At 38.1% G+C, this 288,358-nt stretch overlaps 3 long non-coding RNA genes and 1 other non-coding gene across 7 annotated transcripts; 3 read left to right on the forward strand and 1 right to left on the reverse strand.

Annotated features, from left to right (window-relative positions):
• The first annotated feature begins 338 nt into the window (after nucleotides 1-338).
• Nucleotides 339-160,553, forward strand: LOC140689291 (uncharacterized). 2 transcript variants are annotated; one of them, XR_012064191.1, is made up of 4 exons: nucleotides 339-524; nucleotides 1,634-1,740; nucleotides 41,015-41,086; nucleotides 159,554-160,553. It is a non-coding gene; the product is annotated as an uncharacterized lncRNA (long non-coding RNA). The 2 variants fall into 2 exon arrangements; XR_012064192.1 differs by lacking the exon at nucleotides 159,554-160,553 and adding an exon at nucleotides 48,055-48,287.
• Nucleotides 21,383-32,196, reverse strand: LOC140689290 (uncharacterized). 3 transcript variants are annotated; one of them, XR_012064189.1, is made up of 4 exons: nucleotides 30,730-32,196; nucleotides 27,751-27,835; nucleotides 24,482-24,662; nucleotides 21,383-22,207 (listed from the first exon to the last, which is right to left on the reverse strand). It is a non-coding gene; the product is annotated as an uncharacterized lncRNA (long non-coding RNA). The 3 variants fall into 3 exon arrangements; XR_012064190.1 differs by lacking the exon at nucleotides 24,482-24,662 and having other exon boundaries at nucleotides 27,751-27,831; XR_012064188.1 differs by lacking the exon at nucleotides 24,482-24,662.
• A 21,311-nt stretch (nucleotides 160,554-181,864) lies between the features above and the next one.
• Nucleotides 181,865-188,456, forward strand: LOC116285620 (uncharacterized). The gene is made up of 3 exons (XR_004195304.2): nucleotides 181,865-182,166; nucleotides 183,990-184,165; nucleotides 188,324-188,456. It is a non-coding gene; the product is annotated as an uncharacterized lncRNA (long non-coding RNA).
• Nucleotides 188,457-238,087: 49,631 nt separating this feature from the next.
• Nucleotides 238,088-238,160, forward strand: TRNAM-CAU (transfer RNA methionine (anticodon CAU)). Its single transcript has one exon. It is a non-coding gene; the product is annotated as a tRNA-Met (tRNA).
• Nucleotides 238,161-288,358: the final 50,198 nt, after the last annotated feature.

Here is a 288,358-nt window from a genome sequence, read left to right on the forward strand (position 1 = left end):
GGAAGCAGGCTGTCAGTATGTTTACGGAGACATAGGTGGGGAAACTATAGAGGAAAGGAAGGGGATGATTCAGAGAGGCTTGGAGTTACCACCGGGGAGAACAGTAAAGTTCTAGGAGCTTCAAGAGTACTGGTCAGTTCCATTTCTTAACCTGGTCCATTGAGCATAAATATATTCACGATTTCCTTTAAGAAGCAGGGCTTTCCCTTCTGCTCCCTCCTCCGGGCTGGGGGTGGGCAAAGGGCGAAGCACTGCGGTAGTTTGTCCCACGCGCCGACCCCTCCTTCTGCAGAGGCTGCCGCCGCGGCCGCCATGTTGGCAGCGGCGAAGAGGGCAGCTGAGTGCTGAGGGAGGCTCGAGGCCTGGCAGCCGGGAGAGGTGGATACCCAGCCACCGGGGAGGGAGGAAAAAGAAGCGCACACCTTTTAAAATACATTTTGGGGTAGATATACAATTTAAAATAGTAGGGCGAAGTCTAGTCATCCCTCGGTATCCGCGGGCATCGATCTCGGGACCCTCCGCAGGTACTGTCGATGAAAATAATCCATAAACCATGGGTAATAAGAATAGAAAAGGGTTTTATTTGAGCCAGACGGAGAACTAGCCCAGAAGTCCGCTTCCCAGATTACTCTGAGAAACTGCTCCAGAGAAGCAGGGTTTTCAGCACAGTTTTATATCTTGTCAGAACAAAGAACATTAAACAAGCCAGGGATAACATTTCTTCAAGGTTAAAAAAAAGACCAGCATGTACATGTACTGCACGTACAGCGTGGACTTGGCACCTAGGAAGGGGGTCTTATCATGAAAGGAGGACCAGCATTGGCGTCCCAGGAAGAGGTGCTTTGGTGCTTTTAGTCTTTATTTTTAACATGGACATTCTTTACTTCTGGTCAGTGTGCCCTCTCTATAATAAAGCAGATATACAATATATGTTTGATAGGCCACAAACTGGCTATTTTACTTAGCATAAAATTCAAGTTATCTCTTGTGTAAGCCAGAATGACTTCCCTGTATCTCAATATGTGGAAATTTCTTTTACTGAGCAACCCAAGGATGCTCAAGTCCTTTATATACAAGGACATAGTACTGAGGGCACCCTGTATCCCCAGGTTCTGCAACCACAGACACAGAAGGCTGACTGTAATAAGGCCATTTAACTTGTGAGTGGCAGAGCTGGGATTTGAACTTTGGTCTCTTTGGCTCCAAAGCTCAAAATCTTTCTACTCACTCCTCCTGTGCCTGGGTTTAAGCCAGTATTATTTTATTGTGGTCCTTGCACTTAATCATTTCTCCATTCATGCTGAGATACCGCAAAACAGATTTGTACAACCTCCATTTCTACCCAAATCAGTGAAGCCTGGCAAGTTAATTGGTTGTGACACCCAGCTTCCAGAATGTATAATTATCAGTTGCATTGAGTGGGAAGCTCAGATGACAGTTAATAGTACATGTAGACAGAAATCTGTATGTTGCAGCAACTAAAGAACCAGCCAAGAATGTAACATCAATCAAAATGTCAGTGTAGTGTACCAGAAAATTTTAATGTGGAAATGCAAGCCAGAACTGTCTAGAAACATTCCTGTTTAAAATTCACAATTAATCTCTGTGTATCTGATTCTCCTTTTAACCTCAGATACGGAAGACCAGTATATCCCACTGGGCACAGATGAAAAAATATCCCTACCCCAGCTTCACAATGAAACCAAAGTTTCAGTGCCTGACACCTGCAGCAGCTGATAGGTAAGTGTGGTTGATCACTCAGCCAAGCACATTTTCAAATATGAGCAGCCAAAGCTCTGGAAATAGCACATGGCAGCTGATAATGTCTCAGGAGTTCCTGTACCAGATGCAGGGGAAGGAATTTTGCAGCTAGACCACCAGGGTTTGTGTTGTGGTTTTGCCACTTGAAAGCTTTGTGATCTGAAGCAAATGACTTCACCTGAGTCTGTATTCTCATTGGTAAAAATCTGTAAAAGAGCTCATAATTTTTAAATCCTGGCTGCTCATTTAAACTTTTTTTAAGAAAACCACCAACACAATGAATGGTTTCATCTCCCCTGGCCCAAGGACCAATTTGAGGTTTGGGAGAGGAGAGTCCTGGTACTGGCATATTTGGAAAGCTTCATACATCTTACAAGTGGATTAGAACTTCTGCCTTACGGATGGTTATGTGTCTCCTGCCCTGGGGAGAGGTCCTCCTGTAAGGGAGGACCTTGCAAAAGCACCTGTGCTGATTCCCTCCTTTATGTTGAGAAAGTGAGATCCAGAGAGGGGAAGTGACTCAGCCACTGTCCCACGGCAGTGAAGTAGCAGAACCAGCTCTAGACCAAAGATCTGCTAACCTCTGGCCTTACACTCATCAGAGAGACATGGAATCTTTAAACCAAAAACACCAGTGCCTCTTTAGAAGAGATGGTATACCTTCTCACTTCCAAAAGTGTCTGGTTTGGATGGTAAATTGTATGCTACTTGCATGTTAAAAAATGCATTACAGGCAAACAAGTGAAACAAACCAGATGCGTGTGTGTGTGTGTGTGTGTGTGTGTGTGTGTGTGTGTGTGCATGTGTCTATGTGTGTGCGTTTTTGGGGCAGTGCTAGCAGTGAGAAATAGGACTGAGGAGTTTTAAAGAGAAATGGTGTATGTGAGTCAGCTTGGGCTCCATGACAAAGCACCATTGATTGGGCTGCTTAAATGAAAAGCATTTGTTTCTCACAGTTCTGGAGGTTTGGAAGTCCAAGATCGTGGTACAAAGCAAAGAAGTTTCATTCTGAGGCCTCTTCTCTTGGCTTGTTATGTGGTCACCATCCTTGCTCAGTGCTCATATGACCTCTTCTTTGTGGGAGCATGGAGAGAGAGAGAGAGAGAAAGCATTCTGATGTCTCTTATAAGGGTAGTAATCCCATCCTGCAGGGCCCACCCTGATGACCTCATCTAACCCTAATTAGGTACTAATTCCATCTTGCAGGCTCCACCTCATGACCTCATCTAACCCTAATTGCCGTCCAAAGGCCCCGTCTGCATTATGTTGGGAATTACAGCTTCAATATGTGATTTTGGTGTGGGGCGGGGTGGGGGGAGACACAAACATTCAGTCCATAACAAACAATACGTGAATCTCCTTATCAGATGGTTTGCTAGACCATAAGTTAGGTCTATAATCCTGGCCCATGGAATATTGTAAAAAAAATCCTATATTAGTGATTCCCAATCTTGGGTGTAAATTAGAATAACCTGGGAACTTTTACTTAGTGCAAATCCTCAGCACCTCTTCTCCCAACAACTGAATGAGAACCTTTGCAGAGGGGTAGGGACCAGGGTTGAGGGTTGCAGTGAGGGTGAGAACCGCTGATCTCCATGCAGCTGGGCCCTGGAGCAGAAGGAGGTAGCAGTGACTTGTCACCTAGTGACAAGAAGAAAGTGAGACTCATGCCATAATTGTCTTAATTTAAGAGGAGAATTTTCTCCAAAATTATCTCTGAGAAGAGAGTAGGGGTTCTGTTCCAGTCCTTACAAAGTTTCTCGTGTCATTGGGTGCTCTTTCATTTACTATGTTTTGTGCCACGCTGATGTTCCATTTATCTTAATGCTTTGCAAATTGAGTGGCTTGGGATTGCCTTATAGTTAGATATACACAATTTACATTATAACCAGACTTCTTTCCCTTCCATCGTACTCCTCAGCTTGCACGTTAGCAGGCTATGGACTGGTCTACAGACTTCTAGGACCTTGGGCAAGCTACTGCTCCTTCCTGGGCTTCAGTTTTTATTTTTTTCATCTCTTAGAATAAAGGCATCCGGCGAGACTAAGAAATTGGTAAAATTATAGAAGACCCCAGCCCCTCGACCTAAACCCCTTTATCCCTTCCACACACATGCCTTGGGCAAACCGTTGATATCATTTTATTTTCTCTTTATGTTTGCCAGTGTCCACTAGGCCAGACTGTATTTTATTCAAAATACTTGCTGCCCCTCCTTGGGGGTAATTACACTTTCTCACCCAACTAGACCTGAGAGTGGTTGTGAGATGTGCTTTAGCCAGTGAGATGTGGGCAGAAGTGACTTGCATCATTTCTGAGCAGAAACTTTTAAGAGCCAGCTTGTGTTTCTGCAGCATCTCTTATTTTCTCCTTTGCCGGGAAATCATCAATAACCCAGACAGATAAGAAAAGTGATGTATAATATTTGTACAAACCAGGCATTTTTGAAAGTGAGGAGCTATGCTACCGAGAGTGAAAAGATAACGCTGTTAATAATTACTCTGGGACAATAGACATAAACTAGGACCGTGCTGGATAAACTGGAATGTATAGTCCAGGTAGAGGCTACTTTGTCAGCCTGGTTTCTGGAAAGAAGATGACATGGAGTAGAAACAGAACCAGCCCATAATGGTCACACAGGAGAGAGAAATCACCCTATATAAGTCACTAAGATTTGGGGGTCCACGGTTATTACAGTGCAGCTTAGCCAACTGATACAGAAGTTTAATCAATTCAGTTGATTGATGCAGGAAACTCACTGAAAAGCAGCCTTCTGTTGGCCTAAGTAACTGGGTCATTCAAGTGCCTGAACACTTGAAGATATGTTCAGAGATGTCTGGAGTTGCTGGCAACTTCTTCCCATTTAAAACAAGAAAAGCTATCCCCTATTGTCTAAGTGGGCCTTGGGATTATGTCCTGGATGGACTGAATTTGAGAGGATCTGCCTCACCTAAAGTATCATTCCAAGGGGTTTCTTTTGTAAATATCAGTGTTGATTTGTTTGACCGTTTTACTCTGGCCACAAGCTGATAGAACCAGGGTGGAGGCTCAAGTGTGAACAACCTGCAGGGTGGCCAGCAACCTACTTAATGTCACCGTGCAGATGCTCTGACAGTCAGAGGGGATGTTACTGGAGTGCCCAGATCCTGTCTGGAAAATATCTGATCTAGAGATATAAGGAGATAACGTATGAGTTTGCAGAGGTTGAAAGTCATACAGGAAAAGAGGGCAAAGCATATAACTGAATCATGCTGATAGTGGATAATAGAGCATGGTTTGGCAAACTTGGGCTGCTTAAGTCACAAGCAATTTACTTCACTTCTAGAGATGTAGCTAAGTGAAATCTGAGTATATCCTGATCTCGGTGAGGCCATCACGGGAGTTGTTCCTGGGTTCCCATGAAACTTAACTTTCCCTCTTCCTTGCTTACCCTAATGCAGACAGCACAGGTAAGACCCTCATCAGCCTTCCCTTTATGTGTTCTTTCAGTGCTATCCCTTCCTCTCCAAAATACGAACCAGTATAGCCCTGTTCTTGAAACCACAAAATGTTCTAACGCAGACCAAGAAGGAAAACAAAGGCTGATTACAAATATCATAATTGACAATAGCAAAACCACACACGCAAAGTTAAAATTCCTGTCTATTTTGAGTGTGGTGCTCCTGGGTCCAACTCAGCAAGAACCTTGCACCATTTGCCTTCCCCTAAATGAAACTGCTTTGCGTTGGAATGGACTTTTAATTTGTCCGGGTTTGGTTTTATTTTGTTTTGGGGGGTTGGCTGGAGTCTTCTCATAAAAAAAGTATTTCCTCTTACTTCATGTGGTTTGTCCCACATCCAGAGAGTGTCCTTTGTATTTGCTTGTGAGCCAGTATTCCTTCTTCTTATATCTTTAAAACTGTTGCTTAGTAATGCTGTGGCTCTTTCCTCCTGGCTTCAACTAGGAAAGGGATTCCTGTACCGTAGAACTTCATTAGCATGTGAATTAACTCTTGCAACAGGCAAAGAAAGACGTAGGTCATTGGTTAGTTTGTTCTCTTTCAAACCCTATGGTATCTCAGAGTAGAAAGGGATGTCCAAGATCTTTCCTGCAGGAGTCCTGAGGGGTAAAAGTATACACCTTTATAGCCACATCACTGGTGAGTGGCACTTGGAAAGGGAGGTCTAGAGGGTGTCAGGCCTTATTTGCCATTTTAAGGAGTTTGGAGTTTATTCTATAGAAGTGTAGGTGAGAGGTCCCTCAACAAGGAGGGAGGTGGGGTGGAGACAGAAGGACCAATTGGGAAGATTGTGCATACAATTAAAGGGTGAAAAATTCCAACTGTACAAAAACTACCAGTGGTACATAGGTTTGAGGCAGGGGGCTGCTCTCACTCTGTCTTGAAACTCTGTCTCGAAACAATGTATTATGGGTTGAAAGGGAGAAGAGAAGGAAGGACAACTCTGAGGATACTACTTTGGGGAAACTGGGTGGCTGATGGCAGGAAATTGTGAACTAAGGAAAGAATGACAAGATTTTGGGGGAAATGATTGGAGATTTAGTTTTTGGATTGTCCCGAAGAAGATGATGCTGAAGTGGTATAATTATTTGATTCTCATTTGCTGAAAATAGTCAAGGTAAGATATGGAAGGAAGAAAGCAGAAATTTAGCATTTTAGTGATAATTGTAAATTTAAAAGGAGAGAAATAAAGATATTTGAGTGTTCTTCAAAACGCCTAGGTTAGGTCACAGAAGAAGGAATGAGAAAAGGAATTTAGGGTAGTTTGTGGATAAGGCTTTGAAGGATCTTAGCTTAGAAACTGTGTGATCTTTAAATCACATCTGCAGTACATGCCAGGTCTGTCGTGAGGATTCGTGGAGATATCAGAAAGGAAAGTGTGTTAGACCATACAGCCTACACTCCACTAGGGTAAACACATGAACAGCTAGCAAACAAATCTCCCTAAATTGCCATGGCTTAAGACAGCTGGTATCTTCATTTACTCAATAACTTTATGAAAAAGATTGATCATCTTCATTTTATGAATGAAGAAACAGACTTGTTCAAGGGCATACAGGGAGGGAGAGCTCTGTGATCGCTCCTACTCCAAAGCCTGTGTGTTCTCTTTCCATTTCATCTCTCTTACAAGGAGGACAGCCCCGTTCCCAGACTGTGTGCTCCTGGCAAGAATGGAGCTCTGAAGCGGAAATGTCTACACTGTTTTCTACCTGTCTCCTAGCTGTGAACTTCTTCCCTGAGCAGAGAGGAAGGAGAGAATTTATCTCCCACCTCCTCTGTCTCATTGCCTCCCAAGGATGAGGGCAGTGTAGACTAGTGTCCACAGAGTTGACATGGTACGTTAACATATTTGGGTTTAAATCCTGAATCTAGACGTTTGTCGGCTGTGTGCACCTAGACCAGTTACTTAACATTTCTCGTTCTCAGTTTCCTTTGCCTCTAAAATGGAAATACTAATGGTACTTATTTCAAATGTTTATTGTGAGGATTAAATGAAATAATGCACCCAAAGTCCTTAGCACATTGCTTAACGCATAGTAAGTAAATAATCTGTACATACTCGATACTGTTTTAGAAACACTTGACCTCTTGCTTTCCATTTCTGTACATGATGAGTCCCACAAACCATTGACCAGAGAAAGCTGAATTTCAGACAAGAAAATACAAGTGTTTTTTCAGGAAAAGATGGTCTTGTGGGCATGGATTATGAAAATGTTCTGTGTGGTTGGGTGAATTCCAATCATACTTAAAAGTTTATTCTAAAGTCATAGAGTTGGTTGTATGGAATTCGTGAGTCTTATTTAGAGGTATGAAGAAGGATGTGGATTTCTTTGTGTATTTTTTATGGATGTGTAAACTGCATTTGGTAAACTGAACAAATCTTAAGTTACAACCAGATGAACTTTTACAAAAAGTGAACATGTTTATGTAACACCCAAGTGATACTCCAGATAAAAACAGAGAACATTGACATCACCACACAATCTCCCTTCGTGCCTCCCCCAGTCACTGCCTTCCCCCACCAAAGGTAACCACTCTGTTGGCTTCTGTTACCCTAGAGTAGTGTTTCCCCTCTTTGAATTTGATAAATAAGGAATCATAGAACATGTATTTTTGATCAATATTGTTTTTGAAATCCATTCCTACCATTGTGTATAGTAGTATTTTATTCCTTTCCATTGTTGTCTGATACTCTATCACATGAATCTACCACCACAATCTTACTTCTCGTGTTTATAAACTTTTACATTGTGTCCCATTTTTAGCTACTTTAGTGACTGCATTGAACATTCTTAAATATACTTTTTTTTCTCTTATATAGACACATATGCATTTGTGTGAAGAAGATACCCAGGAGAGGAACTGCTGGGTCCTAGGCTATGTACCTATTCAGGTTTAGTAGGTATCATCAGTTTCTAAAGCAGTGTCAGTTTTCACTCCCACCACCAGCAAGACATGAGAGTCCCAGTTCCCCACACTTTCTAACACTGATCCATTTCATTGTTATTGTCAACCTTCAGCCATTTTAATGGGTGCATAGGACGTTTTCACTGTGATTAGAATCAGTGGTTCTCCAATGCCTTGTGATGTTGAGCATCTTTTCATGTGCTTATTGCCATTTAGATTTCTCCTGTGTGACCTACCTTTTGAAGTTTTTTACCTATTTTAAAAAATTGGGTTGTCATTTTTTATTAATGTAGATTTTTAAAAATTCTGGATATAAGTTCTTTGTCAGATTCATGTGATGCAGATACATTCTAGCAGTTTTTTTCACTGTCTTAGTGATATGTTTTGATGAACAGAAGTTCTTGATTTTACTAAAGTTCAGTTTATCAATATTTCCCTTTGTGATAGTATTCAATTGTCCTGGTTTGTATGCTGGAGAGTAGGCATTTGTGAAACAGCTATGGCCGTTGATAGGGATCGGAATAAAAGGGAAGTGATGAAAATGTTTGATTAAACTGAAGGGAGTGAGGACATACTGCTTAAGTCATGGTTAAGAACATCACAAAAGGATGCCCACTATCACCACTCCTATTCAACATAGTCCTGGAAGTCCTAGCCACAGCAATCAGGCAAGAGAAAGAAATAAAAGGGATCCAAATTGGAAAAGGAGAGGTAAAAGTGTCATTATATGCTGACGACATGTTACTATATATAGAAAACCCTAAAAGGTCCACAAAAAAGCTACTAGAGCTGATTGAAGAATTCAGCAAGGTAGCAGGTTACAAAATTAATGTTCAAAAATCAGTTGCATTTCTTTACACTAACGATAAATCAACAGAAAAAGAAAGTAAAGAAACAATCCCCTTTAAAATAGCACCCAAAGTAATAAAATATCTGGGAATAAATCTAACCAAGGAGGTGAAAGAATTATACACAGAAAACTATAAACCATTGATGAAGGAAATTAAAGAAGACTTTAAAAAATGGAAAGATATTCCATGCTCTTGCATTGGAAGAATCAATATTGTTAAAATGGTCACACTGCCCAAGGCAATCTACAGATTTAATGCAATCCCTATCCAATTACCCAGGACATATTTCACAGAACTAGAACAAATCATAATAAAATTTATATGGAACCATCAAAGACCTAGAATTGCTAAAGCATTACTGAAGAGAAAGAAAGAGGCTGGAAAAATAACTCTCCCAGACTTCAGACAATACTATAGAGCTACAGTCATCAAGACAGCATGGTATTGGTACCAAAACAGACATATAGACCAATGGAACAGAATAGAGAGCCCAGAAATGAACCCACAAACCTTTGGTCAACTAATCTTCGACGAAGGAGGCAAGAATATACAATGGAATAAAGACAGTCTCTTCAGCAAATGGTGTTGGGAAAACTGGACAGCAGCATGTAAAACAATGAAGCTAGAACACACCCTTACACCATATACAAAAATCAACTCAAAATGGATTAAAGACTTAAACATAAGACAAGATACAATAAACCTCCTAGAGGAAAACATAGGCAAAACATTATCTGACATACATTTCAAAAATTTTCTCCTAGAAGAAATAAAAGCAAGAATAAACAAATGGGACCTAATGAAACTTACAAGCTTCTGCAGAGCAAAGGAAACCAGAAATAAAACAAGAAGAAAACCTACGGAATGGGAGAAAATTTTTGCAAGTGAAACCGACAAAGGCTTGATCTCCAAAATATATAAGCAGCTCATACGACTCAATAAGAAAAAAATAAACAACCCAATCCAAAAATGGGCAGAAGACCTAAACAAGCAATTCTCCAAGGAAGACATACAAATGATCAAAAAGCACATGAAAAAATGCTCAATATCACTAATTATCAGAGAAATGCAAATCAAAACTACAATGAGGTATCACCTCACACCAGTCAGAATGGCCGTCATTCAAAAATCCAAAAATGACAAATGCTGGAGAGGCTGTGGAGAAAGGGGAACCCTCCTACACTGCTGGTGGGAATGCAGTTTGGTGCAGCCACTATGGAAAACAGTGTGGAGATTCCTCAAAAGACTAGGAGTAGACTTACTGTATGACCCAGGAATCCCACTCCTGGGCTTGTATCCAGAAGGAACCCTACTTCAGGATGACACCTGCACTCCAGTGTTCATAGCAGCACTATTTACAATAGCCAAGACATGGAAACAGCCTAAATGTCCATCAACAGGTGACTGGATAAAGAAGAGGTGGTATATTTATACAATGGAATACTACTCAGCCATAAAAACTGACAACATAATGCCATTTGCAGCAACATGGATGATCCTAGAGAATGTCATTCTAAGTGAAGTAAGCCAGAAAGAGAAAGAAAAATACCATATGAGATCGCTCATATGTGGAATCTAAAAAACAAAAACAAACAAACAAAAACAAAGCATAAATATAGGACAGAAATAGACTCATGGACAGAGAATACAGACTTGTGGTTACCAGGGGGGTAGAGGGTGGGAAGGGATAGACTGGGATTTCAAAATTGTAGAATAGATAAACAAGATTACACTGTATAGCCCAGGGAAATATACACAAAATGTTATGATAAATCACAGAGGAAAAAAAAAAAAAGAACATCACAAAGACCAGATAGGGTCCTGATTTGGGGTCAGGGAGTTTACACTAGAACAGGATAATCTTGAAAAGACTGTGGAGATCTGACATGGGCAAGGATATGATTACCCCTTTATTTTGCAGAAGAGAGACATTTTCTAAGACTGTAACTTCAAGACAAGACCCTGGATAGAGTCCAGAGTTATGGTTTGATTTTTCTCTTTATTTTTATACTTGTGCCCAATCTATGGCAAGGTGGTGCAGTGCTGATTCAAAGCTTCTGAAGTCTGAGAGGTTGCAGCTGGTGTAAAACCAAACTTAAATTGCTTTCAGGATCCAATAAGTTAGGGGGGCCATGTTTTTTATGCATTATATGCTTAGTAAATGCCTCTTTCTTTCCTTGTACATAATTATATTAAGTAACAACATGAGGGTGACTTAGAATTGTGATGGGGTGAAAGCCAAAATAAGTTTTTTGCTTTTTGGGTTTTGTGTGTGTGTGTGTGTGTGTGTGTGTGTGTTCTTTTGTTTTATTTAAAGCATGGACCATAGTTTCCATTTTATTTTAAAAAGAATCTCACATTTATTTAATTGGTATTACATAATTTATTTATTTAATTTTACATGTGTCACCTAGGTGCTTTCACATAGGTTATCTCTTTTAATCTCCATAATTAAGGCCATGTTATTATCATTATTTTACAGATGGGGGAATAGAAGCTAGGAGAGATGAAATAATTTGCCTAAGAACCTTTGGCTAGTAAAAGGATTTAAAGTTCAGATTTAAGCTATATTTTTATTATGAAAGCCTCTGTCACAGTTCTGAATTTTAGGATTAAGAATTATTCACTATAATAAGTCTCTTTTATTTTACTTACGAATTGCAACTTATATTTTCGATTATTTAAATATTCTAATACCATTGATCAATTATTGTTTTCTGTTTCATAGGCTCCAGAATACAAGCACAAATGTGAAATAGAGATTCAATGTATAGACTATGGCAAGAAAAACTTTTAAACGTATGCTGAGCTCCATGGTAACCATATATACAAGAATGGATAACTTTTTAGGAAGCCAGATATCATGATAATAGGGGAAATTTTGGAAGGGTTCTTGCTTGGGGCATCAGCTCAGTAGGGAGAAGTGTAATAAGCTAGTATGATTAAGGTCAAGTGTGGTTCTGTAATTACAGGGACACATAGAGTCTCAATGATTTTTCTTTAAGTAAAGTCGTTGTGCTGGATTTTGGTTGTCAACTTTTCACTGCTGTCACTCACTTCTAAGATTTTCTCTGCACTCAAGAAGCATATTTGAGTAGAATGTCTTGACAAGACAGTTAGGAGTTAGGGTTTTCCAATGATAGAGATTTGAATAATATTTGGAAGGTAGAGAAGAAGAAAGGCTGTTGTTCTCAGGAGATCATTAAAACTTAACACTCGTGATATTGTCTCAGAATCTCTTTCAGCTCCTATTTTATGACTTGGATGATCAGACATGGTAGCTTTACAGACTTCTGTCTTCAAGCTACCGTTTTTCTCTTTGGTGGCCAGGTGTAGAGGCACCTCTGATATTCTGGTGAGCTCCCACTTCAAGGACACTGTAGGTGAACAGAACAGGTTTTCTGGTTCCCCTGAGTCCTAGCATCTCTCGTTGTGCCTGTGCATTAATAATTTTATCTCCACTGTGTTGAGTAAGCCTCTGTTTTAATGCACCCCATTTTAAAAGCACATTGGAATGGTACCCAAGAGGTTGAGTTCTCAGCTAAAATTCTTGGTTACTGACTTATGCTGACTTAACTCAGGTATTCAGTGTCTGCACCTCATTTTCCTTAGTTGTTAAATGAGATAAATAATGCCAACCTTAAAAGTTATGTATTTATTCTTTCATGTACATATGCATTCATTCAGTCACCCGCAATGAATGGATGAATGATGTCCTTTTACATCCTTGCCATCGGAGTTACAATTTGGTCAAACTCCTCAATGCAATGCTTAATGACAGCTTTGTGGTCTAACAGGTTTAAGGTCCCCTTCTCCCCTCCATTCCCAGCCCTTCTCCCCATTCAGTCAGGGGTCAGTCCTAGACAGGTCACATTTAACATGCTCTTCCATGTGTTTGGCTTCGGCCATTTATATCTATTATTATTATTATTATTACTACTACTACTACTACTACTACTACTACTACTACTACTATTGCTATTGTTTAAACCCAGCATACCTTGTTCTGGTAAAAGAAACCTCAAGTTTTATTTAGAGAATTAGTCCTTTTCAACATTCAGTCTAAATCATATGGGCAGAGATGACCCCATCCTTGGACTCCAGCTTAAGTACACCTTTCAACCCTGACCAATCAGAGCAGTGGCTGCACAGTCTTGGCCACAATACTGGTTCAAGGATGGGCAAGTGGCACAATCAGGGCCAATTGGAGAAAATCCAAGGACTTACTAGCCAGAATAATTGGAAAAGAGGTTTCTTTATCCTCTAGGCTTGCTAAGCTAATAGAATATAAGTTTGAAGCTACTGGAAACCCCTTTAGCTGGCTCCAAATGGGACCCGACCTGAGAATGCAGCCAAATACAGAGGAATGTTGAAGCACGGCTGGAGAAAGTGATGCCTTGATGATATCTTTTTGAGGCATTGGATCTAGTGGTTGTTAAAGTTGGGCGCATTTCTTAAATATATTACTTACAAGGGGCAATCATTGTTTCAGCCAGTTTGAGAAAGATTTCTATTACTTTTATAAGCAGAGTGAGTTCTGATGGGACTCCAAACCGGTGGGCCAATCTTCATTAACACTGAGATGGATGTCCCATTTCCTCTCATTTCAAGGCCTTTGTTCTTGTTTTCTTTCCTGTAACCTTTAGGAACTCAGTGCCCACTGATGTCACTATGCTGTGCCTCCTGGTGTGGGTGCCACTGGCCCTGTGAGTGAAAAAAACTCCACCTGAATGATTGTTAGCAAAGCATGCCTTTATTATGCATGTCCTTGACTGAAGTCGGTGAGAAGCATGGTTAAAAAATTAAACTTAAAATGAACAAGACTTACTCAGAGTATAACTTGATTTCACCAATTCCAAATCCTTGCTCAATTGCCTGTTTAAGGCTCAAATCCTTGAAAATGAAAGCCGTCAACCGTTGGGCATCACGCACAATCTGTCGTGCAATCTGTTTTCCTGCAATAGCACTTCTTACCTTTCAGGTTTTAAGTGGGTATTTAAAATGCAGTCAGAGTTTCAGTTCACCTGTTCGTTTAGTCAGTGTTCTCTAAATGCCAGGTGTAGTGCACTGGGGACACAATGGTGACAAGACATAATGCCTGCCCATATGGGGCTCATGTACTGGTTGTAGCCTCTTACTTTCAGAGTCTCAGGCAGCAGCTGCATCCCTGTGTGTGTCTGTGTGTTTGCAATGCCAAAAATTTATACTGAGGCAGGGATTGGCAGGACACTCACAGTCATCTTAAAGCTCCAGAACTCTGGCCAGTGAAAGGCCTGCAGGATAGGTACTGAGAGTCCTCTTGCTGGTGCAGTAGCTTTGCCACCGGGGTCTCTGTCTCGGCCTTTCACAGAGGGAGAATTGCCTCGTTCTTAAGAGCACAGGCTCCCGTAACAGGCTGGATTCAGCTCTCAGATCTGCTCACTAGATGTGTATACCTGGCCATATTTACCTCACCCCTGCAACTCTCAGTTTCTGCCTTTACGAAATGAGATAATATGTCCGGTGATTTGGGTGGTGTAAGGATTAAGTGCGGTCCTGCATCTTAAGCACTTCGCACTGTGTCTGATAGTCATCCATCCCTGATAAATGACAGGTGTGGCATTCTGTTCTTATCCTTTGACTAGAAAGATGCTAGTCTAGTTGTCCTTCAAGAATCAGCTTAAATGCTCCCCCCTTTTAAGGGAGTTGGTTGTATAATTCATCGTCATTCTTTCTAATCTTACTTTTATTATAGTGACTATAATGCTTTTTCCATAAGTTTTTCTGTTTTCATCACAAACAGGTATAATGTCCTTGTTATCACCTTAATGCCAGTACTTGAAATCGTGTACAACTTATAATCGACAGTCATTAATTTTTTAATTTAATGGACATATAATTTATTCTGAAAGGATTGCTCCTACTCTGTTGTGCATGGACTTCGGTGGGCCAAAGGCGGAAGCAAGGAACTAGTTAGGTGACTGCATTGATCCAGGGAGACATGGTGGTAGTATACACTGGTGGTGGAGGTAGTTAAAACTGGTTGTGTCCTGGATATGCTTTTGAATTAGAGCTCTGTATGTGGAAGAAGAAGAATAAGAAGAAAAAGACATAAAAAGAAGAGTCATAAGAAGTTAAAGAAAAAAGCCTTCCTGTTCTGTGATGACTGATTCAAGAAACAGGTTTTGTTTGATGGTAAATTGGTTTGGCCTGTAGATGGCTCCATTTTCCTAAAGAATCTTACGGATTCTTTGTGTGTGTGTGTTCTAGAAATTTTCAGTGCTGCTGCATGTTTGCTTTTCCCAGACTGATATTATGGCTTCAGTGTAAATTAATAAGTAGTTTGGCTTTCTTCGTTCAGATAGAATTATGTAGAATTTCTAACATAAATTCTTCATTTTTGAGCCACTATTTAAGAACCACTAAGAAACTTGAGAAGCCAGGGAAACGTATAGGTTGTTTTTTTTTAAATACGTTTCAAAATGTTTTCATGTACTTATTCACTCATTTATTTATTGATTGACTTCTGTGTTCCAGGCACAATATCAGAGGCAGTAAAAAATATTACTATGAATAAAAATGTATTTTCTGTCCTTCATTTATTTTGATTTAAGTAAAGGCACCAAGATACATGTTTTTAGGTAACATTTATTAAACATTCACCATGTGCAAGGCACCGTGTCTTAACACTTTAAATACACCCTTTCATTGAAATCTTCAAAACAACCCTATTAGGGAAATGTCTATGTAAAGATGAGGAAACCAAGGAACAGAGAGGTTAAGCAACCTGTTCAGGTTTAACCAGGGATTTTTATTGCAGACACCAGTCCTTCTGTTTACATGCTTCTGAGTCTCTCTCTGAGGTCGAGTAGACCGCAAAGCCTGAGTCGCAGGGATAACTCCTCTGATCATTCCTCCCAGAAGCCTGACTCCGTCCATCTGTCCTTCATTATTCCTTTTGCATTCACCTCAAGTCCTACCTCTGTAAAACTATTCCAGATTATGTGAGTTATTTCCCCCTTTTCTGAGCTCATCTGAGCTACTACAGCACACATACAGGAAAGCCTCCTTATTTTTAGTACATGTGTCTAACAAAACAGTGGAGAGTGAGTCTAATCATTGAAACCTCCAGGTGGAAGATGGGCTTCTATATAATCTGGGGCAGTGTCCTCTTAGAAGATGAAAGGGAGGACTCGGTGTAGAGGGAACTCTTCCTAAGGAACTGACAGCTTCAGGGTCTAAAAACCAGCCCAGGAGAATGTCCCTACTCAGTCATTTACACTGCTTCTCTCTGTGAGCTCTTTCCTCCCTTTTCTTCTCTTGGCTCCTATTCTGACCTGATAGATAATGGTAGTAGGGACTGCTGATTCTTCATCACTCTACATCCTCTCTTCTTTAATAATAGATCACCCTCACTTTAGCCATAAACATGCCTACACATGTAGCATCTACATTTTCCCACCATCCTTGAAGCCTCATGTGGCTATGTGAGTCCAATCCAATTTGATGAAAATAGAAAGTGTTTTATCATAAAAATGAATCAGTCTGTGCTGCCCTTGCCCGGTTTCCTTCTTTCTGTCTCTTGGGAGGTGCTAAGAAGTGGAACAGTCACTCATAGACCTAGAGTTGAAAGTTGCACATTGAAAATGTCAAAGCTGCTCAATTGAAGGACTGAACTGCTATGTATGAGAGAAATGAACTTGACTCCTGCGGAAGCACAGTATTTTGGGTCTTGTGTAATTGTGTTTGCTTTCTACAATTGATACAGAAATTGATACTTAGAATTGGGCCACCGTCCTAACATTTAGCTTAGCATTTGGTCTTAAGGGGTGGGGTGCACACGGTAGGCTAGAAAGCTGGTGATCTGTGTTAACCTTTAGTAAAACATTTGATAAAACCCTTATTCTGAATACCTTAGAAGGCAGACCGTATGCCAATAGAGTCTTTAGCTAAACTTGTTGGGAAAAAGTTACACTGTCATTGTATGCTGCTTTTTTTTTTCTTCATTTAGCAAAATTCTGTAAGAGAGAGTTAAAGTCAGGCTAGTCATTAGGGGTTGTGCTGATGAAACCATTTGTACAAGGGTGGACCTCAGGCCATTAATGCTTCCCTGACATTACATGTTACTCAGAAATTGGCAGACAACCCAGTGCCAAAGATCGGATAAACAGTATTGACTACTCAGCTAAACCCATTGTTTCAAATTATCTCAAGGTAGATAGAATTATATTGAGAGAAAGAAGGATGGGAGGGAAACTTCTGGCTGTGGTTACTTCATAGGAACTAACTGGAAACAAATAGGTCAAAACAAATAGATTTTGTCTTACACTAAGTGTTTGGTGAGTACTAGTTGAGAGTGCATGAGCGAATGAATGAATGAATGTGTGAATGAATGAATGTGTCTTCATATTGCTAGCTATGTGCAATAAATTGGCAACGTACCAAGACTTACAGGGTTTCCCATCTAAGAGAGACCACCCTAAAATTTGAATAACTGGATTAAAGTAGGTTTAGAAATGTGTCATCCATGCAAAGACCTGAAAAATGGGCAGCCCTGTTTATATTTCAAATTGCCCAGAAATATTTGGTTTTGCTTCAGTTCTAGGAAGGGCTCAGGTTTGGAGTGAGGTCACATTTTTATCAGCAACAGTTCACTTAATATTGCTTATACAAACTTTCTAAAGCAACGACTAGAGCATATGTTTAGACTTTCCCAAGTGTTTGGGCTAAAGAAACTGTATATATGTTAGTGCAGTGATTCTCAGTAGTTATTCCAGAGGTTTCTAAGGTAAGAGGATCGCATTGTATGGTTTAGTCATACTGAAACCTTTCCATGCCCCCTTGTCATTTTATCTTTGTTCTCTTAGAAAAACTCAGAATGGTACGAAACATATCTTTATTTTCACATTTCCAACATTACTTTCTTTACACACATATACTGAAACCATCTGTCTAAATTGTGGCAAAATCTGCCAGTTACACATTGGCCTCATTAGTCATTTGAGAACACATAAACAGAGGGATTATGGAAAAATAAATAGATCTTGGATAGATCATCCTGGTCTGGGAAGGTTTTTCTCATCATCAGCATCATTGCCAGACATGAAAAGGCACAGGTTTACATGTTTAAAACACTTGGAGGAGTTTTTTTTCTCTAGAAAGTGGATAAAAATTTCCTAGTGACCCACTTGATATCCTTTATCATGTGACCAAGTCACCTCAGCTATGAACCAAAGGAAAAACTAGCATCTTAAGGAGCTGGCAAAGTCTCCCATAGTGAAATTCTACCAGTGTTGTTCCAATAGAGAGGAACATATCTAAGGGGTGAGATGAGGGATAAGGAGAGTGTGAGAGTACATGAATATAAACTTTGGACATTATCGTCAAAGGGAGTGTTTTTCTAAGCTGCTCATAAACTCACCTCCCCGACCGTTTGCATGTGCACCTACCAGCCATCTCTTCTTTATGAATAGCAGGAGTTTAATTGTGAACTTGAATTGTAAGAAATATATATTGTGCAGGTGAATCTCTGCCACAATAGGAAGTCTATTCATCTATATACTTCCTTGGAACTAATGGAGACCAAGGGACTAATAGATATCATCAGGGGAGATGTTCTAATAAGTGGAGAGAAGACTGCTAACATGATGTAAAATGAGGGGGCATTTTCTCCTCAATCCCCAACAAAAACAGCAACAAGAATCTCTTCCGTCAGACTTCTGTCATGTCCTATATTTCATTATTTGATTTTCATCCTTTTAGTTCTCAAACACTTTATTAATCAGGATATTTTAATTTCAGTATGTTTAAATCTCAGTGACTTAATGGAATACAAGTTTATTTTAAATTCATATAAAAGTTCAATGAAAATCCAATACTTTTCCTTCAAAAAACCCTGAGGGATCCATGCTTTTTCCGTTTTGTGATGTTGCCATCTTCAGCACATGCTGTTACTGGGGCAGAGGAAGACAGACTACAGAGTGTATGCTGTACCTGGAACTGCCATGAATCCAAGCACTTAGATTTCACCTTCCTACAGGGAGGCTGGGAAATGTAGTTCATGTCTCATGTCCAGAAAGTGAAAGCAGAATTGGAGAACATCTAGCTGGTTTCTCCCACAGAGATAGTTGGATTTATGGTAGATTGAACACACAGGCGTGATATTTTCCAGCTATTTCCATTGAGAGATGAAGGCTATAATCCTTCTCCTTCAACCCACACTAACTTTGATGTCTTGCTTATGTCAGTAGAATATAGTTGAAGTGGTGTTTGCTACTTTCAGAACCTAGCTTTCCAGAGGCCTTATAGCTTTTGTCTTTGTTCTTTTGAAATGCTGTCTTGGGACTTCCCAGTAAGGAGGTAGTCTCCCTTATCATGAGAGGCCACAGGCAGGAAAATAAAGTTACTCCAGCCAATAACAGTCATCAATTGTCATGTGTGAATGAGGCCAACTTGAGGCCCTTCAAACTCAACTGCCTCTCCTCCTGAAGGCATCTGTGTGAGTGAACCAGGCGAAAAGAGGAGAAGAATTGCACAACCAATGAACAGAATTGTGATAAATAACAAGTCATTTCAAGTCACTGAGTTGGGGTGATTTGTTATGCAGCAATAGACAACTGATACAGGTTTAAATTTTTTCAGATTAAAATGGGAGAGTCCACTTCTGTAAACCTGAAGCTAATAATTATTAATGGATTCTATTTCAGTGTCATTTCTGGTATTTCTAATGTGTGTGTGATCTTGTGATTGTGTATGTCTTAGGCTGAGGTCCCCCAGAAGCTGACTCTGAGAAGGATGCAGATGTGAGTTGTTTATTTGGGAGCACTAGTGGTTGAGTTGGAAGTGATACAAGGAAAAGAAGGAAGTCAATGAAAGTATATTATTGAACGTGTTTTTATTAGACGATTAGGTCTCAATTCTGCTGCAGAACTCTAGTGAATAGAGAGGATCTGACTTTCAGAGTTGTCCCAGCAGAGAGGTGAATAGCTAAGGTATCTATTCACCAAATCCCATCAATTTTTGATAGAGGGCTTCTGGCAGGTGAGGAGGTGAGGAGGGTGTCTGAACTCCTCAGTACTTCTGATCGGCCTTGTGCACTGCCTGAGTGGTCTTCTGTGATTAGAGAAATTCTTCACCAGTAGAGTCCCACAGCTCCTGTTTGGAAAAATTCGAGTTGACTTTTTATGAAGTATGAGTGCTTATGGATTTGAATGGGGTGCCAATAGTAACATTTGAATTTATTGTCAGTATCTGAATATTCTGAATATTAATATGTCAGTATATAAAGTGTCTATCTCAAATAGTAAATTATCAAGCTAGATATAACTTGTAGTGAAAAATCTCCTTGAATGCTCTATTTGTTGAAATTTTTAAAGTCCAGTGAAATATAAATGTATATTCATTATTGCAAAACTAAAATGCTGCAAATAAATTGTGATGATTTTGAAGTATATTAATTTTATGTTAAAATAATTATTAAGAACTTTAAAGTAATTAAAAATAAAATATTGGAATATAATATGAATATTGAGAGTGTTTTGGCTGGATAACTTGGAAAATATATTATTTTGGAGTCAAAAATGTGTGTAAAATTTAACACAAAATCAAATAATAGATTATATGATACTGTAATCCAAACTTATAAAATTATCAGGTGTTTTAGTGTTAAACAATGAACTGTTGAGAACTTTAATTTTTAGTTATTTGATTTCATATGTGGATTTTTTTAATGAAAAAGAAATCTTAGAATTATTCACAAATAAAAATAGATGATCAGCTTAGCTATCTAAAATTTTTAAGAGTTGGAAAGAGCTCAAAATCATTTTGTAAAACATCTAGGATATACATTTCTGATCCAAAAATAATAAAATTTCAAGGGCAGGAAGAAAAAGTTCTTTATTACTTTGAAATTCTAACAACCCATTGTTATATAAGTGTATATTCATTATTGTTAAAGTAAAACCTGCAAGTGTTAGAGGGAAAGGGTTATAGGAAAACACATATCAAAACACATTTTGTTCACTCAGTGCAAACTTCAAAACAACAGGCTTCACAAGAATGCTTTTAGGAGAAAATTTCTTATTGTTTTGAGTCTGTGGAGGTTTTATTTTGTTTAAGATGGAAAGGAAGAAAAGCTTAATCACTTTGTGGCAACTTACCATTAAGAGGCACTTTGCACCACAGAGCCAGCCAAATTGTTCCCTTCCCCAAAGCAACTGAAACTACACTTGTGTTTTGTATTGTTAAAGTGCATTTCAGTAACCAGGGGTGCAATCAGGCAGCTGACAGGGCTGAGAAATCATTGTTCCTGTACTATAATGTCAAATTTGTAACCTTGGTCACCAATGCAATTTGTAATAATCAAATAATAGTAATGACAATGAAACATTTACATCAAATTTTGGATTTATTTCTGCATTCCAGAGGTTCCTTTCATGATGGTGATGCAGCTCTATTTAGGCTGTGGTCCAATATTGATTTTAACTCTTTGTTTGCCCTTTGGCACTCAGGCAAAAAGTATATTACACACACCTCTACTCTGTGTGTGCATGTGTCTTGTGACAACTATTTATTTTCTTGGTACGTGTTGGCAACCACAAGTTAACTGATGTGGCTTCATCTAGTTTTCAGGTCTGTGTAAGGTGACATCCAGGTTAAAGGAGTAGTTCTGACGTGGGACATGTTGGTTCTTGTCCGTGTCCTCATAGTTCTGAAGACTGCACTTCAACATCAGGTGTTGGCAGGTTTGGTTTCTTCTGAGGCCATTCTCTGGTTTGTAGATGGCCGCCTGCTCACTATATCCTCATGTGGTTTCTTCTCTGTGAGAGCATGTCCATGAAGACTGTCTCCTTGTGTGTCCAAGTGTCTTTTCTTTGTAAGGACACCAGTCAGATTGGATTAGGACCCACCCTGATGGCCTCTTTTTAACTTAATTACCTCTTTAAAGGCTCTGTTTCCAAATATAAGTCACATTCTGAACTACTAGCGGTTAGAGCTTCAATATACATTTTTAGAGGATACAGTTCAGCCCACAACATTCTTATAGTTTCCCCTCAGATGTGGCATAGGTCACACCTGCTCAAATACCATTGGTCAGAGCAAGTCACTTGATAAGGTTAGGAATGTAATCCTCTGAGGATTATTGTAATTTCCAAAATCACCTGAGGATTTTCCAGGATGGGTCTGCAGATTTGTTGCAAAGGGTCTCTGACTCTGTGAACAAAGATTTTCCGTATATCATATTAGTAACACATGTTTCATGCAAATTTATTAGTAATTATAAAATAATTCAAGCATACAGAAAAATATAAGTATATAAAAAAGTAACACAAGACACTATCTGGTGCCTACCATCCAGGCTTAACACTATATCATATTTGCTATAGATCTCTCCCCCATATCTTAACACATTGCTGTCTTTGCTTCATCAAGTATCTGTTCACCTTTCCATCCCTCTGTACACCCATCATTCCACCATTAAAAAAAAATGCAGTTCAAAATAAGTTTAAGACATCAGTATGAAAATCACTAAATACTTCAGCATACAGATCATTACTAATGTTAGATATTTGTTTATGATTTTTTTTCTGATTTAAGATTTAAATAGAGTGAAATGCACAGATCTTAAGTGTTTGAGCCAGTGAATTTTGACCAATACATTAAACACTGTACCCAAAACCCTATCAAGATATAACCATCACCCCAGGAAGTCCCTTTACACTCCTTCATAGCCAGTCTTTACCTCATCTACCCAAGAGGCAACTGTTATTCTGAATTTTTCCATCATAGATTTTTGTTCGACTGTTCTAGAAATTCACATACATGGAACCATAGAGTATTTACTCATTTCAGGTTTCTTTTACTCAGCATAACACTTCTGAGATTTGGCTATCAGTTGTTCATTTCTTATTGTTGTGGAGTAGCATTCCTCTGTTTGAATGGACTGTGATTTGTTTGTCCATTTTTCTTGTTAATGGACACATGGCCTATTTCCTGTTCTTGACTATTTTGGGTCAATCTTAAGACTGTGGTGGACATTTGCTTTCATTTTTCTTGGAAAAATATCTAGAAGTTGATACCTAGAGTCACAGGGGAAGCATATGTTAAGTTTTCAAAGAAACTGCCAGAAATTTTCTCAAAGTGGCTGTACCATTTGATATCTCTACTAACAGGGTTTGAGAGTTCAGGTTGCTCCACATCCTTGCCAATGTTAGTGTTGTTAGTCTTTTTAGGTCATTCTGGTGGGTACATTGTGATATATAATTTTTTCTTTAATTTTTATTTCCCTGATGACAAATGATGTTTAATGGTTCTCATGTGCTTATTGTCCATTCCTGTATCTTCCTTTGTGAAGTCACTGTTGAAAACTTTTGCCCATTTGCACCTCTACTTGTAACAGAGGAGTTAAATCTTTTTTTGAATGCTGGTAAACTGAGTGAGATTTGATTTCTTTCTTCTCCAGTTTCTACTCCCCATGTGTGGGAAGTTATGCATCCTATTTTTAAATCACTAGAGGTTACACTATTGTGATACTGGCTCTGTGTATTTACAGACTACTGGTACAGCAGGCTATTTAAAAATAACTAAATACTGGTATTTTGTTGTTATATCATTATTTTTATATTTAAAAATCTATATGCTGAATCATGTATGTCTTGAGATATAATTGGAGAGCTGTATATTGAACTAGATTTTGAATCAACTCTATTTACACTTTTGTGAGAAGCACTATGACTCATACCCCTCTCCTGTTTAAATCTTTTAAAGATATATTATTAGCATGTTAATTATCATTTCCATAAAGATGCTTGAGGTCTGCTTTAGCTGCCATAACAAAATACCATAGACTTGGTGGCTAAAACATCAGGGATTTATTTTCTCACAGTTCTGGAGGCTACATGTCCAGAATCAAGTTCATCTGACATAGTTTCTAGTAAGATCTTTTTTCCTGGCCTGCAGATGGCCAGCCTCCTTCTGACTATGTTTTCACATGGCCTTTACTTGGGGTGCATGTGTTTGTGAGTGCAAGGGTTGGGCGGGTATATGGAGAGGTGGAAAGTTAGCACTCTAGTGTCCCTTTTTTAAGGACACTAATCCTGTAGGATCAGGGCCCACCCTTATGACCTCATTTAACCTTAATTATGTCCTTAGAAGCTAAGCCGTCATCTCCAAATACAGCCACACTGCAGGATAGGACATCAACATGTAAATTGGTGAGCAGTGGGTGGTGGTGGTGGTGGGTGGGCAAGCAGGACAGTCAGTCAGTCCATAACAAGGTTGTTAGTCATTTGTATTTACTGGAAAGGTCCATGACCAAGTCATTTTGGTATGAAATATATGTGAAAAGAAATAAAAAGGAAGATGTGATGGAGGGGTGAGGGGATGAGAGAAGAGGAGGGAGGGAAAGTCCCTGGCCCAGTTATTAGTCTTTCCCCTAGAGCCTGATCATTTTATTTATCAAGGGCCAATTTCCTTTGTTCAACTTACCTGATTTTTTTTTAATTCTAAGATCAAATCAGTTATTTTAAGAGCTGATTTTTAATTCCCCTTGGACAGTTTATTTTGCCCTGGAACGTACTTCCAAGTCATCCTTCCTGGAAAGACTCAAGGAGGAACAAAAGAGTTCCCTTAAGTGTAGAGGCTGGCTCTATTTCAGGTGGAACAGCATCTGAAAGTAGAGTGTGAATGATAACTGTATCTTATGCATTTATAAAATGTATAGAATACCAGTCTGTTGGCATTCAATACATTGCAGTGCAACAACAATTCTAATGTGTTTGTCTATCACCTCATGTGTGTTTCTGCAAAATATCTATTGTCCAGTTTTCATTATGTAATTGTGTATTTTTACTTTACAGAAATATTATAAAATATATTTATTCTTCTTCCTTGTTCTCTTCTTCTTTTTCTTCTCCTTCCTCCTCCTGTTCTTTTTCTTCTTCTTCTTCTTTCTCTTTTTTAACTGACACAGTGATAGTAATATCCATCCATTGGGTGATGACCTTTCCCACATTATACCTATATGTTCTCCCAGTGACAGACATCCTGATGACCTCCAACTCCCTGCCTCCACCACAGTTCCACAGTGATCATCCTCATATTCTGTCCCATTTGGGTGACAATGTCTTTCTTTGGGATATAGATCTGAGAGTGGAAATTCCGAGTCACAGAGGAGATGTCCACACAATGTGACTAAGTTGCGCCAGCTTTCACCCAGAATGGCTGCACCAGCCTTTCATTTACGCTAGCAGGGCTCAAGCATGCCTGTAACCCACCATCCCTTGGCATTAGTCAGCTTTCTAATATTTGTTATTCTACTCTGTGTCTGGTTATTGTCAAAAATTCATTGTTCTTAGAGTTTCATGAGCATAAAGCAAAAAGAAAAAGTCATTAAAAAGGAAAAGTATGGCAAAGCACCATGGTTTGTCTAAGTATTTAGCTTAAAAATACAATTTATAAGTTAGCTGATGGTCATACAGACACAAATGAATACGTTTATTGAATTGATAATGAAAGTGAAACGTTTTCCTGTAGAAAGTAAATATGGAATCAATAGATTGGTTAGACAATGAGGACTGACTTTGCCAGTTCAGTTATGTGGTGGATAGTGTCCATAAACTGAATGGGTTCAATTTGTGGTGCCAGGGTTTCAAGGAAAATATATTTTAAGCCACATGGTAAGACACAATTGTTTTATTAAAAACTAGCATTGCCAGAAGTATATTGAAAATAGCATATTTTGATTTTCTCAAACCTTTCTTGAGGATATTAGATTAAACAGGGTGCCGCTGTGTGAAAGACCTAGAGCCATTTAATAAGACTTGGTAAAACCTTTTTGGTATATTTCCCAGAAACTGAGAAAGTGAATGACTTTCATGACTGGATAACAAATCACTTCACAGGTCAGGTACTTTCCAATTCTTGGCTTTCAACAAAATTGAAGGAGGAAATAACTAAGTTGTCAGTTGAGAGACTATTAAAAATAATTTTAGATGATAGATCACTATATGAATTTTGCCATATAACTTGGAGGGAATTCAAGGAAATGGGTGATACGTAGTAGAAAAGCTTTTGCATACCATTCAACTTATTGTAAGAACAAATTTTCTCAGGATTTATGTCTATAAAAATGAAAAATAAGAATAGGTATGGTACTGAAAGCTGTCTTGTTCAAGAGACAAGTAATACTTTTCTACCGACGCATGAGCTAATTAATTGCAAAACACAATCTCTTTAAGAGATAGAGATAAACTTCCAAAAATTAAATTTTGACTTAATGAGTTTCAAAATTTTAACATATTTGCTTTTTTGTTTAATTGTGGACTTATAATTAGGATTCAAACAAAATTTCTTAATACTTCAAACTTAAGATCTTTGTTTTAAATTTGTATAAATGTTTTTGTTGTAGAATATGATAAGGTGACCTTTTAAGCATAAAAGTATATTATGCTAGGGTATTGTGTGTGTGTGTGTGTGTGTGTGAGTGTATGTGAAATGGAATAGGAAGTAGGTTCAAGGAGAAAGGGAAGGAGACAGAGTTTCCTAACTGTTAAGAAGATTTTTTTCATATGTATTTTAAACGTATGATGGCAAGTATCTATCATTATGGTATTAGATTTACAGGACATATTTAAAAAGATGATAGAACCATATTATTTTTAAAATCAATATTTACGATATACCAAAAATCACAGACATTGTACCTATTTAAACTTTTGATTTCAAAGAATGGAGGCATCAACTTAAATTTCCTACATTTTGTGAAGAATATAAGCATTTTGAAGATCACAAGACTAATTCACAGGAAGGAAGCAGAAAGGGCATTTAAAACCAGATTTTTGACTCCAAATTGCAACATTTCATATCTGTTATAATTCAATGAAAGGAGGATCGTATGGCAGTAGGAAGCATCTTTGTCTTAGTTATTTTCTTCATCAACCAATTCAGAATTCGAAGACAGGCAAGAGTAGAATTTACATGCCCAGAGATCTGGGGACGGACTGTCAGCCATAGATTGTATGCACGCTTCTTTCTGGCACAGTGCCTGCCACATGATACTAAGTATTAATAAAAGTTTGTAGAATGAATGGATAAGTATGTAGTATAGGGCTTTTTCCATTAATTAATAAAATTTCCTTAAATACAGGTATTTCACTTTATGACTGTGTTTTCAGATCTAGGATCAACTCAAGGATTACTGTAAACCTTGTTGTATTATAAGTTTTAAAAATGACAAAAAATAACCCAAACAAACAAATAGCAACAACAACAACAAAAATCCCTGGCACTGTTTTCTAGACTGGTGCCTATTTTAAAACCCAATCTGGTATCAGAATTAAAGGTAGTAAATTTAGTGATTAATAATATAAGACTAAATATATGTCCACCCTATATTCAGAACAGGGTCAACTCAGTCATTAAATAATTGAAGTCAGTGCATACTCCCAAAATAATTTAAAACATTTGCCTGTGTATTTACTATTCCTTGTCCTTCACTTCTTTTTATTCTTCTTCTTTTTCTTTTCTAAGGCAAACATAATGGGTTGAATTTTACCTACTTTAATTTCTCAGAACCTTTAGGAAAGTTTAGGGCATATATATAAAATATATATGTATATAATTTTTGAAAAGTAAGATATATTTAACTGGAGTTTTGATTTAATGACCTATATTTATGTGATTTGCAGTCTCTTCCAGGTATGATTAAATTATTGCTAGCCATCTGATTTTATATTGGTTTTCAGAAATATTCCTACCAGCCATTTTTCTGATTCCACTCAAGGTCATGTCTCGAAGGTTCCAGGAATAGTGTTGCATGCGATATTCATCTGTGGCATCTGGCTGGGGTGTATGAGGATAGAAGAGAAAATACAAAGTTTTAAATATATAGAGTCAGAAGCTCATCTATGGAATATTCTTCTGAATCTTATAGCTTGTATATGGAAGACACTGGGTACAGGTGTCCCTAAATTTGATGACATATTAAATATTTACATAAGATTACTAATAATGGGTTGTGAAACTAAAACTTTTCTAAATAATAAACTATCAACAATACAAATTTTGATCAACCCTGCTAGAGGAAAGTCTGATTTGTCTTTCTCTTCTCTCTGTGGACAATAATATTACAAAATTATGGTCAAATGAAGACTATGCAGCCAGAATTTGTAGGGAAAGAAGTATTATATAGATGTGCCAGGCAATTAATAAAAATAATATTTCAGTTTTCTCTATGTTTGTGATGTCTGTGGTGTTTGTCATCCTCTTAAAATTAGTAATTTGTTATTTCTTACTATAAATGAATGTTTTCTTTTATATCTTAGTGTTCACAATTTTGAATTTATTTTTCCTATAAAGAGTACCTAAATTATATATACTTCAGTCCTCATAAAACCTACATTTGCCCCTGGCCTTAGATATTATTTGGTATAAGACTTTTATTATGTGGACAAAAAAAAATAGGCTTAGAGAGACTTTCTTAGCTCTTGGAATCACCTATTAAAGACACAATTTAACAACAATCCAGGTCCCTGGACAATGAGTCAAATCTCTCACCATTCATTTATGGATAGAATCATTTAAGTTTTCTGTCTATGTGAACCTACACCTAGAATTTTAGCTGAGAAAACCGTATTGTAGAGTTTGAACTCTAGGACTCAACGTTTGCTGTAGATACGGAGATTGTACAGAAAAAAATGTAAGCACTTGTGCATGGATTTCCTAGAGAAAAAGGCATTTGTCAAAGTGACTAGAAATGAGGAGGGAACCACTTTAGGGTTCTGCTAATTCTTACCAGCCAGATAGTCCCAGAAATCTTGGCTATGAAACTCTGACATTGAGGTGCAAATTCAAATGCCGTTCAACAGTATTGCTGAATAAAGCAGGAAAGAGCCAGATAATGTGAGACTCGTTTGTTATTGATTAAAGTGATATGACGGTGTTCATATTTCCCAAGGCTGAATTTTCTCTGAATCATACACAAGGGAAACCAGAGGATGTTTCCGAGGCTGGAGAGCGAGAGGGAATTTCATTAACTCAGATCTGTCATTGCAATCTCACCACAAATGTGGTCTAGAAATCTGTTTTAATCAATTATATTCTGTGACTGTCTTTGCACAACTAAAATGAATATGTATTTGGGGACCTTCAATTACTAACATTGTGCAGAGGGCAAACAAAATATTGGTTTTGTTTTCCAATGAGACAAATACTTTGAATGTGAAAAGCAAATAAATCAGACTTTCTCATACTGATAAAGACTCACTGGACCATAATAGAATTTAAATCCATAAGCAGCAGTGATTTACTGAGGAGGATTACAGTAGCCGTCCTGAGGATATTAGACTGCCATTAAAGACATGCTTTCCAGGCTAAGCAGACTTTATAGGAAGGGTACTATACAGCCCTCTCAAATTTCAAAGGCAATTTGAAAGCACATTTAAATGCTAGGTCAGACACAGCCCCTGATGGAGGCAGGGCTGTCTAACATTTATTCCTTGTCTTTGAACTCAGGGAAAGAACTGGGCGTTCACTCTGTTTCTGTTGCTTTAAAGGCAACCGGTCCCTCTGAGTATCTCCTCCGAACACGTCTCCAGTGTTCTCTTGGTACTGAGAAGCCTCCTGTTCCATCCTCAGCTTGAGATTTTGTAAGAGCTGCTTTTGTTTGAACTCATAGAATCCCCTGTCCTCAGTGGGGAAATCAGAACAGTGAAAAGGAAAATAAAGCAAATCCTAGTAGAGGTGGTTAAAACATTACACTGATAAGGTGGAGTGGAAGCTACAAACTGGCTGGCTCTGGGAGACTCGAGATGGTGGATGTGTTGTTTGGTTTGCATATGATTTTTTAAGAAAAATTTGAACCAGTGTTTAAAAATCCTGAGTTTGACATAAAAAAGTGGATTTCTGGTTTCTCCAAAAATATTTGGGCAGTAGCCTGGGCACATCCTTATTAGTACTCTGGCTCCTCAGAGCTGCAGTTGCTAATTGGGTCAGACTTGCAAGAGCCTGTAAGGCAAAAGGGAGGGAGAGTTGCTGGAAGTTAAACAGTGTGGGATCCACATCACTGATCCAACTCTTTGAAGGAAAGAGGGAAGGAAGAAAGATTGCTTGGGGAGAAGAGCCTAAGACAACAAAACAGTTCTAAGTAAGTTCTGCAAGGCTAATGAAAGTCTTAGAAACTTGCCTGCCTGAGTCCCACAGCTCCCAATAAGGGCCTTGTGTGGCATCCCAGCAGTCAGCCAAGGCTGGGACCAGCCCTTAGGAGGCATCTAATGGATTATTGCTTCCGAGGTGCTTAGTTCATGAGCTCCCCCTGGCAGGGATCTGAGATGGGTGTGCTCATAAGCTCCCATACCTCCATTTACTGCAGTCTTCCCACTGCTTACTGTTTGTAAAGAAAGTGTGATTAGGATCCTGACAGTTTAATTCCCCCGTCCAGCTGTTCTCTTATTTCCCAGGCCATCGTTGGCATTTATTTGCATTTTGTTGCAAGCTGGAGAATTTTAAGGACATGGCGACTAGGTTCTTTTGTTCTTTAAGCTATGAAAAGCCAGAACAGGAACGAAAAAACAACAAACAATAAGCATTCAAACAAAACCCCAAGGGTTAAATTTATATTGTGATGAAAAGTTATTATGGTGATTGACAGATTTAGACTCATATTCATGCATTCAACAAATATTGAGTATTGACTATATATTGGGTGTGTAGAACATATGTGAGGGTTCTCAGGTTACCTTTGGAGAAGCTCTAGCCTTTTGGTTTGGAGAAATATCGAAGTATCAAAACATTTTTCCATGCACGTGATCAGTTTTTTCTTTCTTCTCAGTTGAGAGGTGTCCTAGGCCTGACTCCAGCAGGGCATTTTTTTGCTGAGCGCTTCCTTCGTTGGTGATGACATACAGTTTTATTTCCTTTCCATGTTTCTCAGGGAGCAGTTTCCCTCCTTATCATATCATTTTACATTGCTTTACCTCCCTTTTTAGGCACTGGCTTTGTTTTCAAACCTTCTACATCCTTCCACATTACATCAAATAACTGACAGTTGGTGGGAGCCTGGCTGTATGAAGGTTTGTTGGTGGTCCCAGGGGAATCTCTGGAACAGCCTGGTATTTATGGCTGTGGCTTCAGTTAATCCATGTGGTGCCAGCATTGTAGGAAACAGAGAAGAAAGGTATGGTGACTCTGCTCCTGAATCCAGAGGGGCAGAAGACAAAATTCACATCTTGCAAGTCACCTTGAATGTCCTTAATATCACTTCAAATTGTAAATGTGTTTCAATTTCTAAATATGAATTTTGAGCCCAGAAAATAATCAAAATATGGAATTTCATTTAATGTTCATTTTTTCCCTTTCTAGCTGGAGCACGCTTGTGTCTGGCAGCTTGCGTTGGGAGTGAGGGCCTGGTCACTTTCTTTTCTACCTTTAGCCCACTAACTAGCTGATACTCTTGCCCATCTAAATAAGGAGTGTAGGGAGGGAGGAAGAGACAAGGAAACTGAATTAACTCTTGAATTACGCTATCACAATATAACTTTGCCCTCTCTGGCCTTACAGATGTATGAAGTGTGCCCCTACTTTCTGTCTCTCTCTCTTCGCTTCTGTGGGCTCACGTATGTCGCTCCTTCTGAAGTCCTCCAGCCGCAGCTCCTCCATTCCCAGGGCGATGCCCACTCTTTGGTTGCATCCTTACAGTCCTTGGTTCTCCAGGGGACCTCGCCACAGGTACTTTCAATTTTAGAAACCCATATGCCTTCTAGAAGACCCTCCTGGGCAGAACTTCAGGCTGCTCTTCTCTCCCTCAAGGTTGTAGTCCATGGGGAGTATGCAGCATTTCCAGACCACTTCTCAAAGGCAAGTGCAGTTTCTTTCCAGACGCACCTGACCAAAGCTTGGCTGGTAATGTAGCTTGCCCACCCACCTATCCTGCTCTCCAGCCTTCCAGTCAGGAGTCTGGTCTCAGCCCCTCATGCCTACTAAACTCGCCTGAAGCTCTGCAGGGAGACCTGGTGAGTCTCCTCTTGAACGCCAAAAGTGAAATGGTGGCTCCTGTGTGATGCAGAGATGGGGGCAGCTCTGTTTAAATCTTCTCTCTTCACTCTCTGGAACTTTTATGTACTTGGTTTGAGACAGGTGTCATTTGTGCAGGGGCCAAGGTTTGAGGAACCAGTTTAAAACAGTCATGTTGAACGTTTCCTGTTCAGTCTGGGACTTTGGAATGTTGTATCTACTGATCTCGGTGTCCCCATGGAAACGTCAGTGATGTATTCATGATGCCACCTATAGAGCATTTGCTGTGCTAGTAATCTTCTCTTCTCAGTTTTCTCATTTATAATTTTGGTATAATAATATTAGCCTTGTGAGAAATAGATAAATAAAAGACAGGAAACACCAACCACAATATCTAGCCCGCAGGAAGAATTTAAAAAAACTTAATTCCCTTCCTCCCACTCTTCCACCCTACCCTACTTAAATAAAAAGGCATTGTATTTTGTGATACTGAAGAGAAACTTGGGGCCAAAGTTATTTTATAAGAATTGTCAAAATTGGTCTTTGAATCATGATTCAGTGATACCTTTCCAACAGATTAGTCTGTTAAAAAAATATTCAGTGTATGGCTATATAGTGTCACGTAGATGTGTGCCTTTTCTAATTGCAGCGTTGCTTAGTAATTATCAACAAAATGCAGTGAAGATTTCAGCAAAGAAGTGAGAATTTGAGCACAAACCTAATTTTTTTCAACCTATTGTTGTTTCCACCAAATCACAAATTTATTTTTAAGCACATGAATAGTCACAACACTAGTCAGATGATGGTCAGCTACAGTAGACTTCTATTTTATGCAGACTGGAAAAAGTAATGTTTATAAATATTTATGAAGAATAGTGGGGGCTTTTTTCCACTTCCATTATATCTGGGTCTGTTTTTCCTAGTACTACTCGAGATGAATATTTTCATGACAATTAATCTTTTTCATGATCTAAAACTGAATAATAGTACATGAATTGCTACTTGTTTTTTTTTTCTTTTTGTGTAACTACAAACATAGAAAGATTCTGTTTTACACTAGGGAAAGCAAGAATTATTCTGTTTGCAGGAGTGTACACTTTTATATTTATATCCAGAATAGGAAAAAAAAGATGGAACAGCTGTTTCATTGAATTAGTTTCTTCTCAGTCATTTACTGTATTAATCCTTGGCCTTTTCAATATCTCCTTTTATATTCCAAAAGCGTGTAACTTTCTTATTTGACTGTTTCCTTATGTTACATTTTGATGTGGCCAAGCTGATGAATTACAAATGAAGTTCACAAAAAAATTTATTGCTTCAAAGAGTATTACTTTATTTCAGATCGAGACACACCAATGAATGTCCCCTTCCCCCCTCCCCCCTGTGGACGTCTAAGAGCTCATTGCTGCTTCTCCTTTGCATTTAATTTTAGCATAAAGAATAATGACTTGCATTATAAGACTCTGAGGGCTTCTCCAACTTGTTCTTGATTCTAGACAGTTAGTTTTTCAGTTTAATTTAAGGGTGCTTTAATCCTTATACTTTAGCACTGTAGAAATCAAGACCTTGTAAGCTGACTGATTTGAAAAGGATAGATTTCAAAATGTATTGAGGATACATATCCACACTTGACTAGAAAACCCAAAGTTGAAATTTAAAGAGAGACGATCAACAAAAGGAAATGTGGAACGTGTTCATATGTCAGTAAAATATAATCTACTTAGTCAATACTTTGAGTCAAGCCAGATGATTGACTAAAATAAATAAAATATTTTTTTTGCATCATAAAAATGTGAAGTTTAACTTGGGATATAAAAACCTAGCTCAATATTGTTGTATTTATAAATTTGCCAGAACAGCAGGTTAATTTTTCTTTTGTGGTGTGGGGTGGGGGAGTAAGAAAAAGAAGCATTAATTCATTTGCAATTTAGTACAATTCCACCATCTTTTTATTGAACATCTGTAGTAAAGGTGTACAAAATGTACACCTTTTGCTAATCACTGGAGTTGAGTAATGTTTAAATCAAATAATTTATGACTGTTCATCTGTTAATGGGCACTTAGGTTGCTTCCGTATCTTGGCAATTGTAAATAATGCCGCTATGAACATTGGAGTGCATGTGTCTTTTTGAATTAGTGTTTTTGTTTCTTTTGAATATATTCCCAGGAGTGGAGTTGCTGTATCATTTTAGTTTTTTTAAAAACTATATTTAGTTTTTTGAGAAACTGTCATACTATTTTCCTTAATGGTTACACCAATTTGCATTCCCAACAGTGTACAAGAGTTCCCTTTTCTCCACATCCTCATCAACATTTGTTATTTGTGTTCTTTTTGATGATAGCCATCCTTACAGATGTGAGATGATGTCTCATTGTGGTTTTGATTTGCCTTTCCCTGATGATTAGCAATGTTGAGCATCTTTTCATGTGCCTTTTGGCCATCTGCATTTCCTCTTTGGAAAAATATCTATTCAGTTCTGCCCAAGTTTAATCAGATTCTTTTTTCTTTTTTGATGTTGAGTTGTATGAGCTGTTTATATATGTTGGATGTTAATCTGGTGGGACACTTTTTAACCCATGCTAATAACTAAAATTCTTATACTCTGAGTAAGCACAGAACGAAAAGTAGAGGCAGACATTAAAATAAGTCTACAGACCTTATCTAAAAATTACCAGCAAGAAAACTAAATATGAAAATTCTGCCTACTCCTGGGAGATACTATAGGATAAAAATGTGACAATCTTGGAACCAAAGCTACACTCTTATAGTCACACCTAATACTGCTCTAGAGAAGCATACATGGAACATTTAGCAGTGGTCTGGAGTCTGGAACTCTGGCTTTGTTCAAATTGAACCTTCTGTCAACAGAAGGTGAGTGAGTCATTTTTCATACAGATGCTATTAAACAATTATTTGCATCTGTAACACTCTGGATTATGATGATTTAATAGAAAATGGAATCATGGGGATTCTATTTAATATCTGTTCTCAACCAGGTAGAAATGTCTTCAGGAAAGGCTTAGTTTCCTCTGAGCCTTAACTGGTCCTAAGACCAAAAATAGGAGAAGTCAAGAGGCAAGAAACATTAAAAGGCCTTGTTGAACAAGCTTTGTTGGCCCTCTTTTTTGTTGTTGTTGTCAGCCCTCTTTATTATGTTTTAATTGGCTGCTTTGCTGGAGTCAGTTGAAATTTCCTTATAAGCCCAGTTACAGTTTATCATTTGCCTGTCTATCCATATATGTGAGCCTGTACCTCTTTCCAAGCCTGAGAGGAATGAATTGGTGGGGATTCTCTTTTCCCCACCAGATTTATTGAGATATATTTGACAAATAAAATTGTAATATGTTTAAAGTGTGTATGCTGATAATTGGATAATCATATACATTGTGAAATGATTCCCATGATCAAGTTAATTAACACATCCACCACCTCACATAGTTACCTTCTTTTTGTTTTTGTTTTTGGTAGGAATGCTTAGGATCTGCTCTCTCAGCAAATTTCAAGTGTACAAGACAGTATTATCAATATAGTCACCATGTTATGCATTAGATTCTCAGGACTTATTCACCTTATAACTGAAAGTTTGTACCCTTTAACTATCTTCCCATTTCTTTCAACCTCTAGCCCCTGGCAACCACCATTTTATGCTCTGTTCCTGTGAGTTAGACTGTTCTTGTTTTGTTTTGTTTTTTAGATTCCACTTATAAGTGATACCATTATGGTATTTGTCTTTGGCTTATTTCATTTAAAATAGTGCTCTCAAGGTTTATCCCGTTGTCACAAATAGCAGAATCTTCTCCTTTTTAAAGGCTGAATAATATTCCATATATTCCGTATCTATCCATATGCACATATATTTACATTTTAAAAATCCATTCATCCATCAGTGGACATTTAGATTGTTTCCATATCTTGGCTAATGTGAATAATGCTACAATGAATGTGAAAGTGCAGATGTATCTTTAGGTAAGGATTTATCTTCAAGATAAAGGATTGTTTCCTTTGGATAAATATGAAGAAGTGCGATTGCTTTACGACATGGTAGTTCTATTAATTTTTTGAGGAAACTCCATACTATTTTCCATAAGGTAAAGATTCCTTTTGATTCGTTGCTATAGAGTCAGTGGGATCAGGCAAAAGCCAACTAAATTATATTAAGGAAAAAAAATCTGTAGTCAGTCTCAGCTACCTGTGTGTGTGTGTGTGTGTGTGTGTGTGTGTGTGTCTGAAAGACAGAGAGAATTCCATGACATTGTAGGCATAGTAAGATTGACAGGTGGTCTCTGAGGCTACTTAGATGATTTGCTTGGACATCAGTAGCCTGAACTTAATTCTCTCTGTTAGACATTTAACTTGAATCTGGAATAACCATAGACTCTATAGGTATTTTAGGGATTTCCAAAGCAAAATACTGAGATACATTTCTTCTTTGCATTAAATCCTGGTTTCTGCCTGCTAGAAGTGAAAAAAGGCAATCATGTCCAACCCAGAGCACAGTGCATTTAAAGCCTCTCCGTATATGCCCTAGCAGCTAGGAGGAAGGTGAAACATGGATTCAGTGTTTGGGACCCAGATGCTGGGTTGTCCGTTTCCAGCTTGGTGACTGTGGGCTCTGCCAGCTGGGCTAGAGGGCCAGGCTTTGGTGCACTGAGTCTGAGTTTTGGTCAGGGGCAGCACTTTCCTTTTTGGTTCTTGAGGCTATTAACAGATGCTCTGGAGCTTTGTAGGGAACCCATTCATTTTTCTTGTTTTACTGTCTTGTTTGTACTTACAGTTTAAAATCCAAACTGGTCCTGAGAAAGGGTACCCATTGATATGAAAATCAGTATCCCCTTTCTGCCTCTCTCCCCATTTTGTCCTCTCCAGATACATCTTTCGAGTATTTTCACTGATTCTTTAGTAATTAGTGTTTACCTTTGTATCTCTATATAATTTGAATATCACTTCTTGAAGTTTTACAGTTTTAGGGATTAGTGACTGGTGTTCCCACCATGGAAGATGAGGACTTAGCCTTACTTTCTCCCCCTACATTCTTCATATGTGTACTTTCTCTTGCCTTCCTATCTACCTGCCTCTTAATTAATTATGTTTTATTTTAGTCAATTCAATAGTTAGTATTTGTGTTTTATGATATTAAAATAATACCCAGACTGAACTTGGGTTTGATATCCTCTGTGTGTTTAATAATACTTGCATAATTTTAGGAACCTTCTGAAGTGAGAGATCAAGGCATAATTTTCTGCATTATAGTCTATGGTAACTTTTTTTCATCCTCTGAACACATTTTTGTTTTTCCCAAAGTTTTTTTTTGTTGTTGTTGGTTTATGAATTTGTTTGTTTGTTTAGTTTTCTGTCTACTCAGCACAGTGCAACCCCAAATTAAACACTTCAGTTCTACCAGTTTGCGCTCTTAATGGAATTTCTCCCAGAGCATTCTTTCTGCCCTAGTCTGACTGGTTGTTCCTCAGCCTGATTCACAGCTCTCTTCACATTTCATTGTCCCTCAGTGGTTTCCTTCATTTCCTTCCTGTGTTGGGTTTTTACCTGTAGTGGTCGTCTTGACTGACTCTTTATCTCCTAGTTGATCACTTCCAGATGTGTCTCTGACCCAGTTCTCAGGCTCACAGTGTTGACTCCAAGATTAGAAAATCCTGTTTCAAGATGATTGAATGACTTCCCAAAATAATCACTTGGGGAGGCATTCCAAAATATTCTGCCAGGGGCATGCTAGCCCTTTTAAAAGGGATTTTCCTGTATTCCTTGGAGAAAAGGGATGTCATGTGTGTTGTATTATATGATGCTGAAGATGTAAGATGGATTTTTCTGTGGGAAATGAGTGACTTATCACTGAAGGTGCTCAAAGAGCTTGAATAACATCTATGATATTCCAGTGTTTTTATATGAGGGTAGAATAATCAAAGTTTAAAATCCCTTCTAAAGTCTATGCATCTATGAGACTATGACTTTTGATGAGAATTTTCCTTAAATTTGCATACTTAAACATTGGCTTTGTTATGATATGATGACCTTATGCTGTGGTTGGAGTAATCAACTAGTTACTTGGTCCTATGTGGCCCACTTCTGTGTCCACTTTATGTACCACTCTGTCCCTAGTGGTTAACATTTGTGATTGCACATATAGGTTGTTCAAGAAATATTTACAGAGGGAAGAAATGAAAAAGGAAAGGGGAGGAGAGGGGAGGTGAGAGGAAGGCAAAGGAAGAGAAGGGCTCAGAATGTTAAAGCAGTCCAGAAAAATAGCAGTGATAACAGTTGTGGTGAGCTGTAGTGTTTCATTGTAATTTTGGCTGAAGGTAAGGTCATTCCGAGGTCATGAGGTTCAGTATCAACTTTAGACAGTTCAGTGAGGGCATTCTTCCTGGGTTCTCCTCCCACCAAACATATTTTAACCCACATTGAGATGGAAAAGCAGGCAAACCCCAACATTACCATTGTAATGAGCATTTAGCGCCTCTTCATCTAGCTTTTTATTTTATAGATGAGATAATTGAACTCGAAGAGTTTAAGTGCCTTGGTCTGATAAACCAGGGCTCAGAAGGTGAGTGCCATAGGCCATTTGTTCCCATAACATGAAATTTTTCTACTGTTTTGTCTCCATTGTCTTTTAAGGACAGTTTTGCAGGGAAAAGAATAAAAGAATTCTCAAGATAATCTGAGGGCTGTGTGCTGTATGGGACCCTGACTTCATGACAGTGGAAGTGATGAGAATAAAGCTAATGAGAGTTTGCTTTGTGTTCTGTTGTCATGTGATTCTTCTAAGCACCAGCTGGTAGCTGGTATCCAGCCCCGCCTCTTCCTCTGCCTGGAACCCTAGAATGCCTTTATAAATTGTGGCCTTGGAGAAGTTAGAGTTGGGACTTTCAGGCCAATAAGCTGTTAACACCATTCCAATTTTGAGGGGAAAGTGTGAAAGAGGAAGGGGAAATCCTTTTCATTCTCAGAATAAATCAGTAGATGCCAATGATGTATTTGAGGTAATTTCTTCCCCTGTCTGTGAAGAGTAAGTCAGTGTGTACCCACATTGGAGTAGGAGAGAAGGTGAGAAGGAATGAGGAAAAAGTGATTTGGGCTTTTAGGGATGACCTTGATAATGATGTCTATATAGGGGATTTTATAGTGAGTATAATATACCTGGGCATGTTGTTATTCCATAATATTCCCAGACATTTTATAAGGTGTGTTAATAAAAGAACCCCAGATTTTTGAGAATTTAACTCTCTAGAATAGCCTAAATTTGACAAAATTCTGAGTGTTACTTATTGAGAATTGGATCTTCAAAATTTTAAGCAGTTATATTTGGGTTTCCCCTAATTTTCCCAGACTTGCAAAACTTGTCTGCATGCACGTTATGGCAAAATAAAACTTTGACTTGGATAAATTAAACCAAGAAATCCCCATGATACTTTATTTCATTGTATTTACTGTGTTAACTTTCTGTGAAAGTTCCCTTCATTTATCAAGTGTTAATTGGAGGGATTTTATTGTTGTTAGTTGGCCATGACCCATAGTAAATGTAAAAGAAAATATTGTTAATAACTTTTTGTAGAGTATCCAGTTTGGCCAATTTGGCCATAGGTTCTTTAAGGTCTGTTTTTTTCTCCTGCCTTTCATATCTTGACCAAGAACATCATCATCTCTTTTCTATTTTTCAAACTTGGAATTTGACTCTTCCTTAGGCTACATCTGGTTGCTTTTTTAGTCTTGTTATTTTTTTGGTTTTCCTAAATAAAGGAGCCGTATTAATTCCGTCCCTTCTAACTCCTTTGTTTCTGTTCTTGTCTAAAGCCTTGTTTACTCAAGCCTAGGGCTGTTTGATGGTATCTTAAACACAGTCTGTATTTAGGCTTTCCTATCCCATCATCTCTGAGTCTTATATCAGTGTGACTGTGAGGAGGTGCTATAGATTACAGTGGCTGAGGGCGTCAGTTGTGCCTCAGCTCAGCTGTATGCCCTTGGCAGATTATTTAATTTCTCTGTGCCTCTGTTTCATAATCTCTAAAATGGAGGCAATCACAGTGACTACCTCTAATGTTGTTAGGATAATTGAATTTATACACAGAAAACACTAAAAATAGTACCCAAAATGTGTTCACTATGTGCTAGCTATTATCACATTTCAGTTCTTGTCTCACCATGTGTTTTTCTCTCTCCCCAGCATTTTTAAGCTTGCATTTAATGGACATCAACTATGTGACAGGGACTCTGTTAAGCATGTTTATATTGTTTCATTCATCTATTACTCTTATAATATGACTATTATTAGCCTCAAATTGCAGATTAGGAATTGATGCTTCAGGAAGTTAAATCACAAACTAAAAGTCCCACAGCTAGCAAGGGATACATTTAGGATTGGCACACAAATCTCCTGGACTCGAGAGCCCATGCACCTGTCTTAACAGGCTGCTCCGCCTCTAAGGTGAGCTCTGGCCAATGTGGCCATTAGTAAAATGGCCATAATATTGTCTTCAACAGAGGACTGTGTGAAAATTAAATAATGTCATTAAGTGTTTATTCCAAAGGCGTCAAATAATAGCTCCTCAATAACTATTGTTACTCATATTATACACTATTACTATTATTCCATGAATGTTTTCAGTAATAGAAGTAAACTATTATTAACATTAAACATTGTATTAATCACTCCTTTTTCAATTTTTTCTTAATCACATCAACTTACTCTCCTAGCTTAACTTTAAAATGATTTCAGCAAGCTACTTACCTTACCCCCTCTCAGAAAAATTCATTGGTAGTTCTTGTTCAGAACTGTGTTAAGACCACAAACTAATTTCAGAAGAGGTGATGTCTTTATAGCAGTTTTCTTATCAAGGGACATAGAATGTCTTGAAATAGTAAGAAGTGTTTCTAATTCTTTTGTTCTTTTATGATCTCAATCAAATTTGAGAGATCTCTTTATTATAGGCTGTATATATTTTCTTCATATGTTTTAAGTATTTGATGTTTTGATTCCTATCTTTGCTTCATTTTTTTAGGTTCTGTTATTTTACTAGTCTTGTGTATGTACTTCGATAGTCTACCATTTCTCCTGCTCTGTAACTGCACAGGTAAGGAGTCAGATGTTCAAGGGTTTCACTGTACTTCACAGAATGGTTCATTTATTTTCAATAGTATGTGTTATATACTTATATTTTTCTTACATTTATGTGCGCTCATCCATGAGGTCACATGCTGTTATCTCTGTTTGGCTTATGAGGATGTACATATTTGAGTATCACATCGAAAGGAAAACTTTTCCAAACGTTGTCTTTGGTTATAATAAATCCAGGATACTGGATTTCTTTGATTGGATACTGGGAAGGCTCTGTGGAGGTGGTATGCTTTGAACTTGGTCAGAGGAAACTGATAGACTGTTTTTTTTTTCTTTTTAAAGCTCCCCAGGTTTCCCTGTATTAATGTCCTATTTTAGAGTACCCTGGGAATTTTTGAGAAAAAAAAGATATCTTATACAATAGGCACTGGCAAAAAACCCTAAAGAATGAAAAGTCCTTCCTCTTCCCAAGAATATAGAGGAAATTAAGATACTTTTAAAAACATTTTCATAATTGGTTTTCCATATTATGGAGCTAATAGGTATGATTATAATTTGTATCCAGACATAATTTCTATTCATTGGTGATAATAACTTCAGCCTTTATTATTTCAAATTTCTTTGTTTTTTTTTTTTGACAAATTACATACATGTTAGGACAAGTTAACTATCTGAGAAAAAAATAAAACTAATTTCTATTTCTTATGTTTCATCAAGATAAGTTATAAATGAAGTATGTATTTAAATATTTAAGACATAAAATTATAAAATTAAAATGAATGAATATTTGAATATTCTTAAATTGGGTCAGGACTTCTTACGTTTAACACAAAAACCAAAACCCATAGGAGGAAATGCTGATAGGTTTGACTACATCAAAAATTTAAACTTGTAGATTGGTAATTTCAGAAATATGGTGTATAGGTAATATTTTCTGTACAGGATGCATAAAAATTCTTAATAAAACATTTAAAAAATCTTTTAGAAGCACAACTTAGATGGTAAGAAAATAAGGGAGTTCTTCAGAGGCAAAAACCACTTGAAAGAATCCAAAAAGGTAATCAAGCACTGAAGTGCATAGTTCCCTGGTGGCATTTGTTGATAGTTGCTGGTTCCTGATAGTTTGGAGATTTTGATTTTTTTAAAAAATTTTATTAAAGTGTAGTTGATTTGCAAAGTTAGTTTCAAGTGTACAGCAGTGACTCAAAACTGATAGACTGTCATAAAGAGGAAATATCTTGAAGTAAGACAGAGAGAGAGGGAGAAGCAGAGAGAGAAAGGAAGTGAGAGACACTAAAACAGCATATGATTATGAATAGTTGAAAAGGCGTAGGCTGTTAGTATAAACATTTTATGTAGTTAAACTCATGCCTTAGGGAAAAGATGGAAAGTGGGGTTCTTGGGTCAACACAGAACAGCTGATTGAGAGTATCTTGACGTCTGTGTTGTATAGGTTTCTGGGGCAAAGTCTGGGCACCATGGGAAAGATATCAAAGTTGGGCTTTAGAGGGATGAGTTTTGGCTTATTTGCTACATATTCCTCTCAATAATTTCTAGGAGTTGATTGAAAACTGTAAGCAAGTTCCCTGGGGATAAAGCCAAATTGTGGGTGTCCAAAAGAGGAAGGTGGTTTATAAAGAAGAAAGCTAAATTAACCACATGTGAGAGAAAAAAATTTACCTTTGGTACTATTTTGCCTAAACTGGCTAATATATTTCTAATATTGGTGGTATCTGTCGAAAGTATGATTAGTTTTGCCACTCAGACTTCTCTTATGGCTAATATTCTGTTAGGAAGAGAATATTCTCCTTCTCCTCTGTATCTCTCAGGCCTGTCTTGTAGCAGAGCACTGCCTGGCAGTGGCATGTCCTGAATGTCATACTGGCTAGAAACTTAAGTCCATTTTAAATTAACTTGTTCTTCAGGGCTTGCTCCAGTTTTAGATCTATGAAATGAGAGATTTCTCTCACATAAACTTGGTGGCCTTGCTCTTTTCTTAAATTCTGAAAGTCAGACTCTTATTTTTAGAGTACACTTTTGCTTACTGAGAAGGAAATCTTATGTCTGTGAGATTGTCTAGGAACTGATTCAGTAACTCAGGCTCTGGGTATTTGATAAGAGTCTATGCAGTAATGAGATAATTTTCAAATTTGTATTTTTCATGGGAAAGTATTTCTGTCTCACGTAGCTTTCCAAAATGATTGCCACACAAATTCTGAATGTTATATATGCGATTTTTGTTTGATTTGCACTTTTAAAATATAGTTTGTTCATGGTGAAATTAGTGTATAGAAGATATTTCAGGATATGTTGAGATGGAAAATTACATGTTTGGTTTCTTCTGCTAAAAACTGTATTTGAAAAGAATATTTTGAAAGGAATGAGTATTTTTCAGTTTACTTTGTATGCCAGTCTCTGTGATTATATAATTCAAGAGTACATAGTAGGTTCCCAATAGATGTTATTTTTTTTAAATCAGTAGATGAAGAATGGATTTCCTTTTCACTAGGATTAGCCATCCAAATGTTGGAACTTTTATTTAGTATTTCCATCACAGCTGAGATTTTTTTTTCTTGATTCCCATGATAGAGAAGATGAGTTACAGTAGGAATGAGAAAATATGGCTGAAACATTGCCATGGATCTGAGAAAGTCTTCAAGATTTTATGCTGACTGGGGTTGGTCCTAGATAATAAGCCTTCAGGGACACGTTTGACTTGAATTTTAAGGCAAGGTGGAAAACTTACAGAAGAGATACTCGTCACACAATCAAGACTTAGAGAGAGATTAAGGGAGGGTGGGAGGGATTGCTTGTCCTGTTTCAGAAGTTACCATGAGACCAATGGACATTTCCAGAATCAGCTTGCTTGTCATCAACATGTGGTTTAAAATTCAGTACTATCTTTATATTTTGTATCCTAAGGTATTTGAAAGTTTGAGGGTTAAGTAGTTTTTTCTGAGATAGAGAGTGAAGAGTAAAGAGGGTTGGTGACACATTCTTGATGGTTCTGTATAATCTGGGTGACAGTATAATTTATCACATAAAACAGGAAGCTTCTGTGAATGAAAGAGATTATTATTAATAATTAAGCCTGGAAAACAGGTATAAACCTAGACTTTCCCAGACATAGCAAGACATATGGTCACCCTATGTACAGATTGTTTTCAGGGTGTTAGAAAGTGAAATCCTAGATTTGGCTTCTTCCACATCTCTTCTCCCTTAGTGCACCCCAATGTGTTATCTATGGTTAAAACACTGGACATTTTTCAGTAGTAATCTTAAAAAAGAAACTTAGTGTTTCCCTAGTTTTTGGCATCAGGATCTCTTTACACTTTAAATTTTTTGAGGACCTCAAAAAACTTTATTGATGTGGGTTGTCTCTATTGATGTTTACTATACTAGAAGTTAAAACAGAGAAACTTAAAAATTATCTATTCACACATTTAAAGATAACAGTAAGACTACCACTTTTATAAAGATGGAGTACAGATCCTTTTCCCTATTTCTCCCTCTAAGTACAACTGAAAACCCTAGCCACCATATATACACCAGAAGACTGAAAGTTGAGGAGAAGTCTGGTCAGCTTGGTACCTCAGAATCCAAGGAATTACATATTGGTGCATTTCCTGGGTTTTCTTTTTGCCTCATGTATTCAGATACTGGATACTGGAGAAGCCACAACCCAGACATGCCAATGGACACACACACACACACGCACACGCACACGCACACGCACACGCACACGCACACACACACCCCTACTCTAATAGAAACCTATTCTCTGTAGCCAAAAGACCAGGAAAAGGATTACCTAGTAAGATGAAAAGGTGACCACAGTCAACAGACAATCCATTCCAACCAAACACCACAGAAAAAAATTGTCTCCAATCTATCCCTGCTAGTAGAGGTCAAACGAAGAGCCTAGACTTCTACCTTTACCAGGATGTAAGGATGCATCCCAACCAGCCACTGCAGTGATGTCAAAGAAGGCTGAGTGTGGAGCAAGTCCTGACTTTCACTAATGTTCACCTCTAACAAGGGTCCTCATCAATGCACACCACATGGAGAGCTTAGAATTTCACCCCACATAAAGTAACAAAACACCCCTGACCCCATGAGGGTGGTGTCAGAATTTTCATGGAGAGTCAGAGCTCACACCACTGTTTAACAGTAATAAGGCCATTCTCTCCCCTTCTCCCTACCAGTGAAAGTGGATGTCACATATGGAGTAGTACTGAGGAGCTCCTCTCCCTCCACTTTAGACGGTATCAGCAGAGACCCAGTAGGGAGCCTGGAAAATGTCAGCATAAGTAGACTTGGATAAGTTATGAATATAACACTTAGAACAACCATTAAAAAAAGTGATGCAGAGAGATACACACAACATGATAGAGAAGTTAAAATGGAATTCTAAAACATGTTCTAATAACCTACAGGAAAATAGGAAAAAGAAATAGAGAAAGGACAGAGAGGTAAAAAACCAAAAAAAAAAAAAACTTGCAGACTTAAACCATAATATATCAATATGTTAAATGTAGTGAATGGTCTAAGTATATAAGTTAAAAGAGAGATTGGCAGAGTGGATTAATAAAGATTCAATTATATCCTGTCTACAAGAAAACCACTTCAAATATAATAATATAGATAGGTTAAAATAAAAGGATGGAAAAGATGTACTATGTAAACATTAATCAAAAGAAAACAGGAATGACTGTATTAATATTAGATAAAGTAGACTTCAGAGCAAAGAAATTGCTAGGGACAGAAGGGACATTGTGTAATAATGAAGGGTTGTCTCACAGAGATGACATAGCAATCCTTAATGTGTATGCACCAACTAACGTGAAATATGTGAAAACTGTGTGAAGCAAAAACTGATAGAATGGAAAGAAGGAATAGACAAATCCACAGTTATGGTTGGAGTCAACACTTCTCCCTCAACAAAGGACAACTATTGGGCAGAAAATTAGTGAGAAAGTAGAGTAACCCAGTATTACTACAGATCAACAGGATCAACTTGACGTTTATAGAACACTGCATATGACAACATTGCACATGACAGCAGCACTACACGTTCAAGTACCCATGGACAATACACTGAGATAGGACATATCTTGTGCCATTCAAAACAATCAACAAATTAAAAATAAGTTAAATCGTACAGAGTCTGTTCTGTGACCACAATAGAATCAAAGTAGAAAATAATAACAGAAAAGTAACAGGTAAATCTACAAATACTTGGAAACTAAACACAAGGTTTAAAAATAATTCATAGGCTAAAGAGAAAGTCTCAGAAAAATTTAAAATGTATTGAAGTGAATTAAAATCAAAATAAAGCATATTAGAATATATGGGACACAACTAAAGCAGAGCTGAGAGAAAATTTTACACCATTGAATGCTTACATTAGGAAAGAGAAAAAAATCTTCAATCAATAATCTAAGCTCCCACCTCAAGAAACTAGGTTTCAAAAACAAAATAAACCTGAAGGAAGGAAATAATAAATATAAAAGCAGAAATCAATTCAGTTGGACAGGAAAACAATAGAGAAAGCCAAAGAAATGAAAAGCTGGCTCTTCGAAAAGATTAGTAAAACAGACAAACTTCTAGCAAAACTGACAAAGAAAAAAAAAAACGCAAGACATAAATGCAGAATGAACAGAGGCATCACTACAGATCCTTCAGGCATCAAAAGGATAGTGAGGGGATCCTGTGAACAACTCCATGCACATAAATTTGACAACTTATTAATGAAATGAAACAATTCCTTAAAAAGTACAAACTATAACAACTAATTCTATATGAAATAGATTACTCAAATAGCTCCGTAACTATTAAGAAAGTTGAATTCATAATTAAAAACTTCCCTGGATAGAAATTTCAAGGCCCAGATGGTTTCACTGGAGAGGATGGATGTCCACAGGGAAAACAGGAACGAACCTCAACCTACACCTCACACCTGATACAAAAATACACTCAAAATGGATTAAGTTTAAATATAAGAAGTAAATTATAAAACTTTTAGAACACAACATAGGAAAAATACTTGGGATCTAAGATTTGGTGAAGAGTTTTTAGATGTAAACATCTAAAGCATGATCCATAAAAGAACAAAAAAATCAATAAACTGGTTTCATAAAAATTGAATTTTTTTGTTTGTTCTGAGAAAGACCCAATTAAGAGGATGAAAAGACAAGCCACACGTCTAGAGGATAATATTTGCAAACCACATAGCCGACAAAGTACATATCCCTAGAATGTATAAGGAACTATAAATGCAACCTTAAAAAAGCCAACAACTAAAACAACATTGTAAATCAACTATACTTCAACTTAAAAAAAATCTAATGGGCAAAAGATATGGAGAGATACTTCACCAAAGTGGATCAGAGGTGGCGAAAAAGCAGCTGAAAAGACATTCATTATCACTGGCCATTAGGGAAATGGGAATTAGCACCATGATGATGAGGTATCACTATGTACCTGTTGGAATAACTAAAATTGCCACAAAATAGTGGCAATACCAAATTCTGCCAAGGATGCAGAGAAACTGGATTTCCCATATGTTGCTAGTGGGAGTGTAAAATGCTACAAGCTTTCTGGAAAATAGTATGGCCATTTTATAAAATCTAAACCTACACTTACTACAGGACTCAGCAATTGAACTCCTGGGCATTTATTCCAGAAAAAAATGAAAATCTATGTCTCCAGAGAAACTAATGCACATAGTGATCACACGTGGCATCGCTTGCCTTTCAATCCTCCCAGCCCCAACTTAACTCCAAGAAAGTTACATGAAAGTTTCAATTTATTTGACTCTAACCTAAATATGCTTCAAATATGTCCTGCTTAAATTAGAAACAATGGTATGTTCTTCCCATTCTCACACAAAATGATGAGGAAGAAAGCTGTGCCTTTGTCGTCCTACTGCTCCTTCTAATAGCTCTTTCTTTTCTTCTGTTTTATGTTCCTGCTGCAAACCAGTGATTCAGCCTGTATCCCATTCTTCTGAAGGGGACAGCTGATAAAGCCTGAGAGTGCTTTCGGAGGTATTTGCATTTAGTAGGGGTATCCTAAAGAATGGACGACTTTAAGACTCGAGTAAGTTAATTTCTAGTGATGAAATTTCACGCTAGTGGAGAAGAATATTTGGAACAAGAATTACCCAAGCTAGCCCTGCTAATACAATGTGTAGCTAATCTGTTCCTCCTAGAATAACTTTTTTGCTCCTGCTCCCATTCCAATGATCCTACAGAGATGCCTATGTGGCAAGGAATAACTTTTCTGGAGGGAGAATAGACAAATCTCCTTAGGCCAGAAGTCAGGTTAAGTGAAATAAAATTCTTTGAACCTCAAAAGAATGGCAGCAATTTAAAAGCAGAATGTAAGGCAATGTCAGCACAGAGTCAAGTTGGTTTAGGATCAGCACACTGTTGTCATGGGTACTTCAAGCCCTGTAAGTTTCGAGAAGTGTCCGGCTCAAGTTTAGTATCTTGGCAGGTCTCCTTCTACTTGGCAGACTGTTCACTTACACACAGAGGAGGAAAGCACTGTGCAAATCAGCATGGGAAACATGGCCACCTGTTTGCAGGAATGTGCGGGGAATCAGCAGCCCAGTAACAGTTTGACTTCAGAGAGACGTGGGCCAAGTAGGTGTGCGGAGCCTTTGCTTTGTGCCTTGATGACCACTAATTAAATCTTTTCTTCTCCAGACTCAGTTAAGAGTATTCAGCATTTTGTTGCCAAGTTTTCTGAGACTTTTGGTCATTAAGCCTTCACTAGCAATCTGTTCTAGTCCTGAAAGTTTACTTCCATTGCAAATGGATTGTGACATTAATAGTCAACATGCCTGAATGAAGAATGGGCCATGTCCATTCCTATTGGAAAGATTTGGGAAATTCCCCTGAAAATTGTGTATCCTTTGGACTTATTTCTCTAACTCTGAATGGCTGTTTTCCCCAAATGTTGCCAAATCTTCTAGTAACGCCTTTCACCTGTATAATTAAGGAGATTAAAAGTGACAGCACTTTTCTTGTTGAATTAATGATGGCTTTTAATTTTTTCACTTTTTAAAAAATACAATAACCACCATCTTATGCAAGAACAAGATCAGAATGGATTGTGTGATAAAATCAAGCAGAAAATGCAAGAGAACAGGCAGAAAAATATCAATATGATATTATGATTATAATGGTTTATGTTTTTGTCTCAGATTCTTAATTTGGCAGTCAAGACTGTCATAAATCCAGCACTAGTTTATTTTTCTGACATCATCTTCTGTTTCATAACACATATTTTTTACTTTAATTTATTGAGCTTCTTTTAACTTTTCCAATGTTTTCCTCTCCTTATCTTTCCGTATGTTCTGCCCCTTCTATATCTATAATATCTTCCCCATTCTGACCAGGTCTAGGAAATCCTTCCCATTTCTAAGTGCTCAGCAACAATGCCACTTCTTGGATTCTAACATTGGACACAGCCTTTTTCTCCTTCGAACTCCTTTATTCTTACTATATGTATTGAAGTGGGTTCATATTGTTATTGATAATTGTGTGTAAGTCTGTTTTTTAGTTAAGAGCTGAAGCAACAAGAGTAAGTGAAATACTCAAGGGAGACTGTGCTGATGGAGAAAAGAAAGCGGAAAATGGATTTCTAGAGCGCGCCAATGACAGCATGTAGAATTAGCTCACATGCTCCCCTTTCACTGCTTGTTCTTTTGCTGTTAAGTGTCTGAACAAATATTCACCTTTCTTTGGCTATCTTAGTGGACCACTTGAGCTAGTTATGTATTAATCTTGTTTGTGGTCTTAAAGCAAGGACTTTCTCCAAGTGAGCTCCAAACTGGTGACTGACAGGATGGTCCCATTTCTGGAAAATCGTCTTGTTTTCCAAATGTGCTTTTCTTTAAGATACAAATACGTATTACATGGGGACATATGCATGCCCTGACCTTGTCCACTCACACTACTGATCATTTTGATGAATGAAATAAGATAGCATATCACCAGTTTTTATACAAATGGCTTCACATTTTTCTCCTTTTAATTTCCTTCTTTCTCTCCACCTTCTTCCATAAACTAGTTAAGGGCAAAGTATTTTATACGTAGAAATTTCTCTTTTAGCATCACTATGGCCTCAACTCAAGATAGTCCTGACTTTGGGATGAAAACTCTTTGTGACTAACATTGGATCATAGAATAACTGAGCAATAAATGTAACAAGCAGCCAGAGAAAGGATAATAGCAGTAGAGGAAAAGATAATTTACCATAGAGATAAAATGTTTATTTATTTCACCTGGGTAAGCAGCAGAGGGAGGAAAAATCACCCTTTCAAAATAAAAAAAAACTTATTTACTATAATAAAAATAATATAGGCTTATTGAAAAAATAATTTAATAATATCAATTGTTATTCTTACCATGGTCAACATCTTGTCTATCATGCTAAATTATGAAAATTTAAACTCTGCATACAATTTCAAATGATTTTGTTAATATGTCATGAATAAACCATAATATACCAGGAATATCTTAATATATCATGAATGTCAATATAGAAGCACATAAAAATTTGTGATACCTGTGTATTTTGTTGAATGAACTGTAAACTGTACTATAATTTATACAACTATTGCTCTATTAGTGTGTTCTAGTATTTACTGAGTCCAATTTTTCTATGTGTTAAACAATGCTGTAATGAACATCTTATGTACACTTTAACTTGTCTAATTGTTTTCTTAAGATAATTTTTAGAAATGAACTTGATGTGTCTCAGAATATGCACATTTAAATTTTGCTGTATCTTTTACCAATTGCCCTTGAGAAAAGCTGTATTACTTTGTTACTGTGAACAGGGTTTGGGATTATCTTTCTTCCCCATACCTGCTGCTTAGAGTATTATGTCAGTTTTTAAACCTTTGCCAAATGATAAAAAAAAATAGATCTTTGCATTTCACTATCTCATAATTTCTATGATTCCAAAAAAACTTGAGTATTTTTATTTATTAACAATTTTTGTTTCCATATATTAGTATGTATCTAACTAGATGTCTATTTATATTGTTGAATATAAGAAAATACAGTTTTTCTCCATATGTTGTCACCACTGGGAAGATATATTTCCAATCCGCCATTAAAATCTGGTGTGAAATAAGCTATGATAAAACTGTTCACAAGGTGCTGTGGCAGCATGAAGTAAGGTTTCTTTACTTACTCTGGTGGGGTTAGAGGAGGCTTTCTGGAGGAGATGGCACCTCAGCCAGAATCTTGAATGCCTCCCAGTTGTATGCCAAGTAGGCTCAGACTGGCTTATGAGAGCCAAGGGTTATGTTTTTAGGAATTTTGTGAGCCAGTTGCTAAACAAGCCATTGTTAAAAAATCAAATCATATAAAGTTACAATTAAATAAATTACATTAAAAACAAAGGTAATAAATACTCAAAACTCATCACTTCTCTAATTATTCTACGACATTTTGCTGTTATCTGTGCTCTTGAGGTTGTGTACTTCTGTTGCATCTGTATGATGGAATTACTCCACATTCAGCATTTATATCATGGACATCAGCAAATACTACAAACAAGGGTATTTTGTTATTTTTTTTTCCCAGTAAAACAGTTGTTAAACATTTACCAGCACACCTCTGCCCTCATCCACTGTCTCTAATTCATTTACCGTATCCATTTGGGAATTAAGCCTTGCTGATTCTACCTCATTAATATCTGAGGCTCTCAAAAATAAATATCCTCTCTCCATTCCACGGCCCCATAAGCCAGTCTTTCTCTGCACCATCATTGCAATTGCCTCCTAAATGGTCTTCACGTTCCAGTCTGTCGATCTTCCAGTCCATGTTGTACAATTTACCAGGTCCTTTCTCTTTCCCCTACCCTCTAATGATGCCTCTAGTTTGCACTCATACACCCTTCCTACACATAAGGCACTTTGTTAGGACTCACATTGGCATTCTGTCCAGCTCTTCAGACTTCCTACAGCTTCTCCAAAGAGCATGTTGTGTCCCACCTCTGTGCTAGTCTCATCTTGTTCCCTCTGCCTGGAATGCCTTATACAACTTATTTTGTTAAAGGAGACAGCATAGCTAAGAGTATGTGTTTTGTCATGTTTTGTCCTCAGATGAAACTTTTTCGCTTCTCAGCTCTGCTGGTTCCCTTCTGGGAGAGTTTGGGCAAGTGACTTAACAGCTCTGAGATTTAGTTTTCTCACCTATTATAGTGCTTACCTAATGGGGTCATTGGAAAGATTAAAGGAGAAAAAACATATATATATGTAAAATATTTAGCATAATGTCTGCAATGTAAAACTAAATGAGTGTTAACTCTTACTATTATTATTATCAGATTTTACTCATTCTTTAAAATTTGGGTCTTGCCATTGTCCCCTTGGGATTATCATTCTCCATCATCCCTCTGTTCCTTGCAACGTGATTTAAATATCTTTCTTCTTTTTTGATGTCCTCTTATAAAGCTTTTACAATGTCCTATTGACAAAATTTTATAAATTATTTTAATTGAAAAAAGTATTATATTTAAGTGGTATTAAAAAAGCTGAAGCAAGTCAACAAAAGTAAAAATAGACAAATAGAAGTACATTGGTATTTAAAATTTCTGTATGTCAAAAGACCCAATCAACATAGTGATAAGGCAGCTTATGGAATGAGAGAAAATATTTGCAAATTATGTATCTTATCAGGGGTTAATAACTAGATATATGTAAAGAACTCTTATAACTCAATAACAAAAAACTAACCAAATTAAGAAATGGACAAAGGATTTAAATATTTATTGAAAAATGATATACAAATGGCCAATGAACATATGAAAAGATACTCAATATCACTAATCATTAGGGAAATGTAAACAAAGTCAAGATCAACATGACAAAACACCTTACACTCATTAAGAAGACTACTATCAAACAATCAAAACCAAACATAATGGAAAATAACAAATGTTGCAAGGATATGAACAAATTAGTACCTTGTGCACCATTGATGAGAATGTAGAGTAGGGAAACCACTATGGGAAACAATATGGCAGTTTTTCATTAAATTAAAAGTAGAATTACCATGTAATCCAGCAACTCTACTTCTGGATATATATCCAAAAGAACTGAAGGCTGGGTCTAAAGGGATGTTTGCACACATTTGTTCATAGCAGCACTATTCACAGTAGCCAAAATACAGAGGTAATTCAACTGTCCAATGACAAAAAATATGTAAGCAAAATGTGGTATAAACCTAAAATGGAATATTATTCAGCTTCAGAAAAGAAGGAAATCTTGCAATATGCTACAACATGGAAGAATCTCAGTATACTGTGCTAAGTGAATTAAGTTAGTCACAAAAAATGATTCCACTGACATGATGTTCCTGGGATAGTCTTGATTCATAGAGATACAAAGTAGAATGATGGTTTCCAGGTGCTGGGAGTAGGGGGAAATGGGGAATTGTTGTTTAACAGGTATGAGATGAGGACGTTCAGGAGATTAGTGGCATGACAGTGTGAATATGAATAACACTACTGAGCTGTGCCCTTAGAAATGGTTAAGTAGATTTTATGTGATATGCGTTTTACCACAACTTAAAAAACTACAAGCTGAAAGACTAAAAAAAACCTGTACCCCTCCATATCTCTAAATAGCCATTTTCTTCACACTTGATTCATCAATTTAGACATAATGTACAGACTTCTAATAACGCCGAATAAAGATTCTAGTTCTTACATCCCGTTGCCCCTCTCCATGCTATCATGGTACTTATTTTACAGTTTTTCTTAAATCCATGTTTGTGTTTTCATTACTTGTGATCAAGTGAAAATGAAACACTACTAATTCATGTATTGTCCGTGACTATAATGACATTCTTCAACAATACTGTTTTTCTGGGAGTTCCTCTGTTTTCTTCATCCCTCCCTCCCTCCCTTCCTTCCTGTCATCTGTTTCCTTGGTTTTCCTCTCAATTCATCCACCTTGTAGTTCTCAGTCCCTCTGCTCTAAGCTGGACCGTTTGTTATCTGTGACTGCTGTGTGGGGACTGGTGCTCAGTTCTGCACAATCGTATTGAGGAGCCGTATACATGGTGCCCCAGAACTGTCTGCAAAAGGGATGGAGAAGGAAAAAGGTATCCCCTTGATTCCTCAATGAGCTTCCATGGTCAGGATTTTCCTTGTGGGTTGTTAATCTCCTCACATTTCCTCAGTATATGTACATGAATGCTCAGTAGATTCCTCAAACCAGAGTATCAGACAAACTCTGGGAAGGAAATTAAAATGTGTGGTGCAGCTGAGGTAAGGTGTGGTCAAGGTACATGAGTGCACCTGTTACATTGTTCAAAACTGGTTGCTTCAGCGATGGCTGGAATCCAAGGCTGGACACACAAAAGGCATAATAAGATGTTTTTAGCTATTTGTGTCAATTAATTAGGTATATAGCAGTAGAAAATTAAAACGCCATGCTAAATGCTTGATATGACAATTTTTGACTATTACTGCTAGTGAATTTTTTATTCCTAACTGAAACATGGAAAAGAAAGCAAGCTTCATCATCTACAAAATAATTTACCTTAGAAATATGCTCAGAAAAGCTCAGGCTTAATTTTGGAGGTGGAATTTGAGAAGATGTTGAGTTAAATTACCTCAAATAATAAGGGAAACATTACATTAGCTCTGGAAGTCCTAGACTATGAGAATTTGGAGGATTCAAGAGGGAAGAAGAGGTTTCTGGAGATGGAGTGAGCAATGACTTTTGCATGTGGCAGAGGATTCAGGAATGTCAGAGATGTGCTGTGAGAGATGCCTGGGAGGGAAATGTTCAGTGGAGTTTAGGAATAGTGAAGTCTGATATCATTGTTTTGCTGTTCCTGTTTAGTGTTGTAATTTGTCTGTTATTCTTAATATTTGGCAAATTCTGTTTTGCATTTATAAATTTGAAAAAGAAATGTGGTCTAGATTTTGAGTTCTTTCATACATGCATTTCATATGTGTGTGTGTGTGTGTGTGTGTGTGTGTGTGTGTATATATATATATGCTTTTGAGAGTAGACCACCGTGATTTGTTAGAAGTTTGGCCTCACAAGTCAAACACATTTCCAGCTCTCCTCAAATATCTTATACTCATGATCTTCTGAACACATATGACTGGGAATATAAAAGTCATCTAATTGAAAACAGCCTCACTGCAAACCACATTGCATAGAATGAGCCCTGATATAAGTTTATCACCCTTTGTGTAGATGGCTCACATACGACAGAACGTCATTAATGTCAAATACCAGGCACCAGAATATGAAGGCACTCTGAATAAAAAAAGAATGAGTGGATCTGGTTTTCTGGGGAGGAACAATTTATTGCATTCAATTAGACATAACTTGCAACAAATTACCATTTAATAAATGAGATTTAAGGCTGTGTGGCTATGTTTGTATGTGTGGAAGGACCATGAAAAATGAGCAGATTTTTCTGTCTGTCTGGGGCAAGAGGAATGGGGCTCTGATATCACAGCAGGGTCTATGAACTCTGTTTAACTTACAGGAGCTGTGCTTTCAAGGCCAGCCAGTCAGGCTTGGACTGGCCTCTGCGGACCGAGTGCATGCTGCTTTGTGGCAGTATATAAATGAAGATCAGCTCCTAGGAAAAAAATACAAATATAAAATCCTTGTGTGAGGTTGAATCTGCAAGCAGGATATTTAAAAAGTTAAAAGCAACATGTGAGGATGAGGTAATATCACCTGCAAGGGTTTCATATGAACGCAAAATATTTAGAAAAGGTTGGGTTGTCCACAGTGACATGAGTCTTTCATCCAGTCATTTGTAGGATTTAGAAAAATGTTGAAACTGTCAGAGATTGATTTCATTTAAATATATTATTTTAAGAATGATTGATAAGAAGTAAGATGGAAATAATGCATTCAGTGGAACAGAAACATAAAAAAGCTTTGTACGTTTTTGAATGATGAGGTCAAATAAGGGAGATTTGACCAGGAATCTGTAAGCAAACTATAGTGTTTTCCTATGACATGAAAACAAGACTTGTGATTGCAAGGAAAGCCTCCAGTATCTCCAAGAACCTCACCTAAAAGTCAGCACTTTGTGAGGGCCTTCTGTATACTATGCATTTTACATCCCTTATTCCATTTAATCTTCATAACAACCACCTGAGATGGGAACTTGCACCATCCCCATTTCAAACAGGAGTCAACTGAGAGTTACAGTCACATGTAAGTAGGTAAAAGTGGGAATCAAATCCTAGTAGTGAAGTCAAGGGCACTGATTTTAATCACTACTTACTGCTCGCTCCCAAGATGTATATGGCAATTTGCAAACACCCTGTCAGCTAAAAAAAAAAAACAAAAAACCACAACCTAAAAGTTGGGAATTATGTTTTATTTAGCAGATTTTCTGAGGACTTGAGCCCAAAGACATCCTCTCAGATTGCTCTGAGGTACGTTCTGAACGAGTAGGGGAAGAGCCAGGATATATAGTTTTTTTTAAGCAAACACCTGCTAGTCAGAACATTAAAAGATTACTGTTAATTAAAGAAAACCGGACATACTAAGTTATTAGATTTAGCATTTTTCCATGTATGGAAAGATGCAAGAGTCTGGGCTCATTGAAATCATTCCCTTGATCTACACCTTAACTCTCTAGGGCCAGTATCCTGTTCTTTCCTATCCTGAGTCCCCTCAGGGTGCACTGTTCGGGTGGCTGCCATGGCTGATGGCTTGATGGCCCCCACATCCTTTGTCTGCTGATACGGCAGGTGTGATTCTTGGTTCACGGTCCTGTTGCTGACTTTCCACCTGATCTTGGGATCTTTTAGGATAAAACTGCTGAAGCATCCCAGATTTTGTCTGTGATGCAAATGAAATGGGGTGACTATTGGCTTGGTGACTGATTTTTTTTTGTCTGTGATTTTTAAAAAGGCACAATACCTGCACTCTAGTGCATGTAATTGGTGCACTAAGGGCAACTGTCTTAGTGCCGTTGGTCAATTGCCCGTGATCATCTTTTCCACCCAACTGTGTTCAAAAAACCCAGTCTCCCCACAGAGCTGCTCTTGAACAGCAATGGATTCAACAACACCTCTGCTACAGGGAGAAAAAATGAGGCAGCATCCTCATTGCCACATGACTTCATTTTCCCTCTTTGTCTTAGAACTTCATTCTTTTGACATTCTTTTAACGATAGATTTTTCTATAAATTCATTGCCTCTCCATCTGATCTATATCATTCTGACAATTTCAGTCTTGCAAGTGGCCATACCAACAATCACTGGGACTGTATGACCCTAGGTGAGTTGAGACAGCATAAACGGAGCTGGTGCTGAGTTATTTCTACATATTACCACTGCTTAGAGAAGTAGATCTCATCAGCTGCCAAGTTCTGTGTACATGATCTGAAAGCTCCATAGCAGGGAGGAGCCTGAATTAAAAACAGAGCTCCCCTGCATAATTCATCACCCTAGATTTGAGCCTTCTTGTTAGAAGAAACCTTAGAGATCTTAAGAGTGGAGAACTATGAATAGAAAGTCCCAGATCAAAGGGGTAGAAACATTTATAGTCATGAATACTTTTAAATAATCCATAAAACAGCCTTTACATAATACGTGTTGCTTAATTTGAACATCCTGTTTTTGATCCTATAAGGGTCCTGTGGGTCAAAGGGGATGTGAATATTGGCAGTTGCCGTAGGCAGTGTTCTACTGGAGGGCAACTTGTAGTGGTGTGAGTAGTCATTCTGGAGCAAAAAGCAGACACTATAAAATAATTTTGAAACTATAAATTTGATATGGCTGGAACCTAGGCCATCAGCAAATGCCCTTATAATATAAGCTACTACTTTCTTACTCATTTTTACCCTTTTATAGGATTGTAACTCAATGAAAATAGAAGACCAAAATGGTGGAGTAAAGCAGATCTTCAGTTTAGGAGCAGAAAATTTCTGTTTTTCTCAGTATTTAACTTATTTATTTGTTAATTCATTAACTTATCTAATAAACATACATTGAGTGTCTGTAAATGTGGTAAACATTTCAGATGTGGCCTTATTGTGATATATAATCCTAGACAAGACATTTGAATTCTGATTCAATTTCCTCTTCTCTGTAACAGAGAAAAAAGGACTTATTTCTCATAACAAAGAAAATACCTAAAAGATTGTGTGCATGTATATGTATGTTTGTGCAGCAATAAATTTAGATACTACTTAGATATAAAATGCCATATTACAAAGTATACCCTAGTAGCATAACTATCTTCAAAGAAATGAAAATACCATATCCCCCAGACTACTTCCCTAAAGAGACATTTATTAGGATACTATTCAGTAGTAGGTCTTTGTATTGTTTGGGTTGACTTTCAACTTGAAGTCAGTGAGATTTTCCCGTATGTGCCAGTGTAGAAGAAAGGTCTTCTTATGAACTGGATGCTGGCTGCTTTGACCACGAGTTCCCATGGCTGTTCCTTTCTTTGCCCTTCGTTGATTGGCTTTTCCCCATAACAGTGCTCCAATTCACAGTGGGAACTCTGACTAACGTGGCGTTACTAGGGCTGGGATTACGGTTACTGTTGCTGAATGGATCCCTTATATTTGCTGATTCACTTGTACTTAATTTTGGCTGAATAGTTTCCTACTTAACTCTGGGAGGTTGTGTCAGGGATTAGTATCCTATCTTATAGATGACAGAACTGAGACTCAGAGTGTCATAAGCCAGTAAGTCAAGTTCAGGAAAGCAGCTTAACACTAAAAGTTTTCAGTGTTTATTCCACTACTTAATGATTCTCAATAAGGTGCCGTACCTCAGTCTGGGAGTGATTAAAATCTCAGAGTGTGGAGGTATATAAACAGTCTGAAATTACAGAAGTACTTAACTAAACTGTAATTCATTTGCATTTAGCCACATTTAATTTATTTGGAAATATCAACAGAGAATGAAATTTTTAAGTTTATTAAGGATGTAGATTAAGTCACTTGTATTCCACCTTAGTAATTTTTGTCATGTAAATCTCGTATCTACATTATAATTTACTTGATATTTTTCTTTAAATGTGATTCTCTGCTTTTGGTGCAGCAGGAACTCTCATTCACTGCTGGTGGGAATGCAAAGTAGTTCAGCCCCTTTGGAAGATGGTTTGGCAGTTTCTTGCAAAAGTAAACATCCTCTTACCATACAATCTAGCAGTTACATCCTTGGCACTTAGTAATAAAATGAGAATAAGAGTATGAGAGTATACGAGAAAGAGAGGAGTCAAGAATGACTTGAAGATGGTTAGTGTGAGCAACCAGATGAATAAAAGATGCTTATAAGGTGTGGATTGGGCCTGGAGATAAAAATCTGGGAGTCATCAGTGTACAGCTGACCTTTGAAGCCATGGGATTCAGTGATACCAAAGAAGGAATAACTGAAGCTAGTAAGCTGTCAGTAAATGATAGCTGTTATGGACAAATACAGATTGATTTCTTGAAACAAATGTTGACCCTGTTTGATGATTTCCCAGGAATGGTATGTCCCACAGTCCTTGTGAAACACAGACATTTAACGTCCAAGTCATGCAGCTTTTCTGAAAGTAACAAGTCAAAGCATGTAGTCTGATCTTAAGGTTCTATCACAATCATGCTTGAGAGCATTGGAATTAGAAGAGGATACACATAGAGATAGGCTCCCTGCCTAGAGCTATGGGAAGTTTAAACGATAAAATTGTATCAAGTTAGAGAAACATGAATTCTTTTTATAGTTCATTTATTTAACAAATATGGAAAGTCTTTTCCTTAACACAAGCATTTGGGATATAAAAATGAATAAATCACAGTCCTTGCCCTCAACAAGCAATGACTCTAGCAGCAGGATGTTTACGGTACCATACTATGATAAAGGCATATACTGACGATGGAGGTAAACAGCGGTGCTATGCAGTATGTGGGAAAATACCTAACTCAACCTGGGCGATAAGCAGATAATTAAGGCAAGCTCTGAGAAGAAGCAACACTCACAAATATAAACAGATGAGTGGAAATTAACTGTGTGCAGGATGTGGGTCTGGCATTGAGTCCAAGAAGGTACACATGCCAAGACTACATTTCTAAGTTTTCTAAAGAGATGCCTTATCTAAATAAAACCTCAGTGTTAGACTCTGATTTTTAAACTTACGGTTTTTACAGGAAAATTATTTATGTAAAGAATGGTTCTGCGTATGTTTTAAGGTTGCCTTTTTCTATGTTTTTAACTATCTTTTGAGTAAATACATGATAAATTCCTTCTTGGAAAATTTTTTTTGGTTCTCTTGAGCAACTAGCATCTTCTGTTATTTAGACCTTGAGTACCTTTTACCTTGGGTGCCAAGAAACCTAGAGCCATATTTAATGCTCAGTCATGATAGCTGTAACCCACATTTCTGTTCAGTTTATTTTCCCTTAGAGTCTATGATGTTTTCTGTTTCTGCTGTTAAATAATCTGATTATGTGCTTATCTTTCATGGTAAGCCAACACAAAACCTTTTTGAAGTAGGTTGAGGATAAACTATATATATATACACCATATATATATATATATACACATACACACACACATAAATACTACATAGCCCAGATGGAAAGCAGGCATCATTTGATGCTTTTGGAACCGCAAAAATCATGTACATATTAGATTATAATGCATTCCAAGGTTCATATTAGGCAGCTGTTAAACCATGCAAAAGCCCATTTGTCATTGTTCCTTCTAGTTTTGTTCTTTTGTTAATTTTAATCTCCTTTTCCTCTTTCGTTGAATTGCTTAATAACTATCCTGTTCAAAATACTGGGTATTTTTCCCTCTGGCCATCGCCTGCCTAGCTTCTAAGGGCAGTTTTTCTGGTAACATTCCCTTCCATTTTCTCCTGATACTAGTCCATCTCTATGGTTATTCTGAGAGTCATCCTGTTAGTACAGCCTGACTCCCTGGCTGCAAATCGTGGATGCATGGGTAGCTACCTTTTCCAAGATTGGAAAATAAAAATCTTTATCACATTGGACATGAGAAGTTCTAGTTTAGTCTGCTCTCTAAAGTAGAATAAATGAAAATCCAGGAATTGTTGGCTATGTCTGCTGTGTAGCAGAAAAAATTGGTCAGTGAAAAGCGTGAAATAGGTATACAGGGTGGGATAGAGTTGAAAATGGGAGTTCTAATGTATGAGATAGCTGGATAGGCTTGTTGACCTCAAAAGTCGGGGTGGTACCGCAAGGAAACCTATAGCTCACCCAGAAAACATGAAACTGGAAACTACATTTTACATGCTAGGGTGTCATAAGTCATTTTCTCATTCTCTGCACAATTCTCAGAGGTAGGACCCCTACATTCAGAATCTGGACCGTCTCCTTGAGAAATAGGGATTCTGACTTACACCATGGAAATACACTCAGATTACAATATTGTACAAAGTGAACACTCAGTTTCTGATATATAAATGTTACCAAACTTTTGCCAAGATATAAGGGTGAAGCAGTAAACTTAACAGAAGCCCTAGCTCCTCTTCAAACAGATTTAGTGTAGAAAGTGAAAGGAAATATAAAAATAGCTATAAATAATAATCGTATAAATGTTTGAGAGAGTAACCAATTCTTAAAAATGGACAAATGGATTCCTGCAAAAGGAATAGTCAGTCTTTGTATTTAAAAACGTAAATGATGAAGTCAGGACTTAATAGGTTAGTTGAGTAACACGCAAGACAAAAGGGAAGATAAAATTGACAAAATCAAGATTTTTTGTGTTAGGTAAACAAATCCAACAAATTTAATTATATTCTCTTCTTTTTAATTTTCATGTTTTTTTGGTGTTTTTTGAGGGGGGGAGTAGGTAATTGGGTTTACTTATTTGTTTGTTTATTTAGTTATTTAAATGGAGATACTGGGGATTGAACTCAGGACCTCATGCATGCTAGGCATGCACTGTACCCCTGAGCTATACCCTTCCTCCAAATTCAGTCATATTCTCTTTATGTGACACATATGCAAAAGAACAATAAAACAATAAAAAGTAAAACAGTGACTGATCCTTTGTGAAAATGTTAACAAAAAGAATGGTAAGATATGTGACAAAGTATAATTCAGGGTGAAAAGTATTACACAGAAAAAGTAATGATTTTATAGATCAAATTATAATGTATTATAAGCATTTATGCTTATTTGAAAGAAATACACATGAGAAATATAAGTGATAGAAGAAGATACACACACATATAATGAATATGGAAAAAGCTATAGAAATTTGTTATGGTAGCCTGAACTAAGACAGGTGGGTCTGAAGCTAGATGCCATCAGCTGTATATCATGAAGCTACCAGGAATCTAGGCAGGGCTAGATGCTGTAGTTGTGGTGGAATACTGGATAGGAGAGACCAAGAGAATGTGAAGTGGTGATTGAAAGGTGTTCAGTGTACTATCTGATAGAATTGTCGTTTTAAGGGTTATATGACAATGTGTGTAAAGCAGTTACAATATTGCTTAGTGTGTTGCACACATAGCTAATAAATCATGATTTCTGTTCTCTGTCATGATATATACCTAATCAAGGTGTAGAACTTGACTGATGTTGTTTGATCTTTCTCCTAATTGCTGATGCTAAGACATATTCTGTATCTTGATTTCAACCAAGGAAACACAAAGTACACAGATCAAAACTAGGGAAAAATAATGAAAGCCTTCCTGCCTGGGGATTTTCTCCACGTGGTCTGAGCTTGGGTAAAGCCTATTAAATCTACCGCAACCTTTTCTTGTAAGTTAACTATTTTTTAAGACCTACGAATCTTGAGTTTAATGTACTTCTATCAAGCATCTCACTGCCAGTTATGGTTCTTAGTGTCGTGGGCAAAAGAATGCTTCCTAATCATGCCAGCCTTGGAGATCACTTTCCAAATATTTATTTCAAGAGAGTGCATGTCTTCATTGTGTGAAATTGTCCAAAAGTAAAGAAATGGAAACTCTGACACTGTGAATACATCACTGTACGGGAAATACAGTGCATTTTAACAAATAAGGTAGGAAATCATTTTTAAGGAAGAAGAGGAGGAATCATGTCACTGTAATGATAGCAAAAATTATGAAGCACTTGCCGTTTTAGATTATGCTGAGCATATGACACAATTTGTCATTAGTCCCCACACAACTTATGAATAAGTCTGGCTTGTGTGGCTGACTCTGCATGACAGATATACATTCTGATCAATGCCTGCACTATATTGGTCATTAAGTGTTGTGAATATCAGCCTTGAAAGTATCTTTGTATTATAATTATAATTATAAACATTCTATAATTATATATATTATAATTATAATTTCCATTTCATAGACAAGAAACCAAGGAATTGATCAATTTAGCCACTTAAGAGATTAGACCACTTAGTTGTTACGTGGCAGGATAAATCCTCAAGTTCCTATTTCTTATCTTACAAAGCTTCTACCACGCCCTGTTGCCTCTGATATAAATATATCATGCTACTGTGCAGGTGGTTGGGGCATAAGAAACATTGCACGGTGGGTTAGCCAGGCATATGGGTGAGAATTAGCCTAATAAAAATTCATTGAAAGTGTTTTGCCCTGAAGAAAACAAGGTGCCTGCCATTTTTTGGAGTTTATGTGTTGACAGTGTAAAGAACTGGTACAAAGAAGGTTGCTTTGCTTCCGACTTTATAGTCTCCATCTGGTCAGGAAAGGAGTAAATTGTCCACATCTGCTGCAAATCTGTGTCTGTGCTCTTGGGCATTGATTGCAGCTTTGTCACTAGCTCTCACAGCCTTTCCCCCAGATCCGGGATGCTGTGTCCTGTACAGAAGTTTGCCGATTGTCACACTTTTCATACACCTCTCTAGCACTTTTCAAATGCGTATTCTCTTGGGCATCCATTATGGTACCAGTTAGAAAATTTTTTTTCTTTAAAGAGATGGATAATAAATATGCTAAAATTTGTGGCCCAGTAGGACAAATGGAAGATGATATAAATGATATAATGTGACAAGAAAGAAAGCACATATATACAAATTTTTTAATGGTGAAATTCAAAATATAATAATAATTACATGCAAAATTTTCTTAGTATAACTCTATTAGTGAGACAAATAAAATTATTTTGGAAGATAACATTTCACTTAAGTAGAGCTCAAAGTTAGCATTCTTTACTATGGAACTGACTACAAATACTCATCTATAAAAGCCATTCTTAACACATGGGCTGTAGCAAAACAGATGGTAGGCCAGATTTGGCCCACAAGCCATAGTTTTGCAATTCTTTCTTTAGGAAAATCTTGAGTTTCTATTGGGAGACAGGCAAAAATATGTATTTTAAATAAACTAATGGAGGAAGCCATCATGAGCAGATTTCTATACAGATTTTTATTAAGGTTTTGTGTGTACAAAGGCAAGGAGGGAAGAATTACTATTTTGAGGATCCAGTAATACTTGTCTCAATAATTGGTTCCCAGCTCCAGCTCCTTGGAGTCAAGTCTGTGCATGTGGAAAGTGGGGCAGCAGACAGATTATAGAGGCATGTTGTTGAGGGTTTTTTTGTTACACAGGAGGTACTGTATCTTTCCTTCAGTGCCCACTTTAGTGACAAACTGTGGCCTGAATGAAGAAGGAGGGATTTTCCACCTTCTTTCATAAACAGTGGGTGGCCAGAAACAGTGAGGATGCAGAAAATACATGTTTAGGGGCAGTGAGAGGCAGTGGCCTTAACATGAATATATGTGTTTCTGCAGAGGGCACCAATTGTGTTGGCAAAATGAAACTTAATCCTCAAGTAGCTTTAGGATAATTAACATTTAGAAAGTCACAAAAGTACGACTGCATTCTACAGGGTCAACTGGAAAGAAATCTTTTTTGATACAGTGCTTCTATACAAGCATTCTGTCCTGGTTACTGAAGTATCCTTAGATATTTCACACATTGGTGAGTTCCATTTCCACACCATGAGGAGCTGTGTGGACCCACTTCCCTAGAAACAAGAAAAGCTTGCAAAAACTATTTAAAAAACAACAACAACCACCACCACCACATTTAAAGTCTTAGTAAATTGTCCCAAGGTAGTAGACTTGTTCAGGAAAACTTACTAACTCTTAGTAAGAACCATGAGATTCTGTAGCATTGGAGCCACCACCTGCTCCCACTCTACCCAACTCCCTTCTGAATTCAGCTTGAGGAAGCCCCACTCTGGGCAGATGAAGCTTCCCACTGCCCTCAGCTCCCAATCAAGGCTAACAATATCTCAACATTTCTCATCCCCTCCACCTCCAAGTTGAAGAGACTAAACTCCTAAGCGGTGAGATTGGACATTCCTTTCACCCAGACCCTATTCATAGTTCAAAGGCCCCATTCCAGGTTGTTTTTAAGATTCTCTCTTTGTCCTTCCCTTTTGGCAGTTTAATTATGTGTCAGTACAGATCTATTTCGAATTTATACTTCTTGGAGTATATGTAAAATAGGCAGAGTAGTGTCCTGAATATGTAGAATCGTGTCTTTTACTAAATTTGGAGGTTTTCAGCCGTGATTTCTTCAAATATTCTTTCTGCCCTTTTTCTCTTTTTCCTCTCCTTCTAGGTTTCCTTTTATGCTCATGTTGTATGTTTGATGGTTTCCCAATGTCTCTTAGACTCTGTTTCCTTTATTTTTTTTAATTTCTTCTCCTTAGACTAGGCAATATCTTCTTTTTCAGTTTGCCAATTCTTTTCTTCTCCCTGTCCAAAGCTGGTGTTAAACTTCTCTAATTAATTTTTTTTTCATTTCAGTTATTTTACTTTCTAGCTTCAGAGTTTCTTTGGTTCCTTGTTATAATTTCCATTAATTAATAGTCTCTATTTTTTTCACACATCATTCTCCTGGTTTACATTACCTCTTTGTCTGTGGCTTTCTTTAGCCATTTAAGCATATTCAAACTCCCAGATTCTCCTGAGTCTTTTGGGATGGCAGAGTGACCCCCTACTCATTAGATGCACACATGGATTTTATGCACCAATTGGAAGCAGCAGATAAGTTGTACATATAACAACATGGAGGCATCTTCAACACACAGACCTTAGTGAAAAATTAAGAAGTGAAATAGATAAAATAAAATGTAAAAGCAACATAAACTATATAGTTTAAAATATGTGTACACAAAAAGTACACATTTTGTATAAAAAATTTAAAAAGAAAGAAGACATTAGACAGCATATAATGGTTGCCTCTGTAGGGAGAGATTTATAAGTGAGAAAAGGGGATAAAAGTACTATAACCATTATTCTGTAATAATTTACAATGGTGTATAATCTATAAAAATACTGAATCACTATGCTGTACACCTGAGCTAATATAATATTGTAAATCAACTATACTTCAATAAAAAAGTACATACATTAGCAAATGAATGAATGAATGAACAAATAAATAGATAAATGAATGAGACTTGCTGGAACCAAAGATAATAAAATATTATGAACTGGGGAAAATGGTTAACTCAGCCTTCTGCACCTGAGGTTCATTAAGAAGAATGGCCTACAGAAAACTCTTGAAACATATGACAAGTTTAGACTGTCCATAAATGGAATAGGAAATTTGGAATGTGCCAGGTGGCTGACTAACAGTGAGTGTCTGGGGGCCGGTCTCTCATTTCCGAGGAAAGATATTCCAAGTAATAATTGGCAATGGTTCCTTAATAGAAGTTCCCACATCCTTTTGGGGCCTTCTTTGCACCTGGATATGGATGGCTTTCACAAGATGTGGACTGCATGTGTTAAAGGACTCTGATTTTTTTTACAAATTCTGATAGGATGCCCTTTTAGAAGTAACATCCTGTCTTCCCCTCTGACATTTCAAAGAGTATTTCATTAATACTTGTGACAGTTAGGTGGGAAGAAAATTGAATACAGGAGCCTGGAAATCTCTCAATCCTATTTCTCCTTGAACAAGCAGAATTCCTCACATCTGATCTATCTGAGTTGGGGAATGGAGAGAGGAGGAAGGTGGATCTGGGGTGTATAGTGCTCTTTTGTGCTTCTTAGCAGCTGCTTATCCAGTTAAACCCAGAGGGAAGGAGATACTAGTAAGATGAGCCAGAGTTGTTATGGCCCCATGGAGGCAGGGGAGTGCTGCCCTGAGAATACAGTGGTGATGCAGAGTGAAGTGTGAGGATCTAACACAGACTGGGCTGAATCCCCAAAGCTCTGCATTTATAGAGAGGTTTTCCTTAGCCAGAGCAGGGAGAGCATGTGGGAATGGTACAGGCCAAATTCACATGCTGGAAATGTTGCAGTCTCTGGAAGAACAAGCCAGAGAGTTGAAAACGTGCATAGGACTTGGGAAGTTCATTTCTACAAGTTGTTTCATTTTCCACTTTTGTGCTGCTAGGAAATCCTGGCATGTAAATCTGTATAGTGTCAACCTTTGATCACATTTACCTTGGTCTCACTGCAAGATCGACTTACTTTATATATCTCAGTTTTGTAAGTTTTTTAATTTATCTGGAGCCACATTGTTCACTAAGGTAGTCACCATCCACATGTGGCTATTCAGTGCTTGAATTGGGATTAGTGTGAGCCAGGAAGAAAAATTTTAGTGAATTAATATGGGCTTCAGGAGAAACTACTGTAAAGAGGCCAGATGGGGAGGGTACAGGTCAAGTGGTAGAGCATATGCTTAGCATGCAGGAGGTCCTGGGTTCAATCCCCAGTACCTCCATTTAAAAAATAAATAAATCTAATTACCTCTTTCCCCAAAAGGAAGAAACAAAACAACAACAGTAACAAAAAATAAATCTGTAAAAGGCCAGAAGTCACAAACTTAAAGTTTAATAATGTAATCTATTAGTATGTGAATAACTTTAAAAAAGTTATCTTCTTAATTGATTAATGAATATTTTTACACATGCAGTTTCTATAAGTGCTTTCCGCAAAAATATAGACTAGTCTTAACCAAAAAAATTTCATACCTCCAGTTGTAGACTAAAGACATAAATATACAAAAATTTAATAGTCATGTGGAATTTAGAAACTGTGATGGGATTGGGTTTCACCATTCTTCAGTTCCACCCAGTTTCTAGAACTGAACTTTATATTGCACATCCCTCCACATCATCTTCTGGGAGTTAAGGTTGAAAAATCTTTTCTTTTTTTCCTTTTCTTAATTTCAGTAGATTCTAGGCCAATTTCATAGCATTATGCAACTCCAGGGTACAACTTTCATATTGCCTTGGACCCTTGACAGAGGGTGATGGTCAGTTCTGGTGGAGTTCAGAAAATCTCCAGAGCCTGGTGGATTTCCTTCTTCTGGATGATTCATTGGCAACTAAAGAGGGCAGTTGACAGATGGGCCATACCCTACTGCAGTGAAGCCACTCTAATTTGGTTTCTTCTTTAGGGTGACATATGGTACATTCTTGAATGACCAGAAATGTCCATGTATCACTGTGGTCCTGGCCAGTTAATGCTGGTTGACAATCCCAGGATGCTGGCTCTGCAGATGTCTACATGTGGTCCACTAGTAGTTTCCTTTGAGTAAAGATGCAGGAATTAAGGAATGGATTACCTGGTTCTTTTTCATTCCATTTTCAATTTTATTTTTTATAGCTTATATTTTATTTGGTACTTTCTATAGATTCAAAAATCTATTTTGAAACATAAAAATATGAACAAACATTAAGCCTTTCTTACATTCTTTATTCTTGCTCTAAAATCCTACTTTCACTCAAGGTAGGATTGAGGTCTCTGAATGACCAGGGGAAAAGTATTGGGAAGAAAATGAGGGAAAAGAAAGCTCCAAGTTAAATATTATCAGAATTTGATCTTGTTACATAAAAGTACAGGAAGGTGCCCCAGAGGAAGTCCTGGGCTGGAAGGAGCAGAGGAGTCTTCTCTGGTGAGGAAGGACTTCAGTTAGCTGTTTTCTGCTGGTGAGATTTTGGATACAAGGAAAGTCATGGGGGCGGGGGAGGGGAGGTAGTGGCGGTGGTGAGAGGCATTCTAGCCAGGAGGATCTGTGTGAGAAAAGATCCAGAGGCAAACTGTGTCTGGAGAGGAAACTCCAGCCCAATTCTAATCTGACAGAAAACTCAGGAGAGTTCTTTCCAAAGAGGCTTGACAGGCTTCTGATCTCAAGACCAAAGACATGGGTGTGAGTCTTAGTCTGCTGCTTGCTAGCTGTGACATCTTGGGTGAGTCATTTAGTCATATGCTCAGCATCAGCGTCTTCAGAAATAAGTTATCACATCTTCTGTTCTTCCCACCTTACAGAATCAAATGAGCTTCTGGCAAGAAAGAGCTCTCTGACTCATCATGCCCACTAGAAGTAGGAGGGGCCAGTTTGCTGGGGAATTACCATATTGTTAAAGGTGTTGGAACCATGGATCTCTTAAGAGGTCTCCATCTGGGAAATGAAGAAGTGAATTTTCTTTCTCAATGGCAGCAAATGAAATTTGTAGAGAAGTTTCATTTCAAGTATTCCTCACCCTATGCTCTTTTTTTTTTTTTTATTTGGGAGAGCAAATTCTATGTCATGCTATCCAGGGCCCATTCAAGGCCCTTCCTGACCTGGCTCTGCTTTACAGCTCCAGCTGTGTCTGACATCACTGGTTGCATGCATGCCTTGAAGTCTAGCTTTGGCAAATTATTTTAGATTCCTAGGTAAAAACATACCAGTGTGTCTTTGTGTCTGTTGTTCCCTTTGCTTCAAATTTAGTTCCATTCTGTATCTACTTGAATAGTAAATCGTGAAGAATCAGCTTAAATACTGCCTCTACTGTGAAGCTTTGTATTATGAGTCAGATAGGTGAGCCCCTTCTTCGCATTTAAGTATTAGTCTTGTCTTAATTCAGTAAGACTAATGGCAGTAAGATCTACCACTAATAAGATGCCACTGTGGACTAGACAATGAGTAAGTTACTTTATAAATGCTCTTAATATCCTCACAACATCTTCTGAGGCATTGCTTATATTTCTTTCATATTGACTTTCATATTTTTCAATTTTAATATTTCAGTAATGATGGTGTTTTACAGCCAAGTGTACATTCAATGTGTCATTAAACAATGTGAATAAAAATCAATGATATTTTAAAATCAAGGTACTTGAGTCTTGTCCTTAGTTCCCAGATTACGAACCTGAGATGCATAGAAGATACAGAAATGAACAGTGTAAATAAAGCATGGGCTTGGAAGTGTGATATTACTAGGTTCAAGTTCTAGGTCTGTCAATTTTAAAAACATGGAACTTGGGCAAGTTACTTAACCTCTATGCTCAAGTCACATATATTTCTTTTAAGCAGTTGATCTTATTGCTTTGAAAATACTTGCTTATTTGTCTGTTACCTGGACAAAGCCACGAACTTGTCAAGCGAAGAAAGTAGACTTGCTCTTCTCTGTTCCCTCTGTGCTCACCTATAGACTCACAATAGGCATTGGACAAGCATCTTTTGAGTGAAAGAAGTGATTGTTTTCTGTCACTGCCTGTGTCACATTGTTACAGTAAAAGCTTGCATAGAGCAGAAAATAATCCTTAGCACTTAATTCCCCTCCGGAGATATGAATAGCCAAAAAAATTAGTTGCTGAGTGTTTAAACTGCTTGGACAGAGGAAAAAAGATGGGGGAAAGAATTTTCTTAAGGACAAAACTACTTATCATTTTGTTTCGCCTTTTCCAGGAATAGAAAAGGCAGGAAACGGTGGAAGACAGAACTTTCTCATACTCTGCCCACCTTCTCCTGGGGCTGGGAGACTGCAGATCCTTTCTGGAACACTACCATATGAAAAACAGCTGCAGTTTAAATGTGGAAAAGCTAAGTTCAGTCCTGTTGGGAAGTCGTTTTGATTAACTGCAGAAAGAAACACCCAACTTAACTACTATTATTAAAACCTGCAGCAAGGAACAGAATGGGTCCAAAACTGCTTACTCAAAGAGGAGAAATATAGTTACATTTAAGCAATAGTTCTCAGATTATTACTGATTTTAAGTTATCATAATCCTTAGCTCTGTTTTAACTTTATGGTGAAAACTAATGAATCAGGTGAGCAGGAAATAAAAATTAAAAATAAGTGAGTCTCAATGAAGTAAGGTTTAGCTATTTTTATTAACAAATAATAGGCACTTAAGGGAACTGGCAGTTGCTTTGAATTATCCACCAGTCGGAACAAACTCATATCAGAATAATGAGATGTTAGTTGATTACATAAGGCCCATGAAACTATTTGTAGCTTCTTTCCCAACATAAGCTTTTTTTCATAATTCACTTTAAATAGAATTCAAACCCCAAAAGTCTGCCAGCAAAATCAAGGACTTCCTGTTTTGTCTTTAAAGTAAAATGCAACTACTTTAAATAAAGTTGTTAATGTCTTTATCATCCCTGTTCACACACTGTAGCCCAAACTGCACAGGCTGGAGGACATATGCCCACCAAAATTGTTTCCTGAAAAAATTACGAGTCGTTGGCAAAAGAGACTTGAAAGGGTCTACAAATAACGTTACATCTGTCACACATTTTTCCTTTTCTAAAATTACAAATGAAAATGTGGTGTTTCTGTGACACCCGTGTCGAGAACATGAGGCCTGCAAATTTAGAAACAGGTGGATATCTTACCTTGTTGATTAGTGAACAGGATGGGGGTTGCAAACTCCTACGTGTCCCTTGATTCTTGCCGCACAGTGTATTTGCACAATTTTGGTTTTCTAGTCCAGAACTTCTCAAAGAGTGTATCAGTCATATATGTGCCATCGATATTGATGTCCCTGGGCCCCGGGGAAGAAGGCAGGGCCTGAGGTGGCCTAGTCAGTTCCTTCAGACAACAAGACCCTCCTCTGGTGTATACTTGAGACAAGAATCTGTGTGTAAGTGGTTTGATGGGGAAGTACTTCCCAGAGAAACCTGCGAAACAGTGGAAGAAGCAGGATGGAGAAGGGACAGAAGCTGAGCAGATAGAAATTTCTAGTGAGGTCCCAGACTCAGCCTGATTCTTAGGGGGCTCTGGAGCATAAAGTACACCTCAGGTTTTGTCCCACCATGAAGTCAGGAGGCTGAGCTTCCTACTTCTGTGGTAGCCAGTTGTTGGCTGCAGGCTGCCCCAGAGGGACACAGTCTACCCGGCACTTCTGGGTTTTGGTAGGCGCGGGTGGTATGGCTGAAGCAGCACCAGGAGCTTCAGGGTAATCCTCTGAATGAAGTCGTGAGCTGTGAGCTGAAAGAAGGAAAGCCCTTGGAAGCAGGAGGCTGAGAATAGAACTGTAAGAGAGATCTAAGGGTCTCAAGGTAGGACAACTGTATTCTGTGCTATATCCTCAGACCACAGTCTTGAGGAGCGGATCTGTCAGTAGTTCTCCCACTGTTCCCACGGCAGCAAAAAAAGACGATGAGCCATATGTGGTCTTCAGTTGTCAGCTTTGCCATGTAGAGACCCTCCAGCACCGGCATCACCTGCGAACTTGTATGGAAATGTAGAATCTCAGGTCTCGTGTGGTATTGATGTGATCAGAATCTGAGTTTCAACAAGATGCCTGGGTGATTTGTATGAATCATGTAGAACAAGCTCAGATGAGGGATTTGCCTCCTGGCCACGTTGCAGCAGCAAGCTGCAGGATGACTACTGACCACCATAAATGAGAGATCCTGGAGCTGCTGGGGAATTCATGTCCCAGGTGCCCAGGTAATGTGGGGGTTACAGAAAAGAGTCCAAAATAAACTCTTTGGTTGTCATCCAGTAATTTATTTATACATGATTTTAACAAGCATTTATGAAGGTCTGGTCATGTTCCAAAGGGTATGACAGGCATAGGGAATTCAAAGGGTGATATATTCCCCAATGTCCATTCATCTTCAAATGATTGCTCTAAGCCAATCGGAGCAACCTAACCTCATTCTGCTTGACAAGGATTCGGGAACAATTGTAAGCCCCAGGGGAACTTCAGGGAAGATCTGGGGCTTCACGGGTTTCCACATTCTGAAGGAGATGTAGGAAGAGATCATCTTATTTTCTTCATTTACACATTTTCTTGCCTTACTGTGATCTCTCCGAAGAACTGAATCTATACTGAGACTAAGAAAGTAGCCAGCTTGAGGGCAGAGCCAATTTACAAGAGATGATGGATCAGAGAGATGGAAATAATCTGAGTCCTGGATGACATGGCTGTGCTATGAAATCAATCCATGTCCCATGCCTTAGTCTGCACTATTATGAAACTTCTTCTTATGTGGGAAAATGAATGCTCTTATTACTTTAGGCAGCTTGAGTTTGGTTTTCTGTTACTTATCATCAAAGCACTCAAGCTGACAATTTAAGCTCCCATCTTGTGGTATTTGTTAGAGCTCTTCACAGGCTTTCCATTTCTCCCCCTTCTGGCATGTGGTGAGATTGCATCCCCTTAATAACCCTGCACCTCCGGGCCATGTAGTTTGGTGTGTCCACGTGACTTCCCTTGACCAATGAAATATGAGCAGAAGAGATGTGAGTCAGTTTTAGGAGAAGGATTTTAGAACCAGAGTATGATTCACTATTTTCCCTTTCCCTCGGCTACATGGGCAGGAAGCATACGTCATGATGTCTGCTCTGCTAGCTTATGTCCCCAAAGAGAGAATATTGAAGAGCAGATCCCTAGCCAACCACTCTGGACCCATAATGAGAATGACAAATAATTCTTTGTTGCTTTAACCCCGAATATCTCCTTGTTGTTGTTACTGTTGCTTCTTCCTGCAACAGAATCTAGCCCTTCCTAGAAGGGACTACTACAGTTCATTTATTTATTTGGTTATCATCAGTCTCGACATTGGACTAGCAGGGGAAGGAGTATGTCTGTTTGGCTCTACATGCAATATGTTGTGCCCAGCCTGGTGCATGACATATAGCAGATTTTCAATAAATGTTTGTTGATGAAATAAATCTAATAGGAGACAGAGGGATAAAAATAACTGAAGTTAACCTAATTTGAGCACATTACCTGTTTCTGCTAAACCAACTCACACACTACCCCAAACTTCCCCAAATACAGTATATAGATTTCAGTTATATAGAGTCTTAGAAATCAACATGCATATATTTACATTAGGAGAAAAGCCATCATAAGAAAGGGTGGAGCCGGTGCTGGCTACACTGCACATGCATTGACAAAGGAAGTGGACTGGATTATACTTTAAAAACAACTAATGTAGAACAGCTTTTCAGATTTATGAATGAGAAGATGAAAGGAAATAAAGTGTAAGTTGAAGAGGATATTTTGAAGTTGATGATTGACAAAAGGAAACCTATTGAAAACAGAAGGTCTTACACTGCACAAAGCAAAAATGGAATTCATTTTAAAAGAAAAAAAGACCTTAAATGTCAAAATAAAAGATGGCCTGATGTAACAGGTGTGGCATTTGGAAGCAGGGGACTATGTGGCTGGCTGGGGCTCTGAAGGGAGTTCTGGGGAGTGCCCTGGCTTGGGCGGGGTTTGAAGTATTTCTGTGTTCTGGGAGATGGGCTGAGCTGGAATGAAGTTGGCTACAGTAAACACTGTGGGGCAGGTGAGGTGTTCTTTTTGCCATGTGACCTGTTATCAGCATTGTTGTGAGAATTAACAGTCATAGAAATTGTAAGTGGAGGTAATTTAGTAGAAGACAAAAGTAGTGAATGTCAGTGGGGAAATTAAAAGCAAATGGTGTCAAGGGCAGAACCACAGGCATTTATTAAAGCAAGCTGCCAAATGCTCATCCTATTTCTCCAAGCTGAGCTTTGTCTTTGGGGTCTTGTGTAGTGGATCAGTTAGTTATCACCACCTTAGTGAATACAACATAGGGTAGAGATGCCTGTAAATTCTAGGTTACTGGGGTGTTTGGAGGAGGATATGTTAAATATATGCTAACAAAAAAGGAACGGATAAGAAAAACGTTTTCTGGCAATCTGGCAATCTTGTGAGAGGGAAGAAAGATAAACTGAAGGTCCTTGGGGTAATACTAGAAGATGACTCTGACAACAAGGGCTTGGGTTCCCAGAAAGAAATGAGAAGAATGTCAGTAATTACTGAATAAGAAGGGGTATAAAGCAAGATTAAAGAAAAGGAAGTGTAGGAATGGGTCATTGAGAACGATGGAATGGCCAGTAGGTTGATAGCATCATTCCTATTTAGAGATGATGAAAACTAGGATTACAGAAATTTAACAACTTGCCCATGATGACATAGCGCATAAGTAGACCTGGTGGGCCCCACAGTCCTGCAGTCCTTGCAGCTACCCAGCCACGAGCCCAAAGAAAGAACCAGGAGTCAACCACAGAGACATCAATGGTTTATTGGACTGGAATCCAGCAAGTCAGAAACAAATGGTCCTGCAGTGACACCCTACGATATTCGGCCGACGGCAGGTGGGACAGGGCAGCAGTCTTCACTCCTCAGGGGAAGAAGAGGCTACCAGATATCATGACGTTAGAAGGGGTCCCTGGTCACCAGGGGAGTTGTTGAAGGAATGCGTCCCCCACAACTTTTTGGATTAGCAACCTTCACAAAGGCTGACCTTTCTTGTTGGTAACCTGACATACTGGAGCTGTTCCAGTCCAAATAATAGAACTAACAGACGAGATCGGGCACGTTAAGGGTGATATGGCTGTAGACTACCTAAATGTCCATCAACGGATAACTGGATAAAGAAGAAGTGGTATATTTATACAATGGAATGCTATTCAGCCATAAAAACTGACAACATAATGCCATTTGCAGCAACATGGATGCTCCTGGAGAATGTCATTCTAAGTGAAGTAAGCCAGAAAGAGAAAGAAAAATACCATATGAGATTGCTCATATGTGGAATCTAAAAAACAAAAACAAAAACAAAAAACAAAGCATAAATACAAAACAGAAATAGACTCATAGATATAGAATACAAACTTGTGGCTGCCAAGGGGGCAGAGGGTGGGAACGGACAGATAGGATTTCAAAATTGTAGAATAGATAAACAAGATTATACTGTATAGCACAGGGAAATATACACAAGATCTTACGGTAGCTCAGAGAGAAAAAAATGTGACAATGAATATATGTATGTTCATGTATAACTGACAAATTGTGCTCTACACTGGAATTTGACACAACATTGTAAAATGATTATAAATCAATAAAAAATGTTAAAAAAATAATAGAACTATCATTAGCTGGGGATGAGGCCGATCGCTCCTGTAGTTACTGATTTAATGCTAAGATTCGGAAGGTATGTGAGTAAGTGAAGGTGAAGTAGGGTCTGGTTGGGCAGGGAGTGTACAGAGGGCAAGAGAGCAGCCATCTTGTGGGGCCTGATCATTCAAGACCTCCCTCTGCTTTCCTTTAGTCTTTATCTATTTAAAATTCAGTCATCCTTCAGTATCTGCAGGGGATTTGTTCAAGTACACCCACAGATGCTAAAAACCATTGATACTCAAGTTCCTTATATAAAATGGTGTGCTATCGTCTGCATACAACCTCCAAGTTCTCCCCTGTAATTTAGGTCATCTTTAGATTACTTATAATACCTAATACAATGTAAACACTATATAAATGGTTGTAAATACAATGTAAATGTTATTAAAATAGTTGCCAGGGCTCTGCAAATTCAAGTTTTGCTTTTTGGAACTTTCTGGAATTTTTTTCAAATATGTTTGATCTCTGGTTGGTTGAAAGCATGGATGTAAAACTTGGCAATACAGAGGGCTGACTATATATTTACTGATTAATTTACATTATGAACTTCTTTTATTATTACTACTACTACAACTGATAATAGTAATAGTTAATATTTGTTGAATCTTTACTATATTCAAGATGGCTTTCTAAGTACTTTACATGTGTTATTTCATTTAATTTTTATAATAATCTAATGAGATATGTATGCCCATGGTTACATGGCTGGAAAAGAGGTGATGTAAAATTCTCAGTCTGAATGTAAGACTGTGAAACTGTCAGCTGCCTTCAGTGTTTGGCCTTGGTACTGGCTCAGTCAAGCTGTTTAACTTTGGGCAAGTCATTCTGACTTTCAGAGTCTCCATTTCCTCATCTGTCAAACACAGATAGTTTAAACTGCCATGGAGGATTTTTTTTTTGAGCATTAAATGAGGTAGTAAGTGTGAAATTGCTTTGCAAACAATGATATATGAATCTTAGTTGTTCCCACTATTACCATGATTATTCTGTGGTTGAATTAGGAAGGGGAAAGCCTTTCTGATAAAGTGGTAGTCGGAGAAGATGCACGGTGCTGATTTAGAATCATGAGAGATGCATCGGTCAGGGTTCTATTAGAGAAGCAAAACCATTGTGATTTCTTTTTTTTTAACATTTTTTATTGATTTATAATCATTTTACAATGTTGTGTCAAATTCCAGTGTTCAGCACAATTTTTCAGTCATTCATGGACATATACACACTCATTGTCACATTTTTTTCAAAACCATTGTGATTTCTTATAGGATTTTGACCTTATGAAATCCTGGGACCTTGTTAAAGAGCTGATGTTTAAGTGTGTCTCTTAGCCCAGTTTCAGGGGCTGCAGCCAGAGGTCATTGGGGTTGGTGGTCAGGGAGCGTGTGGGAGAGCTAAGTCCTGAGAAGATGAGCTGCAACCAGGAGGAAAGATTGGAACCTACATTGGTCTCTCACCAACAACCAGCCTCCAGTGTTAACAGCCACCGTGAGTCACCACAGACATGTATGTGAACCTAGTGCAAGATTTGGAGAAGCTACAGGAGGATATGCAATAGGATCTGGGGGAGCTGCAGTTCTGGCTGCTGTCCTGTCCAACAAAGGGGGGCAACAGACCAGCTAGCGAGCTGCAACAGTGCTTGATCCAGCACCTTTCAAATGTAAACACAGATGCTGAGTATCTCAGCCTTCTGAATCTCAGGCACATTTCTCTATTGCCAAATCCTAACTCTGAAACATGCAGAAAAAGGAATTCTGGAAATTGTAATCCCAACTTAGTTAAACTGACATAATACAAAGCTCCCACGATAGTCTTAAAACAAGTGCCTACAAGGGTCAAGTCACTAAAAGCAGTGAATGAAGCAGGCTGGATTTAAGAGAGAAAGCACATGCTCCATCTAAAGGAGGAAGACACTTTGGGGAGCAGGGGGGACTCAGTGATTGATGTTTTTCTTGTCATTTTGTGGAAACCCTATGTGTTTTGGGGAAATTGACTTCTTACAAACACATATATTTTTTTTCTTCTCTCAGGATTTTTGATATTTGCTTTTGACTTTTTCCACCCTAATTTTTATATACGTGAGTCTTCGCTCATTTGTCAACTTTATCAGTATTTTCTCATATGTTTTATGTTTTTGTGTCATACTGAGAATAACTTCTCTACTCCAAGATTGATTTTATTCCAGCTTATTGAGCACAATGTTTTCAGACTTCTTTCTAAAGAAAAATTGAGAATATAGATTTTCATGTGAAGTATCCCAGTTGTTAAATATTGACAATGAATTCAAATCCACTTTTGAAACTAAGTAAGATAGACAAACTTTTGTGCTTATTTCCTGTTCACAGCCCCTTATCGTCTTCCTAATGTTTGTTAAGTGTTATGTGTGAGGCTTCAGCTAGTAACCAGGCATTCAGAGGTTTAAAAAAGTCTTGATTCCTGTCCTTCCGGACCTCACAAATGAATGGACCGATATTTAAACAAATAATTGTGGTAAATGTGCACAGTACTGCAGGAACAGAGGAGATAAGCGGGACCAATGCAGGTCAGGGAAGGCTTCCTTTATCAGTCAATATTTGAGATTCATCACTGGGGGAGGCAGGAGGGGAAAAGAATCAGGCAATTTCAAGCACGAATACAATACAGATATTTTGAAGTGTTTTATGTGTTTCGAGCTTCCTTTCTTCCTTATTGTGTCAGCTTGATGCTTACTTTCAGAACCCCTCCATGAGGTAGCAGAGAGTAAAATAGTTAGAGGCCATATAATATAAATGTGGTTTCAAATCCATTAGGCAGAAATCCATAACCCTAACTACTCACATTGCTTAATTCTTTAGCTGATGATTTTATAGTAGCCACTATTTTTCTCATTAAAATGTAAATCTCTCTGAGAGGGAGAGTACAATGCAACTTATTTAAGTAATTTTCCTCCCAGGAAATGAGTTTGTGTAATCCTTTCTTGAGAATAGAAGCAGGGAAAGGGTATGAGAGCCCTGAGTGCCCATTTGTGGAGGAAGAAGACTGGGGTATCATGAATCATGGAGTGTGCAGAAAAGGTAAAAACTTAGGAACAGACTTCATTACTTGAAGTAGTCTTAATTCTTGAAGTGGTCGTAATGGTGAAACTTTTTCCCAAAGATAGATTGTAGACTGAGCTAGACTTTGCCAAAATTCTCTTTGCCATCGTTCTTGGTTTGTTTCAACATGGTTGTGTGAAATATGTGATCAGCGTGGGCTCATTGCCTCCAACCCTACTTCTGTGCCCTCAGTCTTTTTCCAGATAGGGAGCCAAGCTGGTGGAGTAAACATATGGGCTCAGTGCTTAAGGCTGCTTTGCTTCCTATTGAGTCCATACATGTTGCCAGATGAGCCCTTCAGGTACTATACCTTGACCAGAGAGAATCTTACCAACTCCTGGAAAATGGCTATAACATGTTTTTTCACTAGAGGAATATAGAAATCGGAAAATGTGATCAAAAACATTTGTATGTCCTGGTCTTGTTAAAAAAAAGCAATCACATATGTTTTAGGAGGCTGACATAGGCATATAGGTCCATGGACCAAGAAACAGTTTTTAAAAAAATTTTTTAAGTTTGACACTTTCTGGGGGTGTCAAGATCAGATTTTTAAAAAGATACTGTTACCTGGCATTTAAGGTCATAACCATGATTACTTTTGTCAAAATGCTTGTGTTAGTTGTTGAAAGTAAAATTGTAGGGACATGTTGCTCTTCTTAATATCTCTTCTAATGTTCTACTAACTACCTGAATCCTAGAGTCAGAGGGATCTTGTTCATCTGTATGCTTTATAATGCTATGTAATAAACTGGTAAACATAAGTAAATGTTTCTCTGAGACCTGTAAGCAGCTTTAGCAAATTAGTCCAACCCAGGGAGGAGGTCATGGGAACCTCCAGTTTATAGCCAATGGGTCAGATGCACAGGTGACACCTGGATTTGCAATTGGCATCTCAAGTGGGGGCAGTTTTATGGGTCTAAGCTCCTGACTTGTAAGATCTGATGCTATCTCTAGGTAGATAACATCAGAATTAAATGAATTGTCTGATGGGTTGGAATAAACACACATATGAGTCTTTTACATGGGAGTTTTGGAGGTTAAGGGGCAGAGGAACGCAGGTTTAAGAGGAAAGAGGAAATTGACATACAATCCGGGCTATAGCAATACTCAGTAATTGTTTGTTGAATAAATATATGGGTCAAATTTAAAGAAACTTCTCTCAAATCCTGATAATAAACACTTCATAAACCTCAACATTTCAGTAGCCACTGAATTATCTTAAATTCAAATGAGAACGATTTAAATATCTTTGTTTAGTACATTTCACAGACCATACTATTGATCTGTGTATTTGTATATCTCCCTGGGAGAAGAGTATATATCCCCACCGATTTCTACCACATTGATGTTGAACTTGGCCATAAAATTTGTTTTGGCCAAGATACTTTTTCTTGTATGAATGGAAGTGATATGAGACTCTTTTTTGCAGAACAATTAAGAACCATTGCATAATTCTGCCCTCACTCAGCCTAGGCCATGGGAGGAACAGAGCTGCAATGAAATCATCACCAAAATGTAAGGCAAGCAAGAAACAAAATTTTGTTTTGGTAAACACTGTACGTTTGGAGTACTTTGTTATTTCATCATGACCTAGTGAACACTGGCTAATACACTATGGAGACATAAAATAAATAAAAATTAGAAATATCTCAATTTTTCCTGGACAGTTTTTTAAAGGTGACCTTGGCTTTCATAGCATCCCTTATCCAGCCTGATGCACAGATGACGGGACTGGTTTAGATTTATGGCCCTTTGAGACTGGGCAGCTGCTGAGCTAATCTCACGAGCAAATGGCTGGCCACTTGTCTCATTTTCCTTTCCATGCAGGATCCACAACATGGTGTGGTACAATGATGAGAGTCATATATGTCGGGAATTTGGGCTGTGATCTTGACTTTGATGGGGCTTAGCATTTAACCATGGGCAAATCACTTAACCTCGCTTAGCCTCAGTTTCATCCCTTGTTCTTAGGACTGTTGTCATACATTTCCTACCTCGGATCTTTGCAGAGGTTGTTCCTTTGCCTGGAGTGCTCTTACTTCTGTGCGTCCTCAGCTGGCTTCTCCCCCTTCAGAAAACCATCCTTTTCTGATTCTGACCGCCTTATTTAAACCAGCTCCCCATCCACTTCCAACTCTGATAACCCTATTTGGCTCCTTTACAGCCCATATTTCAGTTTGTAACTATGTATTTGTTTGTCTCCTTGCATGCTGTCTTTTTTTCCAAGGCTGCATCCTCCTTGAGAATAGATGTGCATTTTATCTTGTGTGTCACTGTACAGACCACAGTTCATGGCATAGAACAAGTATTTTGAGTGCACAAATGAATATTTATAGCCAATATTTTATAGTAACTTCAAATGGAACATAATGTATACAAATTTGAATCACTATGTTGTACACCTGAAACTAATATAATATTATAAATCAACTATACTTCAGTTTAAAATAAAATGGTCCACACTTATGGTTAACATTGGTCTAAGCATCTCACATTTATTTATCTCATGAACACATTTATTCCCAAAACACCACCGTGAGGCAGCAACTATTATTCTTCTAATTTTATAGATGGGAAATAGAAGCTCAAAGATGTTATGTAGCTTTCCCCAGATAACACAGCAGGTAAATGGCAGAGTCAGGAATCAAAAGTAGTGAGTCAGGTTTTAAAGTTTGTGTGTGCCTTTGACATATACACGCCTTGTCTCACAGGGTGACGTGAATGAACATGAAGAGAAGTAGTATGCGAAAGTGGTTTGCATAAAAAGGAATGCAAGTATTATAAAATAAATATTATTTGTAGCCAACTTTTTTTTGACCCCCTTTGCTGTACCTCAGTTGAAATCAGAGAAAAGGTGCTGTCTGGAGCTCCTCTTCCAGCCATTCTTTTCCAGAGGGTCAGCATCAAAAACGAAAAAGCCAAGATTTGCTTTGAACGAAGTGTTGCAATTGTCTTGATGTCAACACAGAAGGTACTTTCTGGTAGCTCTGTTCAACATTAAAAAAAAATTAACATTAGATAATGACACAGGGTCAATTCATTTAAAATGTTTTGCATATTTACATGTGTTTTGGATTCTAGAGATTCAAAGATAAGTCATAGGCCCTAATGTTGGGGAGTTCAGGGTTCAGAAAGAAAATACACAGAGAATTATTTTATATATATAAGCAATATATATAAATTACCTTAAAAGCACAGAAACTGGAACATTTTCTGGGGCAGGGAGTGTCAGTTTGTCCAGAGGAGCTACAGTGTGGCCAAGAATTAAAGAATGAGTGGTTTATCAAGGTGGATCTACTAGAAAAGTACCTTCTAAAGAGGAAAAGCAGAGCTCAGCAGATAGGCAGCGGTTGTACATTGAGTTCCGAGAACCTCTGAGTAGTTTAATGCATTTGGAGGTAAGGGAGGGTGCATTGTCAGGAGTTGAAGATGAAAAATAAGGGACATATTGTGAAAGTCCTTGAGTTCTGTGCTAGGCTATTTGTCACGGTGGGGAGCCATACTTAAATTGTGGGTGGATGGAGAATAACATGAGATTTTTATTTGAGAAGATAACTCTGGTTGCCATGTGGTAGAAGGACTGAATAGAAGTGAAAAGAAAAAGGAGATATTTGTGAAATCGTCAGATGACATAAAGCTGGGTGGAGTAGTTACAATAATAGATGACAGAAGCAAAATTTATAATGATTTCACCAGATTTGGAGAGTGAATCCAACCAACAGGATGAAATTCAATAGGAAAGAATGACAGAGTTCAGCATTTGTGCTTAAAAAGAAAAAATCAGTTGAGAAAGTATAAGACAGAGGCAAATGGTTCTGACAGTTTGTAAAAAATCCCCTAAAACTCGTGGTGGTGAATGTGGGCATAATTTACTTGACCACAAATTAAATCTGTGCCAACAGTGAACTGTAGAGCTGTGTCTTTGGGTTTATGGATAGAAACAAAATGGCCCCTGAGAAGTAGCACTTTCTTTTGTCTGACAACCTTCTCTCAGCTGTGCTTTTTCCAACCCTCTACTCCACCACTCTATCAAAAGGCATATCTGTAAGTTTCTGATAGTCTAAGGACCAACACATGTTTACCCTTGGACTGGGTGTCAGGAAGAATGGACATTTTCCCCATAAGACTTTTTTTTATATTAAGCCTCTGTACAAGTTTTTCAAAATACACTCTAATGATATACTTGCTGTTTTCTGCCACCATTGGACAGTGAACAGAGAACCCCTTGAAGAAATAGTTTCCATTCCTTGTGTTCCCAGTTCCTAACACAGTGCTGGACACAGTCCAGGCACTTAGTATCAATGAGGAAATGAATGAATGAGTAGATGAATGAATTAAATGAATGAATGAATGAGGAGAGTTAGAGCATTAATGTGAAAAAGCCAAAGGGATAGAAGGTATGGAGAGCAGTTGTAACATGTCTTAAAAAGAAAATATACAACCCTGTTCTTGTCTTCTCTGAGAAGTAAATGGTCCATTAGCAATATTTTAGTTCTTTCTACAACCCCAAATCATATGTGCACATCCAGCAAATCTGTCCCTACTGAGCTCCCTTGCAGCCTCGACTGCCTTTCCCTGGAGCCTCCCTCCCCTGTGATCTGTGAGGGATTTGTGTTCCTCCCTGTGATTGTTCCCTGGGAGAAGTCACTGGAGCGATGCCTCTGGAGTCCATTCTTCTGGCGTAATCACAGCTGGGCATCAGATGTCAGAGCCCCAGGATGGATAAACATGCGGTCTCTGTCTGTTCAGGTTAAAAAGCTGTGAGGGCCCTGTCTGGCAGCCAGAATAAGGGATTGTAAACCAAGAACACATGATGAAAGCTCTGGTTAAGGGGTGAGCTCCATCCTGAGAGTCAGTGGTGTTGGTCTCTGAAAGCCCTTCTCTGCACAGCTCTGTGTGGTTGACCAAAGAGGCCTGGAATAGCTGTCTGCTCTGCAGGGTCAGGACAGCCATTTCTAAATTCCACCACCCTGCTTTATAAAGAGTGCTTTATTACCAGTCAGTCTAATTGTCCTGTATTTACTTAATAACACAAAATGAAAGCATGGTTGCTAAATACATTTATGTGACATTTAAAAAGCCATGCAAAGCAAAATTGTAGCCAAGCAGGGATTATGCTCCCAGTGGACATGCAGGGAATTCCTCTTGTTGCTACCAAGGACTGGTGTGAAATTCTTTAATGTTTAAAATGATACTCAACCTTTGCTCTATTGAGTGTTTTAACAGTAGAGTGTTCCTTGTCTTTTTTGCGTAACAAGAGCTTTTGGGCAGGAATAAGAGTGGGACAGTTCTTTGCTTTTAGAATGGGGATAGTCACAAAACACATTCTCTATCCTTTGCGATTGGAGAAGTCAACTAGTAAATTAGTTTTTGTTACTGTTTTTCCACTTGGCCTCAATTTCATAATTTTTTTACAGCCTGCTTTTGCAGTGGTAGTAGTAGTACTCGTCATTTCCTTTGTTGGATAGTTATTCAGTGTAGGCAATGTGCTACGGACATTAATTAGTAATAACGTAACTTAATCTCGCAAAAATCCTATACTCAGAGTCTGGTTTGTTTCTGGGTAGAGTTTCTTCATCACAGTAGCCCCCTTGGAATCAGTGTCTTTTCTATTATCTTGTTCAATTGCAGCTTAGCAACAGGAGTGCCAAATAGTGGGTTATGCTCACATTTAAGCAGAAGTGACATTTTGGTTCCTATTCATCTGTAATTTTCTCTGGAGGACTATGTCAGACAAATGTTTGCTGGTACTCAGCCTCAGAGCAACTCTTCTTTACTCTCTTTAGTACTGTTCGGGCTAGAAGCCTGAAAACTACGTTTCCTAGGTTCTCATGCCAATTGAGTATCAACAGGCCCAGTTTCCTTGGGACTGAAGGTTTCTAAGAATATGGGACTTTTTCTGCTAAAACCTGAACAGTCTTTGGCAAACAGGGGTGAGCTGTCACTTTATTTGACAGCTATACTTCTGTTAGCTTAGTGGCAAACACTCACATGGGATTAGAAGACCTGAGGGAGGTAGGTGTCATTTCTACTACTTGTAACAGCACTGATGTGTTGTGTGTGGCTCATGACCTCCTGATTAGCAGTGGGAAGGTAACCTCTTACTGTGTCACTGGGAATGCCAGATCCTTCAATCTGTAGTGAAGGCAGAGGTTCCCTGTAGTTACAGATACCTGGACAACATGAGCTTTCCTCTTTTGTTTCTTAGCTCTTCTAATATTTTGTTAATAAATCCCTATATTAATCTCTCTCTGCTTGAAACACCTACAGTGGTTTCTATTTCTCTGATTAAAAATTGACTGATAGGCCCAATGAATAACAGGTGAGACAAGAGTTAGCAGGAAAATGAAGTGCTAAATAGAGAAACTGTAGAAAATGCCCAATCCAATAGATTTTTTTTTCCAAGATTGCAGAGGTCAGGAAATAGGAACGATGTAACTTGGAGAACACATGAAGAACCAGGTTACCAGCACCGTAGCAGCAATATATTCTAAGTCCTCCTAGGTCTCTATGAAATAAGCTTTGGTCCTTCCAAGTCCTTCTAAGCCTGACAGTAGAATTAGAAGGGCCCTTGTCCAGTTGTTGGGGCCCATTAACAGTTAGAACTGTGAGGGAAAAAAAGGTGAGATTGATTCCACATCTTTGCTTCTTCCTCAGTTTAGATAAATCTTCCTCCGGTGGGGTAGGTGGCCCTCTGTATTGCTCCCTGGAAATAGCTTGGCATGGTACTTCATCATATACAGTAGTATTTTGACTATATGCCTGTCTTCAATGTTGGATAGTCAACTCCTTAAGAATGTAATGTTACATCTTTATGGCTAAACAGTGCTTGACATGTAGTATGGTGTTCAGTGGTTTCCCATTTCTTTTGAGTATTGAATTTTAATATTTAAAGTAAATTTCTGAATGAAATCAAAATTTTGTTTTGTAATTGCAGGATAAAGAGTAGATGTCAACCAAGTGTAAGTGTAGCTAACAGAGAGTGTAATAAAATTTTTGTGTGCTGGGGAGTGAGAAGAGTAAGGGGAAATATGGAGGGTAGGACAGTCAATCTATCATCTTCACCTTCTGTGGTTGGCTTTGATTGAAAACCCAAGTTTCACACCAGGTAACTTCTCTGAGCTTTAGCTTCTTCATCTACCAAACGGCCATGCTATTAACGCCTTCCTCCAGGTTTGTTGTGAGATTGTATTAAGAAAATGATTGCAAAGATCGCTGTATGATTTACAATTTACTATGGAATTATAGCTGTTATTTACCTAAAGAGAACATGTGGAATATGACCACAGAATATACCGCAAGGAAGCACCAAATGGATTAAAGAGGTAAGTATAAAGTAAAGTTAAATCATAGAATAACTAGCAGAACATAAATTTGAGTAGTTGTCAGATCCCTAGTGGGGCAACATTTTAAGTGATGATGTAAAATTAAAAAAAAAAAGTCAATTGATTCAGTCATAAAACTTTTAAACTTGGAAAGAATGAAAAAGACTAAAATAATACCATATAAAATGATAAAGGTTTTGATTCTATGTTACATAAAAGTCATGCAAATTTATTGGAATAAAAAATAGAACTCTGATGGTTAATTTTTTTAAAATTATGAGCAATTTACAAAGAGTATATGCAATTTAAAATTTAAAATTGCATTGAAAATGTTTCATCTTACTAACTTTTAAAATGTAGATCATGTACTCTCACATTACTTGAAATGAACATTATTTAATTTATGTGACAAGTTTGACATGTAGTATCATGAATCCTGTCCTTTGATGTAGTATTGAAAAGAGACACAAAGAATGATGGTCTATCATTTTTGGTAATAAAAATTGAAAACAATGTAATTATTCAATAATAAGAAAATGGCTAAGTTAAAAAGGATATATTGACCTCATGGGTATCATGCAACTATTAAAAGGAAAATATTATAAACACTCTATATCCATGTATGACAATGCTTAATATAATTTTTATATCACATATCATTTTATATAAATATATTTAGTTAAAAAGTAGAAAATAAATTTGTATGTGTGAACTGATTATATGGAAACACAATCATTTATATAGGCTGAACTGGTAGAGGACTTGAAAAGGAAACATGCTGAAATATTTGGGTAGTAAGATTGAGATAGACTTCCTTAAAATATTTCCTTTATGTTTGTTATCATGAGGTTACAACACTGGAAAAATAGTAAGAAAATAACTAGAGGTGTTTGTTCAGTGGTGATTAGGATCTCTAATCCAAGCTTCTTAAAAAAAAACTGCAAAAAATAGTCTGTTAAAAAGCATAATGAAGTTTTAATTCTGGAATAGGGAGAGGGAACACAACCAACAAAGGAAGACTGAATAAGGCTTATTTTGGTAAATGTGTATGGAGAAGTAGAAGAAGAGTTCAAAAGTGATTGAGGATCTGAGCATGAATGACTGGAGAATAGAAGTGCCATTTACTGGAAATAGGATTTCTTAAAGACAACTAACCCTTGCTATAGAGGTAGTTGCAGTCTATGTTGTGTTTAATGGGACTTTTCACCTTTCATCTTATAAGCCAGTGACTTGCTGCACAAGTTCTTCATTATCCACAGGACAGAACTAAGTGTCTCTGTTTTGAAATTTTGACTAGAAATCATGTGATACATCTGCCAGCAATTACTATGGGTGTTACTGAAGTGCACACAGCCCCCTGGCCCTCAGTAACATTGTTCTCAAACAATAATCTTAGAAAGAGGTACTTTCTAAAACTTTCAAGTGATCTACAGTCTCCCAGACTACTTTCATAATTGACTTTTCTTTCTCTCTCTCTTTTTTTTTTTTTGTTGGCTAAATATGTGATCTCATTTTTGGCCACTGACCAAAAGGCAGGACATTGTTGCTGAATTTGTAGCTCTTCGATTTTACATAGAGCAACATCTGAGCAAAGAGTTCACTTTTTTGTTCCGTCTTTGACACTGAGCTGCAAAATGTCATCTTTAGTTATCCAGAAAAGAAGCCAGCTTGCGGGGGAAAAAAGTGTGGTTTTGCGATGTCTGAGTGGTTTGCTTTCTTCTGCTAAGGCATTGGAAGAGGCAAAAGCAACCTCCCGCAAAACGGGGGAAGAAAATGCCCCTCGTTAGCATGATGGCCAAAGCATCCTTACTCATAACCAAACATTCTGTTTTACTCAGAAGAGAATTTTAAAAATTAGGGAAACCTAAAACCTGAAATCAGTTGCTCTAAACAACATCTCAGGTTTTGACTTCCAAAGCAGATCTGGAAACACTGCCTAAAGATTTGGAGCTGTATAGTCCATAGACTGGATATTAAGTAACGTTTATCGCAGCCAACGATGCTTTCAGAACTATGCTAGTTGGTTGTCACAGATTCATAATTTAGCTGTCCTCACAAACCCATTTCCCTTGGTTCATTGTACTCCAGCTGGCACGTCACAGCATATGTAACCCAAGCCTGCTTAGCATCATGCTTTGGCCAGCCTGCTAACACATTGTGGAGAAAATAATACTATATTAAGTGAGAGATCCTCAGATTTCAGTCTAACAACAAAGCTTGTGTTTTTCCTTTAGATGAGAGGAAGCGTTTTATTATGGAAATGGCAAAAATTTTAGAGGAAAACCTCTGTAAACTCCAATTCTTGTGACATTTATGTAATCATTCCTACCTCATGACATTGCTTTAATAATGAAATGAAATGAAACGAAACGCCTTACTGATATCAGAAGTTCAGTAAAAGTTTGTCAGCCCTGTGACTTTGGATGTTACTTAAACTCTCTATGCCTCAGTGTTCTTATCTATGAAATGGATATCATGCTACTTACCCCAGAAGCTTGAGTGAGGATTAAATGACTTAGTAAATGACAAGCTTTTAGAATAGCACCTGCTAATACTAAGTGCTCAGTGAACGTAGCTGTTGTTGCTCTCGTTATTATTCGACGTATGCATGCTAATAAGATATTTCATATAAAGAGAATGGCATGAGTCCAGAAGGATTTGAGGTATTATGCACATTTTTTGTTTGTTTGTTTAGAGGGTGGTGGGTAAACAGAGGAATGAATCTGTGATAGGAGTTGTAGAATAATGTAGGACTAATAAAGAGGACCAATGAAAGGACTACTGAGAAGTACTAATAAAGCAATTTAGGTTTCATCTGCGAAGGGTCTTGGGCTTTTTTATCTGAGAAGATGGAAAGCCAGCAAAGGTTAATCAGCAGGTCATATGAACATAGCTGTATTTTTGAAAGGTGACTAGAGCAGGATGATAAATGAAGGGAAGGTGATGAGAAGCAGAAGCAGGGAGATATGGGAAGCTATTGAAGAAGGTGGAGCACTCTAAACAAGACAACAGTGATGGAAAAGAGGAAACAGCTACAGGAAACAATGCAGGGGTAAAAACAATTGTATTTGTTGGCTAATTGGATGTGGGGGTTAAAGGAAAGGAAATAGCTAAAGCTGTTTGGAGGTTTCTAATTTGTGAAAATAGGTGATGAAACCAAGATGCACAATGTGAGTACATGATGGACATGTTGAGTTTATCTTTAAGGATCATCCAACGGTTGGAATCATTGGTGTGAAACAATTGGAAATATTGCTTAGGAAGGAAAAGAAAAAGAGCATGGAGATTTGAAGAGTACTTACAATAATAAGAGGTCAGAAAGTAAGAGGTGTCAAGGCACAGCACTGAGAAAGCAGTCAGGGAGTAGGAAGTTGGCAGGAGAGTGTAGCAGCGTGGAAACCCAGACATGCATTTCAAAAGAAACAAAACGTGAATATTTACAAGTTTAGGGATATTTAATTATTGTTAGGAATAAGGTAGTGTATGCAAAATGTTTAATGCTAAAAATGTCTCTCTACTATTTTTTTCATATTCATTCTCTGTATTCCTCAAACACGACAAAGACTTTATAAACTATCTTTGCTTCCTCAGTTCTCTTCCAAGCCCTTCAGTTCCTGGATGGTAGGCAGATGATCTACATACTGTCAAAGGGGAGTCTAAAATAAGATATGGGTGATAGATGTGTATCTGGGTCTTGTGATCCCTGCCCACAATGATTTGAAACAGATCTCTGCTGTATTATGTTGCATATTTAGACAAAAACCTGAGAAATTGTAGCCCTGTGTCTAGAATTTTTTTTCTATTTTAAGTGATTCTTATTTTTTAAATACTTGAATCAATTTTTTTCCTATTTGAAGATTGGAATCATATAAATATAATCCTCAGGATAAGCTCCCAAATGGGCAAAAGAAAACCTTTCATGGTCAGTTCAGTGTGTTAAAGGCTTAGTACAATTTTAATACCTAGGAGGTGATAGTTTCATAATTTGTGTTTTTATCCAACTGGCTTAAAAATCTTCCTGTTTTTTTAGTTACTTCAAATAATACAATAAATCCATTGTAAACTGTAACATCCTAGTTACCCCAAATGTCTTTACCCTTTGCCAGGACATTGAGCTACACTGACATCAATAGCCCAAAATTTCCTATCTTAACTTTGTATCACTAAGCTTCCTACCTTTGCATATAGGCATTTACTTATTCCTTAGCATGCAGTCAGCTGGCAAGATCTACTTCATCTTCCTTTTATTCAGATTTGATGTGGGCTGCTTGTCCCACTGCAACTGCTTTTGGTACCTACGTGGGGATAACACTGTCCACATCTGAAGTGCTATCTCCCATTTATGAGGCTCCAGTTCTTGGAGTGCTAAAGCCGTCCTAGCTTCTATCTAAGCAGAGATGAGAAAAGTGTCTTTTTTTCCACTCTGCCCAATGTGGCCCCAGATGAACATTGTTTGTGACCAGGGTCTCCAACAAAATATCTGCTCCATTTGTTGGTCAGTGCCCTTCTAAATAGTAGGGAAGAAGAAGAGTAGAACAAGGGGTTAGGAATGGGACAGGAACTCCTCCTCTTTGTTATTCTTACCTCTCCTACTCTTCTTTCAGTGTTCCATGGCTCCATACTAAAGTTCTTCCTCCTTCCTTAGTTATAAAACAGAAGTTTTCTATATTTCAATGGACTCAAAAAACATCCTTGCAGTGGGACTTCCTTCACTAAAAGTATCTATGTCCAAGCAATTTGTTTACATGCCCTATTATACTTGCATAAATATAAAGAATTTTACTACAGTTAATAGATACAGATCTATCTCAATTTCCATTGAGACACCAAAGGCCAAGAGCAATTCAGTAGGTGCTAAAAAACCATCCCAGAAAGCTAAGAGTTTGACTGCCTATTCATAATAACAAATTCTACTCAGTCTTATCCCACTATCCAATTCTAGGCTGACTATGAAGAAGCAAGCAAGAGAGACTATTTCAAAAAGTGTTACTTCTATGTTTTATTGTTGTTCCGTATCTCCCAAGGTGGGAGCGATCTTCTGTCTTGATTTAAGCCAGTGGAAAAAAATTTTTTTAAGGAGATCACTTGGAGTTTGAAAGTCTAAATGCCCTAAGCTATGACTGGATTACACTAAGGGCAGCGTGGGGGAGCAAGCTACATTTCCACCATGGCAGGGAGCTAGCCTGGGGTCAACTGCCTGGAGGCCCCTGGTGACCCCAACAGAGGAAGTAATGCTAGAACCCCAGGACTGTGAGGGAAGTTGTGGCATCCAACTGAATGGGCATCACTGACCATATCATGGGGTCTGTAGGTGGAGGTTCCTGGTGAAAGATCATAAGGAGCTCACACAAACACCCAGTGAAACAAAGAGCCAGCAATTGTTTCTGACATTGAAGGGTATCAGTGCCAGAGCTTCAATCCTGTATAACAGTGCTGTTCCTTCTTGCTCCTTGCTAGGTGGGAAACAGCGGCTATTGATATGGGGAAGAGGCAGTCAAGAAGTAAATAGAAACTAACCATAGACTGCCTCCCGACCCACTCCAGATTTCCAGGCCTATGATAGGACTAGTCAGAGAAATAGGAGAAGTTAAAATTGAGTATCAGTTTAAAATGTTGAAAATATATGTTGGGGATTTTTTTTTTAATTACTGAGAAATTAGAAACATCCATGTAAGCTGTCTGAGATTTCGACCAGACCCAGAGAAAGACAATTTGCATAATGTTTCACAAGGAAAGTGTGGTAGACAGAACAATGACCTCCCAAAGATGCACATGTTCTAATGCCTAGAGCCTATAAATACATTATGTTACATGCTAAAGGTGAGTTATGGGAGCAGATGGAATCAAGGTTGCTAATCAATTGACCTTAAAATAGAAGATTATCCTGGATTATCCAGGTTGACCCCGTGTAATCACAAGACTTCTTAAGTGTGGAATTGGGAGGCAGAATAGTCAGTGTTGGGGTGATATGATGTGAGAAAAATTCAACAGATCATTGCTGGCTTTGAAGATGGAAGAGAAACATGGGCCAAGTAATACAGTTACCATCTTTAAAGTTGTGAAGAGCAAGAAAATGGATTCTCCTATAAACCCTCCAGAATGGATTACAGTAATGCAAAAATTATTGCTCTGGAATCTACTAGAACAAATGCACTGATTTTCTGCTGACAAAAATTTTGTATAAAGCTGTGCTGATAGCCACACTAGCAAAATATACTACTAAGCACTTGAAATGTGGCTAGTCTGAAATAAGATGCACTGTAAGTTTTAATATACACACTGGATTTCAAAGACTTGGTACAAAAAAAATCAGAATGTAAAATATCTCATTACTTTTAAATTGATTGTAATTGCTTGGTTTATGGTAATATTTTAGATTGGGTTAAATAAAATATATTGTTAGAATTAATTTAACCTCTCTTTTTGCTTTCTAAATGTAGTTATTCGAAAATTAAAATTACATTTGTGGCTCACGTTATACCTCTTTTGAACAATATAGATAATGAAAAAATCCTTCTGGAAATTTTACAGTTATACTTTACATTTGTATAATCTGTAGCACTTTATAAATTTTTCTAATATACACTTAATTCTCATAGCTGTCACATATGATGAGTAGGGTATAGCTTATCATTCCTGGTTTTTTAAATGTGAAAACTGAGGGTCAAGTATCAAAGACCTACCAAAAAATCACATAAGTAGCAAGTGATAGTGCTAAGACAAAATCTTGAAACACCTTTCAAACCAATACTTTTCCCCTACTATCCCACTCTGTAGATGGTGGAGATTTCAATGCCTAATCTAGAGTTCTCATTTTCTGTAGGGGAGAGTGAAGGAAAGAGTCCAGAAAATTTGAGCTGATGAGAAAAGAGGACTAGTAAATATATATATATTAATATATATATAAAATATATATTAGCCTAAGTTTTTAGACGAGCTTTCACAAATCTGAACTTTGTAACCCACTGTTTTTCACAACTTATTAACGATGCTTCTTTATAAAAAGCATTCTGCAGTCATGTGGGTTTGAGAAGCAATGGATTTAAAGTTGATTTCTTTTAACCACAGGGTATTTAAATGCATTATTAATCTCTCAGAGGGAGTACACTACAATTTCCAAAACTAATTTTTATAGATTGTAGAGTTCTGGAAAAGGCAATTTAGAAAATCTGCCCTAAAACCAATGGAAGATTCAAGGACAGGTCTGACTTTTAGCTCCTTGCCATGTGTGAACCAACCTCCAGTGTGGAAAGAGGATCTGAAGGAAGAAGTGGCAGCTTGTTCCCCAGCTGAGATGCATTTGCTAGCCTTGGCCACTGTCCAGGACAAAGATGGATGTTTAAAAGTGATTTTTAAACTATAGAAAATTAGAATCAATTCAATAAATAATTTGTTTAGCATCTTAATAAGATTTAAAAACAGAGCCAGATATCTGTTCTTTTAAACCACAAGAACACGTTTGAGTGCTTGGAAGTGTTCCCTGACATTCTAGTGACTTTCTTAATAAAATTAGGGGAGAAGTAAAATGGAAAAAGGACATGTAATGACCAAAAGTTCAGGGGGAGAGTTTGATATCTGAAACTGTCAGATTTCCCAGTGTTAATGACTATCACTTGGTAATAATATATATGAATATCATTTTCCAAACCAACTTTTCATCAACTGAGTGATAAAAATATGCCAAAAACATATATTAATTTACTTTTTATTTCCTTCAGACTAACCAGAACCAGATACAGAGGGCAGGACTATCAGTAGGAGGAACAGAACAAGAGTCTGTTTATTCAGCATTTGTGCCAGCTTTGCTTTAGATGCTAAGGATTCAGTGGTGACAAAATAAAACCCTGCCTCCAGTGGAGCTTACAGTATTGAATTCAAGAAATAAAAATATTGTATGTTTCTAAGTAAATCCATGTATATATCTAACATTAAGGAAATGCATGAGCACCTCTTTTGTGTCAAACACAGTACCTAGGTATTGTGGGCATGAAGAGAAAGAAGACAAACCTCTTGTCATAGTAGGGTCCATAAAACAGTGCAGGAAGCACACAAGCCAACAATTTATTACCAAAGGGTGTTTCCTCTTACCTAAACCTGCTCCAGCCACATTCTTTCCCTGCTCAGTCATTGGGCACTCCATTCAACCATCTGCCCAGTCTATCTTGGGATCCTCGGCCCCTCTCTTTTTCTTATAACCCACATCCAAACCATCAGCACATCCCATTGTCCTTCTATCAAAATATATTCTTAAAAAAACTTAGCACTTCCACTACTATCCACATGTCCTAAACTGTCATGTCTTGTAGTAGTTTTCTAACTGGTCTATCAGCTTCCAATCTTTCCCCACTAGTATCTGTTCCCAGTAGGGTATCCAGAACGGTCATAGGATATTATTTCTCTGTTCCAAATCTTCCTTTAGTCTGCCTCAAAGCATTTGTAACAACCTGATATGTTTTATATACTCATCTGTTTATTTGTGTATTGTCTGTCTCTCTCCTCTTGAATGTAATTTTTTTAAGAGGAGTAAGTCTGCTTTTAATATGTAAATCACCATTTCATTTATTCTGTATAGTAAATTATATAGTATAATAAATATTTATACACTGTAAGCAACAGTGGTATCACTGATGAGCGTTTGATCAGGTTGCTTTGGTTTCAGATGGTAGGAGGATCAGGGAAGGTTTTGCAAAGGAATTGAAACTTGTTTCACATGCCATCAGCTGACGTCTACCCTCTCTGTACGAGATCAGCAATAACCTCTTCTTTGATAAAATATTTCCTCATCACGTATCCTAAACAGCTTCTCCCTTAAGACATCTTTCTTGGTTTGTTGTTCATGTATTTAATAAAAATGTAATGAGTGCCCTCTGTATGCAGGCCGTAAAGAATACATGAGATAAACTTGGAGGCCATTAGAATGCCATGAGGTGAGAGCCTTAAGAAGGCAAGTAAAGAGGGGCATGCATCTTTGAGTCTTCTATTTTATTTCTTCCTCCTTCTCATCTGCATTCTACTTTCTGCTTCAAGTTTTGTGTTTCCCCAGTATGTTTTTATCCCCCATTTCCAGCAAAGTCAATTATCATGTGGGTAGATTTTCAGTTTTAACTGTAACCACAGCATACATCCCAACTTGACTCAGTTCATTTCAGCTGCTTCTACTGAAGACCACAAACCTATAAAAGTCTATTTTCAGATTCTTAGGTCCCACCAACCAGAGGCTGGAGCTGGAATAATTTTGCTTCACTAACCAGTTGTGTGGTGTGGTGACCACATTGACAACACACGACAATACTTTGTGGTTGCAAATGAATACGAGAGTGGCTAGGCAGGTAATGTACATGAGTGAAGCAGGCTGGCTGTGTTATGGCTAAGAAGTGCACAGAAGGGACTGCAGTGAATTGGAAAACCTATGTTCAATTTCTACAGATCCAGTAGCTGTTGTTGCCACATGAGGAGTGTGTGCAGGTCGAGGGGTGAGGAGAAAACCTCGTTTCCCTCTTCTCTGAGTGGAGGGACCTCCTGGCCGCTCTCCATGCTCTTATGCACTGCTACCTAGAGATAAGTGACTGATCAAGTTAGTTCAATTTGGAGGAGGACCTGGACTTCAAAGCTCAACCACTTTCTTGCTTTTTCTGCCTGGAATGTGCCTGTGTGAGAAGGTGCATGCTTTAGTCTGCCCCTCCATGTGGTGAGCATTAAAGAGTCAGATCCCCACATGGGAAGGCCTGCAGCAGTCTAGTGTTGCCTGCAGGGGAATAAGCTTGATTTTTTCTGGAGTTTGGCATTAAGAAGTCCATTGTTTCTGCTCGCTTAAGTCACATCTTTCATCTTAGACTTTGTGAGCACAACATGAATCATTTTGACCTTCGCCTACCTTCGCCTTTCTAATTTTTTGATTTATTCATAAACTCAAAGGAGAAAAACAAGGATGAAATTTATTGGACCCCCTAACAAATCCCAAGGCTAGTGTTGCTTAATTTTACAATTTTTGAAGAGAAACCAAAGGTTCAGATTTTTTTGGGGGGTATGAAAAACTCCTGATTCAAAAATATTGTTTCTGAACTCATGCTTTTAAAATTTTAGTTGCCAAATGAAATAGTATGTATCTATAGGCCAGTTTTCACCAGATGCTGCCAGCTTGCAATTATACTGTAAACCCTATGGTTTGGAGTCAGTACAAGTATGTAGGTTTCTATCCCAATCCTTTCTGATAAATCCAGTTCTGATTTGGAGTCTGGATTTTTGATACCTAAACCATGCAACCATCACTCTCTTGCACCTCCTCCTGGAGGCTAGACCCTAGTCTCCTTGCCTTCTTTCTCTCCCCAGTTACAGACTATAGCTCTTCTTCGATATAGCCACAGCACCCACCAGCCTCCAGAATTACTGCTTCTTGGACATTTCTGTAGTCTTGCATCATCTACCAGCTTTGACCTATTGGATCAATGACCATATATTAGAAACCCTTAATCATAAAGATTTATATAACTGGCCATCACTGCCCCTTTTGTGTAGGATGGGAAAGCCCAATTAACCCATATTCCTCTCTAATCCCAGATTGTTCCTCTCTCCCCAGTCCGCTGCTTGTTGAGATCCCAAAACACGTGGTATTAACATGTACCCTATAAAATTTGGGTAAATTCTTTTTCTTGTTTTCTCTCTCTTTACCACTTGGTATGTGGCCACTAATAGGAGTTTTTTTTTTTTATCTCTTCCTTAATATGAAACAGGAATCACTGATACAACGTATTCTAGGTTTCTTGTTCCCATTTCTTTTGGCACATTCTTTAGGCACTTGCTTTCTTTCAAGTCACTTCCTCCACTGACAGTCTCTTTCCCCAGGTCCCCATTCAGCCAGTCTGACAGCAGCCCCCAGGAAGGGCCATCTGAATTAATCTGGCTTAATTGTGGATTACTTTCCAAAGTTTAGACAAATCTCTAAGACAACATCTCAGCCTCCCCTGGGACCACCCATTTAGTCTTTGACCTAGCTTCTTTGACTTTTTTCCAGCCATCTGTTTTACTTGGGCAAAGAGAGTCAGTTTTAATGTCTACATGTTTTTTCTTTCATCTGTATTTTTGGCACCTTTAGTGCATTTGGAGTTAACTACAGAAAGGAAACATTTACCATCCCTCAGCAGCTGTTCAGTCCTGGAGGAGGAAGTGGAGAGTCTTGTTTCTCTTCCCATTGGCCTCTTCTCCCTTCCTCTTGCCATAGCTTTTCCATCATCCTCTCATGCTAGCCGGCCTGACACCTGGACGCACTGATTTTTGCCTTGGAATGAGAATAATAGCTTCTGAGCTCAACTCCTGTCAATTCATTTCTCAATGTGTAAGAGTTCTGAATCCTAGTATATGGTCCAGGATTCAGAGTCCAGAGGCTGGGATTCCACCTGTGACTCTACCAGTCATTATTTAAACCACATCATCTAGTTGGACCACACGTTCCCCATCTGTGAAGTGAAAGAACTGATATGTAACAGAGATCCTGAGTTAACTGCTTTTAGATACGTACAGATAAAGGAAAACAGAAATCTCTAAACAGAGAAACTGCTCTAAGGAGCTGGGCATGACAGGGGTTTAAAAACCGAGAGGACAAATCCTACCTAAAGACATTGCTGGCTCAGCTACATCTATCTGCAGGATGCTTGGCTGAAGACTGACTTTGGCAGACAATTTGTGAGTGTGATACCTTAAGCCCTGACTTTCTGTAAATCCTAAGACTCCCATGTTACATGGGCTTTCTCCTGAGTGATTTTCCCTTCAATAATATTTAAAATACAATATTAGGTGTAATGTCAGATATAATGAATCTGGGATATAATTTTATAAATTGCACTATCCAGCCCTTTCTTCACAGATAGAGATAATACCTTAGCATGGAGCTGAGTTCTTAGTATGGAGCAATCATGGGAATGGGAGCAGATGTATAAATACATTGTGAAAGGGTATAACAGAACTTTTGTGACTTGAGAAAACATAAATGCTCAAAATACTGATTGCTTATCCAGAGCTGGACTTTGGAGAAGGCTGGATAAAATGTGCAGAGATGACAATGACTATAAGTAAGATGAATATCAGCATCTCCTGTATCTTAATCTTCCCCTAGTTAGAAGCTCTCTGATGGTTTGGAATGGACTTAGCTGGCTGAAAAGGCCCAGAGAAGCATAAGGAGTCTTATCTGTATACTTTGTCTCCAACATGGGCCCAGAGGTTTTTGGAAGAGGGCCAGTTATAACACAGTACGCTGAGGTTGTAGCCATACTGACGTGAAGGTAGGCTTTGTAGACAGTGGCTAAGGAGATACATAGGAATAAAGATTAACACTCGCAAAAGCCAGACCTCAAGAATTGTATGGTTAGTACAGGAATCCACACTAGGACTGTTATCACAAGTATTTAGACTGTGCTGGTCTTCAATAGCAACAGTTCATGGCAGCAAGCAGCAATCGCAGTAATGGGCTGCTCTCACTCTCAGTTCTCTCATTACCTTGCATTTCGAAGGACAGCTAATCCATCACCATTTAAAACACATACATCCAGATGTTCTTGGAAAATTCAGAGTGGAGAAAGTCCCCAGAGAGGGGAAAAAGTGATTTTGTGATAATATGGGAATGCTGGTTCTTAAGCAGAAATTTTAAAACTGAATGAAATATGTTGTACCGATTAGCTATTGCCACAATAATATTGTATAACAACTAACTTGGCATTTCAGTAGCATTCAGCAATAAACATGCTCACAGATTTATGAGTTCACCAGAATTCAGCTGATCTAGGCTGAGCTCAGCTATGCCACCCTGCTTCTCACTGCAGATCTCTGGGTTAGCTGCAGCAGCCCCATCCTACCTGTCTCTCATCCTTCTTGGGCCATCGGGTTAGCTGTGGCCTGTTTTTCCAATGGTGTGATAGAGGTGCCAGAGGGAATATTCAAATGCCCAAGTATGTTTGAAGCCCTTCCTTGTGTCATGTTTTCTAGCATCCTATTAGCCAAAGAAGTTACATGGCTAAGCTCAAATTGGAGGGGCAGAAAGTATATTCCTCCAGTAGAGGAGTGAAAAGTTATATGGCAGAGGCTTGAAGAATCAAGGCCAATAATTGAATCTACAACAGATGTGAACATATTTTGTATTCTGAATTGAGGAAAAGGGTTTATCAGACAATTATAGATTTGGATGAGCTTCAAGGATTTATACATTGCTTGTAAAATAAAACATATTGCTTTTTGCAATAGTGATACGAGGTTGACAAATATATAAAAGATCCTATGTGAGATGTGTGTTTATGTGCATATACACACATATGCTTCTGTCAATTGTAAGTTGAATTCTATGGCAGACACTCTAACTGATCATCAAAGATCCATGCTTTCCCTTTAACATTTAGGATTGTTGGCTAAGAAGTGCCTGCACACCCAGGAACTGGATTTTTTCCAGTCTTCCTTACTTCTAGGTGGTGCTAAGTGACTAGTTCTTGCTGATGAAAGGGAATGGAAGAAGGGTATTCAAAAGCACAGGTAGATTCGCTCAGGCCATGTTAACTGAGACGTGGATATCCCTTCTCCATCTGTTCTTCCCCACCTTCCCAGAGAATGCAGAAGGTTCTGAGCCCCTGTCTGACGGCTTAGTCTGCAGATGAAACAACTGTAGGTTCCTGAAACTTGCAGAAGACCACCTGCCCACCAGGAACACTTATGTACTGTTAACATGATTAAAAAATGAACTTCCATTGTGTTTTTGTTATTCCACTATATTGAATAAGAATTTCTTACAACTAAGAAAGTCATGTAGAAAAGATGAAGAGACTCTTTTCACTGTAAAGAATTTATAGAGAAAAATTAAGCCATCAAAGAAAACATTTGCTGCACATCTACCACGTGCATGGCTCACAGCTAGTATGTTAAACAGTTAAATGTTTCAGACCTATGATGTGGTCTAATGAGTTACGACTGGAGTAGAAAGAGAAGCTGATTCTTCCATTACCTGCTACACTGAGCTGTGCAAATGACAGATAAATAAAGAGGAAAAGTCTTCTATTTTGACATACATGAAAACTGTAGAGCCATTCTAGGCAAGTCAGTAACAAAACAAATTTAGGACCCTTTACCACAGAATAGAATACAATAAAACAGAATGTGTGAATGAATTTAAACAAGGGAGGTGCCTAGTTGTCTTGGGGGCAGTTCAAATGTAAACTTAAGTTATAGAAGTTAAGTAATTAGGAGGATTGGCCTACCAGAATCCTGAGACATTGTCTTGGGGAACCCACTCTCATCTGTGATACCTCAGCCCTAGACAACAGTTAGGGATAACCATATTATAGAAGAAAGTTTGTGGGTTATCAAGCTGTTGAGAAAAGTTTTAGGACTGAGCAGATATTTGCAAAAGAGGAGTGATGGTGTAGAAATTGCTGTAAGTGGTGGCATTGACAGCCAGATATGCTGGGAAGGAACCATGCTAAAGCTCCATGTACAGCAAGACAAGATCTTCACGTATTCTTCTTGTGTTTTTCTTTCTTTCTCACAGTTCCAGACTTATCTAAAGGTGTGCATTAGGAAAATTAGTGTTTTTAGAGGAGGAATGCAAAAACAGTAATCTTTTCATATTTTCATTAGCAGAAATAGACAAAGTCAAAAGGCTAGTACTAAGTGAAGTGGATGGACCCTTCACATATATGAAAGATATGTGTATATGTGTAACATGTGTACACAGGCAGGACCAGCGGAAGTCTCTCTGAGACTCAGAGTTTGAACTCAGACAGGAGAGGACTCGGTGTGTTACTTCATGTAAATATTTTCCCAAGAACACAATGTAAGAAGTATCTCTGTTTATTCTGTTGGTAGCAACTTCAAGCTGAGACTGCCAGAGGGAGAGCTGGGGATTATCTTCTGTTTTCAAGCAAATAAACAGCTATTTAAGTCATTCTGATGTTAACCATTGCTTTTATGCTCTTCCCCTCCAAAAGAAAACCTGACAATTTGTAAACTAATGAAATGTTCCTAGAGCTGACCCAGAGGTTTGCTGTCCTGAGTTTCCAGGACTCAGATGGTGTTACAATTTTGCTTTAGGAATAAGAAATCGGCCAACTTCATAGAGAGGAATGACATCATTGCAAAAGCTATTTAGTAGTGGACATTCTCATTTCTCCTTGGTCATGCCTTTGGTTTGGAAACTGTTTTGGAACCTTCAACAGAATGAAGCTGGCTGTGTCAGAAGAGGTCCCCTTCTCCAGTAGCAGCTTGAATTTTAAAGCAAATAGCCCAATCCACTTTGCAAGAATTGGGAGAGGTTTCCTTGAAGATAAAGCAAATTCACTGAATGATGAAATACAATATGTGATATCCTTTGCTAGGAGAATTTCCCCTCTCATATAATTGGCATAGACCATATGGTCCCCTAACACATATGTAACTTAGATATAATAGGGAGTAGCAGTAACCAACTTTGTTTTTTATCTTCATTCCTTGCATTAGTTTCCTACGGCCATTATAGTTTATTGACACTAACTTAGTGACTTAAAACACATATGTTTATTATTTTACATTCTGAAGGTCAGAAGTCCTAAATGAGTCTCATTTTTATTTACAAAAACATTTACAAAAATAGGAGGCAGGCTGAATTTAGTTTGTGGACCATAGTTTGCTAATCTGATATACTGATAAACTAGTGACCATGTCATAGCCATCGTGCATTCCTCGAGCTAAAAATAACGTATACAGTTTGGGGACTCGATAAATGTTATTTTGTTTAAATGATTTAAGATCTCTCCTCTAGAATATACCTGTAGTTTGGTACAACTTCTCTGGAGGGCAATTTGAAAATTGCTCTTAAAACTGGAACAAGCAATGAACTGCTAGGAATTTATGGTTCAGCTGTATTCTGTTGAGTCTTCTAAGTAATGTAGATAAAGCTTTTCACAGCAGAATCGTTGTAATAGTACAAAGTTGGAGATAAACTTCATTTCTTTCAGTATGGGATTACTTAAATCATTTCTTACTGCTTTAATCAAGATGTGAAAACGGCATGTATATTATATCTTTAGTAGGGGTTAGAAAGGATGCTGTGTATACATTTCTATGAACACTAAAATTCTTGTAAAGCTTTCCAATATATGGTTAAGACTTATTATCTTTAGGTTATGACTGGTGATCAGGAGTAAGGAATACTTTCACTTTTCATTTTATATTTTTCTGTATTTCCCCCATGTTCATATATCCTTTATAATGTAAAATAAATTGCAAAAATTCCTTATGGTAGAATTCTGCACCACATACTTATCTTTACTGGTTCATATGACCTTAAAATGTTAATAACTCTGGTTTCAATAATTCTACAGCTAAGACTCTACTCTTAACTGTTAAAGACAATGTGAAAATGCATACTAATATATTCATTATAAATCGTAATTAAAAATCGATAAAAACTTTAATGTCCAGGAAGAGCAGAATGGTAAATAAACAACTGTACACTCCTCTAATGAGAACATTAAAATGTCATTTAAAATTACCCAATGAAAAGCTTATAATATGGGAAATACTTGTTAGCAAAAAGACACACAAAATAATATACACAATATCATCACAATCATATTGAAGAAAAATATACCCAGAGAAAAGGACTACAAAGATATAACATAATATATTCAATGTACTATTTTTGATCTATAAACAGGGATGCCTTTATTCAGAAATGTATAATTGTGTGATATGTTTCTTCTTACTTCTTTCACTTTGCTCCTCCTTTCTCTAATGAATAGTCTATCTCTAGTATGAGTTACAGAAATTGCTAGCTACCGGTCAATGTCTATACTTAGGATAAATGAGAAGCACATATTACATTGTATCTCATTAATCCACCATCATAATGAAACAGGGCATTTTAGATTGAAAGAAAAGAATGCCATTGTGCTATACTAATGAGTAGCATGTTTAAAAAAAAGTAAGAAAATCTCACAGTCATTTCCTTACATTTCCTACAATACTCCCCCTTTCGAGGAGTTTGTAAAACTGGGCATGTTTCATTCTCTTCCTCCAAAGTGCATTTAAGACTTCCCAACTGCAAGGGCAGTAGTAACTTGTTTTTCTAGTATGAGAGTCAAGGGACAGATATCCTAGACCAGGTATAGTCTAAACTTAGCTCACTGCTCGTTTTTGTAAATCAAGCTTTATTGGGCCAGTGTCTGCTCATTTGTTTACATATTGTTCATGGCTTATTTTGTGCTATGATGGCAGAGTTGAGTAGCTGTAAGACACGTTGCATGGACAACAAATCCAAAAATATTGACTACTTGCCCTTTACAGAAGGAGATTTTTTCCAACCCCTATTCTAGAGATTTAGGCAGGGAGGGGATGGAAAACAGATTTATAACAAATTAAATTTAATAATATGTTGTTAGGTTTTAGCCAGATATTATAAAATATTTGGAGTTCAAACCAATCATATATATAGTAGTAATGAGAAAGGCAAGTGAACATCCACTGTTAAAGGCTGTTTTCTTAATGGTAGGATAATGACATGTAAAATGAAGATGGGTCATAGATTTTTAATTAACTCATTAATTAACAAGATGTTACAACCAATTCAAAGATGAATCCAAAGAACAAATATATAAACATTAAGAATACAGAAAAAATTACAAATAGATGGAAAACTGGTAAAATCATTCACTATCCATAGGGCAATAACCACTTGCATTCCACTGGACGTAATTTCCATTTTGATGGACAAGAATTCTTTGCCTTATTTTCAGTTCTCTAAAATTTATAGAATTGTAAAGTAGCTTGAAGACAATGAAAGACTGAGATAATCTAAAAGTTGAGTCAGATGGAATACTTAGTAATCTTTTTGATTCATTTCAAAAGTTTTCACAATTTTCCCCCTATAACACAAAACTGAATATAAAGAGTAACACTCAGCTTGATTATATAAATGTGATGTCTTTCTTCAGGATGTGTCTTAAAATTAGATAAGTCTTCTGATTGTCACACACTTTAGTAGTGGGGTCTTAGCTTGAGCCTGCCTTATGAACCCTACTGAGGATCAAAGGTGAATTGGTAGGAAGCAGTCTTACCAAAAAATCTTACATTCGTGAACAAGTGAGAGCTTCCTTGTGAATTAACTCATCCTGAGGAAAGACAAAGCTAAGCACCACTTTGTAACATAGAGGTAGGCATTGAAGAGGAAGGATGATTCTGATTATGTAAAAAAAAAAAAATCTGTTTCTTTAATTTATCTCCTGGCTTTTCCCAAAATTATATTCATGTATGGCCCTAATGCCAGTGTTGTAAATATATTAAAATACAGAAATCATTACAAAACTCTGTAATATTGTACCCAAGTTGTTGATGTTGAACCAAGTTTAACACTAAAAGAAAAGAGACACTCTCCCCTACTTTATTTTTTCACATTTGGGTTCTAGTAAATTGATACTTGGGGAGGTAAAAAATGAAGGGAAGAAAATGTCATGAAATATAGAAGATTAGTTTGAACAGGCTATCATATGTTAATATCCATAACCAGAGAATCCACTAATTTGTCTAATATTCCACAGGGGGGAAATTGTATATTGGAAATGTGAAAGAATGTGGAATATGATAGTACACAAAATCAAGCAACCCAAATTGCAAAGCACAGGCTATGGTTTAGGTTGGTCTATGCTAATATAAAAATTGCAAATTTAAATATTTCTCAAATTCACTTATTTCTTTCCATTTTCATTATAATTATCCCAGACAAAACCACTGTCTTCTCCCACTGGGACTATGAAGAAAGCCTCCTCAGAATAAAAAGAACAAATCATAAACTGAAAACTGCTCAGAACCTTTAGTGGCTTCCCATGGGCTTTGAAATAAAGTCTTAACGTGTCCTAGAAGACTGTACTCCATCTTATCCATACTTGCCTCTCAACCCTTAGTTCATCCACTTTCTTCCTTAATCCACTGTCTCTCCATCTCTCAGTAACTGGAATCTGTCTTCCTTTCTTCTCTCTCTTCGTAACTGATTTCTCTGTTAAGTAATGAGTAAGAGATAGCCAATGAAAAGAAGGGGGAAGAATGTTCTAAAGTAAACCCCCACACCCAAGCTAGATGACATGGTCCCATGAAACTACTTTTTCTCTGTAATTTGGTATTCTATTACTTAAATTTTTTTAAAAAAATAATTCATTTTGCAATGATTTTTAGGTGTGTAAAGGCAGGAAGGCATGGCATTTAATAAGAAGGAATCAAGTGAAATATACATTGATTAAAATCAAAGGAAGACTTTGAGCACCATCTTTTGGAGGTATCTTCCACTCCCATATATCTAATTATACTTATATCCAATCATTGCCAGTGTGACAACGTTCTGCTTCCTTTTTCTTATGTTAGGTGTGGTTTCCCTGCATTGGGTTATATGAATGCTCCTTGAATCACAAGGAGTGGCAGATGGTCTATAATGATAGATTCTATTTCTTCAACTTTTCAATATTAATACACAAAATGTTTAGATCTTTAGAAATCCGAGTGCTGCTGAGTCCTTTCTAGGTTCCTGGGCTTTACCTGTAGAAGCAAATGTAGTCTCCAGAACTAGACCCCTCAATTCTTTAAGTGGGTCTAGAGTAAGAGACTTTGAGAGAAGACTCACAGGCCAGGTCAGGAGACTTCCTTTTGTAAATTCTGTGTAGTATTTCCGCCTTCCCTAGAGCTGTGAATGACGAGACAGCCTAGAGATTCCCCTGGACTTGGAATTAGGCAGCCCTGCTTCAGAAGAGCTTTAGACAAAGGAGTGAGTGACCCTCGGATGGCCCCAGTTTGGAGACCAAGTATTCACAATTTCTGCCAGCAGCAGGAAATCTATTGGACACTCTTGAGACAGTTGTGCCATATACGCACCTATTTTTGAGTTAAAAGAAATTAAAAGAAATCTAATCCTGAGATTGCAAACTGGAAGCATGTGGGCAAGGATTGGGCTTCCAGATATATTTTGTTTGTATTGTAGAGTCTTTTAAAAATTGTTTAATCTCATATAAGAACACAGATAGTCAATATTTCTTGAAAAATTAGATCAGGCCACATTGTCATAGGCCACAGTGGGGCAATGGTGGAGAGTAGCTGCTCCTCTGTGCAGGGGCCTCACTGTTGGAATACTTGGAACCCACTCAGTTCTTTTATAAGCAATTATTTCATGACCCTTTTTCTAATCCGTTCATCTCATTTCACAATGAAGAAACCATCTCTTTCCAGGGATAGTTTTAGGGAAGGAGAAGTGGAGTGAGATGAAGAGGCAACAGTAACACAGTGAAGATGTGGGGCTGGAGTCCAGGCCCACTGCTCTCTCTACCATGTCATACTGTGGGTATCTCTGTTAGGACTCTGATGTAGTAGAGGGTAGAACATGGGGATGCTCTTACTCAAAGATATCTCACCAGAGAAGTTAATTACCTTTCCCAAAGTCACACTGCTTACAAATGGATAAGAGTGACTGGTCTTGCAGTTATTTCTACATCCCATGTGGTACCTAACGCAAATAAGTAGTAGTTAGGAATTGAATTGAATTAGATTGAATAGTTTAAAAAAATAGTACTTAGGAATTGAATTGAGTTGGACTAAATACCCTTTGTGAACTTTTTTGTCTTATCACTGAATTTTCTTCCTACTCCTCCTTTTCATTTGGTTACGTTGAGTCAAGCCAAACACATTAACCAGATGAAGAGGGTTACACGTTGTTTTTACAGGAAATCCTCCCTTCCTCCTTTAGTTTACCTAAAAGGATGGAAAGTAGGGAGGAGGGGTTGCCAGTGTATACATACACATGCCGATGTATATATTTATTCATACACACATATCCATACACACATATGTCTGTAAAACAATATGTGCTCACTGCAGCATCTGGCTTTCTGTGAAGTCTTGACCTCTGCTCCCTCACAGCTGTGTTGGCTCAGAGTTTAGAGCAAGGCTTACAAGACTCCCTGAAGAACATATGTTTCTAAGCAGCCCCCTAGTTCTCGATCCTTTTTCTTTTTTTTTGCAGAGGGAGTCATAAAAGGTTACCACCTAGGACCTTGTACTGGTAGCCCTGCTTCCCCAATGAGAATTTCTCATGGTTGAAAAAATCACCCACAAAAGCAGTTGATGTGAAGAAGCATACTCTGTAATCTTCCTCCCTCACCCTCCCTCCCCAGCTTATCCACAAAAGTGTTGGTAATGTTTTACTTTTTAATTGCTTATGCTCTTCTAATCACTGCTTTGTCAGGAAAGAGGAATTGGCAGCGTTGGACAGGGGTGGATTTCTTAGCCTCATTGTTTCAAAGCAGCAGATAAAAGACTTCAGTAGCAATCCAAGACATTCCTTTTTGTCTTCAGCACCTTGGCTGTCACTTCCACAAGTGCTGTCTTTATAGACTTGGGTCTCACTTGGTGTGCTTTGGGAGGTCCACTTTCATTTAAAATGGTCTGCCAGTATCACTTGCCATAGCTCCTGCACACAGGTGGAAATCCAAGGCAATGAAGACACAGATGCTCCCATTCCTGCTGTGCTTTTGTTTGGGGGAGACATCATGCATTTGATGTTATTAAATGGCTACATAATAATATAATTTTAACAAGTTAAAATATATATTTAAGACAATGTGCTTTAGGAAGGCACAGCGGGGCCTCTCAGGTTTTATAAATTAGGTGACATCTTAACATTACCTGAGACCTTTGGATTCCACGGGCTGAGAGCTATGTAATGACTGCAGGGGACAGGAGGGAAATCCATTTCTATATTCACAGCTTTCTGGATTCCACACATTTGCTCCACCTCTTTTCTTCACTCTCAAACATCTCTGGTCTTTCCAAGCTCAGTAAAACACTTGGAGTGTTCCTTAATTTCTCTTTCTCTTAGAAACCTAAATCTAATGAACATAGATTCATTTAAAAAAAAAAGCCAGCTGGCTTTATCTGCAAAGTATAAATAGACTCCAATAACTTACCAATGCTTTTGTAATAGGGAAGAACAAATCTGACTCCATATTAGGTCTGTTCCTTTAGCTCTAACACTGTGCTCGGTTTCCTATGCTTAGTCATGCTGGTTCTGTACCTTTTGTAAAAGAATGTTGCCTATAGCCTGAAATATAAAAGATAGCACATTCTCTACGCTTTGACCTTTAAAGGTATAACATTTTTCCATTGATATAGAAATAAAAAGTTGCAGAACAGAGAATAACATTTGTCTTGTTGGAAGTTTACAGGAATATCATGATCTGACCCAGGTGGACAGCTGCAAGAACAAAGGATTCTGACACCAAGAAGTCTGCAATGACTAACCACACCCTCTCCCCTTTTTAGTATAAAAGGAGCCTGAATTCTGACTTGGGTAAGATGGTTCTCCAGGCCCTCAATCTGCCATTTTCTCAGTCTGCTGGCTTTCCAAATAAAATCATTATTCCTTGCCCCAGCACCTTGTCTCCTGATTTATTGGCCTGTTGTGGGGTGAGGAGAACAAGTTTGGACTCAGTAACACTTTCACACCCACCTGCCTTTTATCACAGCTGTGGAGAAAGAGTGAGAAAATGAGTGAACAAACACGTTTAGCGTGGGCTTTTTGCAATCACATCCTAACTGATCTTGCTTCTAAGTCATCCTCTTAAAACTTATTCTTCAAACATTAGCTGGAGAGATCCTTCTAAAATATAAAGCAGATCATGCTCTTCTCTATTCTGACACTTGCTGCACGGCAGACCAGTAAATCAGGAGATGGGGTGTTGGAGCAAGGAATAGCAACTATTTGGAAAACCAGCAAATCAAGAAGATGGCAGACTAATGTCCTGGAGAACCATCTTCCCCAAGTCAGCATTCAAACTCCTTTTATACTGAAAAAGGCTGGGGGTGTGGTTGGCTGTTGCAAACTTCTTGGTGTAGAGGAATTCGTTGTTCTTGGAATCCTTTGTTCTTGCAGCTGTCTTCATGGGTCAGGTCACAGTGTCCCTGTAAAACCTCCAACAAAACAAATGTTACTTTCTATTCTGCAACTTGTTATCTTTATATGAAAGAAAAGTGTTAATATTCTTAAAGGTTAGAGCTTTGAGAACAGGCTCTCCTGTGTATTTCAAGTTATAGGCAGTATTCCTTTACAAACGGTGCAGAACCAGGAAGACTAAGACTAGGAAACAGAGCACAGGGTTAAAGCCAAAGGAACTGATCTAATATGGAGTCAGGTATGTTCTTTTCTATTACAACCTCACCTCCCATGTTATTTCCCTTAAAGATAGCGATTGGTGCAGGACAGACTGGGTCAGATGACCTGGGGAGATACTGGGCCATACCTCATGGAAGTTCTTGGCTAAAATACTTGCTTATGACCTTATTAATATTTCTAGCTATATCACTTTATTCTGCCTGTTTTGCAGGTTTATTGTTTCTTGTTTCAAATGTGTGGCTGAGCCTCCGATAAAAATCATGATGACCAGGCAACTTGAAACAATTAAGCAAAAACATAGTTCTATAAGATGAAAAATTATAATAGTGTAACTCTAGATATGGGAAGAAGCAACAAGGAGGAACCATTTCCTAGACCCTAACAGACTAGTAAAAGAGGCGGTCCAGAGGCTTTTGGCTACTGTTAATAGGGCCTAGCCCAGCAACAGCACATCAAGTGGCCTATCAGTGAAATCCTTGCCTGACATGGGAGTGAGCAGTCCTAGCCCCATGGAACAAACTGATCATGAAATACTTCCCAAACCTTGGTTGAAACTACAACTGAAAGAGAGGGGATTCTAAAATAAAGAATATTGCCCACCATCCAGTTCTACAGGAGTCAAGTCATTGTCCACTGCAGCTGCTGACTATACACCCTGAAAAGATTTCAGGGCAAAAATTGGAATGAGGCACTTTGTGCTCCAGGAACACTGGCAGAACTGGCCCTCATATAGTTAGATATTTTCAGGAGAACATTTTATGAATCCACTTTCTTGTGTCTTCCCATTCTTAGAAAAGCATTAAAGCCATTAACTAAGGTATCTGTTCCTCTTGAATAGCAGTAACTTTCCACCAGGATGTGTGCTTGATTGCACATACCACTTCTCCAAAGTCATATATATATATTCATATACACACTGGCCTCCACCTCATTGAACAATCCTCAGAGCTTTCTGAAAGACTGTCTCCTGGGTTATAATCCTCAGGTTCGCTCAAATAAAAATTTTCATTTCTTTTTTAGATTGACTATTGATTAATTTTTTGTCAACCCTGAGATAGATATATTATGGACAACATTTTACAGACACAGAGACTAAGATGCAGAGAACTTCAGTGGAGTGCCTAAGGCCATATAGCTAGAAAGTGGATTCAAATCTAAATATATCTGACTCCACAACCCATCTAGTTTGGTCTTCAACCCTTACCGCAATAATATGTTCAGAATGTGTTTGATGGTTAGGAAAGTACTTATTTTAATAGCCGTGTATTTAAAACCATGGAACTATGCCACTTTCCAAATATAGCCCACACTTTTAACTGCTCATAGTCACTGGAGAAAAATCCAAATGTCATGAAGATGGGAGACACCCAATTCGAGGATTCTCTAGGCCTGAGATGACTGTCCAGGGAAGCTCTCACTAGGGTCTGGGGGAGAGGAGGAGAGTTAAAGCAGTTCTCCACTGGAGCATCGAAAACGTACTGCAGAAAGAGCAATCTTTACCTTGGACAGAGTGTGAAACCAAAGGCAGTTGTCAAATGAAGTAGGACCACCTTGGGATCTGCTTTAGGCTAGAATGCACTCAAAAGGAAAAACAAACCATCACAGCACCACAACTGTCTCGTATCTGCTCAGAATGACGTATTCACTGTGTACGGGTTTATTTGTAATAAGAAGACAAGAAAATTATACCTTATCGTGTGTTTTTCCTGACCTTTATAAATAATGTGCACTGCAGCTACAAGCAACATTTTTCATGATTTCCCCTGTGAAATACTCCACAACTGTCCAGCCTGGGAATATATTTACTTCTGTGATCTAAGTGCTCTCCCTGGTTTGCATTAGCTTTTACCAAACCTCTGGCCTAGAATTTATCATTGGTCGAAAGCCAGCTGGTCAACAAGAACGTTTAAGAGTTTGTCTTTGTTTAGTTTCCCTTTCTAGGAATTTAAGCACAAAATGAGACATTTCGGTGTTCTGAGATGGCATCTGTTTCTTTCTGCAGTTTCTTTCCCTCTTTTCCACTCCTTTCACCTCTTCTGCTTGCCCGCCTCCTTCTCCTCCTCCTCTCCTTTCTTCTCTCTCTTTCCTCATCCCTCTTTTTCTCTTTCCTGACTCTCCCTCTCATCCCTGCCCCAAGTGTCTCTCTTTCTATTTCCCTCCAGCCTTTCTTAATCATTTTGATATTTGTCAGATCCTTGTGGCCTTATTAAGCCAGGCAGTTAGTTTTTTTGGTCTAATGTCTTAAAATAATTTCCGCCAACTCCCTAGCTTCCAGTGTACATTGGTGCCAAGAACGTCCAAAATGTTTACTCTGCTGAGAAAATTAATTGTGACTTTCAGGCACAAACTTTCTCAGCTTCCCTCCCAACTCCTCTGGACTTTTGAATAGCCCACACCCATCCTTTCTTTCCTCTCTGATATTTTGGAGATGTTCGTCTCTTTCTTCCTTCCTTCCTCAATCACCCCCTCTATAAAGTTTTGTTTTTCCCTTCTCTGCCTAGAAACATCTCTAAATATCACTTACATTAAAGGTCTTCCTCTACATTGTATTTTCTTCTGTCCCTTCACTACCATAATTCTTGAAATAATAGAGTTTACTTACTGTCCTCTCTTTCCTACTTCTCTTTTACTCCTTTACACGCTAAATACTAATTTCTGCTACCCCCACCCCAACTCATCATCCTTCAAAAATTGCTTTTGCAAGATTCATCAAGTATCTGCCATCAATAAATGATAGTCTTTTTCTAATCCACCCCCTCAAGTGATACCACTTGAATTTTCTGCAGTTTAGTGCTTTTATTGGCCAATCACTCTTCCTTTCTTGCTGTTTCATCCCTTAGCTTGTACAGCAAAGCCTTCTCCTGGTTCTTTGAAATCTATGTACTTTGTAATTCCCCCTCAGGTTCCTATAGCACTTCATTTAATTTATTCCATTCCCTAAGTTTTATTCATGATGATGCCACCCTTGATTGTTTCTCTTCTCCTCCCTTCTCTCCTCTTCGCCCACTGGTTTGTCTCACGTGCCTCCAGATCTTCAGTGATCACCTGGACTCATGTTCTCTACATGCAAATCTGTACCAAAGGCACCTAGAGGGTTTACAAGTCTGGGGGCTTTGGGAAACAGAATTTTCATAGACATAGCTACCACAGTGGCAATAGATTTGGGTTGTGGTAGGGGAGTGGCAGCACAGAGGAAAGTACATGCGTTTCAGATGTACATGTGAATTTCTAGACATACCCAATGAGAGGTGGATAGGATTAGCAGGGAATTTTCAGGTGGCTGTATGTGTTATGCAGAATGGGGCAAGAAATTTAGGATATTGTTAACAATATGATCTCATGCTGACCGACAGTTTGGTGAAACTTAGGTAAAATCGGGTCACATAGCAATTTTTACAGATACGTAAATTGAGCACTCTTGGAGGACTTCAGTATCAGGGCAGCTCAGAAGCATTCTGGCTGCACAGTGGACGGCTAATACACTCCTATGAGAAGGGCTGCTAATTTTCTAGCTGGCACTGCTATTTCTAGGAAGGTTTGTGACAATATCAAATCTTGGATTGCAGGGCTTTATTTTTTCAAGACTGGTTAGGGCTTGTCCATCATTGCAAGGTAGAGACTAAGGACTGGGATTCAAGCCTTCATAGGAATTCCGTCAGAAATGAGTCTGTGCCCAGCTGCATGCATCTGTGATGACCCGCGACAAGTCTTTGTTTCTCATCTTGTCTTCTTGTCAGTTATTTGTTTCTGTTCAAGTGGTGATTGTTCATTCAATTGCTAGTTTTTTGTTTTATTTTCATTAGCGTTTGCTCACTGACATTGTGCTTCTAACATTAACCCCATTTAGACTTGGCATCTTCTATAGTTACCTAAGTACCTGTGCCTTATTCTGCTTGTGCCTCAATAAATGGAAATATTCTGCTGAAAAATGTTATTTCAACACAAGAACCGGGATTTTTCATTGGTCCTAATTAACACCTAGGATATAACACTCCTTGTGATCTTATAACTATATTTGAAATTTCTCTAGTTTGTGTGATTCTCAAACATTAGGGTTCATCACACTATGGGTAGAAAAACACATGTTCTTGGACTCCATCTCTGAAGTTTCTAATTCAGCGGACCTGTGATGGCAAGTGAAAATTTGCATCTCTAATGAGTTCCCAGGTGATGTTGATGCTGCTGGTTTGAGGATTATACTTTAAGAATAACTTCTCTAGTTTATGAGGTCCCTTTTAAAAATTGAAATCGTTATGTCAAGTATTCGAGATTATACAGAGAAAGTATCTGAACATTTTTACTTTCCTTCCTACTTTTTCTTTTCTTTATGTGTATTTTTTCTTTTCCTTTCCCTCTGTCTCATCCTCCCTCCTTCCCTTCCTTCCACTAAATCCTCACTTTCCTGCTGTCCAGCCAGTGTATAGCTTGGGTGTGGAGGTCTCTGGATCCAGCAACAGAAGATTCCTAGAACTCTGATAAATGAGGGATCCAAGTGAAACTTTTGAGGTTTTAGATCCTAAATTAATTAATTAGTTTGCTTTTCAAAATCAAAGTTACTGTATAGTTTTAGGAGGGTTTTTGCTGTTGAGAGGAAATTTACCCTGAGCTTTTGAAACAACTTAATCCAAGGCTGGGAGTCTGAACACGCTAAAATTGAAAACAGGATCCTTCAGTTAAAACACATGTAATATCAATGAACCATTTCTTGAAATGTTACCCTTTGGCCTCTATCTGTTCAGTATAGTAAAGCCTTGGTTAATCATATGAAACCAACCAAACTGAGCAATTAATTGCTTGGATTTTTTTTTCATAGCATATGAAGAAAGTCAACCTGAGCAAACAAACTGCTATCAGAGATTTATTTTAAAAATAATAAGATGGACCTTGGGGCTTGTTTACAGTAAGCTGAAGCTCTTACATCTTCTTCATATACAATTTTGGGCAACAGAATTCAGAGTTACTGATGCTCAGAAACACCAAACTAAAGCATCAAGCTTAAAGAAAAAAATGCACTTAAGTTGACTGCTTAAGGCAGGAAGGTAAGTGATTCATTATTAAAACAAACACAAAAGAAGTATCTGAAACCTCTGGAATAAAGTTGTTTGGTTAATTTTTAATTAATCAGGAAATTTAGATAGCTGGAACTTTCCTTTTAAGAGCATCTTGTTTAACTAAATATTACTCTGTCCTGTTGTCTCTCGGCCACTTAGATTCAGACTTAGTTCACAGTTTAAAGGCATTTCTAATTTCAGGTCCTAAGCTAGGTGCTCTCATTATGTATTCATCCTCATAATAATTCTGACTGGTTCTGTGCAGTCACTGAACAGAGAAGCTCAAATTCAAACTTAGGATATCTGATGGTATAGTTGAAAGACTACAAGGTCTTCAAGTTAGAAAGAAAAAAAAACCCACTTAATTCCAGTCCCATGTTGACCACTTATAAACTATGAATGTTTGGGTGATATATTATCCCTTCCAAGTCTCAGTTTCCTTGCTTGAAAGTTCAAGGGGAAATATCTTTTGCAAATCTATCTTTCAGAGTTGTTTTGAGATTCGGTGGGAATAAACGTGAATTGGTATGTAAGGAATTAGAATTCATATATTTTTGTTACAAAAATGAGTCTAGTCTTAGACAAAAGCAGTTCCCACTCCTCCCCCAGTTTTAGCCACAATGCAGATGAACAAGGCTGACAAGGACCTGCCCTCAGGGAGCACATAGAGAATTCAGCAGTGAAGGCCAATACTGAGATGAAAACAGGTTGGACGTTGGTTTAATTCAATGTTTTGTGTCTGGATTGGCTCCAGATTATTTTCCATCTACAAAATCCTTCAAAGATGGACTCAAGCATCATATCTATCAAATGAAGCCCTGATATGAACCTAATCTAGAGAGGACCCTAGACCTTTCAGGTGTGCATAAAACAGAGTGCTCAATATATTTAAAAGAGCAATATTAACCATAGCAGCAGCAGCAGCAGCAGCAGCCGCCGCCTCTCATGGCCCTTACTATGTGCCAGGACAAATCCTATCCCATGAAATCCTCACCACAGGCCTTCTGACGTAGGTCCTATCATGATGTCCATTCTACTCAAATGGAATTGGAGGATTAAGTAGTAGTTACTGCTAATATTTATTGATATATTGAGTATAGTAAACACTGCGTCAATCACCTAACATGAATTTTTCCGATTGATTTTCACAACAGTCTTATGAAACAAGTACTGTTATTATTAGCTTAGTGTTATAAAAGGGGAGACAGAAGCCCAGAAGGTTAAATGACTTGCCTAAGGCCACACAACTGGCTAGCTGTTAAGCTGGGACTTGAAGGCAGAGACATCTGAATCCAAAATGAACTCTACTAACCATCCACTATGGGGCTTGAAACCATTCCAGACAAGTGATCATTTCAACTAAACAAGTGATTGGCTGGATCATTTCACTGGATTCATGGAAGTCCATTGTTTTATTTCTTTGTTTAGTCTTTGCAGGGGTGACTCAGAAACTTGCAGAGCATGGTGGTTTCAGCTGGCCCTAGCCTGAAACTGAGTGCCTTTGACCTTTCCCAGGACTAACCTCAAACTTAACATGGTTTCAGTGATGGAAGATCATCTGACTATCAAAGTCACCTTGGAGAATCTTTTTTTTTCTTCCTTTACTTTGGCTTCCTGCCACCTCCCAACTTTGTCCTGACCTTTTGGAAATTCCGTACTACACCAGAAATACAGTCAGTCCTTAGTATCTTCAGGTTCTGCATCTGCGAATTCAAACAAACGTGGATCAAAAATATCTGAAAAAAAAAATCCCAGAAAATTCCAAAAAACAAAACATTAATTTGCCTTATGCCAGCAACAATTTACACAGCATTTGCAACTATTTGCATAACATTTACATTGTATTAGGTATTTAATTATAAGTAATCTAGAGATCTAGATACAGGAAGCTGTGCATTATATACAAATACTACAACATTCTATATAAGGAACTTGAGCATCCACGACTTTTGGTGTCTACGGTGGTGTTAGGGGTGCCCTGATACTGAGAGATGACTGTATATCATGTCTCTTTCTAATTCTTCTGACTCAGATTATTTATCATGCCTTTTAAGGAAAAAATACCTAAATTTTAAACTTCATTAAATTTAACATATAAAATTAATAAAATTTAGTTAAATTTATTAACTTTTGAATAAAGGGATAAACATGAAGGAATATAGGCAGGGAGGGAAATGACAGGGTTTAGGATTAAGCGGCAAAATGTAGCATTGTCTCTCCAAGGGGAGGTGGTGGGAAATGAGTTTAATAAAAGGATGGACTTGATGTGGACAGTAATAGAGAAGTTTCTTATTGGTCTTCTGGAAGTGGCTCTCAACTCTCCCTGGGCGTGGCATCACAAGAAAACTTAAAAAATAATGGTAAATATCAAGGCCCCACCCTCAGAGATTCTGATTTAATCAGACCAGATGGGGGCCTGGGCACTGGCTTTCTGAAAGCTCCCTAGGTGGTCCTAGTGTGCAGTTAGCGTTGGTGTAGAGGCGACACAGAACTATGAAAAATATCTTTGAGACTGGACTATTACACTTTCCCAGGGTGAAGTCCCCCTGCCACAGCCAGAAAGTGTAACCTTGGCTATATTGCTGGATCATCTTTCTGGCCTTGGATTTGCCATCATTTATGACAGTATTATGAATGTCAAAAATGTATTGTTATTGATGACGCTTTGTAAAATGTAAAGCACTGTAGAAATTGTGGTAGGAAGCTTCTGAAATAGCTTCCCATGATCTCACCTGCTGGTATTTATGCCCTTGTCTAATTGTCTCCTCTTGTGTGTTAGCTAGACATAGTGACTTGCATCTAATGACTAGAATATGGCAAAAGTAATAGGATATCACATTCAGATTAAGTTACAAAAGACTATGACCTCTCTCTCTCTTTCTCTGCTTTTGTTTACTTGCTCTGATGAAGCAAGCTGCCATGTTGTGAGTTATCCTATAAAGAACCCATGTGGCAAGGACTGGAGGGCTTCCTCCAGCCAACAGCCAGCAAGGTACTGAGGCCCTCAGTCAAACAGCCCATGAGATGTTGAAACCTACCAACAACCATGTGAGGGAGCTTGAAGGTTGACCTTTTCCCAGTTGAATTTTGAGATATCTACAGCCACAGTCACCAACTTGATTGTAGTTTTGGGAGACTTAAGACTTGTGGCAAAGGACCCACTAAATATTTATTCTCACATTCCTGATCTGCAGAATGGTGAGACAGTAAATTTTAAACAACCATGGTTTAGAGTAATTTATTATGCAGTGATAGATAACCAGTACAGAAATGAAAGGTGTTATCATTTGAAAATTTGGAGCTTTTGGGGGGAGGTAATGATAGCCATCTGGTTGGATTGTTGTAAGTCTTAAATATAATAGCAGTAATTACACATCAGAAGTGGTTAGCATAATGCCAGCGAATAGTAAATATTTAACTAATAACATTCACACTTAGCATAAATTCTCTCTCTGAAATCTTTTCCTATTCCAAAGGTGGGTCTATTATATATTCATGTGGACTCTAATTTGTATTGACATAGAATAGAGAAGCTTTTGCTTTAGGATAGAGTGAAAGGAGTTTGGATGGGGATAAACTGCTGGATGAAATGGCACCTCTGATGCTTTGAACTTTCCCTTGTTGACTGTTTCTCAAAGTGGGAACACATACCATCTGTACTTGTTACAATGAAGATTCTTTAAACTTGCACTTCTGTAAATACCTCTTACACTGATTGATGTATGGCTTGACAGAAGACTTGAAGAGACATATCCCAATTATATATATATATATATATACACACACACACACACACACACACTCACATATATATGTATATATATTTAATATTTAACAGAGGAAGACATCAATCATCAACATTTAACAGGGAAAGACAAATTAAAATTACAATGAGATACATACCCACCAGAAAAGCTAAAATGAAAAAGACTAACCACACTGATGCTGTCATGGAACTCTCATATAAAGGGAAAGGAAAAATGGTACAACCACTTTGGAAAATTGTTTAGCAATTTCTTAAAAGAAGCAGTTAACTTTAGCAGCTAAACCTCAGTAAGCATATGAACTAAGTATTTATCCAAGAGAAGTAAAATCATATGTCCACTAAGTTTGGTAAAAGACTATTCATAGCAGCTTTATTTATAATACCTCCTGAGTTCATCGTCAGGAAAATGGGTAAACAAACTGTAGAGTAGTCACATAATGGAAAACTACTTAACAATAAGAAAGAACCTATAATACACCTAAAAATATGAACCTCCAAAACGTTCGTCTGAGTGAAAGAAGCAAAATGCAAAAACATTCCTCACTTACTTATATAGTTACTGTATGATTACATTTAGAGAGTATCTTAGAGGAGCTAAAACTAATCCATGGTGATAGAAACCAGGACAGTGGCTGCTTTTGTGTGTGAGTGGAAGGAACAGTGGAATTGATTGGGAAGGGGCATGAGGAAACCTTCTAGGATGGTGGAAACTTTCCATATCTTGATAGAGGTTTGGGATATATGGATGTCTGCACATACCAAAGCTGGTAGAACCATACATTTAAGACCTACTTATTTTACTTTATGAAAATTATATCTAAATGTTAGAGATCTTGACTTTGAGTAAATGCAGACATGTGCTGGGTTTTGAGAGGAAAGAGAAGTGTGTGTGTGTGTCTGTGTGTAGTTTATCTTGCAACCATGAGAGAAAGATTATGGTGATTAAATAATCATGCCCACTTGGGGAAAGAATGGAAAAAGTTAGAAGGCACTTAATATAGCATTTTCTTTTAATTTTTTTTCTAAAAATCCCTTAAAAGCATAAAATGTTTTTTTACTAAGCACACATAAAGATAACAACATCAGTTTTTACTTTGATTCTAAATTCTTACTTGGCAAGTATCTGAATGTCAGGTAGAGTAAATGTTTCTCTGCATTATGGGAATTGACCATTCTGCAATCATTTGAAAAATTTAAACAACCCAAGTGTAACCACTGTAGTCAAGCTCAAATTGTCAATGTCATGTTGCTATCTTGTAACCAAAAGAAATCACAAATTTTTTTTTCCTTTGACATTAACTTGCTCACAGTCATGTAGAGGTACAAAAAAGGAGTTTTGCTCAATCATCTTGCTTTAGTGGCCTGTGTAAACATAACACTGTTGGTTAAAACCCTATGTGTGAAAAGTTTGTATTTTGAAGACTCCTTGATTTCTTCCCTTTGTAGTCCTACCGTCCACTTCTGGCTGTAGGATTACTGCTGTGCTTGCATTGATGCTGGTGGTTTACCATTAATGGAAGCATTCAGATGTCTGTGGGTGGACTCAAGGGAGAAGATGGCAACAGATAGCATGTGGTTAGTAGAACAAAGCCAAATATTGTGCGGTAGAAGCCAAAGCCCGACCGAAATAGATCTTTCCATGGAGAAAGTGGGTTTTTCGAGCCTCAGCTGTTATGTTTAGTCTGATTCTGCAAGATATCAAGGAACAATGCTTGGGTGTATTTAACTGTGGTGGGCAATTGTGGCGTTTTCTTCTTGCTAAAGAAATAATTTGGGGGGGTATTTTCTTACTATTATTACAAGCTCAATTAACTGTGGGTTCTGGTAGTAGAATCAGAATGTTAGTAGGACAGGAATTTTAAACACACAGCAATCAATCAGGACAAATATTGAAGTTCAGTAAGCAAGTGTATATATTGATTCATACTTTTTTAGTAGCCACAAGACTGTGATGAATATTGGATGAATATTATTCACTGTTTGATTATTATCCAAATAGAATTAGAGATAATCCAGAGAACAAGCATACCTCATTTCATTCGCTCTATTTTATGCCCTAGCTGTCTCTTCTTCACAGGGATGGAGAACTGTAATATTGGTAATCCCCGCATTACAGCAGTTTAAGTAGCTCTAATGACTCTAATCTCCCAAAAATGTTCTTTTCTCATTGTCTGTTGCCGTTAGCAGTGAAGGAAATGTAGGACTGTTTTCTTACATTCTTGAATTTTCAGAAGAGCATTATGAAGGGAAAAATATTTTTAGTTTAATGTTCATTTGGTTAGAGTTACCTCAGAATATAACCAAATGTTTCACAAGTCTGACTTTTTTTGAGGGAATTAAAATGTGTTTATAGCTGTATTTTAAAGAGAGTCAAGGTAGTAAACATCCAAGTATTGAAAATATTTAATGGGAGATGTCCCTGGCACAGGGAAATTATTTAAAGCTGTTTTCATCCTGCCATTTCATTTGGTATATCTCTACTGAGTGGATCATTTAAAACTGTCAGAGTTTTGTGCAACTCACTAGGGCCAGCCTTTAAAGACCTCTTAATTATGTAAATTGTAGATCTCTGTAACTTGCCAGGTAACACAGTAATTATATTTTTTTAAAAAAACCCTCAGGCAAGAGCACCCAAAATACAAAACTTTTTCTCTCCACTGCAGCAATTGGAATTTTTGCCTGAGGCTCATCATCAGTAAAGGTCCCTTAGTTACCAATCACTAGCTGAATGAATTAAGCTGTTTTATCATACAAAGCAAATCAATCCCTTCCAAAATGAAAGTCTTTTTTTTTTTTCTCTGATTATTTCTTCACTTTGTAACCCATCTTAAAGTCCATTTCATCATCCCCATCATTATCAAAACCATGTATTGCCTACGGGCAAGGCAGTCACAAAGAAAGGGAAATAGGGAACAGATCATTCAGGATGTAAAAGAACATTTGGCTGACTAAGACTCGAATCGGTTTTCCCTGAACTCCCCCTCCACCTTTTGGTTTTATATATACTGATTTTGTTGATTAGGTCATTTCCCCAAGGGAGGATAGTTGGTGCCAGAGACTCATTAAAGATGTGGTAGCACATTCAGGGATGTTTCCTCCATCCTTCAATCAAAGAAATTGAAGACGTAGTGAGAGCTACGGAAAAAGAGAAAGGAGACTGCTGATTAATACAGCGTTTCAAAGAAATCATCAAAGACCCAGGACAACAAATCGCTTAAGCATGTTGATCAGATATTGGTGGGCACACTGCTGAGGAAGAATTTAAAATCTTCATGACTATTGTAGCAATCACTGTTTACATTCTTTTTTTTTTTTTCTTCTCTCTCTCCAGGAGTAAGTGAACTGATTCTAAACACAAGGATCAATTCCTCTAAATAATGCTACTTACTCCTTGGAAATCACAGTGTGCTGCCCTGCTTCCTCCAAAGCAGGGTTTCTCAGTCTTGGCCCTATTGACATTTTAAGCCAGATAATTCTTTGCTGTGGAGCCTGTCCTTTGCACTGTAGAATGGTTAGCAACATCTCTGGCTTCTACCCACTACATGCCTATGTAACAGCTCCCCAGATGTGACAACCGAAAATGTCTCTAGACACTGACAAATATCCCTTGGTACACAGATTCTTCTCCAGCAGAGCTATAGAGGAAGAAAATACAAATTACAAGTTATACCAGCCAGGCTATTTTGTGCATGACTGTGTGCTCTGAATGGAGTACACAACTGATAATAATTTATTGGTTTCCTACAATGCCCCAGCCACTGGACAAATGTGTATTGTTCAGTAGTATTTGGTTAAAAGCACAAAACTGAATCCTATGGCAAACATAAGCAAAATGAAAACTTATAGGGAATTCAGTCTTATGAAATGAATCACAGGATTGCAGACAAAGCTAAAGAACCCGCTGTCAGAAAGGACAGGGACCAACGAAGCACCTCTCCTTTAGAAAGCTTTTGTCTTCTAGGTCACAGGAAATGACGAACTGTCTCAGAGCTCATGCATTATTGGGAGGCCATCTTGAACATTATTTTCAGTCTTAATTTTCACTGATTTTGAGATTCAGATTCCAAGAAGAAAGCCTGACAGCCTAGCCTGGGTCACATGACCATCCATTGACCAGAAGCAGATGGCCCCTTGATTATCATGACACAAAGACCTCACCGAATGGGGCAAAATTAGGTAGTATCACCACAAGAAGGTGTTAATGTGCTCTGGGAAGAACAATGACATTGTTCTTCAACAAGCTTGGAGAGTAAGTAGTATCATTGTTTACAGACAAGGGGATTTCAATTCAGTGTGTAAGTAACTCACTCCAGGTCACAAAGTTAGTAAATGGTTGGAACGAGATTGAAACTCAGGTCTGCTTGACTTTGAAGTCTCTAGTCTTTCCTGCATATCCCACTGTTTTTATATTTATGGAAGTTCTTAGTCTCTCATCTCATCACAATCAACCAATAAATAGGTGTTTATTTCAGGCCAATGAGATCCAGCTTCATGATATAAAGTGAATTTACTTTAAACAAATTATTGTATAGTTCTAGCTCAGGAAAACCTGCATCCTAGTCAGAGAGACAAAGTTAAACATGAAGGAAAGAGAAAATAAGATTGAATGCCAAATTGTGTGATGTATATAGATAAAAATTGAGAAATGTATATATTAAGCTACTAATTATATCAGAAAAGGAGCTGGAAGGAAACAAGGCTGATATAAATCAGTTTTATTAGGCAAGACTTATAAAGGAAGTAGGACTTAAGGTAATTAATAAATGACTTTTAAATTTAAATTTACATCAATCTTGAAACAAGGTGTATTAGTTTCTTATTGCTGTCATAACAAATGACCAGAAATTTATTCTCTCACAATTCTGGAATCCAGAAATCTGAAATTAAGATGTTAGGACACACTCCGCCAGAGGCTCGAGGTTATTATTTCTCCTTCACTTGCGTGTTCCAGATTCTGGTGTCTGTCAGCATTCCGTGGCTTGTGGCCCCATCACTCTAGCCTCTGCTTCTGCCATCACAGGGCTTTCTCCTTTTGTGCATGTGTGTCAGATCTCCCTCTGCCTCACTCTTATAATGACAGTTGTCATTGGATTTGGGGACCACCCAGATAATTCAGGATATCCCCTTATCTTAGAATCCTTAATTTAATTTTATCTGCAAACACCTCTTTTCCAAGTAAGTTAACATTCATAGGTTCTGGAAATTATAAAATGGGCATATTTTAGGGGGACATTTAACACACTACAGAAAACTTGATTTACTTGTTGGCTCTGTCCTGTAACTCTGTTTTTGTATCTTGGGGAAATAGAGCTCACAGACTTAGAGAAAAATAGAACATGGTCATTAAGTTTACAAATTCTGAAATTGGACAGTGAGTGTTTGATTTGCAGTTCTAGCACATATAAACTGTGTGAATTGAGTTATTATTGACCTTGAAGCCTCAGTAGTTCGTATATAACAATCATCATAATAATGCTTATTGAATGTTTATCATGTACCAAAACCTGTACCTACATTACATACATCATATTTAATCTTAAAAGAAATTCATTGATACAGGCAGGTATTGCTTTTATCCCCATCTTAATGATGAGGAAACTGAAGCGTGAGAGAGATTAACATGTCTAGAGACATAAGCTAGTAAGTGGCATCAAACCCGTATTTATGAACTATAACTGTCTTAATACTAGGCTATAACAACACTTAACTGGAAGATTGCTGAAGTTATTAAAAGAGATACCATCTGGTGTATGTCTCTTAACAAATAGTCATTGTTTTAAACAGTAACACCTCATCAGAGAAGATACACAGATGTGAATTAAGCATATGGAAAGATGCTCCACATCATATGTTCTTACAGTCCTTGATACAACCCTAATACGTTTCGGAACAGTATTTTCCAAGAATTGAATTTTTTTTGAAAGACTTGTAGCTTATCAGATAGTCAGAATTCATGGGGTGAGGGAGTTAGATAGCAAACATGGAAGAAAGTCGGGGGAGCAAAGAGAGAAGGCAGTGGGAAAACAAGAGGCCCCTCCATCATGTTTGTTTTCGTCCTTTTACACATGTATCGAGTACTTACCACATCCTAGACTCTGCCCTAGGTGTTCACAAGCATTTGTCTTTACAGTCTTTGCAAAGGTCAATCACTGATGGTGAGGATGCTTTGTTGCCATTTTCTGTGTTGACTCCAGTCCTCATGCTGTCAACTAATGAGCAAATATCTCAATAAAAAAACAGCAGAGAATATGGGGCTCATTTCAGTATATTTCCCTTTGCCTCAGAATTTTTACCCTTCAAGTCCCAAGTGTCTTGGTTTTTCTCTGATGTCTACAGTTAATATTTTGCATTTTATCCATATTTTATAGTTGTTTTCTGGTAGAAAGATGAGCTTGATGCAAACAACTCCATTTTGCAGAAAAGGGAACTGAGGCTCTGAGTAATTACCTTAGGTGAGGCAGCTAGCAAGAAACAAAGTTAACATTATAATTCAGAACTCTCTAATTCCAGTAAGTACACTTTTAGTCCATTGTTTTCACTGAACTCACTGGCCACTTGCAAGCCTCAGAATATAGTGTACATTTTATATTCTGATTGGATATTTTTGTGAAATAAAGTTCCCATAAAACGCAAAGACCACTGCAAAGTCAGATCCTATGTTAAAAGACCTTAGCCTTAAACCATTACCTTTTAATTACTCTGTTCTATTTTTAAATTACATCAGCATAAAAATAAAGCATATTCACTCAATACAGTAACCTATACTTAGTGATAAACATTAGGCAATTCTTAAACAAACACAAGGAATTACTAAGACAACTGAAATAACATAAGATTGCAACATGCCAAGAGGTCACATGCATTGAAAAGGAATGGGAAATACGAGTCTGTCTGTATTGTTTACTGCCACTTTTGTTGAAATAAACTCTGGATAGGCAAATTTTCCTATGAGGAACTGTGGTTTTGCTGGTGGTTTTTATGAATCTGTGCAGCATATAATTGATGGTTTTTCAGTTATGAAGAGAATTACTAATATGCACCCAAACACGCCTTATGAGGGTGAGAGCATTCAAGCACTGACTAGAAAACTGGGAAATTTCAAATATAATAAAAACCAAAGAGAGGAAGAATTTATCTTTTAAAATTTAATTTATGTACAGTTTCTATCATAGTTTAATTTTTAAGGCTTTTTTTTTTTTAGCAGTTTTAGGTTCACAGTAAAATGAAGAGGAAGGTACAGAGATTTCTCATATACGTCCTGCTCTGGACACATGCATAGTCTGCCCCATTACCAGTATCCCTGACCAGTACAGTACGTTTGTTGCAATTGGTGAACCTACATTGACACGTCATATCATCCAAAGACCATAGTTCACATTACAGCTCACTTTTGGTGTTATGCATTATATAGGTTTGAACAAAAGTATAATGACATATTCCCATTATTATAGCATCATACAGACTTTTTTCACCATCCTAAAAATCCTCTGTGCCCTACTTGTTCATCCCTCCCTCCACAAACCCTGGAAACCCCTGATTGTTTTTACTGTCTCCATAGTTTTGCTTTTCCAGAATGTCTTATAGTTGGAATCCAGGGACATTTGTAACAGGGATCAGCAAACATTTAGCATTAGACTTGGGCATAGGTTTAAACAATCCCCATAAATGCCACTTAGAAGTTCTAAAATATGATTGCAAATTTTTGGCACCTCCAGTTGAGAGATGAGATCTGTGTCCCCTTCTTTTCTATTTGGGATGATATAAGTGACTCATTTGTCACTGGTAGAATGTGGTAGAAGTGACACTGAGTAACTCCTAAAGCTAGGTCAGAATACAGTTTGCACTTGGTTCTCTTGGAATATTTACCTTTGGAGCCATGAAACAGTATGGAAGAAGTCCGGCACTCTGGGGCTACCATGCTGTGAGGAAGCTCAAGCAAGAAAGGCCACTTATAGGTTCTCCAACAGAGCGGAGTCCCAGCGGAGGTCCCAGCTAATAGATAACATCAGCCACTGAGAATGTGAATTAAGATACTTCTTAGTAAGTCCAGCCCCAACTGTCCTGTCACCCCCCAGCCATTGAGTTTTTTTCAGCTGAGGCCCCAGGCATCAAGGAGCTCTCTCTGAGTATCTGAACTTCAGAATCTTGAACTTAATAAAGTGGTTGTTTTATGTTGAAAAGTTTTGGGGGAATTTGTATGGAACAATACTAATGGAAACAGCTATCAAACTCTTTTCTTTCTGCTCCTAACTCTTGTGTTAGAAAAAGGTTAGGTGTTTAGGGAAGTAACTGAGCTATTACAACACACCAAGGGAACGTTTATAGCAGGGATCAGCAAACTCAATTGGAATTTAGCAAACTCCATGGGTGCTACACCGGACTGGTAGCTAACTTAGGAGCTGTCAAAGAAAAAAAAAAACTTTAATGTCTGGGTCACTGTTGTCTTCTCTACCATATATCCTGCCAGTGTCCTCAATGCCTCAGTAATCAATGCAAACGACCCGTCTAACTCCACTGTAAGGCATCTTTACTGTCACAACATTCTGTTCCGTGTACCCATTCTGAAATCGTCTGGAATCCGTCCACATCAGTCTTATCCAGCTTTCACAGCTGCTTGCTTTTCCACCTAAAGGAACCAGCTATTCCTTGTCTTTCCATTTGTTTTTCTATGTGGTCCCTCCTAGCTTCATTTTGCTTCACTATTTAGCCTAGACATCATGGTTAATCATTGCCACAACTCGAATACCAACACTATCCACTCTTACTCTTTTTTATTTCCAAAGCACCTGCCTTAAAAACTAAGACCCCAGATCAGCTCACCATCTGCCTTCTGATCTCCTAAATTTGAGCTATAAAGAAAATTGCAGGAAAAACATTACTGTAATATACCAATTGGTGCCACTATAAATGTATGATTTTTCAATTTCATGCAGACATTAACCTCCATTGGCTAACCCATCTTTTCACTCATCCTTAATCATGATTGTTTTCCTTCTGTCAGCAAATACTCCAAAATTTACTCCTTTCTTAAACTCAGCATACATAGTCCCTTCCTCAGATGTCCTCACCTTCTACATCACCACAAAAATGCACACATACTTTTATCCCCTTACATAATCTTTCATCTTATCTGTAGCATCATTCCAGGACCAGAAGAGGAATTACCCGTATTGGAATAATTTGCATGGATCAAGTCTCCATCTATACTCTTATCTCCATTCAGCTCCTTTGGAGTTAGCTTTGTGTAATAGTTCATTTTCTTCTGTATGTCAAACAATTTAAATTCTCCTGGTTCTTTTCTCTTCCGCTATCTAGTTTATTTTATCCTAAAAAATGTTCATAAGCCTTCCCTTGACTCTGAGACCCTCTTTACAAACCCTCTTAGTACTCTCTATTTTATTTCCTCCAGGTTAAGCTTATCATGAGAGTCTTTCTACCATCACTGTCTCTATTTCACTTCCCAGTCCTTCCTCTACATATTTCCATCAGCAAATAAACATGCTATTTTTCCCATCTTAAAATGCAAACAAACTTCTCTTTCCCTAGTCCTAAAACTTGCTCAATTTCTTTATACCCATTTATACAAACATTTCTTAAAAGTTGTTCCCAATCAAGCTCTCATCACCACCATTCCACTGAAACTTCTTTGTCAGGTCCTCTAATCACTTCCATGTTGTTAAATCCAGTTGCCCGTTTTCAGGCCACATCCTGACCTGTTGGTAGCAACTGATGTACTAGACCATTCTCTCCATCCTTCTGCATATACTGTACGTACTCAGACCATAGGCTTCCATGTTTTCTTGGTTTTCCTTCTTTGTTCTATTCCTTTATTCTGGTTCCTTTTCTCCCTAAACCCATAGTCAATGTTCCTTTTATGATCTACTCTTGCTGTCTTGTTAATCACAGCTAGTTATAGACCTTCAAGTTCCCTCTATGTCCCAGTGACTCTTCGGCCCATATCTGTCTCCCAAACACCAGATTCACATCACAATTGCCTTTTTGAAATCTCCTTGTGGATATCTAAGGTGTATCTCAATCTTAACTTGTCCGTAACTGAATTCTGTACTTCCACCTAAAATCTGCTCCAGTCACAGCCTTTCACATCTCGTATGATGGTCATTCCATCCTTGAAGTTTCTCTGGCAGAAACACTTAGAGTAATCGTTGATGTCTTTCTGTTACTCCTACATAGAGTTTACAAGGAGGTATTTGTAAGATATTATCACAATATACTGTAATAATGATACAATATTATAATGTACAACCTACAATTTACAATAGATACTGGTTCTGCCTTTAAAATACATTCACAATTCAACCGATTCTTACTTCCTCCGCTCTTATTACCCTAGTCAGAGCCATCATTATCTCTTGCCTTAATAGTACTCTCACTGCATACTCTGTTTATGCCTGTCCTATAGCCACTATTCCAAACATAGTGGCCAGAATGCTTCATTCCTCTGCTTAAACCCTGCAGTGGCATTCAGTTCACTCAGAACAAGCACCAGAGACAAAGCAATGACCTTTAAGTATCTCCATGGCCCTCTACCATCACATCTTTGACCTCCTCTCTTTCAGGCCTGTCACTTGTCCACTCCACTCCAGCTGCACTGACTTTTTTGTTGTTCCTCAAACATTCCGGGCACTTTCCAGGGACTTTGCACTGGCTGTTTCTTAAGCCTGAAATAATTTACCAAATATACACATGGCTAGCTCTCAAAAATCTTCAAGTCTTTGTTCAAAGGTCATTTCTGCAATGTGGCCTGAAATGGCCATACTATCAAAAACAGCCTGTGCTTTCTTGACATTTCTTATTTTACAGGCTTCTTACTTTTGCCCCGTAAGTGTTAGAATTTCCCAGTATTTTTCATTCTTGCCCAATTTATTTTTCCTCTTTTCATAGAATTTCTAATGACGCTCAGATATGCATCTCTAGCCTTAACTTCATTCCTGTGTTCTAATTTACGTGCTAAACATATAGGAGATCTTTAAGGAGAGGTTTGCATTAAACGTGCTTCTACATCTCCCTCCCTTTCATTTCTGTTTTCTGGTGCTGGACCGCTAATAGCCAGTATTCCTTCTTCCAGTTGATTTGTATCTAGCTTGTCTAGCTAAGATCATCCTCCTAAATATGGAATGCCTCTGCTGAGAAGCACTTGAGGCTGCATTTATCAGATGGAAAATCCTTATTCTTGTGGATCTGTGGTAGTATTGAGGCTATTAAAAACCATAGCATAGCTTTGACACATAATCATAGATCATAAATTAGTCTCAGGTGCTAGTGAAAAAATATTAAGTCATTAAAATATTTTTTCTATGCTAAAACTAACATAGGAGGCAAATATTATGTTTAATAATCATCTGAGAAAAAGATGTTTGTTTAATTTATCTTTCTTAGAAGTACTTCTCTGGAAAATTGAGAATAAAGGGCTTATGCTATTAGTCCTATCTGGAGTAATGTGCATGGTAATCTGGGATTCCTATGAAACAATACACCTTTGAAACAATAGGATTAAATCTCCATGATGAAAGAATTTCAGGTACCACAATTACAGATAAAAGAGAAAACTTTAGTCTTCCTCACAAAATGTAGGACTCAGTTCCTCCTCTGAGCATGTGTAATTGAGACCTGGCAAAGATAAATCCAAAAAATAAAGTTTTAGGATTAATCCTGGACCCCTCTTTCTCTTTCCTTCACATCCTGTAATATGTAGTCATTCAACTCCATTTTTTTTTTTTTGGAGTTTCACATTTGTACTCTCCTGTTGACCCGATTGCTGTAATCTTAACCCAAATGTTCCTAGATCTTTCGTGAAACACAGCAACGGTCTCTGACGTCTTTTTCCTCTTTTCCCAGTGTCATCTGCCCTCATCTGTTTTCTACACTGACCACAAAATAATTTTTCTAAAATGTAAAGCTCCCTTCAAATGTTTTTCACTATGCACAGTGTAGATCCAGACATCGGTGTCACACAAATTTGCTCCACGATCTTGGTTCTGCTGTTTCCCTCATCTTCTCTGTCATTGTTCCTTCACACACCTTCTCCTTCAGCCCCAGTGCTCTGCTTCATAGACCTGTGGAGCTGCTGGGCTTCTCATTCGACTGGCCATTCACATTCTGCTCATTCTACCCTTTCTTCTTCCTCCCTCCTGTAACATCACTCTTACTCATTTTTCATGATTCATATAAAGCATCCCCCCTTTCACAGTGCTAACTTTCTATCTTGACTTGCTTTGTACTCATATATATATAAAATATCTTTACTATAGTAAATATTTCTCAGTTCTACTATTGTATATAGTTTTATTTTAACTTTTCTATACCGAGACCTACCTGAATTTAGGGGCTATGTTTTTTATCTCATAGTGCTTAGTACTGTAATAGCCTATTAAATATAGAGCCCATATGTATTTTTGAAGTGGGAAAGACAGGAAGGCAGGAAAGAGTAAAGGAAGGAAGAAAGGAAAAAAGGAGGCAGGGAAAAAGGAGGGAAGAAAGGAAGAAGAAAAGGATCAGAAAAAATGTTTCATTATAGAATTAATCATGAGAATGAGCTCTCTTGTCTTTTCTGATCTGGGCTTTTCTTTCTGCAGATCTTTTAGGCTCCTGTCACTTTACTACTCTGAAATGAGGATATTTATCTGGACAGTAGGGAAGCTGCAAAAATTCTTGGGCTTCAGTGGTTGTGGTTATTTCTTTCTAAACACATAGGAGAGAAACTTTAGCCAGTTGCTGCCTGTGGTGTCAGCTACACTGTTTGAAGTCCCTGGCGAGGAGACAACTGGATGCTATAGTGGCAATTTGGAGCTACAGAGAATTGTTCACTAAACTTGATGTTCTCGTTGGCAAGTTTAACACATACTCTACTCCTACATATTTGGCTAGCGTTATGATCACATCATACCACCAGCCCTGTCGTTATTACAGAGGGACAGTTTCATGGTACGAAGGCGTAGGTTGCTTCCTCATGATTATAATTTTGACTAGACTAGCTTCCCTTCTTCTTAGGCTCAAAGTGAATTGGCCATAGAAATACTGACATGTTTGGGTTCATTTCACTTGGATTTTTTTATATCATGAACTCTTTAATATACTTTATTAGTCATGGTAGTAGATTCCTTGCAAGAATTAAAAAAAAAAATAACCTGACTGACTCACCCTTCATTTATAGTACTTTATTTTGAAAAGTCGAACAAGAACTACTCTCTCAAAATATTAAAATTTCTAGGGTAGGAACTGTATTTTTATTTTTTTATTGAGTATAGTTGATTTACAATCTTACGTTAGTTTCAGATGTACAGCAAAGTTATTCAGTTATACATATATGTATATCTATATTATTTTCCAGATTATTTCCCATTATAAGTTATTACAAGATATTGAATATAGTTCCCTGTGCTATACAGTAGGTCCTTGTTGTTTATCTATTTAATATATAGTTCACTTGGATTTTTCCTGTGTTTAATATAACCAGCTCATATCTGCTTGAAGAAGGAAGCATTTATGCCCCAATTTCAGCTTCTTGGTGTTGAAAATATAGTCAGTTTATGAAATTATGTTAGTGCCAAAACTATCTTAGTGAACTAAAATATGTAGAGATAACACAACTTCTTCTAGTTAGAGTAAGGAAGCTTAAAGTGTGGCCCCTACTGACAAAACGTAATAGGAATTCAGCAAACAGGAAATGAAGTTTTCAGCATCTCAGCCTCACATCACAGCATAAAATATGGAAGGGAAAGGTTTTAACATTCACTTAACTTTCAACAGATGTTTGTTGGGTGCCTACTATGTGCCAGAAATTACCCTAGGTCTGAGGTCTGTAACCTCAGCTTTCTCTTCTGTGAAATGGAGATATTTGTGTCTACCTCAAGGAGATAAAGATTAAATGAAATGAAGTATTTGAAGACTTTGCACAGTGCCTGACAGTGGTTATCTACTGCAGCACAATGAAACATGGCAAAGTCCTTGATACTCATCAGATATTGCTGATATTCCAGATGCAGTCGACCTTGACCTTATTCCGCAATGGTGTTTTAAATGCTGTGACTTTGAATTTCATTAGGTAGAGAATACACTCTTTAGCTTTCAGTCTCCACCACTACACATTGCTTACATCTTGTTATATTACATGTTTAAGCCTAGCTCCCATAGGCTTTTGAGTTTTGAAGATCTGTTCTAGAATGAAATTCCATACTTCATCTGCGCCCTCTCAGGTGGCTAATTCCATATTTTAGCAGCTTTGGTTGTCAATTTTTAAAATTTCTTCTAGCTCCATGTTTATCCTTTTCAAGCGTGAAAAGCTAAACAGCTGTTTCTACTCTCTTTCGTAGAATAAACCAAAATCCATGAGCAAAAATCCATGTCCATTTTTTTTACAGTTTAGCTCTAAAGAAAAAGATGAAGGATGACTACTGCATTTTTCTTTACAGTATTTTTAAACATGAATTTTACATGATTAGGTTGAGTATGGTAGTAACTTTGGGGAATTAAATCCATTTCAGTGTTTTTAGATGTACTCTTTAGACATGCTCTTAATCTTTGCCATATTGTCAATTAGTATTTAAATACCCTCTGGCCCAAATACGTCATTTCTATGTTGATTTATTTGGGAACTGATCTCTCTCTAAATTCTTTGCCACTGAAATCATGCTAATAAAGGACTGTATTGAAGTGTTCTGTTCTTGTATTTATGCGGTTTTTTGTTAGTTATTTTTATTTAGGAAACATTTTCTAGAGCAATGAACCATAGAATAATCAAGTGACTTGCCATTTTTTATGAAAAATAAAATGCTTCCAGATGTTGTGAGACACATGGAAAAGGGCGTGTTTTTCAGCCTACCCAAAATGTTCCTAAATGGCCAATTCTCATTTTTGTGAGGCAGTATTTCCAAAGTTGCTACCTGTTTCAAACATAAGGGGGACAGGCTGATGGGGTATGAGGTGGCTTCATATTGGGAACAGCTGGGACTAACTAGGTGCTGTTAACGTAACAGATTAAGGAGAACTATGTGAGAAGAATCCTGCTGTAAGGAGAGGTTAACCAGTTCATAAATCCAGTTGTGAGGGAATCAGGTGTAAACGGTTCTGAGGGGCTCATGCCGTAAAGGGTCTCTACTGACCTTACAGAGGGGTCCACAGTCTTGAGCTGCCTCTTAGATTCATGGAATAATCTTTCTTCTGCAGCACTACTGGCCACAACAAGACTGTAAAAATAACTTGTGATGAAAACAAAACAAAATTCACAGAAAAGGTTTGCAATCCTTGCCCTAGTTCAAACTCTTTTAGGAAGGGAATTTTCATGAATTCTATGTCATTCCACCCTTCTTTTAGAAACGCTAGTGAGTTAAAACAGAATTTTGATAACTTATAGGACCCAATCATAATACCCATCCTGACATAATAATTGTCCCAAGGGGTAGACCTGTGACCCAAGCAAGTCAACTCAGGATTCCTTTGTAGGATTGTTAAATACCTTTTTGGAAAAACTTTCCTTCTGCTGACATTACTACATTAGCGATTGTGAAGCTGGCTGCTGTTACCATCTTCAATAATATTTAAATAAAGCCAAGCAGAGACCATCAGAGATTAGACATAAATGGAGTCAGAGTGAGGAAGTCCTGATGGGCTGAGTCTCTTGAAACATGGCCTATTTCCTGGAGCTCTTTTCTTCTCTGTACAAATCTGGTATTCTTTCCAGGCGCATGAGCCAATAAGCCCTCATGTTAAATTTAAACTTATCTGAATTGGGTCTCAGGCACTTGAAATTGAACATTTTTTTCCATCATGAGATGAGGTAATTTTAAGAAGTGTGTTAGTAAGAGTGGGGAATGGTGAGTTTCCCCTTCAGCGAACTGTAGGGAAGAAGTTTTCAATCTCTTCTCTGTTGAGATACAAATGACATATTATGTCCTTTGGTGAGACATATTCCTGAGTGTAGTTTCCAGGTTAATGGTAGCTGTCATTCTGTCCCTTTTTCCACAATTATTGAAAGGATATTAACATGCTGGTGTTTGGTTATCTGATGCTACATAACAAACCACCCCAAAACCAAGTGTCTAAAACAACAAACATTTTATTAGTGTGCACCTGGATTAGTTGTCTTGGTTCATAATGTCTGAGACCTCAGCTTTAAGGACTCAGATGGCTGGGAGTGACTTGAATGACTGGAGCCTGGGATTATTTGATGGCTTTTGCCCTCATGTCTTGGCAGGTATGGTGGAAAGAATGAACTTAGCTGGAACTGTTAACCAGAATGCAAGACTTCTCCATTGTGGTGGTGTCAAGGTGGTCAGACCTTTTACCTGACAGTTCTGGGATCCCAGAAAAAAAAGTGTCCCAGTAAGAAAGCAGGGAGTTGCACGACCTTTTAAGACCTAGTTTGAGAAGTCACATAACGGTATTTCTGCCATATTCCTTTGGTAGTTACAAGCCCATGCAGATGCAAGGAAATGTTATAAAGACTTCACTTCTCAATAGGAGGAGTGTCAGAGATTTGCAGCCAAAAAGAGAGGTCATAATAAAAGCAGTTACCTCCTATGTTTGTTGTGAGAGGCAGGTAACATGCATAAACAGACGAGGACAGTGATCAGCACAATCCAAGCACTTAGTAAGTACTAGGTATTAGTGCTTGCGGACCTGTTCCACGTGTGGACGAAGCTTCAGAATCACATTTAATGCAAAGTTTCTGTCTAGACTTTCTTGTGAAGTTGAGGATTGCGCAAGAAATTAATAAAACAGGAAAATGAAAACCTTAAACTCATCCTTTAAAACTTGGAGAGAAAACTATTTCCCTGGCCTTGACAGATCATTATGAGCTTTGGAGCTTGAGAGGCCAGAATTTGAATAACTGGCTCAGTTATCTATGGGTCATATGTTTGCGGGAAAATCCTTTCCTCTTGCTCTGCCTCAGTTTCTACTTTTGGGAATAATAATTCTTATTCACTGGTTTGAGAACTACACAATATAACACGTGTAAGTAACTGTCATGCAGCGGATGCGCATGTCGGTCTTCCTTTTCTGCTGAAAGGGAGAATTGGTTTTATTTTCTATGCCTCAACTCTGCATGTTAGTAGAATCGTACTTGGATGTGTCTCAAATTTAAATTACAATTACAGTTGGTGTGATTGTGTCCAAACAACACAGTGATTGTTTATTCTATTGAGAACATCTTAAAAAGAGAAATATTTCAGGGGATCAGACCCAAAACTCATCCAAATAAGACTTCTGAATATTTGGCATGGGATTTCAAGATTAAAATATTAAAGATATTCAAAAATATTGTCATAGTCTTTAGGATTCTTTATAGGGTGGTTGGCTATTCTTTGGCCTCAGTAAAGTTTAGGAGAAATGTCCCATATCACAGGGAATGATCTTTAAGTAGAGTATTCAACAGAAATTCCATTTGTGTACCTTTAGCTTGCCTCTCTCAATATCCAGAATTTTCTTCAATTCTAGTTATGTGGACTTTAGCAAAAGTTCTTGAGACCATAAATGTTTATTGAATGAATGAAGTTAATTTGCTTAGACACCTCCACACTATAAGAACATAGAGGAAATGAATGGAGCTCTTGGAACAAAGAGAACTGAGTTGGCATCCCACCTCTACTGCTGTAGCAAAGAGCCAGTTATGTAGCCTTCCCAGGCTTTAGTTTTTGTGTCTGTCAGTTGGAAAGTGTACTGGTGCCTACTTCTTAGGATTGTCAGAATTCTGTGAGATCGTGGACTAAGAAGTGCCTGGGAATAGCAAGTACATCTCCTACTCCTTCTCCTCTTCCTTCTTCTTCAGTCATCTTCCCAAATGGCAAGTACCTTATTTATTTATTTTGACCCATACAATGAGTTCTTTATGCTTTTGATCATTTAACTTCTGATTATTTCTTTCTTGAGAGAAGCCTGTGGGGCCTACATGTGGCATTCAGGAAGGAGTAATAGGGTGAGCGAATTTTATACAAGGAGCAGATAATTTCTGATGCTCTATTATGGTCAGTTTCTCTGTTAAAATGCATAATTCAACCATTCCTTTAAGGAGGGTGACATGTCACGTTGCTTTGATTTTAATGAGATCTTTCCTGAAGGTAGAACTCTTTGAGGGCTCCTTATGAAACACCAACCCCGGCTGTTTTATATTCTGCAGGTGCTATGTAAATGTCAAATATTAATGTTTTACTATCTAGTAAAAGAGATGAAATAGGATTTTTGTTGCTGCTTGTTTCGTGGCTTTAAGTAAGCCTGGGTCATTGACCTTTTGATTATTCAGCTGCAAGGTTTCTTTGCCTTAAAAGAGCACAGTGAAAATAACTGCCAGGGATGCTGTCGTATCTATAGTAAGAGCACAGTTTGCATTTAGAGAATGCGTCTTAGGCACCATGAGCTGCACTAAGCCCTCTTCACGTAGTGTGTCTTCTAACGCTCACAAAGCCCTATGAAATGAGTAACACTGTCAGCTTAATGCTAAAGTCTTTGCTTAACGTTGCAGACAAAGAAACTGACATTTTGAAACATAAAAGGACCTAAACTTGGTAGTACAAAGCCAGTGGGTGGCTGAGTGGAGAACCGAATCCAAGTTGGTTTGACAACAAAATCTCTGCTCATAGTCATCTGTCCAATACTCTTTACCCCAAAAAGGATCAAAAACCCATTTTCTAATTAACCAGATTTCAAGAGAGACAAAGAGAATTCCAAAAAATAAACTATAAGATATTATGAAGATGGAAAAAATAAATCAGGCATATCTGATAAGGTGCATTAAAAAGTATTTTGAAAACACTGGCTATTGATGGAAGACAAGATGTGGCAAGGTCACCTATTTAGTGGGAACAATTCCAAAAATTGAGTGGGAGCAGGATTATCAGACTAGCAGCAAACTGTTCTTTATGGCTAGAGTAGGGGCCTCAAATACAAATGTCTTCAGAGGTTTGACAGGGAATGAAAATGAATAAGGCTGGTGTGTGCAAGAGTCATAGGAAATTATAGAGTTTGCAGAGAACGAGAGGATCTGACTATGCAAAGGGGACAGCTGCTTCTTGGTGGTACTTGTGAATACTGTCATACAAGAATGAAGACCCAGTGTTGCCAGAGATTCTGAATTTTTTTAAGAGGGACAGAAATCCAGGCTTTCATGTGCTCTACTCTGATTTTGAAATGTTGACAACTCATACGACATTGTCTATAGTACTAACTAAATCAAAATAGTTTAGAAACAGCCCAGTCTGAAGACTGTTTGCCTTTTCTGAACTTGAGTATGAGAAACTGAAGAGTCAGTTGGGTACAAACTGTAGAAGTCACGGGATGCCAAGCTAGTACCATTCTTAAATTGTTAAGCAAAGAGAAGCAGCAGTTGAAGGCTTTTTAGCAGAAGAGTGGTATGGAGGGTGCTGTGCTGGAGAAGGACTAATTTGGCCATGGTCCACAAATGGTTTGTGGATGAGAGAAAGACCAGGCAAGATGGACAAGTTGGCAGCAATGACATTCATTAGGGTAGCTGAATGGAATGGAAACATGAATAACTGTGATTCATACTAATAACAGCTACCTATCACTTTAATCAACAATCCAATTCTACTTTGAGAGTACATTAGCAAAGAAAAATTATCTAAGAACAGAGGTGTCCTACTGTGATGGGTCCTTCCTAATCTTGGTCAAATAATGGCTTATCAAAGGACGTGGATGTCCTTGATCTCAAAAGGCCCGTGATGTCTCCCCTCCCATCTCCTCATCTTTCCTCGGCCTGATGCACCTTCACAGCTAGACCCTGCTCTCAAGCCACATCTTGGCATTGTTAATACAGCCAGACTGTGAAAGTCACTAAGGGAGAGGTCCAGTCTGTCTACTTAGAACTCTATGAAAAACTGAGACATAAGAAAGAAGAAAAATATCGCCCACACCATAGTATCCCTCACACAGGAGATGGGATGAGATTTTAAAGTCAGGTCCAGAAAATTTAAGCATTTCTTTAAAATGGAACATGCCAGGTTCATTAACACGATTATATATTTCTTTGAATGTCTATATTGTGCCAGGCATTGTGAGAAATTATTAAATAAGACAAAAACCCTGCCTCACAGGAAGCAGTTTAATTATTTGATTGTGTATTGGTGATGTTATGATATGGGAATAAGGTAATCCAATCCCAAATAATAAGTCATGTAGTTTAAAGTGGAAAGTAGATAAAATCCTGGTCCTGTGCCTTTCAATGGAGGGAAAGATAAAATCTGTTTGGGAGAATGAGAGAAAATCTTTAGTAAGAAGAGATGTTTAAGAAATGCTTTGACAGATACATAGACTTAGACATTATGAGAAGGTGAAGGTTACAGCATTCCCACTAGAAAGAGTGGCATAAGCATTAGCTCAGAGGAGAGAATGTTTAAGGGATGTTCAGTTTGCCAGGAACGTAGGGTAGGTGATGAATTATTGGGAAATAAGGCTGGAAGATGGGTTGGGGGCCTAAAGATCAGTCAAGTTTTTTTTTTTTTTCCCAAGAGGCATGAAGGAACCCTTCAATTACTCTGTTCAGAAAGGTGGTATGACAGAAGCTGGACTTTGGGAATATTAACCCCATACTAACTCTAACAGGGTTTCCCAAAGTGTGATGTAAGTGTCATTGATGGGATACAGGATGACCTCAGGTGGTTAATGAGTAAACATTTCCTTAACGAAGCCTTATCTAGTTTAATGTGTTAAATGCACAGAGTTATGAGGGTATTTATATGTAAAAATAAGAATTGAGAAAGAATGGGATCCAGACAATGGGAATGGCTAGATGAATGAGGTTTCAGGAACATGGAGAACACTGAAATTCAACCTCCGTACCCCAGAACCATTCCTGCTGTGTCCCCTTATCTGATGACTTAGTTTCTTTCTTTCAGGGGAAAACTGCCTCTTTCTTTCCAGAAAAATGTAAGATTCTCTTTCATGTCCCACCCCTAATTGTTACTTGACCTGTAATAAGATACTTATTTTCTACTGTTTATCAGGTATCAGGCTAAATGCTGGGGTTAGCAAAACCTGACATGCATTCCTGGAACTGCCAATCTATTGGAGAAGATACGCATTAAACAAAGAAATGCAAAATTGCCACAGAGTAAGGCATATGCAGGGAGGGTGCACAGTGATTTCAGATATAGGAAAATTTGTCTTAGTCACAAAAACAGGGAAATTTTTCCCGAGGAAGTGACCTTTAGCTGGGTCTGAAAACAGGACTGAACAGAAATGTGAGAAGGGGATATTGAAGAGCCTTACATGGGGAGAAAACAGCTGATGAAAGCCTCGATGAAGAGCCAGGATAGTGAAACACTAAAAGCTGCTCACTGTGGCTGGAGAGCGTGCTGGCAAGGCCTAAGAGGTAGGCAGGGAGAGTGGGCCCACGTGGTCTTCAAGACTTAAGTTAGAGAGTTTCTTAGTGCTCACTTTAAAAACTAATTTTTGGTTAATTTTAATTTTAAAATTTTAGTAGCCATGTTTTGTTTATTCTTTAGTGTATGGTTTACTTCCTCTTATGGTTTTCTCTTTATAGTAGTGAAAAAGTTGTTTTAAATAAATTAATGACATTAAAATAATGAATCTAGTGAAATAGAAATGTGAATTCACAAAGTTCCTGCAGGTGGCATATGAATGACTGACGTTTGGGAAACATGAAACTGGCTTAACTGTCTTGTCTGTAATGACACGTCACAACTGTACCAGCAAAGTCTGGAGAATACATCTTGCCAGGCCAGAGACTGTTTTTCTTTAAAATGGAACATGCCAGGTTCATTAACACAATTATATATTTCTTTGTTTTTGGAAAAGACTGTTAATAGTCTTTTCCAAACAGTGTTATCCTCTATTGACTGAAAAAAAAATGCATGATGTGAGAGTTGTGAGTTAAGTCTTATTTGGGGCAAAATGAGGACTATAGCCTGGGAGACAGCCTCTCTGATAGCTCTGCTCTGAAGAGGTAGGCAGGGGAGGTCGGTATACATGTGGTTTTGGTGAAGGGGGGAGACGTGCAGTCACACACATTTTGGCAGTCTTGCTGCTAGTCATGAGAAGGTTGCTGTTGGTCACAAGGAGCAGATGTCTCCATTCATGATTTTAGTGTTTTTATAGATATGAGAAGATACAGGAAATTAGGCTCATAAAGTCTTGAAAATATTTAACTATCTGAAGGCTTGTTCTGCCAATTTTTTCCCAGAGCACAGAGCGCCTCATTTCTGATCTCCACCCTGAACTCTTTTCAGGGTGTGTTGAAGGTCAGTGACTGCAGTGGCTAGTGATCTAATCCTTGTAGAGGCAGATGGCAAGTGCCAATTTTTAGTTGGCATCCCCCCTGGCAAATTGAATTTATAGTTAACCCTTGTTTCGAAGCACATTAGTCTATCTTGTTTCAGACACAGTGGCCAAACCTCACCATGGGTGGTCGTCAATAGCTCAACTCTTCCGAAGTATGAACTCTGGCCACTGCTGCACATGGAATGAAATATGAAATAAGGGCCCAGAACAACAGTGATCCAGACATCATACTGATAGCAATTACATTCCATACTAAGCTCAAAACTTTCTCTGAAGACATTATTTTGCGAGGAGGAATAATTAAACGAAAACCACTGCTTTTTAGTGTATGGAGTATTTGAATTTGAGGAAAATGAGGTTTGTCTAATCCCAGCTCATCCAATTTACAAATGCAACAGCTGAGATTCAGGGAAATGACTTATGGAGATGACTTACCCATATACATAGCTAGCTCATGTCCTGAATCAACCTTCCATTTCACACCATGTCAGGCAAGAAGAGCAGTAACAGAATCCACGGAGGAAGACTGGAATGTGTAGTATGGTGACTTGTAGGAAACATTCATCACCAACCTTGCCATTCTGGCTGGATTCTTCATTCCATAGCACAGGCACTACCATTGTGTTTATTCCATGCTTGAGAGTTTAAAACATTGGGACAGGTTCCTGGCCCCCAAAGAAGTGAATGAAAACAAGAGCATACAAAAGTTAAAGGCTAACCTCTTCTGTTCCTGAACTACACACACAGATCATCTTCATCATCCACCTGCTGCCATTCAAGCCACATTTCATCTTGAAAGAGGATGGCCTGTAGAAAGACATTTGGCTCTTCTCATTAATTAAGGAGAGCTCCTTTAAGAAGTCAGAGTCAGCTTTGGGAAGAAACTTCATTTGCTTCCCAAGATGCAAATGATGTAGTCATTTTGGCTAAAAAGCAAAATATGTTTCCTGTTTTAAAAGTGGCACAGAAGAGAGGGTCCTTTGAGATTTTTTTTTCCTCTAAAGACTTTAGATCACTTATCACTGGAATTTTAATGCTGGCACAACCAGACTCCTGTGGCAGGAAGAGACTAGCAATTGGTATTTCCCAGGAGCAGTTTTTTGGTCGTAGAACAGAAAGAGAGAGAGAGAGCACTAGCTTTATCACAGTGTCAATTATTTAATTCTTCTATTTTAGGGTTCTTTTTTTAAACAGGAAATTCCTGGGGCTTAATTGCTCTCCAACGTAGTATGTAACCAGGAATAGTCACATTAGTAATGTGTGATAATAAGAAGGAAACATTTCTTTGTAACATCTCGAAATAAGATTAATGAAGTGGATGAATAATCATGTTAAAAAAGGATTCTTTGTCTAACTGAAGAAATCACTGCATTTTCCTTTAATTCATCAGTCCTCCTAGTATGTTAAAATAAGACTCTTAATATTTTCTGTTTGTAGACAACAATGCATCCAATAAGATTGAATAATAGGGAGATTTCTATGCTTTTCCATTTGGATGAAAGCATACTGTATTTTCCCCAGGCTTCTTCACCTCACCATATCTGACAGCCAATCTGTAAAAACCATCCGATTCTTGGTCAGGCACAACCTAGGAGGCATGCTCTCAAACCTTTCCTCCTGACTCTTCTTGCAAGAGTCAGTATAGTCAGCTCTCCTTATTGGGCAGGGGGGAGGCGGGAGCTGAATTTGCATCTACAGTTGGTTGAACAGAACCAACAAGAACGGGGATCCCATGGAAGCAGATAGACAACTGTCCTACAGACATTGTATATAAGGGACTTGAGCACCCACAGAGTTTCGTGTCCTGGCAGGAGTTCTGGAACAAATCCCCCTCAGAAACGCAAATGTACGCATTTTTGGTGTAATTTTGCCTGTGTTCTGTCAGCTGCTCAAAGAGAGAAGGCATGAAGATTAGCTGGGCAGCTGACATTTTGGAAGATAATTTTCCTCAGCTATTTTGAATCCAAAATAAGATTAGTGTCATTTTCTAGAGTTACAGTGATGAACATGAGCTTTGGCACCAGGCTCACCTGGATCAGTGGATCCAAATTCTGGGATCCAGCCCCTTATTTTTCCACTTATTAGCTGTGTAATCGTGGGTAACATACTTAACATTTCTGAGCCTCTGTATTTTTCATTCATAAAAAGAGAAACACTTGCTCCCTTGCAAGATTTTTCTGAAATTTGAATGAAATGAAACAATGAATAAATAGCTAGTAAAATTTTGGAACATAAAGCTATGTAACAATAGTCATTGTTTCAATTGAAAAATGTTTCCTAAATTCCTGATAACAATAATTTATTTCTGCATTCTCAACAGCACCTAGCAAAGTGCTTTGGCACAGAATTGCGGCTCAATAAGCATTTGTTGCATTCAATTCAATTCCCAGGTCTGAATGAGCAATAAAACTGACACATGCTGTGTCTGCCAGGAAATACGCTGGCAAAGCTCAGATTGCTCACATGTGTTCGTTTGTTGGAAGTGGTCTAAAAGAGGAGAGAGAAGCCAGACCTTTAAAACAGCACTTTGGAAGCTATCCAGCAATCAGCTTCACTTATCCTGCAGGAAAGCACAGGATGGAGACTCTGTCTTTGAGCTTTTCGGTAGCCTTCATTAAAACCAATGTCCAGAGAGGTTGGTCAAGACTCTGTTCTGTAGAGCACCTGGGTCTTGTAAGTCTAATTTATTTCTTACCATGAAGAAAGAAGGCAGAGTCAAGAAAGACACTCTCTTTCGATGAAATAATAATCAATACAACGTGTTACCAGAAATAAATGAAAATAATGATTCTTACATACTAAAAAAAATAAAATTAACAGAACATATACCTCTAAACAAGTGAGTTAGGACAGGCCTGACACAGAGTAGATACTTGAATCATTTCAAGGGTTGGAAGGAAACAAATTATGTTCTTAAAATGAATGATTTGAAGAGGGTTTAACAAGGTGTAGGGAAATTACAAGTTGATAGCACAATGTCCCTGACATAGTAACATCACCATGCTGTCATCGCCTTAAGTCAGACTTGATAGGAACCTGGAATGAGTCATGTGGAGAGGGCTACTTTGACCTGAGTTGTAACTTTCATTTGAGGGATGCAGTCAACCCCCCAGCAAACATTCAAGAAAATGGCTCCATCTCAATGGAGAAAAATACCCTAATCTCCCTTCCCTTCCTCCAGTATCTGCCAGTGTTTCCCTTTGGAGCCAGAGGGCAAAGACACCCATTGATGTAATCCATACAAGGGCACAGAGAAGGGAGGATAAATTAGGGCATACGTTTGGAAGAGCAAGTTAATTGAATCATCTTTGAAACTGGTCCTACTACTGAATATGGTGTGTCTTGAGGGGATGATGCCGCCTAAGTGCTTGTGTCCCCCTGCCCCAAATTTATATATGCTGAAAACTAATGGCCAAGGTGATGATATTTGAAAGTTGGGCCTTTGGGGTGATTACATCATGAGGGTAGAGCTCACATAAATGGGATTAATGCTCTTTTAAAAGGCCCCAGAGAGCCTCCTACCCCTTCCACCATGTGAAGTTGCAGTGAGAAGACAGCTGTCTGTGAACCAGGATGTGAGCTCTCACCAGACACTGAATCTGCTGGCACCTTGATCTTGAACTTCCAGCCTCTAGAGCTGTGAGAAATAAATGTTTGTAGTTTATAAGCCGCTTATTCTATGGTATTTTGTGATAGCAACATGGACAGACAAAGACAGGGGCATTCACAGCTCCTCTTTAAAGTGAAAATATACTTGGTAGGAGTTCTGGTGTATTCTTTTCTTTGCTTTCTAGTATAGAGATTCAGAATAATGACAAGTTACTTTTCCTTCTACTACCCTGACTAACTCCTCCCCCTCACCCATACTGCCCCTTACACTGCCAAAGGTGTGTTTCTAATCATTATTACTCATGTTTTGTTAACCAAGCTGAAATCCCTCCCTGGTATAAGTTGACGTCATTTTCATATTTGTGGGCATAGGGTAGGTACTATTTGCCCATTTTTCCTTTGCTACACGTAAATGTGAGTTGGGGTAAAGGGAAATGTTCATTAAATTTTAAAAAATTACTTTGGTAAATTAATTGAGTATGATTTAACTATGTGGTCAGTCTTTATAAATGCACTGCAAAGTAATTACTATTTTATAGGTATTTAAGAGTTTGCAAAATGCTTTCCATGTTATTTTTGCTCCATTTCTAAAACATGAGGCCCCAAATTCAAAGAGGTTACGTGGCTACCTCAAGGTCACAGAACTATTATGTAGAAGAGTGGGGACTTGAAGCTATGTCTAATATATGCAAATCCAGAACTGTGTCTACTACACCATATTGGTGTGTAGGATGTGAATGGAGGACCATTGAGCATCTTCTTGCAGTCTCCAAAATCTCTCACCTTCATGTTTCCACTTACATATTTCTTTGAAATAAGGCCTTGAAGATGCCTATTAAATTGGCCATGTTGTCAGAGAGGGAAGACAATACATGGGTTATTACAGGTTTATCAGATTTATTTTCTAGTAACCTTTTACAGGAGTAAATGGAACAGAAATGTTAAGTTTGCATGGAAGCAGATAAAAAGAGAATTGGGCAAAAGATCCTGAGCAGCCATGGGACAACATTATACGTAGGCACTGTGGGGAGCTTTTATCATTAAAAACAAATGTGAGCAACCCATCCCAGTTTGGGACCTCTTGGATTTTAGCAATAATAAAAGTCCCACATCCCAGGAAACCCTTCAGACCTGGGTAAACAGTGATGGTTGGTCACCCTACCGTTAATTCCTACATTATTCACTATTTGAAGAGCATTGCTTTCATGAAGGAATCATGGCCACTTCTGTTTACACTTCTTTAACCAAAAGATATCACGTGGACACTCTTGGGTTCAGTACGGTGAAGATAAAATCATCATTTTGCTGAGAGCAGCCAAACTGGACCATCTGGCCAAAGGTAATACAGTCCACTGTGACTGGTGGTTAGTACATCTATTGATCCAACCTAGAGGGGGTGTGGAAGAAACATGGAAAAATCTTCAGAGCTCTAAACTCCACTTGTCATGGAGGCCCAGGTTATTAGTCACCAGCATCCTTTAAGTGTTTACCAGCACTTAGATTCAGTTTTAGAACTGGAAGGGACCTCAGAGGACATCTGGTTCAGCGTTCTGTGTTTGGACTTGTAAGGTGTGACTATCATAGTCTTGAGGGTGAGGCATCTGATGCCCAGTCAAGTAGAGATCCCTAAGGTGTTTCAGATAGGAAGTGGTAGAGAAGAGTCTATGGCCTCATCCTTCTATTTCACAATCCTTCCTCCTTCTTTACTCCCTATGGATTGGAATTTGGCCCAACGTCCTTTTGTTATATCTCCAATAGTTATTCAATAGTCTTTACTTTTAAAGTGAGGCCAGCAACAACACATCTCATAAAAGTAAATACCCCAAATAATAGCATTCCAAGCAAAGCTTTATTTTCTTGGCCTACTTTTCTTGATTATCCTAGTAATTTTACATATGAAAACATGATTACATTATTGGGTTCGTCTCCTAGTCACTATATAAAACACTCCCCCCAAAGAAATGATATCAGCTATTGGCCTGATTCCATAATTTGTCTTGGACATAAAATTGATTATTGGACACTGCATGAAAGTTTTGTTGAGGTGTCTTCACTTTTTTATTGAAAAAAATCTCCAAATTATATTGTCTTGAACTAGATCTAGAGGAGTAATGAGAAACTCAGAGGTGGTCAGGACATAAGGTACAGAAAGCTGTTGTGAATGCCTGAATTTAAGAGGTGAAGGCCAGAGAAGAAAGGCCACTCTTCCATTCTCTTGGGTAGCTCTTCAAGCCAAAGTAAAATGACATGCTTACATAGCTGGCCTTTTGTGTCATCCAAATACAATGAAAGATATTTTCAAACAATAGCTAAGGGCCATATCATTCTTAAATTAAATTATTTCCTTTTTGATCACTTTGGAAGCCAGAGTGGGCCAGCAGGAATAAGTGACAAGCCATGCACTAACACCCTCCGAAGTCTTCTGCGTGTTTACGTATTGCTAATTCCCACACCCATTTCTTTGCTCTAATTCCAGTTCACTCCTTATACTAGTATTCTTTAAAACATTTCCTTGCCAAAGAGCCTAAATCGCTCTCGATTTCATTGTACAACAAAAATACCTATTGTATGTGAGTTTTGAAACCCTCACAGCGTAATTCCACTCTGCATATCTGTCCTTTGTCCTGGCATATATTGGTAAGTGTGTGCACGTGTGCATGTGTGTTTCTGTGTGTGTACATGTGCTTGTTTCCATGCTTCTTACGTTTCCACAGATGGGGATGTACTGGAGCATTAATGCTCCTGGTGACTCTCTATATCACCGTTCATCCCATCTTTGTCACTCCTCCACACTGAAAAAAAAAAAAAACCATCAACATCTTACTTAGTGAAATTATGGAGGGTCTGACATATACTGGACCACTTATTCCAGCAGCTGGATCATCACACTGAAATGTAAGAGTATAGGTCTCTTTTTCCTTATCTTCCGCTCCTCAAGCGTACTGCCCTATTCTCCTCCATTTCCTATCCTCTTGCAATAAATCCAATGAGTTAGGGAATTACCTTTTCAAAGAAGCTCTCCTTCTATAAACTCAAATTGATGTGGGAAGCAAGAGACTCAAGCATATTCTCAAATCCAGTCATTTCCAGAAATCCTATACAAAACTGATTCTATGAATAGCTTGGGTTAGTTCTGGAGAAAGATAGGAGAGACTGAAAATCCAAAGCCACAACTTACATTTGCAAATAAAGGGAATGGCTTAGGCCAAATAGATACTTTGTCTGTTTTGGAAATAACACTGCAAACCAAAAGGAAATCAGAGCCAGGGTTGTGTTCCATGCAGTTTTGGGACCAGATGGATGATCACGAATTGACTGTGCTGGTTGGCGGCTTTCACACATACAGTTCTGAAATATTTCCATCCCACAGGTGCATTGATCAATTGCAAAAAGCCCCAGGGTATTATCTGTTTTTTCTTTTTTAAAACATTGTACTTGGTCAGCAATGCCTACCTGATTCTTTAGGCAGACTTGCAATGAATTTAAGTTGTTTCATTATTTTTCTCTTTTCCCTCTTTTCCTTTCTCTGCAGAGAATCTTTTTTGTGCTTATTGGGTTTCCCATGGGTTTTTCTTCCCCACAAATCTCCAGTTTCTTTTCTCAAATTCATCTCTATTTCAAAGTGAGTTCTTATTTCTTGTCCCACAGTAGGCTGGCACCTTCTTGACTGTAGCCTGTTGTGGTCACCTTTGAATATTCAGTAACGCGCACAGTTCCTGTAACACGGTGGGTGCTCAAAAAATATTTGCCCAATCACTGTTTGAATAAGTTAGTGAATTAATGAAAGAAATTGGAATTGTAAGATCAACTTATTCATAGTAACTGATGAGCTCAATTAATATTTAAGATGAGGGAAAAGGAAACAAAATACCACTTGAGTTTTTGATTGTCTGATGACTTTCAGTCATTCTTTTTTTCTCTATTTTCTTACATGTAAAATAAGATCAGTGGGTTTCAAGACGTGCTCAAATGAGTTCTGGATGTTCTGTTGTACTTCTCAGGGGTAAGAGTGGAAGAGGATAACAACAGGGGAGGAGAGTGGTTTAGAATCTGGACTCATCCCTTTTAGGCAGAACAAAATTAAAATTTAAAAGTGAATAAATTGTGTATTTTTTAAGTCTCTTCTAGCTTTATAATTGTGTAACTGCATCATGGTATTGTTTTCTTTCTATTTTATAACCTGTCATAAGAGGACATTTTTAATCATTCAAGTAGTAGTTTTCCCCAATAATTAGAAAGAGGCAAAACATTATATAATTTTGAATAAGGTTACACTAACTAGCTGGGTGATTTTGCCTTACTTGTTAAATATCTGTATCATCTCTCTCCCTCTCTCTCTCTCTCTGTGTGTGTGTGTGTGTGTGTGTGTGTGTATGTCATATTATATACATAATAGAAAAAGCAAATATTAGTCATTATTTCTTTTTAAGACATCAACAGACTCTTTTTGACTGAATTCTTTTTTTTTATTGCATTGACCAGCTTTGATTAAATTACTGAAATTCAGTCTTTTGGAAACAAGTAACATGGCCTCCAATTTCCAAGAAATTTTGAGAAATACAGTACATTTTTCTGAGAAGAAACATATGAAAAATCACCTGTCTCCTTAGCCCAAGCAAGCTTGTCATTGCCACCGTCAGGGATTTTAACATTTGTGTATGTGTCTGTCTGTGAAGAACTGTACAGTTCTTTCACTTAAACATTGGAGATCATCGAAGACAAATTTGATTACATACAGATGTATAATATACCAAGTTGGAATTTGACATAACAGTCTTTTCCCTGACTCATCTACTTATTTTTTATCTCATTTTTCTCATCTGTACTAGTAGGATTAACTAAAATAAGCTTATTAAGTGCCTAGAGCACTGTAAAAGGTGGTATGGAATAGGGCCTGAAGCAGCAGCAGATAAAGCAGCAGCTGCTATAGTGATTTTAGTTGTAGAAAGATCCCCAGTGGAAGCAGCAAAGGATGCCCTCCTTAGCTCTCCACCTCACCTCAGTAAAAGGCTGTGTAGGGTGTGCCAGAGTGTGCCAGCTGATCTCCAAAATTACATTTTATGCTCTTCTTCCTAGCACCCAACTAGAATATATTTCCCATTCTTTTTTGTAGTTGATGTGACTGTACAAATAAGTTCTAGCTAACAAAATAGAAGCAAAAATGAAGTACACCACTTCTAGGTCTGGATCACAAAAACCTCTGGTACACTCCCCATGCTCTTTTTAACTTCTCAGCTGGTTAAAATGAAGATGATTCTCAAAACAATTTTTTTAAACCAAGCAACTTCAACTTGCTTGCCTGCTCAGTCCTCTTGAATAGGCTTGAACGATCATACATGTCAGAGTCTCTTTGTTAAAGCAGCTAGCCCACACTTAGTAGTAGTGGATTTGTATCTTAAATATGTATCATATCAAAAACCTGTGGCATTAGCTTAATGGCAGTAGGCAGCTGAGAGAAAGGGAACAGGTATTGGAGACTAAGATCTATTTTATGCAGAGTGTATCGTCAGTCAGCTCTTTCTGTGTAACAAACGACTCCAAAACTCCTCAGTGGCTTCAACAACAATCATTTTTTCTCACTCATGCATCCATGGGTTAGTTGAAAGAAAGCTGTTCAAGACCAGGTTTGGCTGGACAACTCTACTTCAATCTGCAGGCCTGGATGGCTTTGGATCTTTGCTATGAATTGCTCAGTTGTACTCCATGCACATTTATTCTGGAATCTAAACTAAAAAGGCGGCAGCTACTCAGAAGAAGCTCTTTGTGTGGTGATGGTAGTGATGTTTGTTAAGAGGGAAAACCCAATAACAAAGCGCACTTCAAGTATCTGTGTCACATCTGCTAACATCCTGCTAGCTAAAGCAAGTCATGTGTCCATAGTCAATATCTATGGGCTGGAAAAGTATACCCCTTCCATGGAGTTGAAAGATGAGGAATGAATATTTGAGTAATAGTGCAATCTGTCACACTGAGGAAAATATTTGGTGAAAGGTGCCATCAGAAGTCACTTGGAAAGCAGGCCTAGTTCTTACTGAGCTTTCCAAGGGAAATTCTTAAAATCAGAATTTTAACATTTTAATATTTATAATTTCTTTCTTTTAAAGCAAGGAACTATAAGAGTTGAGTTCAGAATTTCACACTTTATATACAGAAGTGAAATGGAAAGACAGAGTCCAGAAATGTAGACCTCAAGTTGCTGGAAAATGTGATTATGAAAGATGCCTAACTGTAGAAAGTGACTAATAAAGGCTTTGAGCACCAAAAGCCCATTAAAACTTCAGAGTTAGACAAAATATCTGTCTCCTGCAGCAAAGTTCAGATTGATGGTGTTACCTTCTCTGCTTCCCACTCCACATCCCCCAAGCCTATTTTACAGGTTTCAAGAAAGCCACCATTAATCTGGAAAAGGTAGCATGTGAGTGAAGAAGTAAAGAAAGGAGTCCTGGGACACAGCCAAGAAGAAACTTTGGGTTTGGTTACTGACACTTGGATGATTGAAACATAGGTCATGCCTCTAAAAGACTCTGATGATAAAAGACAAACAAACAAAAACAAAACTAGTGCCTCTAAGCCTGGGGGTTCAGAAGCAGTCTGTGAAAGCTGTGTGTCATGCATCTCAGGGAGTGCTTACACTCAACATTCCCTTCAGACTTGGCCCTGTGGAGGAACCTCCTAGTAGGTGAAGCCAAAGCCATGAAGAACAGCTGTCCTGGGACTCACCCAGAGAGGAGCTGGGTCTAATCTGGGTCTAATCAAAGAACTTTTCCTACTCCTGGAATAGAGGTGCTTCATAATACTTGCCCAGCAGGATTCCATTATTGGCACAGACATCTGAACTTCTCTTATATGTCCATTTCCCAAATAGGAATTTTTATTACCATGATTCTGTCTTTATCCCACTTTTAATCTATTGGATTGTGTGTTTTGAGGGGTGCATATGACACTATCTTTTTAATGTATAATTTCCTCGACCATGAAGAACCACATCCATTCTTGATACTAAGGATTTCATGCTGCCCAGAGATCCCAGACTTTGAGCTAGGTATACTAATTTGATGAAAATAATTTGGACTGTGCACTTGGGGAGAGGTGAGTGCGTAGTATGTGTGAAGTAGGATGCTCATGGATAGACGGTAACTGGAGATGCATAATGTAAAGGTGACTTCAAGCTTATAATAGAAATCCAAATCCTCTTGGGAATCCCAATGTTCAGCTGAGTTAACCTGGAGTAGGATATCTAACATCTCAGATTCCTTGATTGCAAAAAAGGGATAAATTAATACCCAATTCTAGTAGCCTTGAAGATTAATTAGGTGGAATAATGCCTGGCATGGAGTAAATACTCAATATATATTACATTAAATCATATATTAAATTACATAAATTATCCTTCTCCAGATTAACTCGGCTGAACATTGGGATTCCTGTTCCATGAGTAGGGAACACTTGGATCCTGTTCGCTGGAACTTTCTGGAAATTGGTTTATTTTAGAAATTCACCACCAAATTTGCCCTGAAGGTACTAGGAAATGCTGAAACAAGGAAGCAATGATTCCAAGCCACAGGAATTTCTCTCTCCATTCAATTTAATTCAGTAATTTTTATATCTCAAACTGAGGGTACATTGTTGGAAAACTCTTAAAAATAGATAAAATGATGGGCAAATGTATTCAAACAATCTGAAAAAAAAAAGAAAAAAGAACCGTAAGGTCTTAATCTCATGCCGATCGAATCAGTTACCTCTTTTGTATTTTTTGGTAAAAGCAAAATTCTATATAACACTCTGTACCCATTCCGTGAAAATAGCTGCGTGCATGTTCATTTATTCTCCAAGGTATGGACGTGGCCTGACACTATAATCTGTGTCCTTCCATGGGTAGGACATTGCCATTTTAATAGATTCAGACTCAGCCTGTGTAACAGGGGCCCTGATCCAATCTCTGGCTCTAGGTATATTTCCTTAGCAGATTCTGCTGCGATAACTTTTCTTCTATACTTTCCAACAATATTCTGTAGAGAGCAATTCTGCCGTGGCCAAGTACAAGGTGACCTAGTCAAACTAGTATCTTTCTCATATCTTTGATACTCAGTAATATATTGGAGACTGTAAATGGAATAGGAACACTGTAACTTCTGTGCAGCCAGAGTCAATTCTTTGTTATTCTTATTGCTATTTGCGCACAAGTGAATCCTGCATTTGCTTTTGAAGTATGTTAATTCCTCTGAAGTTGTACCAGACTGATTGGGGACTAAATTTAAAGGCTGTCTCTTCCTTGTCTTTAAGATGATCTGTTTCAGTGGAATGATCATAAAATTTCCTACAGTAGTAAATTCTTATTTTCATGAAATATTTTACATTCACTATGATAATCATTTAGGAAGGAGGATCTTCATGAAAGTTGCTGTATAGGTAAGCTCCCTCAGAGATGCCCCATTCTTTCCTCTTCTGTTCCTTTATTTCTAATTATCTTGAAAATTGTAAGCAGTTTATCCTACTGGTTAAGGCAGCTACTCTGGAACCAGCTCACCTGGTCCAAATGCTGGCTTCACTGCTGAAGAGTATTTGTGAAATAGGCAAATCACATAACCTGCCTGGACCATAAACTCCCCCCTGTAAATAGGTAATAATATTATTACCAGTCTCAAAGTGTTGTTTTACAGATTAAATGAATTAATACAAGTAAAATACCTAATAAATACATACAAGAACATTTTTGATGTTACTTATTATCAGCTATTTGAAACAAAAGCTTTGTGGCTAGATGAATTCTTTGAAACACAACTCAAACACATCTGAAAATACATACTTTGCATTTGATTGGGTTGATTTTATTCAATAGTCATTTATTTGAATATTCATCCACAAAATCGAAGATAACTTAAACATCTTTCCACTCCTTGTTTCTCCTGTTCTCACCATTCTCTCCATGTCTTCCCACTGGGAAATGGAAGCTTAAACTTGTTCTATTAAATAATATTTCTTCCAAAAATAATAATGTATGAGTTGGAAAGAAAGGAAGATTACTCTGTTTTTTTGGATGAAGAACTACCTCCTCACCTGGCCTATCCAGATAGGAGCCAAATGTCTACTCTAAGTAAGTTTTGCTGAGTAAATGAGAATTTCACTGCAGAGTCACGTCTCATCACTAAGTCCATAATAATGCTACATATTGAGAGTTTATTCTGCACAAGACACGTAACTGAACTATGCAACTAACTTATTTATCTCATATCACCCTCTAAACAAATTTATAAAGACAAAACTATTAATCCAATTTTACAGATTATGTAAACAGAAAACAAGTGGAGAATGCCCAAGCTCGCAGGTGAGGTACTGGTAAAACTTAAATCATAACTCAAACTCCAGGTTCCCAGTTCCTTCCTTCCTCCCTCTCTTCCTCCCTTCCTCCCTCCCTTCCTCCCTTCCTCCCTTCCTTCCTTCCTTCCTTCCTTCCTTTTTTATTTTCTTCCATTTCTAAGTCATATCACATATGGGATATGTCACTGAAGGCGGAGTTGATTGGTATGTTTCTCTTGAATCAGAGAACTTTTTCAGCTTCATGCCCAGATTTTTAAGGGAAGTCTCTCACTACCAAGTTTTGGCAGGGCTTCCCTGCAGGGCAGTTTTGGGAGATGGAGGGTGCACGACCCAGCTCTCAGAAGTCCTCTCAAAAGGCAAACAACAGGGAATAAATTTAAAGTGACTCTCAACTCCCTGCCTGCTCAGGCTAAGTGACGGCAACTGAAGGCACAATTTGCTTGTTAACCATATTAGGCTGGAGAAATGGTCAGAGAGCGCGGAAAGGGAGGGAAATTGCCATTACAAAAATTGGCTCAAAATCTAGCTATTAAACTCCCACTTGCAGTTAATGGTTAGAGCGTGTATAATATGACCCTTTGAAATTCTATCCCTTATACTTCTAAGGAAGAAAGAAGTATTAGTCTAGAGGGTAATGCCATACACTGGCTATACTGAGGCAGTGTGGCTGTAGTTTTAATTCCACTGGAGTTTGCCATTGCTCTGTGAGCTTCTCCATTTAGGGTTAAATACTGAAAGGTAAGATGAGGAAAAAAAATACAGAACTTAGATGATCGAGTGCCAGACACTTACCAGTCTTGCTATGTTTGGAGGCAATATGGTAAGGAGGGAGGGTGGCAGGTTTTGTAGCCAGCAGCCTTATGCTTTTCAAACCTCAAATCCTCTACTTTATAGCTGCACCATCAGCAGTAGGTCACGTCACTTCTTTGACGCTCATTTTTTTCATCCTTACATGAAAATAAGTGGCACTTGAGAAAATTCTCTTATGCTTTGCCTTCCTGGAACTCTGCCCTCAGTAGCTCTCCATTCTCAATTTGCCCTTTTGTTGAGCATTCCAGAGGATTTTACATCCCTGGGTAGTGCCCCAAGAGTGATTTCAAAAGAAGGTGAGATACGCTTTTATTTTGTAAGCTAAGCAAATGCTGATTGTGAAAGATATTTAGGGAGGGTCAACTCTGAGATCTCTGGTGCTTCCTTGGGCAAATCAGGTAAACATTAGGAAAGAGTACTGAGTGACTGACCAATTGGAATGTCATTCGATGGAAACTAGCCTTTCTGTAGTCTTCCTCAGGAAGTCCTTGAATTCCCCAAGTAGCTCCAGTAAGGAGACACTAAGCTGGATGCTCTCTAAGGTGCCTCAGGGCTATGACATTATTTGCTCCTGAGAACTGACTTGAAGATACAATGCGGGATAAAAAAGGGATAGAAGACTCTTCCTAGGCTCCTAAATCTCCGGGGTGTTGCAGATGTGGATCAAGTGCTTAGGTTCAAGATATCCGTGTGTTATCACAGAATACTCTTAGGTTTGCAAATAAGTCATCCATTTTCTCAGCCAAACCTAGAAGAGAATGCAGGCATCCTAAACTGCTCACGCATGAGAGAAGAAGCAGTGCAGTAATTTCTTTGCTGCTTTTCGGGAGCAGGAAACACCAATTCCCTTGTGATTTCTACAGAGCCAACTAATCATCTAATGGTTACAGCTGCTTGAAAAAGATTCAAGGACCTTCGGTTTTGTCAACTCCAAAATTCGAATGAGTAAGACATACCTTCATATTCTCTTTTCTTTTTAGAAAAGCTTGTCCAGGAAAAGAAAAGCAATTACGTGAGAGTTAACCCAATTAACTCTTTAGAGGATGTACAGTTGGGATCTAGTGTCCTGACTAGATGTGGATTTCAATATGATCAAAAATCATAATATAAACTTGCTTCTTTTTAGCTGTTTATTCAAGAATATTTGGAGTTGACTAGACTTTAAGCTTTGGATCTTTCAGATACCTTGGAGTATGAGCTCAAGATTTTAATTGATTTCTGTGATTCTCAGTTTCCGCAACAAGGAAATAGAAAAAAATAATAGCAGCCCAGGTTCCAAGGTGGTGTTGCGGGTATTAAAAACAAAAATGCAAATGAGGGATTAAGCATACCTCCTGGCACTTAGGAACAGGTCCAAACGTTGTTGTTTTTATCCTAACTCTGAAAGGAGAAGAATTAGACTCAACATCTCAGAATATCAGGAAAAACACAAAAGAGCATTTTGTGAATCAACTAAAAATTTCTGCAGAGTCCTTTTTCCCCATCTTCTCTCTCTCTCCTCCACTCCCACTTCTTCCAGGCAGCAGTAATCTAACAGGAAAAACACTGGAGAAACTCCAACCTAACTGTGAAACACAAGCCATTAGATACACCTTAACTATTTTAGGGCTGCCGTAAAATAATTTGCTTCTGAGAATGAGATTAATTCTGCAGTGAAAGGATGCTATCCACTTCCAGCCTGACATTTATCAACATACTCATAAAGATTCTCAAACAAAGATTATATATTTTGAGATACTTCATGGATAGCAAGAAAAATGTATGTCACTGCAGTGAAATAACCCAAATAGCAGCTCCATTATTTTCAGCTTCATAAATGTAAAAATATATTTTTTAAAAGCATTTGTTGAAAATACTGATGTGTGGAATTCCTCTCATTGTGTGGTCATCTCTACATGACTTTCTGCAGATCTTAAACTTGACTGGTGAATCTACTCCTTTAGGATGAAGCCTACAATGAGACTGTCAAAGGATTAGCACCAATTCAAAATAAGTATTTGTTAAATAAAAGTAATAAATATAAATAAACTGCACATGTGATAAAATAATAAACATAGCAGTAACAGCCTTGCTATACTTTAGCACCATGACTCTATAGCAAAGTATTAAGTTGGGTGTTCAGCATAAATTATACATTAAAAATTCATCTGAACTTGAAAACTTTTGCAATTGGATCCAATCGTTTCCTTGGAATGTGTGAAGTGTTACAAATGCCGCCTAATTCTTTTTGAAGCTCGAGGCAAAGGCAAAAATGTCTTGTAACATACTGGAATGATTTGAATGATTGTACCATAAAATGGCTTGGATTTGCTCATCTGGCTTCAAGTTCAGAGGAATGACCAACCAACTGACATGTTCTCAGCAGTGTAGACTCTGAAGGGCCTGAGCAGATGTTGAAGGCTTACTCCAGGCCAATGCACGAGGTTTTTTGTGGTTTCTCTTAAGTGTTTGCTAATATCTACCACATTGCAAACTCAATGTCCCTTTTCAACTGGCCTGACTGCTCATAATATAATACAGATGATTTCATCTCTCACGGAGTCTTTTTCCTGAAGTCTGCAGGGCTCAGACTTCTTTAATAACATACATGTTTCTTTAAGAACAGGAAAATCCCTTCCCCTTAAACGTTTTGCTCCTCAGTCTTAGGTTCTATAGTACAATATCAAGTGTAATTCCTGTTTAAATAATGCCCCACTTTTCCTCCAAGGGTTCATTTGGGCTTCTGCTGTTTTATGATTTTTCTGGACAGGCTGTACTTTCCTACTAGAAGACAACGCCATCACTCAGAGGGGTCAGGAATGCTTCATTTTAAAGTAAACAGGATAGAAAGGCTCTCCTTATTCTGCGTGAGATGCAAAGTAAACGATCCGTTCACACAGACAATGAAGAAATTGTATGTTTTTATGCCCTTAGAAAGAAGAAAGAGAAGTCATGGGTAACATCCGCCCCAGTTCTGATTTCGACCTTATTCTCATTGTCTTTCACCTTTTCTCTTGTTGAACAGAATCAGTTGATTGATTCCTGTGTTTGTACCTGCTTTGTTTAAAGGCTCATTGGTAAATACCTTTAATTTAGCTTGTGATAGAGTCTTAGTCTTACTGATAATACTTTGCAAACGTTTCCTTTTAGATGATCAGAGTGATTAGGGGAAAAGGGCCACTGAAACTCTGTTTCTTTCAGCTCATACTCCTGTAAGTCTTGCTAAGTGTTAGTTATACCGATGAGTATTCCAAGATCTATCCCTCCATCTTCATGAGGTCAAGAATATACATTTAACAGGTGTCAAATTTGTCTTTTCATTTTGTTTACGGCTGCTTACAGAAGGTCTAAAGGCCGAAAAATACACCCCAGGTGCCAGATAACCCTTCATCCTACAGTAAAGCACTGGTGTTGTAGAGTAAGACCATGCCATCTGTATCAAAGCATTATTATTAGCTTTCTGAGGAACACCTTCCATTGTGCTCCCGGGCCCTGATAAAAGAGATGATGCCTGACCTTGGGGCATCCGCTGGCCACACCACCAGCAGTGTTCACCACGAGCAGAGTTGAGGCTAACCCCCTACATCATAATGTGGGCCTGGCCAGCAGTCATCTGTTGTAAGGAGAAAGGGGTGCAGCTGGAATCAGACAAGAATAGGGCCAGAAGTCACAAGTGGGGCTCACTAGCAGGTGGCCCAGACCCACACCCCCATGTTACCCACCACTCTTGTGTAAGCCCTCGCCTTCAGCTCACACCTACAGACACATGTGGGGCAGAGGAGGGAGTAAACCAAGTTTAGGTCATGAATGGGTCAGCTCAGTACAGATACAAACCACAATTGGACTGAGGTAGACTACAGCCCACTCAGGACCGGCACTGAAAGACACTGTAAGGGAAAGTCATCTCAATGGCCGGGACTTAAGGCAGCGTACCTAGACATCTACTTTGTGAGGAAAGAGAAGTAGCCCGAGGTAATGATAATATGAGCAGTAGAAAACAGCTTGGCTGGTTAATCAGAAGAAAGAAGGAAGATTGGAAGAAGAAAGAGTAGAAGATTGGGGACAAAAGTTCTCAGGAAGAGGCATTTGGACAGTCGATTGGGAGTGGTCATGAAGTGTGATGGGCGTTCTAATGCTTATTAATGCCGATTAGAGAACGTCCAATGTAGAAAAGACACTAAACAACCAAGCAGACTCAGCGACTCAGCCAGTGGATGCCAGTCATTCCAGTTGGCACGCTGGGCTCGTGAACAGAGCAGGCTTGGTAGTAGGAATGAAGGCTGTGCCTCAGCCAAACTGCGTGGATTCTCATTTACCATGGCTGATCTAGCAATCGCCTTTACCAAAGTCCAGTCTGCTGACAACAGAAACCAACTCTGAGCCCTCAATATGATATCATCCTTGGAGGAGACCAACCAGCCCCCCTGATGGCAAATGGACTACATAGGGCCCCTTCCACTCTGAGAAAGGCTGCCATTCATATTGACTGATATCTACTCCCTTTGGGATATGAGTTTGCCTCTTCGGCCAGTATGGCTCAGCAAGCACCATAACTGAAGAGCCTGCAGAGTATTTGACGCGTGGGCATGTGAGTCCATATAAGGTAACATCAGGATAAATGACCTACCTCACAGCAGAACAGGTCCAGGATTAGCCTATCCTCATAGGAGCCCTTGGTCCTATCACAAACCACATCTCCCAGGAGCCACCTGTCATTTTAGTAGTAGTACAGCCTCCTGAACAAATATCTGAGGCTTGGAGAGGAGACCTTCGTTTAAAGGCTCATTGGTAAATAATTACCTTTAATTTAGCATGTGAAAGAGTCTTAGTCTTACTGATAATATATATACTGTGTATACCTTCAGTCAAGAACCATACATGGTGCTATGTCCCTGAAGTACAGAACATATTGGTCCTAGAACCAAGCAGTGATGGTAAGGGTAGCCTGTTTAATAGTCACACCAGCAATCCATTTAGAGAATTTGTGTTTCTTTTTCTGACAACTCTAGGCCCTTGTTACCAGAGGAAAAGAGCTTCTACCAGGGAACACAGCAAGAATCCCATTAAAGCTCAAGATTTGACAATTGTTCAGTCCCTTTAATCTTCTTGTGCCATGAGAGTAGCATGCAAGGAAAGAAGTCATCAACTTGGAAAATGATTGTGACTGTCTAGAGGAGGTAAGGATGCTTTTCTGTGGCGACCCATGCTCTTCTATGGATTCAGGTGACCAGTTGGGTACCTCTTGGTATTTCCTTACCCAGTTTTGATAGTAAATGGACAAGTTCAATGGCTAAAGCTTGAAAAAGATATGGTAGCTCTTCGGGAATGAGGGTCTGGGTCCCTCTACCAGGTAAGCCTTTGAGGCTAACAGGGTTATAGGTCGAGGGTGAAGGGAATCTTGAATGGCTGGTGAAGGAGGAATATGAGGAATACCAGGCTGCGACACTCACTCCATTGTTGGTGCCTATAGTTCATCTCATCAACCAGCTTCTTGTAAGCTTCCTCCAGGAACAGAGGGACTGCTCCCAGAACTGATTCTCCGATGCATGTGAAATTGTAAGGCACAAAGCATGGGTTAGAGTGGACTCGGTGTTACTCACCCAGATCATACTCCAGGGCTAAAGAACTGAACTCTCCAGTTCCTGGGAGTGTTTGTGATGAATATCTCTGAGTCCCTCTCTGGGACTTATCCTCAGCTAAAGAGAGCCACCTCACTCAGCGTTACCCTCCTCCCCAGGGATAGCCTGGGACAAGTCCCTACACGGGTATAAAAGGCCTGTCTCCTTGCCATAACTAGAGACAACACTGAAGGGCTATGCCAACTGCAGAGCTCCCCATAGGATCTGCTGAAGTTTTTACTACCTGTTCATCAAAGTCAACTCCTCCTTCAGCTCAATCCTGATTCATGCACTTTTCTAGAGCTGTTAATGCCAAAAGTATTTCCAAATACTCTTGCAAGCTAATCTGCCCCTAGAAGTCTACTTCCTAGGGGACCCAATCTCAAATATCCCTTTTAAAAAATTTCATGTATCAGTTAATAAATCTTGTTATTTTTATGAACGTTTTATGCTTATGTAATTTAAGTGTCTGTGTGTGTGCTTACACACATGCATGTGTGTTTTTTTAAGTCCAAAGGCATTTCTTCCCCTTAGTGGAATGTATCTTTAATTTTATTTCAATGTCACTTGGGAAATAAGATTAATCAGGTAGAAATCAAATTTCTATGAACACTTCCTTAAAGGGCCTGTTGGAAAGAGGTACCCAGAGAGCCATGATCAGCATTGAATCTGGTGGTGACTTTGAGGCCAAGGTTGTGTGAAATGTGAGTCTCTCTCACAATGATAGAAAACTCAGTCCTGACCCTCTAGCTTCAAAATTTCCTGAGCAAACAACTTGGATTATTTGAAAATTACCCTTCAAAGTGGATTGTAGTTCTCTGTAACAGTCAGATTTTACAGCAGTGAAGAAGGAGAAGGGTCCCCTTACCTCTCTGATGTGCTCTGTGATTTGCATACAGGATCTCACAACAACCTAAGGACTTAGGCAAGGCAGGCATTATTATTTTCATTTCCTTAGGATAAAGCTGGGCTGCAGAGAAACTAAGCATATTTCCCAAGTGTACACAGCCAATAAGTGGCACCAAGGCACCTCAGAATTCCAAAATGGTCTGGCCTCCTTTTGACATTTTTAGACACTGCCTCATTAAAAAATGAAAGAAAGGAAAAGCCAAGTCATTGTGAGACAACTGTGCTGTGTTCTGAATATTTACATTTAACACATAAGGTATTTTCCATGCCAAAACCAAAGGACAAACTGAACACCAAACAGTATATAAATTATTTTGGAGATATGGTCATTGTATAACCTCTATGCATATGACACACAAATAATTAGCTGTTTGCATCTCCTTTTATGAATAGCGGTTCTGGTCAAATAGCTTTCCTTTGCTCTGCCCGCCTGCTACCGCTCCATTAAATTCCAAGCCCTGATCCAAGCCCAGTGCACTTTCTGTAACATTCCATGGCATTCTTCTCTGAATTAGACTTGGGTTTTCATTTTTGACCTCTAGTTTTCCTTTTTACATAAGCTTATTTTCTTAAAAGAGGATTTATTTATTATTGGGGTTGTGTTTTCTTTCATCCTATGAAATTCCAGTTTTTTTCTCTACCTTGTAAAAAAAATAAATCCTTCACCTTCCTCTGTCCCTCACCTCCCCCACTATTTCTATGCAAGTACACACGCACTTTCCTATTTTGGGTAGATTTATTCCTTTGAATGGCTTTGGCTATGATGAACTTTACTTAAGACATTAATAATTCTTGACAAGGACTTCTTTTGTGTTTTAGCTTTGAAAGGAAAGCTTACTATGCGTAATTGCCCCATTCTTAACTGTGTTATAGATTGAAAGCAGCAGAAGCTGATAACAAACAGCTTTGCCCCAAATATACAAACTTCATGCCTGCCTGGTCTTCCTGCAGAATCTAGCTTTTACTTATATGTGAAGAAATTTTGAGTAAAATTAAGCTTAGGGATGGATGAGAGAAAAAGGGAAAAAAAATTTAGAATTGGATTTGAATTCTCAGGAATCAAACCCTGTGTTCTTAATACTTTAAGGTAGATAATATTAAATAAATAAGACATTTTAATCAAAAACGAAGTATAAAAACCAAAAAAGTGCAAAAATTACATTTTGCCTTTGTGGGTACTATAAGAGTCAAATAAGGTGAGGGTAAAAATTACTATTTTAATAGGTGTGGAGAATTTCTCCCAAAAGATTATCTTTTTTTAAAAATAACATAATAGAGGTGATTATAAAGATAAGGCCATTTTGAGGTGGGAGAAATGATTCAACGATGGAGTTAATGTTATAAATTCATTAATCAATCAATAAAACAAACCTGTCCAAGAAAGCTGCAAGACTTTTAAAACTGGAGTAGGTAGAATAGAGAAGGAAAGGAAAAATGAAGGGGAGATGAGGGCTGAACAACATGGTTGAAGACTTGAGCAGAAACGTCAGGCAGTGAGTAATTTCAGAAGCAAAAGTGACTGGGGGGTTTTTAAGTGTGGATACCTATGTAGCTGACTGGATTTTCCTACAATGGCTGCAGTAATAACTCTTCCCTCACTTGCTCTTCAGCAAAGTGACTCTGTCACAGTAAAGTGATGCTGTGCCAATCCCAAGGTGACCCTTAGTGGCCTCACAGTGTCTGTTCCCTGTCTCTTGGAAGTGTTGGCCAGGGATGAGGGAGGAGGAGAAAGAAGTCAGGACAGAAAGGAATGGTATCAGTTCATAAACATAGAATTAGCTGATTTTATCATTGAGCAAAACAAACATTCCAAATGCATATAGGCCACCAGCACAGTTCCTATGTAATAATTTATTGAATTGTAGAGCTCAAAAACATCAACTCTGTGTCAAACAACTGTTACAATATTTTATTTACTTAAAACGTCTTTTAGGCTTTCATCATTTTCTATGAATATGCACAAATCCTTAGCTTAGTGGTGATCCCTTAAGTCCTTACTTTCTGACAACACTTTAACAGGAACCTTTGTTAAGGTTAGGGGATTCATAAAGAGGGACATGATCTGAGGGAAACAAAAAAATCACTGAGAAGATGACTACAAAGTTCTAAGAATACACGTCTAATTTAGATTCCTTGGAACTGAATGACATAATACTAAAACACTCTGGGACATGAGTAGGTGTCAACAAATGTTAATTCATTCTGTTTCTAAAATCTTCCCTGTTCACATATCAGATCAGTGATAGAAGCAAAGACTGAGTTAGTAAGTCAATAAGTATCTCCAGTCTCTCACATAAATAATGAAAGTATCTGTCAATGTGCTTCACTTATCTTCTGAAATAGCAACATCTCAGGGAACGAGATTTATCTATTTCATCTTTGAACTTCCTACAGAGCATGGTGCCCAGTACATAGTAAGTGCTCAGGAACTGTTTGTTCAGTTAACCCAAACTTGGATTCTCAACCACTAAAGTGTGATTTTGAAGTGGTGGTATGGAGCAGGAGAGAGATCACTGTTTCTGTAAATGAGATGTGAGGGGAAGCTGGGGGTGAATCCATGCACAAGTAGAAGCAGAACTAGGAAGGAGGTTCCCACCTGCTGTTCCATTTATTTTGGTGGTTCAACTAGTCTAGATTTAACATATTGTCATAACATGGACATTAAGCTAGAATCTTTTTTTGTTGCTGAGATAAAAATCTTCTGCCCCAACATGTATTTCAAAAAGTGCCGTCATTTTGAATGAATGCCACTGTGTAATAAAATCAGTGTTTGAAAATCTCTGCCAGTTGCTGAGAGGGGATTGGCTTTATTTGGGCATTCACCTTAATGGTCACATTTTTTCCCTTTCCCTTTTCCTTTTTTAGAATTTCATTTTTATCTGTCTTCTTTTCTTTTTTTCTTTTTCTTTTTTTGTGGATGGTGGTGAGGTGTATATATTCTTACATTTCTCTTAGATAAAGTATCAATTTCAACCTGTTACATGTTTCTACTTAATTTAGCAAACATAAGCTTCCTGGGTAATTGCCTCTGAAATTGCTGACTCATTTTCATAGCTTTGAGTTAATGTATTTTAAAAGTAGTTTAAAAATCTTTTTTTAAATTAAGACATATGACATACATCAAGTACACAAAATATACTTAACAGATGTGTTTAACTCTTAGATATAAAATGAGTACCAATACAGTAATCACCAAAGTTAAGGAACAGTGTAGTATCAATACCCCGAATCCAACACTCCCTCCCTAGGCATTTCTTCCTAACATCACTCTCTTCCTCTTCCATCTCAAACTTCCACACTTGTATTCATTTTCTAATGCTGATATCAAATTACCACAAGCATAGCAGCTCAAAACAATGTAAACTTATTATCTCACAGTTTCGGAGTTGGGAGTCTGGGCATGGGATAGCTGTATCCTCTGCTTAGGGCCTCACAAGACTGAAATCAAGGTGTCAGCTGAACTGCATCCCTTTCTGATGGTAAAGTTTCCCTTTCAAGCTTATGTGATTGCAGGCAGAATTCAGTTTCTTGCAGTTGTAGGACAGAGGCATCCATCCTACTGAGGATCACATGAATGTGATGAGTGACTTTCCTCTCGCTGCTTTCAATATTCTCCATTTGGCTTTGTCTTCTGTTTGATAGTAACGTGTCTAGGTTTGAATCTCTTTTAGTTTGTCCTATTTGAAGTTTGTTGAGCTTCTTGGATGTATAGATTAACGTTTTCTTGACTATTATTTCTCCAAAATTGTTTCTGCCCTTTTCTCACTCTCTCCTTCTGGGACTCACATCATGCATCTGTTGGCACGCTTGATGGTGTTCCACAGGTAGGAGATTCTGTTAACTTTTCTTCATTCTTTTTTTTCTTTCTGTTCCTCAGACTGGATAGTCTCAATTAACCGATCTTTCAGTTCTGTGAATCTTTATTCTGCCAGCTCAAATATGAGGTTGGGCCCCACTGATGAATTTTTTTATTACACTTACTGTATTTTACAATTCGTAATTTCTGCTTTTTTTTTTTCCCTACAGTTTTGGTCTCCTTTTTTGATATTATCTATTTGGTGAGATGCAATTCTTATTTATACCTTTATTTCTTTGGAAACGATTTCCTTTATTTATTTGAATATATTTAAAATAGCTGATATAAAAATCTTTTTCTAGTAAGTTCAGCATTTGGGCTTCCTCGGCAATAATTTCTGCTGTGTACAGGCCATACTTTTTCTAGGTATGTGTTAATGGTTTTTTGTTAAAAACTGGACACTTTACCTAATATAATGTTGCAGCTCTGGAAATAGGTTTACTCCTCCTAAGGGCTTGCTGTCATTGCTATTTATTATTGCTATTGTCACTGCATTTGTTTAGTGACTTTTCTGAACCAATATTGTAAAGTCTTTATTCTTTGTCACACATGGACAGTAAAGCCTCTGCTTGGTTAACTTAGTGATCCGCTAATGACCAGACAGAGATTTCTCTAAATGCCTAGAACCAGTAAGTGTCCCGCCCTTTGCCAAGAGGCTCTGTGTGCACTTTGGGACGTGCCTTCAATGCTCAGGCTGAGCCTATACTTCCTGTGTTTGTAAAGCCTTTTGGAAGTGAGACCCATAGCCTTCTTAGGACATGAGCACTGGGCATGCAACACGGCTTCAGTGGTAAACAGCTTGACAAAGACCTCCAGGGAACAGGCTGCTCGAACTGAATGAGCTCTGGGTGAAGAAATACAAAGACGAGTTCTGTGAGTGGGGGTTTCCAGAGAACCGCAAGACAGGTCAAATAATGACAAGTCTCCGAGGGTGGTGCTGCTGGGGAGGTTCAGATCTGTTCTGCCCATTCTAGTGATGGCTGAGCTGCTGGTTTTCCCCATGACTGAGAGGCTACTGTTTTTTAAAGGCTGCTCTGGAACTGGGGAATGAGATATTGGAATAGGGCAAGTTGGAATATCACAGGACTGGCTATTCTTCCCAAGACTCAGCCATTTCTGTTGAATAAATGCTCCCTAGATTATTTCAAGTCTTTGGTTAATTTCCAGAGTCCTGACAGAGTATATTTTGACAGTTTTTACCTGTGTTCTCACTGCTTTTATGGGGGAGCAGATTTTTGAATTCCCTTACTCTGGCCTTCCTGCTGATGCCCTTTTCATGGGGTCTTGATGTGTGCAATGTTTCAATTTTAGTGTATCCTACTTTATCAAATTTTCTCTGTAATTTTGGGAAATTCTTTCCTACCATGAGATCATGATCTGATATGTATCACAGAACCTCTGTTTGATCACATTCTTGGGTTCAAGCTAATAATATTTGGTAAATTGACATACTCATACTTGAGACTGTGACAGCATTATTATTAAGTTGATTGGTGACAGGTGGTAAGTCAATTACCATAATTTATGTACCAAATAAATCTTCTAAAAATTATATATTTTCTCTCCTTTTCTAGTTCTAAGTCTTGGATTCATGGAACCAGAGGGTCCTTGACGATTATCTAATAAATATGTTTTAGTGGGCCAAGGACCCTTGGAATATCTTGCTTGGTGACACAGCCTTTTGGTCATTTGTCACATGACAATCTTATAAAAACTGTCACTAGAGAGCACAATTCAACAAATGTTTGGAACATTTGTTTCCTAAGATAATTTATATAAATTGTAAAAAAGAGAAAAGGGGACAAAAAAGGATGTAATGTTCTGAAGTCTTCACATGTCATGAGTATTGTAGCATGCTTGCTTCATTGCAATACCTGTGTTTAGAGAGTAAAAGAAGCTAGAAACCAGAAGCCAGCCTCTGAGAGGAAGAATTGTGATTGGATATCATATTATGAGTCATTATGAGTGTAAAAGGGTACAATGAAATTCTCCACCCCTGTCTCCCCTAGTGAAGAAATGATCATGTTATATCTACCAAGCTTGACTATGGATGAACATTCTTTGTTGTTTGCTCCCAAAACACACACACGCACACCCAGGCACACACGCACGCACAGGCACACGCACACACACACACGCACACAACTAGGGATTCTTTTGAATTATATCATTAATTTAAAATAAGAAATCATAAATGTAAAGGGATGAAAAAGCTCCCGTATAAAATTTTAACAGCTGTACATCCCAAACGTCTGAGACCCTCATCAGAAAAAAATCTAAATTTTAGAGGAAGTGCCCACTATCCTGTTGGTAAAGGCACAAAACCAGTCTTTCATTTTTAATTTCATTTGTACTTTAAGGAAAACTAGCCTCTCAGTGGTTTGATGAGTTTTCGTGAGCACAGACCCACAAACACTTCTGACGAGGGCCACCTGCTCATTCCTTCCCTAGAAGGGTTCCCGGGAGGTTCCCCACATCCATTCTTCTGCTGTTCATTATGTGGCCCGTGTTCTCAGGAACACCAGTGGAGATCTTCCCCAGCTGGTGCTTCCTGTTTTAATTGTCTGGGTCTTTTCCTTTACTAGCTTGGAAGAGTTTTATAAGCTTCTCGCAGGGTGGTCAAATGCGACTGTTTTTCCTAGCAAAGCATACAGTTCCTACTGAATAAGGCCCTCCTTTACCAGTTGCTTATTGCTGACACTGGAAGAGAAAATTCTCAGATATGCTGTGTGTTAATTCTTTTCTTGTTCACACTCTATTCTTAGCTAGAAATACTTTATAATTTCTGTGTCTTGCCCACTCCAGCGTCTCTTCTTTTTATAGATAATTTTCCACTTTGCTGACTCAGGAGTTTTACTTGGTGCATTATCAATAGCTAATTTTAAAAATGTACTCTCTCCCTCAAAGCTCAGTTTCAGTATGAGCCATTAAAAACTCATGTGATTTCTAAACGATAACCAGAGCAAGGCATAATTATTAAGATAAAAACTGGTATGTTTTCTTTTGTCCTGTGAAAACTATATAACAGTATATCATTGGTCTTTCTTTGCTGTGATGTCTAGGAAGTTCAGGGCTATTTTTTCTTTTCAAATACCTTATTCTGGAATTCTGGTATAATAATTATTCAGTTTATTCTTTAGCCATGATTCTTAACATTTTGTGTGTCACAGAAATATTTGAGAATATAAAGAAAGCTACATACAATTAGAATCATGCACATATGAACACAAATTTTGCATTTAATTTGTGAGCTTCTGACATTTTTCTGTGGAACACTAGGTTCTAAATGTTCTCTGATTTTTCTCTCAAATATAATTTTTTATTTTTGTATTGTGTAGAAAAATGCTTTAACATTCTGAATTTACAAAGACAGTATTATAAACTTCTTCACATTTCTTAGTGACATAGCCAGAAATTTTGAATAAATGGGAAAGTATATTTGTTTGAAAGTAAAAAACAAAAAACAAAAAAACCCCTAACATTTTGAAGAATGCATTTTAAAATTAGAGCTAGATAAATTGCTATGAGCAAATGAATTGCTATAACCACTTTGAAATTCACTTTGGCATTATGTTATAAAGTCAAATTTTCGCACACTTTATGAGCTGACAGTTCTATTCTAGAGTACAAACTCAAGAGAAAGAAACCCCTCAAGCCCTTATGTCTGTACCAAAGTGTACACACACACACACACACACACACACACACACTGAATTAGTGAATACTGAACCATTGCTCCTAGGGGAAATACAAAGTTAGGTTTTTGTGAGCCTCTAATCACAACATTTTCATCAACGATCAATTTGTACCTTGTTTGATATGTGCTTCTGTTTAAGGACACCCAATTTAATATATTTTGCTGATTTGTTACCACTGAAGTCATGGCCAGTATATCACTCTAACTCATGCCTGAATAATGCTTTTCTAGCACACGTATTTTCTCTGTGAGGCCTTCTCACATATGAGATAGTACTTAAGCATTATGTTGGGGGTCACTCTAAACAGCAAAATCACCAACCGGAAGCTCAAAAACGCAAAAAAGGAACAAAGTGGTGGTACTAAATAGACCATGAAATGGACGCTCGTTGGAGGGCTAAAATGAGAGGGCAGAGGCTCACCTTGTTCTGCCCCAGCTGAGCACGTTCATGTTGGTTGATTGCTGCTCTGGACGTGTCTGTGAGTGACTATGAAAGCTCAAGTATTGATTAGAGCTTACAAACAAATTTTAGGGAATAGGTGAATCTGCAAATGTAGAATCTGTGAATAATGAGAATCAGCTGTGTACAAAGGATATATATATATATATATATATATATATATATATATATATATATTAAAATCTAGAGCACAAAGCAGGAGGATAAAAAACTCAAAGGCTGTGTTCCACAGACATGCCAAACACATTCACCCTATTACCAATTTCCACAACAAAGATTTTAGATATTTTAAAATAAGTTTTGCCAGAACATCCAGGAGGTCATACAGATCCTGCCACATTCACCCTGCACAGTGTTCCAGCAACCTTCCTTATCTCCACTACAAGCCTCCTCATCTTCTCTATGTCTTCCTCTCTATTCCATCCCTTCTTACATCAGAGAAGTCAAATAACCCCCCTTTGTCTTGAAGACAGTATCTTTCTGAAACATTTTGTCCTTTTTGAGTCTCAGATTCCTGATTACCTAAGGGGCCATACAAGCAATTTCTTCCCCTCCAAGCATAGTGATCTCTTCTTGAAAGAAATCATTTCTTTTCTGCCTCATTAAATCTGTGTCACTTATTATGATAATTAAATCTGTTTTTCTCCATGACTCTGACCCATTCATTCTGGGATTCTGCCACCCTGAATTTCTGAGACTGGCCCATCTCAGGATGCTGGTATCATGAGAGATTGTGTTTATAAACTAAGTCAACAGGTGTTGAGCATCTACAGTGTTCAAAGTTCTGTACTCATTGTCGATGGGGTTGCAAATATGAATATAACACAGTCCTTGACCAAGAGCTTACCATCTCTTGAGGGAAGCATGCAATTAAAATGAAGGAGTTCCATCCACTGTAACGCAGATTATGACCGGTGTTAAGCTAGAAGCATGAGGGAGCAGGGAGAATGAACTGTGAAGTCTGGAAGACTGCAGATTATGAAAGCTTCATTGAAGGAGTGATATTTCAGCTGGGACCTGAAGGGTGATCAGAACCATGCTTTAGGATGAGAACCTAACAGTGGTGTTTTAGCAATGCCCCCTTAGGTTTCCCCCAAAGCAATGCCTGAGACTTGGGCTTGGTAAGAGTAGTTTATCTGGGCAGTGACCTCAGGAAGCAGGTGGAAGGCAGCAGGGAGAGAGCAACAAGAAAGGAGAAAGGGTAAAATGAGAGAGTTTTACTAAGGTTGGTGCCATAGGTAACAAGGGCTTAATTCTACTGAAACTTCTGAGAAGTGTACAGAATTGACCTTGAATTGTGTGCTCAAAGGACAGGAAGCTGAAGAATTTATTTACTGGTTCAAGTTCCCCATTGGTCAAGGGACTTCCCCTGGGTTTTTAACCTTTTTGTATTTCTGGATGCATTTGCGCGAGTGCCTGCTGGGCTCTTAGGGCATCAGAGAAGGCACTTCAGCAGAGAGCAGGGAGGAGGGAGCAGTGAGTGTGCTGGAGGAACTGTGCCATCACAAGGTAAGGATGAGCTCCCACAGAAGCACCCACCAGAGCTGCAGCTGAAACCAGTGGTAGCCGAAGGGCTATTACATGGGGGCACCAAAGGCACACGCTAGATGTACAAAGGATGTTCTGAGGCGTTTAGGGTTGGAAGCAAGGAGATCAGTTAGTATATGAGAGTAAGAAAGGATGCATCTCTCTGTGTCTTTCCAACCTTTTCCCTCAACCTGGAACACTATTCCTTCATTGTTTGCCTAAGCGCTATCTTTTCTTCAGAACTCAGATAATAGGCATAGCCTAGAATTGTGCTTGGCACTCAATAGGTGTTCATTACTACCAGCTGAATAAACAGCATATTTAATGTGGTCTAAAAGTGTGCAAAGGCATTGAATTTAATACCCACAAAACTTTTATTCGATATGCACTAGTGCCTCCATTTTCTAGGCATATTCATGTGTTAGTTCAACAAAACTTACAGAATGTCAAACACTGTGCTGGGTTACAGAAGATGGTAAGGAAATCAATCCCCAAGAAGGTTAAGTATTTTGCTGAAGAACTCATAGTAAGTGGAAAGGAAGTGAACTCAATGATACTTTCCTGCGTCCCTGCTTGTTCTTTGATTCATAATCCTTCCAATTAAATCTTGTAAATTTCCAGGCATCTCATCAATCCTTAATTCCTATACCACACTGTGAATTTTTCATTTGTCACAAGGTGTAAAATACTCTATATTTTAACCTTTTATATTTATTTTGGTCTTTTCTCTTCAGATGAGCCCCTTGAGGTCAAGAATTATGATCTTAGAATTTTCCAATACCTTAGACCAAGGCAAAATACCATAGTGGTGCTTTGTGATGTTTTTGGCAATGATCTAGATGTTTAATAGTATGTCTCAGCACATTAATTTCCCTATTAAAATATCACACAATGAAAAAATGTCACCTGAGGTGAATGCAGAGCTGACAGCTGAATCATAACCTTTGAAGTTGACATTAGAGCTTTACGGAAAATAAACAAGTAATAGCAATGAAAAAGTACAGACTTGTAGACAAATAATCTTTTGTAACAGTTTTTTAGGAGAGCAAAGTTTGAATTCAAGAGATTTGAAAGTGCCTAGAGGGGACCATGTTTAGAGAAAGTTACACAACCAGCTTGGTCACATCCAGACCCATCCCATCTACCTGGTGCCACTCTACTCAATGCAGCAGTCTCTAAAATGCCTCCAGCAGATATGTCTAGACAGCACTGTCCAACTGAAGTATAGCGTGATTGTAAAAATGTGATTCATATGGGTGATTTTAATTTTTCTGGTGGGTCACAGTAAGAAGTAAGAAGAAACAGGTGAAATTAATTCTAATACTATACTTTTTTAAACCCAATATATCTAAAACATTGGCATTTCAGCTTACAATGAATATGAAAATTATTGAGATATTTTATGTTTTTATCACACTAAGTCTTCAAAACCTGGTGAATATTTTATACTTTTGGCTCATTTCAATTTGGACTATACACTTCAAGGGCTCAACAGCCACATGTAGCTAGGGGCTACTATTCGGACAGCAGGAATCTGTCTAGATTTCTAGACTGATCTCTACAGCTGGTATTTCGTGTGTGTGTGTGTGTGTGTGTGTATGTGTGTGTGTGTTTCTGACATGTGTTTTTACAGCAGCTTCCCTACAGTCCCTCATTCTTTTCTTTTTAAAATACATTTTCTTTTATTAACCTAGCCTAATGGTTTCTGTTGCTGGTCACCAGGAACCCTCACTCACAGGAGACCCAGTGTAGACCATAGACAGAGCAACACTGTGGCCTTAGCTCACAGTGCAGGAAGGACTCTCTCTCTCTCTCAAATCAAATTGTACACTTTATTTTTTAATTACTTTTGAATTTACTTTTCAGTTTTTGACGGGAAGGTAATTGGGTTTATTTATTTATTTATTTTAATGGAGGGACTGGGGGTTGAACCTAGGACCTCGTGCATGCTAAGCACGCGCTCTGCCACTGAGCTATACCCTCCCCCTCCTCATTTTTTTGATGTTAAACTTCCAGAATAGGAACATGGGCCTTGGCTACAATATGTGTATATATTCTAATGACATCACATATAATTTTCTGCCCAGAATGGGCTATCAGAAAATGTTACTTTACTGAAAATTGTCTGCATGTGCCCATGCAGAACCACGTGGAATCTTCTGCATTCAAAAACAACTGAAAATAAATATCTATCTTTCTACACAGAAAGATCTTAAAGAAATGGGCACTGTATAAGCCTTCTGGGAAATGATATTTTTGTAAAAACTGTGTTTTATACTTTAGGTATTGATACATGTTTGAAGACTTCTTTCTTTCTTTCTTAACTCTTGGCCTCGACAGAGCACATGAGTCAATGTGGACGTTTCAGTCCTTTCGGCAATATTGTGGAGTTGTAATTGTGTACTGGGTAAAAGCAGCGTCTTGGAAACAGATGGGCTAGAGATTAAATCCTGAGTCTTCACTTTAAAGCTGGGTGACTTTGGTCTTTTTCTTTTATCTCGATAAACCTCAGTTTCCTCATTTGTAGAGCTGAGATGTTCCTATTGATTTTTACTCTTAAAAACATCTCAAAGCTCATTGTTTTTCTGAGCCTATAGCACTGCCACCTTAGTTAAGCAATTGTCAACTCTTTTATGAGTTCTCTAAAACTATAGACTTTCTCCTATTTTCTTATCCCCTACCCACAATATATTCCTACACAGTATCAAACACATCTGTTTTTCACATTGCTTATTAATGATTTTTTGTCAGGATGGTCCATTTGTTTCTACTGAGGATGGATTTTCATTTTAGCCACCAGGAGGTGCAAGTGATCTTTACATCAGTTAAACTCCAACTGGCTCCTCTTCACCAACATTTTCTTTTGCTCTTGGTTACCATTGCCAGTCTCAAGAAAGGCAAGATTGTTTAGTTCTCTAACTTTGAGTAAAATATCTTTCAAAATAATTTTTAAAACTAGTCAACTTACCTAACTTAGCATTAAATACCTTGTACTACTGTTCCTGTGTCAGATATTGGAAGAGGACTCTACATAGAAATTAGGAACAAAACTCACATTATTTCACTTGTCTGTTGAACCTACACAATGGTCATTCATACACAAGTTTACCTCCTTGAGTCTCATTCTTTGTGTATTTAACTCAGCAACCCCACAACAGGATACAAGTTCTATATCACTCTGAGCTTGTCTCTTGCTTTTTCCCAACCAAGTTGCAATGTTTACCTATGTTTTCCATCAATTCTTCCTTGATTATGTGCTTTTATTCTAATTTCTCCTGTTTTAGATGACCTGTATAACTTACCATTTTATGACTGTGTGGCTGATGTAACCTGATTCAGTCTTCCATTCATGAAACTATCACTGGATTAAGTCCTCTGACTATGTCTCTATTACCAAGCTCTTGTCACCATTTCCAAATATTCAATTAAACCATCTTGATTCATTGATGGGGATGTTATGTTCTATTGTTAAATCTTTTGATGTGCTTGATATTGTCTCCCCCAAATAAATGATACATTCTTAAATGGCATAGAAATTGTATTTTATCTTCTTTTGTGTGTGTGTGATGTGAGCAATTCCTTGAAGACTGTTTTGCTAATGTGTTTCTTTCCATACACAGCTTGGGAAGAGAAGCAGTACCAAATGAGTGGCTAACTTAATAATATTAAGACGTCAGACTTTACCAAAATAGAAAGATGTGAGTGGTAAGCAGAATAATGGTCCCTCAAAGACGTCCTAACCTATGAATATGCTGTCTTACGTGGCAAAAGAGACTTTGTATGATTAAATTAAGGATCTTGACATGGAGAACTTTTCCTGGTTTATCTGTGTGAGCAGAATATAATCACATGGACTTTTTTTAATAAGAGGGAGGTAGAAGAGTCTGAGTGAGAAAAGGACATGTGATGACAGAAGCAGAGACTGAAGTGATGTGGGGCCATGAGCCAAGGAAAGCAGGCAGCTTCTGGAAACTGGACAAAGCAAGAAATGGAGTCTTCTCTAGAGAAGGAAGGCAGCTCAACTGACATCTTGATTCTAGCCTAATGACCCATTTCAGACTTCTGTTCTCTAGAGCTGTAAGAAAATGTGTATGTGTTGTCCTAGGTCACTAAGTTTGTGGTACAGGAGCAATGGGAAACTAATGTAACATGCAATGTTTAAGTTTAGGTTTCTGTTTTGTGACAAAAAAATTGTTTTCTCATTGTGGCCCATTATTACCACTCCTCAGAGAGCATAACTAATGCAAAAAATGTAATACATTCACATACACATGTTATAAAGTTCATATATATTCTTTTACACAAATGATATCAAATCATTCATAGTGCTTCATAATTCTTTTTTTAACTTTGCAGTCTACTGTGAACATTTTTTTTGTATTTCAGTAACATACTGAGTTATCTCATTCCCCTTAAGAATTGGACATTACTCTGTAATATGGATATAACATAACTTTACTAAACAGCTTTCCTGCTGCTGATCATTTAGATTGCTTTCAGTTTTTCAAATGATTAACAAAATACTTCAATGAACATTCTATGTCACTGAGAATTTGTGCAACGATAATCATGGAAAAACTGTTTAGGTGTTCAGAAGTGCAAGAAGGCAATATTTATTAAACATTTAAGTGCTTTTTGGATTGTTCATGCCTTGCTAGTTTAGGTAAATTTTCCCTTCTTCTTACTGGAACAGTCAGAAAAAAATATAACTTGATTACTAGGGTGGTCACATGCTGGGAGAGATAGCTGGACAAAAAGCAGAGGGTAAACTTGGTTATCCCAAGATATGATATGTACGGACTATTTAATCAAACCGCTGATAACATGATGTGTCAGATACTTCATACATCTGTATGTATATGTCTGTGTATAAAATCTTACTTAATTGAATAAATATATATATACATATATATGCAATATATGTACATATACATGCAGTTTTTTATGTACTTACCTACAAGGCTTTTAAAAATGAGGATGCTGCCTGGGAGAATATAGTACCTCACAGCTGGTGAAGTGGCACAGTTGAGAGCTAAATCCACATTTGAATGACACCATAGCCCATCCTCTTTGTTCAGTGGTTCCAGACTAGTTTAAATTTGGGCTTATCCTTCAAGTGATGAATAGGTTCTGTCTTCCAGTAGAATGAAGTACTGAGGTCAGACAGGCATTTGATGTTGGGAGTGTGTGTATCTTCATTTGTGCATTCACATTTCTGAGACTTTCATTGCAGATTTGTAGTGCTTATATCTAGCTCCTGTTGAGCTGTAATTCCCCACAACTCCTTTCTATTTTGCTCATTCCTTCCTTCTTTCTCACTCTTTTCTTTCTCCTTTCTTGCCTCCCTCCCCTCCTCCCTATTTCTGTCTTTATTACTGGCGTATCTTTACTGTTGCTACCAATGACATTTTCTTGCTGGTAAGAATCAGCTGGAGAAGCATATGCAGCCCTACTCTTTTCTTCCGTTTTGGCATTAGCCAAACCATCCTGAGCTTTAATGGCCTATTGTATAATGATCTGTTGTTTTGTATGCTGAATCACTTTGTCAGCTTATACCTTGGAAATATCTGCAAAGCTGCAGTGTCTACAGCATAAATGTAGTAAGCACCACATATTAAAAAGTAAAATAAAGCCAATATATTTGACAAAAGCCAAATATATTTATCCTGAATCAAATGCCCTCCTCCAATATTTCAACTTTCAAAAAGGATCTCAGAAAATAAAATGCCCCACCTTTGCCTTGCACCATAGGGTAGAATGAATCTATTCAAAACATATCTTATGATGCGATCCTGTTTGCTAGAAATGTATTAATTCTCAGCCCAATAATCAGATGTGTCTTTGTGAAATACCAAGGGGCTCAGTTGATCAGACAAATATATCTCTTTACAGGCCTTTTCTTTCTAACAGTTCTTCCTGTTCTCACACCAAAAAACTTGCTCTCTGTCATTTTCCTTTGTGTTGTAACTGCAAAGTCTGGGATTCTGGTCTCAGACATGTCTGGACTTAATCCTGCTTCTGACACTCATTGGATGATCACTGGCCATTTGTTCATCCTCATGAAACCTCAGTTTTCACTTAAGTAACTCAGGAATGTTAGCCTTGCTTGTATTCGACAGATTAAACTAACAGCAATTATGAGAAGGATGGAGGAAATGTCCCTGAGTTGGTCAGAGTTGCTCTTAGCCATCTCTTGTGCAAAACAGGTCATTGAGTCATGTCTGAAATATGACCAGATAAGGACTGTACAATTGCTTTGTTGTTTTCAGCCAAGCTCTACTCATGGCCGTGTGTACGTTGATACTTTCCTTCCACCCCTCCCTTCTACCCTGATCTCATACAAAAAGCTATACAAAGAGTGTGATACAGAGAACCAGCCCTTAATTAGCCCATCATCTATAGCACTGATGCTTTTGTTGCCAGCTGTTATTAAATCCCTCCTCATCTGTGAGTCTGGTCTTCCATAAAGAGCCAGCCTGGATACTTTTTAGGGATCACCATTTGGGACAAACTAAGTAATTGCACTTGGCCTGCCACACACATTCTTTCACATCCCAGATCTTACATCTTCCTTACCTCTTGGGAGTCACATCTTTCTCTTAGGATGCAAATGCTTGAAAGAAAAATTGAAATTATGATGCACGGATGAAACCTCAAGAAAGTCCTATATTTGAGTTGTGGACATATATATATGAATATGTCAATAATTACAAGCTTCATTTGTTATGAATCATCTTATAGATGTGGGTAGAGGGAAATTTTGAAGGTAAAGCAGACACATACGGAAAACAGATGCTGCATAGACAGGATTTCTGGGTCCCGATAAAAGCTTGTGAACTATTAACTACAGTGACCTCTTCATGAACCTAGAATGAAGGTAATGAGAGCAACAATATTTATTGTGCATTTAGTATACGCCAGGTACGGGGCCACACAACTTAAATGCATTTGACCCCCACAGTGTTTCTGGAAGGAAGGCATACTCATCATTATATATATTCCCACTTTGTTAGTAGCTAAATTAAGACTCAGTACATTGATCACAGTCACAAAGATGATGTTGCTGGGATTCAAATGCTAAATGGCTTTATGACTCTGACACTGAATTCAAAAGGAAAAAGAAAAAATATGAAAGCTAGGAAGCTGAGAGCGTGCGAGAGGACAGAACCCTGCAGCAGCAATCTTTTAATTTTTCTTCAAAATGGGATCCAATTTGAGGTGAAATGTTTCTCCAACAAATATGAAGTACAATTATAAGAACAAAGACAACGTGGGATTAAGAAGAATGATTTAATAGAGGAACGAGGATTTAGCAACATCAAGATACTGGCCACATCTTATCAATAACAGGAGAGAGCATTTACCAAAAACACGAAGTTAAACAATAGAAAAGACGCCAAGGAACTGTGAGCGAGGATGTGCATGCGTGGGAGAGTTCGGAGTTTCAGGGGAGACACACACATGGAGCGAGCTGCAGACAGGAGGATGACACTGATTAGAGCTGATTCCAACGTGTGTTAAAAAAAGCCTTCACTCTCTCCAAAGGAGGGAGCAGCAGTGCCAGCTCCTGATTAGACAGGGACTAGCGGTATCCGTGGTGAATTATCCACGTCTCTGCTGTGCTTCACTTTTTTTTGTTGTTACCTACTTTCTCTGCCCTTCCTCTAACAAAGAGTCTGACGAAGAAAAATCCAGGTTGCAAGCGAATAGCTTTTTAGAAAACACACATAATTGTTAAGTGAACCCAGGAACCATTGGCCACCTGTCTATGATGAGCAAGAGATGCAGATGTGGAGTAGAAGTTTGAAATGTACACACTTAAATGAGTACAACACAGATTTGCAAAATGAAGAAGAGAAGATGAAGAAAAAGAAGGAAGAAGAGGGGGAGGAGGAGAAGAAACCTAACACTTCTCTATATTCAAAATAAACTTCCTCAATCTCCCTTTAAAATCTGATTCAGAAGAGACGTCTTTAACATACAATTCAAGGTAACAACCTCTCATACTTTGAAACACTTTCATTTCACATAAATATTCTTCCAATTTAAAGTTCAGGTTCCTATCAGAGCTGATTTTCTCCTTCAGAGGGTCTCTCAACTCCTCCTCCTCAAGAAGCTGTCTTGTTGCAGTGGGTAAATTACTTTACGTCTGCGTCAGTGTCCTCATGTGTAAAACGAAGAAAAAGTTACTCACCTCAAAAGGTCTCACCAGATAGTTTCAGTTAAAAATACACAAGTTTTGGTGCCCTTTCAAATTTTGCTGAGGCCGAAAGTGCCTCACTCACCTCATCCTAGGCTCGGCGCAGGATGTGGGGGGTGAAGGAAGCTGACCTGGTAGTGAGCAAGCACGAGGCTCTCGGATCCAGACGGCCTGGATTGAATCTCGTTTCTCTGTCGTAGCTCTCTTTGTTCAGGCTGTCAAGCTTTGGGCAGATTACTTAATCCTGGACGCTCAAGTCCCTCTTTATAAAATGGGAGTAAAAGTGGTAATCCCTCAAGGGATTGTAAGGATAAATGGGTTAATGAATGAATATATGTAGAATGAATAGAGCAGCCCATGGGACATAGCGTGTACTTAAAAAGTGTGAGTGCCAAGGACTAGGCCAATGTCTGTTCTGATGCCAACCTAAGGCAGATGTTCAGAGTACCTCGGTGTTAAATATGGATCCACCTAGCACCTCAGCATCAAGCACTGCCCTGTCTAGTACTGCAGCATTAGGTCCTAGTGAGCCGAGTACTTCAGTGCCAGGTATTGATCTGCCTGGCACCTCAGTTTCATTAAATGTCAAATAACTTCTTCCCACATATGTTCCTCCTACTCCCAAGTACCTCCATGAAAGACATAGTTTTGTTTTTATTTCAGGTGTTGCGATTTGTAACCTCCATGTGAACCTTTAAAACAGTGTTTCTAAACTTTGGCTGAACATTAGAAACATCTAGGAAGATTTTGCAAGTCCTGATGCTCAGGCTGCACCCCAGAAATTAACAGGACTCTGGGGGAGAGCCCTAAGCCTCAGTATTTTTTTTTTTTTTTGTAGCTTCCAGAGTGATTTTGTTGTAGAGGCTGACTTGAGACTCGCTGCCCCAGGGTACTTGCGTGGGGCTCAGGCAGACTGGCGCTCCGTTTCAAGTTCTGCCTCTTGCTGACTGAGTTAACTTGACCTTAAGGGTCTACACCTCTTTCCTCTAGGGTAATAAGATATTGAGTCAAATTCAGAGTCTGGTCTCTAATTCTTACGCCTGAAAGTTGTTATTACATCATTCTCTAGACTCTTGCTATTCAGAGTGTGATCAGTGTGTTGACGATACTATCACCATCAACTGAGAGCATAATAAAATGCAGAGCCTCAGGCCCCCGCTGGGACCCAATGTACTAGAATCTGCATTTTAACAAGATCTCAGGGTCACATTTGAGGAGCACTACTCTAGCGCAGCTCAGAGCCCTAATACTTTTGTATTTGGTTGTGAAATGTCTCTCCTGAGCGGTAACGTATCTTTGTTGGGAAAACTCTAAAGGCCTTTCCAAGTTTAATTCTCTGTTTCTGAGCTTATCTTGTCAGGTGGACCATGCCAAGATGTGCTCAAGTCCCTTTAGGAATTGTAATTCTTCTCTCAGTTTCTAAAGTGTTGCTGAAGGTGGTCCTGTCTCTATCCCTAAAAGGGTTTCAGGAAAAGAGCGATCCAGATAGACTCTGTAAAGCTCAGAGTCTCAAAGAATGAACAGACCCAAAGCAACAAAATCAGAACTCATGTGGCAAACTTCACTAGCTCTTTGATTCTTTCCTCCTGAAACAATTATATAACAACTCTTTGCACAGTGATTTACAGTTTACAGTAATAGTTTTAAATATACAGAGAAAAATGCGCATTTGATTAACGTGAGGTTGAAATGCTTCAAACTGGAACATTTCCCGAGGATTACAAAGCCTCTTAGGTGTCTGCAAAGTCCCACATTTGTTTGTGAATCACTTCACTGCCCTTACATAGACGAGCTGGTGACTGACTAGCTGTGGAAGGGAGTTTACGTGGCTGCGGACTTCGAGGAACTATTTCCGAAGGCAAAAGAGAGCAGGCTCAAATCGAAGAAAAGAAATTTGTATCAATCAGGTAGGAATCCCAGATTTTATAGCTGTTGTGTATTTCCACCTTTCACAATTTAGAAATCTTAGATCAAAATTTAGACAAACTATATATAGGGCACACACTGAGTTATATGCATTAAATAACATGTAAATATTGGTACACTCGAAATAAGTAAATGTTTTATCTGTCTCCAGAGGGGAATTGGGGAATATGTACTAGACAAAGAGGGCCAAGAGGATTTTTTTTTTTTTGCCAATTAATGAGGCAACTTCCTATAGAAAATATTCAGTGTACTTCTTAACATGATGTAACTCAAAATGCTTCTTGTTGGAAGTGAAATCCATACTCACCAAGCCTGTCCTGAGTGAGCCTTACAAGGCCAGAGGTTAAGAGAATGAGACAAACTTAACCTTAAACTTTAATTCCCCCTCTTACAAACTTCATGGCTTTAGGTAGGCTGCTTACCATTTCCAAGCTTCTATTTCAGCAGGAATCCTAAGAGCACATATCTCCTAGTTTACTGTGAGCATTAAACGCTATTTAACACACCCTGGCTGGTATATAGTAAAGCCTCATTAAATTCATGAAGTATTTTTTGAGCACCTACACTGTGGCAGATCCCAGCACTATAACAATGAGACAAAATACTCACAGAAACCTTCAGCAATTTTGACATAGTCACACAAGTGAGTATAAAATTGTTCTGAGGGCTCCTTACAGGATTTGACCTGTTAACCAAGACTTGTTAGAACTAGGCTAAATAAACTAAACCATCTCGGATACTGGATGCACTGCAGAATATACTGCAGACGGAGAAGCAACCCAGGTAAACGGCAGAAGGAGTTCCCTTGAATGCAACATGAGCTCTGGCAATTTCTTTTGTACAAACTTGCCTTGCCTGTGAGTTAGGCATCGAGCTATTATCACATAATGAAAAAAATCATAGATTTTTGCCAAAACCTTTGCGCAACTGAGAGATGGGGTGTGAATCCTTATGACTGCATTTCAGACGTGTGGGAAGGGGGACGTGAGTGAGCTCTGACTGTTTCCTAGCCCATTCAAAGAAAAGAGCCGTTTTCTTGTGTCTGCGCTTTCTGGGGATGTAATGTGGTAGCTGGGTTCGGTTTTTTGCTTTCATTTTTATGTTTTTTTTTTCCCCCAGCAGAAATGAGGACAGGAAGGCTGCCCTTCTGAACCTCCTCTCTGTCAAAGGACTTCTAGGGATTTCCAGCATGTGGAGGAAGATCAGAAAGTCTCCACGGAACTTCTGCCAAGCTGCTGGAGTCACAGACTCTTCCCACACTCCCCCTGGGCCTCGTCAGTTCTTATCAAGGATGCAGGGGCGGCGGCGGCAGCCTTTCCACTTCAGAAAAGGAAGCCAGTGAAGCACGGGGGAAAGAAACCTAACACTGGAAAGCAAGGGCTCCTATCAAATGTCAGTTGTTCTGTCTCTGACCATCCAAGAGGCTAAGGTTTGTGTGGGAGTGGGTGTTGAGGCCAGCAGCTCTCAGCTCGATGGGTGCCACGGGAAGAAGTGTGTATTTCTGTGTCTGCTTGGCAGAAGTTGGGTGGTGGAGACCCAGAAATTAAGGGGGATTTGTGGGGTCGAGTTTTCAAACCACCTGACCTTCCTTAGTCCTGTCTTTAAAACCGGGTCCCATTCATTCAGCACGTTAGGTCCCTGCATGGCTGACAAAGCCCGACCTCCTGGTTCAATACACTGAAGGCTTCTTGGAGGACTTACAAAGCGTTCTGAAGAGTTAAATGTAAATGAATCAGGAACACATGGATTCAATTTCCCTGGAAATTCACATGTGCTTGGAAATGAAGAGGGGGCAGTGTCTGGCCAAATGTGCTTTGATTTATCTGACCCCAAAATACAGCCCTCCCCTCTCATCTCCTCCCCTCAAAATCATTCAAAACTTTGGTTAATGTCAAACCATGGCTGGGTTCTTGAGACCCTTGAAACCTGGAGTGGTTTGAGTTCCTGGAATGCTCTACTGAGTGAAAAAGGGCATTTAGGGAGCCATATTCCACTCCCTGCCCCCAGCTAAAGGATCTCACATGGTTTTCTTCTATTTAATGGGGTTAAATTAAGGCAAAGATGTGATGATGTTAGTTCAATCACAAAACTAACCACCTAGTGCAATCCATGGAAACCTTTGCTTCCTGCAATGAGCGTTTTTATTCATAGGACGTGGCCCTGCAAATCATTTCTGCAGTAAAAATCAGGCTCGCTTTATCTAGGAAACCACTAATTAGGCAAAGAAGTAGAATTGTACAGCCATCGTCATCACCATCATTATCATCATACACCTAACATTTGTTGAGTGTTTTAGGAGTTTCAGAACACCTTTTAAAATAATTATCACATTTAATAGCCATAACTGACCCTTGCATGTAGTGTCAAAGATGGAACCGTTTAAAGGACTGCCAGGGAAAGAGATCCCTTAGTAGAGGAGCAGGGGCCTGGACAGTAAATAGAAGACTTCCGAAGCTTTCAGTCATCAGTTTGACTAAGGGTGCTTTAGACTCTGCTATCCTGGTTCCGTTCTTTCTTGGGAATTTCTGATAAGGAAGAGAAGGGAGAATTCAACTTTTCATCTTAGCGTCTCATCACAGACAAAGACCAGGCTGCTGTTTGTCAGAGGCTAATCCTGACTGCAGTAATTATTCATGTAGCCAGAAAGGAGCTGGATAAAGCATCCCTGCTTCTGGTCCTTCATCAGCATTAATTAGTTCTGCCCTGTCCTTTTGTTCTTCTTTGGCCAGTTGGAGACCACAACCTATTTAGGGACGCACTCCTTCTTCCTGGCTCAGTTGCTTTCTCTCTATCCACCAGCCTAATATTGTTTTCTTAGCGTCTTCATAAAGATTTCTCCCACTGGTCTGATGAGAATGTTTGCATGTGGCAACCGCCAGAGGGAGTGGTTTGATGACCAAGGGCAGCAGGAAGACAGTGTGGGTGCCTATGGGCTAACTCTCCGAGCGTGTCATGGGCCCCACTCAGCTTTCATTGCTACGCACCAGCCATCACTCACTCCTTTCTTTTCCTGCCTCTTTTTCTCTTCTACCTGGATTTGCTGTTCCCAGCACATTGGATGACTGGTCCGTCCTAGAATTCTTAAAATTATGGCTTAAATGTCATACTTTCAGAGGTCTTTCTAGATCTCTCAATGAGATGAAGGCTCCATATGCCCCCTATAATATATATAATCCTGTTATTTCATTTATAGTAGATCACACTGCAGTGATACTGTTTATTTATTTGTTTACTGTCTTTCTCTCCTGCTAGGACTGAAGCCTCTTGTGGCTAAGGGTGGCTTCTGACATGCGCATCACTGTTTCCCCAATGCCTGGTGTATAGAAGCTAATCAATAAAAAATCACTGATGGAGTATTCCAGTGACCAGTCCAAAAGGTGAGGGTAGTAACCCTTTGGAGGACTATGGAGCAGAAACCAATCACCACAGTGAGTAATGAATTATCCTCACACATTTTTTAAAGACGGAGTACTTTAGCAATTGTTTTTACTCATATTAAATGAGTAGCCATCCAGCTCTAAGAAGGCGATGTTTAGAAGGGGACCACTCTCTAGCCTTACACACTGTGAGATGCTGAGATAAAGCCTGGGACATGACAGGTACCATTTATGGTGTCATCATTCTAGCCAGCGAATAAGTTAGCTCACAAGCCTAATGATTGTGACGAGACAGGAAGTGTTAAAACAGCACCAACTGCACTGATGGTAAATTCCTGTGTGAAGTAAGTGATCACAAGTCATGTCAACCAAGCTTTTACTGAGCTCTACAATTGTGTATTAAGTACATAATTAGCATGTTATTTGATTAGTGACTACTTGATGAGTACATAAGAAGGATTAAAAATTTCAAAGATAAGTGAAAAATAAGGTGTTCCCCTTTGGTTATATAAAGAGATAAAGGAGAACAAAATCAAGAAAACTAAGAAAACAAGATGGGTGGAAGGGTATTTCACTACTCAAAACATATGCCATAAATCCTCTGATATTTTGCTAAAGTTGGCTATAAGTTTTGTTCTGATTTTCCTAGCAGCCAGTGTAATGAGTAAAATATGATTTAGTATGTGATTTATAGGCAGGGCCAGCTACATAATTTGCTGGCCCCAGTGCAGAATGAAAATGTGGGGCCCCCTATTCCAAAAGCAGGAAAAATGCCGTTAAATGTAATAAAACATGAAGCTTTTTCCTTTGCTCCACGCTCTCACTCTGGACCTGTCGTGGTGGTTTTTACTTGTTGTTTAATGCTTGCTCCCTGGGGCAGGGGGGTACGGCTGGTAAAGCAGACCCTCAACAGGCGCAGGGAGCCCCCCCCCCCCGCCTTGGCTCACATGGCCCACCTGCTGCTGGCCTCTCCTTCCTGCGGTCCCCAGCCCTACACACGGTGCCCTTTCTCCGGGCAGGAAGCCAGTCTGCCCTTCCTGCTGCCTGGCTGCCCCAACCCGTTAAGAATAGGCTACCCTCAGGAATTCAAAATCCTTTGCGTGGATGCAGTCAGTGCCTGGACTGGGGTGGGCAGGAAGCTTGCCCTGCCGTGCACATGGTGCTGCAGCCCAGGGCAGAGGCCACCGCTGCTGTGCCCCATGCTGGGATGCTGCAGGGTCTGCACCCACGGACTCCGACCCTCCCCATGGCACAGACCCCTGCACGAACTCCCCCCTGGTGCAGAGCGGTCACCAGGCCCAGAGAGAGAGAAGCCAGGCAGTGCCTGGTGTGCAGAGGGGCCGGGAGCATTAGGAGTGTCTAGGAGGGGCTGGGGAGGGGTAGGTCAGGTGGGCTGGGGCCAGCAAAGGCAAGGCAATGGGAAGCCAAGAACCCATCCCAGTGAGGTGGGAAGATGACAGGACGTGGGGATGCACATGAGCTGAAGCGCTAAGCCTGGTGCATCCTCCGTTGTCCCAACGTATTTCATGTACAAGATACAAATTTTAAAATAAAATTATTAAGAATTTCAAAACAACAAACGAAGAGCATTAAACCCAAGCAAGGGACTTTTTTGAGGAAAGGACCCTATGGAGCTGAACCAGTCACCTGAAGTCAAGCCCATGTATAGGGTCTCTAAGTTACAAGTAAAACAAAACGAAGTTGCTAAAGAGAAACACATCTGACTTTGACAGTGAGAACTGAAAACTCAGAGAAATTTCTCCCAGGGGTATGCATAAAGAAGACACTGTGTGAGATAATTGGCAGTGTCCTCAGAACCTTTCATGAATGCAATAAAACGACCGTTTTAAATTATGTACTATACATCATCATGGTATTTACCTTCTAGTTAGGAAAAGCGGAAAATAAACACATAAATCAATAAACTTAAAAAAATCAACAGACAGTGATTCCACAAGCTGTGGGAAATGCTAGACGGCTCTTTTGGACTCTGGTCATGCCTTTCTTACCCTGCACCTCCCTGGCTGCCATTCACTTTTTTACATTTCAGCTCAAAGTCTCCTCTCTAAGGAAGGCTTTCCTGTTCTGTGGCACTCCTCACACTCCCTTCTCCGTTAACATCGTAGCGGTGCTCAGAGTTTGCAATTACGAATTTGTTGATATTGTTGTCTGATTATTTTCTGCTCATCCTTGGTTAGACCAGAGGCTCGGAAGACGAGGGCGTGTTTTGTCCTGCCTCCCTTTATGTTCCTAGTGCTACACTGTTATCCTAGCGTTTGTGGAAGCTGCATCTCCCTGCAGTGGGCAAGCAAATTCAAGAAAAACTGCACTGAATATGCACTTGCTAAGTGTCCGGCATATCACTAAATCCTGGGGGGTAACATAATGAACAAAACTCACAATCCAAGTTCTCTCCAAACTCACCTGTCAGTATTTGCCCACCATTTCTCTGCTCTAACCACGTATTTCACTGATTGAACATTTCCATCTCTTCCCACTGCATTATTTTTGATCAAAATGTCACCCTTCCAGATATTTCCCTTTTTCCCCTTCGTGTTTTCCTAAAGCCTAAGAGACTTTGTAATCCTCGGTAAATATTCCAATATTTTTGGATCATATTTATTTAAGGCAGATAAATCTGGATTGCCTTGGGGGACAGTCTCAACCTTTCATACTCAATAGAAACAGATTTAATTGCAAAAGCCTTGAAGGACAAGGCAGATTAAAAAACAACAATAACAATGAGGGACATACAGAGAGACTCCCTCCAAACATCTTTATCTTATTAATCTCCCCAGAAGTCTTTGCTGTATGACCGCTGCTTCTTTCCTTCCCTCTCTTTTCTCCAAACTCTAGCTTCCCTCATTCCAATCCCCTCTCCTTCTTCTCTCTCACTGATTTTTTTCTTCTCTAGAAGCTCCGTGGTTTTTACACGATGTGAATCAATTTAGTATCCCTTGGTCAAGTACATTTCTCCACCACCGACCATGGTCAGCATCTCAATGCCTTGAGCAAAGCAAGTGAATGATTCTTTGGAAGATAGATGAGTCAAAATGACTACTTTTGTTTTCCTGTATTGTTCCTGTCATAGTCTCGTGTCTTAAAAAAAAAATAGAAGGTGAGGAACAAAGACTCAGGAAATCAGTATTGGCATAGAGATGATTGAACTGCAAACACAGTCTGAACAGATTGATTGGGAGAAAGTTTTCTTCTGATGAGAGGGATGGCCTTAAGAGAGCACATTATTTTGTTGGTTTTTTAAAAAATCTTAAAACGTATGGGCTGCCTGATAAATCCACCAGTATTGTATAGAGCCTGAACACTGGAATAAACATATATAAAGTATCCTTCATATTAAAAAAAATTACATACTCCCTCAGGAAGTTAAAAACCCATACTTTTCAGGTAATTGTATAATCGTGTGTGTGGTTTTATGAACTCTGGGAGGAATGAGGATGTGGTAGATAGAATAATGACCTCCCAAAGATGTCTGTATCTTAATCCCTGGAACCTGTGGATGCATAGCAGAGGGGAAATAAGGTTGCTTATTGAAGTAAAGCAACTAACTAGCAGATAGGGAGATCACCCTGATAATGCAGTGGGTCCAGTGCAACCAGAAAGGTCCTATAAGGCAGAGGAAGACAGAAGAAAGGCAGAAGATGTGAATACAGAAGGATGGTCAGAGAGAGCAGTGTTCTTGGTTTTGAAGATGAAGGAAGAGGCTCTGACTGAAAGAATGCGGGTGGCCCCTAGAAGCTGGAAAAGGCAAGAAAATGGATTTACCTATTCCAGAAAAATATGCATCCCTGGTAACACCTTGATTTTAGCCTAGTGAGACCTGTGTCTGACTTCTGTCTATAGAACTCTAAGATAACATGCTTGTGTTGTTCTGCCAACAAGCATGTGGTGATTTTTTCTGCCAGTCATAGAAACCCTACAGAGGACTTGATCTAAATTGTGGTATTTAACTTGAGTGTTTGCATGTACTGCTTTATTTATGAGTATCCTATCTTTATATAAGTGTTCTCTCTCACGCTAACCACTCTCCCTAATTATCTGTTTTTCTACGTATGGAATATTGGACCAATGTCAGAATAACAAATTCCACTTTTTTGAGAAAGGGGGATAATTGATCAATTTATAGTTGCGATGAAAAACAGAATCAGTTGAAATGATCCTGGAGATACAGACCTTCCTCTTTTTTAACAGGAAATGGGGATGAGGAATCTGATATGTTTGAGGTGTTTCTATAGCAGAAGAACTTGACCAGTAATGGATGCACCTACTCTGCCAACCTAAAACAGCATCCCTCATCATGAGTGCATCTGAGGATCAGACAGAAAGCTCTGTTGGTAAAATGGTAAGTCCTAAGGAATCTCTTTTATTCCCTCAACCGCCAAAGAAAGATCTGACTAACTCTGAACACTAGCATAAGCTTTTCTTCCTGTGACATCTAACTTTAGCAACAGGAGGCCAATGGGCACAGTAATTTAAAATCCTTTACTGTTAGATTTGAACTTCACCTTTTTTAAAGTAGGAAAACGATGGAGGCAGAGGAAAGCATCTCTGATTTATTGCCAAACCTTTTGAACTATCAATCTTATTTAGTCAAATAGTTATCAGCTTCACTATTGCAGGGCAGAAGAACCAACAATAAATACATAATTGTTTCTATTGAAGGAACAGACTCCCTCGAGACAGTTGGCTCATAAATTATTATTGAATGAAACAGAGTGTAATTTTTTAAAAATGTCATCTGAAAAATAAAAATAAAAAATAAAAAATAAAAATATAGGGATACTTTCAATCATTCCCACCAGAGGAGTTTTCACAAATATACTAGATGTTTGAAAGCAAGAAATTCTTCATCTCCTGCTCACTCCCAAAGTATCTCCCAGTCTTAAAAATCCATGCTCTCTTTTTGTCTTGTGCTTCTCTCTCCTCTTCTCATATTGCTTTGGGAAACATCCTGAGATGTCGTGATTTATGAGAAAAATATATGTTTGGCCATTCAGATGATCAAAATACATTTCTCACATATATTTGGTCTTTGTCCAAGGTTCCTCAGTCACAACTCCTAAAACCCTTGGCATTTCTGAGGTGTTGAGAGCGACAAAGGTGTCTCTTGTTATGTTAATGTGCTAATGAGGTGACTTTGGACCCCACCCAAGGAAGGAGGCTGGTTGCCAGGAGAGCCAACCACGCGATTAGAGGGTTGGAACTTTCTGTCCCCTTTCCCCCATCTTCAGGGAGAAGGGAGGGCCTGAAGTTTGAGTCAATCATCAACGGCCAGTTATTTAAATAATCATAACTATGTAATGACATCTCCACAAAAGCCCAAGAGGACAGAGTTCAAAGAGCTTCTGGATTGGTGAACACATGGAGGTCCTGGGAGGGAGGTGTGGCTGGGGAGAGCATGGATGCTTTACACTGCTTCCCCATGCTTTGCCCTGTGCATCTCTTCCATCTGGCTGTTCTTGAGTTATATCCGTTTATAACAAACCAGTGATCTAGGAAGTAAAATATTTCTGAGTTCTGTGAGCTGCTCTAGCAAATTAACTGAACCCAAGGAAGGGTTGTTGGGACTCCCCGTCTAGAGCCAGTTGGTCAGAAGTAGAGCTGATAACCTGGGTTTGCGACCAGCATCTGAAGTGAGAGTGGGGCAGTCTTGTGGGACTGAACCCTAAACCTGTGGCATCTGATGCCTATTTCCCGGTGGATAGTGTCAGAAGTGAGTTGAATTCTTGGACACCCTGCTGGTATCTGAGAATTGCTTGGTGGTGCAGGGAAAAACCTCCACACGTTTGGTGACCAGAGTTAAGTGTTTTGTGTGAGGAATAAAGGAGTCTCACAGGAACGAAAAGACGTAGCAGGGAACAGATGGATTTTCCCCTATATAGAAGGTGGAAGGCAGGTTTTTCCATTAAACATCCTTTCTACACTGCCTTCTTTCTTTCAACTGGCGTCTGATCCTTTGCTTACCTTCCAAAAGAAAATTCGTGAGGCTTTTTGCGATCTATCCCCTGCCCTGTCTTTCTATCCATTCACAATCTGCCATTCTCCCAAGTACATCTGGGATTTCTTCCCCATGTTTCTTTCATGGCAGTTTTCTCACATGCATCCTCCTCTCCTCTGAAAGACTCAGTTATCCCACTCTGCGCCCACTGCTTTGATCCCAACCCCACTTTCTGGCAAATTCTTATTTGTTCTCCAAATCTTGGTCTTCCTTCCTGGTATTGTCTCTGCCTTCCTTCCTTGCCTGAGATCCTTTTCATGTTCTGCACCTTGATAGTTTTACCTATGGTCTCTCCTATCACATTGAATTGCAAACATTTGTTTACCACCTGAGGCTTGTTACAGATCCTCAGTAACTTCACAGCTTGGTGGCTATAAATTCATCTCTTTTTTTTATCACCAAACCTTAAAATAGTGCCTTCACATGTAGTAGATGTTCAATAAATGTTGAATTAGTAGATGAACAGATGAAAACAAAAGCTGACATATTATTTTTACACTTCTCTAATTATAGACTTAATCCCAGTTGTTAACAAATGTCAATCTGTGGAAGAAAAATCAGGATCAAGCCCGTTACAGCCAAGTACTTATCTTCCCCTATAGTTTCAAAGTTCTTTTAAAAGCGGCATTAGCAGTTCTTTAATACATCAGGACTATAATCCCTTTTCCAAAAAATGCCAGAGGTCACCTGGAAATTGAATGGCTGAGCAAGGATTAAGATGCAAGAATAGGGGAACTTTGGTGAAGTTAACTGGATTGCTGCTCCCATGTCCTTGTTAAATGTGCTTTCTGGACCATGACAAGAAAGCACCATGGGGGGTCATGGGTTGAAGAGGTTAAGGGGGAAAGAAGGTTTATTGATTGATAGTACCAGCTCAGCGTATACTCTGCTTCTCTTCTTCTGATTGCCCTGCTTATATTCTTCAACCCGATAGCCTTCATTAGTGATAGACAATAGTCCCTTGGCCCCAGATTTTGTGATGCTTATTTTAGTTACATACATGACCTACTCAGCTCTAAATATTGGCAATCCCCATTATAAACTAAGAAAAACCCCTAGAGTGTTTGAAAAGAGTGGAGAGAACTTTAAATTTTCCTGAAGAACCAAAGATAACGTGAAGTATCCAATTCTTCTTTGGAATTAACCGTTTGCCTCTGCCAAAAAGAGATGTTTACCTATGGCCCACGAATTTTCCCTCTATGTTTAGACTGAAATCTCCCCCTAAAAGCTACCAAAATCACTTCTCTAGTTTACTGGCTTATCTAGTGGGCTGGGAGAAAGTGGGTGGCATTTTGTAGAGATGACAACGTAGGCTTCTGTCTTGGTGAATCTCAGTAGATTTCAAAGAAGAGAACTAAACTACAGGCCTGAGTACTTTCTGCTGGTCATCTGAGCTGAAACTGGGAGCTGTAGACACAGAAAGAGTAGCTGCCTGATGACTAACCTTTATTTACATTTAGTCTAGCCGTACTTCTTGTTGGGTTCCGTGAAGTCCCCTGCTTCATTAAATAGAGCTTCCATTTCCTTAAACTTCCTTGAGTGAGTGGATATAAGCAAACCACAAAAGACCTTAGTATGCCAGACAATTTCCTTATGTTCTGAGGAGAGAATTAATGCATATTAAGCACTTACTATGTACCAGGTGCCATGATTGGAACTTTATATTTTATAACATATAAGATGAATATTAACATGTATATAGTATATTCCAAAAATTTCACTGATAAAGCAGGCATTTTTAAAGTCCACTTAACAGGTAAAGGAACTGAAACTAAAAGGTATTAAGTCACTTGTTCAAGATCTTTTATCTAGTAATGATAGGAGAATTCAAGTCTTTTTTTAATCTCACAAAATTTTTTGTTAAAATTGCCACCACTGTCAAAATGGGATTTCTTGCAGTAAATGAAACAGACAGTGAAAAACAGAGAGAATGGAAAGGAGTAGTGAAATTTTAAAAAAGAGGGGGTATTGAAAAAAATTAAGCCCCTTCTAGACATAAAACAGACCATAATTGTGTAATTGAGGGTGTTGGTAGGGAGGGCATGAAGAAGAGGAAGAGGAAGGAGAAAGATGGAGAAACGAAAATGATCCCGGGATGGAAACTTTTCTGAATCTGAGTACTGAGGGGATTACCAAAGCTGAATTTTTTAAAAGTACTTTGAGAACAAATAGAACAAAAATCCTTCTCTCACTTAAAATTAAATAATGAAACGTACTCAACAAAAGCAACTGATTCTTTAATGTGTACCTTTTCCTCATTACACTTTATAAAGCAAAACAAGATCCTCATATGAATAATTTAAATATATGCAGTTCTATGGTGGTCATTATCTCTAATTTCCTTCACAGCATCTCCTTATTGCCTGGTCCACAGCTTCCAAGTCCAGCTTCTTAAGATGTTCCTTTCTTGCCTTGAATTTTCATGTACTTACTTCAAGATCAGTGATACCAAATTTAGTTTCATAGATACAGTTTGGTAGAGTATTAACAGATACACAGGAGCTATGATTATTTGTGCTTGGAACATACAAAATTTAGCAAAATTAAACAGTTTTGTTCCCCTTGATTATTAAATTATAGAACTTCTCAGAGCTTATTCTGAATTTTCATATGTAGGAATTAAATATTTTTGATCTAGGTTCCTTTCTCTCCCTTTCTTTCTTTCTTTCTTTCTTTCTTTCTTTCTTTCTTTCTTTCTTTCTTTCTTTCTTAAAAGCTCATGATATTAGTGTTTTTATGGAAATATCATGGAAATTCTGTTGTTGATTGCAAGTCCACAATACACAGACCTAGAAATATCAGTTGATCTTCAGCTTGCCTGGGTATCTACTTCTGCCTCTTTCCTATGCTTCATTTTAGGGTTGATTTTTCACTAGAGTCAGAAGTATAGGAACCATTATTCCTTCTCAAACATTAGCAACCTTCTCTCTCAGAACCTTTGCTTCTTCCCTGAGGATCCAAAATACCAGATATATCAAAAGTAGCTTCTCTTCAGTGGAAGCTTGAGAACTCCTCTTTTAAAGTCAGGGAGATACACTAGTAATACTTTTATTTTGAAATCTGTTAGCATCAGTTGGTAGCATTGTGGCGTCCAACTTGTTACTTAACCTTTCTGAGACTCAATTTTCCCAACTGTAAAGAAAAAGTTACATCTACGACATTGAGGTATAGTAGGAACCTATGATATAGGGAATTCTTTCTTAGTATATCTAGACACAGCCAGTACAATAAAGATGAAGTTCCCTTCGCCTATTTTTTGCTCAGTCTCTGAGTGTCTCTAGGTATTATGTCTTGCTGGATTGATCCTCTAGGAATCTGGATCATGATTCAAACATAGATTTCTCATTGGCTAATGTCTCTCTTTGCAAGTATTACCTTACCAAGTTGTGTATGAAAACAAACCCAATCAACTGGACAGTGGAAACCAAATGAAGAACAAAACAAGGTCTTTGTTCCCAAGGAGCACATATTGGAGTTGATAATACTTGACAAATTCACATGTAAAGAATATTAATAGCAAAATACAGCTCATGATACCCAAAGAAGGAGTAAAAATAAAAAGAAAGGGCTATACAATTTCAGAAGAGAGAGAAAATGAGGGGGTGGGACTTGAGTTTGAATTCTTGTAAAGGTAGGGTCTACCCCTGGAATCTGCAAGGGTACTGAGGAGTTGGAGTGGATGGATTGAGATTTGTTTTATCTCTGCTGTGCTCCTTCACTTTGCACGTTTTGGGTGAAGATTCTGCCCCTGCAGCATAGTGAACTTCTGGGTGGTCTGGATATGAGTTCTTTGTATGACCATTGTCATAGGTGACAGGAGAGAGGGAGGTTGTAGGGGACAGGGTAGAGAAAAAGTAGTATGCCTATGCCTGAGCATCCCTAAAATTCTAACTATACGCCAGCCCCTCTACCAAAAAAGAAGAGACACTGGCCTCAGAGATCCTAGCCACTCCTTCCATGGCAGTTGTTTTCCTTCTCTATCTGGTTTCCCAAACATGGGGTATAGAAGTAAGTTCACAGGGAAAAGTTTGGCTAAAGCCAGCAACTTGAATATTTCCTAGATTTAGTTTAAAATATGGAAACCAAACAAAACATTGGAAAGCAAGCATTAAAAGCCTCAAAACAATGAAGTTTTAGAAGCCTCCTCAAAAGTAAGTCATACTAATTCAATATAACAATATTATGCTTTTAGTGTTAAGAGCCATGACATATGGTGCTGAGTTGATGCCAAAGGAAACTGTGAAAAACCTCGCTATTCACCAAGTCGTCACTAGAGGGGGTGGTAGCACACAGATAGGCTTCAGTCCCTGGGCAAGAAGTTCTTCCTTTAACAGTGCAGATTTCCCACCTCCTCTAGGGGATCGGAGCTTTCCGTTGCCATGGGAATCCCTAAACAAGGGGTAAATATGTCGACAATAGCCATAGACAATTTTATTTTTTATCCTTTTTTTAGTGCATGGCAGTCTTAGAGCACTCCATCTGCAGCCTGATGTTGCTCACTGGCCTGTTAAGTCTGGGCAGCACAAGCCATCCATTATTGCTAAATGGTATCACAGCACGTAGCTCTGTTCACACACTGTGGTGCATTGTAAAGGTCCCTGCTCCACGGAGAGGGAAAAAACCTCTCTTATTTCCCTCCCTCTTTTTCCTAGCTTGCTCCCCCTTCCAGAAGTGCAGCTGAATCTTCAAATGTAGATAACTCCCGAGTCTGTCTGTATCAGGCGAGCAGACACTCACAGTGATTAAGCACTGAGAAAGCCAGTTTAATTTGTGGCAAAGAAGAACTGGGGGGAAAAAGGCATTCGATTGATTCTTTGGCGTCAAAGGTAGATGTCTGAGGTGACAGGATGATATTTAAAATAAATCGACTTACTAAATTAGGGTATTCCTTTAAATGGAGCCTGTGATAGAATTAAGGCTAACAATATCAATACCTTTGCCAAAGCTGGGCATGTATCAAGACTTGAAGGAAATAGCTCTAAGCCATTCGGTAGACCCCTAGCCAGAGATGTAAATTAAGCAGAAAATGGGGCTGTATTACCAGTAGCTAATTATCTTATTATCTCTGCCTTGATTTCCATAGTTGTGCTCATCATTTACTATGTTCCTACTAGGGGTCAGGCACTCTTCTGGATAGAACTATTAGTAGAGATGACTTGCACTTGAGATGCTTACAGTCAAGGGAATTTTGCCCTTGAGAACTGGACCTGATCCAAGGGGAAATGAAGGTTGCTATGGCAGTAACACAGACTCCTAACTCACAATTAGATCCCTTCTTCCCACCAGTCCCCCTTCTCATGTTAAATGAAGAAGGAGTCCCTTCACAGAATGGCTAGGAGGAGAAACAGGGCTTTAGACTTGGTTCCTTGAGGTCAGGAGCCAAGTCAGCTAGTTCACGGAAGGACCCATTGTGGATATGCTGGTGTGTGGCACATGAAAGACCTTTAGTGAATTTGTGCTCATGAAATGAAAATGTACATGGATGGATAGATAAATGAATGGAATAATGAAATGGGTGGAGCACTTTGGGGATTTTTGATGGATGTGTTTAAAATGGAAAAATGTTGACTACTCACTGTATCACAGAATACCAAACCTGCATAAAAAAATAAAAACACTTTCAACATTCAGTCTTTAATTTTAGCTTAATCTCCCAAGTTTTGTCTTTCACTGAGCTAAAATTTCTTTGATCACTCTCAACATCAGAATATTTGAATCATAGCACAAATAAATACCCATTTTTTAGGGTGATAAAAAGTCATGCATAATTATAAGGAAGGAGAAAGGAAATGAAATAATTGGCTATCCAGTTTCTGGGAGGGGTGTTCCAAATGCCATTCCCGGAGAGAATTGTTGGCCTTTCCTTGAAACTTTCATTGACAATCTCGGTTTCTGGCACTTGGGAAATTCCCATCTCCATCTGGGCTTTCCCAGAGGATGATATATCCCTGGGAGCTTCAAGAACATAAAACTAAGAAGGGTGGAGGGGTCCCAGGATTGTGAGCCATTATCATCCTGCCACTGAGGATGCTACTATGGTGGTGTCAGCTGGTGTTGGCTTCTTCCCAAAAGGGCCTGAGGGTGTACATTTAACTGGAAACACACTCTGCAGTTACAGACCTTTCCCCAAATGGTTCTTGTTTTGTGATTCAGCATGTGAGTCATTCAGTTAATAGCAACTTCCTTTCTGTCCCAGACACCCCCTGGGAAATTTGGATCTCTTCTGATTTGGGGAAGAATCCTTGGGTCAGTTGCTAAAACTGCTGGTTTGAGGTTACTTGTCAGTGAAGTGGAGACAATGGAGACTTGCTGTAGTTTCCTGAATGCAGAAGAGCTAGTAGAATGTTATACTAAGAAATCAGACGTTGGTATCAGAAGGTGGCTTGTCTTACAGACAATTTTGAAATGACAGCAGAAGAATGTTGCGTCATTATACTACTAAAAATGAGCATATGCGATTGTTCAGAGTGGAAAACTCCATTCATACATCATACACATCATGGACTTTGCCCCCCAGGATCCGCTCCACACCATCTTTATTACACAGTACCCACAGAGTTGAGATGGAATGGACTCGTCTCCAGTTCTGGGGGTGAATATTTTTTTTTTAACAAGATTATTTTTTTATTTTTTTTTTACATTTTTTATTGATTCATAATCATTTTACAGTGTTGTGTCAAATTCCAGTGTTCAGCACAATTTTTCAGTCATTCATGGACATATACACACTCATTGTCACATTTTTTTCTCTGTGATTTATCATAACATTTTGTGTATATTTCCCTGTGCTATACAGTGTAATCTTGTTTATCTATTCTACAATTTTGAAATCCCAGTCTATCCCTTCCCACCCTCTACCCCCCCCAGTAACCACAAGTCTGTATTCTCTGTCCATGAGTCTATTTCTGTCCTGTATTTATGCTTTGTTTTTGTTTGTTTGTTTGTTTTTGTTTTTTAGATTCCACATATGAGCGATCTCATATGGTATTTTTCTTTCTCTTTCTGGCTTACTTCACTTAGAATGACATTCTCTAGGATCATCCATGTTGCTGCAAATGGCATTATGTTGTCGGTTTTTATGGCTGAGTAGTATTCCATTGTATAAATATACCACCTCTTCTTTATCCAGTCACCTGTTGATGGACATTTAGGCTGTTTCCATGTCTTGGCTATTGTAAATAATGCTGCTATGAACATAGGGGTGCAGGTGTCATCCTGAAGTAGATTTCCTTCTGGATACAAGCCCAGGAGTGGGATTCCTGGGTCATATGGTAAGTCTATTCCTAGTCTTTTGTGGAATCTCCACACTGTTTTCCATAGTGGCTGCACCAAACTGCATTCCCACCAGCAGTGTAGGAGGGTTCCCCTTTCTCCACAGCCTCTCCAGCATTTGTCATTTTTGGATTTTTGAATGACGGCCATTCTGACTGGTGTGAGGTGATACCTCATTATAGTTTTGATTTGCATTTCTCTGGTAATTAGTGATATTGAACATTTTTTCATGTGCTTTTTGATCATTTGTATGTCTCCTTGGAGAGTTGCTTGTTTAGGTCTTCTGCCCATTTTTGGATTGGGTTGTTTATTTTTTTCTTATTGAGTCATATGAGCTGCTTATATATTTTGGAGATCAAGCCTTTGTCGGTTTCACTTGCAAAAATTTTCTCCCATTCCGTAGGTTTTCTTCTTGTTTTATTTCTGGTTTCCTTTGCTCTGCAGAAGCTTGTAAGTTTCATTAGGTCCCATTTGTTTATTCTTGCTTTTATTTCTTCTAGGAGAAAATTTTTGAAATGTATGTCAGATAATGTTTTGCCTATGTTTTCCTCTAGGAGGTTTATTGTATCTTGTCTTATGTTTAAGTCTTTAATCCATTTTGAGTTGATTTTTGTATATGGTGTAAGGGTGTGTTCTAGCTTCATTGTTTTACATGCTGCTGTCCAGTTTTCCCAACACCATTTGCTGAAGAGACTGTCTTTATTCCATTGTATATTCTTGCCTCCTTTGTCGAAGATGAGTTGACCAAAGGTTTGTGGGTTCATTTCTGGGCTCTCTATTCTGTTCCATTGGTCCATATGTCTGTTTTGGTACCAATACCATGCTGTCTTGATGACTGTAGCTCTATAGTATTGTCTGAAGTCTGGGAGAGTTATTCCTCCAGCCTCTTTCTTTCTCTTCAGTAATGCTTTAGCAATTCTAGGTCTTTGATGGTTCCATATAAATTTTATTATGATTTGTTCTAGTTCTGTGAAATATGTCCTGGGTAATTGGATAGGGATTGCATTAAATCTGTAGATTGCCTTGGGCAGTGTGACCATTTTAACAATATTGATTCTTCCAATCCAAGAGCATGGAATATCTTTCCATTTTTTTAAAGTCTTCTTTAATTTCCTTCATCAATGGTTTATAGTTTTCTGTGTATAATTCTTTCGCCTCCTTGGTTAGCTGGGGGTGAATCTTAATTGCATAAGCTAATCCTATCGCTTTTGCTACAATGTTCAGGTTAGAAATGGACATTTAACGAGGCTTAAATTAACCAGGACGAGGGATTTTCTTCGTCCTAAGAAAGCTAGGTTATTCCCATCACAGTGAAGCTGGCAGGTTTTCTGTGGGTTGTGATAAGATACCATTTTTTAATTTTCTAGATACAGAAAAGTATGTGTGTAGCTCTAGAAACTGTAGACAGCCATTGCTGTGACTGCTTGGGAAGCTCAGTCTTGGGATGAACCAACAGGAAGACAAGGAAGCTGGTTAGAAACTGGTAATAGCGAGCTCCTAGATGAAACCAAAGACAATGCTTCTATGTTTTTATATAAGCTGAACTATGTCTTTACTACTTAAACTACTTTGAGTTGGGCTTCTGATTACTACTGACAGAAAGCATGCCTGCTGATGTAATTAATTAACTGCTTATTCTGTCATTTATTCTATAAATACTTACTGGCTATCTACTATGGGCAAGGAATAAAGAGAGGCAGTCCTTTCCCTCCAGGAGGTTAGAGTGTACTGGGAAGGCAGACGTATACATGGCAAATAAACGTATAGCATGGGAAATGCTGCATTCAGGCAAATATATACCAGGTGCAATGGGAATATGGATGAAGGAACCCCCAGATTTGCCTCTGAAGGCAGTGACGGGAGCTTCAGAAAGGAGATGGCGCAGGCAATAACTATTAGAGTAAGGTCTGGAAATAAGGCAGGTGAGGGTACCCCAGGAAGAGTCAAACATAGCTACAAAGAAATTTAGGCACAAGAAGACATGACGTATTTGAAATAGGTGGAGCATGAAACACATGGTAGGAGAATGAATGGCCATAGATGAGGCTGGACAAATGGCCAAGGTTAATTGTTAAAGAGCTTTTCTTTTAAAGTAGGAGGCTTTGTTTTGTTTTGTTTTCTTGTTGTAATGGAGGCCAAAAAGAATTTTGACCAGTGTTTCATTTTTGAAACCATATATTTTATGAGTTCTTAGCCTCTGTGTGATGGGAAACAGTCAAACATTGTGGTAAATACGGACTTTAGAGTGAAACTTCTTGGTCTTAAATCCTGGTTCTTCTACTTCCCAGTGCTTCAGTTTCCACATCTGAAAAATGGTTGCAATGGGGTTGTTGTGAGATTTAAAGAAGCAGTTAGTTTTAGTATAGAGGCAGGCACATGGTATACTAAAATATATATATATATATATATGTATCTCCAAATTTCCTCTTGCTGGTTTCAGTTCCTAACAATATTATGAGTAAGTTCCCTTTGTCATGATGAACAAACTAAAATATGGACAAAGCTGTCACCCAGCTGCTTTGTTATACAATGTATAGTCTCAAACTTGAGACTTCGTTTTAAAAGTCGGGCATTCATTGTTTCAAGCTGTTTAGTGCATTCTTTGTCCAGCCTGTTTCTTTGGGGTTCAGCTATTTTTGTATTTCTGGAGCAGTGGGTACATACCCATTGGTAGGGTAACCCATTTAAAGATAAATACTTTATCCCCTCCCCTCAAATAAAACATCTCCATAAACAGTAAAGATAGGGTAAAAGATAAAGATAGAGTAGGAGGTATTCAGTAGGAGGGTAGGAGACCCATGACAGCTCATGACAGTCCCATGAAGTAAGCAAAATGGGTTGTCTGTGTAGGATTTGGCCTAAATGGAAACGCTTAACCGTGATCTAGGCATGTGCCAGGCACAGTTGATTTCCACTGGGGTCCACATCAGTATGGCCACACTGCTTGTTTATTATTAGTGTCTCTTTGGAGGTCAAGCATTCTTCTGGTTAGCCAAGGTTTGAACCATAGTCCATACTAAACTATCTTGAATATCATACTTGCAAGTAAAGTTCCCACTCTTTCTACCTAAAATTCACAGGCAGGAAAGAGTATCATTGGAAGGCAAAAACAGTGGGCCAAGTCAGTAGTCATTGTGTGGGAACTGAGTTCAGAGGAGTGAAATTTAACAAATCCCAGATGAAGAGTGTGAAAGAACTGGGGTAGCAACAACGGGATTCTGTGGGGAGTCGGGCATCAGCTCACCAAAGAAACAGACAGACCTAGGTTTGCATCCCACTTTCTCCTTCTCACTATATGAATTTTGTAAGTTATTTAACTTCCCAGGGTCTCAGCTCAGATGGAGAATGCCAGTAACGATTCTTACCACAAACAGTTGCTAGGGAAATCAAAAGAGATTGTTATCTAGAATGGCATGTGACATAAAGAGTGGATAAAAATGGTATCTGTTATGGTTATTGGTTTCTGATCAGCAGGACTGGGAAGATTAGTCACTTTCTATATTATGACCTATTTAGGCAAGAAGTACAGATTATGAATATCTACTAAAATTTACCTGCTTCCAAAGAAGTTTTTAAAAAAATTTTAAGAAACATTTCCAGGGAAGCTCATTCCATCTTAGCGTACTGTATTTTTCAGGGGTGGTATATCACAATTTCAACAAACTGTTGAGGTTAACTTTGCCCAGATGGGAGCAAACACTAATTCCAGTACATTTAATTTTACTCTATCACTGTATCCCCAGTCCTAGCGCCATGTCCTGTACATGCTAAATGCTCAGTGAGTGTATGTTAAGTGGATGAGTATATGGGTAGCCTTGTTACCAAGTCCAAACTCATTCCACTGGCTGCACGACAGGCCAGTAAATCAGGAGACGAGGTGTTGGGGCAAGAGATAATGACTTTATTCGGAAAGCCGGCAGATGGAGAAGATGGCAGACTAATGTCCTGAAGAGCCATCTTCCCCAAGTCAGAATTCAGACTCCTTTTATACTAAAAAGGAGGGGGGGGGATGCTTGTTGCAAACTTCTTAGTGTTGGAATGCTTTGTTCTTGTAGCTAAGGTGGGTTAGGTCATGTGTTCCGGTAAACCTACAACAAAACAAATGTTATTTTCTATTCTGCAGTTTTTTATCTTTATATAAATGCAAAAATGTTTAATACCCTTAAAGATCAGAGACTTAAGAATAGGCTATCCTGTATATTTCAGGCTCTAGGCAACATTCTTATACAAAAGATGCAGAACCAGCCCAGGAAACGGAGCACAGGGTTAAAGCCAAAGGAACAGATCAAGTATGGAGTCAGATTTGTTCTTTTCTATTACAGCCTGAAAACGGTTACTACCACATTTCAAGTATTGCCTGGAAAATGTAACTCTTCTTTTCTTGGGATGGTTTCACCCTCATTTTAACTCCTTTACTCTTGTGATATTCTCATCGAGGTCCACCTTGTGATATGACCATTTTGTTGTTGTCTTAGATCTCTTACTGAGTTATAAGCTCCTGAAATCAGAGCCCATGTCTTACTATGTCTTTTCTAAAAATCTTAATGGACAGTTGATTCTCAACAAACATGTGCTGGATGTCAAAGTAATCTGTGAAGTGCTGTGTTCAGTTTTAAGATGACTTGACCTGCAGTGGGTGTCTACACTAAGAGCATATCGTCTCTATTTGAGACATGACATCTGCTCTCAGTTTCAGTGGCTTTCTACTAGACCACAAGTGCTTTGCCTCTTGGACTGGCATGGAAAGTGAGAGAGACTCAATTCTCAGAGTCGTACATCTCAAACTTCTGATCATAGTCGTCATCTGTTCTGAGTCACAGTAGCCTTGGCTGCCTCCCCGTAGTCAAGCAGTGGAACAATCTTCATAGCTTACCTTGCCCAGTACTTGCCTCCTGTGGATTGTACCCTCCAAATCATAAAAAGCATCTTGCCTGCTTCAATTGACATTGATGGCGCCTTGCTGTGGAGTGCCAGCTACTGTAAAATACATAATCAGGGCAAAGGGCATGCAGAGATGTAGGGCTTGCAGAAGGTATGAAAGAAAGCACTTCACTTGGCTGAAATGACATCCAGAATCACATCTGAAACTCTACCATGATCTTGACCTTTCTCCCTCCTGGTATGTCCATTTGGCAGAGCACATTCACTCAGAGATGCGATGAATGGAGGGGGTTCTACATCCTAACACAGCAGAATCGTGTGAATTGCTGACATTTAGTTCACAGCACGTACCAGTTGCCCAGTGGGTAGTTAACACAAGGTCTCACAGAAGAAATTGGGATAAGCCAAAGTGACTCGACCTCATGCCCCTGGTTTTCTACAGCTCTGCTTTTTGACTTTTCTTTCTCAGACACTGCTTCTATCAATTTCTTTTCTTCTCTGAATAAGTTTCCTACTTCTTGCTGTGTCTTTGGGTAGGAAAATGTCTATTTTGGAAGCTCTACAAGCTTATTAAGGCAGTTTCTAACACTTCTGCATATTCTCTTGACCAACCAGGAAGTTTCCACTATGCAAAAGAGAACTTGGAGCACAACTCTAAACAACTTGTGGAGAAGGGGAGTTTCATCCTGCCATTTACTCATTAAGGAGATTAGTGGGTAAATTATTGCTCATTCTAACCAAATTCAAAGAGACTGGTGTTTTTTTCATTTTCCATTTCATCTAGGAACAGTATGTTTACAACTAATTTGACTTATACACAAGGAAAATCTAAAATAGCTTTAGAGGACGTAAACTAGGAAAAAATTGTGATGCCTACTATGTTATCTGTATTTTTATATAATGTTTATTGAAATAAAAGTGTATCATCTTTTCCCTATAACCTTATCTAGCTTTCCTTATCATCATATTTATTCTCACAAGTGAAATACTTGGTTATTGTAGGAAAAAACCAAGAAGATCAGCAAAGGACAAATAGGATTTTGTGACTTTGAGTAGTATTTTTAGCATTTCTGTCAACAAGTAGTTTTGAACCCTGAGTTAACAAGTAGAAAATTTCAAGCTATAATACTTCTTAACCATCAAATTATCATAAACAGGAAGTCTCGCTTGAGCAGAGAAACCTGTGGCAAGAGAGCTGTGCCTGTAAATAATGCAAAATTTTCAGTGTTTTTTATCTTTATATGGAATAAGTCTTTTTCCTAATGCTTAAGAGGAATTCTGGGGTACAGGATGGAACCTGATAAGACAAAACAGAGTAAACAGAGTTGAATAGTATGTTTCTCAGACCAGATGATGACAGGCATGATTCTCAATGATAGAAGAACTCATAGAGGTCAGTGTGACTGTTGGGACACCTGGACTGTGTTTAGAACAACGATTCAAACAATGTTGGGGCAAAATATTGTTTGATGCTGTTTTATAATAGATTTCATTGAAACAGATTCTGAGATGAGTTTTATGCAAAAGGTTATTGGGGAGTGGTCTTGGGAGACACACCTGTAAGGAACTGAGTAATGTAGGAATAAGCAGGGGGAAAAACTGGCCCATTGGGCAGTTGAAACTGAGACCTCAGCTATCCTATGGTGAGCTCTGTAACTGGGATGAGCCTTTAGGTGACCTCAAATTGAGGCAAGTTGGGAAAACCTTTATTTCCCTCCTTCAGCATGTAACTTGCTTTATGCCAAGTTCTCAGAGAGGTAAAAAATTGGAAGAGGCCGAGAGCAATGTCCAACAAACGTCACAACTATGCAAGATCAGCCAGCCAACAGTACCACTTGGTGGGGGGCAGTAGGGAAGGGTGCATTGGCCTTGAAGAAGGTATTTGGAGCGCTAGAATATGGATACTAAAGTAGTGGTTCTTAGAGTCTGCCCAGACGAGCAAAATTAGCATCACCTGGAAACTTGTTAGAAATGCAAATTCTCAAGACCTGTCCCAGATCTACTCAGTCAGATATTCCAGGGATGGGACAGAGCAACCTATGACTTAAGCCCTCATGGTGATTCTGATGTAGATTAAAGTTTGAGAACCACTGTACTGGCATGTCTATTATGGGCACCCAGCAAGAGAGCGTCAACAAAAACATATTTCATTATCAGAATAAAATTCTTTGTGTTTAGAATTTCCTTTCTGATAAAAGTGGTCTGATTTCTGCATCTGGTTATTTGTGTTATTTTATGGATTGAAGAATCAGACATGATTTAAGGCTCCAGTCAGTTTGGTTACAATGGCCAATTGTCATAAAATCCCAATGTCAGGGAAGTGTGGGATGCTAGTCTCTGTCATGCTATGCGAGCTCAACCAAAGGAAATTGCTAAGAGGAGTGAGTAAAAAAGACACACAGAGGTGTAAACATCATCTCTGTCTTGTCTTCTATGGGATTGTGAAAACTCCACATCGTGAAAACCTCTGACTTTCATTGGGATGAATTTAGATAGGTATCAAATGTCTGCCGTTTTGCTTTGGAGAGAAAAACAAATACAGTTTTTCTGTTCTTATAGAACATTTATACAAATATTGATGGGCCATGAAGATAACACCAATCCAAGGAAAAAAAATACTGCCAAATGGTAAGTAATATGGTATTTACAAAGTGTGGATTGTCTATAGACCATGAAAATCAGAACATATTTTTAAAATGAGCAAAACAGGAAACTAAAGATGAAAGTGCTTATTCATTAAATCTTGTTTCTGAGTTCAGCTACAAAGTTCATTGCAAAGCCAGTATCCTTGCCTCCAAATACGATTCAGAATGCCCATGTTTTAAAGAGCTCTGAGATTTGCTCTGAGTAAATCCTTAGACACTGCTTCAGTTTATCCAGTCTGGGTTTCTGTATCTGCCTCTAAGAACTGTTAGGAAAAAATAGACCTATGAGACAAAGACTTTTCAGCTTCTCCCATCTCATCTTGATCTCCAGTTTGCCGTTTGTACTGATACCACCTGTGTTGTTCACGGAATTCGCCTTCTTCTGGAATGACAAATGTCTCAAACCTACATAACTGGACAACAAAAGGCTTAATCCTCTCTTCTTTTCAAATAGCATTTGGACTTCATCTTCTTTTTCAGCTATGGCTCAGTTATCGACTGGGCTGTTGCAGCTTCCCCAGACAACTTTTATTTTGTGAGTGGGAGGCTTAGATAACCGGGAATACTTAATTAAATGCAATATATTTTCCCAATGAATCCTCTATGGGGCATTCAATTTTTAATAGCATCTTAAGCTTAACTCTGGGACAACTGGTCGTGTATTTACTAACAGGCAGATTCATCACGGAGACACATTAACTCTGGTCCAAAGATGCTCCCGGATGGCTCTCCACATCTGCTATTGTATTTTTCCTCTTGGGCTCCCAATCAGTTGGGGAAAATTAGAACATTCTCACTGCACAGAGGCTCTGGTATAAACTTCAATCTTAACAGCGACTCAGTTCATGCCATAGAAATCCCTTTGAAATATTGAATTCCAAAATCCTTTACTACTGGGAAAATTAATAACAGTTCCATGGCCTTTTTTTCCCCCCTCCTGAGACTTTTAAATCAAAAGATTAACCTTCCAGTGCATTTGAAGGACTTCCTAAGAGATAGGACAGTCATGCATCTCAAGGGGAAGCTGTATGAGTATCTACTCATATGGTGGCTCACATTCCATTGACTGAAAGGAAACCTCTTCAGTATTGCACATATAAACAGAACAGTGATAATTAATTATTTCATACTTAAAATCATTTAAAAATTATTAAATAAAAATTATTTAATAAAAAGTTATTAAAATTTTAAACAAACATTTGAATAGAAAATACACTAAAATACTCTTATTAATATAATGTATGAAGAGTTTTTTTGTTTGTTGTTTTGTGATTGTTAGGGGTGCCGTGTGTGTGAAATGTACGCTGGGATTTTCCCCTACATTACATGAGGCAGCATAGCTTAAAGATGAGAAGCCAGACTCATCTGTGTCCTTTCTTGTGTGGAATTGTGAGTCCACACCATGAACTGACTGTGCATGAACTTGAGAAAGTCACTTAATCTCTCTGTATTATTGTTTATTCATCTGAAAAACATGGGATAGTAAAACCCCGCCTCACTGAGTTACTGTGAGAATTAAATGTATTATTAGACTATGTAAATTAGTAAGGCCAGTGCCCGGCACAGTGTGAGTGTTACATAAGTGTCAGCTTTTATTGTTGTATTATTATCACGTCATGGCAGAAGAAATGCTGTGTGCTCTCTACACCACTTGCTCTGCCACAACACCAGGAAGGTAATATTTTCTAGCTTTTCTCATAGGAAAGCCGTTGCCACATGACTGAATTCTGGCAAATGCAATATGAGTGAAAAGTATGTGTGGTTTCAAGTCTGAAGCATGTAAAGGGTCCGTTTACCTTCTTGATCCGACCCTTCTCCCAGCATGGAAGCAATGTGTTATGATGGTTCTGTTGAAAAACTGACTCCTCACCCATCACCCACACAACTGTTGACAAGATAAAGATAAAGGAGCATTGCCTGCTCCTATAAAATAGACAACTTCACAATCATAATTGAATAGTCCAGGATTGGTGAAAACAAGCAAGGGAAAGATTTTGAGGCAAAGGTGTAAAAAAATCTTAGGTTACGGTCTGTTGATACTTTCTAATGACGGGATTTTGGAGAAGTTCCTGTAATGAACAATCAAACCATTTGCTTTCCCAGGACAGGAGTAGAATAAGAAATGCTAATGATAAGCGTGAATACCGAAGTTATGGTAATTTAACAGTGAGGTGTGGCTCAGTTCTCGGTGTCCAGGCTAAGTGCCTGGATAGGTGATTTTGTTCTCAGTGGCATCAGAGATGGAGCAAATCTGGACCCCAGAGTCACTGGATGAAAGAGAGCTTCTACTAATCGGCATTAGACTTCAGGTGAACAAGAAATAAGTTTTTGTTTTATTAAAATGACAAATTTGGAGTTAGCACAGTCTAGCCTAGATTAAATTATATGGATAAATGCATATCAGTCATGAAAATGTATATGTGAGTGCTATGAAAACAAATGCAGAATATTGTTATGTACTGAAGAGTGTGTATGTCTCCCCAGCAGGTAGGAGAGAACTGAAGCATAGTAAAACTTCAGCATGCCCATAAAACTGGCAGTATTCACACAATTCAAAGATCTCTATATGCAAAAACTTCTGAAGGCACATTTAGAAAACAAATCAGGTTTGTGGTTTTGGTTTGTTTTATTTTCTGCTTCTTAATTTATAGTTTTGGCTTTCCAAAGATAGCCTTTAAATTATGGCAAAAAGAAATAGACTAAAATTTAAAAAAATTAAATGAATGTCAATGAACCTAACTTTTGCCATGGTTTATAAAATACAACCCCTAGATCTCCTGTATTAGCACAGACCCTCCACCTCTTTTGTTAGTGTCAGTTCAGAGTGGGAACCATGAAAATAGATGCTATGCAAATATCTGTCCCACATCTCTTTCCCCAAAAGATTCAGTCAATCCAGTCGTGACACATCCAGATGACTGCAGACAATTCCAGAAAAATTCTATGTGTACGCCAAAGATTCAGCTATGTAGAGTGTTACAGGTTCAGCAATTGTCTGTCTAAGACACAGTGGTTGCTTCCTAAAGGATGGATGCATCAAATATGTATGAATGGGTAACAGACACCCCATGAATATTTCTACAGCATTCAAGGATATTTGACAAGGCTGGCCATTCTGTGCAGGAAAATTCTATGTGTTAATGCTAATTTCTTGACCAATTCACTTGCTGTGACTTCTTAAATGTAGGTCACAGGCTCACCTACAGTTACTCCAAGGAATTCCTAGCTCAAAGAATTATTAGCAGCCTGCATAGTTTTAAAATACAGTTGCTGCCTATGATTTATAGCATACAAATTCTTTTTTTTTAAGTTATTGAAACCAAAGGAGCTTTATAGACTTTCCCAATTGACTGATAATAATGCATTTCTTACTACTACGTCTGAAGGGAATGCCTGAAAAAAATTATACTAATAAAATATTCAGATACTTTAAAGAAATTAGTCTGTAAACTCTGGGCTGGGAACATCGTGTGTTTCCTTTGTATCCCAGCTCCTAGAAATTGTACCCTGTACCCCAGGGCCTGTCATAAAGTGGAAGTATCATAGCTCAGTGTTTAAGAAGATACAGTAAAATGGGTCCAAGGACAATTCTTAGGGTTTTTGTAACGGAGTACGTAATGGAGGTAATAGGCAATACCCTAAACAGTGATAACCATCATTATTTTTATCAGTGTTCGATAAACCTATATTGAATGAAAGGTGCTGGTCTACCGTTGTGTATTACCTGCCCTATTGGTAGGTGCTTTGAACAGGAACAGATGTGCAGTTTAATGATGACCAAGAAGACAAAATTCTGGATGAAAGCTGTGGACCTATCTATGCCTTTGCCTAAAACTAAACTCTTTTTATTTGTTTTCTGCTTTTCTATTTCAATATTTTTGATGGACTCATTTTCCTGTATGGCAGTAAAGGGACTGACAAAATGCAGGGTTTTCCACAAGATCCCAAATGATCCAAATCTGAGTGAGATTGGGCGTTTAAAATAAAGCCGGGCACATCCTTTTGACATGGATAGCTTCTTAAGCAATTACACTGGAGTATCACAGGAGTGCACTTTAAATCTGTCTGGCATGGTTGCTCTTGTGTGTCTTGACTCCCGTACCAGGCTGGGAAAGCCTGGGGGAGAAGCATCACCTCTTCTTCACCTCCTTTCTCCCCACTGCCTAGTCCCTTGTAGGAGCTAAGCATGTAGTTTTTGCTGAATTGAGCCGCAGAGCTGAGTGTGGCAGCTGTTGTTGTTGGCATTGTCACACCTGTCTCTAGTCTCCTCAACATCCCAAGGGAAAGATCTGGGGCTGCGTCTCCCAGATATCTCTCCTCTGATAGAATTTACCAACGGAGAGGTGTGCTTACGCGATCTAGAAGGTGAATGAAGCCATTATTCCCAGCTTCAGCTGCAAAGAGACGTGTGGGCAGAGAGAGGACCAGAGTGCCACGGTGGTGCTTTGCTGCTGCAGGCAGCTGATGTCAAGGGGCAGGCTCTCCTGATGTTCCTGAAGTTCACAGCGGATTTTCAGCAGACTCCTGGGAGTCACAGACATGGGTTCTGCAGGCAACTGAGATCATCATGTTTTTCCTTAGATCTGATCATTCTTGATGTCAGGAACTCAGGCAGCAGCTTTCCTAACCTCTTCAATATTTGTATAGGCTTTTAATTTCCTGTATTACGTACTGCCACTTGGAGTACAATTATTGAATTTTGTTTTGTTTATAAAACTGATATACCGAGGGATAGAGAACCAACAGAAGAATTAATTTGGAGATTCTTCAATACTATATACGCATACATCATTACAAGATTAAAAAAGAAATTCTTGATAATTTCTTGCCTTTTAGTGGTAATGCATAGCTGGTAGCTGCAAACTAATGTTTGTAGGATTAAGCAATCAGCAACACAGACCAGAAGAAGTGCAGAGCTAAATGCAGTCATACGTGGCTTTTCACCAGCAACTCACAATCATCTCTAAGCCTGCCAATCTTCCTAGATTGCCAGTTAGCTGAGAAAGGTCTCACAGAGGAAAGGGAGGTTATGTCACCTTGCTAATCAAAGGTATTGTCACTGGTGTGACCTGGGTGCTTGCTGGAAACACAGAACCTTGGGGTTTTTCTGTCAGGATCCTGAGGTGGTTAGTACGTGCATTAATACTGAGAACCACTGCTAGGGAGGATTTGTTACAACACAGAATGCTGGTTCCACCTCCAGAGTTTCAAATTTAATTTGTTTAGGGTGTGACCTAGGCATCAGAATATTTAAAAGCTCCTCAGGGATTATTCCACTGTGCAGCCAAGTTTGAAAGCCTCTAGCAGAGCCATTCTGGTCTGGTCTGAATACCTACAGGAGATTTGGCATGGCTGGTGAGTTAACTGTAATGGAATTTGTTTCCATTTGTTTCCAGGTGCATTTTATCCAAAATAGCTGCACTGAATCCAAGTCCTGGGCTCTTCTACAACGACTGGGCTGTTTGGACTTCTGCCAGCATTTTATGGGGTTGCCTGGCTAAGCTAGCACTCCATTGTCTAGTTCCTCCTAAGCACTATGGCTGCAATTCAGTTATTAGCTTCAAAGTAAATGGATGCTTTTTGGAGGTGGTCTAAAGAGCTAGTCTTTCTAAAAACATGGGGTATTCGTTTCCTATTACTGCTGTTAGAAATCACCTCCAATTTAGTGGCTTAAAACAACATGAACTTGTTACAGTATTTGGAGATCAGAAGTCTGAAATGAGTCTTACAAGGCTCAAATCAGGTTGTTGTCAGGGCTATGTTCCTTCTGAACACATTTAAAGCTTTTTCAGCATTTAAAGGCTGCCAGCATTTCTTAGTTTCGTCGTCCTTCCTCCATCTTCAGAGAACATCACTCCAACCTCTTCCATCATCACATCTCCTTTTTCTGACTTTGACCCTCTTGCCATCATACAAAAACCCTTGTGATTATATTTGACCCACCCAGATAATCCTGGGTAATCTTTCAATTTTAAAAGATCCTTAACTGAATCCCATGGACAAAATTCCTTTTGCCATATGTAAAATAACATATTCACAGATTCCAGGGATCAGGACACGGACATCCTGGGGGAGGGGACACGGCGCGTTATTAAATATGTCAAAAGAATATTGCACTGAATATTCCTTTTTGTTAAAAAGGAATAATTTATTAAAACAGTAATGTGTATGTAAACAATCATTGTGGTTTGAAGAAATACATACAGCAAGCTTTATACCAATATAATCACTCCATGCACTCAGGTTGCTTATTACAAATCTTAGTTTTTCTTGCATCATTTTGCAGGAACTTCTTTCGCCATCCCCAAACCTTTGCTTTACTGGGCATTATTTGCTGCCTAAATCTTTGACCCTTTAATAGAGTTCAACTTGTCTTTTACCACAGGTGTTTATTCACTTTAAGCTTTGTTCTAGATCAGTGAGTTTTATTCTTGGCTACACACAAAAATCACCTAGGGAATTCTGAAAAAGCCCAGGGTCCAGGCCATGTCCAAGACCAATCAAAGCAGAATCTCTGGGGAGGAAACCCAGGCATCATTGTACTTTTAAAGCTTTCCAGATTCTTTCAGTGTGCATCTAAGTCGGAGAACTACTGCTCCAGCGGTCCTATTGGCTCTTTCAGGCTTCAGCCCTTCTCCTTTTTCCCACTTCTCAATGTCTGAAAGAAAGAAGAAAGCTACATCACACTTTGCTTTGCAGAACTATCCCATAACGATCCTTTTCCAGCCAGGTAGTATACAAAGCAGCAGCAGTCAGGAGTCAGAAGTTCACCTAGCATCACCCACACCCCTTCAAGACTCTAAGAAGTTAAAAAACCAGATCTCCCGGAGTTTCCCAACGTTGACAGAATCAATGGGGACATTTGCAGGAGGGTTGAGCTTTGCCCCCTGGGAACATTTAGTCTTTCTTCTCTTCCACTCTACTAACACCCAAGGGCAAATTTGCAGATGAAGAACACATAGTCAACACACTGAGGCCAGCTTTATGAGGAATGGCCCTGGCTCCACTCCTGGAAAGGACTTTGCACCAAATTCAGTCAAAAGGCAGAAGCCAATCCAATTCATCCTTAATAGTTGTCTCTCTGCTCAGGGTTTTTTGTTTTACATGTTCACTGCTTATTTTTTCCTGGAATCAGGGACATCATGAGGTTTTTAGGTAAACCATTTTATGACAAATTTGGAATGAACATTTCTGTTCTTAATTACAATAATATTTGCCGATTTTAGCTTGCTTTTATTCTGACAGGCACCTTATTCATCTCTTTATGCATGCTGCCATATTCAGCATGCCTCTCCCCTTTCCTGCTTGCATTTTTTGTTACAGCACTATTGGCATTGAAGACACTACATACTATATTTATTTCATTTATTTTTTGTCTCCTACCTTTAGACTGCAAAAAACTGAGAGTAGGAACCTTAGCATTTTAAATTTGTTGGTTACTGCTTTATCTCCAGTATCTAAAATATAGCCTGCCCATAATAAGTGGTCAGTAAATGTTTGTAATGAATGATTAACCCATTCCATCTTCAGTACAACCCTGTGAGAGAAGGACATCATTAAGCCTTCAGGACATCATTTATACATGATAAAACTGAGACACGGGAATTGTCTCCCTGGGAAGCACCCAGTTAGAAAGTGGCAAATATGACTTCAAAACTAGGCAGTCTGGTGACACAACATGGTAAACTGACTATACTATAGAATAAAATAAAATAGATATATACAAATTTCAAAAAAAACCAACAACAACAAAACAAAAAACTAGGCAGTCTGACTCTCAATCCCATCCATTTGACCCTTACTTTCTAATAATTCTCTCTCACCAGCTACACTATCAAAAGCAATTCCCTGAAAGCAGCACCGTGAAGGGAGAAGCTATTCCTCACAGTTAGCTGTGGATTGGAACATTGCCTCTGATGGTTCCTAGCCGGGTGTTTGGGTGGGAGATAATGTCCTACTCTGAGCTCTTAGCTAACAGGTGGAACAGGATCAGTTACCTCCAGTGCTACAGGTGGATGCAGGTGCATGCTAGTGCTGTCAGGGTCTCCCTATTCTTTGCCCGTTGCAGGTTCTTGGGCAAAGGAAAGGGTACAGGAAATTTGAGGATAAGAAGGGTGTTTTGAGAGACACCAAGTTTTTTCATCTTCATATTTGGGAACAATTTCATGCAGAGGTGAATGCAGTACCCTTTTGCTCCCCAAAGAAGCTCTTTCTGTCTACCTACTTTTGCTGTGCATGACTTTATTTAGACATTTGTGCAATTTGAGAAGTGACTTAGAACTTTGTTGAAAGTATCTATAACAAGAAAACTAATAGCCATCATTTGTTTACTGATAAAAGATTTTTTAAGATGAATTATAAAAAATATCTCTTGTTGCATGACTTGAATCCCCTGACTTGCTTTTTTGAATGAGGATTTAAGAATTATTATTTGCTGTGAGAAGCCATATATTATGGTTTCATAGGTGAGGTGTGACATTGAACATTTTATTACTTTAATAACAGCTTTATTGAGATATAATTCACATAATAAAATTCACTCTTTTGAAGCAAATAATTTATTCATTTTTTAGTATATTCATATAGTTATGCAACCATCACCACTATCTACTTTCAGAATATTTTCGTGACCCCCCAAAAGAAATCCTGATCCCATTAGCAATCACTCTCCATTCTCTATGCCACACTCCCCATCACCGGAAACTTCTAATCTACTTTCTATCTGTATAGATTTGTGTATTCTGGTATAAATGGAATCATAGTCTTTTGTGCCTGGCTTCTTTCACTCAGCATAACATCTTCAAGGGTCATGCATATATTAGTCCCTCATTCCTTTTTACTACTGCCTAATATTCCATTGTATGGATATGTTAAATCATATTTATCCATTCATCAGTTGATGGATGTTTGCTTTTTCCACTTTTGCCTATTTCGAACAGTCTATGAACATTGACGTACAAGTTTTTGTGTGGAAATGTATTTTCTGTTATTCTGAGTGCATACCTAGCACTGAAATTTGTGGGACACATAGTGACTCTGTGTTTAACAGAATTTTTCATTTTGGTAAAATGGCGATTCTAAAAATTGAAGCCATTAAGTAATTTGAGTGGCAGGAGGGGGAGTGAGTTTCAAAGTCAGACACTCTATGTTTATTATCCAATTGTATTTTCACAGTTGCTCTGAGATAGACATTCATATTTCCATTTTACAGATGAGGAAACTTAATCTTAGAGAGAGAAATGACTTAGCCATCACCACACAGATAAATGGGAAAGCAGCAATTTAATCCAAGTGTGTGGGACTCCAAATATTCTCATTATTGTGTTGCTTGCATAACCTTTTTTTTGGTTTTACTTTTGCTTTTTTGGCTGCCTCATTTTTATTTGCCTCCCTGAGACAAATTCAGAGTTCTTAGGATTTGGAACCTTTAAGGAATGTTTCTTTTACTAAAAAGAAAAGTGAAGTCATGGTCTAGGCAGTCCATCCATGCTTTATGTAATTGGGCATTCATGCCAGACAGCAAACATTTCTTAAAAATCAAAAAACTGATAAATAATGTATGTTAATCGCTAATGCCAACATATAATAAACATATGTCCATATATAGTAAATAATAAGTGCCAGTTGGTGTTTAAAACATAAACCTTGTTACTAAATATACCAGGCTTTAGAAAACTGCCTTCTCTGCAACTCAGCGTTTTACTTTGATATTCACTCAAATTCTCCAAAATAAATGGTAATATTTACCAAAGTTCTTTTCCCACAAATGAAAATAGATGGTGCACTGAAAGAGTAAAAGCTATTTTTAATGGCTCAGAGATAGCCTTAAAGTCTGCTTACATTAATAGAGATTACTGATTTCCACAGGGCATAAAAATTATTTTCTCTGATAGTAACCTCTGTTAAAACTCATAGTTATGCAGTGAAACTCCTCAAATAAAGTACTACCTTAATTATTTTTTAAACAAAATTGATAATGTTAAAACTGATGCCTAATGACTAGGAAAAACCTTGGGTTGGATCAGTGAAAGTAGCAATTAATTAATAATATGCATTAATTTCATCACTCAGTAACATTCATTGGAATATTCCTACAAATAACAAAAAATGTGTACGTATATCAATCCATTAATAAGAATTATTTATAATAAAGTTTAGCAAAAACTTTTTAAACAACATAAAAGAATAAAGATAATGATTATGGTAACGTAAAACTATATTTGAGAAATGAAGTGGTATTTTTAACAATTGTGCCTTATGTAGTCCAGGAAAAAGTTTCCAAGTCAACACAATTGGTGGAGAATACTAAAATCATGTTAAGAAGATCTATGATTTTGTATTTTCCCTCTTAGAAATGTCATTAGAAGTAAATAGACAGAGTTGGGAGCAATGAGAGAGATTGAGTAAAAAATAAGTCATCGCTGATTTAGAACCTGGATAACCCATCCAGCAATACTTACTTGACTATGTTAAACCTATTCCTTCACAGAACCAATTTTCTTTAAATTTACTTTGCTGTAAGAAACCCTTCTGGGTTCCATGTCACCAATTCATTTGTTCATTCATGTAACAAAATTTTATTGATAGGTGCCTACTTTGTACCAAGGACTATGCCTAATATTGATTAATGCACACAATCTCTACCCTCTGGAACCTTATTGTCTGTTAGGGAAATCTACTCAACAGGCAAAATTAATAGAGGGCAGATTTCCTCCTCTGTGACTCTTGAAAGAGTAGTTCCTTATATCTCCAGTCTGAAAGCTCTTTGCAAAAATTTAATTGTCCCTTTACACAAGATTTAAAAAAAACAAAAACAAAAACTTTATTTCTTCTTCCATGTGATAATTAATGAAAGAGTGAATCACCTGGTTAAGTATTCTATAGTCATCATGGAACATTCAAATATGAATGTATTGGAACACCCCTTTCCAAAGGAAAAAATGGCTTGTGGAAGTCTTGCTTACTAGGTGTCTTCTTTTGTAATGACGTAGGGAGAACGCCAATGATAACAACCAAGTCAAGAGGAACCAAAGTAGTAAACTGAAGGTCACAGTCAGGAGCAGGTGATGAGTAGAATGTAGAGCTTAGAAAGGCTAAGTGGTAAGTTGAAGGAACAGGGTCTTCTATAATTTATAATTTTTAGTATGGGCATTCCTACCCACTACCACTTTCCAAGCCTTCATCCCGTGGATGGATCCAACCATCTCACGACTTCTAGAATCAAAAGACTTCTAGTGCATGCAGGAAACATAGACATCTCCTCAATATCTATCTGTCAAGGGCAGTTTACTGGCCCAAATAGGAAATTAAGACTCTAAAGAACATAGTTTTTTGTTATAAATCTTATTATTTCATATTCCTGTTTTGTATTTAGCCTCTCTCTGTATAACTGGATTAAATATCTATTTTATATTTATTTGATGAAAACTTTGGCATTTATAAATTATTATCTGAAAGAGCACCGGGGGACGTCTGGTTTCTTTCCGTGAGTAATTTTGCCTGCTTCCGTTTGACAGAGGCATATTTATCTCAGGTTTCTGCTTCTTGCCCTCTGCAGTGAATGACATTTCTTTCAGACATTTCCATTTCCAGATGTGATATTAGGTAGCTTCAATAACATAGGGGAGAATAACAAAGAAAGGAAAACCCTACATATGAGTGTTCTTTGAAACAAATATCTTTCTTAGTGCTAATTTTGGAAAGATATCTTCCAGAGTCTTTTTCATATGTATGCACACCACACACACACACACACACGCACACTTTTAATTTGTAGGATGGTTTAAATTACGTGTGCAGATAGCCTGTAGTGAATCTTTTAGACATGACACATTGTGGGCTAAGAGGTGGCTGGTGGGTCTCTGCTTTCAGCGTTACATACAATGAAGGGATATAAACACTTTCATCACTCAGTAGGTATCATTTTTTTTTAAAGAATATAATTGTCCCTCGGTCTTGAAAGCCTTTTTTCGTCAGCCTTAATCATGCATACCAAGTCAGGGGCAAATATATGAAATAATCCCCAACTTGTGTTTGTATTGCTCATAAGACATCAATTTCTATTTTTGGGTAATATATTTTGCATGTCAAGCATTTCCTTCCTTCTTCTTCCAGCTCTTTCTTCAATGAAAATACTTTCACTCCATAGGGCAGTGGCTAAGAAAACTGCATGTGGCGTGACATGACTGTACATGGGGCACAGTGCTGCATTTTCATTATGGTATTGAATTATGAGTTCCTACATCTTGTCTTGAAGCAAACTGTGCAGGACCTCTGTAGGAGGGTTTTTGAGGAAAAAAAATCTCTGGTCAAATAAGTTTGGAAAAATTTGTGTATTTCCTTAGAGAACAGGGTGCTAAGATTTAGCAAATGAAAATATAGAACACTCAGTTAAGTTTAAATTTCAGATAAACAACAAATACTTTTTAGTAAAAGTATATCTCGTAATATTTGGGACATGGTTATACTAAAAAAGTTAAAATTTATCTGAAATTCAGATTTAACTAGACATCTTGTAGTTTGGCAATTCTATCAAAAAGACACGTGTTAGCATTTTATTTATTTATTTATTTATTTTGGTTTTAACCCCCATTTACTATTGAGGAACTGGTAAGATTTCTGAGAAAATGTAATAAAGAAAGAAACATTGACAGAAAAATACAGAGAACAATGGACACTTTGGTTTGATCCCACAATAAGGATGAGGTAAAATTGGGGGAAAGGATAGAAAAATACAATGGATATCTGTTGTTTTTATCTGGTCAAGATCTGTATCTCTTTTATTTCATAATATCAACAGTATTTCTTTGGAGAACCATCCCTCTCTCCCTGTCAGCCCTTCTGAAGAGGGGTACGGTTGATCCAATCCTAGTCTCATAAATTGGGAAAGCAATTTATGTCTGACCAGCCAGTGTATTTCTTCCTCTTGGCGCCAGTGATTGATTCAGGAAAAGGCTACCAGCCTTGGACTTTGTTGGCATTATTTTAAGAGACATTACTTCCCCTGGGGTTACTATAGGATGGGATTTGAGGCCAGAGGTACTGGCAGCCATTCTTTTTCACTTTTTTTTTTTTTTGCTTCTTTGGAGAGCCTTCCTGAGAATAAAGCCAGCAGAGAAGAGGCTGAGCCAAAGGAAGGAGCAGGAGAAAATCCAGTGACATGACTAAAGCACTTGGGGTTGGCTGGGGCTGAGGCCAACACTGAGGTTAATTAGTTAACCCCTTCCTTCCTTTCTTCTTTCTTTCTCTTTTCCTTCTTTCCTTCCTTCCCTGCTTTTTTTTTTTTTTGTCTTAAGCCACTTTGAGTTAGGTTACCACTTTCAACCTGAAGTCTCCTAACTTCCACATAAAAATAGTTTAGACTAGGGTTATTAAAGGTATTTCAGGCTAAGGTTTTAGGACTTTAGTCTGTCCCCAGTCATTGAGTATTTCTGAGCACAGGAGAAATGGGATTAGAGAGTTGACCTAGGAAGGCTAACATGGGGAAGGGTTAACAAAGAGAAGGATTTAAGAAGGAAGAGCATCGATTAGGAGTCTATCAAAAATTCTTCTGTGAGCAGGGGTGGGACATTAATCTGGGATGCTGGACACAGCATGGATACAAGAGAGACTACAGAAAGAGAATTAAGATGAGATAGCTGGTTAATGATGGCAAGCAGGAGGGACATTTTATTATTTAATAGATAATGTTTATTAAACTTCTAGGGTGGTGCAAATTATTATCATGGTAGATCTTGAATTGGCTCCCCTAGAGATAAAAAGGACATTTAAAAAACTACAGTCTGGAGGACTTAAAGGGGCAGAATAGATCAGTTGTTGAAATTTACTGGAGCTTTGTGGTCCTATTATTTGATTATTATAAGATTATGATAGCTATTGCCAGAAGCTTGAGAGACTTCCTCTTTGGACTCAGGTCCTATTTATGTTACTGAATAAACATCCATTTTTTAAAAGCACAGCCATTAATAATTTGTCCATTTGTACATTTATTTTCCCAAACCACCATGTTTTCCCAGGCTATGGGTTAACATGTATGGCAGTCACTATTAAGCTTTTAATGGCCATTTATTTATTTCTGCAATATGTTCATTTGAATGTTTTCATTGAACATCCAGACATTTATTAGTCATTTGTTTACCATTACACAAATTTATGGAACTGTTAAATGCACCATCTTGGTGAGCTGTCAGAGGAGAATTATGGTGCAGAGAAGCATATTGTTTGGAATTTGTTAGAAGCTGATCCCAACACTATTAATTCTGTTTATTAGAGAACTGAGACAATTTAAGTAATCTCACACTGACATAAATATCTGACTTGAAAAACATACTTTCCTTCAAATTGAGAGGCTATCACTTGAAGGGGAAAAAAGGGGCTAGGAGGAAGAAGGTTGCTTGTTGTGGGAACCCATTTGGAAAATGAACAAATAACTACATAACTGAGAGTTTAATAATACACAAGACTCGAAGTGTAATATTCTTTTTGGGGGCCATGTTTCAGAATGACCAGTGAAAGATCTTTCTGATAATTCAGTAATAATTCTTTCTTGGGTTGTAAGAGCCCCTTTATACTGAAAATTCTTTCTTAGCATTGCAGTAAGTTTTTGAACTAAGTTTCCCTGATATCCTGGCTTAATAAAACATGGTCTTTTGGAAGCAAGCAAAAGAAAGAAAGCTATAAACTTTTTAAGTGAGTCAGATTTGTATTTGGATCTTGTCTCTGACTCTTCCCTGCTGTGCAATCTCAGATAAGTACTTTGAACTCTTTGAGTCTGAGAAACCTCTGACTAATATTCACTGTGTAAGGTAATCAGAAAAAAACTGATATAAAGCATGTAAGATGTTCGGAAGAAAGCCTGCCACGGTAAGGTCTTGCTGCATATATCAGGTGTTAATATCATTATTATTTTCATTATTTCTCTTAAACATCTTATTAGAGTGATGCCTTTGGGTTAGTAATCTGTGCACTGCTTTCATTGATTTAATGCCTGATACCCACATTACATAGCATCAAAAGAACTTTCTCTAGCCCAGAGCTAGCGCATGATGACAGTTTAACCGAATTTCTGCTTTTGCTCAAGAGTTAAGTTAAGGCTCCTGTTCTTCATTTAAATCCAAAAGTGGGCTTTCTCTGCTGAGATTCTGATGACTGTGTTTTAAGGCAGCATATATGGAAAGCCACAGTATTTAAATGGGGTATCCCTCCCTGCCCACTCAGGAATGTTAGCAAGCTCTCCTTCTGGGTTGAACCCAGCCCTCACAGCTGAGCAAGGACTCAGAATCGCTGCCTCCTGCATATTCTTCCCTCCCACCACCCTTCCAGTCACTGAAGGCAATCTCCTTGCTCCTCTGCTAAAGAGAAAGCTATTGAGTCCTACTTCAGAGATGAGCTGACACCTTTTGACTATAACAGAACATCCAGAGTATTCTAAGATGACGAAGAGGAAAGGAAATAAAAGAGTGATGGGAGCTAAGTAAGTGACATCACCTGCTGAGGTTATCATCTGGAAATTGGGCAAATGGCCTCCCCATCTCAACACAATCAACTAAATCATGGCATGGACGTCAAGATTTTTATTCCAACAAGAAACTGTGTTGCAGGATGAATGCATCAATCCTCGGCTTTAATTGTGCGTCAGAATTACCAATGATTCTTTTCAAAAATATAACCACCACCTCAATAAACTCAATAGGCCTGGTAGGTTTGAGATGGGGCCTAAGAACTTACCTGTGATTTGTTTCTAAATCTCCACAGGTCATTTGATGCAGAGCTAGGACTGACAACTTAGTGAATGATGAGGAAGCTTGGGGTGAGATGCTAACAGAAGGAGGTTAATGACCCTACACATTAGCCTACCCTTTTATAAAACAAAATTTAGAGGTGAGTGAGCTGAGTCACATCAGTATGGACTGTCTTCCAAGAACTCATAAGAAAATCAGAATCCCTTTTGAAAGTCTTCGCTAAACACTTACTCCTGTCCTTTAAATAGTGTGACCATTTCTAAACCACTTAAAATTACATATATAATCAAAATTATCTCTTGGCCCCTCCTTACCTGGCAATTTTCATCACATATGATAGCTAGAAGTGTGGCTGGGAGGAGAGAGGCAGGTCTATGGTAAAAGTATTTTTCGGTGACTCAAATTATCTTTGTTCATCACAAGCAACCTCAGAACTGACTACAGAATGTTTCAGTGTGAACGTAATTGGACCAGAATTCAAACACCGTATCTGAGCTTTCTCACCTACAAAATAGGATTGATATTATTTACTTTTTAGGTATGCCACAGGGATAAGAGATACAGACTGTTGAACATCTATTAATATAGAACTCTAATATCATCTAGGAGTCCTGAGTATCATTTGCTTTGTTTCAAATAGGGGATGATGACTTCATTAATACCAGGTAGAGATATAAGCATAGAGAACCAGGAGCTAGGAAAAGGTATGAGGTATTAGCATTGGTACTAGGTAAAAGTCTGGAAGGCAAGATTATAGGAGGCCACCTAAACCTGCCTAGTGAAGTCCCCTTCCATGGTAGAATCTTTCTTAACGAGGATAAAGCAGCATTCATTTTGAAAACTATTAACCTCAGGGATTTTTTTTTTAACTTGGTCAGAAACTCTGGAAATATTGGAGATGTCACTTTTTAATGCCCTGACATTTATATCTCGGGTTTTCATTGTAGACGTTAAAATAACAGCAGGGCAATAAAATAGGTATATTTATGAAGGCTCAGCCGCATTTTCTGTTAGAATAGTCAAGGAGAACCTACCTTCTAGTTATGAACTCAAACCGAAATGATAATCCCCACTCAAAAACTTATGTGAATATGTTGTTACTTATGTGAATATGTATTCCACACTTAACTTTGTGATGCTCTGTCTGGGGACAAATACTCATCACCACATTAAACTAGACTTTTCTATTGTGTGTTTTACACAATAAAGGTGATACCTACCATGAATTTTGGTGACCGACTGTCCCAGTTGCTCAGGATTAAGGAGGTTCGTGGGGTACTGGATTTTTCAGATTTAAAGTCAGGACAATCCTGGACAAACCATGACGCCCTACTTGGTTGCTCACCCTATTTGTCACCCAGCTTTCATGGTAAGTGCATCCTGCACTACAGAACAGACAGACCCATAGTTAAGAGCTCACAGCAACCTGTGGGGCCGCTGTGCACTCCATCCTCTCCATGCGCCGGAGCTAAGCTAGAAACACAAAGAGTGCTACCAGATGGAAAAAAAAATGTAGGAAGCCTGTATATTGAGTTACCACAATCATTTGTACTTGAATATTCATAAAAATTGTTACTCAGCGCCTACACATTCAAAGACACTGTTGTGTGTGGAAGTGATGTGAAAACTATTAAGCTCTTATAAACGTTCCGTATTGTCATGAATATCGCTGAGTAATAAAGGAACTTGTCTGCTGTGAGCATTACAGGTTTATGTTATCTAGCAGGGTAGCTACAGGTCCCCTGGTTGTCCTGGTTCTAAACAGCACTATAGGTATTATTTAACATCCAGAGTATAGGTTGATGCAGAAATCATCTGTTTCCAATGTGACAGGGACCAGTTGTTTAAGAAAAGTTATACAAGTGACTTTGCCATCAGTATCTACAAAGAAAAGAGATAGTTTTGCAGGGAAAGGGTAAGAGTTATTGAAATGAGTTTCCTTTTAATAGTTGCAGTGAAAGTGAAAAAGACACAAGAAATGCCAGATGCTCCCCGAGCAGCAATGGGAGGGTTAATTTTATTATGGGTTTCATAGTACTGGGAAGTGTCAATTGATTAAGAGAGCTTGCAGTCCTGAGCGTTTTAGCCAGCCACCCATCTGCTTCACAGAAGTTTGTTAACACAGCTGGAAAAGATGGAGTTGCCAAAGCTTTCTTAAGCCCTTCAAGTCTCATCTCTTTTTTTCCCAGTAAAAGAGCTAAAACAATTAGAATGCCTTCTCCAAGGAACTAAGTGAGGAAGAAAAAAAATGTCTTTTTTTTTTCCTATTCCTTTGCCATGGCTAAATAGTATCCATATTTATGGCACTATTAAAATATAAATACAATTATAGTTTCTAGCAGTCCTAAATATACTTATTAGTTGCTTTTTAAAAAATAAATTATCTTATGGTGTCCAAGTATACATCATCACAATTTAGCCAGAGGTCATAATCTCCACTAAAAAACTACCTCTGTGATTGAATGTTTCCAGCCTCAGTCTCAGTTTCCAAATCAGCTCTCTTGTACAGTCATTCGTCTTAAAGCCACTCGTAGTCCTAAAATGGTGACAGTCAAGAAAACACATTCTGTCACTTCAGGTTCAAGGCTGTATTCATTATCTTTTTAAATTCAAATTAAGAAGTGCTATGCTCCCTAAATGTTACTAAGAATGGTGAAAAAGGAGCAGAAGGTGTTGACTTCTTGCCAAAAAGTTCCCTGGTTGTTTTTAAAACAGTTTGAACCAAGAAATCAGGCAGACAAGGGCTGTCATTCATTGACTCTCCTTTAACATAGAGCAAGTTCCCTATGAAGAAAAAGTTACATCTTCTAATTTAATACTGTGCTCACAACTACATTTTAACATGGCTATTGCTTTATAGATGAAGAAACTGAAATGCAGAAAGTTCAAGTAATTTGTCAAAAGTCACATAGTTAATGAGTGCCAGTCAAGTCTTAGAGTATTGCAAAATCTATTTCCCAATATAGCGACTTCTTGGCCGAAATGCGGGAGTTCCCACTTAAAAGGTTTTAAGGCCTTTTACATGTGGGCTTGATCTCCGGAATATATAAGCAGCTCATACAACTTAATAAGAAAAAAACAAACAACCCAAGCCAAAAATGGGCAGAAGACCTAAACAAGCATTTCTCCAAGGAAGAAATACAAATGATCAATAGGCACATGAAAAAATGCTCAATCTCACTAATTACTAGAGAAATGCAAATCAAAACTATAATGAGGTATCACCTCACACCAGTCAGAATGGCCATCATTTGAAAGTCCACAAATGACAAATGCTAGAGAGGCTGTGGAGAAAAGGGAACCCTCCTACACTGCTGGTGGGAATGCAGTTTGGTGCAGCCACTGTGGAAAACAGTATGGAGATTCCTCAAAAGACTAGGAATAGACTTACCATATGACCCAGGAATCCTGCTCCTGGGCATATAACCAGAAGGAACCCTACTGCAGAAAGACACCTGCACCCCAATGTTCATAGCAGCTCTATTTACAATAGCCAAGACATGGAAACAGCCAAAATGTCTATCAACAGATGACTGAATAAAGAAGATGTGGTATATTTATACAATGGAATACTATTCAGCCATAAAAATGACAACATAACACCATTTGCAGCAACATGGATGTCCCTGGAGAATTTCATTCTAAGTGAAGTAAGCCAGAAAGAGAAAGAAAAATACCCTATGAGATTGCTCATATGTGGAATCTAAACAAACAAACAAACATAAATACAAAACAGAAACAGACTCACAGACATAGAATACAAACTTGTGGTTGCCAAGAGGGAGGTGGGTGGGAAGGGACAGACTGGGATTTCAGAATTGTAGAGTAGATAAACAAGATTATACTGTATAGCACAGGGAAATATATACAAGATCTTATAGTAGCTCACAGAGAAAAAAATGTGACAATGAATACATGTATTTTCATGTATAACTGAAAAGTTGTGCTCTGTACTATAATTTGATACAACATTGTAAAATGACTATAACTCAATAAAAAATGTTAAAAAAAGATTTTAAGGCCTTTTACATGTGATAAAGGTTATCAAACACAATTTCTCTTTTTTCATGTTTAAATAATTGTGGGATTGAAGTATGCTTAAACCCTTTGTCTTTTAGTTTCTTCATTAGAAGAATCAGACTAACAACCATGTCTTTGATACCCAAATTTTTAGTTTTATTTATTTAAAAAGAATTTATTCTAGGCTGATTATGTGCCAGGTACTAAGTCCAGCACTGGCATATCAGAGCTCAGTACACTTGACTTGACCTCTGCCTTCAGTAAACATAAACTTTAGTAAAAATGGTTCTCAAACTTTAGTGTCAATAAAAAATACATGGGGCCCGTCTCCTATAATCACGATTCTGAAAGTCTGCAAAGATGTCAAGATGCCCAGGAGTCTGCATTTTAGTGAGTCTCCCAGGTGATCTCCATGTGGGGAGGGGTCCTCAGAGCAATCCTGGGAGAGAGAGACTTTAAACAAACACCCAGATTACAAAGTGTAGTCATAAATTGTGCTAATTACATTGGAGAAAAAGAACAATATGATATGAAAGAGAAGAAAAGAGACATTGACCTTAGGCCGGGGATCAGAACAGGGAGCTGCTCTTCATAGGAAAGGGTTGGAATCAGCCAGGTGAGGCCAAAATCAGGGAACGAATATAAACAGAACAGCCAAGGGTGAGAAAATTTTTGCAGACACTCTACAAAAATCTAGGTTGCTTCTTTGAAGATACAACTGCTCTCTCTGCTATGCGCAAAGAAATTAAGCTTTGCACAAGGAGGAAGCTGTCATTTCCACCAGTATCAGAGCAACAAAGGATTAAGATGTTCAGTGTACGTCACAGACTACGCATGGGCTTGCTCACGTCCTTGAATGAGGCCGCAGCTCTGGAGTCAGACTTCAACTCTTCTCAAATAATTTTGGATAATATCAAAAGGCACGATCACTTAACTGTAATCCACCCAGCTCAACCCATTCCGATCACTTTGATGTGTTGGGAACCTTCCTGATAACTACTTCCTGTGAGAAAAGTCTGGCTGATCCTCAAGTTTCTATCCTGAAGCATCTGAGAGGCCACAAACCAAACTGTTCAGCAACCAGACGTGAGGTGAGCGCTCAGACTCTCAAAACAAGTCGGATTGTGTGGACCCCATGAATACGATCATTTTGTGCGGCCTGTGCTCTGCAGAAGACCAGTCTCTCCAGTATAATCAGTTCCTCTGAGGCTCCAGCCAGGCCGTGTGACCACACAGTGGAGATGTTGTCAGAGGCCTCAGTTGGCTCACTATGTCCGTGGGCTCTGCACACCCCGAATATAGAGTTCATTGTGTCCTCATGGTACTGTCCAGCTGAAAGCATCATTTGTACAGTAGACAAACAATGGGCCTTCATAGATCAGCCTTCGTGGTGGACTCAGGACAGATTTTGAATTTAGACACTTGGGAGAAACAGGTAAGCAGACTAACTTCATAGGTCATTAAATTCTTCCTCACCCCAAGGGGGGAAAAAAGCAAATACTTTCTTTATTCTTCCCTTCCTTCTTTTTATGCTTCACTTAAGGAGACATTCCTTACGAAGAGCTCACCTGCTGTGCGCTGGGTCTTCTGCTGGCCAGCGGGAAATGGAAAGGCAGAATCCTAGCTCAGGTTACCTCACAATCTAACAGGTGTAACGGATGTTCAAAACAGTTATTGCTTTAAAATGGTATAAATGTAATAATAGAACTGTTACATCTCCAACTTCAGAAGCATTTACAATATGTCAAGCACTATTTACAATGTTCTACCAGAACTGACTGAATTAATCCTCACGTGAGTCCCAAAAGTTTGTCAGGCTAGATATCTCTGTTTTGCAGAATAGGAAACTGAGGTATAACAGGGAAGGAAAGTTGACTGAGTACATATTTAAACTCAAATAATTTGATTCTAGAGTCAGCATTTGATCCACTTTGGTGTCCCACTGATCAAATGTAAACAGAATACAGAGGGAACGCTGAGGAGGAAGTCACTCAGGCTACAGGGGTCAGTGACAGCTTCAAAAAAGAGGTTCAGATCGTCTGAGCATTAACTACTAGAGTTGAGTTTGTGTTGGGGGAATGTGGGATGGTGTTACCCAGATTGGTAAGTAGCCTTCCTGATTTCAAGGAACGTAGAGTGGAGGAAACAAACATCAAAAAAAGAAAACTTCCGTATTATGTCTGTTCTAGGCCTCAGAACAGAAGACAATGTAGAAAGACATTTTCTCCCAGGACCTCCTTTAATTATGGAGGAAAATCTTTAAGCCCCACTCCTTACCACTTACCCTCCACCCTCCATGCCTCCCCCTCCCCCTGCCCCAAGCCTTCCCCTTAGTTTTTTATCCGCCATGGTGTTCACCAAAATGATGGACTGATCTGATCACTTAAATTAACCAGCATAGAATTAGAATGCTCACGATTCGGTTCAGTTTCTGAGCAGGTGATTCAATTTACCTCAGTGCAAGGGACAATAACTATGTGGTAGGTGCTTGCTTTCTGCCAGCAGGGGAGAGGACAGGGTGTAAAGCTATTTGGTAACCAATGGTTCTGTCACACTGAAACCCTGATACAGGTTAAACTGTCTTGTAAAGGGATTTATGACCTTTGTACAAATGGATACTGATGCTTAAAAATCACTGGGGACCTCCTGTGTGGTTTTGAGGTGTTATTTATTTTATAGTTCACAGGATTCAAGGAGGAATGAAATGGCATTGCTGGGAAGGGTACAGCTCAGTGGTTGAGCATATGCTTAGCATACATGAGGTCCTGGGTTCAATCCCCAGTACTTCCATTAAAATAAATAAACCTAATTACCTCCCTTCTCCCAAAAAATTAAAATTAAAAAAATAAAGAAATGGCATTGCTAAGCAAAGGGGGCAATAATTATAAAAATGACAATAATATATATACTAATATTTATATACTTCTGACCTTGTGCCATACTTAACGTTTCATATACATATATGTATACACACATATATATTCTCTGTGGGGAAGTGTATATACGTATATATATAATTTGTAATACATGTGTTACTTTAGTTAATCCATGCCATTCCTATGAACTAGGTAATATTATTACCCCATTTGGCAAATCAGCAAACCTAAACACACTGAGGTTAAGCAACTGGCCCACAGTGACATTGCACAGAAGCAGCACCTGTTTTAGGACACTTAGCCATTATGCTACACGATACCATTGAGGTAGATGCCAATGCCTATTTTTAAACAATATATAAAAAGCCAAAAACTCCAGTCATTTAATAATTAAAGCAAAATTCATCCTATGTTTAACCGTAGTCAGATTTCATTTGTATACTTCTAGAAGGGTTGCTAGGCACATCTGCTGAAAAAAGAAAAGTATGTGCCAAGTCTAGGGCACTACATTTCAGAGCTTATTCCTTGACAGTTTTTTTTTTTTTATAATTTTACAGAAGACCAAGACTCAACCCAGGAGAAAGAATTCTTTACTCCTATTTTGACTCCAAGAAAGGGAGGGGGGCAAATGGGCAGGGATTGTTTGGAATGTGGGGAGATATTCTTAGTTTTAGACACACGTCTATAACCTGATGTTCTTATGCAGAAGTTAAATAAACAGCAGCTTGGTCAAGTTCTCTGCCCAGTGTGTTGCCTTCTGTGGTCCTTTAGGGTTTATTTTGGACCCTATGGTATGTCATTAACTGACGCAGTCACCTGACCCCCACACTCCGTATTTGTAACTTAAATAGGTATTAAGAGAATGGGAAAATTACATATGGGCATTTTTTTAGTTTATGCAAGAGTGAATACATATTTTTTTAAAATAAGTAGTATAAAAGGGAATATGAGCAAATGGTAATCATTTAAAATTTTAGACGGAGTGATTATGAATGATCTCTTTCTTCTTCCATGTTTTATATTTTATCTAACGTGGATACTAACAAAAATGAATTCACATTTGTAGAAATAACTATCAGCTGGAGAGAACTTAGAGGTGGCTCTACCGCGTGTTGACTACTTTCCAGGTGCTGTGCTTTAACTGTCTTATCTCATCTGGAAGAAATGGTGTTGATCTGACACAGCTTCCCCACGTTCTATCTTCTAGTGTATTCTCTTTTTCCAAGCCTCCCTCCCCTTGTTCTCCCATTCCTACCCAACCTTACCAGCAGTGCAGGGACTTCCTCTTCTCTCTTTGTGTTTTAGAAAGATATAATTACGCTTATACAGAAGTGCCTCTCTGTATTACAGTACACGTACATTCCTGTAACAATGCCTTCTGAAGAACCAGAGCCTGAAGGCCGCAGAAGAGAGACACTGTGAGTTGAATCCGAAGCAGCAGGCTTAGGCTGGTCCTCGATCTCATGTTCAGGGTCCCCAGCCATCTCTGGCTACTTGGCCATAGGATCTGAAACTTGGGATTGTCCATCCTAAGAAAATAGTTAGAAAAGGAAAGACCACAGATGCCCATTTTCTTCCTCTTGAAACTGTTTCATAAACATAGACATGGGCCTCCAATCTAGGGCGAAATAATAACAAACTACTAAGGAAGGCAGTAGAAATCGTCCAACGATTATAATTAGTGACAATCAGGTATTTAGTGTGACCTGTGTGTGTGTATGTGTGCGCGCACGCTGGGGGAGGGGAGTCATAACTATTACCAAATCATAAATAACATGGCGTTAAGTTAGTCCGTATCAGTTTGAGGAGTGGGGGTGGGGGGAATCAGACTGAAAGCAGTTGTAAACATAAGGGAAAGAATACAGGATTCGTGATCGTAAGTATACTTCTCGTTCTTTGATCTGGCATTTCTAGACTGTGTGATTAGAATGAAGTCAGTGTCTAAATCAATACATGGCATAGAATAAAATGTATAGATTAAAAAAATGACTTTGGGTATAATAAGTAATAATAAAAAAGAACTACAAATTTTTTATTACATGTTTTGTGTAGAGCTTTTATAATCAGAACAAAGAGAACTCTGTGTGTCTGTGTGTGTGTGTGTGTGTGCATGTCTGTGTGTCCTAGATTTTATTATCCATAGTTTCTTCACTTTAATAATAGTGGAAAGAATTATGAATCCTGGGATCATTTTGAAGGTTTAAATACATATACAAATACATAACATACTTTATAAAATTGCTAATATGACAATGAGAATTTACTAGGTACTTGGGTACCATAATTTGGGATTATACCTGAGATTGTTAGTCAGCCTTGTAACACCCAGATATTCTCCACGCTTATCAGACTGTCCATACTTTTTTAGTTCCCTTTTCCCCCTTGGACCTACTCAAATAATAAAAGTCAATGAAAACTATACTCTTCTTACTCTTTTAGCACAAATTGAAATTCTGATGGGTAGTTAAATGCTCTTTAGGTTTGATTTAATTGATAAAATTCGAACAATTAGTAAAAGAGCTAATATACCTTCAGGTCATCTTTGACCTTCATTGTTGGTTCTTTCCTCACCATATTTGAGAATGGTGCTCTCTCTTGAAGATGACTCATCTCTTGGTCTGCATTTTTGTGTTTATCAGCTGTTTTGGGTTCCTGGACCCAGTTCTAACATGTGCGTGTGTTAGTGTGTGTGTAGACTTTTTCACACCAAGGAGCAATTCTTGGACACTGGTAGAGTGCTCAAGAATTCAACTCAATTCTGACTCTGTCTACCTGGAAATAGCATCATATTCCACAGTTTTAGTTTTTGTATTAAAGTTATTTTTGGTCTGCCTCTTCTCTTCCTTAGCGTGTCTTCTGTACATCATACCAGCCTGAAACATTCTAAAGCATGGCTCCTGTCATGTTGTGTCCATGTTCTGGTGCTATTAGAATAATAACAGTAGAACTAGGACATATCAGGTACATCTTCAGGGTCTCAGCAAGGAACAGAATAAGAGATTTTAATGAAATGACTTCTTTTAAAGTATCGAAAAGATGAAGGGGAAAATGAGAAATGTTGAGGCAACTGAAGACTAGCATCAAGGCATGCTCCCTAAGCAGGGAAGGAAATTACATTATCAGAGTCGAGTGATGTCTGGGGTCATGGAGAAGCTCCTGACCTACAGAGGTGGTTGTTCTGGAAGGACACAAATACTTCCTCAATAGAGGGGCAGCAGAAAAATATTCCGTGGCTTGTATGTTTTCCCATTTTCAAATCTTCTGCCAGTGCCTTCCATTGGCCAAGCCCAACCCAAAGTTGCCAGAGAGTGTGGGAACCCAGGTGAGGCAGCCTCCATGGGGAAAGAGCAAGGCAGAGAAGGTCAGATGATGGATCTGGAGGGTGGGTTAGTGAAAGGTCCATATCAACAACTAGGATATATAACATGTAATGTGCTAAAGATACTGTGTTTTTATCTTTTCTAATTCCATCAGCATTCTTGAAAGTTATTGTCATCTTCATCCTACAGTTTGTGAAACCGAGACTCATACTGGCCAGATAATTTGTATAGATTCCGGTCCTTGGAAACAGCAAGGATCCAAATTGAGTTACACCTGAATTAAAAATCTAAGTTGTTCATAAATAAAGTCCTCGTATTTTTGGCCCAGTACTCATGGGTTCAAGTGCCTTTCCCAGTCTCTTACTTGAATTCACTTCTTTAGCCACCTGAGTCAGTGTTAACTGAGTTCCATTTCTCCTCCGACAGGAAAGCCCTGCTTTCTTTCCAGTGATCAGATATTTATATCCATCTCTCCAAGCTCAATTCACATTATTCCCTCTCTTTGAAACCTTTCCAGAGGGCACCAGCTGACAGGATTCCATCTTTCCCCAAATCCCGTAACCCTTAGATTTCTCATTTAGCACTCACTCTAATGCTGCCTTGTAATGATATTGATCTGATGGCTCACCAACAGATAAGAAAAATAGAACCCAGACTGGGCAAATAAATTGACTGTGATAACATATCTAGGAGAAGGCAGAGATGGATTTTAATCCATGATCTTAATTGCATAATCAGAAATGTTTTCATGATACAGTTGTAATTATAGGGGTATTCTGGTAATACTTTATCTAGTTATCTGATATGTAAAGAGATTCAAGTCATTTTTTGAATACAAGTTATAGAAAAGTTAGGAAATGAGCACTCAGTGGGAGACTTTGAGAGTTTGTGATCAATGGAGTAACATGAAAAGCAATATGACATAATTTAGATTGTATCTCAAACCAGGATACTTTCACACTTTCCAATCAGCAGATCCTTGAAGCTCTGTCTCTGTTTGGCTGACACTTTTGAGGTCTTATTGTCTGAAAGTTGAGAATCACAGGGTCCTTACTGAGGAATACTTGAACTGGTCTGTCTCCCGTTTTCCAGGCCTGCAAAGCCTTTCTTGTACCTTTTGCGATGAAGCAGCCATGGATGTTAAGTGTAAGCTTCAGGGTTTTTGAACAGAGCAAATTCATCACTGCATTTGTAATGAGCCAACCTTTGAAAATTGAAGACACCAGTTTTTTTCTTCCATATCCTGTTTGATCTGCTTCAGACACCTACAAGGCAAGTAGACGTCATCTTAACATTCATTCAATCCAATGGTGGAAAACCAACAGTGTGGCATTTTAGAGGCTAAGTTACTATTATTCCACCTAAGATCTGGGCCTTGGAAAGCCTCTAAGTCCTGTCTCAAAGGTTCTTGTCAACATAGCAAAAAGATTCTAAACCAATGAAGAACTTTAGGGAGTTCTGGATATTCTCATTTAAAAGGTTTCATTTTTCAGGATAGATTTACTGCACCCTATTGATGGGAAAAATGGCTCTGTCTGTCTCAGCGTTTTCAGTTTGACAAAATGATTTTTAAATTAAGGCCAGACACAAGATAACAAGCTTCTTTCTTCTTTTCTTCTATTTTCACTTTTATTCATTACAAAGAAAATGGAAAATCTTACGGGCTTACTGAAAAAAATGAGAAAAGGAAGTAAGTAAACATGCACTTAAAGAAATTTTACATATAGCATACAACAACTTCAGTTGTTTTCAGTAAAAAGGAGATTCCTGACTTTCATGACTCGTCACTGCTTCATGATAGTTTTTCTAGGAATATATTAACTGGTAATGGTAATAACAGTAATGATCACAATTTCTATGTGTGAAGTGTCTACTGGGTTTCAGACATTGTGTTACATGCGTGTATCATTTACCTTAATCATAACATCTATCCAGTAATGTAAGTGTTGTCATTCCATTGTCCATATGAAGAAATGTGAGGCTCAAAAAGATCAAGTAGCCTGTCCAAGATAACTTATTAAAAAAAAAAAAGACAGAATTTAAACTCAGCTCTGTGTAACTAACATCTCATGCTCTTAAATCTAGTGTATACTTCCTAACATGATTATAAGGAACTGTACTAGATATTATTGAGAATATATATATACATGTGTATATAAAATATATAATTTATAGTTTATTATATATGTATTTCCTTAATTTCAAATATCACGTAATGAATAGGCCAGAAGAAATAACTAAAACAGCATATGTATAGAAAGAATGAAATGTGTCATATATCCCCCCAGATATCATGACAGTTCACAAAAGAGCAAACTCATTATAGGTTGGAGACACCACGATGGCTTCATGAAGAAGGTAATGTTTGAACTGGCTTCTGCTGGATGCATATGTCTTGACTAGGAACAAAAGGAGAGTTGTTTGTTTGTTTGTTTGTTTGTGGCAGGGGGCAGAAAGCAGGGATAGGCTAGGGCATGACACAGTCGTGCAATCAAGAGTAAGAACTTTGGAGAAAGGAGAGGGATAGTGAGTAAAGAGACAGCCCTAACACGCTATCTGTGCAGCGATAATAATAGCTAATCATTAGATGAGTGTCAGATGATGTGCTCATTGTCAGATATTCAGCATCACCCTGAAGTATTAAATAAGTATAATTACTTGCCTATCTTTACTAATGAGGAGGATGGGCACAGAGGTAAGCGTAACTTGTTCAGGGTACACAATAGGTGATAAAGCCAGAATAAAGCTGAAGTCTTTTGACTTACAAGCTTGGATTTGGAACCACTCAATATCATTGTCAGGATGTACGGTTTGGGATGTTGTGACATTTGCTCAAAGATGAAGAGTTATCACTAAGATTCAGTTTAAAGTGAGTGTCACATAGAGTGGAAGAGAGAAAAGATATCCTTTGTTTCCTTTATTCAGCGAGCATTATTGAGCAAGTACACAGCAGGGCAGTCGTTGGAAGTTCAAGAGAATTGAGGCATGGTCTATGTGCTAGGTGAGACATGGAGACTAATAAAAAGCATACAAAATATTACATGACACGTATCTTTGAAGAGGTAAAAATAGACAAAAAGCTATATAGAAGAGATCTTTCCTGAGTAAATGGAAGCAAGTCAGAGACTTCATGGAGGTGTTGGAATCAGATGTGCATAGGATTCTTGCAAGGTAGAATCAGAGTCTATGACACAGAGATAAACCAGTGAGAACTCAGAAACATGGAACAAAATTGATCATACATGGTCTGATTTGACATGTGCTTGAATACATAGAGGTTATAATGGGAACGAAGATGGGAAAGTTCCATGAGATCAAATTGTGGAAAGTCTTGATGTCAACATAATAGTGCAGACTTTACTTTGTATACCATAGAAAGTCATTGAAGACTACTGAGCTAGGAATATGAGCTCTACAAATGAAAAGACTTTTCTGTCTCTTCAACCCTTACAGTCATATATTTGATGAAAGAATCAATGAACTGCCATCATATAGTCAAGGCTTTGTTTTAGGAAGGCAGCAATGCATAAAATGAGTTATAAAAGGGATTAGGGAAAAGGAATCCAGTTAGGAGGATGTTGTGTTCAATCTGGAAATAAAACGGGATTTCTACTAGACTACTGGAGTGGGAATAGAATTCAAAGGAAAGACATGAGACTCACCATTAATGAAGTATGGTCAACACCTGTTGTCTCACAGGCTATATGGGGAAAAGTGAAAAAGGAGTTAGACATGGAATTCAAACTTAGAACTTAATGAGAAAACAAGACACTTAACAAATATTTGATTCAGGAGTTAGAGTTGATTTGTTCATATATTCAAAGAATATTTTGGAGGGACGATTGTGTGCCAGGAAATTTTCTAAGACATTTGATGTACGTCAGATACAAAACAGACAAAATCCCTGCTCTCCCTTTGTTTACATTGTACAATAGATAGGAAGAGGATAAACTATGAAAAAGAAACAATGACTGGATTAATTATTTAATATATTTAGTTGCTATAAAGAATAGAGCATGATTGTGGGATTTGGGGTGCAGTGACAGGGAATAATTTTAATTATGGTAGTAAGGGGAGGCATTAGGTTAAGGGGATATTTGAGGAAAGAATTGGGGAGGTAGAAGGGCTAGATGTCTGAGATCTTGGAAAGAGGGACTCTAGAAGTTGTTTGCTTTAAGTTTATAGTAGATGGAGTATGAGTGGATAAGAAAAAAGAACGACTTTCTCTTTGCTATTCGAAGACAGAAGGCAGCACTTCAGGGAACATCTACATTTAATAGCTGAAAAATGCCAGAATAATTATGAAGGGACAGAGGAAAAAGATTTATACTCATTTAGAGATGAACATATGACACTGTTTTATCTGATTTAAAACATTTCCTTGCCTAGAAATTAGATCCAAGTATTTAAAGCACCTTTCAAAACAATCCAGTTTCTCCTTAAGCCGAGGAGAAAGAACTGGTTGTTTTCCACGACGAGTCTTCTGTGAACCTTTCAACTCTCATACAATGGAAGAAGCTAGAGGACAAAACTCCAGTTGTAAATACAGTTTGGGAGTGAAGTTTCTAGTTTTGGTCTATTATTTCTTATACCTTACCAGGACACCAATAATAGAACTTGGCACATAGAAGATTCTCAGCGTATGTTGGTTGAACTAAAATCAAGCTATCAATATCTGATTTGGGGAGGAAGTGTTGATAGTAAGGCTATTCAACTACTACTTGGCAAAAGAGACTTGAGTGATGCCAACTCTGACTTAGGGGCTCCATCCAGTGTGGGCGTACCATCTGCTGATTCCAGGACCAGAATGACCTTCCCATACAGGGTATAGTCTCCAGAAAGTCATGGGATTCAGTTCCCTTCCTCCAGGCATTTAGAATCTAAAACATCAAAGCTAGTGATTATCTGTTCTCTTCCATTAAGGAGATTCTAAAACCTTTTACATCTTTAAGACAACGCTTTATATTGAACCAGACCTCTTTTAATGAAACTGAAGTTTATTTTCAACAACTCTCATTGTGTGTTTGAGTATGTAAGAGATCCTAACATTTACATATTTTTTTGACTACAAACCTATCAGTATGTTCTCAAAAGAAACCATTTTCTGCTGTATGCTGAAGTTAATGAAATGCTGCACTTTCAGGCCAGCTTCATTTGCAATCCACTTAAACTTTAACTTTTTAAATTTGATTTTCAAAACTTCTGTAGCTAGATGGACATAACCTTGAGATTTGGTTCTGTAGAAATTTTCCCTCTTGATTCTTTTGCAGGTGAGCCAAAGGTAGCACTAGCAATAGAATCTGGATTCTACACACAAGTAGGAGAAAAAAAAAACTGCTCTCTATTTTTTTTTTCAACTGAGTTTTGAAAGATTTCATTGAGTATTTTCTCTGTTCAGATAAGGGAGCCAAAGGCTATGATAGCAGCTTGTCTGGATTAGAAGGTTGATTGTTTGCACTCTTGTTTAGTTTTGTTCCTTAATGTAGACCAGGATGTCAGGGGTTTTCTGTGAGAGTCACTGAGGGGAGCAGAGATGCAGGGTGGGGCCTGGCGAAGACTGTGAGGTACGCGTGGGGGCAGTGAGGATGAGGGGGATGGAAACAGAGATCAAAGAATCATCCTGAGCTTCCCAGCAGAAAAGCCTTTGGCAACTCTTTGATGTCCAATTTGCCCTCTGCCCCCAATCAAAAGTTTGTCTGGGGGCCTGAGTGAGAACGGATTCTGGTAGGGCCATTTTATAGGTCTGGGAGGCACATAGCATCTTTCGAGTACCTTCTAAAAGAGATGTGCAGGAGAAATTACTTTACTTCCTGACCTTTGGGAGCTTACACCCTAGTTCAGTAAGCAAAACCTTGAGTGTCTTCATCAATCAACTTTGTCACGTTCCTCCAGCGAACAACAGAAATATTTGATTGTGTCATGACTGATTTTTTAGCCTGAACTCAATAGTTTGCTAAATCAATTATTCCCAGGAATAAAAAAGCACCGGTGCACAACATCATCCTTTTGTCTGATAGGGTGTCCGCCTCAGTCGTGTTTCTGTAATTGACCCTCTTTTACTTCCCTGTGATCTATGTCTGGTGTTTTGTATTTTGTATTCAAAGCAGGTGTGAGTTTTATACATTATGGTCATATGTGTATATTTTTTTCCTCTCAGCAACAAAAATAATTGTCTTACCTGCTCTCTGTGAACAACATAGGCTTCGGAAACCTTAAATTCAGGGCTCTTGAATGGATGATTCTGAGTAAACATCACAGACAGTACAGGACTGATAACTGCAAAATGACAGCTCAGATAAGCTGCCAGTTAAAAGGCAAACAATCAGCGCTCTGAAGTAAAGCAGCAACACTGAAGATGGGTAGATTTGCACATTAAATAACAATTATGTAGTTTCCTTTAAAATGTCCTTCCTCCATGAAGTTAGCTTCACACTGAATTTACACCTGACACACAGACAGCCCTACAGAGAAGTGAAAAATAGATGAACTCCCTTACTCTGTGCACCCGGGTCTGCCAGCTTCTGTTTCTTTGTTCTGGCTTCCAAGGCTTGCACCTAGCGTGATTCTTTCACCTACCAGGACGAGAAACGCATTCATCTTTGCTTTCATCTTAACTAGTTAGTAGAAAACACAGAGAAGATCTATAGGGAAAATCACCCAAAACTCCTAGTAGCTTTGCAAGGTTACAGAAATTACCTTATGTCATTACCTGCCTGGAATGACATGGTTGTTCAACCAGGACCGTGTTAGCAAGTTAAATACAGGTCTTCAAGAAAATGCTAATTTTTTTTTCTGAACAAAGAACAAAATGGAGCTGTATTCTTCTCAATTAAGTTATGTTAAGTTTCGGGACAATAAGCTACATTTTGCAATCCATCCTCTTCCAGAAATGCTTCCACCATGTCCTCAGTCCTTTCCTGGATCTTGAAGGGCAAGAGGGAATACAAATGAAAGGTTGTGTGAAAACCCTGGTTAGTTTTACTTTATCCCAGTGTCCTGTGTCTCTGCACTAGAACAGTCCAGCTATATGATTAAAGCAACTTTAATTTTGAAAGCCAATTCGAGCCAATCATTAAAATGTACTTTAAAAACAGTGAAGGAAATTTGATGATTCGTGTATCCGGCCAGTTTTCAGTCTTCAAAGGAAAACGTTGTCTGTTGTGTCAGGAGAGGGACGCTCACAGAGCAAGGGCTCCCTCACCTGCCTCCTTAGCGCAGTAGGCAGCGCGTCAGTCTCATAATCTGAAGGTCCTGAGTTCAAACCTCAGAGGGGGCAGTTGTGTTTTGCCCTCATCCTTGCTTTGCCCATCGTCCCCAGGAAGAGAATTTTCAGGATAATTTCCTTTCAGCGATTTTACATTCCTCTTAGTAACATTACTTTCTCTAATTAATATTAGTTAATAGAAGTTAAAATGGAAATGAAGAGGTGACTAGTATCAAAGAATAAGCCAGCTGAAAGTTATTATAATATCACAAGATTTCAAAATTCACGTTGAATATTTCATCTAAGACATTGTTTCGGGTAGGACGTGCTCCATGAATTGAGATTATAAAATGAAGTGGACATAAAACTGAATATATTGTATAGGAGAATTGTTGTAAACCGAGATAAATACTTTGTGTGTGTGTGTCTTTGTAAGAAAACCCCATGGAAGAAGTGCATTCCTTTTGACACCAGGAAGGGTGGTAGTGGTTAAGAAGAGTGGGTGGCTGTTTTAATGGGGTGCTTTGAGCCCTAGAGAACATATACTGACAAAAAAATCTGTGTGTATGTGTGTTCATGGACGTATGTGGGAGTGGGGGAGCAGGAAGGGACCGGGTTGGGTTCAATGTGCATTCAATTTCTAACACAGAAACTGGGCCAAGAGGCCAATACGCTTAGATATACATTAGGATTAGTATAAGCAATCACTCTGGGGCTTTTATGAAATGGAGTTGGCTTTAAAAAGGAACATTGGGCAATCTGTAAAAATAATCAGAGGAATGTGGAAAGGCTTCCTTTTTATCCCAACACTTTCAGCCAATCACCAAGCATCTTTTTTGCCCCAGTTACTGTGGTTTGAAGAGAAACAGAATGGGTTGAAGAGAAATGGAGTGTTCTGGAAAAAATGCAAATGGAGTCTGGGGATTAGGAGGTGAAATTAATTAATCGTATTTTTTCTTTAAAAGAAATGATTAAGATAGAGGTCCATTTCAATACTGGTCATAGTTTGGGGTATAAGTAAAGAGCCTTCAAATAATGGTAGTTCATTTACAAAAGAAGAGAAAATTGAGTGATTAAACATTTTATGTCAAAGAAGATCCAGGCACCAAGACAATAAAGTTGAAAACAATGGAACAGGAAAAATAATCATAGTAGAGGACCCCAAAATTGCCCCTTGTGTTTCCTGTGAAAAATAGCATGGGGGGCCTGACTTCGAAAGCCAACAGAGAACAGATGCATCAAAGTCTGGGTTACATTACACTAATCTCTTAAGGGTCTTTTATCTAATCTCTTTCTGGCCATTGCTAAGTGCCAGGGATATGATTGCCACTATATAAATATCAGAGATTATCTAAACTTCTCAGGAGAAATCCATCTAATAGACATCAGAACCAGTCTAGGCATTGTATGTCCTCAGTCTTTCCTTGACAGAAACAGAGACAAAGGCAGATCAATTCTTTCCTTCACAAAGTAAATTACCAACTTCTAAAGATCTTCATTTTAATTTTTCTTCCTGCATCTATAATAGCATTTTTGAACATTAGATCCTCTAAAAGCACAGAGCAGTAGAGGATATTTACCTTATGAGTTAAAAATCATGCAAATTAACTCTAATCTATAAGCCTGGTCGCAAGGCAAAATTAAAAAAAAAAAAGAAGAAGAAGAAATCATGACGTAGAGAAGTGAGCACTGCAGTAAAAATCAGTGACCTGCATTCTGCAGTGTGCTGCATGGGGGCATTAGGCTAACAACGTGCGAAAGCTTTGCAGTTCAACACGCTTGGGTCTGAGGACCATCTCTGCCATGTGACAGTGCTAAGATCCTTCCCAAGTTATTAATAACTTTGAGCCTCTGAGTTTCCTTAATCTATAAAATAAAGAAAATACAAATCTTACAGGGTTGTTACAAAACCTAGAGAAGGCCACTTAGACAGAATGCTTGGCGCAGTCCCTGGTACCCAGTAAACACTCAATAAAGAGCAGATGTTTTGTTCTTATTACTTGTGACCAGTAAAACAAATAAAAGATTGAGGAAAACGGTAGAAAATGGGCCTTTTGTCAAAGAAAGAAATGCTGCCTGCATCTCTAAGGGAAATCTAGGGGGCAGAAGTGCCAAATCAGACCTATTACAGGAATGCGGGGCAGATTTATTTTTAGACCCTTTCTTTACCACTCTGAGGCCCAGCGTCCCATGTCTTCTCTGAAAGACATCAGCAGACGAAGACATAGCAATCTGCTTTGACACAGTTCTCTCGTGATAAAAGATGTTGATTCCTCATAATAAAATGTGCCCTCTTCTCTTCATCTTTCTATCTTAACATCTAAAAAAACGCATGAAAAATAGTAGCTACTATTTTTGATCATCTTCATTCAGACAGACACTACCATACATGTAGTGCTACTTCTTGTTCAATAATCATTTGGCATTTTGATTTTTGTGTGTGTATGTGTGTGTGTTTAATTATCTTTTTTCTTCTTTAACTCAGTATAGATGGAATTAATCCCCAGAATCCCTAAAAGACTGTGTGATTGACCATTGTGACTTTCTTTGGTTATACATAATAGGGCCCAAAATGAGATTGACTTTTGTTGTCTGTCTCAAAGATTTAATCAAGAAATTAAACTGCTTATGATTTGACCCTGAAGCATGCTTATATTTGCCCTGTGACCGCTCTTCCACTAACTCATTAAAATACTTTGCTGATACCTTCTCTAATGTGTGCACCTATCTTTCCTTCCCCATACAGTTGCAGAATGGTGGAGGGCAGGATTATTCTACACGTCTGTTTAGTACCTGGCTCAGTCGGAGATTCCCAGGGAACTGCAAAGCCTTGGCTTCCTGCCTGAGTCCCTCACACTTTCGTTTCTCTCTGTTGACTTTCCCCACCCCCGCCCCCCACCACCCCAAACCTGCCCCTGTTTCTTACCAGCATTTCCATTGGGTAAGGAGAGCAACGGCTTACCTTTATCAACATTTGTCCTCCTATGGTTTTCTGGTACAGAGAAGCAGTAGCATCAAAAGGAAAGTCATCAAAGCATCAAAATATTTATGTGCAGGAACCCGAATTAGTCCAAACTGACCCCCCCCTAGTTTTCTGGATGCTTGTTTTTATTCAGGAAATAACAAACCAAATTCCTGTTTGAAAAGAGTACCATTATACACTTTAGTTTCTGAAAAATGATTTCCTGAAAGTGAGGTGCTAGGTCAAATGATATGTACACTTATAGTTTAAAGTAATATAGCCTGATTGATTTTCCAGAATTTATAGAAATTTTTAGACTCATCACTGCTCTTGACAGTGTGTGAGTGTTGCTTTCCCAGCAATCACGTGAGCACTGGGTGTTAACATAGTCTCATATTTCTACCACTAGGGCCAAACGTTTTATTTTATTGTTGCTTTTATTTTCACCTCCCTGAATATCAATTTTCCATGCCCTAAATATTGTTCATATTAATTTGAAGAACTATTTGATTTTAGGAGTATTAATCACTTTTTTTTTTGGTGTGTGTAGCTAATATTTTTCCCAGCTGGTCATTGTTCTTTTAGTTTGATTAAGTTGCCTTTTTTCAAAGGTTTTTGTGTTTCGTTGTTTTATAATTTCTTCTGGTATTTTATTTTTCCATTATATCTTTTCATTTCCATCTTTCTTACCAGGCTTCTTTATTCCAAGAATATATACACTCATAATTTAATTTTTTTCTTTTAATACTTCAATTTTTATGATGGGAACTTTTGTCTTAAATTTATATTTGTCAATGGGCACATAATTGGGGTTACATTTATTTTCTCCCAATAAATGATGATGATTACCTCAATACCGATTACTGGTAAATTCATAATTTCCCTACTGACTTGTAGACTAGTTGTTTCATTTTTTGAGTTCTCCTATGCGTAGGGGTTTTTTTCAGGCTTTTGAATTCTGTTCCTCAATTTAAGTGTACATGCCTAAGGAAGCACTTTATTATTTTGAACATAGTAGCTTTATATTGTTTCAATAAACAATAAATTCTTTCACCATGTGACTACTATTGTGTCTTGAGCCTTTTGCACAATTTGTGTGTATTTTTCTCCCACATGGTCTTCAGAATCAGTTCATCAAATTCTAAAAATAATTGCAGCATTTTTTAATTTTAAGAAGCTGGAAGCAATATTTGTCAATAATTAGAGAAATAGTTGAATAATTCAGTGATTTCAAATCATGGAATAAATTTAGATCACCCAAATTATGGAATACTGTGTAGTTATCATAAAGAATGAGGTGCATACCAAGTGTATATAGAAGTCAGCATATGTGTATGCAGGAAAGTTATCAAGTATAATAAATATAGGAAATTATAGGATAAAATATTTAATGTAATTCCATATTGGTAAGAAAAACAAAACAACAATCCCTCTACCTGTACGTACATAGTTGAATAAGCAAAGAAGAAAATATGGGGTAAGACAAAATTCTTGGTAATGGTTTTCAGGGATGTGGACTTATTTCTGCATGGACTAATAATTTTACATTAGATGCTTTATATTCCCTCATTCATGTACTACTTATTTAATTAAAAAATTCAAATGTCTGAAATTAAAAGAAAAATACTATTTTTGCTATATGCAAGGAAGCAAATAACAAGACAACAGAGATAAACCTCCACTAACCCTTTTATATTGTTACACATTTCACAGCCTGTCTTAGGCAGTAAACCTTTCAGCATGTGGTAATTTACCCAGTTGCCTCCCATAGCATGCAAACCATACTGTTTTTATCTCAATTTGTGTACAAATCTCAAATAGCATATAATTCTAGATCAAAGTATCTTCAGATATCTTATAGATTAAGTTTCCCTATGTATAATATAGATAAAGTGTATACAATGTTAAATATTTTGACCAAGCATTGCATGTAATGTGCCTAGATAGAAATAAATAGGCTTTATAAATAAAACTTCAGGTGATGTACTTTGACTGGTTCTGCTAACGTCTTGAACCTGCAAGTCACTGGGATTCACAATTGCAACATTTAAAATACCTGTGGAGTTCTTTTCCTTAAGACTGTCTAATGACTACAAAGGATTCTTTGCAGATGGCTGAACTCCACACCTAAATAGAACCACATATAGTCAAAGTTGCTAGCTAGTAACTGATAAGCCAGATGAAGCCCACAAGTGGCTTTGTTCCCCTGAAGGAAATTTTTATAAAATTTAAAATACTTGAAAATGTATCAAAAAATCAGGATTTTTTTTCTTTTTACTCTTGAAAAAATCAGAATATCTGGGGAAACTGGATTTACTTTTTTTTTTTCTCATTTTCCTGGTAACTCGTGGTCAGACTGAAGGATTATTGGGAAATCTCAAAGTTTATCTGCTAATGAAACCTAGCAATTACACTTCCTCCCTCGTTCTTAACAGCTGGAAAATCAATTACATCGTGTGATTGGTTTCACCACGAATAAGTGGTCCTCGGTCACTGTAAACAACAGGCTCCAATTCTATAAAAACTATAAACCTGACTCCACTCTAAGAAACTGAAAGTAAGTGTCAGTGACTTTAGAGCTGAAGTCCCCCCTGTTGCCTAAAATGACCCTCACAGAAGTTTCTGTTCTTGGATGTTAACCAGGGGTCATATGCTGGTTTATCAAGAAGTCCACATCAGCAAGACCTGATCTGTTGAGACCAGACTTTACTGATATGAACAGCATGCCTTTTGTAGCAAGTGTCCCCTTAGCTGCAAATAACGTGGTGCCTTTTGGATAAAGGGCAATGGGGTATATATTACTTTCGGCAAAGATACATAGAGCACGTATGTGGAGAGCTAGGGAGGGATGTAAGAAGGTGCAGTTCCTGCTCATACAGACTCCCAGAATGGAGAGCTCTCCCTTCTCAGGGCAGCCTCTTCCCTCCCTAACTGATTTCTGTCGTGACACGGGAACTGGGAACTCTGGATCCTGGCTCTTCCCTCCCTTGTCTCAGTTTCTTAGCTCCACCCCACTAGGGCAGTTGCCCTGGGCTCCTTTCAGTGGGCACGATGTCCAAGTCCAGCCCTCACTCCAGCCCAACCCAGGAAGCATTTGCTCATTCATTCACTTATTCACAGTCACTCAGAATGGCCTAGACACTAAAGATCTGGGTCCTGGGAACTGACAGCCCTACAGTTCAGTCCTGGTTGTGTGATTTCACTCACGTTGCTAAACTTCTATGAGCTTCCCCTTGCTCATCTGCAAAAATGTCACAAAACCACTGATTTCCAGATTTTTAAAGATTAAGTGGGATAATCACTGTAAAGATCTTAGCATAGGGTCTGCATGGACTCCTCTTTCTTCCCATAACAGTTGGCAGTCTTATCTAAAGTGGTGTGAATAGTCGGATGCTAAGACCATGACTTAGAAAAGGAGATCTGTGTAGTTCAGTTGGAGACCCATATAGATATTATGCACAAATCAGGTTTTATCACCAAATAACTTTGAGAATACTAAATTATGCCAAATTAAATAGACTTCTTTCCTCAAAACTGCTCAGAGTGTTTAACAAGCTAATGTGCACTGTTACTTTCTATGAAGGGTATAGTAGTCAGCATCCCCCCAATTTCCTTTTCATCCAACAAATAATTTTACAAAAGAGCCTCATGAAGAATGATTGTTCCTATGAACAACAGTTTGGGAAATCATCACCTATTAGACACGACATTTCAACCTTCTATATTTTTTTTTGGAAAAAAAAATGTCCAGACTAGGGTTGGAGTTTTAGTTTCCTAAAACTCATTTATAATTTGCTTTGGGTAATTTATAATTTTTAATAATATTCATAATGGTAGTAACAAAAATAATATGAGAACAAAAAATTATATAGTGCTTATTATATCCCAGACCTTGTGCCAAGTGCTTTACATATATTAACACTTTTAGATATTTAGAAATAGTTTATCTACCTAGAAAAAAGTCTGGACTGCAGAATGTCAAAGGTGGAAGTCCATCTAGTTCAGCATGCCTGTTTTTCTGAAGCTTATTGTGCTCTTAAATGGTAAAGTTAGGACTAAGATGCATGCCTCTTAGTCCCTTGCATCATTGTCCTTTTAAGTCCCCAGTTTCTGATTCTATGATACGACCTGGTCTTTTTTCTGGGTATCTAAATATTTAAAATAGCTGGGCGAAGTCACTTTACTCAACCACACTTTTCTACCATTCTGAGGTCTTTTAAAATTCCACGCCATAATTTATTGTCTTTCCGACTTTAATGATTTCAAAATAAGTCCTACAAATTCAAACAGAATTCAGCTGTTCAAAATTTTCCCCTACTGAAAATGTCCCCCAAAGAATTTGATTTAAGACTGTGACCTTACGAATGTTGTGTTTCCCTATCTAAAATCGAAAGGGAAATGACGAGCAAAGAGGCTTTACAAATATTTTTTGTTTCCTTCTAGTGCTCCTTTGAACTCTTGACTCCAGGCTTCTCGAGGAAGAAGCAGACGGCTGGACATGAAAGTCCTCTAATGGGACCAAATGGTAGAACAAGACTTCCTACCTTTCCAGCTCTGTGCTGGAGGGACCACCAAGGTGAGATGTGATTTTAATCTCTGGACCCACTGTGATCTTGGCCTTTCTGCAGAAACTGTCAACAAGGGTGCTAATGACTGCCAACTGTTATGGGAAGAAACAGGAGTCCTTGCAGCATTGAGCTGAGATAACTGCTTCGTTTCCCTGAAAGCATTAAATCACCTTCTGCTGCCAGCAGCTTTCATCTGCTCTCGACATAAGCCAGGTTGAACCAGTGACCCACAAGGCCAAATTACCAAGCGTCACATTACCAAGCCAGGCAGGGTCACACGGGCTGGTTTGCATCTCTGAGGCTGTGCGCCACTAATGATGCCTCTCCTGTGAGACTGGGTTTTCCCTCTGGCCTGTGGGCTTAGTATCTCCTTTCACCGTTTTGTTCTTAAGGGTGAGATTTACCACTGGAAACTCTCCTGGCTCATCAGATGGTCCGCACTGTATTATAGTATATGAATTTAGAATCTAACATCTTCTCTCCATCATCTGTCTTATACTAAACTTGCTTATGTGAGTGAGATAGGCAGAGAGACAGATTTTCTGGAGATGTTTAAAAGCCTCTTAGTTTGAATATCCACTCAAATTCTCTAGGAGCTGTTACTCTCAAGTGTTTAGACTCATAAAGTGTCACTAGTATCATCAGGACGGTTAATTTTTTGTATCCAATGAATCCATATCATATCATTTGAATGAGTGTAACATAAACTAGAAGTTTCCTCATATAACCTAAATTATTTAGGAACAATTTTCCAGTGACTTCTGTTCAAATACCCATGACCCCTGGCAGTGGTATTTATTGGTAAGTGTTTAACAACTGACTATGTGAGGGAATAAATGCACTGATTCGTAGCTCTCTCCTATTTCTGTGGTGTCCTGAGGTGGCTAGTTTCAGGCTATCAATATACCATCACTAAAATCAGAGTTGGGAAAAGTACAAATACAATGGATACAGAATCTCAAGAACCTTGGTAATAGTAAAATGTAATAAAATAACTAGGATTTGGAAATGTAGTGAAATAATATGTGTGTAGTAATGTTTATAGTGTTACCAGTGGTAAAATACCATTATTAATGGTAATGATATTTATTAATTTTATTATTAATGTTCTTACCATTAATATTATTAGTATCCAAAATAAAGCGGGTCACAAAGATACAAAAGAATTTACCTTTATTTTTAATAGAATTCATTTGATTTTAGGTTTATAAAATTTAATTCTTAACAATGACTATGTTTGACCACCAGCTTACAAATTTCCCGAAAGTTTAACAGTTGGCTTTTGCAAATTGGTGTGAGGTGGCTCCTTCACACGACTGCCCCTGGCTGGCAAAGAAATGGATGTGGAAAGGGTGTAGGGTTGGAAGATGGTTGACCTAAGAAGTGAATAGCAGTAAAAGGCAAAAGTTCATGAGCCAGGCTGCCTGAGTCCAGAGCCCAGCTTCTAGCGTGACCTTGGACAAGTTGCTTAACCTCTCTGAATTTTGGTTTCCTTTGAGGTAAAAAGGGGATTATACAAGAACATAATTTATAAGGGTGTTGGGACTTTTAATAAGATGATCTTTGCACAGTGACTTTGCAAACAATAAGGCTACTGTTGCCAAATTTCATCTAGGCCAATAAATGCTGTGTAATCACAGGCAATTTATTTCTTTCGGCATTTCTTCCTGTGTAAAATAAGAGGTTAAATACAAAACGATTTATAAGATTCCTCGAAGTTCTCAAATGAACAATAATGAAGACCTAGAGCTTTGAAGTCAGATGGCCTAAATTCTGATCCTGGCTCTCTTCATACAAGATGGGAAGCTTTGGAGAAGTGAATTCATTTCTCTTATCCTTGCTTTCTTCATCTAGAAGTCAGAAAGAAACATAAGAATTTGTTGCCCAGGATTTTTTAAGGTTAAAATGAAGTCTTACCCCAGTTTTTGGCACACAGTAGGTTCTCAGTAAAGCTAAACTTTTTAATTAATGATATTAGGGTTTTGTTATAATATATAATATTAATAGTAGCAGTACTTTTAGCATGCCTTGTAGTATTAATATAGTATATAGTACTAATGTGCTCTATATTTCATATATTACATATACACTATAATAGTATTGGTATTATTCTCATTATTCTATAATTTTGTTTAATATTATTAACATTAATGTTATTAAGAAAATGAAACACAAAGTATAAACAGTAATTTTTTTGTATATAGTATGCCTTCCCAAACCAAATCTCCATCCAAGGAACATGTCCCATGACTTCTCAAAATTAATACTGATAATAAAATATATGATGGTAATAATAAGATAGGTAATATTGGCTGTTTTCTAGGTGTCAACCATAATAGTTTGTGCTTCATGTATAATTTAATTAACCTCTTTGAATACCTATCAAATAGACTTGTTGAGAAGATTATAAATATTATAACACATTCAGTACTGTGTAACAAAGTAGGCGTGCAATAAATGGTAACTAGTAACAACAATTTTAACAACAATGGACTATACTTCATAGGCTGTGGGAATATGTTTATACTTTTTGAAAAGTGATTACCATTTTGCTTAGGACTTTATGCTAATTAATAGAAGCTATTATTGCTATATAATAAAAATAAGTGATAGGCATTTACCGTTAGTGTTTATTATTTACTATCAATTTACCATTGAGAATGATTTGGTAGGTCAGGGTGGAGATCAGAGAGCAACTAAGAATACAGAGCTGAAAAGTGTTTTTTGGAAAGAGAGCTGTTGTATTTTAGTCTCTTGCTCCTTGTGGTAGAGGAGGTGGAAGGTGAAAATCTTTTCTCGTGGGGTCAGTCCAGCAGGGTTCCTGCAGCTGGAACAGGTTAGACATCGCAAACACTGGGTTATGAGGTGTTACTATTATAAGAAAGAGGTGTTACACTAGCACTGGCACGAGATGGAAATACTGATAATTATTCTCTCTCATCTACGGGAATTGAATTGGGACAATTGGGTCTTTGGGGGATCTGTTGAAAGCTGTGGGCTTTTGTTGTTGTCATTTGTTTATTTATCAGTACCGTGTCTTTTGCTATCTTAAAGCATGTGTTGCTTCTTCTATGAGACATCAATGTACACTGTTAACTGGGGCCATGTCTAAGATGTTATCAGGTTATTAATGATCCCATTTTTCATGTCTTTATGTTTATCCATTGCATTTACAATGAATCATTTTAATAATTCCTTAAAATATCATTCCCAAGTCAGTCCATATGGCTTTCTGATCTCATACTTAGTAATAAACACAAGGACATAAGGTTAAAAAATGAAGTATTTCAGGATGCTCCGGTCCCTTATTCTATTGCCCCTCAAAGGAACAGAGTGAGCTGATCCTTACTTTCAGATAGGAATTAAGAGTGATCTCATCCTCTCTCTTGGCATTGGCTGCCACCTTCTTGGGGAATAATTGCCTAATAAACTCAGGCTTTCCCCTCAATGGCTCCATAAAACACAGGGTTAGCTTTTCAGAACAAATTCAGCATGAATGCTGCTCATACCTGAAACAGAGAAGTCTAAATAGATGTGGTTCTATTGAATGATGTCAGAAAATCCGATTTTTGGTGAAGTATTTTTCTGGAACATCTGAGCTCGAGCTCAAACACACATTGGAGTTCTCAATCAAGTCAGACACTATGGTTACATTCATAGAAATATAATTGTTAGGGAAAGTCTCAGAAAGATAAGTAAGTCTACCATATCAGGGACACACCTACGTGCATAAGCAAACAGGTGGCATTGAGGACTATGAATATGCATGTCTATGTGTGGGTGTGCATAACACACACATCGAATTTCAGCGATCCTGGGATTCAAAAACGCCAATTAGAATAAGGAGGACATTCCATTTTGCTCATTAAACTCGAAAGTTCAAATAAATAATGCTGGTGTCCTTAAAACTGTAGTGTAGTTTTTAAATAGCGCATAGGAGAAAGTCAACTTTTACTGTCTTTTTAAATGCTATTTAGAAATGGGAATCAAACAGGAATCAAATTGGCCTCAAAGCATGTATAGTATGTATTCTTTGTAATAGTAATTTATCTATGACTCTGTGCTTGGAACATGTGTAGAAAATTGTGACAGCAAAATGTATAATATTAAAAAAGTGAAAACTACCTAAAAATCCGGCATTAGTTAGCAATTTAAAGCAATGTTTTTGATGACATTTTTGGTATGTAAATTACTCTGGGTAAAATAATCAGGGTGAAAATTATATGGAGAACTTCGTGACCTTAGCTGTATTAGAGCATGAAGAAAATACCCAAGAATGAAGTTATTTCTTGCCAATGGGATTATGGTGCACTTTTATTTGAGTATTTCTTTAATGTTCTCCATAAACTATATAATCAAAAAGTGAAAGTAATTTTTAAAAAAGGATACTGAGTGCTCATCTGGAACACCATCATGAACACACAATATGAAAAACTAAGGACACAAAGGGGTATAAAATATTGGAATAAACTGAGTTGGCTTTTCCCAGAATTGAAATAACTCTTTTCTTTCATTAATTGCAGAATTACTTTTTAAGACGATAATTTCACTTTCAAAGATCCAGAGAGCTCAGTTTGAGGTACATTGAGTCAGAGTAGAAAAAATAAATAAATAGTAAGAAACAATGTCATTTTTAAGGAGAGTGGTTTCAAATGGGTTTGGCACAATTGAAAGTGTGTCTTTGAAATGTGTTTAGAATTTCAAGACAAGGAAGAACTGTCACCTCATATTGCTTGTGAATTACTGCACATCTGGTCCTCCTGCCCTGGGACAAGACTGTAGCAGGGAAAGGAAGACATTAAAAGATAAAGAACATTGCTTTGCAGTCAAATCTCAGATTTCTTTTTTTCCCCATGCTTACCATATTTGACAAAAAAAAAAAAAAAAAACCCCAAAAATGTAAATCATGTTTCTCCACTCTTGGGAACTTAGTGTACAGCCTGACATCGTATTATTCTGCAATTCTTGCTCAGCCAGCCCTCCATGGAGGTAACATTAAGTTTTGCGTGGTATTAGCAACATGATAAGTGAACTCACTCAATTAACCACCTTCATCTCATTTCTTTGAAAGTTCTCTTTTCTTTTTTGAGTGCTAGAATTGGCCACTTCCTTACAGTTGAAATGCCACAATTTAGAACAGCTAACCTTTAAAAATAAAGAAATAAAGAAAAGGCTCAGAGCTGCAGTTTTATATCAACAGATATTATTGCTTTAGTTAAAGTTTAGTTTTATTTTTCATTCTCATGATTTTTTTTTTGTAGTGATAGGCTTTAGTTTTGTTATGGTATAGGCAATGTTTAAAATGATTTTCTGTCTGTGCTGGAAATGTTCCGCACCACTCAGGGTAACAGTACCTGTTAACGCAGGGAAAGAGCAAGACAGGTGGCATGGAGACCATGAAGGATGGATTTTTCTTTTTCTTATCAATCCCGCCTTCTTTTCCCCTCCCAGCTGTTGGGTGTCTTTCATACATACATCTTTACTCAACTTTGTAGCTACTCATTTCAGAAATAATTGTTTTCTTGGGACTTTCAAGATGAAAGAACATAGCTTGTCTTCCTAAAAAAATAAATACCGTGATTTTTTTTTAATTGTCATTTTCCTTCCCTTCCTTCCTCCTTTTCTTTTCTCAATGACCTATTAATGAAGTCCTATTATATGCCTTACCAAAGAGCTAGATGCTGCGAGTGTAAGAGTGAACAAGACAAAGTCCTAAACCTTAAAAAGTTTATAGTGAGTTAGAGGTCACAGAAAAATAAAGAAACATTTCCCAAAGAGTGTGATCATTGCCACCTTTAGTAGAGGTAAGAACAGTGACTCTAAAAGAACCCAGTGTGGACACTTTACTCAGATGTTGGGGTGGAGAGAAGTGGTCATATCTGTTGTCATTCAAATTGTTGAATCTATGGTACTTGGGTCTGGAGGAGAAAGAGAAAAGAGGAATTAAGAATCCCACCTAATCTTTAAAAAAAGGACCCTATCAACTCATCTACAAAACAGAAACAGACTTACAGACATAGTAAAAAAATCTTATAGTTACTGGGGAAATGGTTGGGAAGGGATAAATTTGGAAGATTGAGATTTACAAATGTTAATTTGTATTTTTTTTTAAATAGATATAAAAAAAAGTCTGCTGTATAGCACAGGGAACTATGTTCAATATCTTGCAATAACCTTTAATGAAAAAGAATATGAAAATGAATATATGTGTGTATATGCATGACTGGGACATTGTGCTGGACACAAGATATTGACACATTGTAACTGATGGTACGTCAATTAAAAAAAAAAAAAGAATACCTCCTAACATTGAGAGAAGAAAGAGAGAGAGAACGAAATGCCATGACCATATTATAATTTTAGTTCAGTATAAAGAATAAGTTGGAGAAAGATAAGATTGAATAGAGAAAGTACAGTTGAGGTTCCTTTATAATAATCCAAGCAAAAGGTAATTGTGGTCTAAACAATAGAGGTAGTAAGACTCACAAATAGATGTTAAAGGTTTTTAAAAGACAGAATCATGAGAAGTTGGCAATTGGTTGTAGGTGCTGGTGAAAGGAGGAAAAGGCAGTAATGAAGACGGTGGGGGCTGTGGCTTAAGCAACTGAAAGGTTGATGGATGACATTTACTGAAATTCAGAGCACAGGTGAAAATGCAGTTTGTGGAGGATGAGAACATGAGTTCAGTTTTGGAAATACTGAGTGTAAGAATTTGACCAGATATATGTAATATGAAATTGAATATAAAGGTCTGACGCTCAGGGGAGCTATCCAGACTATAAACATATGTTTAGAAACATAGATGTGATTGAAGTCAAAGGAACATAGGAAATCACCCAAGAAGAATATATAAAAGAAGAGGGCCTAGGAGAGAATCCTGAAAAACACCAAGGAAAAAGTTCATTTCAAGAAGACTTTAGTGTCCCAAGAGGCTCCTGATGACTTTGTCAAAACCAGTTTCAGTGGTACAGCAGACTCAGAACCCAGACGGCAGGAAGTCGAGAACCAAGGAGCCTGAAAAGCTGTAGATGTCTTCATCAGTTGATGCACGTATATTTTTGGGACAGATTTAATCACAATAAACTGAATTCTCTTAGGTTGTTTTGGAAGAGGTTAGCAAATACCATTGGTAGTTGACAGCAAAAATATGATTCGCTTTTCAATTTTTCAATTAGTTTGTTGAAATTATGTCATTTTAGATTTTTTTTTAAAAAATATTTTGATGATACAACCTGGTGAGGGTAATGGACTAGTTAATTAAGAATTTTACTATGCCTCTCAGTGTGAGCATTTGCTAAATTTCATGTTGTATAAAATCATTTGTTTTGATTGGCCTCTGAATTGGAGAGAAAGTTCTGCTGGGGATGAGATAAGTGGTGTTCCCTAACTGAAATGAAATTTTTAATTATGAAGTATAATGAATGATGCAGAGTTTACTCTAACGGAATAAATACGTTCAGTCACTGGAGACCGATAAAGATTAGTAAACAAAACAAAACACACAAATAGATTCCCACCCATAAATCTTCAGGAACACAGTACTTCTCAAAGGAGAAAAAATATTCAGTGGTTATTTGGTCTTCTTCTTCAAATAATAAATATTAATTCAACATGGCTGAAGTAAATTACAGTATTTAGCTTTCCGAAGATGGCGTGGGAATATGTAGTTAAGTGGGGAGTCCAGCCAGCTGTTTCCTTGGGATAGAAATATCCCCAAAGTAATTTTAAAATGCTTCTACTTTTACACAGGAAAATTTTGGAGGCAAGATCACTTTATGATTACTTTTGAAATTTCATGGATATTGAAATTGTTCCAGAATTGAAAGATTGTAAGATGTCAGAAAGGAACATTTACATTCCTTCCTGAATTTAGAGTTTGTCATTCTTCAGGATACTGGCTGATGATCCAGAAAAGAAAGATGGTTCCATTTTCTTTGCTTATACGGTGAATTTTATCCAAAAATCTCAAAGTACTTCATACAAATTAGCTCACAATTCAGTCCCTTTAAAATTGTGAACGAGGATTAATGAGACTCCTGCTCCACATATGGTATAGCATGGAGTTTCTGGAAATCTTGGATAAAGTGAATGAGACACGACAAAGCTGCCAGCAAGTTTGCAGATGCGCCAGAAATAGCAAACGCGATTTCTGCTTTGCTGTTTTAACCGCCAGACACACACAAATTCATAGATATTAAATAATTAAAACAGCAGACTAAGACACGGTCTAGAAGGAAGTCTGTGACTCCGAGTCGGCCTGTGTGTGAACCTGAAAAAGAGTCTCCTGGATGGTCGTGGTGGTCTCGTTTCCCCGTCCGAGGTGAGCTGGTTTCTAAGAGTCCTTCTAGGTCAGCCATTCGGATTCTCTGTGGACCTGACTCTGGAAAGGGAGGCTTGCCTGAAAATAAGAAAGGTTCAAATATTTATGGAAATAGTGAGGCAGAGTGGTCCTGTGTCTCTTCTTTCTTATTCTTTGTGATATTTACTGGATTCTGCCTCTTTCCTGGTAGCCCTCAAAACTAGCTCTTATTACTTTTAAATTGCTATTTCTCCAACTTCTTTCCAACAACGTCAGGTGCAAATTAAGTCAGTTATATTATTTTCTCTATCACTATATAATTCACTTCACTCTTTATCTTTTCTCCAGGGATGAAAACGTGGGCAATGAAAAGCAGGGTGGTTAAGAACGTGATTTCTAGAATCGTACTGCCTAGGAATAAAACACAGCTCTGGAATTAATTTGGTGTGTAACTTTGGACATGATGAGTACCCTTGATTCTTCTTCTTTTTTTTTCTTCTTCTCTTTCCTTTTGATAGATACCTGCCCCCGGACTCCATTCCGTGCCATCTTGGTAACACAGATTGAAAAGCTAAGAAATACATCTGCCAGAATCCACTGCCATCCATCTTCTGGTTTAAGTTCCTTTAATGAGGTATATTTGTGTGAGATTTTGGAGGCAGAAAAGAAACAGAAATTAATATAACTCCTCCCCCAGGGACAGGCAAATGCATGAGCTTTGATAGTAGACAAATATGAGGTTTTGCCAGTGGCTTTACTGAGTTCCCTTGAGAATGACCATCTCAGTGGCATAGGTAGCTGAGACCATTGTCAGTAGTTTCCAGCAATGTCTGTAATATCCCGATTTTTAAAAAGAAAATAGTAGTTTTCAGTTAAATTTTACTTCTTCTTATTTTTCAGTGGTTTTATAAGCACCTAATTCCCTAAATTAAGTGCCTTCCAGCTTAAGTGGTTTCTGTTTTCTTGACTAATCCCTGGTTTATATATTTTATATATAGAATCCTATCACAGATAGAATTGAATTCTATCACAGATTACTGAGCAAGAAAGGGAGGAAATAAAATAATTAATATTAGTAATACTAATAGTTGTTAACATTTAGATCTTTACCTGAATGACGTCATTTTAGTGAGCCTTTCCTAACTACTCTACCTAAAATTTCAAAACTGCTCCCTTTTCCTTGCTCTTTGAAAATGGCTTAGCGTTTTTCACTGTTTTGAATAATAGTTAACTTTTTTGTTTATCTTGTTAATCACTTTTCTTTCTGGGAATGTATTAAGCCCTTGAAGATGAGTATATTTGACCACTTATTTCACTGGTGAATCATCAGCCCTTCAAAAAGTGTCTCGTTCGTATTAGGTGTTCAGTAAATGATTGTTCAATTAATGAATGAATGGAATGCTTACTATGTACCAGATTGTATTCTATGTGTCATACGCATATTACCTTTTTAAATCCTTGTTAAAAAAAAACTTATCCAATGACTATTACTATTATGCTCAATTTACAAGAGCAAAGTCAGAAACAGAAGTGGTGAGTAAAGCTTGGAATTCAGGCAAAGTCCCAAACCTATGCAGTTAACTATGATAGCACATTGAATATATACTCTTTTTCTGGTACTGAACTAGGTGCTTGAAATTGTCTTGAAATCTCAGAAGGATACCATGTGGTATGTATATTTATACTAATCATAAAATAAGAAAATTGAGCCTCATAGAAGTAAAGCAATTTTTACAAGATGATACAGTCACTTAGTGGCATAGATCAAATCCTCACCTAGGTCTGACTGACACTAAAGTCCCAGGACTATGCATCTTACCAAACTAGGGAATGTTTTCAAAGGTCATCATATGCTTTGCTCTTGAATTCAGATAAAACAAATAAAGAAAAGTTATATTATATATACTGCCCATGAGTAAAACCAGAGCAATAAGTTTAAATCTGCATATGCTTTTATTAGGATGGACAGAGTTTAGTACAAGGGAGGTCTTCTTGTCATATGTTAGTATAATCTTGGTTATAGCATATTATTTTCATTAAGCAATAACTGTTTCCAGGGTGTGAGCCTACTTGGCTTATAATAGAACACAGTGTAAATACCATACCCCCAATTCCAAAGCTCAGCAAAAGCAAAACAGCTGTCTTATATGAGGCATTTTTATAGGATGAATGAACAGCTCACATTGTTACAGAAAGGCCAATTTTATGAAACCACACTTGAAAAAGCAAGTTGGGCTCTGCCCTTCTTTCTTTTGTTAGGAAAAAAAAGAAAGAAAAAAAGCATAAGATGTAGACAGCAGCATCTCTTAGAATGTCTCTGGTTATGGATTCTTCTTTGGAAGAGACCCTGACTTCCATTCAGTAATCATATAAACATCGGAGAGAGTTTAGCCAAAAAGAGGGATAAGATGCTTGAAATGGACACTGTTATTTCCAGGAGAGTGCAGGAGAACCTTATTAGACAAGGCATAACTGCAGAGAGAAGTTTTTCATTGACTGCAGTCACCATTTACATGGAAGAGGAGGATATGATTCAGAAATGAGCTGTCCTTTCTCTCTGCCGTGCCATTCCCCACCCCCCCATATGCCCCGAATTTTCACTCTAGTCATGAGAATATGCTAATCTGGAATTTGGTGTAAGGACATTATTTTTCTTTTTTATTGAATGTACATATCCCTCACTCCTCACTTTTTCAGCCCTAATCAAATGCAGCAGGCTTTTAGACCATCTTCTGTGATATTTACTTCTTCTATGATCATGTTTTTAGCTTGACAATTATTTCATTTGTAAAGATAAAAGCATTTCAGTATATAAGGAAACATTTTTTCTCCATGTAATAATACTGTTGTTGAATGTGGTCAGACTTTGAAGTTTTTATGTAATGGAAAACTGAAGCCATTGGGCGTATGCAGTGGAGTTTAGTATCAGGATATGTAGAAAAAATCCTAGACTGGGAATTCAAGAGACCTAAATCCTGACCCGGATTGTTCCACTAATTAAGAGTGTAACCTCAGATAATTCATTTAACCTTTCTGGTCTTCAGAATCTTCTTTTATAAAAGATAGAGACTGTCATGTCCCCAAAGTGTATTATTTTATCTCATCACAAAAGAAAAAAAAAAGCACATAGGAAAAAAATGCAAAATTATACAAAGTAAAAAGTTTATTTAACGAATCAGGTTTTTATATAAATCACAGGAATAATTTCTTTTTTAATTCATGTCAGGCCAAGGATGACCAAATAAAGCAAAAGGTAGGATAGCTTATAAAACAGTAATATTAATAATAATAATAATATCTGAGCTTAATTATGAGGACAGTTTGGTAAACTCAGATGAGTTTGGAGCTTTGTAGATTGTTGTCCTCTTACATTATTTATAACTATAGACAGACTTCATGATGCATGGCCCCTATATTTACCTATGGGAGTTGATAACTAGGGTCTTTATTTGTTCTTACCAGGAATTAGCCATCATAATGATGAGATATAATTTAACAGATCAGGGCAAAGTCATACATAGGATATTCCGTCAGTGGAATAGAATGCAAGTTAGGGCAGATTTTTGGAGTCCTAAAACTATATTAAGTTCTTTCAAGTTGGTAAAGCCATTCAGATTAATTGTATTTATAAGAGACAATGGTTTGGTAAGCCAACTACATAATGGCCTTGAGAAGCAAAAGATAAATCTGTCCCTGGTGAGTAGCAACTTGTCTGCTCCTTAACCGTTTCTGCTACATCCAACAGGCATAGTGAGTTTGAGTTCAAATATCTAAAGGAGTAGATGGCAGTTTAAACGAGCACTGTGTGTACTATGCTTTTGGTAAGCTGGCATTTTTGAATTTGTCAAATAGCTTGGAACAAGTAGGTGGTGTGTAATGCTAACATGCCTTCTCATGCTCTGGCATTAAGGATCTTCCATGGTTTCCAATTGGTGATAATCACAAGCTGTGTTTGCACAATTTAGGCTTTAGTAGAATACTTTCTTTGGAAGGAAACTTTGGGTGGTTTCCCAGGTTTGATTTTTTTTTTTTTAATCACTAAAATGTGTTTTTGGATTGATGCAAATTAACTTGTGTCATTGTGCTGCAATTAAATGTGTATGGCCTGGCAATTATTTTCCTTCTCTTTGAAAAACATTTCTGTTTGTTTATTCTTTCAGTGCGGCTCAGAGGAAACCCAATCCACACTGGAACAAGTCTTTTCAAGACATGGATGTAATTTGGTGGTGAGATGGATTCGGCATTATTCCCATGACCTTTCCCAGTTTCACCTCCTTCCTTGTGCATTCATTTCATCCTCAAGGTGGAAACGTTAAACGATACGGTTACGTGTTTAAGATCTCAAAGAAACCTATCTAAGTACTCTTTCGAATTGAAATTGGCAACATGAAAAATGGGCTGACTGCAGTGTTGCTAAAATTTACCAACATCACACAATTATACAAAAATACTATAATCCTTGTAAAGGAGTAAGTTACAGTCATTTTTCAGGAATGTGTTTTTAAATAATTTGAGATAAACTCAAAAAGAAATCTAGAAATAAATGTTACTGGGGTGATTCAAAGAGCTCTATAACTTTTCTAGTGTTTGTTTTATTTTATATTATCAGAATAGCTTTGCTTACATCAAAATATGCCCGAGGGCTAACTCCAGGAAATCATAACTGAGATGCAGCATGGTGTGCTCTTAGTCTCTGCAGTTTTATGGAGAAGCACAGTGGAAAGTGGAAGAGAGAATCTACTAATGTAGACTCTTTAGTAGGTAAACCATCATATTTATTTTATTTATTTTTTTGTTCAAGTACTACTTTTAATCCATACAGTGAACTCACTGAATACTTAGAACATCTGAATCCCTCATGGACATATAACCTGAGGCTGCCTTCTTTCTAGGTAGAGGTCACCAAAGGAAAGGGGAGCTCCCTGGGGATGGACTGTGGAGAGGCTGTCATCTCCCTGAATAGTCTGTAAAATTTGAAACAGGTGAGCATAGTCGGGGGAGGGGACAACCCACAGTTTCACCAATCCTCAAAAATCATAACTTAGAAAAAGTTCAGGACGACCTAGGTAGAAGTTTAACCACCTAGTTTGGGATTCCCAGAGTTTATCTGTTGAGTTACTTCTTTGCTCCTCATCTCCCAAGTCCTCTGGTACATATCTGGTAGAAGTACCTGCTAATGGAGAAGCGTGATGGGCAGCCAAGAGGATCCACATGAATTGTGGAGGACACGTACGCTGCTATCTGCCCACATCTGTGGCTTTTTCCATCTCTTCCCTTGTAGGAAATTCTCCAAGACACAAAAAAAGTAGAGAAAGAGTCAGGGGTGTCTATGGGAGAACGATCTCCCTTTCACATGTGTCCAGCAAAGCCGACTTTCAAGAGCCCCTGATTAAGGGAGAAAGGCAGTGCCAGAGCAGGTCAGGCTCTCCGAGGCGCTCAGAATGTCTAGGGCTCCCAACAAGAGTCAGTCAAGCTGGAACTCCAGCGGCTTCCCTGAGATAACACGGGCTCAAGTCTCACTCTTTCCAACTAGCATTCACCTTGCTTTCCTGGAAGATAGTTTTCTATATGCGGCAAAGATTATGACAGAGAATTGATTCTTGTAAATGTATAATTTGATTTAGATGACTACTCAGTTCAGTTCCAATTATTAGACTGATGTTGTATCTGTACATAACTTAAAATGTATCGAAACAACAGGGACACATCGCAATTGGATCTTTAAGGAGCGTTTTGCTAACAGACTTGGATCCAGCAAATCATCTACTGTGCTGGTCTTACATATAAACTTCTTGCTTTTGCCAGTGTCTTTCTGCACTGTTTTTTTCCACATATAAATCCTCTCCTGGGTCTATCCCTGATGCTAAATAATATACCTCAGACTTTTTCTCTACGTCGTCTGGGTGGCAGTCTTATCATTACTTTACGAGAAAGCAGGACAAAAGGGGCAAAGTAATTTATTTCATCGTTTTTTTTCAGCAACCCTTTCTGTCCTTCAAATGAAAACTCACCTAGAGGTCCAAGAAGAAGAATTATATAATTAAGGAGCTTTTTTTTTTTTTTTTCAGGACACAGTAGCTCCCTAGTGCATAGGAGTGGGGAGCAAAACTAAGACTCAGGGGAACCCAGTAGAAAAAAACATTCTCTAAGGTTTTGATTATGAGATCTGTAAGTTATTTTTTACATACTTCACAATGATATTATGTAGGAGGACGTGTGTATTCTTTAGTTTACCCTGTAACCTGATGCTTCTAATATTTAATAAAGAATTCACACAGAGATCATCAGTGAGGGAGCTTTGAGTGTGCTAATCAGAAATGCAGGGTCCAGAACCAGAATTTGGCCCTCAAGAAGCCTATCTTTGAGAAACAGCAACTTCAGCTGCTTTGTTACTTGCATCTGGATCAGTCAGTTGCTTTGATCATTAATATACGGAATGTCAGAAACGGAGCATTTATTGGTGAAAGTAGTGAATGATTGACAAGGATGATTCATGTTAAAAGTGGGTCCTTGATAGGGACATTTAAAATACTCAGTGTATGTCTATTGGCTAAAATATTAAGAAGATACTTCCCACACATGCATGGACAATAAGAATTCAGGGAGGGTTTTTTCTTTGTAGCCTACACCCTTGGAAAAGTTGTCCTAATCTAAAGCCCCAAAGATTCTTGTGTCCAACCTTGGAATGTGGAGGATTCTGGTTGTTTGATTCAGCTGTAATGGTGGAAGAATCCTGGCTGTAGAATGCTATGTCTGCTTCTGGACACACGTTAGCTGACTACTGCCCTTTCAGATGCTGTTTTCACAAATTGCAAGAATTGTTCACTTGAGACAGATAGCAACATTCCAGAAGACTTCCTTGAGTCAATGGAATAGGTTATATGAACAATTTTTGCTTTTGCTTTCTAAGCATTGTTTTGTGTGTGTTTTGTTTGTTTGTATGGCAGAATTTAGACTGAGACCTCATTTCATTTTAACTGGTAGCAAGGCTGTAGGTGGAGTAGCTTGCTCTGACTCACCTCGAAGTTCACTGGTGGTCGCTGGTAAAGATCAACTAGTTATTCATAACCAGGTTGGCAGGAGTCCATTTTCCATTGTCTCTTACTACTAGAAATTTCTTCAATTTGAAGAATGACAGCACAGTTGGTACAATGTTTGTATACCCCCACAATGACAGTGTTTAACTTTGACCCTAACTTAATCATTCATATCTGTGATTTTCCTGAAGTAACTTGTTTTGATGTCAAGAGAACTACCAGAATCAGCTGACAGCTACTTTTAGAAATATATTTTTTCCAGTTTTATTACAAAATAATTGCTACATAACACTGAATAATTTTAAGGCATAAAGCATAATGGTTTGATTGACATGTACTGTGAAATGATTACCACAGTAGTCAGCTAACATGTATCATCTCACATAGATACTATAAAAGGAAAAAGAAGAAGAGAAGAAATGAAATCTGTTTCTCCTGGTGATGAGAACTCTTCGGATTTACTCTCTTAACCCTCCCGTGTATCACTCAGCAGTGATAACTGGAAGGTTTTGCCTTTTGACCACCTTCTTCCCACACTTCACCCCTGGTAACCACAAGTCTGATCTCTTTTTCCTAAGAGTTTGCCTTATTATGTGTTTTGGATTCCACATGGAAGTGAGACCATACATATTTGCCTTTCTATGACATCTACTTTTTTAAGCGTTTACTCTAGAAAAAAAGAAATGTGCTCTTTCCTTAATAACTTTAAAGCTTATTGGTGAGAAAAGATATGCAGAAAAATTACTTATAACATATGAAGAGATAGATAATGAATGAAAGCTTAAATGATAAGGAAATAAATTCAGAAACAATTCGAAGAGAAAGAGAAATCTGTGACCATGGTGAGCGAAGGAGTATGAGTGTGGAAGCAGGTGTGTCACATGCCTGAGATTCAGACAGGGCTTAACACAGGAAGGAAGTCCCTCTAACCAGCTTTTGGGAACAAAGATGGGTCAGGGTGAGCTTATGGAATACACTGAACTGCAGTAAAGAGCTCAGATTTTTAAGTATCTTGGGCGGTGGGGGTATTTTTCTCTCCACTAAATCCCTTCCATTCTGAATGGGACGCAACCTAAAACTTGTTGAAAGGATAGCGGCCTAGCTCCAGGAAAGTGTTACCAGAAGGATGTTATGCTTCTGGGAGATTTTCTAGATGGGGAACATCAGGCTTCACATCCCCAGGAGCTGGCAGGAAGTTAGCCCTCCTCTCCTCCTTTTTATGTATCTGCTAGGAAATAACTTCTGCTCATTTTCCCAGAAAAAAAGTACAGGGTGAGATTTGGAAATTAACCTGGCCAGTGGTTTCCCAAGATAGGAAAGTAGCATTGAAGTTAATGGCAGGTCAGAGGGGAGCAATCAAAAGCATCCTCCCCTGAAATGCTTTGAAATTTCAAATGTTTGGAAGCTCATCTCTCTCTCCTCCCTGTAGTCTGTCTCTTTCTTCACCTCTCTCTAATCTGTTTTCTTATCTCATTAACCAGAACAGTCTGATTCTACCCTAAGTAGACAGTGCAAAGTTGTAAATTCCTCAATATTGCAATCAAACCTGCAAAGAAAAAGTGACTTCTCTTTCTTTCTCTGTAATTTCGTTGATCTCCTTCATGAGTTCCCAGGTAGATGATTTGAAGAGATAAATTTATTCCAGGTAGCTTTATCCCAGCCAGGTGTTCTTACTCTGATTTAAAAGCATAAACTATTTTTCTATTAGGATGACTTAGGTTCTATTCAGTATATTGGAGCTCTGTAGCATCCTCTCTTTCTCTCGAAGTAGGCAATTGAGATTATGGTAGGAGGTAAGTTTAGGTGGCATCAGAGCAACTAACATAGTTAATGGAACCTCTGGGAAGCAGGTGCTGAAACAGAGTAGGAGTTCGAGGGATTTATTGCAAGGCAAGACCTGTGAAAACTAAAAAAGGGAGGATGCAGGATTGAACAGGAAATGCCTTCTGATCACAGGTGTGGTATCTGTGAAAGGAAAGATAGCAGGAAGCAGAACTGGGCAGGAAGACTAGGTTGCAGATAAGACAGAGGCTTGGCCAGTGCAACAGGAAGGTCCCTGGGAGAGACTGGCTGTTAGGGGAGTCTCATGTTCTGCAGTAATAGCCCAACCCTACTACCTCAGCTATATTTAGTTATTGTAAGGGGCAATGCAAGGCTAGTCTTGTCTCAAAAGGCAAGTGATACTGTAGGCAGTGAGGAAGCTGCTGGCTAACTGCACTATTTGCAACTAAATGGAGAATTCTGTCCTGAACAGAGGTCTGAGCGGCACATTTCCATCATGACCACAGGTTCTTTGGATTCTTAGGTTTTTATTGGTCTGTCCTCTCTCTTCACAGACGACTGCTGAGGGGCAACTGGTGCAGTTCTTAGGGGGTCTGTCACTTTCCCTTAATGAGGCTGGTATAACGTGGGATCTTTTCTTCTCGGTCTTGGTCAGGACTTACTCACTCGGCCACATCTTGGCTTTCACTGTGCTCTGACACCCTCTGGCTGAGATCCCCAGAGAGCTCTTAAATGACTTTCGCATGTTTTGCAGGGTCCACAGGAACCCCTGAATACATTATACATAAAAATGGACAGCAGCAGGGTTCTATTTAAAATACAAAATGACAGATCACATTTGAATTTGAATTTTTTTTTCAGTGCAAGCCTAACCCAGCTGTTACATGAGACATTTATACAAAACACATGCACACACACACACACACACACACACACACACACACACAAACAAACTCAAGCTAACAAACAAAAAAGTCATTTACTGATCCAAAACACAAATGCCACTGGGTGCCCTTTTTATCTTTTTGTTTGCTAAATCTGACAACCCTGGAGGGTAGCTCTGTGTAACTAGGTTCAGAGTCTCTCTTTATCTAATTACAGTGCATCATCCTATTTGGTGCAGTTACCTCTGGGTGAGAGAATAGCTTGCCAGGGGATAGTCTTTCAATGTCCAAAAATAAATAGGGCAAAAGCCCTTCCATGGCTGGCATGACTCTCTACCTATTTAGCCCATGTCCTCTCTCTCAGATTTTGGCCTGCACAAGGGAGCTTGGGACACACGTCTAATCACCTGCTGCCCTGTGGTCTCTCCCTCTTCTACCAACAGCATTTATGGAGATCAAAAAGGGTGGGCTTGGGGATCTCTGTTTCCTGTTTGTCATGATCTAGTTACTGGCACTATCATGCGAGTGAGCCTGCCTTTGGCTAAGTTCGAAAGAAAATTTGAAGAAATGTTAGGAAATCCTTTCTTACTCAACCAAGTCCAGTAATGATTACTTTTGTTGTAGCAAAGAGATGAAGAATATCCGCTTTCATTCATTTCTTTGTTCATTCAAGAAGTATTTATTAAGTGCATACTATGTGCTAGGTTCCTTTGTACTTGCTGACCAAGAGCAGGAAACAAAAACAGAGTCATTCTTCTCATGTAGCTTAGTTAGAGGCTAGAGAATTTAAAACAAAGCTGGTGAAGAAACCAGGCAGTACCTGCCCTCCCTCCCCTTCTCTAATGTAATTAGCCTCACGGTTCCGCTTTGGTGGTAGAAGATTACAAGACAACAGAGAAGTGAAGTGAGGCGGGGGCCAGGGGCATGAAAAATAGAGATTTGATATTTGAAAAAATATGTGGTTGTTTTAAAAAAATAACCTCTCTAGTGGATGCCATCAGATCCTTTTTGTGCAAATAGCAAAACCAAGGTACGGTTAAAGAGGGGATTTTTTTTTTTTTTTAAGTAGGAATAGAAAGGGATTGAGAATGTCAGAAAACAAAAAGGATCTATAATCTTCAGTGAGAAGAAAGCATTCAGTGATTATATTAGATACCACTTAATTCCACCAGAACCATAACTCACTTGGTAGAATTTTTAGTGTATTGTAGTTGGCTTTGATTATCCACTGATTTATGCAAAAACTGTTTATTGATTACCTATTATGTACTAAGGACAGTGAAAGGCACTGGTGACATAACCATGTGGGAAGCATGCTCTCTGCCCTCAAAAGAGCTCTGGGAGTGAGGAGAACCTGTCAACATTTAAAAAATAATTGGAAACATAATGGAGGTACGGGACGAGGCCTCTAAGTAGCCCTGTGTGTTTAGTGAATTCAGAGCCGTCTTCATGGAGGTTGTAAGACTTATGCTCCCATATGAGCTCAAAGGAATTTTCTGGTTGACAAATCTAGGAATGAAAGGCACTCTGAACAGGATTAGCTTTTCCATAGACAGAGGGACCTGTAAGTAGTTCTGTAATTTGTAATTGTAAAGGGATTGTGGTGATGGTTTTGTGTTGAAAAAGATGAGTCACATAAAGCGTTCAGAATTTTTGTGTAAGTACTGAAGAGCCAAATGAGAATTTTGAGCAGGGCGGTAATATAGAATATTCTATAAAAAAGTCTCTTTATAGAAAATCTTTAGTCAGTCCTCTGAGAAACTTTTTTAAAAAACTAGTCTTTGCTATTTCCCATCAATGAATGTTTTTCGGGTTGTAGTCCATTTTCCAAAGAAACTCGTTATCTGCATTCTTAAGAATCAGGAAAAAAATAAAGAAAAACATATTGCTGGTTCAAAACACTTTTTTTTTTTCAAGTGAGACATCTCCTGCTCTCTGTTTTGTAGTTACGGGTAAATGCCTGGCCTGACCTATTTCATGAGAGACCACAGTGTGATGTAATAGCTTTGGAGCCAGATGAAAACATCTGTTCCATATGGATTCCCGCACAGGTCACTTATTATCCTTAAGCGTCAGTTTCCTCATCTGTAAAATGTAACTAGTAACCCTTTCCTCTCAAATTTAGTGGAGTGATAAATGATATTGTAGATATAAAATGCAGATATGAATTAGGCAGGCAGATTATATTGGTTCCCCTTCTTTTTTTGACCTAAATAAAGTGTGTGTGTGTGTGTGTGCGCGCGCACATACTGGAGCAGAAGATAGATTGCAGTTAGCAGAACTAGAGGCAGGCGCATTATTAGATCTAATTTCTATTTTTTTGATGGATAATTTTTACTCCATCTCCTCAGTAACCTTAAAAAAAAAAGTGAATCTTCGCCATTAGTGAAAGTTGCTTAGATCATAGTTCTTTTCCCAAAGAAATGCATTACCTGAATTCTTAGAGGACAGGAAAATGAAAATATAAGGACAAACATTTATTTAAACATATATGTATCTATGTAATATATGAGTATACATATGTATACACATGTGTGTGTGTGTGTTTGTGTGTGTGTGAGAGAGAGTATTTATCTGTTGTTGTTGTTACTATTAGGAGTGAGCACCAGATAGGGGAAAGCAGGAAACATAATGGAGGTACGGAACGAGGTCACTTAATTAAAATTTTGATTTTTTTTTCCCTACACTGCCCATGAATTCCTTGTATGTTTTGACTTACCTCTTAGCTTTCTTGTGGTTAACTGTGCTTTAAACCATGAAGTCAGAGAATGATGTCAACCCCCACCCCCACACAGGAACCCCCTCACACACTGACACCATTCCTCTGCTCTCATCTGTCCCGGGAACCAGAAGAGTCTTTGTTCTTCTGAGTGGGTGGGCTCCTTGGAGGTCATTAAACCTTAATGACCTTTGCTTCCAGCAGAGAGTATACTCTGCCTGGCTGTCAGGCCAAGACACTTGCTCCCTCAAGTCTCATCTGCAAAAATAGTCCTGGTCCTGTGAGTCTGGAGTGCAAGGCTGCTCCTCGCATTACTCGAGGGGAAAGGATGACGAAAACCACTTGCACATGATGCAGCGCAGCCCTGAGAGTCTGGTTCTGACCATGGAGGTACTTCGCACAAATGTTAACTGGACGTTTTACTCTCCCTGTTCAGATCCCATCACGTGAGCCACGTTAAGTGTGTTCTTGATTGCTTCCGGATGTCATTAGTTGAGGCATTTGTATGCAGCTAGCATCATAGCGTCATGCATATTCTTAAAAGTAACTGCCAATTGGAAGCTGGTTAAAAACTGCAAATCAAAAATCAGTCACTTATCTAAGGCAGCTGTGATGTGGTAGAAAGAGTATTGGAATTGCATTTTTTAAAAAGCTGGTTATGAGTCCTAAATTTTCTCAACAATGTAGCTGAGTGAACTTAAGCAATTTATTGAACCATTTCATTTCCTCCTCTGCTAGAAGGGCACAGTAATACTTTCATTCCAGGGCAGTGAGAGTACACATGTGAATGTATCTTTTGTCATAAATCATAGGTGATGTATTCTGCATGATATACTATGACTTATACATTGTAGAGATATTACATCACCCGTCTTCTACTCTCAGACTCACCTAATCCCAGCCGTTATTTCCTCCCTTGTTAGAAACATAGTGACACTTACATCACAGTGAAGACTCAATGAGAGAATGTATGTGAAATAACTTTGTAAATTATAAAATATGGTATATATTGGGAGGATTATGTATCACCTTAATATATTAAAGCATTATATGTATAGTTATTATACATTATATATTCTGTTACATAAGTATATTATATACTGTGTTAAAATTACATATAATATATAAACACATAATATTTTTTCCTTGAAGCAAATTTATTTCTAGATTCTCCCACTCATCTCCCTAATATATTTATAATCACCCTTTGAAAAATTCTGAAAAACTACTTTAAAGTTGAATTCCACTGTCACTGAAATCATGTTTTATACTATTTTAATCCTCATAAATATATTGAGATTTGTTATATGGCCCAGAATATGATTTATTATGAACAGACAAAATGTATTTAATTATATTTTATATTAATATATAATAAACATATGCTATGTTATATATAATATACTAGGTTGTATTATTTATGCATGATTACTTTGTTATATTATTATTATTATTATAAACTAAGTATGTCAGACAATCTAATCATTAGATAATACAAAAATAATTTTAAAGTAGCTTTTACTTTTTTTTAACATTTTTTATTGATTTATAATCATTTTACAATGTCGTGTCAAATTCCAGTGTTCACAATTTTTCAGTCATTCATGGACATATACACACTCTTTGCACATTTTTTTCTCTGTGAGTTATCATAACATTTTGTGTATATTTCCCTGGGCTATACAGTATAATCTTGTTTATCTATTCTACAATTTTGAAATCCCAGTCTATCCCTCCCCACCCTCCACCCCCCTGGCAACCACAAGTCTGTATTCTCTGTCTATGAGTCTATTTCTGTCCTGTATTTACGCTTTGTTTTTGTTTGTTTGTTTTTGTTTTTGTTTTTGTTTTTTAGATTCCACACATGAGCGATCTCATATGGTATTTTTCTTTCTCTTTCTGGCTTACTTCACTTAGAATGACATTCTCCAGGAGCATCCATGTTGCTGCAAATGGCATATTGTTGTCGGTTTTTATAGCTGAGTAGTATTCCATTGTATAAATATACCACATCTTCTTTATCCAGTCACCTGTTGATGGACATTTAGGCTGTTTCCATGTTTTGGCTATTGTAAATAGTGCTGCTATGAACATAGGGGTGCAGGTGTCATCCTGAAGTAGGGTTCCTTCTGGATACAAGCCCAGGAGTGGGATTCCTGGGTCATATGGTAAGTCTACTCCTAGTCTTTTGAGGAATCTCCACACTGTTTTCCATAGTGGCTGCACCAAACTGCATTCCCACCAGCAGTGTAGGAGGGTTCCTCTTTCGCCACAGCCTCTCCAGCATTTGTCATTTTTGGATTTTTGAATGACGGCCATTCTGACTGGTGTGAGGTGATACCTCATTGTAGTTTTGATTTGCATTTCTCTGACAATTAGTGATATTGAGCATTTTTTCATGTGCCTTTTGATCATTTGTATGTCTTCCTTGGAGAATTGCTTGTTTAGGTCTTCTGCCCATTTTTGGTTTGGGTTGTTTATTTTTTTCTTATTGAGTCATATGAGCTGCTTATATATTCTGGAGCTTTTACTTTTTTAATAATAATACTGTTGATGAGAGAAAAACCTAGAGGGTTAACATAATTAATAATTAGTCAGCCAGTTTTAGAAGCTGTATGAGAATAATAATTTTACTCACAGTGGCAGAATCTAATGAGCAGAGAGGTTTGCAGAATGATTTTGTTGATTCTTGTGAAAACTCTTCCAAAATGTAATGTTATAAAACACCTGCCCTTGCCTTGTATAATTCCTATTACTCATAAAATTTGAAGATGGGCTAGAGTGAATTAGTTCTAAATTTTTTTCATCCATATGGATCTGCACTTGAGTCATCTTTGGCTTGAGGGAATTTTGAATTCATTATCCCCTTATACTTTATCATAATCCATGTGTGATGTGCACTGTAATTTATAAACTGGATGTTTTGAGCATTTAAGATCTCTCCACCTACCAGGTTGTCTTGCCACCATGAAAGTATAAGATCAACAAATGGCAGCAGGGGACTAGACTACAGATCCATGCATTTTCCAATGTTATTACAAAAACAAGAACATCTTTATTAAAATAGCTAACAGAAATTGTTAGAGAGTAAAACTAAACCTTCTATAAGTTCCTTCCTTCCATTTACAAGAGCCTGAAGAATAGACATCATCTTTGACATTTTTCTCTACTTCACTTCAATGTTACATTTATTGCCAAGAGCAGACAATTTTTCTATCTAGAAATGGACATGATGATCCATCCTCTTCCAGTCTCTGCTGTGACCCCCTAACCCCAGCCATCATCACCCCTTCTCTGGTCTGCAGGAGTCGTCTGTTGGATGTCTCCTCTCATCCAGTCTGTTCTCTTTAGTGCAAGTGACCTTTTCACAGCAGAAATGGAAATATGTCAACTCCAACCTCCACCCCTTCCCTTCCCCCTCCTTAATCCCTTTAAAAGCTCCTCTCCCTTCTTAGGAGAAAAATCAAAACCTTTATCTCAATTGACAAAACTTTGAATTGTCTGCTCATCTACCTGTGTCACTTTGTTCTTCCAGACTCTGTCCTTGTGCAACTCTTATATTCCTCAGTTGCTCCTCTGTGCCAAAGCCCTTTCCCTTCTGCCATCTGGTCTCTGCACAGGCTGCTCCCTTTGCCTGCAATATCTCCACCAAACCCCCTTTACATCTGGCTAATATCTATTTATCCTTCACATTCCCCCTCGTGTGTCACTTCCACAGAAAGTTGTCTCTAAACACCCAAGGCAATTCAAATCCACTCACATAACTAACTTAATAACTCGAATCACTGCTGGATTTCATCCTATTAATTTCTGTTGCCTCTAGCAATTATAGGCCAGCAGTTAGTGGGGTTAGACTATCCCTACTTACCATGCATCTCTGGCACAAAACAAAGGGTCTGATCAGGACAGACCTAGACAAGTCAGGGTGAGTTGGTCATAATAGTGTGCACTCAAAACTGGGTTTAAAAAATGAAATTGAAGGATTAAAGTCCTTTTGTTCAATCTGCTGTGTTTGTTACAAACATTTAATTTATTAAGATCCTAAATCGATCTCTTTTTTCTTCAAATTTAACAGATGAAATATTTCACTCCTAAAGTTAATTGCTTTCATGAATTTCCCTAACTGGGGTTTCAGTTTTCTAGCTGGTAGGTTCATGACAAGGTACCTTCTAAAATAAAATCAATTAGTTTGTTGAAGAGAGAAGTTCATATCCCAGTTCTGCCACTTACTATATGGCCTTGAGGAAAATAAAACTCAATCTGTTCTCCCATCTGTAGATCTAATAGTTCCAAGTTCAGAGAATTACAATAGCAATCAGGTACAGTTGTGTATATAGAACACCTAAAATAGTATTTTCCATAAAGTAGATGCCCAGTGCATCTGTTTCCCTCTTGAATCAGCATCTCTTTTAATTGCCAGTAACAACCTTAAACCTTTGTGATTTGCAAAGAAGTCATTATTTGTCACTTCCCTGAGAATACTTTTTCATTAATTTTTCTATTGTTTTGGACATATAGAAAGCGGTTTTGTGCCTCTTGGTGATTTTATTAGTAGATGTTCTGCGTTCATCTAAGGCATTATAAGCAGCATGGGGCAGAAGGCCATCTCCCAGCTGCAGGCAGAGCAAGCCCCCCTGTTTCAGGTGGAAGCCCCACGCTTTTGTTTCCATGAGGCTTCAAGGGAAGGCTCCGTGGTGGTATTTATTTGGTTTATGGTAACCTCTCAGATGTGTTGCATCTGCTTTGCAGTAAAGGATGTGGGGCTCCCCTCTGGTGACCGCTGCCTGCCACAGACAACAGGCATGTTTGTCCTCTCCAGCTTTGATCTTTGTCGCCTGATATCTAAATGAAGCCTTTCTTGTGCCTTCAAAGCTCAGTGACTTGTTTGGCTTCCAGTTACAAAACAGCTCTGCTTCTGCCACCACCGGGGTTCCCTTATCCTCACTTCTGTTCTAGCGCCTACAGTTGGAGGACTGCAGGGAGCCAAGAGAAGATATAACTGATAGGTAAAAATCAAGTGCAAGTAAGCAGGAGAGGGAACTGGTGCATATCTGGAGAGTCAGTTTACCTGATGATGAGACCTGGGAGTTGAGGTTTTGGAGGTAGACAGAGGGAGAAGAGACCATAGAAAAAATTGCCATGCTTAAAAAAAAATAAAGCATACCATTATGGCTAGGGACATCGATGCCAGATTTAGACAGCCTGGAATATGAATAATTAAAAGCTGTGATAAAGTCCCCAAGTTGCCACTCTCAGTTTTCACGTCTATAAATGAAGGATGATGAGATTTCTTATCTATTTCATTGTATTAGATGAGAAAATACAAAATAGTGCTCAGCACACCATTGCCCAGAGAGCAAGGACTCAGTGAATACCACCTCTTGGGTGTTAACAGCAGTGACACTTATTTTTATCCATGTCACCTAGTGTCCAGTGAAATAATCTCTCCACTTCCCTCTCTGGGGAAATGGTACCGATTCCTAAAGGCCAAATTTAAGCGTCTGCTTCTATGAATGTTTCCCGATAGCTGTGCCATCTAGTCAGCGTTGATGCCAGTAATAGCACAACACAGATATAAACATAGTGTCTGCTCTACAGAGAGATCTACTCTCTTTTCTGTCTTCCTAAAGTTCATTATTTATAATTTGACTATAAGACTAATTACAGTCTGAATTGAATGGTATTTGGTTAATTGGCTAGTACATGAAACTACAAGCTTTCTGAGGTCAGGGTGCTTGTATCACCCACTAGTCTACCCCAGGTCCTGCTTGATCATAAAGAGTAGGATTGTGTAGTGACTGAGAACTCAAGACCGCCATTCACTAGCTGTGCAATCTTGAGCATGCTGCAAAAGCTCTCTGTTCCTCAGTTTCCTTCTCTGTGAAGTGAGAATAATGAAAATAGATGCTTAAATCAGCTGTAAGAATGAAACATGACAAGATGTGTAAAGGACCTGAAACGTACTGATTGTTCACCGTCAATTGTTGTCAATATTGTAACAATGCAGATGAATGACTTAAATCATAGGATCCTGATAGCTTCTGCATCTTCTGACACAGAAAGTTTCCTGCTTTATTTTAGTTTCTTATTTTGCACTATATTTAACTTACGAATTTCATTATATCCATTTAGAGGGGAGAGAGTGCAAATAAATCCTACATAAATAAGTAATTAAATAAGTAAATAGTGAAGACGGAGGAAATTTTGGATATGTTTGTGTATGTGAAACGAGAATATATCCATGACTTCTAAATATCAGTGGGCTCCTCACTACTTATCACTGAGTTTACATGACAAACAGGATTTCTCAGCAAGCATTATCTATTGGTTTTACAGTTCTTTACATTTCCTCATTGTAATTCCAGTACTTTTAAATCTCCCTATTCTGAGGTCTTCTTTTCTGAACTGTATTTCTGCAAATGTATGGTGCTGTTGCCAACCTGGTTAGAACTTAGAGCAGAGAAACAAATAGGATGTGTTTTAATTCATCCCTTCTGTTTTATTTCTCCCGGTGAATTGTCCATATGAGAGTTTCCCTTTAAAAATGATGAGGAGTCTTTTCCTGCTCATTCAGATGTTTTGCAGTTTCGTCTCATTAATGTTTCAGTAATATTATATGCCATGATCTGACTGATAAATACATAATATTCTGAATTGTCCCTAATTTCTTTCTAAACACAACTGAGTGACCGATTCTTGTCATTAAATTTGAATTCTTTGTACTAGATTTATTTTTTTACATAAAAAGTTTTAAATATAGCACATTCCATTATGCTTGTTTGTGTTAATACACTTTCTTAATTAAATTAAGACATGACAATGGAGAAGGTATTAGAATAGAAAGATATTGGATAATGTTGGATAATAAAAAGAGAAAGATATAAGAAAGAAAGAAAAAGGACCAAAGGAAGAAAGAAAGAAATTAATTTTCCTTTTGTTCTCTGAGGCAAAATATGGGCTCAGGTTTTTCATATTTGTTTAATAAGTATGTGAGTGTGATGTAAATTATGTCACCATTCCATGTATCAGTAGTTTTCAAAGTTTTTGTTCAGGACTCTTTTACATTCTTAAAAAAATTAAAAACATCAAAGATCTTTTGTTTATATGTATTATAGTTATAAAGATCTTTTGTTTATATGTATTATATTTATTGATAATTTACTATATTCAAAATTTTAAAGCATTAAAAAAACTATTAATTTATTTTAAAAACTCATAAATCCATTATATATAAACAAAAATAACCTACTTTTATCAATAATCAATATCTTTTCCAAAACAAACAAAAAAGTTTTAGTAAAAAGAGTGGCCTTGTTTTACATTTTGATAAATCTCTTTAAGTCCTAGACTAATAGAAGACAACTGGATTCTCATATCTGATTCTGCTTTCAATCTGCTGTAATGTGTTGTTTTGGTTAAAGTTTATGAAAAAGATCTGTTCCCACACAAATATATAGTTGGAAAAGGAAAAATATTTGAATAGCCTATTCAGATAATGATGGATGTTAATTCATGGTAATACATCAAAACTCTACATGTGTTGTTTTCTTAAAGATCAGTTGCAATGTGCAGTGAAACTGGACTAATGAATTTTTTGTATTTGATATACTTAAAGGATAATGAGAATGGAAAAGGCAAATCATGACTTAGTAATTCTATAAAAGTAGTTTTGTCTTTGTGTATCCCATGAAAGTGTCCCAATGATACATACAGGTGCCCAGACCACACTTTGAATATCACTGCCATACACTTTCATCAGTTCTTATAATCTTATCTTGGGCCACAAAGAAACCAACATTATTGAGAAGAATGATGAGTCCTTTCGTACTCATTCAGATGTTTTGCTGTGAGGTAACTTGCCTAACCATTGCCCAGTTAACTCAGGGTAGAACAGAATTTGAATTCCTGTTCCTCTTTTATCTCTCTTATGGGACATATTCCTTCCCCAAAAATGTGGCAATGAAAAAACATAGAGGCATAAAGGATGATACCCCCAGGTATCATAATTATTGAGAGATAAGTTGGTTTTTATAGCTACCGAGTGTCAAATTCTGGAAGGAACATGGTTGTTCTTTTAGCATTGCTCTGAAATCTCATTGGATGAATAGATCTTTCAATTTAATGGGATGCAGATTCCAGGATGAAATCAAGGAAGCCGCAAAAGAGACCAAGGTTAGAATGTGGAAGGAGAGTCAAAGAATAGATAATACAGTCCATAACTAAAGTTCCAAAGATCCCAGGGGGAGGGTAAGTCTTTCACTCACGTCAAAGTAAGGCTGCCATTTTCTCCTAGAATCCAGAGGAGATGGATGGGGAGGTTACTGAAGATCTATTACTTTAGTAAGTTTTCTTTGACCTCTTCTTCCCTGATGTATCATTCTCTCATTCTAATTTTTTGTTCCAGGCCAATCAAAGGACAGAGATTTTTGTGATGTCCACCAGTGCCTTTGTCACTTTAGCAATGTTAAATATAGCAGAAAAGATAGAAGCAGGATGAAGGAAATCAAAGAAATAGAAAATCAAGAAGTATCAATTTTAGTGCAGTGTGTTTAATATGGTATTGTAATATATGCAGATATAACATTACCAATTTCTTTTTTAACCAGGAGATGAAGAAGGGAATTGCCATCTACTGCACACCTACTGCACACGTGGCACCCTGACTCATGCTGGGCAGAAAGTAATGAAAAAGTTGAGTCAAACCAAGGGTGACCCCTAGCAGAAAAACTGGCTCACTGAGAGAATGTCTAAGAAATCTTAGACGATTCCCCTTAAACCTGTATGACACCTACAGATTCTTCCAAAATTGGAAACTGCCCTGAATGTTAAGGAATTAAACCTTTTGTGTCTCATGGCCTGTATTTGACTACTTTGCTTCTTTTCAGTGAATTATGCAAGGTAGACAAATAGTGCACAAGGCAAATCTAGGTAGGTTTCTATTTTTAACGTTAGGTTAGCAAATAGCTGAGCTATGTTGTCATGTTAAGAATAAAGTTATAAGCATAAAATATCCACTCACTGTTCAACTTGGTTTACAAAATTCGATTTGGTTAAAATTAAACTTTACTAAGCCAGCTGTAAATAGAAAAAAATTTATTAGGCATCTTTAAAAACATTTTAATGAAAAGTATTGATACACGGGGTGAAGGAGAAAGCTGTGTGTTGGTTTGAGATTCCAAAGGCTTACAAGAACTTTATGATATTTTCCTACGACTAAAAGAAATACGAGCTACTATACATTTTTTCTATTAAATATGTTGTCATTTATTAACAGCAGTCCTTGGTAAAACCATTTTAGAAATTGTATTGTAACCAGATGATGCTGTTGATCAGATACACTAGTCTGTAAGCTTCCCGTCAATCGGAACTACCTTTAACCGTTACCTTTTACAGTTCTGCGTTTTATTCCTAAGGTCTTGCACTCTGCCTGGGACATGGTGCTTATATCATATTTGTTAAATATTTTCAATGAATAAGTGTATACAAGAGTACTGTCTCTATTATTTATTTTTAAGAAGTGTAGAAATTGACCAATGCTGAAAATGATAAATGTGGAAAATTCTAAATTTCTAAATATTTACCCAGGTTTTTACTGCCTGAATGCCACCTGTAAATCAGGGATCTGGATGGAGTTATTTACAGAAGAGAGCCAGGAGAGGTTCTGCCCAGGGGGTCACAGGTAAAAACACAGAACCGAGAAAGAAAAAAGAAAGCCTATCTAAGACTGCTGAATCCGGAAGGAAGAGGGCCAAGAAAAAATGGAGAAATGAGGTGATGTCAAGAAAGAAAGAGCCTGTGAGGCCCGTGAGGTAATGAGGTAGGAAAATTAATTAATTGGGCAGTGGGCATGATAAAAATCTATGCCTACTGACCATCCACGGTGCTATTTCTTTTACATGGAAATGTCTGCATTTTCCAAATAATGAAAGAACTCCCAGTCTCACCAAATCAAACCAGACATCACCAGTTATTCTGTTTAGTGCTTTCTTTGATGGAAGAGAATTTCTGAGAGCCAGATACCACCCTCTCCCTACCTGTGGGAATAAGGAAAATAAAATAGTGTTACTGCTCCAACCAGATTATCTTTCCCTACCCTCAGTGGGTCTATGGAAGCAGCCCTTTGGAAGGCTCACCCATATGAAAGACAGCAGGACTAAGCATTTAAACCCAGAATGTCTTATACCATCTTAGACCTACCAACCCAGTTCTCTCCTCTGTTCAGAGGAGGGAATCCACTTAATACTTTTTTCATTTAAACTCACCCCTTTTCTTTTCCCCATGTCCCAAGTCGGTAAGACCTAAACTTGAAACACTTGTAAGTCATACTTCCTTCACAAAAAGACATTTGGCATATAAATGGGTAAGTGAATCAATGAATGAACGAATCAACCAATACATGCATGCATGAGTGAATGAGTTCTTTTCAACATTAGGGCAAGAGGGAAAAAAGGTAACAAGTTATTTCAACATCTATATGCTTTGCCTGTATCTATGAAGATGCATTGTAATTTCAGCAGTGATTACAATGACGTAAGTCAGGGAAAATAAAGTAGAAAAATGGCAAGCTTTATTATGGTTTATATATTAGAACGAGCTTTGAAGACAGAGTGCCTAGATGGAAACACTTGCTCTGCCACTGATAAGTCATGTGAACTTATTAAACAGACACAACAAGGGTACTCACCTTGGAAGGTTCAAGGAAAGATTAAATATTTCACCGTACCTGGTATTTCACCAGCAGTACCTGGTGTATTGTGAGGGTTGGACTACAAGACTGAGGCTCTGGCTTTCTAGCAGAAGAGAACATAACTGGACAGGTAAGGCGTATAAGCTCAGTCACAGAGAAATTACGTATCTGTCTGCAGGTACTCAGAGAAAGATGAAGCCCCGTGCTGTTCACTGCTTCTGCTTAGAGTGCACTGGCTGATTCTAACACTGGCTCTTTATTAGCCCTTTAGTTTATTTTGGAGTTTTCAGATTTGACAGTGACCATATCCTCTGACACATGTCACACGTTCATGCCTCTTAAGGGTCTGCCATGCTATTCCATCACGACTTGACTTCTTGCAAAATCAACCAGTCTTCTTATTTTCAGTGGGTTTGGGGCACCGTGTACCCAGGAAGCTTGGTTAGATCTGACTTCTACAAAATGGCTTGGCTGGCGTTCACACCAGATATCCAGAAAGAAGCAACTGTGTTCGTACAGTGCCACAATGTTAACAAACGTAAACCACTAAGTTGGGCTTAAAAATGATTTGCTTTAAAAGCGCTGTGGTCACAGTCCCCTTACCTCTAATAGACCTCTGCATTCCAGAGCTGTGCCAGAAACTCATCCTCCCTCTCTAGGATCCGACCTGAGGAGGGAGATACAGGGGGATTGCTGGCAGAGGGCAGAATACCGCGTCAATCTTGTCTTTCTCTGTAAACCAAGTTTCTCAGTCTACCAAAACATCAGGAAATGTGTTCATTTCAAGGTCTGGATCATTTCAGCTCAGAATTAGAGAATTGGCATTCCTTTTGTGGATTTCAAAACACCCTGGCACGCACACACACACATCACTATTACAGGTTTTTGATTAAGATTTTCAAATGACACCTCCTCTTTCCATCTCCTGTACCCCTCTCCTGTCCACCCCCCACCTTCCCCAACACAAACACACACTTCTTGGCCTTTCATTTGTTTACAAGCCTTGCATTTCAAGCCACTAAAGAACTCAGGTCTTTTTCGCTTGAAAAGTGACTTTCCATTCAGGAAGGAAATTCTTAGGAGCAAAAAGGCTTAGCTGAACTCGTACTAAATAGCTCCATGTCCCAGTGATTCAAGGAACTGGCACTTGGGCAATCCCTTGCATTATTCTCTGAATGCCATGACCTATATGTCAAAGTGAGAGGACGCTCGGGGATGTTTCTTGTCTTTGAAAAGCAATGCTCCAGGGACAAAGAGGTTCTTTGACAGGGCGGTCATGACGGCCACGAGGTGGGAGCCATAAACCAGGCAAGCCTGGGCAGTGTGCATGCTGACATTTTTCATTCCTAATATCCCACAAGTATTTCAGCTTCAACAGAGCCTCTGTGCAGATGAAAAGAAACTTTTTTGTTTCTTGATTTTGTTATATTATGTTTGAAAATTCCTACCAGCCTCCCAATTACTCATTTGAAGATAGACTAGCAAAACTATTTTTCACCACCTTCATATCCTCCATTTTACAAGCAAAAAAGAAACACGAATATTGGTGTTGTTTCCTCTAGATAAATGAAATCCATACTTCCGCCTTCCCCAGACTGCCTTACCTTTTTGCCTTTGGAGCTTAGACATCCCAGCAGCTGTTGTTCAGTCTAGTCTGCCCACAGTCCAACCCTCAGTGATGTTGTGCAAGTAAGCAGATTAGATCCCAGACATTTAAATTAAAAAAAAAAAAAAAGCATGGCCAAATTTTGTAAACATGAATGACCTATTCTAAGAAGAGCACAAACACTTTGCACAAAGATAGATTGAGATGTGTAGGGGGGCAAACAGCCCACGTCAGCAGGGGGTTGTATGCATGTACTGTCCATGATTTCAAGAAGCAGCTGCAATGCTTTTTTTTTTTAAATGGGAGAGGAATGCAGGATGATTTTATAATGTTAATAAACTAGGTACTTGTTTTTGTTACTTATTTGGCTTTTTTTTTTCCAATCTAGAGATAGTCTGCAAGACTTTTATCCCCTTTGCTTCCCCTCCATCCCCCCACCCCCAGATCACTCAACCTATCTCTCTGGTGGAAAACTCCATTCAGAGTCTCCCTCCCTCCCTCCCTCCCTTCCCTTTTCCCTTCTTCTTCTCTTCAAACATTTTTTGAATGTGTGCTATGTGACAGGCACTGGGCTCAGTTCAAAGGAACAAAACCATCCAAAGTAATGACATAGCCTTTTCCCTGATAGTTTATAGGCTGACTGGGAAGGGATATATATAGATAATGATGTACATAAATACACCATTGTAACTGCTGGGAAAGCCAAATCTAAGGAGTTATAGGAGCGTACACTGACGGCTTAATCTCATCATAGGTGTCTGAGAAGTTTCCCTGAGGAATAGCACTTAAACTGATACACGAAGGGCAAGAAAATACAGTGACGTATCATAGCATTTATGATAGAAGGCTGTTTAGGATACTGTAAGACTGCAAAGGAGGGTGGATAAACTCTACCTGGGAGAAGAAGAGAGGTATGGAGTTTTCTAGAAGTTATGTTTGAAATTGAATTTGAGATCGAAATACTGAAACATATAAGCAAATTTAATCTCATCCAAAAATAATATTTATTTCCCTTCAACAAATGCACTCTCCTTTACTTTACTTAATTGTCTTAACTTCGCTGTCTATCCTACAGAAGTTTTTGCTCTTCTCCAGTTACTATCTTTATCTTCACTTTGTAAACTCATAGTAAAATGAAGAAACTACAACGAAAGTCAGCTCCTTTTTTTTTGTCCACTTACAATAACTCACGGTAATCCTGACTATGTTTAAAAAATATCAGAAGGAAGCAGTGATAACAAGTTATCAGTGAGAATAGAATTATAGGTGAATTTTCCCTAAAACTAAACTAAGAAATTTGTTCCGATGTTTTTCAAATGTATATTCTTTAGTTTTAATCAGAAGTTTATATATTTCCATCTTAAAAAATTCAGTGTTTATGAAGTATCACTATTAAGGCTTTTGCAATATTATTCTTGGTTGTATCCAGGTCATCTGAAATTCACAATTCTTTAAAGCAAAGGTATTAAATGTAGATTTCCAATAGTTGAGACTTCTTCTCTGAACTTAGTCCTGTTCTCCAACTCAGCCTAAAATTCCCACTCCCATGGCATCTTGAGTTCCTGCTCTGGAGCCATAATATTAATTGGATGGTAGTGTCATCTAAGTGATAATGTTATACAAATGGCTTTTCCTCTAGACTGTGGTCTGTATGTTATTGCGTAAATTTTCATTTTTGTCTTGACTCATGTGATTTATACCTATCATTAAAATAATCATTTTGGAGTTTTTATTTAAAACTGAAAAATTAAGAGTATTTTGACTTTATAATTTTATACTATTGTGTATTTCATTTTTAATTGTAAAAGGGATCAGTAAAAGCATTTTTCTAATCTTCAACCTTATTAGACTTTATTCCAATGGCTAAATTAAATCAGTCATTTCTCATTATTCATCTCATCTGTGATAAGAAATAGCAGTGCCCAGCATTTTCTCAGTGTTTGTTGAGCACTGACTGCTTGCAAGGGCTTGTGCCGAGTGCCCCAGCATTGGCTGTGTGCTCCAGTGCAACACTGCGAGCAAGTAGTGATAGTGATCCTTACCTTGCTTACAAAGAAAATTCTTACCTTTCTCACAGTGAGAAATCTTTAATTTTGCTATGAAATGTAATACGTTCTTTTTTTTTCCTCCTGACTATTATTTAGCAGACTAAGAATGTTATCTTCTATCCTGAGTTTTCTAAGAGTTTTTGTCCCAAGGAGGTTCTAACTTTTGTCAATTGTTTTGTACTCATTGAGATGATGGTAAGTACTTTTCTCCATTATTCTGTAATATAATAAATTACCTTGATTTATTTTCAAATGTGAAATCACCATTGCCTTTATGCAAAGAACCTAATTATGTTGCGATGCGCTGTCCATTTTGTATATAACTGAATCTGATTTTCTAATATTTTGTTTAGGGTTTCTGCACCTATGTTCGTGAGAGTGACATTGACCTTCAATTTTCATCTTTTGTAATATTCTTTTAAGATTCATTTGGAAATGCTTCTCCTTTTAAAAATTATCTCTAAGATAATTAAAAAGATGTGAAAGATTAGTGTCTCTCTTTCTTAAATGTCTGAAAAAGCTCCCCCCATGAAAACATCTGAAACCATGGATAAAAACTGAACCCTAGAAGTTAAAATCAGATGCCTAAAGTCACCTAGCAAGTTAGTGACCAAATTAAAGCAAGAGCCCAGGTTTCTAGGCTTCCAGTTTGGTGCTATGCTCATCTGGTTCTCATTTCAGTGCTATTTTTATTATGCTATCTATAATAATCAAAATTTGCCTTGAAATATAGAAGCCATTCTGGGTAGATCGAGTAAAACGTAGTTTAATGTATGGCATTAGATGCATATATCTGTTGACAGTCTGGAGCAGTGATGGTTAGAAAGATCACTTTCAGGAATTCTGGAAGTCCAAGGATAGCAAAGAAGTAACTGCCAGTGGCCTCAGTTGCCTGTTGCATTGGGGCGGCAGATTCTCAGAAGGAATCATGGCTCCATGAAACAAACCCCACATTCACTATTGGCTCCTAGGAGCCACTGCCATGAAGTAGCGGCTTACTTCTCTCCTACCATCCAGATCTTCCATGAGTGCCTCCCATTTGGCTAATTAAACAGGACACTGCTGGCCAGGAAGTCTGGGAAATTGTGTTTCCTAGAGTCATACCCGTAAGGTATAAGAAAGAGCTTAAGAGACTGGTGACATTTCTGTTACAATCAATAGCTGGCATAGTATCAGAACTTGAAATGAACGTTCCACCCATTTTTTTCTTAATGGGCTTTGCGAATGCACTTGAAGATGGACCACAAGAGTAAATAGCCTTATTACCTTGTTAGCTATTTAATAAAAATTTCTTTTTCCTCTTAGGCCCTTTCCTTCCTCTATTTAGCCTTTTTAAATCATAGTGTCAGTGTTTTTCAGCAAATCAAATAGAGGGTGATATTATCAAATAACTCTTTTGCATACAGGCATATGTGTGCAGGCTATTTGATTATTAATACTGAGACTCAAATGGTTGCAAAATGCTGCTTAAGTTTTTCCATCAAGCCAATAATTACTAAATTGCACCTGAAAGTTTATACGGCTGTATGAAGACACCTAGGGATTTTGACACTATTAAAAATAACCATGAAATGATTTTATTTATATAAAATAAACATATCTTGTCATATAAGCTATGTCAAAACAAATAACGTGGACAGATAAATAAGTAAGAGATTACTCAGTTTCAGAGGTAGAGAATCTGGAAAAAGTCAGGAAACGTCTCTCAGGAGGAAAATGTCTATAGCAACGTACAGATAAAACTTTGCTTATCAGTTAGGGGTCATGGGTTTTCTAAAATCTATCCAGTCATGAACTTCTTTAACCCAGGTTAATAAGCCCTGAAAACCAATAATGAAAAACGCCAATAATGAAAACCAATAATGAAAATAAACTGCACATAAAATACCTTAACATGTTTCTTCTAAATATTTCACATAAAATGTGTTGCTTGACTTTTTAGAATAAATATCTCAATTCTCCACATTTTGCTAGGTATAAAACTGTCTTTCTAAGACAATTTCTCCACCTACAGCCAGTATTCATGATAGTAGTGACTATTAGGGGGCATTCACGGTGCCTTTTTCTGTTCGTTCTGTTTCAATTCTCATGGTGATGCAAATATTTTTCTCTTTGTGTAGATGAAGATGGTGAATTTTGGAGAAGTTATGTAAATGACAAGTTCAGATGTCTCACCAGTGTTGGAAAGAGGCTTTGCTTCTGAACAGCCTCAGCCCAGAATCCATATTCTTAACGATTCTGTGAACTGCCTCCCAGTAAAAGACAGTGACATGAATAGAGCTAAGCTTTAGTAGAAAGAACACAATATTTCATGTCCGATAAATGTTGTTTACATTCCAACTTATGTGTACCTTGAGCTAAAGATAGTTGATTTTTTTATTCTGTATTTCATTTTGGCAAGGATACTAACCTGAGATCTACCCTCTTGACAAAATTCTAAGTGTACAGCACGGCATTGTTGACTCTAGGAACGTTATACTGCAATCTCAAGAGTTTATTCATCTTACTTAACTGAAACTTTATGCTCATGGGTTACGAAGCAGTGACCTCAGGGTTTTTCTAACCTTTCTGAGCTCCAAACAGGGAAAATTATTTAGAAAATTATAGAACTCAGCATATCAGAGTCAATTTTAAAAGCTAAAGATTTAAACAATCCTCTCTCCCTCAATGCCTTGTCCAAACATGCTAAAGGGAGGTGACACCTGAGGTGGAAGGAAATACTGACACTTTGTTTATGTGGCTTAAAACCACATACAATATAATGTCACAATTTCCCAAACTGCGTTCCACAAAATATGAGAGTTTCCTGAAATATTTCTTGAAATATATTAATATTTCAAGAGGCCAAATAAATATAGGGACTTTTGTGTGCTATTTAATTCTTTTTGGAGGATCACAATGTGTATTAAAACATTAAATCCATCTCTAAGTCCCACGATAAACTGATTTAACATTTTTACCCAGGATTTTTTGAAAAACTTATTTCATCGGGGATTAAAACTTAATTTTTTTTTTTTTTTTTAGAAAGAACACCAGTTAACCTCTTACCTGTTACTCATGTTCTGCAGAAGATATTTTGGTAAATGGTGCTCTACATACCTCATTTGGGCTTGTGTTTGCTTCAGAGTAACTAAAATGACAGTTACCTCATTTTTAAAATAGAAACATACAGCAATCTGCTTCATAGATATTTTAAGGGGTAACTAGGAAAATTCATTATGAACAGTGGGTCCTCAGAAAAGACATAGTCCATTATTGCTGCTTCTGTGTGATTTATAAGCAGTGCTTGGCTGGCTCATGGAAAAGAATAAGGCTGAGCTTGTGTTTGTATCCACAGATGTATTTTGGTCACAGATTCCAATAACCCATCCAATATTGAATTACAGAAAGATGATTTTGTTTGGTTTCTGTCTAAGTCCCCTGAGTTACCATGATATTTTCTAGGAAATAATGAGAACTTTACTCTTGAGGATAACTTTTGTACTTTGTAAATATTTTTTAATTAGGTTATATTTTAATGCTAAATATTGTTAGCACACATATTTTATACTTTACAATTCTTGTTCTACTATTATGACTTAGCTGTGATTTCCTGTGGAAAAATAATTTAAATATAGTTTTAAGGTTTTTCATAATCTTCTTCTAGGCAATTCTTAAATATCTTTCAGAAATAGGCATTTTCAAGGCCTATATCCCTTTAAGTATTTTACCCTTTTTGCCAGGAAACTCACTGTTAAGCTAACTGATCAATTTGTGTAATCATTCATGAAATATGTATTGAGTCCCTCATGTGTTCTTGGCACTGGGATAAGTATTGAAAATGGGGGGCAAAATCAGACTGTTTCTACTCTTACAGAGTCTACAACCTAATTGGGCAATAGATACTACTCAAAACATCATACATGAATGTAAACTGACAACATTAATAAGAAAAGGTACAGGGTGCTATGTAAATTCAAATTGGGTAATTTGATTTATTCAGTGTGATCCACAAAATTTCCAAGAGAAAGTAACAGCCAAGTTCAGACCCCCAAAATGAAAAGATTATTAGATGAAGATAAGATGAAGAGCATTTCAGTTTGTGGGGACAGCATGTACAAAGGCCCTGTGGTGGGAAGAAACATAGCATATTTAGAGTTGTTAAGGTCCAGAGTGTCTGTAGCAGAAAGAGAGAATCTTGGCACAAACGAGGCTGGAGAAACAGAGACCACATTATCCAGAGCTATATTGACCATCTGAAGAATTGTGTTCTTTATCTCCCAAATAATGGGAAACCACTGAGATATTTTAAGCATAATCAAATTTACATTTTGAAAGGATAACTCCAGCTGCAATGCGGACCAGAGACTGGAAAGGCACACGAATGACTGTCAGTGAAGTGTTGATGAGAGAGAAGTCGAGAGAAATTTAAAAAGACTAAATAAAGAAAGAAATAGACCTTGATTGTGGATTAGGATACTAAATATTTTTAAGATGTCTTAATTGATCTTCCCAGATTCAATTTGTTACCAATCAAATCCCACAAAATTTTTATAGAAATTGATAAGCTAATTACAAAATTTATCTGGAAAAGATAAGTTCTAGAAGGACAAAAAAAAAGAAAAGAAAGAGCAAAACTGGAGATCTTATACTACTTAAATTTAAAAACCCATATAAAGCAAAACTTATCAAGACTATGTAGAATTTTTGCTTAATGGAACAAAACAGAATTTAGAAAAAGACCTGAGCATGTATGATCAATTTATCTTTATGAAAGAGTGAAGGTAGGGGGTGGAGGTTATAGCTCAGTGGCAGAGCATGTGCTTGTATGCACAAGGTCCAGAGTTGAACCCCCAGTGCCTCCATTAAGAGAGGAAAATAGAATGAAGATAAATCCATATGGAACAATAAGCTATCTCAACCCTCACTATGCAAAATATGTAAAAATTAACTTGAAATAGATGCTAGATCCAAATGTAAAAACCAAAACTGTAAAATTTCTAACAAAAAAGAGAAAACGTTTGCAAAATTGGGGTAGGGAAATATTGATTAGCTAGGACACAGAAGGCATACAACCTAAAAGAAAATGATGAGTTGGACTTCCCCCAAATTAAAATTCATGCTCATCTAAAACACTCCGAGCAAAGTGAAAAGACACACTGTTAACTGGCCAAAAAAAAATGCAAATGCAAGACAAATGTCTAAATAAAGGATTGCACTCAGAATATATAAAGAACGCCTACAAATCTTTAGTACAAGCAGTAACACCTCAATAAAAAACAAACTGGGCAAAGGCTAGAAGAATGACTTCTCAAAAGCAGATATATGGATGACCCATAAGCACGCAAAAAGGTACTCAACATCATTAATCACCCAGAAAACGCATTTTAAAACAACAATGATTAATGATTTCACACCAAGCAGAATAGTCAGAAGTAATTATACCAGCAAAATCAAGCTTTGGTGAGGATGTGAAGAAATTGTGGCATAAAGTGTACAGTCATTTGCAAAACCCTTCTGACAGTTTATTATACTGATTCTACAACCCAGGAATTCCACTCTCTGAGAAATGAAACATATATTGGTATGTCCACCATTAGGAGAATGGATAAACCAAATGGAGAATAATCATGTAGTGAAATATCACTCAGCAATAAAAAATGAACCACTGATACACTTCATAACATATGAACCTCAGAACCTTTATGTTGAATGAAAATAGCCAGTCAAAAATAGTGCTACATAATATTCTTTTTATAGACATAAAAATAATAGTTGTCTATGGGAGGTTGAGTTGGACTGGAAAAGGGCAAAAAGAACAACATAAGATAAAGGAAATTTGGGTTAGTGAATGAGTTACATGAGTGATCATATTTGCTAAAAATCATTAACCTGTAGACCTAAGATTTATGCATTTAACTGTAGGTAACATATACCTCAATAAAAAAGAAATACATATACATAAAGCTGAGCCAAAGGCAATGCTTTTGCTGTACAACAACTAACTCATTTGTTTAGCTTATATGCTTGTAATCTTAGGAGAAACAGCCTGGTACACTGTAGTAGGAAGAAAGTTTGGCAGATAGCATATAAATACGTTTTATTTATTTAGTTTTGTATTAAAGTATTGTTGATTTAAGATGCTGTGTTAGTTTCTGGTGTACAGTATAGTGGTTCTCTTATACATTTATATATATATATATGTGTGTGTGTATATATATATATATAGTCTTTTTCATTTTAGGTTATTAAAAGATATTGACTATAGTTCCCTGTGCTATACAGTAGGACCTTGTTATTTATCTATTTTATATACAATAGTTTGTACCTGCTAATCCCAAACTTCTCATTTATCCCTCTCCCCTCTCTTCCCCCTTGGTAACCATAGTTTGTTTTCCATGTCTGTGAGTCTATTTCTACTTTGTAAATAAGTTCACTTGTGTTATTTTTTGAGATTCTACATATAAGTGATAGATGGCATTTCTTTCTCTTTCTGATTTACTTCACTTACTATGATAATCTCTACGTCCATCCATGTTGGTACAAATGGCATTGTTTCATTTTTTATTGCTGAGTATTATTCCAGTGTGTGTGTGTGTGTGACAACTTCTTTATCCAGTCATCTGGATGGACATTTAGGTTGCTTCCATGTCTTGGCTATTGTAAATAGTGCTGTTATGAACATTGGAGTGCATGCATCTTTTTGAATTAGAGTTCTCTCTGGATATACGCCCAGGAGTGGGATTGCTGGATCTTATGGTAACTATCTCCTAGAAGAGAACAGACAAAACATTCTGACATAAATTTTAGCAATGTTTTACTAGATCAGTGTACCAAGGCAATAGAAATAAAAGCAAAAATAGACAAATGGGACCTAATTAAACTTATAAGCTTTAGCACAGCAAGGGAAACCATAAACAAAACAAAAAGGCAACCTCTAGACAGGGAGACAATATTTGCAAATGATGTGACTGACAAGGGCTTAATTTCCAAAATATACCAACATCTCATACAGTTCAATAACAAAAAACCTAACAATGCAATTAAAAAGTGGACAGAAGACCTAAACAGACATTTCTCCAGTGAAGACACACAGATGGCTAATAGGTACATGAAAAGATGCTCAATATCACTAATTATCAGAGAAATGCAAATCAAAACTATAATGAGATATCACCTTACACCAGTCAGATGACTATTATTAAAAAGTCCACAAACGATAAATGCTGGAGAGGGTGTGGATAAAAGGGAACCCTCCTACACTGTTGGAGGGAATGTAATTTGGGGCAGCCACTATGCAAAACAGTATGGAGATTCCTTAAATATATTTTAAAATGACAGCTGCTTCAACACTGAACAGTATTTACTTGCTTCCCCATTGATACTGTATCAAGTTTTCTGTGCCAAAAATCTATGCATTTGTTTTAATTGAGAAGAAATTGTCTTTTTTTTTTCTTATCTAAGCAAGTCAGCTACCCAAATCCTCCATGGACTCAAAACAGTGTTCACTTTTGAAATTAACCTTCACTGTCTTTTCTTGAGAATATAAGGCAAAGAGAGATGGAAAAGGCTCTTCCTGGGACCTGAATCCCATTAGTTAATGAAGGTGGGTGTTTTAAGTTTAAAGCTAGTACTGCACTTGCAGTCGATAGGAAATAGTTACTTTCTATTATATAGCTTTTCTTTGTCTCCATATAAT

This window comes from Vicugna pacos, chromosome 25 (assembly GCF_048564905.1).
Source record: "Vicugna pacos chromosome 25, VicPac4, whole genome shotgun sequence".
NCBI lineage: Eukaryota > Metazoa > Chordata > Mammalia > Artiodactyla > Camelidae > Vicugna > Vicugna pacos.